The following is a 288,358-nucleotide window of genomic DNA, read 5'->3' on the forward strand; positions in this document are numbered from 1 at the left end:
GAGGAACTCCCAAGTATGAATTTGTGTTGCTTCCCTCCAAGTGTAGATACAGGTTCCTTAAATATAAAACTAACCAGTCAAAACTCTCCTTCATGTAAGATGCTACCAGCTTTCTTAATACGACATAGTACTGTACTGTTAGGTATAGGCTGACTCTCTTTTCATGAATGGTTTACAGGTCTTCTTCCTGTACATATGTTTGCTGTATATGTTGTTTTTGTGTATATTTATTTTCATGTGTACATTATGTTTTTACTATGTGCTGCAAAATCCATTGCCCCCCGGGGATAATAAAGATTCTACTCTACTGATCTGTACAAGAGAAGTGTACAGAAATCAGAAGGATAGCAGCCTATATATCATGTATTCATATTCTGTATTTTCTGCATTCAAATATTCTGTGTTTTTTGCATTCAATTGGATTCAGCAGATTTTTCATCATTCACTGTTTCAACCTTATATCAGACTGGAAGCAGTTTCTCTCCATCTCCTCCCTGCTTGGGCAGCATATTACAGTAGAAGGGCTACTGTGTGTGACGCCTCCCTACTTACCCCTGCTCTAAGGCTGTGTTAGCAGCCCAATTCATCTATTTGGTCCAATTATTGTCAAAAGAACTGATCTGATTGGTCAAAATATAAATTATTGGCAAAAGATCAGAATTGAGCTGACTGTGTCGCCTCTCCGACTGTCTCAGAGAAATAAACCAATAGGACTCTTAAGGAGAACCATCCATATTTAATGTGTTCATGTGTTTTTGGAGCAAAAAAAGCTTTGAAAATTATTCAGTTTTCAGTTTATAAATGCATACATTATTATCATTTTAAGAATATAAAGCTACAATGAATTCCTATGAAATATAAATGTGCCAGTAACACTGAATAACATCTCACTGGCAATTGCCTCCTTTAAAAACAGTGCATGTCAAGGTCTGTGAAATGTGGGGAGGAGAAGAGAAGATGGATATGAAAAGCTAAAAATAAAAGAAAATGATTGAAGAAGAGTTTCAATGGAAAGTTAGGAAAGTACTCTGGAACTGCAATGCTCCTAATCTAAGCTGGAGAATTGGAAGACAAATGAGAAAGGGGATTTTGTTGAAACCATGGCCTTCCCTTTGGATTGAGTGTGAGGCGGGATATGGATGGTTTTATTCGTGAGCTTCCTGATAGCTGAGATGTTTCACTTGTCAGCTTAGGAAATGACTTTTTCTGTGAAAAATGAGTTGGCTCTCAGGTGAAGGGGACTATGTAGATATTCACTGTCAACATTACTTCAGGAAACCATCCGTATTATTTTTTCAGTGAGTTGTAACCTATATTTATTGTGAAATGGCCAGGATTTAGTCAGGATATACAGACACAAACGGCTGGTCAGTGGTCCCCAGTTCCCAAGCCTTCAGTTTGGTATAGGTCAATGTAGGGACTATGTCTCAACTGCATTCTTCAGCATCAGCAAGGTTAATCGTTTGATTATCATATATATCTATATGCATTTCATTGCCTTTGGTCAGAATATAGCAATGTTTTTTATAGCCATGCTTTCGTAAAGGTCCAAATAAGACCATGCCTATTTAACTAGGCAAGTCAGTTAAGAACAAATTCTTATTTTCAATGACGGCCTAGGAACAGTGGGTTAACTGCCTGTTCAGGGGCAGAACGACAGATTTGAACCTTGTCAGCTCAGGGGTTTGAACTTGTAACCTTACGGTTACAAGTCCAATGCTCTAACCACTAGGCTACCCTGCCACCCCGGTATGATATAGTCAAGCATGGTTTATAACCAAGCTTGTACCCAATCCTGCTTTGAATACATGCAATCAAGTCTTCCCCCTTTTCTAAAGCTGTGGATCAATGTCAGTGACCATCTGCCTCTTTTTTTCCCCTCATTAGAGCCATTTCACTGTAAGCAGACTGCTGAGCTTGGAAAGCCTTTACTTCTACAGTATGAAATAGCAGCAGTTAACACTATTTCTAGTCTGCAGAGACAGCTGCGAAATGTAGTTATTGCCACCCCATCATTATGAAATTAAATAACCAGGAATGCTATGAACAGGGTACACTCTATAAAAAGCTGAACTGTTATAAAAGCCATCTTCAAAAACTGCAAAGTAGGAACCGGGAAAAATGGAAATAAATAAAGAATAGGACAACAGCGTCATAGTAAATCAGTTCTTGATAGCCTTCAGAAGTTGAAAACAACTGTCATTAATATGTAGATGAAGTGCTGCCATTTACTGTGGATGAATGATGATATTATCACTTTACATTGAACAACTGTTGTATGGAAAGGTTGCAGAGGGAGTGAGTATGACAACAACACAACAAGGTTATAATAAGTTGAAATGGGATGACTCACCTACTCCGCTATTGAATTCAATTGAGCTTCATCATCAGGAATAATTCAAATTAGATAGGCTCTAGGATACATTACTTTGGTTTATTCTATACTTGAAGCACAGTACTTCACACGACACATGAAGGAGCTTTGTGGGGTTAATGCTATTTTTTCTGGGAGAATCTATAAGGACACGGTGCTGGTAAGCTTGAAGCAAAGTGGTGAGATCCAACATGAGGCAAAGATCCATAAAGACAAGGTCAGTCTTTAAAGTTAGTTGGCCTCATGGTGAATCTCAACTATACTTTACGTCAAGCTTTCCGCCTTGTCAGTCAGTCCTCTACAGTCTATAGAACAATAATCCCTGACATAGAACCAGCTGCTACCATGGCGGTGGGCCTTTGTCCCTCCTGTCTCTATTTAGATGACACAGGAATCCAGGGACCAGAATGTACACTAAATGTCACGTATACTCCCTCTCTGGCCTCTAGGTCACCAGGCTGCTGATTATCCTGGCACACCTGTCACCATCGTCTTGCGCACCTGCGCCTCATGACGCTCACCTGGACTCCAATCACCTCCTTGATTATCTTCCCTATATCTATCACTCCCCTTGGTTCTTTCCTCAGGTGTTATTGACTCTGTTTTCCTGTCGGTGCGTTAATTGTGTTTCATGTTTTGTTTATTGAATTAAACACTCATTCCCTGTACTTGCTTCCCGACTCTCAGTGCACTCATTGCACTCAATAATGCTTAGTTACGGTCCATGGGACATCCTCAGCTCTACAATATACTCAGCTCCTCTTCCCGGAAGTCAAGTTCGAAGAAGAATGGCATATATCGATATAAAGGACAAGCCCATGGACAGTGTCTAATCTACTGTCAAAAAAATAATAACAAAAGATCAAATACATTATGTGTGATTATACTATAAGTTACATTTAGTACAACTGCGACCTTGCGCAGTCTAGCCATTCCTTACGTTTCGGGCATAGTTGGGATGTTCTTTTGTCGCATGAGAGTCACTGTCAGTGTCACGCCTATGTCCAGTTTGTCAATTTGGCGTAGTGTAGTAGGGTGTGTTACATTTACACAATACTTGTATATTGGGATAACAGTAAGCATGCCAGCTCTTGAATTATGATCACATGATTGGCTCTCTTTCTCGCTCTGTCGGCCTCTCACAATACACACATGATGTCTGTGTCACACACTCACACAATTATGTTACATGTCATTACACAACTTGAAGGGTCAGTCTGCAGCTCAACTATATCAATTGTAATCAGATAAAGGGCTTGGGAATTCAAACAAGGTCAGTAGTTCCTAAGGAGGACTAGGTGGTACATATATACCTCATGACTTTCCCAGTCAAGGTACCTCTTTTGTCTCAGAGGAAAGTGACAGAGCGGTGAGAAATATCTCCCTGCAAAGAAAAGAGGATAATCCTTTTTCTCAGCCTTTGCATCAATTTTCATTCTGGAGAGTGACGGCAAGGAATTGAGTCACACACGCATGACCATGCAAGGAAGTCACATAACTTTCTGTTCCCCTGAGAGAGAAAATAAATCTAGTTTGAGGAAAGTTCACAGACTTCCAAGAGTAGAGCTTATAGGACCTAGGCTGGCATAGCCCTCCTTTGGTTGAGCGGCTTCCTTCACTAACGACCCTGGAAACATACAATGGAGGCTCAAACTCATGTAGCTAGTGGAGTTGCATGAGAGAACACATTTCCATGTCCAGCCAATGAGAGCAATCAAACTTTTAGACATGTCCCTTGATGTAGTTAATCTACATATCAGGTGTGAAGGTAAGACCAGATGCAGACAACGTCGCAGTAAACCAGAAGTGGGGCAAGGGTACTGAACGGCAGGCAGACTCAGGGTCAAGGTAGGCATAGGTCACTAATCCAGAGGTGGGGCAAAGGTACAGGTTGGCAGGCAGGCTCAGGGCAGGCGGACTCAGAGTCAGGACAGGCAAGGGTTAAAACCAGGAGGGGGAAAAAAGAGAGACTAGGAAAGCAGTAGCTGAGTCACAAAAACAATGGTTGACTTGACAAACAAGACGAACTGGCAACAGACAAACAGAGAACACAGGTATAAATACGCAGGGGATATTGGGGAAGATTGCGACAGCTGGAGGGGGGTGGAGACAATCACAAAGACAGGTGAAACAGATCAGGGTGTGACACTACAAGGTTCACAACAGAGCAGTAGCCACATATGACATACCATACAAGTTAACTTACAGGTACTGCTTAAATGGGTGTGTGTGTGTGTGTGTGTGTGTGTGTGTGTGTGTGTGTGTGTGTGTGTGTGTGTGTGTGTGTGTGTGTGTGTGTGTGTGTGTGTGTGTGTGTGTGTGAGCACTACATGCATCTTATGCATCAGCATCACCCCATCCAAATCAAAATCTCCTATACCTGAGAAAGCAACCCACCCCATTAGAAGCGAACTAGAGAGAACTAAATCAAGGTAGGCCAGTGTTTGTCTGCGTATGTTGGAAGTGACCTTATTCCTTCCACACCAATTTGCAGGGTGTCATGTACCATAAAGAATGGACTAATCTAGTTGCCCACTTAAATGGTATTGCAATGTTGACCAGATGAGAGGTTGAGGAAGTGTAAAAGAGGAGAACATTATACAGGGTTGGGGAGTAACAGATTACATGAAAATGGTAACTGTAATCTGTTACGTTACCGCCCCAAATTTTGGAATCAGATTACAGATTATTTTGAAAAACTAGATGATTTGAGGATTACTTTAATATTCAGAAAGGATGTTTGCGAAAAAAAATCTTTGACACTTCTCTGTGTTCTCAATGACATTCAAATCAGCATTGAAAAAATGCACAAGTTTAAGTTTACTAGTTTAAGTTTAATAGTTACATTCAACTTGTAACTAGTACTTTCGTGTGTCAGGGAAAATGTATGGAGTAAAAAGTATATAATTTTTTTATGAATGTAGTGAAGTACAACTTAAAGTAGTCAAAAATATAAATAGTAAACTACAGATACCCCCAAAAACGACTTTTACTTAATTAAGTACTTTACACCACTGGGTGATTGTGGAGGCCAGGTCCTCTGATGCGGCCATCACTCTCCTTCTTGGTCAAATAGCCCTTACACAGTCGGGAGGTGTGTTTGGGGTCATTGCCCTGTTGAAAAACAAATAGTCCCACTAACAGCAAACCAGATGGGATGGCGTATCGCTGCAGAATGTCTTGAATTATGTGCCTTGAATTCTAAATAAATCACTGACAGTATCACCAGCAAAGCACCACCACACCTCCTTCTCCATGCTTCCCAGTGGGAACCACACATGCGGAGATCACCCGTTCACCTACTCTGCGTATCACAAAGACATGTCGGTTGGAAACAAAATCTCACATTTGGACTCATCAACTAAAGGACAGATTTCCACCCGTCTAATGTCCATTGCTTGTGTTACTCAACCCAAGCAAGTCTCTTCTTCTTATTGGTGTCCTTTAGTAGTGGTTTCTTTGCAGCAATTCAACCATGAAGACCTGAGTTATTTTATAGTTTTGATGTCTTCACTATTATTCTACAATGTAGAAATAGTAAAAATATAGAAAAACCCTTGAATGAGTAGGTGTCCAAACCTTTGACTGGTACTGTATATCCATTGTTTCTTGAAGAATATAACTTATAAATGCCTCATGAGGTTAGTTCAACTGTCACACTCCATGAGGACCCAAAATATAAGCTTGTTATGTCTAATGTTAGTCAACATTGTAAATGTAAACAAACAATGTATAGCCTTATAACATGGTTAAAAAGTAATTTTGATATCATGGATGGTCAGTCCATGCATCCATAGCTCTGTCTATTAATCTGACAGTGGTTACATTTCTTCAGGCCCATCCTACCTAAATAGAGGCAGGGTGGCGTTTTGTTAATGTTTCATAGTTGGATTTGCCTTAACCTCTTGGCGCACCGATCCCTTTAGCGGGATCATTTTTGTTAACATCCGGTGAATTGCAGAGCGACAAATTCAAATTAAATTACAAAAAATATTTAATTTTCATGAAATCACAAGTGCGATATACCAAAACACAGTTTAGCTTGTTGTTAATCCACCTGGCGTGTCAAAAAAGCTTTACGGTGAAAGCAAACCATGTGATTATGTGAGGACAGATCTCAGCAGACAAAACATTACAAACAGCTAGCAGCAAAGTATATTGGTCACGAAAGTCAGAAAAGCAATTAAATTAATTGCTTACCTTTGATGATCTTCATATGTTTGCACTCATGAGACTCCCACTTACACAATAAATGTTCATTTTGTTTGTTAAAGGTTAATTTAATATCCAACAACCTCCATTTGGTTGGCACGTTTTGTTTAGTAATCCACAGGCTCGTGCGATCACGACGGGCAGACGGAAATTCCAAATAGTATCCGTAAAGTTCGTAGAAACATGTCAACCGATTTTTATAATCAATCCTCAGGTTGTTTTTACAATAAATAATCGATAATATTTCACCAGACGGTAGCCTATTCAATAGGAGAGAGAGCGAAAAGGTCTCGCTCCAGGTGCTCGCGCATGCACAAATCTGGGGACACCTAGCTACTGACGCGATGTGATCATTCTCGCTCATTTTTCAGAATAAAAGCCTGAAACTATGTCTAAAGACTATTCACAGCTTGTGGAAGCCATAGGGAAAGGAATCTGGTTTATATCCCATTAAATGGAGGATAAGCTTGCAATGGAAAAGAGAGGTTTCAGAAAAACAGCACTTCCTGGTTGGTTTTTCCTCAGGTTTTTGTCTGCAATAACAGTTCTGTTAAGCTCACAGACAATATTTTGTCAGTTTTGGAAACCTTAGAGTGTTTCTTTGGGCACATTTTTTATCCAAACATCAAAACACTGCTCCCTAGTCTCAAGAGGTTTTTACACAGCTGCACATTTTCAAGATATCAAAGTGTCACAAAAAAAGGTAAATAATAGAACAATAGCAAAAGCAGCATATGGTATTAATTTTTCACATGTAAATAGCACTTTTCAGTGGTGCTCAAAGCATGCCATTACATGAGCGGAGCATTTATTTTTCAACTTGAATCAATGAGCCCAATCAGTCCTCGTTGACAACAAACTCATAAACATCAGAGTAGGGCTGGTTAATAAGTCCTTCGTTTTGGGGTTATTCTCAGGTAAAACAATTTGGATAATTTATACGTTCATATTTCCAAGTCCAATTATTGAAGATCAAGAGCATTTATTGGAATGACTGGAATTCTGATATACTTTGGTTTCTAATGTAAAGATATAATTTAATCGTATTATTATATGTAGTAGAAAGCGATGGGTTAGAAGAAGCTGACATAACCAGCCCATAAAGTAAAAATTAACATCCATATATGGCCAGCTATGTAAACTGTCCTCCCCTTTCCTGGCAAGGTGCCCTTGAGGGATAACAAAATACAGTTGAAGTCGGAAGTTTACATACACCTTAGTCAAACCATAGTGTACAGTAAATGCATGTATTCCATATACAGTGGAAGTTGGAGGTTTACATACACCTTAGCCAAATACATTTAAACTCAGTTTTTCACAATTCCTGACATTTATTCCTGTTCAAATTCCCTGTCATAGGTTAGTTAGGATCACCAGTTTATTTTAAGAATGTGAAATGTCAGAATAATAGTAGAGAGAAGGATTTATATCAGCATTAATTTCTGAAAACACATTCCCAGTGGATCAGAAGTTTACATACACTCAATTAGTATTTGGATTAAGGTCAGGGCTTTGTGATGGCCACTCTAATACTTTGACTTTGTTGTCCTTAAGCCATTTTGCCACAACTTTGGAAGTATGCTTGGGGTCATTGTCCATTTGGAAGACCCATTTGCGACCAAGCTTTAACTTCCTTGAGTCTCGAGATGTTGCTTCAATATATCCACATAATTTTCCACCCTCATGATGCCATCTTTTTTGTGAAGTGCACCAGTCCCTCCTTCAGCAAAGCACCCCCACAACATTTCCTCCAAACAAAGTCAAAGTATTGGACAACAAAGTCAATGTATTGGAGTGGCCATCAACTGTATTTTTTTAATCCCTCAAGGACACCTTACCAGGAAAGGGGAGGACATTTTACTATCAATCACCACCACTTTGTTGAAAGACAACCCTCCCAAACAAAGTTTCAGTGTCGCAGTCCTATCCTGAAAGGTTACCGTATGGTGTGGTACTCATAATTTGAGCAGGAGACAAACCAAATATTTCCAGTTGGTTCCCAGTCGCCCTCAGGTCAGTCTGAATTATTAATAAGAGGAAATGGAAACAATTGTAATTCTTCTCTCCATCTCCATGCACAATATAACTCCCCCTAGAGTCGATGTCCATGCCACTGCAGAAATCTAATAAGCATACTACAAAAATCCCCCGAAAAATCTGTCTGTCTCTGTAAACTAGAGATATTACTAACTAGAGATATTTTGCATGGGCTGCGTCTCAATTTACAGCATATGCCAATGGCATCCTTCCGCAACTGCGGTGGAAGGTGGCCGAGCTACAGCAGTGTTTTTCAAATCATGGTCTTCTCACAAAAACGTCTGAGGCATCCAAACAGTTTGGGCTACACACTAAAGATGAGACTATAACAAAACACGTACATGTCAGTGTTTTGCTCTAGGGCGCCTCACAAGACTCGTCTTAAGGTAAGCCGGTTCCAGTTTTAAAAAATGTATGGAAGTACTGCATGTATGGAAGTAGTTTAGTGCCATAAAAAAAATGACCATACCTTTTTTTGAGTATCTTTTTTTGCATGTAAGTGTTTTTATAGGTCAATACAGTAAGGTCAAATTCAACGTTTCATTAGATATGATTTTTTATACCTAAAGGGGTCCTAATATTCAAAATCAAATAGCTAAATGACTGTCTTAAAACAATGACATATGTTTGCTTAGTTGAACCCTCCCCCGCCCCACATCATACCTACAAGTCACAATATGATGCTGGCTTACAAAGTGACGTGTAATTCCGATTGGAATCCAGCCAGAGTTAGGATATCCAATAAGTGAACATTTTAATCACCTACAGCCTGCATTCAGAATGACTGCCAGGGTAGGAAAGATTTAATGCTGAGACAACCTTAATCATATAAACTGGAACAACCATCTCAGTAACTGGTGCAATAAGTCCAATGACTGTACTAACAGATTGGATTTGTTTAGAAAAATGTATGTTATATATCTTTTTGTAGCACAAAATTAATGAACCGATCAATGTACATGCAAAAACACAGATATTAAAACAAACAATTCTGAAAATCACCTTGCAATAGAGAATGCTGGGAAATATGATATATGGTTCAATGTAGAACCCTTGTTGCCTTACAAAGAACCCTTGTCTTCCAAAATGGGATCTTCAGCTCAAAACGGTTCTTGGGAGAAACCTATCCCTCCGCAAAGAACCGATTTGCAACTATTTTTTCTAAGTGTGGGACCATTTAAGATAGTGGGCAGAGCATAAATACAGTAGTCTACAAAGTTTCCTGCTCAAATCTACACAAGCCTATGAATTCATACAGGTGCAACTCTTTTCAGACAGGCACTAATGAAATCATATTCAACAACAGCACTCGATTTCCTTCACGCTACAGGTGAACAAGAGCTCAGAATGTCGCCAAACCAGACGGCCGTGTTTCTGGGCTCTGTCAGTCACACAGCCAGAGACTGGCCCGTAGGCACCTGACAGACAGCCTAGCCCTCAGGAAGGGGTGGAGTAGATTGAAGGGTGTGTTGCTGTTGTCACAGACATACTCATACTCAGTCACCCCTCCCTGGCTGTTGCCACAGTGTCACCATATATCACTGTCCACCTCCCACTCACTTCAGGGACACCCTGACTGCACTGTCATGCCCTACCCAAACGAGCGTGTCACCAGCACTGGCATGCCCCCCACTGGAATGCCCTACGGATAGGCACTGTCGTAAAAGAGAGCTAAAAAAGGACGCCATCGCTTTAAATATAGCCCAGAGGCATTCACACATGGCATTGAGGCTATACCAGAACATGTACCTTTTCTACAGAAAGGTGAGGTGTGCCTACTGCCCCCTTCCTCAATGTCAACTTGGCCACAAGTTTAAACTTATTATTACAAAATTATATTATTATAAATTATCAACTCAATTTAAAAGGAACCATCAAAACGGAAAATATTAATGTGTTGACTCATTCAGCAATAACCTATGATGTTCAAAACTGTAAGCAACACATGCCTTGGGTGTATGCACTACACAGTGTGTGTGTGTACAACAATACAACCTTGTGACATAAATGTCCAGAAAAAGACAAATGTGTGGGCACTGGGTTTTCTCCATGTTTCCTTCTCTCAAGCTATATTAGTGCATTTGTGACGTTGAAAGAAACCAACATTTGTGAGGAGATGAGTTGTTTGTTAAAACCACAGCGAGAGTTGCTTGGGGTCTAATTAAAAATATTTAAACATGTAATGAGGTATTAAGGCTCCTGAGATGATGTGTGGTGCCTTGGGGTAACAGTGTTGTTTCTGAAGTAAACTTTGATGACATCTTCATCTTCCTCAAGATAAAGAAATATTTGAATCAAGAATAAATTCCATTCCTCATCCTAAACATTATCCACATCGTCATGAATATCCTTCTCAAACGTACACTTTATGAATGGTCTTGTCTGAAATACTTACGCCCCTTGCTAAATCGCACCCTATGCCCCATATGTCATGTCTAATTTATTACTTTCTGTACTAGCAAATGAGGTGCGGACTGTGTGACCGTACCGACCTACACAACTGGCGCTACAAAGATGACTCAACTTACTATGTAAGGAATAGTGTGCCATTTGGGACTCAACCCTAGGATACTGCCACTTTCATGACTTCCTACCTAGAAACCATAGGAAGCATCCTGATCCCAGCCCTTCTCTGCTTTTAGTTTCTAGATTGTTATTTAAAAGCGTGCAGCTGCTTCTGCATACCACTCTCCTCTTCTCCCCTATCCGACAACACAGTGATATCTTTGGCCAATCGAAATGATTAAAACACCTCAACCAATTAAACTGTTGGAGCTTAGATAGAAGAGAGGAAAGGTAGATCACATTTTGGCTGCATGTGTGCTAAAAGCGATTGAAAATGCCGTTCAGTTGGGTTCAGTCACCTGAGTAAAGATCCACCCTTTATTCATGACATTCTCATCTAGCCTTCTCATCTTCAAAAACACTTTTTCTGAAATAGAGGTGACACATTTTGTGTCTAATTCCCATGACAGCACACACGAGCACACACACACACACAGTCTAAAATGCTTCCAATTGAATGCGTCTCAGATAAAGAAGGAGAGTTGTTTTAGGCAAGATTGTGTCCCTGACAATGACTCTCAGCCAGTGAGTCATCTTTGTAATGCCAGTTGTGTAGGTTGGTACGGCCACAGAGTCCGCCCCTCATTTGCATCATACAGAAAGTATGCACATAATTAGGCATGACATCACAGACAGCAATAGGTTAGTGGATAGTAGGAGAGCGCAGAGGACAGTTTCTCCTCACTAATGAGCGGTTCGGTGACAGAAACCAAACAGGGAGAAGGCAAGAAGAAACAATCTACACAATTAGAATGACAAGACCATAGGTCTCAACAGCCCTAACAATCTGTTCCTATGATATAGCCCTGCGTATTGTTTGTAGTAATGTAATTACTGTGTAGATCAATGAGTATTTTCCTGCCTGCCTGCCAGCCGAAGACCGAGAACCAAGAGGGTAAATATATCATACAGGACACAACTCAAAATATGTTGTTTAAATAATCAAGGATAATTATAACTATCCTTGATTATTTTAATTACTGTGCATTCACTTCATGTGTGGCTTAATTGTGTTTTTTTCCCCTCAAATAAATATAATAATAAAAAACACGCTCCCAAGCTGACTTTGACCTCCTAAGCTTCCAAGCTGACTTTGACCTCCTAAGCTTCCAAGCTGACTTTGACCTCCTAAGCTCCCAAGCTGACTTTGACCTCCTAAGCTCCCAAGCTGACTTTGACCTCCTAAGCTCCCAAGCTGACTTTGACCTCCTAAGCTTCCAAGCTGACTTTGACCTCCTAAGCTTCCAAGCTGACTTTGACCTCCTAAGCTTCCAAGTTCTATTTCAACTCTAATTTGTTATGAATCACCTAAATAACTTTCTTTATGACCTAGATTCAATCCGGACCGCAGACAATCTGCGTTATAGTGTGACTGACATTCAAAGGTCATTTCCCATTAAGCCGACATATGCAGCGTTTACAGTGAATGCAGTCTTAGCCCTAAAAGGTACATAGCTGAAAAGGGGCAATCAGATTAAATCTAAATTAGCTATTTGTGGTGGAATATCCCGAGAGGCCTCATTTTCTACAATGATATAATGACATTGAAGGGGTTAAACAGATAGACTGATATGATAAGTGCCTAGGAATTACTAGGTGTGATGTTGTCACTTCCCTCCTCCAGAATCCTCCAAATGTTAAACATGACATGAATCCTACAGGCTTTCCTCCACATCCACACCTCAAAAGATGTTGATGCGTCTCATTGAATGGCTGTGTGTTCATGTGATATTTGAGTGACTCAAACATTACAATAACATTTATAGGCTAAAAAACCTAGCTAAAAAACAATAGCTGACACGGGCTAGTTGATCTGGATACTTCTTACAAGTTATAAATAGCTCTCTAAGGTCTGCAATGACTGACATGACAAGATGAAAACTGCTGAAGCACTACCCTTTTTCAAAATGTGCTTTCTATTATTACAACGTTCAAGAGTAAGTTGAAAGCCCGATTGAGTTTATGCTGACCGGGGGCGCGCCCCACAGTTTGGGGACCACTGGATTAGATGGTGGAGCAGACCCTGCGCAGTAGGGTCCTAGACCACCTTTACTCCTCACACAGAGATGCATACAAAGCTCTCCCCTGTCCTCCATTTTGCAAATCTGACCATAATTCTATCCTCCTGATTCCTCATTACAAGCAAAAACTGAAGCAGTAAGTACCAGTGACTCGCTCAATACGGAAGTGGTCAGATGATGCGGATGCTACACTACAGGACTGTTTTGCTAGCACACACTGGAATATGTTCCGGGATTCATCCAATGGCATTGAGGAGTACACCACCTCAATCATTGGCTTCATCAATAAGTGCAGTGACTGTACGTTTTTATCTCAACCAGAAGCCATGGATTACAGGCAAGCCATGGATTCCAGACTGTTCTGGACGTGTACTCAAAGCATGCCGAACCAACTGTCAAGTGTCTTCACTGACATTGTCAACCTCTCCCTGACTGACTCTGTAATACCTACATGTTTCAAGCAGACCAGGTAACCTCCCTAAATGATTACCACCCGTGGCACTCACGTTGGTATCCATTAAATGCTTTGAAAGGCGGGTCATGGCTCACATCAACAGCATCCTCCCGGACACTCTAGACCCACTCCAATTCGCATACCGCCCCAACAGATCCACAGATGACGCAATCTCAATCGCACTCCACCCTGCCCTTTCTCACCTGGACAAAAGTAACACCTATGTGAGAATGCTGTTCATTGACTACAGCTCAGCGTTCAACACCATAGTGCCCACAAAGCTCATCACTCCCTCTAATACCTCCCTCTGCAACTGGATCCTGGACTTCTTGACTGGCCACCCACAGGTGGTAAGAGAAGGCAACAACAAATCTGCCACGCTGATCCTTAACACTTGGGCCCCTCAGGGGTGGGTACTTAGTCCCCTCCTGTATTCCCTGTTCACCCACAACTACGTGGCCAAACACAACTCCAACACCATCGTTAAGTTTGCTGACAACACAACAGTGATAGGCCTGATCACCGACAATGATGAGATGGCTTATAGGGAGGAGGTCAGAGAACTGGCATTGTGGTGCCAGGACAAGAACCTCTCCCTCAATGTGAGCAAGACAAAGGAGCTGATCATGGACTACAGGAAAAGGCGGGCCGAACAGGCCCCCATTAACATTGATGGGGCGGTAGTGGAGTGGGTCGAGAGTTTCACGTTCCTTGGTGTCCACATCACCAATGAACCATCATGGTCCAAACATATCAAGACAGTAGTGAAAAGAGTAAAAGAATAAACAACAAAACCTTTTCTCCCTCAGGAGACTGAAAAGATTTGGCATGGGTCCCCAGATCCTCAAACGGTTCTATAGCTGCACCATCGAGAGCATCCTGACCGGTTGCACCACTGCCTGGCATGGCAACTGCTCGGCATCTGACCATAAGACGCTACAGAGGGTAGTGCGAACGACCCAGTACATCACTGAGGCCAAGCTTCCTGCCATCCAGGACCTATAAAATAGGCGGTGTCTGAGGAAAGCCCATAAAATTGTCAGACTCCAGTCACCCAAGTTATGGACTGTTTTCTCTGCTACCGCACGGCATGCGGTACCGGAGCGCCAAGTCTAGAACCAAAAGGTTCAACAACAGCTTCTACCCCCAAGCCATAAGACTACTGAACAATTAATAAAATCTCCACCAGACTATTTACATTGATTCCCCCCCACCCTCTTTTGTACACTGCTGCTACTCGCTGTTTATTATCTATGCATAGTCACTTCACCCATATCAAATCAAATCAAATCAACTTTATTTATATAGCCCTTCGTACATCAGCTGATATCTCAAAGTGCTGTACAGAAACCCAGCCTAAAACCCCAAACAGCAATCAATGCAGGTGTAGAAGCACGGTGGCTAGGAAAAACTCCCTAGAAAGGCCAAAACCTAGGAAGAAACCTAGAGAGGAACCAGGCTATGTGGGGTGGCCAGTCCTCTTCTGGCTGTGCCGGGTGGAGATTATAACAGAACATGGCCAAGATGTTCAAATGTTCATAAATGACCAGCATGGTCGTATAATAATAAGGCAGAACAGTTGAAACTGGAGCAGCAGCACGGTCAGGTGGACTGGGGACACCTACATGTACAAATGACCTCAACTAACCTATATCCCCACACACTGACTCAGTACTGGTACCCACAGTATATAGCCTCATTATTCTTATTGTGTTGCTTTTTATTACTATTTTAATAATTTTTATTAAATATTTTCTTAACTCTTGAGCTGTACTGTAGGTTAAGGGCTTCTAAATAGCATTTCCCGGTAAGGTCTACACTTGTTGTATTCAGGGCATGTGACAAATGAAGTTTGATTTGATTTAATATTAAGTTTCACTTTTGCCCTCAGAACAGCCTTAATTCGTTGGGTCATGGACTCCACAAGATGTCGATAACATTCCACAGGGATGCTGGCTCATGTTGACTCCAATGCTTCACACAGAAGACCATTATTGATACACACTGGAAACTGTTGAATGTGAAAAACCCAGCAGCGTTGGGTATGTAGTAGTAGGTGCCGATGTGCCTGGCACCTACTACCATACCCCATTCAAAGGCACTTAAATATTTTGTTTTGCCCGTTCACCCTCTGAATGACACACATACACAATCCATGTCTCAATTGTCAAGGCTTAAAAATCCTTGTTTAACCTGTCTCCTCCCCTTCATCTACACTGATTGCAGTGGATTTAACAAGTGACATCCATTATAGATCATAGCTTTCACCTGGACTTACCTGGTCTGTCTGTCATGGAAAGTGTTCCTAATGTTTTGTACACTCGCTGTATATAAGAGTAGTAAGCCAATACAACAATAGGCAATATCTAACACTTACACACACTGCATTGTGTGTATAACATGCAGTGCAGCCTTTGATATTATTGACCATAACCCGTTGTTGAAAAAACGTATGTTCTATGGCTTTTCAACTTCTGCCATATCGTGGATTCAGAGCTATCTATCTAATATAACTCAAAGGGTTTTCTTTAATGGAAGCTTCTCTAATGTCAAACATGTAAAGTGTGGTGTACCGCAAGGCAGCTCTCTAGGCCCTCTACTATTTTCTATTTATACCAATGACCTGCCACTGGCATTAAACAAAGAATAGGAGTCCATGTATGCTGATGATTCAACCATATACACATCAGCAACCACAGCTAATGAAGTCACTGAAACCCTTAACAAAGAGTTGTAGTCTGTTTTGGAATGGGTGGCCAGTAATAAACTTGTCCTGAAAACTTGTCCATCTCTAAAACTAAGAGCATTGTATTTGTTACAAATCATTTCTTAAGTGCTAGACCTCCGCTGAATCTGGTAATGAATGGTGTGGTTGATGAACAAGTTGAGAAGACTAAATTACTTGGCATTACATTAGATTATAAACTGTCAAAACATATAGATTCAATGGTTGTAAAGAGATGCTCTACTTTTTTGAAACCACACTCCAAAAAGCACGTTCTGCAGGCTCTAGTTTGGTCTAATCTTGACTATTGTCCAGTTGTGTGGTCCAGAGCTGCAAGGAGCGACCTAGTTAAGCTACAGCTGGCCCAGAACAGAGCGGTACATTTTGCTCTTAATTGTAATCAGGGGGCTGATATAAATACTATGCATGCCAGTCTCTCTTGGCTAAGAGTTGAGGAGAAACTGACTGCATCACTTCTTCTTTCTATAAGAAACATGTGTTGAAAATCCCAGAATGGATTTTTCCCAGTTTGTATAGTCAATTTACACACAGCTCTGACACACACACTAATCCCACCAGACATGCCACCAGGGGTCTTTTCATAGTCACCAAATCCAGAACAAATTCAAGAAAGTGTACAGTATTATGTAGAGCCCTTATTGCATGGCGCTTCCTTCCATCTCATATTGCTCAAATAAACAGCAAACCTGTGTTTTTTAACTGATAAAGCAACACCTCGCTGCACAATGCCTCTCCCCTATTTGACCTAGATAGTTTGTGTGTATGGATTGATATGTAGGCTACGTGTGCCTTTAAAAAATATATATGTCGTTCTGTCCTTGAGCTGTTCTTATCTATTGATGTTCTGTATTATGTCATTCTGTATTATGTTTTGTGTGGACCCCAGGAAGAGTAGCTGCTGCTTTTGCAACAGGGAATGGGGATCCAAATAAAATACCAAATACCAAACCAGCACATAAAGCTGTAGATAGCTTATGTAATATTTGCCTTTCAAGAGTTTCATTTGGGGTGGCACAATCACCAATAAGCTCACAGACTCACGTCAGAATTAAACGTTCATCCATGTTTCTCAAACTTCCAATTTATAAGTGTTTAAGGTTAAGTTTAGGCATTAACTTTCTATAGCAGGAATCGAACATGCGTCCTTTGGCACCAGAAGCAGATAGCAAGCTGTCATACTTAAAACACATAGACACTATGGTTACTAAAATGGAAAGAGGTCTGTCCATAACAGGGCGTTGCTCTGCCTTCTTGACATCTCAGTCAACCACATAGGTCCAACAGGCCCTAGTATTGTAGCACCTGGACTATTGGCCAGCTGTATGGTCATGTGAGGCAAAGAAGAACACAGGTAAGTTGGTCCAGAACAAAGCAGCACGTATTGCACTTAGATCCACATAGAGGAAGTAACATGCATGTCAGTCTCTCCTGGCTCAAAGTTGAGGAGAGATTGACAGCATGGCAATTGGTCTTTGTGCGAGGCATTGATGTGTTGAAGGTACCGAAGTGTCTGTTCAAGCAGTTGGCACACAGTTCGGTCAGTCATCGGTACAACACAAAACATGCAACCAGAGGTCTCTTCAAAGTCCCCAGGTCTAGAACAGAGGCTGGGAAACACAGTATTAAATACAGCTATGACGACATGGAACTCTCTGCCACCCTAGGTAACTCAAGCTAGCAATAAAACCAGTTAAAAAAACAGATAAAAGAAGACCTTACTGCAGAAAGGGGACTGTGAGGAGAGACAGACATGTTATATATCTTGCATTGTAATTTGCAATGTATTATGTATTAGACCTAGATATTGTGTGTGTGTACTGATATGTAGGCTATGTTTGACATGTAGGCTAGTATTTCGGTCCTTGACTAATAATGTTCTGTACTAAAGATATAAGGCCCGAGGAGATGTGGTATATGGCCAATATACCACGGTTAAGGGCTGTTCTTACTCACAACGCAACGCCTGGACACAGCCCTTGGCCGTGGTATATTGGCCATATACCAAAAGCTCCGGAGGTGCCTTATTGCTATTATAAACTGGTTACCAACTTAATTAGAGCAGAAATAATTAATGTTTTGTCATACCCATGGTTTACAGTCTGATATACCATGGCTGTCAGCCAATCAGCATTCAGGGCTCGAACCACCCAGTTTATAATATGTATTATGTCACGTTTCATGTGGGCCCCAGGAAGAGCAGCTGATGCTTTTGTAGCGGCTAATGGGGAGCCTAATAAATAACAAATACAGTCCACAATGCCTTTGCAAAAAACGAAAACTACTTGAAGGTAGTTTTCTGTTGCTCCTAGTGGCCAGTTTCCACATCATCTCCCGACTTCCTGAAATAGGGATGGACGTCAAATACTGACTTGTATCCCAGATGACCTGGCTGCAATCACATCCCGTGATTTGAGGGTTCGGGGGGCACAATAGGATCCCTCAAAAAAAGAAAGAAAATACTATACATAAGAAGACAATCAAGCTTCCGTCCCATGATTATAAAATGTGCAGATTCAAAGATGTACTATATGGTAATGGTGACCTTTACAGTACACACACGTCAACATATATCATATTCTACCAACTGTGGTGCAATAAAATCATTTTAAGTATCTAAGTTCTCCACAAGGTGGTTCTGGAAGTACTCTTATGATGACTATTATGTTGGGGGAAAAAAACATTTGGTGTCTCCCACCACAATTTTGGACATCCAGTATACACTGTCATCTCCAATTATTGTCACCCTTGATTTTAAAAAATTGGATAAAAGACTAAAAAATAAAAAATACTGAGCTATACTGTATGCTCATAAAAATTAGAAAATTATATTATTTTATACTAATACAATTGCTCAGAGAAAGAGTTTTTTTTAGTTTTTAAAAAAAGTATCAATTATTGGCACCCAGTTTTCAATACTGTGCTTGGAGTTATTGTTTTGCTGGAAGAGCCACTTGCGAAGAAGTTTCAGCCTCTGGCAGAGGCAACCAGGTTTTGTGCTAAAATATCCTCATACTGGGCAAAGATGCAGTTGACCTTAACAAGGGCCTCGGGACCAGTGGAACCAAACATAAACAGTGTTTCCTGCGACCCTGCACCAGAACCTAACTAAACAGTCATTTTATGTATATAACATAAAACAATGACCTCAACTCGCTAAAAAGTCATCAACTTCCAAACTTAAATCAACAGCCACATGTCAAACTTCCCTCTTACTTGCACCTTCCACCAGGCAGACGCACCTCAAACAAAAAAGGAGAGAATTTAAAGAACAGTCGGGAATTTAAAGAAACAGTCAGCAGATATAATTACAGGATCAATCATTCAATTAGCAAGTTCTCAAAGCAAGGTAGCACGCACAAGCAATTAAGGCTCTTTTCACACCTGTGACAACAATGCTAGGACTGCATTCTTTTTCATAAGTAAATCATTCAAATGCTTCTGGTTTCCATGGCTGAATATCCTCTTCTCTTCAGTTTGCTCCTCCATTAATATTGGAGAGTGAAGTAGCAAAAGTGTTCCTCTCCCCAAGTCTCCATCTTTATATTCGGTGAGCTCTCCAATACCCTCGTAGAGCAGGCCATATCTCCAATACCCTCGTAGAACAGGCCATACGTCACATCATCACATGGGATATCATTGCATTAGCGCTGCAATATGTCAGCTGTCAGATAGACCTACTCTATTTGTAAAAAAAAGGCTTTGTCATCTCATCAATCTATCTAGCTCCTCTATTAAATGATTTAAGCCTGCCCCTTACTTTACCTGGGAGAGATAAAGGATAATGTAGGCTTGTGGCCCAAACTGCATTTTGTGCATTTTCGGTCCTTGACTAATAATGTTCTGTACTAAAGATATAAGGCCCGAGGAGATGTGGTATATGGCCAATATACCATGGTTAAGGGCTGTTCTTACTCACAACGCAACGCCTGGACACAGTCCTTGGCCGTGGTATATTGGCCATATACCAAAAGCTCCGGAGGTGCCTTATTGCCATTATAAACTGGTTACCAACTTAATTAGAGCAGAAATAATTAATGTTTTGTCATACCCATGGTTTACGGTCTGATATACCATGGCTGTCAGCCAATCAGCATTCAGGGCTCGAACCACCCAGTTTATAATATGTATTATGTCACGTTTCATGTGGGCCCCAGGAAGAGCAGCTGATGCTTTTGTAGCGGCTAATGGGGAGCCTAATAAATAACAAATACAGTCCACAATGCCTTTGCAAAAAACGAAAACTACTTGAAGGTAGTTTTCTGTTGCTCCTAGCGGCCAGTTTCCACATCATCTCCCGACTTCCTGAAATAGGGATGGACGTCAAATACTGACTTGTATCCCAGATGACCTGGCTGCAATCACATCCCATGATTTGAGGGTTCGGGGGGCACAATAGGATCCCTCAAAAAAAGAAAGAAAATACTATAGGATCCCTATATGGGCATCATGCCCATAGGGGGCACAGGGGCATGTGCCCACTGACTTGTTCTGTTTACTTTAAATATATATATATAATACTTGTTCTTCTCTGTAATGCTACTAGCCACCTATCAATGAAGTTGGCTTTAGCTAGCCCAGAAAGGTTCCCAACTTCATGACTAGCTACTGTACCAAGTAGCCATTTTAGGCTATCAAAGTTACATTTATATTTGCATTTTATTTATTTAGCAGAGCGACTTACAGGAGCAATTAGGGTTAAGTGCCTTGCTCAAGGCCATATCGACCGATTTTTCACCCTTCGGTCACTGGCCCAACGCTCATAACTGCCAGGTTACCTGCCGAGTACCTACAATAGTAGAGTAGCTAGCTTGCCTAACTATGTTAGCTGGTATGCCTGCTGGCAAGGTTGGTTGACTTTAGAAAAGCAAGCAATAGCTAAATTTACAGAATAAGACTCAGATTCCTTTCAATCCTTTACCCAGATTTTAGAGATGCAGGCTTAGCCCCCCTATGGACCAAAGTTTTCGAATGTTAAAATACAATTCCATGTGAAATTGTTCATGTGAAATTCCAAATGTTCTTTTCACATGTGAATGTTTTTCATGTAAATTCCACTTGTGAATCTGCAATTCACATGTGAGGTGAAAACATGTTATTCTCACACGAAAAGGTGGCGTTACATGTGAACTCCATATTGAATACATGTGAACAACTGACCTCACATGTCTGTTTTGTTTTCACATTTGTAGATTTCAGCTCAATTTCAGCTTCATAATGTGAAATAGTAAATTTCACATATGTTTTTGTAAGGGAGATAATTAAATGGTACGGGGGGGGGGGGATTTAAGGTAAGTGGTAAGCTGTTGAGTTCAAATGTGTACAAAACTTTAATCAATAACAATATGATTACATTTGACATGATCACTTGGTACTGAGTTTTCAACATGACCTCACCTTGGATTTGAAATCAAAGACCTCTGGATTTGGGTTACACTGGTCTATCTGCTGTGTCACAAAGTCTGTAGCATTCTTAGAAGTCCCCTACACATTCAGTACCTATAATACATATCTGCACTACTTTAGTTATCAGTTATCTGACTATTGTTTATTTCATTTTCTTATCTCATCAATTTGAGGGTTTTCTGTATAGTCTAATGTTGGTGGGACATATTATTCTGTTTCAATGTTACTCCTGAATCACTTTAATAAATCGAATAGTTTTTGTTGAATGTATTATACAAAGCTGATATCTACTATAACCCCGCAAAGTGTGGGAATACAGGTGAAATCAGTCATTGACACTGCCTTGCTGGTGTAGCAGAAAGATCGGAATGTCATGAACCAAGAGGTTGTTCAAATCCCTGGTGAGGAAATGCTGAATAATAATTACTGTATAAATACATCTGTCAAATATGTACGTGGGTTGCAGGGCATCATGGGAAAATGTAAATCCACTTGTGAATGGTTGTGATCATGTGAAATATCATCACATGTAAAGTGTTCCAAAACCACATGGTTTTACATGATTTCACATGTGAAATACAATTTTGCATGTACAAAACATGTGGAAATGTCCATAAGGGAACTATATGACAGGTAGCCTAGTGGTTAAAGTGTTGGGCCAATAACCAAAAGGTTGGTAGATTAAATCCCCTAGCTGACAAGGTAAATATCTGTCGTTCTGCCCCAGAACAAGGCACTTAGCCCACTGCTCCTATGCGTCACTGTAAATAAGAATTTGTTCTTAACTGACTTGCTTAGTTAAATAAAGGTTCAATAAAAAATAAATATGCCTGGTGGGGCATCAGGAGAGATAAGGCAGTACAATGGAGCGAGGGAGGAAGGGGTCAGGGGGTTATTTGAGTGGCCAGCCTAAATGATGTTATAGTTATGTATCCTCATGTTCCTATACAATATATGACATGGGTCTAGATCTTTGAAGGGGGCTTCAATTTGCCTATTTGGCAAATTATTGCTTTCATTGAACCATATTACAGCTTCACAGACATACATTTTCGTGCTCCCTGGAGTTGGTGTGTATCATTGGACATACATCGAGAACAGATCTAACATGTTGTTTTGATGAAGTGCAATACAAGTTAATTTGCTCTCAGGAGGGAGTGAAGAGAGGAGAGCCGTAAAGTGTGTAGTGACGTAGGACAGTCTATGCGATCGCATGCTGGAGTTTGTACTATTTGCCTATGGAGGCTGGGAGAGCAGTACCGCAAACAAAATATTTAAAATTCTAGAAGCAGCCGGTCGAACTGCAGTGAAGTGGAATCGGAGCTGAAACACCCCAAGCGCGAGAAAGACTGTGGCCCGCCACTGCGTTAAGAGGATACCGGTATAGTTTTGTCAAACACATCATATTAGGCGATTTCTTAAGCTGAGCCTGCGAAGCACTCTTCCCTTTTCACTTTTTGGAGCGCAGTGGGCAGATTTAATTAATGCTGTGGTGTATGTTGACTAGATATTATAAGTTAAATGGTATTTTGGAGACCTTAGCATTGAGGAAATAAATATTGGAGGACCTGACCAGTCGCACATCGAACAACAACAAAAAACAATACATGAGAGGACTGTTATGAAGAGGGATTGAAAAAGGACGACGCAAAAGGCTGTAAACGCTTTGAAGTTGGCGAGACCCGACATCAATCTCTGACCGAATTTCAATAGGCCCACGGAATTAATTATTGGATACTTCGGACGGAACCTCTAATGTTCGTTTTATGTACATGGAGAACAATAGATATTTACATGTAGGCTATTATTAAAATCAAGCTAAACGCAGTACCCTGGAAAGTCCATTCACAGGAATATATAGCGGTGTAATACAGAAGGAAATAGACTACTACGGATCAACATTATACAAAAAATATTTCCGAAGAGACGTTTGAATTTCCTCTGAAATGGACTGACATCGATTAACACCAAACATATCTCGATAAGATATTGACCGGCAATTTATAGGCTGTGTTATAAAATAAATGAACATTTACTTAAACACTTTATTGGGACTTCATATTTGAGAAAATGCATAACGATAAGTAACTGTTGGTTGTTCATGTGGGCAAGATTCATTCCGAAAGTGGTGTGATATCCTCTCTTGTGAGAATTGAGTGTCCCTAATCCGGTACCGGAGGCATCTCGTGGTAACTCGGTAACTGCGGGAAGGCAGGAGTGCAGTTTGGAGATATCAGCAAATAAACACACAGAAAAATGTGGCTGCGAATTCTTCCCCAGGTATGTCAGGTGCATGCGAGATGCTTTTAAATCATTGTTGTCCTTTCAGTTAACTGCTATGTTGTAAAAAAAAAAAAATGGTTTTGTTGGCAGCTGAAATTGTGTTTTTGCCTCTCACTGCTTGGGACAGATTTGTTTTTTGTTTTTTCAAATCAAATCAAATCAGATTGTATGTGTCTCATGCGCCGAATACAACTGGTGTAGACTTTACCGTGAAAGGCTTGCTTAAGAGCCCTTCCCAACGATGCAGAGTTACAAATTAATGATACAAATAAAATAGTAACACGAAGAATAAAATAAAATACTCAAGAATGGACCTATATACATAGAGTAGGCTACCAGTAGGCGTACCAGATCAATTTGCAGTGGTACGAGGTTTTTGGGGTAGATATGTACACGAGGGCAGGGTAAAGTGACTAGGCATCAGGATAGATAATAATAAGAGTAAAATAAGGAAAAGATTAGCAGCAGCAAAGGATGAATGTAAAAGTGTGTGTGTGCAGTATATGTGTGCGTGTGTGTTTTCCGTTTACAACACCTGCAAAGAACAATATCTAGTGAATAATATTACTTCAAATGCAAGTTATATTGGCACTGGGGCTCTCTAGCACTATGAACTATTATTATTAAAAGGGATATTGCTAAATATTGTTATATGCATTTTTTGTTGTTGATTCATTCACTTGGCTTGTATTCAAGAATACAATTAAACGCAGTTACGCGCTGATAATGCTGAGACATGAAATATTGCAAATAAGACTCAGCAGGTATTCAATTTCATTTAAATCCGCAGGAGACACGTGGCTGTTGGCCACAGCTTTTGGGATCAATCTAAGTCTTTCAGTCAATCTTTGGTGTTGTTGTGGCTCGCCTGATTTCGCCTAACTCAGGAGAAGATTACGCATTGTCGTTACACGGTTGAGTGAGGGTCAAATCTAAATCGGTAGGATTAAATATGTCTGTTTTCTTATACAATCATCACATCCACATAGCCTACATGACCTGCGGAGATTGAAAGCACCGACAGCAACAAAACAACTATTCAGCACTTGCATAGGCCTACTACTTGTACGGGATTCTACAATCTTGATTGCGCGAAATTGGAGAGGTTTGGCACCTCGCCGCATAGCGCACCGCATTTTGATATCATAAATCAAAATACAAACACTAAAATTAAGCTTCTTCGAACCATTGACATTGCCGACACATGCCAAGCCTCTTTATTCTCGTTGTTTTCCCTTTATGATAAAAATATTTTGCCACAACTTGTGGCCAAAATGAATGCTTTATGCTGTGCGGGGTTGACAGCTTTTACAAAAGGTTGCACAAGTGTATAGAGAAAGTAAGCTTATACAGTGGAAACACAGTGCAGAGATACAAATCCTTCTAATTCTGCATGGAACAGAAATGATCCATGTGTTCTGTTGTGTAAAGCAAGGGTTACCCATGCAATACCTCACGACAAGGAGCAGTAAAATACGGAAAGGTTGACACAATTTGTTCCATGCATACCTAATGTTTATGCTGAAAATGTTTGGTTTACAGACACTTGTGTATCTGGTGTATGCATATGATCATACCTTCTTTGTGCAGTATATTAAAAACAGTCTCAATATAGACACCCTGATGCATTGAGAATCAAACTCATGCAGGTGCAGTAGGGGATTCATTTCTACACAGCCACTGCCTGTGAATCACACAAATCCTATATTGCTTGAGGTTAGTCTGGCATTTGTCCAATGGAGAGAGATTAGGGAACTCTACCCTGGGCTATGAGGTGAAGTGATTGACAGTTTTAAATGCAGTGAGGGTTGACATTCTAATTAAAGCAGAAAAGACAACCTGGACAGTGAGGAAGTGAAAATGAAATGAAAACCAACTATGCATATCTGATTGCAGATCAATCATCTAGCTAGAAAACATGCAAATGATCCAATCACTTTCGTTTTGACTGAGCAACCATCCCATGTCTTTGATTTTCATATGATTCATTTGATATGTACATTTGATTATGTTAAAGTGAATCAACAATATGTCATTTTTATACTCTCCATTTGCCAAACTGTCTGACTCTGTAAACATTGTTTTCCTGTCCACCAAACTATACATTTTACATTTTCGAATGAATCATCAACATAATGTTATTTTTATACTCCCAATTTGCCTGGCAGACAAGACTCTGTAGGCCTACATATTTTTTCCTCTCTACCAAACTTTTAAGGATAGGATTCAGGTGTGAATGTCAGTGAGACTCCAGTCTGTTCAGCCTCTCATATAAACTATTCCTCAATAAAATCTCAATGTCCACCTCTTTAATTAGAGATCTCAATGTACCCCTAGTCACAGTCTGGGTCTGTCTGTCCTCGCTGAAGTAATTAACTCATCACAGAGCCCTCAGATGGAAAGGACCAGACCACAGAACGAATATTCCCATTCAATTCCAGTTAATTCTAGTATACTATAGTAATTATATTTCTACGGGCACAGAAGCAATCCTAAATAGAAATCCTACCGGCCAACCATATCACATAGCTGAATACCAATGGCTGCTTGTCTGACAGATGGGAAACTGGCTTTTGAGGAATAACAGTGTGTGCTAGCACGATACAACAAGGTTCCCCAATAGGCGGCCTGTGGGCCAAATTCGTCACCCAGGTGATTTTATTTGGCCCCCCAATTTTTCGTAGAAAAAAAAATATATTTATTTATTTATTTTTACATAAAATACTGTAAAATCATCAGGAAATCAGCTCAAATAGATTGCAATTCAGGAAATCTGTTCCCAAGTATTCCGACACATAAATAAAGAGGTTATCGTAACCCAATGTAATCAGGGTTTGAAATTCTTCTTTTGTCAAATCTATTTGGGCTTCTTGCTGTCAACACTCATTTACAAATGAAGCATTTACATTTGAAGCATTTGTGTTTAGTGAGTCTGCAACATAAGAGGCAATAGGGATGACCAGGGATGTTCTCTTGATGTGTGGGAATTGGACTGTTTTTCTGTCCTTCTAAACATTTGAAATGTGACGAGTACTTTTGGGTGTCAGGGAAAATGAATGGAGTAAAAAGTGTGTTCATTTTCTTTAGGAATGTAGTGGAGTAAAATTAAAAGTTGTTGAAAAAATATAAATGGAAAAGTAAAGTACAGATACCCCCAAAACTACTTTAAGTAGTACATTAAAGTATTTTTACTTAAGTACTTTACACCCCTGAGGTGTTGACTATATTTTTGTAGAATGCAGGGTGCCATTTGGATTGGTTTCCCTTCACACCAGAAGCTGCCACTGGGGAATATAATACATTTGTGTGACCATGAACAGTGCCGGCGACCTTTACCACAGCCATGTGTCTCATTGACTACCTACAGTTGATGTCGGATTTAAATCAACCACTCCACAAATTTCTTGTTAACAAACTATAGTTTGGGCAAGTTGGTTAGGACATCTACTTTGTGCATGACACAAGTAATTTTTCCAACAATTGTTTACAGACAGATTATTTCACTTATAATTCACTGTATCACAAATCCAGTGGGTCAGATGTTTACATACACTAAGTTGACTGTGCCTTTAAACAGTTTGGAACATTCCAGAAAATATGTCATGGCTTTATAAACTTCTGATAGGCTAATTGACATCATTTGAGTCAATTGGAGGTGTACCTGTAGATGTATTTCAAGTCCTACCTTCAAACTCGGTGCCTCTTTGCTTGACATCATGAGAAAATCAAAGGAAATCAGCCAAGAACTGCAATTGTAGACCTCCACAAGTCTGGTTCATCCTTGGGAGCAATTTCCAAACGCCTAAAGGTACCACGTTCATCTGTACAAAAAAAGAGTGTGCAAGTATAAACACCATGGGACCACGCAGCCATCATACCCCTCAGGAAGGAGACACGTTCTGTCTCCTAGAGATGAATGTACTTTGGTGCGAAAAGTAAAAATCAATCCCAGAACAACAGCAAAGGACCTTGTGAATATGCTGGAGGAAACAGGTACAAAGGTATCTATATCCACAGTAAAACGAGTCCTATATCGACATTACCTGAAAGGCCACTCAGCAAGGAAGAAGCCACTGTTCCAAAACCGCCATAAAAAAAGCCAGACTACGGTTTGCAACTGCACATGGGGACAAAGATCGTACTTTTTGGAGAAATGTCCTCTTGTCTGATGAAACAAAAATAGAACTGTTTGGCCATAATGACCATCATTATGTTTGAAGGATAAAGGGGGAGGCTTGCTAGCCGAAGAACACCATCCCAACCGTGAAGCACGGGAGTAGCAGCATGTTGTGGGGGTGCTTTGCTACAGGAGGGACTGGCGCACTTCACAAAATAGATGGCATCATGAGGGAGGAAATGTAGGTGGATATATTAAAGCAACCTCTCAAGACATCAGTCAGAAGTTAATGAGTCTTCCAAATGGACAATGACCCCAAGCAAAGTTGTGGCAAAATGGCTTAAGGACAACAAAGTCAAGGTATTGGAGTGGCCCTCACAAAGCCCTGACCCCAATCCTATAGAACATTTGTGGGCAGAACTGAAAAGCGTGTGCGAGCAAGGTGGCCACTCTTGACTCAGTTACCAGCTCTGTCAGGAGGAATGGGCCAAAATTCACCGAACTTATTGTGGGAAGCTTGTGGAAGGCTACCCAAAACCTTTGACCCAAGTTAAACAATTTCAAGGCAATGCTACCAAATACTAATTGAGTGTATGTAAACTTCTGACCCACTGGGAATGTGATGAAAGAAATAAAAGCTGAAATAAATAATTATCTCTACTATTTTTCTGACATTTCACATTCTTAAACTAAAGTGGTGACCCTATCTGATCTAAAATAGGGAATTTTTACTAGGATTAAATGTCAGGAGTTGTGAAAAACTGAGTTTAAATGTATTTGGCTAAGGTGTATGTAAACCTCCAACTTCCACTGTATATGGAATACATGCATTTACTGTACACTATGGTTTGACCTTTCAAGATGCATAATGTGCGTCCTTCTCTCCCGACTCCCGTCACCTATAAATCTATAGAATATCTGGCCTGCGTCTGAAATATTACACTTTTCCCTGTATAGTGCACTATACCAAGCAGGTGGCTATACATTGATGATAAAGTATGTGTTTGTCGGCGCAAGGCTGAAATCCTTGAAAGCGCTTGCATCAGCAGCTCCAACTGAACATATTAATCAATGATAGCTAGGTTGCCAGCACACACATGTTTTAAAGCCCACCTTCCCCAAGCCAAGGTGACTGGACTGATTTCGGCAGATAGGATGAGGCTTGAGAACTTCAATCAGTCAAAGTTTGAAGCCCAGTAATCAACCAATATCCCACTATACAGTATGTCATACTGGGCTAAACTATAGGTGTGGCTGCCAGGTGTATCTATCAGTACAGAAGTCTATTACAGTGGATATGGAAATGTAGTGTTTGCACTCTGCAAGAATGGACATTTATCAGAAGTACAGGTTCTCTCTATTAAGGTCAGGTGGGATGAGTTGAAGGCCAGAGGGGGGCACTCTTCTATCTGGTCAGGGTCATGTTCAGTAGAGCACAGCGTAGCAAACCGTAGCAAACCGTTTTGCTACTCAGTGTTCTTATTGGACAAGTTCATGTACAGTGGTACCTCCCTGTTTCAGTCCATTTTGAAAATTATTCCCCCTAATGAATATGACCCTGGTAATGCACAGCCCTGAACCTATCGCATTGATGAATAGCTTAATGTCACTCATCATGACAAGAGTTCTGCTGCAGATTTTAGTAGATGTTTCCTAGTCTAGCCCATGGGAAATCTATGCCACTTCTATGCAATTGGTCCCAAGGTATAGAAAGCAACTGGAGGAGAAATTCTAACCACTTGTTTTTATTGAGTCACAGGATATCAAGCTTCTTTAGACCACCACATCTGAAATCCTGATTTAAAAAAAAGATATAAAGTAAAAATTAGATTTGGATTGCAATACATACACTACCATTCAAAAGTTTGGGGTCACTTAGAAATGTCTTGTTTTTGAATGAAATCATTTTATTTGGCCATTAAAATAACATCAAATGGGTCAAAAATACAGTGTCGACACTGTTAATGTTGTAAATGACTGTTGTAGCTGGAAACTGCTGATTTTGTAAAAGAATATCTACATAGGCGTACAAAGGCACATTATCAGCAACCATCACTCCTGTGTTCCATTGGCACGTTGTGTTAGCTAATCCTCTGTCCAGTGTTCTTTTGCCCATCTTAAATCACAAAATACGTTCTTTCAAAAACAAGGACATTTCTAAGTGACCACAAACTTTAGAACGGTAGTGTACATTCAGAGTTCCTCAAAACAATACAATGTGTAAAAAGAAATTGGAAATGGTATGAAGCAAAATAATTTGTCACGACACGTCACATAGACTGATGGCTTAAGATGGACCGGTAGTTGCAGTCTTTGGTTAACTACATATTGATTGCCTCCTGTGTAAATTCATTCTATGAAAAAAGATAACTAAATCGGAGGACAGGACATTACGTACCAAAGGTAATCAGTTTTAGATCAAATGCGGATGATAACAATCATAGTTGCTCGGAAAAGCCTTTGCTTCTCCTTTCCCTAAGCCCCTTACAACATGAGCCCTGTAAAATTCTCAGAAAATGGGTCTGATCAATTTCAAGTGAAACCTCGGAGAGCTGGGTATTTAAAGGGGCAGTCTGAGATTCAAACAAAAACAACGCAGCCACCACTTTTAAAATGTCAAAATGTATTCACCGTTCCGATATTGACCCTTTAATAAAATGAAGGAAATAATTCCGGGCAAGCCAAACTGCGATCCATCTGCTGACTTGCATGGCTGTTATTTATTTTTCTACATCACGCTATGCTCACAGACACATGTATAAAAGCACTTAAAGACACTGTAGGAGAACTCACTGACTGCGTCCCAAATGGCACCCTATTCCAAGAGGGTCCATTGGGCTATTAGAAGTAGTGCACTATGTGGGGAATAGGGTGCCATTTGGGACGCATGCCTCGCTGTCTTGTTTCCATAGGGGTGCTGTAAGAAACTGATGTGTTAGTCATAAGGCCAATCAGTGCTGTGGAAAGACGTGGTTGAGGAGACGGTGGTGTAATAACCTGGTTACATAGAGACGATGCAGTCGTGGCTATATTGTAACACGGTCTTAACTGGTGTTTGTAGGTATACTGAATAGATTAGATATGGGCCACGCTATTTATTTGACCTTGGAAAAAGCATCACTGAAGCATTGGAAGATAACTGTTAGAGATTGCATAGCACAGGGCTGAAGGGATATGATTCACAGACAGTGATATCTAATGTAAAGATAATTCTAAGCTGTGCATTGACTATTAAAGTTTAATTGGTTAAACTGGACATCCAGAAACTCATGTAATAACACGGACACGTTGCCTCTCTATCTATCTATTCCTATTTTATTTTCCTATTTACTTCATGCTTTACTTTGACCGTCCATAATCTGAATCTGATTGGTTTACTCTTCATGTTGTTAAGGTTTAGTGATGGGGGTGTTGTCATAGATATAACAATACAGAGATTATTATTTTCCAACATGAGCATTGTGAAACTGAAAATCACTGAGATTTTGCTGTCTAGTCCTTACATAACTAAACATGGCTAAGTCAAATGAATACCAAAGCAATAAAGGAACTATTTCTGGACAAATGTAATCTTTTATTTATTTTTCAAATGCTAGCCATTGCTGAGTTGTAGACTGTCAAACTCATTTATTTTTTGTGTAGTCTATTTTCAGTGTAGTACTCAAAGGCTATTCACCTTAGAGTCTAAGGGATAACAGTCTCATAATGTCTGAAAAGGAATCTATCGGCCAGTTTTGCAGACCCAGATTAAGTATTCCCATGGACGCCAAACCACGTTTAATGGAAATTCTGATCGGTTTGAAAGTAGGCTTAATTCAGACCTGGGAAACTGCCCCATTTCAAAACATAATTGCTTCATGATTCTTACATAGCTCTTGAGTTGGAGAGTGCGTAAACACAATAAATTGTAAGTTTGTTCATACTCTTGTATTGTATGTCCATATCAAACCCGTTCTGCTTTTACTACAAAGCTATATGCAGTGTGCAGAGTGTATCATCCAGGTATTTTATCCTGTTAGAGACACGCAGTGCTTTACTTTTTCCACATTTTGTCTTATTACAGCCTGAATTTAAGATTGATTACATTGAGATTTTGTGTCACTGATCTAGTAACAATACCACATAATATCAAAGTGGAATTTTGTTTGTTGTGAAAAAATAATAATAATTTGAGGCTAAAATGTCTTGAGTCAATAAGTATTCAACGCCTTTGTTATGGCAAGTCTAAATACATTCAGTAAAAATGTGCTTTACAAATCTTATGATAAATGGCATGGACTCATTCCGTGTTCAGTAACAGTGGTTAAAAAGATTGTTGAATAGTGAGTTTCAAGCAGATTCAACCACAAAGGCCACGGCGGGGTTTTCAATGCCTCACAAGGATGGGCATTGATTGGTAGACGTATAAAGAAATTTTAAGCAGACACTGAATATCCCTTTGAGCATGATGAAGTTATTAGGCTTTGGGTGGTGTATCGATGCACCCAATCACTACAAAGATACAAGCGTCTTTCCTAACTCATTTGCCGTAGAGGATGGAAACTGCTCAGGGATTTCACCATGAGGCCAATTGTGATTTTTAAAAAGTTAGATAGTTTAATGGCTGTGATAGGTGAAAAATGAGGATGGATCAGCAACATTGTAGTTACTCCACAATACTAACGTAAATGACAGACTGAAAAGAAGGAAGCCTGTACAGAATACAAATATTACAAAACATGCATCTTGTGTACAACAAGGCACTTAAGAGATACTGCAAGAAAATTGGCAAAGAAAATTTACTTTTTGTCCTGAATACAAAGTGTTATGTTTGGAGCAAATCCATCACAACACATCACTGAGTATACCTTAATATTTTCATGCTTGCTGGTATCCAGCAGCATATCACCCTGCTTGCTTCTGAAGCTAAGCAGGGTTGGTCCTGGTCAGTCTCTGGATGGGAGACCAGATGCTGCTGGAAGTGGTGTTGGAGGTCCAGTAGGAGGCACTCTTTCCTCTGGTCTAAAAAATATCACATATCCCCAGAGCAGTGATTGGGGACACTGCCCTGTGTAGGGTGCTGTCTTTCAGATGGGATGTTAAATGGGTTTCCTGACCCTCTGAGGTCATTAAAGATCCCATGGCACTTATCATAAGAGTAGAGTTATTAACCCTGGTGTCCAGATTCCCAATCTGTCCCTCAAACCATCATGGTCACCTAATAATCCCCAGTTTCCAATTGGCTCATTTGCTCCCCTGTAACTATTCCCCAGGTCGTTGCTGTAAATGCAAATGTGTTCTCAGTCAACTTACCTGGAGATAAAAATTAACAAGTATTAGAGTGTTTTTGGGATAAAAAGAAATGGAATAGAGCTATAGGCACAATCTAAAAGGAAAATCTTGTTCAGTCTGCTTTCCAACAGACACTGGGAGACAAATTCATCTTTCAGCAAGACAATAACCTAAAACACAAGGCCAAAACTACACTAAAGTTGCTTATCAAGATGACATTGAATGTTCCTAAGTGGCCTAGTTACAGTTTAACTTAAAGGTGTAGATTCACATTCAGTGCGGCAGGTGTTTATTACATCTTCGCAGAAGGCAGGAATAGTGGTCACAGGCAGGCAATGGTCATACATAAGTTGGCAAACAGGCAGGCGAAAAAAAACTAGGACTGAAGGCTAAAACTGGTTCTCACAAACAAGCTAGGAAAAGGCTTAGTAGAGTCAAAACGAACAATACCTCACAAGAACACAACGAAACAGAGCACAAGGTTGACTAAGAAAATTAACAGAATGAACTGACGAGTCCAGGCGAGTAACTAAAATAGGTCAAATCAATGAAAAAATGAAAGACAGGGCTACGTTAAAGAACACAACGAAGCAGAACACAAGGCTGACCTTACAGTACTGTAAGTACAGTACTGACTGGGTAATTGGAGGTGGTACCTGACAGGGTTGAAGCGATGGGTTATCTTGAAGGGACCAATGAAGCGAGGACATAACTTTTTATCAGGGGAGGCAGAGCCAGTTGTCTCTGGCAGAGAGCCACACACGCTGTTTGGGGTGAAAGAGTGGCGTAGGTCGGCGGCGTCTGTCGGCAAAGCGTTTCTGGGTATTGGAGGCTTCCTGCAAATACCGGTGAGCGATCTCTCATACCCGTTCACTATGCCGAAACCAGTCGTCGACAGCTGGGACAGTACCAGGCTCCGCCTCCCAGGGAAACATGGGGGGTTGGTAACCAAGTACCCACTGAAACGGAGTAAGGCGGAGGGATGAATGCATGAGTGAGTTCTGAGCGTATTCGGCCCAGGCCACATACCGACTCCGGTTGTGTGGAGAGGCAGACAAACTGGGGCCCAGAGACGATGTCCTCCGGAATCCCATACAGACGGAACACCTGCTGGAACATACACTCAGCCAATTCCATGGCGTTAGGTAAGATGACACATTTTTGAAAAACGGTCTACTATGACAAGGATCGTGGTGTTACCAGAGGATTCAGGAAGGTCTGTGATGAAGTCAACAGCTATGTGGGACCAGAGTTGGTGAGGGATTGGCAAAGGATTAAGCTTACCAGAAGGGAGATCGCGAGGGCTTTTGGTTTGGGCGCAGACTGGACAGGAGAGTACGTAATCCCTTACGTCGGATTTCAGTGAGGACCACCAGAATTTACGGCTAGAAGTTCAGTGGTTCGTGTAATGCCCGGATGTCCTGACCCCAAGGATGTGTGACACCATTGTATCAGTTGGGGTCTCACAGCTGCTGGTACGTAACTCCTCCCAGCTGGTTTCCCAGGAGGAGCCGGGTCTGAGGTTAGGGCTTCTTGTATGGCAGAGTGAACCTCCTACTGTACCGGTCCCATAATGCAAGAGGAAGGAAGAATGGATGTAGGGTCTGAGTTACTGGTCGGAAGGTCAAACTGGCGGGAGAGAGCATCAGCTTTTACGTTTTTGTAAGTAGCATGAAAATGGAAGCGTGTGAAGAAGGCAGCCCAGCGGGCTTGTCTGGAGTTTAACCTCTTGGCCCCTCTGATATATTCCATATTACGATGATCTGTTAGGACGAGAATGGGATGTTGTGTGCCCTCCAACCAGTGATGCCACTCCTCAATGGCCAGCTTGATGGTGAGGAGTTCTCTGTTCCCCACATCATAATTCCTCTCAGCGGGGGATAACTTCCTGGAGAAGAAGGCACAGGGATGTGATTTTGGAGATGTTCCTACCCACTGAGATAGTATGGCTCCTACTCCTCCTTCGGAGGCATCCACCTCCAGGGTGAAAGGAAGGGTCGGATCAGGTTGGCGAATTACAGGGCTACGTTGAAGAACACAACTAAACAGAACACAAGGTTGACTAAGAACATAAATACAGAACCTTACCTTGAAGACTTGAAAATGGCTATCTAACTATGATCAACAATCAACTTGACAGAGCTTGAAGAATTTTTTCAAAGAATAATGGGCAAATATTGTACAATCCAGGTGTGCAAAGCTCTTAGAGACTTACAGCTGTAATTATCGCCAAAAGTGCTTCTACAAAGTTTTGACTCGGATGTGAATACTTACACTACCGTTCAAATTTTGGGGACACCTAGAAATGTCCTTGTTTTTGAAAGAAAAGGATGCTGGCCTTCTAGGCAGAGTTCTTCTGCTATTTTGTTATTCTGTTATCTTTTATTTTTATTTGCCAGTCTGAGATATGGATTTTTCTTTGCAACTCTGCCTAGAAGTCCAACATCCAGACGTCGCCTCTTCACTGTTGATGTTGAGACTGGTATTTATCGGGTACTAATTAATGAAGCTGCCAGTTGAGGACTTGTGAGGCATCTGTTTCTCAAACTAGACACTCTAATGTACTTGTCCTCTTGCTCGGTTCTGCACCGGGGCCTCCCACTACTCTTTTTATTCTGGTTAGAGCCAGTTTGTGCTGTTCTGTGAAGGGAGTAGTACATAGCGTTGTACGAGATCTTCAGTTTCTTGGCAAATTTTCGCATGGAATAGCCTTCCTTTCTCAGAACAAGAATTGACTTTCAGAACAAAGTACTTTTATTGCTAGTAGTTTTATTGCTTCTTTAATCAGAACAACAGTTTTCAGCTGTGCTAACATAATTGCAAAAGGGTTTTCTAATGACCAATTAGCCTTTTAAAATGAACTTGGATTACCAAACACAACGTGCCAATGGCACACAGGAGTGATGGTTGCTGATAATTGGCCTCTGTACGCCTATGTAGATATTCCATCCGTTTTCAGCTACAATAGTCATTTACAACATTAACAATGTCTACACTGTATTTATGATCAATTTGATGTTATTTTAATGGGCAAAAAATGTGATTTTCCTAAGTGACCCCAAACTTTTGAACGGTAGTGTATGTAAATTAGATATTTCTATATTTCAAAAACATGTTTTCACTTTGTTATTATGGGGTCTTCTGTGTAGATAGCTGAGAAAAAAACAAACATTTTAATACATTTTTGAATTCAGGTGGTAAAAATGTTGGAATAAGTCAAGGGGTATGAATACTTTCTGAAGGCACTGTACTAATAATTCAGCTTTGAAGCTTGTTATGGTTTTTTGGTTGAATAACTATGAGAAAAAATCTTTCCCAACTAACTCAGGGGAGGACAAAGGCAGCACATTTCCATACCTGCATCAGGGTTTCACCCAAGCCAATTGACCACTCAAATCTGCAAAATAATTAAATGATGGTTTGAGAGCAGCAGGTACTGGGGGCGGTGCCATAACAAAGCGTTGGAGAGCCAACCATGGTTTGGTTGACTTTTCCGATAAGTTACTTAAATTAAGTTACTGTGTGATTGTTTTGTTTTTGCAGAGTACATACTCAGTTTCCCACTTAAAGCTAACACAAACTCATCAAAGCAATTGTTTGCGGTTCCCAAAGGGGTATGTTGTTTTTCTTTTTCCTTTTGTTTGATCAGGAGGACTGGAGTGTAGTTGGAGAACAGAATTGGATGCTTGTGTTGTTTATTGGTTTATTTGTGGAGGTTTTGTATTCTTATTATCAGTGCAATTACATAGCCTTAAAGCAGCTCACAAATTAGCTGATTAGGAAAGGAAGCGGGAGATATTTATGATGTAGGGCGAAGAGACACTAGAGCCGTGTCTCGATAGTCTGTAAATAACAAGCCTTTTCAATCAATTGTTATTGATGTGAACTATATTGAAACAAAAATATAAAACGCAACATGCCACAAGTTCAAAGATTGTACTCAGTTAGAGTTCGTATCAGGAAATCAATCAATTTAAATAAATTAGGCCCTAATCTATTGATTTCACATGACTGGGCAGGGGTGGGAGGGCTTAGGCCCACCCACTGGGGAGCCAGGCCCAGCAAATCAGAATTCGTTTTTCCCCACAAAAGGGCTTTATTACAGACAGAATTACTCCCCCCTCAGACGATGCCACATGTGAAGAAGCCAGATGTGGAGGCTGGCATAGTTACACGTGGTCTGCGGTTTTGAGATCAGCTGGACGTACGGCCAAATTCTCTAAAACGACGTTGAAGGCAGTTCATGGTAGAGAAATGAACATTAAATGCTCTAAACAGCTCTGGTGGACATTCCTGCAATCAGCATGCCAATTGCATTCTCCCTGAAAACTTGAGACATGTGACATTGTGTTGTGAGACAAAACTGCATATTTTAAAGTGGCCTTTTCTTGCCCCCCCCAGCACAAGGAGCACCTGTGTAATGATCATGCTGTTTAATCATCTTCTTGATATGCCACACCTGTCAGGTGGATGGATTGTCTTGGCAAAACGTCTGGGGCTTTTTATTTCAGCTCATGAAACGTGGGATCAACACTTTACATGTTGGGTGAATATTTTTGTTTAGTGTAATTCTGCACAACTATAGGGAGTAGCTAACAAGAGGTACTTTTACAAGCTTAAATATGTTATTTTTGTTGTTCTTCTAAGTTACTTGCTTTTCCAATTTACTCCAACTTCTACTGTGTACAGTGCCTTTGGAAAGTATTCACCTGGACCTTTTCCACATTTTGTTACGTTACAGCCTTATTCTAAAATTGATCACAAAAACAATCCTCAGCAATCTACACACAATACCCCATAATGACAAAGTGAAAACAGATTTTTGGACATTTTGCAAATGTATTAAACATTTTAAACAGAAATACCTTATTTACATTAGTATTCAGACCCTTTGCTATGGATTCGAAATTGAGCTCAGGTGCATCCGGTTTCCATTGATCATCATTTAAATGTTTCTACAACTTGATTGGAGTCCACCTGTGGTATATTTCATTGATTGGACATGATTTGGAAAGGCACACACTTGTATATATATGTCAGACAGGGGCGAAGGTTCAACCAACCAACAGGACAATGACCCTAAGCATACAGTCAAGACAACGCAGGAGTGGGTTCGGGTCAAGTCTCTGAATGTCCTTGAGTGGCCCAGCCAGAGCCCGGACTTGAACCCGATCGAACATCTCCTGAGAGACCTGAAAATAGCTGTGTGGCAACACTCCCCATCTAACCTGACAGAGCTTGAGAGGATTTGCAGAGAAGAATGGGAGAAACTCCCCAAATACAGGTGTGCCAAGCTTGTACAGTAGCATCAAACACAAGAAGACTCAAGGCTGAAATCACTGCTGAATGTGCTTCAACAAAGTACTGAGTAAAGGGTGTGAATACTTATGTAAATGTAACATTTCAGTTTGACATTTTTTATACATTAGCAAAATAGTCAAAAAAACGTTTTTTTTGTCGCTTTTTTCATTATACGGTATTATGTGTAATTCAATTTTAGAATAAGGCAGTAAGTAACAAAATGTGGAAAAAGTCAAGGGGTCTGAATTCTTGCCGAATGCACTGTATTTAGAATGGTTTATTTCAAATTCAACATTACAAAGTATTGATGGCAGCTGATGCTGAATTATTTGACACAATTCATATAAAATAGAATAAGCACAAGAAAATCATCAACACAATTAACAACGGAAATTTGAATATACATTTATTTACAGCGTTTTTACTTCAGCCAAATGGAAATATATTTAGAAAATATCCACAAATGTTTGAATCATTGCATTAATTAAGTGTAAAACATTATGTGGAATATGGTTTAGATGAGAAGCTCCTGTATAATTTCAATTTCTTTCCTTATTTTGTTTGTCTATATACTATGGTATTTACGGTATGCTAATAGCTGCGCTCACATATGAAGCAGGAATGTAGCTTTGGCCACACAACATCCAAGGCCAGTATAAACAGAAAAGTAACTAATCTGATGTTGAAGAGAGATAATGTAAATGGCCCTTAAGTCTTCACTATACTACAAACTCTTCCCTTCCTTTTGCTCTCTTTCTTTCCCTCTCCCTCTCTCCTCCTCCATCTCTGCTGTAATGTTTATGGTGCATTGTGGATTGTCCAGAGGCCTGATAACCCATGCTTGGTCAGGCTGTAAACACTGGCCTCCTTTCCTTACGACAGAGTGACATATTTATTGTCCTGTGAGTGGGGACTTTTTTAAATTTATATCCCAGGTCTCCCGGTATCTGTCGCAGGCTCGAGGCGCCTGAGATATGCAGGAAGTCAAGTGGAAGCGCTTGACTCCATGTTTCGCTCCCCCGTGTCACAACGTCTCAGAGAGACTGCACCTATCCAGATGAACGTCATCGTTTAGTTTCTCCAGAGGAAAGACAAAATTACAAAGGACAGAATCAGTCTGTATGGGGCATGACCAAGGGATCCTATCCACGTACCATTACGACGTCTAATTTATTTGAACATGTACGAGTACAATCACCTCCATTCCCAAACATACACATGCACCCATATGCAAGCACAACACAGTCCTGCACACACACGGACAGAAACACATACACACACACACACACACACACACACACACACACACACACACACACACACACACACACACACACACACACACACACACACACACACACACACACACACACACACACACACACACACACACACACACACACACACACACACTGCCCAAGTGGCTGCACTAGAATTATAGAGTAGGGAGAGAGAGGAGTATGCAAGAGAGAGGTGCACTGTGCCTTTTTACCGCCATCCTTGATACAAGCCTTAGCATCCTCCATTAATTACCCACAGAGACATCAGCTCCGTGCCATGCCAGAGCTGGCATAAAATATATTGACTCGCTGGGCTACCGTAGGAGCTGGTGACATTCTCATTTATCACAATTAACAACCTTACAGTGGCGATACCAGCCCAGAATCAACCACAACTGCAAGGGCAAGTGAAGAGGCAAAGACTTGAGATGCAAAGTAGAGTCTTTGTCCCAAATGGCACCCTATTCCCTATGTAGTGCACTTCTTTTGACCACAGCCCATAGGGGAGGCAGAATAAATATTGATCCGACAGTCCTCCCTCAGAGGGTATCAAAATGGGAAGAAATAGGGATCTCCCATAGACATGTTTTCTCTCAGGGCTTTGATGCTCTGGTGTCCTCAGTAGCCATCCCTCTCTCTCTCTCTCACTCACTCACTCACTCACTCACTCACTCACTCACTCACTCACTCACTCACTCACTCACACACTCACTCACTCACTCACACACTCACTCACTCACACACTCACTCTCTCTCTCTCTCTCTCTCTCTCTCTCTCTCTCTCTCTCTCTCTCTCTCTCTCTCTCTCTCTCTCTCTCTCTCTCTCTCTCTCTCTCTCTCTCTCTCTCTCTCTCTCTCTCTCTATCTCTCTCTCTCTCTCTCTCTCTCACTAACACACACACACATTGTTCCCTGGCCTGGCTCCCATGGATACGGATAGAGCGACCCACAACACCCACAACAAGTAATCTGCCTCATTAATTCATAGATACATGCCATGCAGCCTCCTACAAATATACACCTACAGTACTGACGACACAGCACTCGAACATATAACTTCCATTAATGATACCGAAGTGAGTGCAAGCACACACCTGTCTCTTGACAGTATTAGCGTTCTTGCGTACTTGCCTTTGATGATATGCACCAACACACAAGTTCTATACTACATACCCCACAAGCTCTGACTGACACACAAACAAACATACACCCATGGTTTGACAGCTGGGATAGGGAGTGGAAGTGTGGCCAACAATCAATATAATGCAATCCATATTATGCCACCCATGCAAGCGACACATTCTCTCTCTCTCTCTCTCTCTCTCTCTCTCTCTCTCTCTCTCTCTCTCCTCCCCCCCTGTGATAATAAGGCAGGGTAAACAGTGGAGCGTCATAATGCCCTGCATGTGTAAACACCATTAGAGCCTTAAACGGAACAGAGGTGCTGCTGAGGCTGCAGCACCACAGTATGCTAGCTGGATCTAGCCCCAGGGATCAAAGTAGACCAGGCAGCCTGGCAGGCAACAGTGACAAAGGTCTGTCCTCCTTACTTACGCCCACGGAGCACGGTCCCCACCATAATCTGTGCCAGTTAGTTAGTTAGCCATGGCACCTGCTTAGTTAGTTTGTTAGCTTGCCATGGCACCTGTAGTGCTGGTTGTCTATCTACCATGTAATTTCAAAACAGGTTGGTGGATGAACACAAATTAGAGTATACAGCCCGGCTGCGAGGGTGAAGGTAGCTGGTTTTTCTTTAAGTGTTTACCTCCATATATCAATGTTGGTTTTTGCAAGACGGCCATCCTAGATTGATTCTAGCTTCCCTAGCTGTGCCTGTGAAATCAATCATCAGTGCAGGATGCAAAGCAGGCAAAGACTTTGCATTCTCCTGAAGCTCAAAGGCTTCTGTGTGCTATTCTTTTTCATTGCTGTGTGCTTCCTGCTCTGCGGGGCTTCTGTTTGAAATGTGGGAGGTTTGAACAAACTTGGAGATATCTGGTAGTTGAACAAACAAGGCATTCATCACTGTCTACTCGCGTTGTTTTTCTTTCGCTCCCTCTCCCCCATTAGTTGTAATGTATTGTTTGTTAAGTCTGGTAGAGGCAGACCAAGTTCTGCATCCCATCGCTCACGTCGCAGCGCCGGCGAGGCTGCAAAGCCTAATGAAATAATGGTGCTGCACACTGTCTTTTTATGGGCTCGTTCACAACTTGTCGTCTTTGCAGTAGACGTTGTTGTCTTTTATATGTGCTGCAACTTTTTCTTTGTCATCGTGCCATGCCCATTTGTTTTTCATAACTTTAAAGAGAAAGCCAAATTGCTCAGCAATGGGACAGTAACACTTTTCCGAATCTGAATCTCAAATGAGCCATTTGAAAAGACACCTCTGAGGCTGCAAAACGCAACACAGAGAGCATGATGGAAAATGTATTCACGGGCGGTTTACTCTGCTGTCTTGTTCCGCATCCATAAATGCAGTGTAAGTCTTCTCCTGACTGTTGCATGTTTGCGCGTCGAGTTCGCCTGCTTTGTAACACACCGTGGAGGAATTAACAGCTTATGTCTGTGGCTAGCACAAGCCTAACGCTAGCCTGGAGGAAGATTTGTGTAGTGACCATGGAGATTCGATTGTGCTAGGAGAGAGACAGAGAGGGATGGAGAGACAGAAAGAGACGTAGAGAGAGAGAGAGAGAGAGAGAGAGAGAGAGAGAGAGACGTAGAGAGAGAGAGAGAGAGAGAGAGAGAGAGAGAGAGAGAGAGAGAGAGAGAGACGTAGAGAGAGAGAGAGAGAGAGAGGCTGTTTAAAATGACTGGAATGTCCTGCATTGTCAGGAGACTGAGACCAGGGCAGAAAGTTTTAATCCTTGTGGTAATTTGAAAGCACCTTTTGTCTCTCCTCTTTCCCCTTTGGAGGTGTTTATAGTGGCTGTTAAAATTTGATCTGCCCTCAGGCTAAGAGCAGGAAAACTCATTTAAGTGTGTGGCCAGACCACAGTGACTGCGGAAAATGTCCAATTTACTGTATTTTACCTCACCGCCACATCCTCTGCCAGGTGATCTTCACATCCAACACTCCATCAAGCCACTCAACCATCAAAAGGCCCTCAGTCTCAGTTATAATACACCAACCTTTAGCCATTTGATTTCTCTCCCCAAGTGGGATTATCAACTTGTTTTTTCTTAGAAGATTTTGGAAACACAGCGTCTTCCGGTTTGATTCATTTCAGAAGTTCTGCCTAGAAAGCTGCTGGTTAGCTGAATGTCAAGCAGGGCCCCTTTTCCTGCTGGTCCCAGACTATCGACTCGTTCACAGTGAGCAGCCTGCTCACTTTAGATAAGTGAAGCTTAGACACTGTAGCTAACACAAACAGCCGCTCCTTATGGGCCACCAAGGTAGCCAGAGGCACCTTACTCTCGACAGCTGGAGGAGGTAGTGGCTATCAAGGTCTGCGTCCCAATGGCACCCTATTCTCTATATATAGCACTGTGGGCTCTGATCAAGTGTAGTGCACTATATAGGAAATAGGGAGCCATATGAGACACAGCCAAGTAGTCCTCCTCTCATCCTGTCCAATCATTACCACGTTGATATGAATGGAGAACAGAGTAAATGCTGAGCCAAGAGAGGAAACTAAGCTAAATGGAGGGAAAGGGACGTTTCGGGGTTGATGGGGCCGATGGGGCCCATAGCCAGGTGGTGTGTGCATGTGTGTGTGTATGTGTGTGTGTGTGTGTGTGTGTGTGTGTGTGTGTGTGTGTGGGAGTCTCTAGCACCTGTCATCATCCACTCAAAGATCCACACAGTGACAGCAACATACACTTGCATGGGCCAACGTTGGCCACACTTTCACTCCCTATCCCAGCTGTCATGCTTCAAGAAGGCCCGGTCCCTGGCTCTGGAGATAAAGAGAAGGATGGAGGGTTGGCTGGGGGAGGAGGGATAGAGGGATGGAGGGATAAGGGGGGGGCAGCAGCCCTGCAGCCACTGCCAGAGGGAAGACATATGGCGACGGAGACCTCCATGGCCGTTTAACCAATTTTCTGCAAGTCCATTACCTTCTACTCTACAGCTCTACAGCTCTACAGCTGTTTTGCACTGGATTCCACTGTTTCTTTCTCTCTCTCCCCATCCGAACATCATCATTCGGCATTGCAGAGTAGTATGGCTGGAGACGACTATTAGGATCTGTGCTCTTCTACATCAGAGGCTAAAGTGGAGAATCCTTTGAGAGTGGAAAGTGATTGGGTTCTAATGGGAAGATTAGGTATTTGGATTTCAAGTATACATATCAAAAATGAGGTATTAAGTATTTGGATGATGTGTACAAAGCAACATATGCGACCATCACTGCGGTTCGCTCTTCTACATCTTGGGCTGGAGTAGAGCTGATATATTTATTCAACAAAGAGCTTGTAGAATCCTTTGAGTGGGAAATCATTCTAATTAGAAAATTATGTATTTGGATTTGAAGTGTACAGTACATAGCAACATATGGGACTCTCTTTATTGCTGGTTTCCTAATGTCCATTCTAGGAAATGTATAAATTCCATTTAGATAAATAAGGGCAAGGGGGCATTGTTGCTACCAAAACCAATTGGACGAAGATTTGTTGATACCACATTTGATCAGTGGAGGCTCCTCAGAGGAGCAATGGGAAACATAAAAATTCCAGGCATATGCGTTGTTAGTGGCTATGACGTAGGGTTCAGCAAGGAGTTGATGGACAGTCAGAAGAGAGAAAGAAATGGTAGGAGGGACATCCCAGATTCAAGTGGTGTCAGATTTCACACCCTGCTTCACACTGGCAGAAGAGTCAGGGCTACCGCTCAATGAAAGCTATTTTGATCTACGGTGACCACAAATACATTTATAAGCGAAAATATTGGTCGGAAACGGTACCAGAACCATTTAAGAGGCTTATTAATTTATTGCCACGGGGCCCACCGGAGCAACTGCTAAATTGCTTGCTGACTCTATACTGTACTGCATCATTGTATAAACGTGTTAGTTCTAGTAGCTATGTTGACTATGACGTTAGCTAATATGGTGACAACAATGTACACTGCTCAAAAAAATAAAGGGAACACTTAAACAATACAATGTAACTCCAAGTCAATCACAAGTCAAACTGTCCACTTAGGAAGCAACACTGATTGACAATAAATTTCACATGCTGTTGTGCAAATGGAATAGACAACAGGTGGAAATTATAGGCAATTAGCAAGACAACCCCAATAAAAGAGTGGTTCTGCAGGTGATAAACACAGACCACTTCTCAGTTCCTATGCTTCCTGGCTGATGTTTTGGTCACTTTTGAATGCTGGCGGTGCTTTCACTCTAGTGGTAGCATGAGACGGAGTCTACAACCCACACAAGTGGCTCAGGTAGTGCAGCTCATCCAGGATGGCACATCAATGCGAGCTGTGGCAAGAAGGTTTGCTGTGTCTGTCAGCGTAGTGTCCAGAGCATGGAGGCGCTACCAGAAGACAGGCCAGTACATCAGGAGACGTGGAGGCCGTAGGAGGGCAACAACCCAGCAGCAGGACCGCTACCTCCGCCTTTTTGCAAGGAGGAGCAGGAGGAGCACTGCCAGAGCTATGCAAAATGACCTCCAGCAGGCCACAAATGTGCATGTGTCTGCTCAAACGGTCAGAAACAGACTCCATGAGGGTGGTATGAGGGCCCGACATCCACAGGTGGGGGTTGTGCTTACAGCCCACGTTTGGCATTTGCCAGAGAACACCAAGATTGGCAAATTCGCCACTGGCGCCCTGTGCTCTTCACAGATGAAAGCAGGTTCACACTGAGCACACGTGACAGATGTGACAGTCTGGAGACGCCGTGAAGAACGTTCTGCTGCCTGCAACATCCTCCAGCATGACCGGTTTGGCGGTGGGTCAGTCATGGTGTGGGGTGGTATTTCTTTGGGGGGCCGCACAGCCCTCCATGTGCTCGCCAGAGGTAGCCTGACTGCCATTAGGTACCGAGATGAGATCCTCAGACCCCTTGTGAGACCATATGCTGGTGCGGTTGGCCCTGGGTTCCTCCTAATGCAAGACAATGCTAGACCTCATGTGGCTGGAGTGTGTCAGCAGTTCCTGCAAGAGGAAGGCATTGATGCTATGGACTGGCCCGCCCGTTCCCCAGACCTGAATCCAATTGAGCACATCTGGGACATCATGTCTTGCTCCATCCACCAACGCCACGTTGCACCACAGATTGTGGTGCTTTTGTCCAGGTCTGGGAGGAGATTCCTCAGGAGACCATCTGCCACCTCATCAGGAGCATGCCCAGGCGTTGCAGGGATGTCATACAGGCACGTGGAAGCCACACACACACCACTTTAATTTTGAGTGTGACTCCAAATCCAGACCTCCATGGGTTGATCAATTTGATTTCCTTTGATAATTTTTGTGTGATTTTGTTGTCGGCACATTCAACTATGTAAAGAAAAAAGTATTTAATAAGAACATTTCATTCATTCAGATCTAGGATATGTTATTTTAGTGTTCCCTTTATTTTTTGAGCAGTGTACTTTCATTCATAGGCTAGGTTGTAGCAACCTCATGGTGGGTATAGGGAAAATTTGAGTATCATGTAGTAGCCTAAACCTATTAGTGTTACATTGAGCTGGGTGAATGGAATATGAATGCCAGTCATCCAATATGCTGTAATAGAAATAAGGCCATGCTCATAAAAATAATAATTATCCTTCCTCATCTTAAACGGCACCGACCGCCACTGCATCTGATTGGTGGACAGAGAAAATAGGAATCAATGTAAGATTGACAGATCAATACCAAAGCTGATAGGGACGTTTATCTCCATGAAGGTTACGTCTAAAATGATAATATGCCCTTAACCGGCATCAGAGCAGAAAAACTGTAGACCGAAAGGAAGCCCTGTTTATCAAATAGCCTGTGGGCATTTCATGTCCGAAGAGGCTACACTCATCTTTGCTTTTTATGCTGCTGCCAATATATTCCTCTTACTTTAAGGTGCATCATCAGCAACTTTCCACTAGAGTGGATTAAGTAACTGCCCTATGCATGAAACACTGACCCATGTAAGCACTGAGGTTCTTATGAGAAAGGCCTTGCACTGGTTTAGAGTATGATACAGTTGATCAAAAGTTAAAGTCCCCTTTCATCCTAAAACCCACTGAGTGTAATCAAAGTCTAAAGAAATATGTGTTTGTCACGCATCACAGACATCACAGACTCCATTTATCCCCCTTGCCTAAACTCTAAGAAAATAGATCATTTTTTGTCCCTATAGGAGAACACTTTTTGGTTCCAGGTAGAACCCTTTGGTGGTGAAACATATTGTACTTAGAACCTTTTAGTGGTAAAGGGGTTCCATGTAGAACCTTGCATTAGTGAAAGGTTCCACTTGTTTCCCAATGCTGTCCCAGTTGTTTTGAAGCACGAAGCAAGATAGAAAATCATGTAGGATGGCCCATTAATCAGATCTCTCAGGCACCGCCTATAATTCAACATGGTGTCACTTGGCCCTGATGCATTGACGTGTCTAAGGGTCTGTTTGTCAGGCTTATCTGCCATGCTAGCCTAATTGTAGCTAGCATGCGTACTGGCGGCCTGACACTTAAATCTCAATATAATGGAGTCTGCCATTGGAGCTGCTATCCAGCTCCCCCTTAATAGCATACACATCAGTAGCAATTCAACTGTGACAGGGCAGTACAATTTGTCACATATGATCAGACATGATAGAGGTTTGTATGATGTCAGACTCTCTGCTGTCAATGGCTCTCTGACAAACATCAAAGCAGTGAGTAAACTATTACGACAGAGTAGTTAAGTAAGCTGGATGTCTGACCCGCAAGACTAGTAGCCTTTGCCATTACCAAGGACCTATCAACAACTAGCATTTGGCCCCTCTATTTTCATGTCTTTTTGAATTTTGATTTGTTTTGGTTAATGATGCAAAGAAGGCAAACATCTTTGATTTGGTCTGCTTCTGAGCACTGAACTATTTCACCATTTGGTAGTATGGTTCAAACCGGGTCTGGGAGCTCCGTTCTGTGTATAACAATAGCGAATGACTTCTAATAGGGAAGGGAAGTAGTTCTGTTTGTATTTTAAAGCTGCTTTCTTGTTAGCTATCAGATGGAAATGGAGTACATTCTCAATGCATGAGGCTTGAGTTGTTGTTGGTTATACATTTTAATTACCCAAACAAATGCAGTCTCATTATTCATAGGTTACATTTATATTGGAAAGAGGCAAAAGCTCCATCTGTAGTAGAAAAACTGATTAACACATTTCCTTTGATGTGCCTGACCTCAAACCAGCAGTTTTATAATTACTTTTAGGGCATGAAGTATACTGTGTATTTGGATGAGATGAAGGACAAAGACCTACCAAATTACTACAGTACAATGCCAATACTGCTTTTGACAGATACGTTTTGAGCAATGGACACTAGGGAGGCATATATATAATAACACGGGGCATCAGATTTGGTTTTGACCATGACTAAACGATGCAGTATTTGCTCATTTAAAAAAATGTCACCTTTTAATCAGGCTTAATGTGGTGGAAGCAATTTAAAGTATTCATAGCTGTGGGTCATATAGCACATTAATTAATGTCAATATAATTAAATTGAGTCTCCGGCAATATTAACTTAATGCCACAACTGCTGTGTAGTGCCACACTAATAAGGTTTCTGTGATACTGCTGAAGAAATGGTCGCTCTTGTACTCCTTGTACTGGAGGATCAGAAATGGGCATGTCACAAGTGAATACAACCACAAACACCAACGCAGTATACTGATACTAGAAAACATTGAGAACGCCTTCCTAATATTGAATTGCCTTTTGCCCTCGGAACAGCCTCAATTCATCGGGGCATGGACTCTATAAAGTGTCGAAAGCCTTCCACAGGGATGCTGGCCCATGTTGACACCAATACTTCCCAGAGTTGTGTCAAGTTGGCTAGATGTCCTTTGGGTGGTGGACCATTCTTGATACACACGGGAAACGGTTGAGCGTAAAAAAAACTGCAGAATTGCAGTTCTTAAGACAAACCGGTGCCCATGGCACCTACTACCATACCCCGGTCAAAGGCACTTCAATCTTTTGTCTTTCCCATTCACCCTCTGAATGGCACACACACACAATCCATGTCTCAATTGTATCAAGGCTTAAAAATAATTCTTTCAACTGTCTCCTCCCCTTCATCTACACTGATTGCAGTGGATTTAACAAGTGACATCAATAAGGGATCATAGGTTTCACCTGGATTCACTTGGTCAGTCTATATCATGGAAAGAGCATGTGTTCTTAATGTTTTGTATACTCAGTGTATATCTCCCATCAAGAAATTCTTCAAATGGATTACATGAGGACAGCTATATTATAGAAGAAGTTAATTGATGTTGCATTACATTGTCTCGTGTCAATGGAGAGTGAGCTAATGGAGACATGCTTTTCGACTCATGCCATGCGCACTTTGCGTGGGTTGTATCTCTCACGCATCACTACTGCCACACACACAAATAGAGAGAGAAAGAGGGAGCACTACTACAGCAGCCAGCAATGCTCTTAAACCCATTCATTATGGCAGGGGGGAATTAAGAGCAATTCGATCACCCCATCCATTTGAAGTATAAATAAGTCATGTGCTAGCCGCTTAGCGTGAGGGAGTTCAATCATATTATATACTGTGAGAGGCGGGACGTCATTTGTGAGCGTTGATTAAAAAAAAGAAGACATATTTCACCAGAAGAGATTGGTTAAGTGTGTGTGTGTGTGTGCTTGAGCATGTGTTTGTTTGTTTATGCGTGTTTATGTGTTTGTTTGGCTCTCATTAGCTGCAGAACAAGCATTTCATATAGCAAGCACCCATCACTCTTTATAAAGCAATACACACATTGCCCTTGGTAACATCATCTTCCCATGTGTAAAGTTGATTTCAATGTTTAAAAAAAAATGTTTTTCACTTGTTACTAACTTCACCTAGCATTTCAATTTCCACCCTTAATTCAGTTGTCAAGCTAAATCCTGGCACTAGGACGGACAGAAAAGAGCAATGGAAAGATTGTGGGTTGTGTGCAGTTGAGGACATACTCCATTGTTTTTCCAGACTGGGTCATCCAATCAGAGAGAGACTGTGGCAGCTTGAAGTTATAGATAATGCTCTTTAAATTTTCTGCCTGACCAATTGGGTGAAAATAACAGAAGGTCTGGTATTTGGATGATGCTTGTGGTACTTGTAGTTTTTGTCATTATATCACACAGCATGATGGAGGACTAGTTGTTTGTGATGTATTAAGACACTTTACTACACATAATATCTATTTAGTGGTTTAGAGTGCTAATACAATGTTAACACATGAATATCTCTCCAACATCCACTCCGCTTTCTCTTGGACTTTGTAGCATTTTGGCCTTCACAGGCACACACACAGAGCTGACTCTGGCCTCTGGGGGGAGGGGTTTGTTGAAAACAACCAACCTCTTACATTCCCCAAGAAAAATAGTTATTTCTCAGAATAATTTCAGCCTTCCTCGAACCTGAGGGTTAAGGGGATCATGACAGGGGGTGATGCTGTCTCGTGTTTGGGGGCTCAGGGGTTAGTGGAAGAACAACAATCCCTGGATATCAGTCGTTCCAAAGCAGGGATCATCTCCACTCTATTTGTATCATCCAATTCTATTTGTTCTCAGAACCAACCTGCCAAACGTATCAGAACTCTGATGGTTGTACTTGTTGACTGTAGTCAGCTGCGGTGAACCCATTCCTATTGCATGCTCCAGCCCCTGGCTCCATGTCTGTGTCTGTGTGCCTGTCAAGCCTCTTGTTACGCAGCCTCTCCAAGATGGAGTTGGGCCAATGGTGGTGGATGGGGATGAGAATTGAGAGTGTAAGGACAGCATTGCCATTTGTAAGAGCCCAGCGTATATATTACATGTTGTTGGTGCCTGGTAGCTATTGTTAGACGTGGATTATCAATTTTACAGACGGCTGCTGCTGCTAAAACTGGTGTACTCAGACAACCCTCTGTGTGTGATTTAGTCAGTGACCACAGACACACGCAGAAACAGACACACACATACATGGGCACACACACAGACATGCGCACACACACAGTAACTCTCTCCAATACACACACACACATTATCTAATTGAAGAGGATTTTATGAATTGCCATTCAACTCGCATGGAAAGGCTTCTGGCAAGGCATGTAGAACCCTGTCTGAAACTTTGGATAGTATAAACATTAGATGCATCATGGTGGTGTAATGCCAATGCCATTTTATGTAGCGCAATGTCAATACCACGTGTTAATGCCTTGTTAGTATATAAGGAGGACCTATGTGAATCACACACGAAAGTAGTTGGGATAAACTCATATTATTTGTCTTGACTTAGTCCAAGAATCTCTCCCCTGAAACCAGTGTCCAAACATGGTTCAAAATGCACTTGCCTTCCAGCGTTGTCACATTGTTTTCCGGATTTACCAGCAAAAGTTTCCGGGAAGTAGGAGAGCCAGGAATCATGCTGAGAAGCCTGGGAGAGAGTCGTGGGTTTCCGTGATGCAGCAGAGTGGAGAGAGGGAGGGAGTTCAGGCACTCGACTTCTCTACCCCAGCGGTCGTTCAGGCAGCTTAGGGTTTTGATACTCTGCGAAGACTGAATCACTTAATTTTTTTCAAAACCTGTATCTCTATTCACTCACTATAGTGTGTGTGGTCAAGTATTATATTTGTAGAAACCTGCATTGTGTGGGACCTTGAAAAGTTTTGATAAAGCCACAAAGTGATGTCAGACACTTTAAGGGGATCGGTGGTGGATAAAGGAGTGAAAATTGCCTCTCCGGGTGTTCTTTCATGTCCTGATAGGCTGATTAATGGGCTGTGACCTGGGCACGAACCTAGCTTCACTCACCACACAGGTGCATTGCTGAATGGTTATGAGTGCCATGCCCTGAGCTCTAAAGGAAGCCGGAGCTCAAATCCTCCGTTATATACAAATTAAGATACAATACTGGCTGTGATCGATTCTACCCCTTTCTGCCCAAGAATGGAAAACAAGAATGGAAAGAATGAAAAACAACATTGTGGCAGTCACTCTGCTTTGATTGAAGGCCTGCTGCCAGCCAGTGTATCAGTTGTAAAGCCAGTTGGGCCAGTGTTATCTGGTGAACTCCATTAGACAGGTAGTCCGCCTGGCACCAATACAATCCACTTTCATTCACAGTCAAAAGGAACTTGATGGAAGATCAGGAGCAATTTCCCTGTTGACCCCTTTCATTTTAGCAATTGCATTTTGACACATACATTTTCATTTTTTAAGATTATTGATAATGAATGTTTTCTGAGGCATGAATGTATGTGTTATTCCGGGTTTGTAAAGGCTTCATTAAGACAAAAGTTGTAGCTTGTTTAAAGTGGAACCAGGAAGAATAGTTTATCACATGTACTGACTATGGACAGTCAGAATTAGATTTAGTTTCAACCCTTTTGGCAATTGCAGATTGGGAGCAGGGCTATGGTGGCCTGTTTGAATTACCATGTATTGTTCATTGTTTACAATTTTAGGCTAAACTGTCGGGGGATTTGCTCATAAAATGAACACTGCTCTGCTGCCAATACAATTGCGCCTAAAAATGTATTCTATTGTTCTAGTTCAATTTTTTATTGCTTTGTCTAAGTTGATTTGACCTTCTCTGTTAGATGTTCTGGCAACTAAACCACAGTATTCAGTATTCGCGCAAAGTATTTTCAAACTTGAACAGACCCTCACTTGTTTCACCCCGTCTGCAATAAGAAATCTGCAGAAAAGTCAGAGGGCAGGACAGGGCAGGACGGGACAGGACAGGGCAGGGCAGGACGGGACAGGACAGGGCAGGGCAGGACAGGATGGGACAGGACAGGGCAGGACGGGACAGGACAGGACAGGGCAGGGCAGGACGGGACAGGACAGGGCAGGACGGGACAGGACAGGGCAGGACGGGGCAGGACAGGGCAGGGCAGGGCAGGACAGGGCAGGACAGGACAGGACAGGGCAGGACGGGACAGGACGAGACAGGGCAGGACGGGACAGGACAGGGCAGGACAGGGCAGGACAGGACAGGGCAGGACAGGGCAGGACGGGACGGGACAGGACAGGGCAGGACAGGACGGGACAGGGCAGGACAGGACGGGACAGGGCAGGACAGGACAGGGCAGGACAGGACAGGGCAGGACGGGACAGGACAGGGCAGGATAGAACGGGACAGGGCAGGACAGGACGGGACAGGGCAGGACAGGGCAGGACGGGACAGGACAGGGCAGGATAGGACTGGACAGGACAGGACGGGACAGGACAGGACGGGACAGGACGGGACAGGACGGGACAGGACAGGGCAGGACAGGGCAGGACGGGACAGGACAGGGCAGGATAGGACGGGACAGGGCAGGACAGGACGGGACAGGGCAGGGCAGGACGGGACAGGGCAGGACAGGACGGGACAGGGCAGGACAGGACGGGACAGGGCAGGACAGGACGGGACAGGGCAGGACAGGACGGGACAGGGCAGGACAGGACGGGACAGGGCAGGACAGGACGGGACAGGGCAGGACAGGACGGGACAGGGCAGGACAGGACGGGACAGGGCAGGACAGGACGGGACAGGGCAGGACAGGACGGGACAGGGCACACCCTGTGATTGTGGCTAATAGAACACTCCAATAAAACTTTTCTAAATGAGGATGTGCAACTACTGTAACTTAGTCAGGGTCAGTTCAAACCCAAGTTTGCCTTACGGTTGATCAAGGAGCAAAATTGATACACTCGGTAAAACAGTCCTTCACGAGGGAGACAAATACAAGCAATGGTATCTCATGCAGACTTTCCAAAGCCTGTGAGAAAGCTATCCCTGCAAGCACATTTGGTTCCTTGGAAGTTGTGGGAACGGAGCCATACAGTATGTTTCCTGACCGGTTAAAACTTAACGTTTTTTAAATGTTCTGAGAACAGAAGTGAACAAAATCAAATAAAATGTTATTTGTCATGTGCGCTGAATACAACAGGTGTAGACCTTACAGAGAAATGCTTACTTAAGGCTCTAACCAACAGTGCAATAGGTATTAGTTTAACAAAAGATAAGTATAGAAATACAAAAATAACAGTTAAAAAAAACAGTGAAACAAAATTACATTTAGCCTGTTCTGGGAACGTTTCTTTTTAGGTTGCAGGGAGATTCTAAAAATGTTTTACTCTGGTTCCTCTGAAGTTTTTATGGGAGGTTTTAGGAAATGATAGGTTATTTGGACATTTTGGATTTGTGACTAGGCATCAGTGAGATTCAAAACTATAATATTGTATTCTCTATACCTGTACATGGAATTAGTCCACTGCGCCACCAGGATGGAGCTAGCAAGCCATGTTTTTTTACGCATAAAAAGCTCTTCGTTTTAGTCTATTGAAACAGACCCCATTTAAAAGGAAGCAAGCACTCATTAAGACCAATACATCTGAACACACTTATCAAGATAAAGGATAGAGAGAGTTTTGTTGATGCTAAGAACGGAATGTACTTTTTTTTTTTTAAACAACATTCTTTAAGCGTTCTCTTGTCCTTTTTATGTTGTTGTTTTCTTAACGTTCTCGGAGCAATTTGAAAACTTTACTTTCCATAGAACCATGAGGAAACCTGAAGGAAACATTCTAGCAACAACAACAAAAGCACAGGTTTATATCATTCCTTTCTGTTCCTTTTTTAACTTGAGAAATCCACAGTTTTTTACATTTAGCCCATTAAATGACTTTGCCAGTCAGTGCGGACAGAGCAGGCAAGCTAGTTGTTTACATGAGTGTAGCCTATGGGCAAGATGTGTCTGAAATTTTGTGGGTGAGAAGGTTGAGAAGGAGGCTTGAAGCACTGGACATCTTGTTATGACATGGATTCTCTGAATTAGAACCAGAGAATTATACCTAGGAGGAGCGGCTTCCATAGAGGAATGTTGAATGTCCTTTGAGCTAGCTAACAAGCTTGTGTGTGCAGAGTGGCACCAGAATTAAAAACAAGTCTTGTCTTTTTGTAGTTCATGAATCCAACGTGAAACGTGATAACTAGTTTAAAATATATTTCCTGAATCATGCTTATAACGTCAGTACAGTAGCCTGTACTTCGGAGGGGGAGGGGCAGGTAGCCTGAACACACACAAACACCGGCAAAGATTTTCAGCTTGGAGGAAGACACTGGAATACATATCTGGGTGACAGAGTGAGGGCTTTGCATAGGCGCTTTGTTGCGTTTTTATGTGGTACTAGAAAAATGCCTGAAAAAATGCCTGGAATGTTCCTATGCTTTTAAAATAACAGTTCTATTCCAGAACAGTATGGATCACATTCGTTCCCGTTCCCGTTTCCATTTCCGTTTCTGTTCCTTGGATCACTTTCTGTTCCTTGGATCACTTTCTGTTCCTTGGATCACTTTCTGTTCCGGCTTTCAGTTCTGTTCCCTGCACCTATTCTAACCCCTTGTTCGTGCTCGCATGCGTGCATGACATGTGCCTTGAGATCTACTTGCTAGAGGTGCAGTTTGTGAGTGACATAAGTTTCTTTGCTCCTTGTGGATTGGGATTCATTAGCTCAGACATGATTTCTAATTATGGTTTGAGAGTGATTCACAGATCTGTTTCTGATTTAGCAAAAATCCCCCATGGGACAGGTTCTTTTCTCAGGCTTTTGATATTAAGAGTGGAGACTTCCCATTTAACTCCACCCAAATTGAGATGTGCAGATTTTATTATTACTTTTTAATCAGAAGCCAGCTGATAAGTATTTCACATTTAAACTGCCAACTTCACTTTAAAAGTATACATTTTTAAACACACACACACACTCAAACAAACTCACTCCTACCCACTTTGCTTAGGAGAAGGATTAAGTTGTATAGAATACTACATGGGCATAATGAGTCAATGACCCCTGGATATGTCTCCATGCCAACCTGCCCATGACCCCTGGATATATTTCCATGCCAACCTCCCCATGACCCCTAGATATACAGTATCTCCTTGCCAACCCAGATTTACCTCTTTCTCTCTAGGGACTAGGAATACATAGGTACTACAATGACTTGGGATTTAGGGACAACAAAGACTACAAAGTCCCCACCATTCTGTCACCCTTCATTTTCTTTGTTTTTACCAACCATGTACTTATTCAAATGGATTATAAAGTTGGAATTAATTAGCACAGAAGTGTTATGCTTGGTAAGATATTCCTCATGTGTGAAAGATACCTGCTGTGCATCAGCTTCACACCACATGGCAGTGTCTGAATTAGTTGAGTGAATGAAATGAATTAATGTTGTACTCTATTGGCCAGCTGCAGTGATGATATGTGGTCATTATGCGGCATTAGAGTGCATTACTGTAGAACCACGGCTAAGATGTTGCCAAACATGGTAATTATGTGAATGTCAGTCAAGAAGTACTTTAATGAACGTGTGATTGCATTATCAAGGCTGACACCGTTTTTGTAAAGATTGATTGATCAAATATTCTGCCAGCTTATTACTATGGAAGAATGCATTCAGTGGAACTACATTTCCACATCTTGCTCATCCTGTTTTTAAGCTGAAGGTTATGCCAGAACATGCTACTGACACAGAGCACCATTTTGTTGTGATAATGAATCACCGTTAAGAGACAGAGCATATAAGTAGAGCTCCCTGAGAGGATAAGTAATGTTTCAAGTGCAGCTCCTTGTGACACACTCTGAATTCGGAATTCTCTTTTCATCAACAAGGACACAAGCAAAGCAAACAAGCAAGCAGATGAGGTTACATAAAACCCCATTAATGTTCTCAAGCAGTCAAGGCTATTTTGAGTGTACTGGCTCTACGGCAGACCAGGCCCCTGTGTGTGTTTTTTATTTTATATTCTTGCTTCCTCTCTTCATGGATTATTGCATTCCAATTTCAACATATTACGAAATCAATTTAGTGTCATTTGTAGGAAACCTCAGAGGAGGGATGGGGGTAGGAGGAGGGGAGCAGGGTCTTAGATCAGCAGGCCACCGCCTCTTCTCCTCGTTCCCTGTCTGGGTGTGTGGGCATTGAAATACCTTTTTCCTCGACGAAGGGCCTCAGCGCCTATGGCGCTGGAGGCTCTTCACGTGAGACCGACCACGGAAAGAATGGGCGTTTTGAGTTGATGAAATACGGCCTGCATGGGTGGATAACATGTATTTTCCCCAACACTTTTATTCCGCCAACAATTTGGCTCGCAGGTGATTTTATTTGCCCCCACCACCAACTTAAAAATAAATAACTACAATTTAATTGTTGGACAGCAAATCAGCTCTAAGTGATTTTAATTTTGGAAATCTGTTCCGATGAATTCCCACTCATAGTAGAGATACCGGTGTAACTTCCAAAATAAAGGAATCACCAATATAAAGTGTCTTAAAAGAACTTTGGGCCACCACAAACCAGAACAGCTTCAATGCACCTTGGCAAGTGTCTGGAACTCTAGTAAAGGGACACGTCGCCATTCTTACCATGGGACATTTCAGCATTTTTTTGTCAACTACTATATACGTTTGGGCATCTTGCATACAATTTGCAGTCTATAAATTATGTGTAATCTAGTTGATGATTCCTGGCCTATAGGGATATTTATGTATCTACTGCATATGTTTCTCTAGGTCTGTACATTTTGATTGAATCTTTATTTAACTATGCAAATTCTAATTTACAATGACAGCCTACTCCGGCCAAATCCTAACGACACTGAGCCAATTGTGCGCCGCCCTATGGGATTCCCAATCACAGCCGATTGTGATAGAACCTGGAATCGAACCAGGGTCTGTAGTGACGCCTCTAGCACTGAGATGCAGTGCCGTAGACCACTGCACCACTCGTGAGGGCCAGGGTACTCAGAAGGGAAAGGGTGCATGTGAATATATTCTTTACAGCCTACATGACAAGCTAGTGCAATATGCATGCATAATTGACATGAATGTTTGTACTTCAGGTTCAATGGAAAGTCCTGAACGTTTTAACTCTGCAGGTTGTTCGTTATACTGTACATCACGGAACCCTATAGTGAAGTAATGTATATAAATAACATGAACAATTCATGCCACAAATGTAAAATATGTGCATAAAACCAACATGTAAAATGAATGCAGTATTTTACGATGCTGAGACTAGGAGTATGTCTGATAGTCAATGAATGTGATACATTAGCATCATTTTTTTATTCAGTGAACAGCATAGAAATGCTCTATTGGGAACTTGGTGATATTTTCTGCCTTTTTGTGTGGGAGGTAGGCTGACTAATGCTGGACACTAGACATAGTGTCTGCCTATGTTTCCCTCGTCTCAAGTCGACAGTGAAGTTCACATCAGTACTAAACTTATGTCATCTGTCTTTTAGATAAATGTGTTTTACCCCAGTTCCAGAAACAGACTGACTAGACTTGTTTTCTCTTTATTTATTTCTCTTTTCCTTTTCAGGTGTTGACCATCTGGGCAGTGGTGATCTCCGGGACAACGGCTGACCTGACCTGTGATACACTGCTCCTGCTGTCCACCAATCTCACTGGTGAGGCCCTCCTTCAGTCGTCTAAGGACAGTTTTCTATGTGGGCGGGGAATATGGTGTCGGAACATTTTTAATGGTCTATCATGTTAAATCGGAAGTTGAATCATTCTGAGTTTCCCCTTCACTGACTAGGCACTGGTGGAATACTGTACATAGGCAACAACAGTCATATTGGTCAGTCCACAGCATCAGTGGCCAACAGCAAGGCAACTGAGCAAGAATGTGTTCCCAGTAGAAGTCCATGTGCACTTTGTCGTCCCAATCACCTATAATAACACAAAGCTTTCAAAACATTTTTTTTATTTTTATGTAGGGCTGAAAGCAATAATTTTGCATGTGTTTTTCTGCTGCTCATTAAGAAAAATTAGATTTGGGTCTTGGAGGTATGGTCCGGTGTGGGTGTGTTACGTTCACTATATCATACCCTGGCAGTTATTGTTGTTTGTCCCTAATTGAGTCATGGTAGCAACCATTTTCCTTCAAAATAGTCTGAATGAATTAAGATAAATCAAGAAGTCTGTCATTAACATCAACGTTTTTGCCGAGGAGGTCTTGGTCGTTCAATTTGACATCTAGCTAAGGTGTCTGGTGCAGTATTTCTCAAGTACATTTTTTTTGCATGGAAACTAGAGGTGCACTGCAGTATCGAGTCAGCTGCTACTACGCTCACTACTGATGTCCTGCAGCTCATTGAGACTACCTATTACCCGAGTACAGTATGTGTCTGTCTGGCAGTCTTTCATGGGGAATCATGTTACAAAGTAGATTGCGGTGGGACACAAGATGCTCGCAAATGTGTTCTGAATTGTTTTATATTGAATATTGTCATTTGTAGGAAACCTCAGAGGAGGGATGGGGGTAGGAGAAGGGGAGCAGGGTCTCCATTTGTAATTTTGCCCAAAACAGTGGCAGACTCGAGTGATTACTATCAAACACATCAGCAAGTTGCAACTCAATAAGGTTAGGGGCCAAGTGTTCTTTCAACATAACATTGGCGACAGGTTGTCTCATGTAAACAAGTCAGAGTGTCTAGTATGAGAAACAGACGCCTCATAAGTCCTCAACTGGACTCTTCATTAAATAGTACCCACAAAACACCAGTCTCAACGTCAACAGTGAAGAGGTGACTCCGGGATGCTGGCCTTCCGAGGCAGAGTTCCTCTGTCCAGTATTTGTTCTTTTGCACATTTGAATCTTTTATTTTTATTGGCCAGTCTGAGATATGGCTTTTTCTTTGAAACTCTCCCTAGAAGGCCAGCATCCCGGAGTCGCCTCTTCACTGTTGATGTTGAGACGGGTGTTTTGCTTGACTACATGACAATGGTGTGAGCAGGAGATTTCCGTAGGCTGTGGGATCTTATTGCATGAGCAGTTTATCAAAACTGTCTAATCGTCTGCGATGGTGATGGGACTTAGAGTTGCACCTTAGTTACCCTCAGTATCGATCTAGGAGTAGTCTGTGATGATTGCAGTCTCTTTTTCCATAAGGATTAGCCTTCCCACCCCCACACCTCGCACCCATCACCCTCCACTTTCACTTCAAAGGCCAATCAGCAGTTGCTCTGTGCTGTATGTGTGAACACAATGTGTTTGAGGACATGATTTGGTGGAGCTCAGATCCGATAAGATCTTTGAAGATGGATTGTCTCTGAGTTATCAGAGACTGCATGTGGAATAGATATGATGTTATAGAGCACACTTCATAGACCCGTCTTTATAGCTTCTTATGAGGGTTTGACTGACAAGATGCAAGGCTCATTTGGCCTGTAATGCAACGATAGTTTGACCTGTAGCACAAACCTTCAGACAGGTGTACAGTCGTGGCCAAAGTTTTGAGAATGACACAAATTTTAATTTTCACAAAGTCTGCTGCTTCAGTGTCTTTAGATATTTTTGTCAGATGTTACTATGGAATATTGAAGTATAATTACAAGCATTTCACAAGTGTCAAAGGCTTTTATTGACAATTACATGAAGTTGATGCAAAGAGTAAATATTTGCAGTGTTGACCCTTCTTTTTCAAGACCTCTGCAATCCGCCCTGGCATGCTGTCAATGAACTTCTGGGCCACATTCTGACTGATGGTTGTCCATTCTTGCATAATCAATGCTTGGACTTAGTCAGAATTTGTGGGTTATTGGTTGTCCAACCGCCTCTTGAGGATTGACCACAAGTTCTCAATGGGACTAAGGTCTGGGGAGTTTCCTGGCCATGGACCCAAAATATCTATGTTTTGTTCCCCGAGCCACTTAGTTATCACCTTTGCCTTATGGCAAGGTGCTCCAACACGCTGGAAAAGGCATTGTTTGTCACCAAACTGTTCCTGGATGGTTGGGAGAAGTTGCTCTCGGAGGATGTGTTGGTACCGTTCTTTATTCATGACTGTATTCTTAGGCATAAATGTGAGCACACTCCCTTGGCTGAGAAGCAACCCCACACATGAATGGTCTCAGGATGCTTTACTGTTGGCATGAGACAGGACTGATGGTAGCGCTCACCTTGTCTTCTCCGGACAAGCTTTTTTCCGGATGCCCCAAACAATCGGAAAGGGGATTCATCAGAGAAAATGACTTTACCCCAGTCGTCAGCAGTCCAATTCCTCTTCCTTTTGCAGAATATCAGTCTGTCCCTGATGTTTTTTTCTGGAGAGAAGTGGCTTCTTTGCTGCCCTTCTTGACACCAGGCCATCCTCCAAAAGTCTTCGCCTCACTGTATATGCAGATGCACTCACACCTGCCTGCTGCCATCCCTGAGCATGCTCTGTACTGGTGGTGCCCAGATCCTGCAGCTGAATCAACTTTAGGAGACAGTCCTTGCGCTTGCTGGACTTTCTTGGGCGCCCTGAAGCCTTCTTCACAACAACTGAACCACTCTCCTTGAAGTTCTTGATGATCCGATAAATGGTTGATTTAGGGGCAATCTTACTGGCAGCAATATCCTTGCCTGTGAATCCCTTTTTGAGCTAAGCAATGATGGCGGCACGTGTTTCCTTGCAGGTAACCATGGATGACAGAGGAAAAACAATGATTCCAAGCACCACCCTCCTTTTGAAGCTTCCAGTCTGTTATTCAAACTCAATCAGAATGACAGAGTGATCTCCAGCCTTGTCCTCGTCAACACTTACACATGTGTTAACGAGAGAATCCCTGACATGATGTCAGCTGGTCATTTTGTGGAAGGGCTGAAATGCAGTGGAAATGTTTTTGGGGGATTCAGTTCATTTGCATGGCAAAGAGGGACTTTGCAATTAATTGTAATTTATCTGATCACTCTTCATAACATTCTGGAGTATATGCAAATTGCCATCATACAAACTGAGGTAACAGACTTTGTGAAAATGAATATTTGTGTCATTCTCAAAACTTTTGACCACGACTATACAGTTGGCTACACAGAGGCCCATGAAAAGTGAAGAGCTTTAACGTCAGAGCATCGAGGATATCATGTCAAGCACATTATCTAGACATGTCAAAGATGAAATTATCCATAACTCCCACTCACCATGATAGTGTTTAAAATGGGATTTTTTGGGGTAATTTCTTTGTTTCCCTTTTACCCAGTCTGTTCAAAGATGGTTACTGAGAAAGGATGACATTACATTTTCACATGAAATTGTCAGCCACCACAGAGGATAGGTTATTTTGTGTCTCTTTCAGAGGAAAAGGTCAGAAATATGGTTGGATATAGAGTTTACACTAAATGTAACAGTTTCTTTCTTCAACTGTCATTCTCATGTCATGAGGTCACCACCTTCTCCTAGAGCATTCTTGGGAAATAAACAACGCAAAAGTTCTGAGATGACACGCAACGAACGGGAACATAGTCTTCCCTGCCCATCACACAATTTTTCAGAGCTATTTCTTCCTTGTCTTTTCAACTTCCACATGAAAGGTGAAAACACAACATAGGGATGGGCATGAATGACAAACTACAATGACAATATACTACTTCAAAAATACCCCAAAGACCAATGTATCAAAATCAAATAAAACATATTTCTGCAAAGTATTGTATTTAGTTAACATACATGTATTTTCTTTTTTAGAATGCAAAAATACATTTGCAAGTAGCCACCCGAAAAGCAACAGCATTCTCAGTAACATTACAGAAACGTCTTACTTACGATGACTGGATATGTTGTTGTTCATCTACCTAAGTTGTATGCACTGTTACTCTGGAGAAGAGTGTCTGCTAAATGACCAAAATGTAAAGGTATATATGAAAATTAACAGCTGCAAAGCACACTGGGAACAGTCATTGGCCTAGTTTAGTGGGGTTCTTGAACCATCGGGTTCTTGCTCACCTCCCCGACCAAGGCCTCTCCTCCTAATGCTTATTTTGGCCAGATGGCCAGCTCTAGGAAGAGTCTTGGGTGTTCCAAACTTCTTCCATTTGAGAATGATGGAGGCCACTGTCTTTTGGGGGGGATCTACAATTCTGCAGAAATGTTTTGTCACCTTCCCCAGATCTGTGCCTCGACACAATTCTGTCTCGGAGCTCTATGTGCAATTCCATTGACTTCATGGCTTGGTTTTTGCTCAGACATGCACTGTCTACTGTGGGACCTTGCATAGACAGATGTGTGCTTTTCCAAATCACGCAGGATGCACCTGAGCTCAATTTCAAGTCTCATAGCAAAGGTCTGAATACTTATACATTTGCAAACATTTCTAAAAATCTGTTTTCGCTTTGTCATTATGGGGTATTGTGTGTAGATTGATGATAGAAAAAGTAATTGAATCCATTTCAGAAAAAGTCTGTAATGTAACAAAATGTTGAAAAAGGAAAGGGGTCTGAATACTTTCCAAATGCACTGTTCATTTAGTAGAAACTCTCATCACACAGTAGTGCCATCAGACTTGTAGGGTGAAAGAGGACAAAAATGTGAACAGTGGTATAAAAAAATGGTATAGAGAAATATTAATAAAATAGTAATTACAGCTTTCGAAATATCTTGTTCGAAAATACATTGAGTGTAGTTCAGCCCAGTGTAATACAAATTGCAAAATACTCAGAAGAAATTAAAATACATATTTCACACAGTACATGTAACAGAAATACTGCCCATCTCTGACGAGACTAGAGCGTTGCAAATAAACTATGCAAATAGAGTGGGGTTCTGAAATTATTGACACCCTTGAAAAGATGAGCAGAAATGACTGTATAAAATAAATAATTCAAATACTAAGTTACATTGTATTTTATACTAATACAATTGCTCAGAGAAAGAGATTTGGTTTAACAAGTAATATATCTTTAAAAAAAAACTGTTTTCAAAACCTTTCAATACCTCAACTTGCGAAGATAACTGCACCGAGCTGTTGTATGAGTTGGAGAACACATTGGGAGGGAGCTTAGACCATTCCCCCCATACACAATCCTTGTCCATGCAAAAATCCTTCTAGATCCTTGGTATCCCTCGTCTGCGCTTTTCGACTTCCTTCTGAAATTCAAACTACCAGTTTTTATTGGGTTTGACATTCTGAGACTGAGATGGCCATTTCAAAATGTTGTTGCCAATTAACCACCTCTTTGTCGATTTTGATTCGTGCTTTTGGGGATATACAAAACGTGTATTACTTGTTAAGCAAAATCGTGTACAATTGTATTAGTATAAAATAATATAATTTAAAAAATGTTTTTGCATACAATACAGCTCAGTATTTGCCTAGTTAAATAAAGGTTTAAAAAAACGCTGATGAAGCTGCAGTATTGATGTTGTCTCCCTTGAATAAGCCTGCTAATTGGATGGAAGCCATTTTCAACTAATGCAATTGTCACGCCCTGACCTTAGATATCTCTGTTTTTCTATATATTTTGGTTAGGTCAGGGTGTGACTAGGGTGGCTACTCTAGTTTTTGTATGTCTAGGGTTTTGTATGTCTAGGAGTTTTTGTATGTCTGTGTTGGCCTGATATGGTTCCCAATCAGAGACAGCTGTTTATCGTTGTCTCTGATTGGGTATCATATTTAGGTTGCCATTTTCTTCATTCTGTGTTGTGGGATCTTGTCTATGTTTAGTTGCCTGTCAGCGCTAGTTGTATGGTGTCACGGTTCGTTTGGTTGTTTTGTTCAGTGGGTTTCAGTTTATTAAAATTATGTGGAACTCTACGCACGCTGCGCCTTGGTCTCATCATTAGGACAAACGTGACAGCAATAAGTTCCTTCTTCCTTTAAGGATCAAATTAGCTTGTGTGCAATTAACTATTTGTGGCAGTTGGACCAGCGAGCGATGGTTCAGTAACACCGCATGCAATCATGGGTACGCACAAGTGCTTTTGAAGGGATATCGAAGGATAAGATGCACATTAGCCACTACTTGGTTGCAATTAACCAGCTTAGTAAAAGAAAGAATAATGTATATCCTTTTTTATCCATAGCCTTTATGAGCCCCCTTTTGACCTACAAAGGGAAGATACTGTGGCAAATTATTATGAGCAGAGAAAAGAGGGGAACGTGATAATAGTGGCTTATGATTAAGGTCATTGCAGTGCTGAGAAAGAACACTGAGGATGTCTAATAGACAAGCTATTAACGCAGAGAGAAATCATCGACTTTGTTTAACACAATCATCTCAGCCCACTTCAATAAACTGTTCTAAGAACTGCTGTTTAGAAGTCAGCGCAATCAAGGGCGATGGCTGGCTGGCGTCAATAGACGTTGACATATCAAACTTGTGGGGGGGGGGTTGTGCAGCAGTTGTTCTGTTTCCATGGTGACTATTCAACAGAACTTCAATGGGGATGTACAGTGTACGAGTGGCCCCCTCGTATTATTACTTGCTGCTGTGTAAACTTAATATGTCCAGTAAGTTATGAACACCTCCCCATAATTGTATACCAGGTTGTTTATTCTATAGGCTTTGTCATTTCATTCACAAAATTCAGAGCATGTTTTCCTATGGATTTGATGTTCCTTCCCACCAGACATCCTGCTATCTGCAGTAGAGGATGTTTACTCCCTTCCACATATCAAGATAGTAATCTGTCTCTCTCTCTCTCATCTCTCCCTCTCTCTCCTTTTCTGTCTCATTCTCTCTCTCTCATCTGTCTCTCCCTCTCTCTCTCTCTCTCTGGCTCCATCCATCTCTGATATCTGTGCCTGTTAAACAGAGGGAAGCTTTGGGAAAGTATGCGGATCAAACAGTGATCAACATCTCATCTCAGATTTCATGAATCAATGTCTGTCTCCCCTTAATGGGCCTCTGAAGGCCATGATTTATCAGTGCTATTACACCAACAAGTTGTTGTTGAATTGGTTGTAGTATTGAACGTCTCCCTTAACAACTTTCTGAAATGACTACCGTAAGTAATTCCTACATTCTAACCTATTTGTATTTATCACGGATTTGCCTGGGTAGATCTCTTATCTACATAGCTTATACTGTACTCATCACACAGTCACTAATAGCTTTCAGTGTGTGGGGGAGAGAGAGAGCGGCACTGCCTATCCTGCCTATCCATCAATCTTCACAGTAAGCCAATTATTGAGAACAAAAAGCTTGATTTTACTTGAAATGGTGTGAAAAGATGATTGCAACTGTTTTAGGCTCTGTTTCTTAAATCTGCAGTTTGCATGAGTCATAGTTTATTAATTGAGCAATAAACTTGTCAAGTTGCATTACGCCAGTCAGCGGTGAAATGAATCACTGGAACGTGTGTGTGGGATGACTCACTCACATGAATGAATGCAAGGAATAATTATTGGTGCGTGAGCACAGTATTTAGGTGAGTGGTAGGGCTGGATCTGTTTTTTTATAACCTGGAGAGTTGACTGAGAACACATTCACAACAACAACCTGGGGAAGAGTTACAAGCTGGGGATAATTGGGTGGCCATGATGGTATGAGGGACAGAATATAGCCAGAACACTGGGTTTAACACCCCTACTCTTACAATAATTAATGACCACAGAGAGTCAGGACACCTGTTCAATGTCCCATCTGAAAGACAGCACCCTACACAGGGCAATGTCCCCAATTACTGTCCTGAGGTAGTGGGGATATTTACTTTTAGACCAGAGGAAAGAGTGCCTCCTACTTGCCCTCCAACACCACTTCTAGCAGCATCTGGTCCCCATCATTTGACCAACCCTGCTTAGCTTCAGAGGCAAGCCAGCAGATGGATGCAGGATAGCATGCTGTTGACAATTGTTATGGTAGCTGGTTTAGAGGAAACAGTACCACCAGTGCACTGAAGAGTGGCACCTTTCTCAAGTAGTTGTGTGATATTTGAGTTCTTGATAGAATTTGAGACCAGTGTGAACGGTATACTCTGAGAGCTACAATAGGGTGACTAGCTGGAGGACAACTCTGCCTCTGACCCCTCTTCAGTTGCGTTCAGTCAGCCGCACTGATCCCGTCTGGTAGAATAGAGGGCATTGACCTCTGCTCCTGTACAGAAGACCATCATGAGGTCTTGGGAGATGGGTGATCTATTAGAGTGCCCATTGAATACATACAGTACTGTGAAATTATTGTTTACTGAGATGGAAAAGCAAATTAAATACTGTGTATCTCTATGGGTTTTTCAAGGTATCAGAGAGATCACAGGGATCTGTTTGTACTGTATTGGCTTTGAGCCTGTATAGGTTGCAGGGCATGTTATCTCATTGGCCTGGTCCTTTGACATATCATCTACCCATGCAGGGGCTCACTGAACCTGAAAGCTCCCTGAACCAAGGGTATAGGATCACTAGAGGCCTGCAGTCTCTCTGGAATGATTGCTTGAGTCCCAAATGGCACCCTATGTAGTGCACTAGTTTTGACCAGGGCCGATAGGGTTCTGGTCAAAAGTAGTGCACTGTGTAGGGAATAGGTTGCAGCCTCTCTAATTATAACTATTTATAATGGATGGACTGTCACAAGCCATGTCCAGAGCCTGTTCCCTGTAAGGGGAGGATGTTATGGTAATGTTTGTGGAGCGTGGACACAGTCATCACGCGTGAGTACGTCCCTGGGGAATTCCTCTATTATAGAAACATTCTGAAGATGGATTGTAGGACTTGTGTTATCAATGTAGTACCACACGTTCTGTGTGTGCTGTCTGTGTGACCTACCCTCCAACTAGCAGACCGCATGTCCTCACAGTGTGTGGACATGCGGTCCATTGGTTAGAGGGTTAGTGGGTGTGTGCGCATGTGTGCATGCATGCTAAGTGCTTGGATGTGTGTCTGTGTGTGTCTTTCTCTGCACATAACACAACCGTTTATGTTGAAATCATGTTCTTGGGCCAACTTGTTTTATGTCAGTGGATGGCAGCCACAGTGGCAGATAGGGGGAACGGACTGAAGGCCGAAGAGACAGGCCTTCAGGAGCTGTGAAAATGCATTGTAAATATCAACCATCATATCAACATTACACGGCCTAGTAGCAAGGCCAAGTCTCACATACTGAGCATGAACATGGACTCCTACCAAAATGGGATATGAATCCACCAAAGATACAGGATGAATCATGGAAACAGTTAGCAGTGTTTTGAGGATGAAATGGGTTGTGTGTTTGAGCCACTACAGTGTGCTGTGTGACCTCTATATTCCGGCTCAGGACAAAAGATTAAATGAAAGGACGGCCTGTCCATTCATGTGAGACTGCCTCTGACTTCATCACCTTATTAAAAAACAGCCCAAACTGCCTGTACTTTATGAATGTTTTAATATATATTGATGTTTTATTGACATAGATAGTATCCAACTGTCCTTTGATCTAAGTTCAATGAGTGGAAAAGAGACGGTTGTCGGACATGGAACTATGTTTGGAAGGAACTATTTGACAGTCATGAGTGCTAGGTTTCCTTCATGATGAGATGCGATGCGGCCCTGGCTCAAACAAAACATGCTCCATGGGTGCCATGTACCCTGCACTTTTGGAATAATGCAACTGTACATCAAAGCATACGCCGGAGAGAAAAAGGGAATATTTCCATGTAAACACAGCAAAAAAAGAAACGTCAACTGCGTTTATTTTAAACAAACTTACTAACATGTGTAAATATTTTTATGAACATAACAAGATTCAACAACTGAGACAGAAACTGAACAAGTTCCACAGACATGTGACTAACAGAAATTGAATAATGTGTCCCTGAACAAAGGGGGGGTCAAAGTCAAAAGTAACAGTCAGTATCTGGTGTGGCCACCAGCTGCATTAAGTACTGCAGTGCATCTCCTCCTTGTGGACTGCACCAGATTTACCAGTTCTTGCTGTGAGATGTTACCCTACTCTTCCACCAAGGCACCTGCAAGTTCCCGGACATTTCTGGGGGAATGGCCCTAGCCCTCACCCTCTGATCCAACAGGTCCCAGACGTACTCAATGGGATTGAGATCCAGGCTCTTAGCTGGCCATGGCAGAACACTGACATTCCTGTCTTGCAGGAAATCACGCACAGAATGAGCAGCATGGCTGGTGGCATTGTCATGCTGGAGGGTCATGTCAGGATGAGCCTGCAGGAAGGTTACCACATGAGGGAGGAGGATGTCTTCCTTGTAACGCACAGCATTGATATTGCCTGCATGACAACAAGCTCAGTCCGATGATGCTGTGACACACCGCCCCAGACCCATGATGGACCCTCCACCTCCAAATCTATCCCGCTCCAGAGTATAGGCCTTGGTTTAATGATCATTCCTTCAACGATAAACGCAAATCCGACTATCACCCCTGATGAGATAAAACCACAACTCATCAGTGAAGAGCACTTTTGCCAGTCCTGTCTGGTCCAGCGATGGTGGGTTTGTGCCCGTAGGTGACGTTGTTGCCGGGGATGTCTGGTGATGCTGCCGGGGATGTCTACAAGCTCTCAGTCCAGCCTCTCTCAGCCTATTGCGGAAAGTCTGAGCACTGATGGAGGGATTGTGCATTCCTGGTGTAACTCGGGCAGTTGTTGTTGCCATCCTGTACCTGTCCCGCAGGTGTGATGTTCAGATGTACCGGTCCTGTGCAGGTGTTGTTACACGTGGTCTCCCACTGCGAGGACGATCAGCTGTCCATCCTGTCTCCCTGTAGCGCTGTTTTAGGCGTCTCACAGCACGGACATTGCAATTTATTGCCCTGGCCACATCTGCAGTCCTCATGCCTCCCTGCAGCGTGCTTAAGGCACGTTCATGCAGATGAGCAGGTACCCTGGGCATTTTTGTTTTGGTGTTTTGCAGAGTCAGTAGAAAGGCCTCTTTAGGGTCCTAAGTTTTCATAACTGTGAACTTAATTGCCTACCATCTGTAAGCTGTTAGTGTCTTAACGACTGTTCCACAGGTGCATGTTCATTAATTGTTTATGGTTAATTGAACAAGCATGGGAAACAGTGTTTAAACCCCTTACAATTAAGATCTGTGAAGTTATTTGGATTTTTCCGAATGTAACTTTGAAAGATAGGGTCCTGAAAAAGGGACGTTTCTTTTTTTTGCTGAGTTTATATATTATAAGGGGAGAGTGGTGGGTGAGCGATAGGGGGAATGGGGCGTAGGGAATGGTTAGTTACAGTGGCAAGCATCATGTTTACAGATATTAATCAAAGACGATTCTTCTTTTGTCTCTTGTATTCCACCTTGTCAGATTGTTGAAATAATTTCTCTGGTGTTGCGTCTTGCATGCCTAATTGTCTATGTTGACTGGTAGCACATTTTAAAAGTAATGGAGGGCAGAATACAAAGAAGATAATTACAAGACTTTTATGACATTTTGAGTCTCTTTTTTTCCTTTGTTGTCACCATTGTTCCAACACGTATCCATCTTCATGTCAAACCTGAATAGGACTATACATGGTTTTATTCACGTGTTTTATTCATGTGTTTCCTGTATATTTTAGTGGTGTATTGATATATGATTTTCCTCTTGTGTTTCAGCACGTACGTTGGCACTGTGGAATCTGACCCTCACGCCCAGCAATGTCACTGCCGGTGAGTACAGTAGAAATGTTAATGTGGTCCCAAAGTGTAAGTGTGTTTTGCCTGGTATCAGTTTATGTGTCACTTTTTGATGCTTTGCCAAATACACTGCTCAAAAAAATAAAGGGAACACTTAAACGACACAATGTAACTCCATATCAATCACACTTCTGTGAAACCAAACTGTCCACTTAGGAAGCAACACTGATTGACAATACATTTCACATGCTGTTGTGCAAATGGAATAGACAACAGGTGGAAATTATAGGCAATTAACAAGACACCCCCAATAAAGGAGTGGTTCTGCAGGTGGTGACCAGAGACCACTTATCAGTTCCTATGCTTCCTGGCTGATGTTTTGGTCACTTTTGAATGCTGGCGGTGCTTTCATTCTAGTGGTAGCATGAGACGGAGTCTACAACCCACACAAGTGGCTCAGGTAGTGCAGCTCATCCAGGATGGCACATCAATGCGAGCTGTGGCAAGAAGGTTTGCTGTGTCTGTCAGCGTAGTGTCCAGAGCATGGAGGCACTACCAGGAGACAGGCCAGTACATCAGGAGACGTGGAGGAGGCCGTAGGAGGGCAACAACCCAGCAGCAGGACCGCTACCTCCGCCTTTGTGCAAGGAGGAGCAGGAGGAGCACTGTCAGAGCCCTGCAAAATGACCTCCAGCAGGCCACACATGTGCATGTGTCTACTCAAACGGTCAGAAACAGACTCCATGAGGGTGGTATGAGGGCCCGACGTCCACAGGTGGGGGTTGTGATTACAACCCAACACCGTGCAGGATGTTTGGCATTTGCCAGAGAACACCAAGATTGGCAAATTCGCCACTGGCGCCCTGTGCTCTTCACAGATGAAAGCAGGTTCACACTGAGCACATGTGACAGACGTGACAGAGTCTGGAGACACCGTGGAGAACGTTCTGCTGCCTGCAACATCCTCCAGCATGACCGGTTTGGCGGTGGGTCAGTCATGGTGTGGGGTGGCATTTCTTTGGGGGGCCGCACAGCCCTCCATGTGCTCGCCAGAGGTAGCCTGACTGCCATTAGGTACCGAGATGAGATCCTCAGACCCCTTGTGAGACCATATGCTGGTGCGGTTGGCCCTGGGTTCCTCCTAATGCAAGACAATGCTAGACCTCATGTGGCTATAGTGTGTCAGCAGTTCCTTCAAGAGGAAGTCATTGATGCTATGGACTGGCCAGCCCGTTCCCCAGACCTGAATCCAATTGAGCACATCTGGGAGTTGGGAGCATCCGAGTTGGCGGATGCTTTAGTCCAGGTCTGGAAGGAGATCCCTCAGGAGATCAGGCACATGGAGGCCACACACACTACTGAGCCTCATTTTGACTTGTTTTAAGGACATTAATAAAGTAAAGATTAAAAAAAAAGATACATTTGACCCCCCTCCATGAAATGTCGGGGAGGATTTTCTCTAAGCCAATCACTAGGGCTTTTCTTTGGCAGCCCATGATGCATTGCTGCCTGTAGTTGTAAAAGTTGTGCAGGACAAATTAGAGTCCCCTTTGTTTGATTAATAAGTAACACATTTTTCTACCAAAGCCTAGAGTAATGTCATCACCCGTATGAAGGCTGCCTGCTTGCCTCCTCCAATCTGACGTGCTCTAATTAGTTTTAAACTGCCTGCAGCTGCACAACTTTGCGTTTTATCTCCATTTTAGTTTATCAGAATCGTGTTTGGGGTTGTGCTGGGTTTTCAAATCCCTCCAGCGTCTCTACCTCGTTCATTTACATAGTGAGGCTTGGATGTCTTCACTGAAGTTTTAAATCTTTTCTCCCCTTACGACTCATCGAATCACTCATATATGTAGTCCAACAACGCTAAATGTACCCAGACAGACAACTCCTATTTTGCTTATGTGTTCTCTTCTCTTACTCCATTTAACCATCCATAACCCTTTACAGAAAACCACATAATTTCATGTTAAATCATGGTTTTGTAACACTTTAAATGTGATGATATGTGGATTTTCCCATGTGATCATATATCCTTCCACATGTGAAACCATGTAGTTAATTTATTTTAAATTAAGTTTCACATTTGACACATTTTCACATTTGAAAATCGAATTTGTACTTTCATGTGAACAACTTTCATGTGAAAACTGAATTCTCACATGTAAAATAGAATTTTCAAATGTTAAAATCAAATTTGCAGTTCCACATGTGAAAATCTAACTCTCACATGTTCAATTGCATTTCCCCAATGAAAAACGTTCACGTGAAAATCGAATTTGGAGTTTTCCATATTAAAAGCATTTATTGTCACATTTATTTCACGAGGTCATGTTTTCACGTGTAGTTTTGTGTTATCACATGTTGTCACGTTATGACAATATCTTCACAGAAGATCACGTGATCATATGTGAAACACATGTGATTATGTGAAATGTTTTCCGTAAGGTTACTGACATCTACCTAGCCCAGATATGGCTTGCCTCAATTACTATTTCAACATGGTGTTATAGCTCAACAGAGCCTATCCACCTGAGCAATCTGCCTACCTCTTCATCACAGTCTGCTGCTCTCTACGTTTCTCTCTTTCATTCCCTCTCTCTCATTCAGTTGGTGTCGCTCTCTCAACCTCGCTCCCTCTACCATTCCCCCTCATTCACTCATTCTCTCCCTCTCTCCTCCCACTCTCCCAGCTCACCTGACTAACAGACACAGCCGCCTCGCTGGTAGTGCAGCAGCTGTCACTAAAGGTTACCTGCCCAGCTGTATCCCTAGTATGGTGGTTGCTGTTGTTGCTGTTTTGTTGTTGGTATGGTCATCATGGAAGGCCGCAGTGAGGTGTTAATCCCATTATCCCCAGGTTCAGGTTTGCCGCTACCTGTAAGCATGTTTTCCACTAGCGTGTTATTGCTAGCACGTTAACACAGATGTTGTTGCTAGTACCTTAGTGACCCACGGTGGATTACGGGTCCATAGCAGGCCACACAGATTGTGACTCATCTTTGCTTATTTTATCATGCTTTCATCTTTATGCACATATATTGCTATCATCTGTTGTGCTCAGGCATTGTAGTAATGAACAAACATGACAGGGGAAAACTGCAACCTAACCCTAACTGTAAATCACTCTGATAAGACTGTATGCTAAAATGGTTATTGCTGAGATAATCTATATACAACGAAAGCTAACCTAGTCGCCTCCCACTATTTATCCAATGTTCCCGGGTTAACACGTAATGTCTGTCATAATAGAATGTCAGTTTGTCATAGAGAAACTGCCTGCGTCACTGCCTTGTTGGCCACATACCCCATACACAAAATAGTGTCTAGCAAGATGGAGATCACAAAGGTTATTTTTAATGTGTGCATTTCACAAGTAGCTAGTTTGCATCAACCACCATCATTTAAACAACTGCAAAGGTTTTGCTTGTACATTTTGGAATGAAATTGTAATGTTCTGGCATGTTTGCCTCATGATTTGTTGGGAGATTTGTCTGTCTGAAGGGGAAACACCCCGGAAACAATCATTTTCCACCTTATCGAACTACCAAAAGAGTCCGTCATGAATTGCAGACCCTAGTCACTGCTGTTGACAAGGGTCGGGTTTACAAGACTATTAATCTAATTATCTTTGGGGTTCTAGTAAAACCGCTTCTGTACTCAGTAGTGTGGATAATCAATAGGAGACCGGTCACGGCTTGTGACGTTTGTGGTAACTTCTGTGATGTGGTGTATCTAAAAGGTCACTAATGTTGCCTGCCGTGTCAAAACGATCAAGAGCTTTGACAGCTCCTTTAATAGATCTTCTACACACACACACACACACACACACTCGTCCACTTCCTTCCCAATTACAAGGTAAAAATGCCATCCACCCAATGCAAAGCAGATTAACACAAGGCATTAACACAATCTGTTAGCATAGGTCTGCCACACAAAGATGTGAAGAAACGGAGAGCACCAAGGCTTTGGACAATTACACACTTTATAGAGTGAATGCAATGTCTACATCCCCAACTACTTCAAGCCCTGATGCAAATCAACTAGAAAGGCTCTGTTTCAGACGTGAATGAAAACGTACACTTTTCTCTGTCTACACAGGTCCAGTTTCACCTCAATGCACTATAATCTCTTTAGCAGACATTTCAATTCCATTCAGCTGGGGTTACACATAGAGTTCTGTAGGAGATGTAACTGATTGCTTTTTCAAGTCATGTTTAACATCTTTTCAATATCTATTTGATTTGATTTATTAGGATCCTCATTAGCCGACGCCAATGGTGACAGCTTGTCTTACTGGGGTCCGACACATAACAAAAAAACACTTTACAGACACAAGACTTTACAATTTACATACAGTACCAGTCAAAGGTTTGGACACACCTACTCATTCCAGGGTTTCCTTTATTTTAACTATTTTCTACATTGTAGAATAATAGTGAAGACATCAAAACGATAAAATAACAGATATGGAATCATGTAGTAACCCAAAAAGTGTTAAACAAATCAAAATATGTTTTATATTTGAGATTCTTCAAAGTAGCCACCCTTTGCCTTGATGACAGCTTTGCACACTCTTTGCATTCTCTCAACCAGCTTCACCTGGAATGCTTTTTCAACAGTCTTGAAGGAGTTCCCACATATGCTGAGCACTTGTTGGCTGCTTTTCCTTCACTCTGCAGTCCAACTCATCCCAAACAATATCAATTGGGTTGAGGTCGGGTGATTGTGGAGAACAGGTCATCTGACGGAGCACTCTATCACTCTCTTTCTTGGTCAAATAGCCCTTACACAGCTTGGAGGAGTGTTGGGTCATTGTCCCAATGAAAAACAAAAGATAGTCCCACCAAGCACAAACCAGATGGGATGGCGTATCGCTGCAGAATGCTGTGGTAGCCATGCTGGTTATGTGTTTCCTGAATTCTAAATAAATCAATGACAGTGTCAACAGCAAAGCACCCCCCCACACTATCACACATCCTCGTCCATGCTTCACGGTGGGAACCACACATGTGGAGATAATCCTTTCACCTTTTTGTGTCCCACAAAGACACAATGGTTGGAACCAAAAATCTAAAATTTGGGCTCATCTGACCAAAATCTAAAATTTGGACTCTTCAGACCAAAGGACAGATTTCCACCGGTCTAATGTCCATTGCTTGTGACTTTTGCCACGAGCATGTCTCTTCTTCTTATTGGTTTCCTTTCGTAGTGGTGACTTTTCATCAATTTGACCATAAAGGCCTGATTCACGCAGTCTCAGCTGAACGGTTGATGTTGAGATGTGTCTGTTACTTGAACTCTGTGAAGCATTTATTTGGGCTGCACTTTCTGAGGCTGGTAACTTATCCTCTTTAGCAGAGGTAACTCTGGTTCTTCCTTTCCTGTGGCAGTGCTCATGAGAACCAGTTTCACCACAACAATTGATGGTTTTTGTGACTGCAATGAAGTCCAAATGTTCAAAGTTCTTGAAATGTTCTGCATTGACTAACCTTCATGTCTTACTTATAGTAATGATGGACTCTCATTTCTCTTTGCTTATTTGAGCTCTTCTTGCCATAATATGGACTTGGTATTTTTCAAATACGGCTATCTTACGTATACCACCCTTATCTTGTCACAACACAACTGATTTGACCAAATGCATTAAGAAGGAAAGTACTTTTAACAAGGCATACCTGCTATTTTAAATATATTCCAGGTGACTACCTAATGAAGCTGGTTGAGAGAATGCCAAGAGTGTGCAAACCTGTCATCATTTATTTTAAGAATGTGAAATGTCAGAATAATAGTAGAGCGAATTATTTATTTCAGCTTTTATTTCTTTCATCACATTCCCAGTGGGTCAGAAGTTTACATACACTCAATTAGTATTTGGTAGCATTGCCTTTAAATTGTTGAATGTGCGTAAATCATTTCCGGTTGCCTTCCACAAGCTTACCACAATAAGTTGGGTGAATGTTGGCCCATTCCTCCTGACAGAGCTGGTGTAACTGAGTCAGGTTTGTAGGCCTCGTTGCTCGCACACGCTTTTTAAGTTCTGCCCACAAATTTTCTATAGGATTGAGGTCAGTTCTTTGTGATTGCCACTCCAATACCTTGACTTTGTTGTCCTTAAGCCATTTTGCCGCAACTTTGGAAGTATGCTTGGGGTCATTGTACATTTGGAAGACCCATTTGCGACCAAGAATTTAACTTCCTGAATGATGTCTTGAGATGTTACATCAATATATCCACATTATTTTCCTTTCTCATGAAGCCATCTATTTTGTGAAGTGCACCAGTCCCTCCTGCAGCAAATCACCCCCACAACATGATGCTGCAAGCCTTCCCCTTTTCCCTCCAAACTTAATGATGGTCATTATGGCCAAACAGTTCTATTTTTGTTTCATCAGACCAGAAGATATTTCTCCAAAAAGTATGATCGTTGTACCCTCTATTCTTTTATATTTTTACCAATGACCTGCCACTGGCATTAAACAAAGAATGTGAGTCCATGTATGCTGATGATTCAACCATATACTGTATGCATCAGCAACCACAGCTAATGAAGTCACTGAAATCCTTAACAAAGAGCTGCAGTCTGTTTTGGAATGGGTGGCCAGTAATAAACTGGCCCTGAACCTCTCTAAAACTAAGAGCATTATATTTGGTACAAAACTAGACCTCAGCTGGATCTGGTAATGACAGGTGTGGCACTTGGTGTTATCTTAGATTGTAAACTGTCATGGTCAAAACGATGGGGAGAGTTATGTTGATTATTCCCCAGTCATAGGGTTAAGTGCTGTAAAGAAAGACCTAGTTAAGCTGCAGCTGGCCCAGAATAGAGTGGTCCAGATCCAGAACAAGTTAAAGGAAATGTACAGTATTATACAGAGCCTTGAGTTCATGGAACTCCCTTCCATCGTATATAGCACTAGTGAACAGCAAACCTGGTTTCCAGAAACAAATAAAGCAACACCTCACGCCACAACGCCTCTCCCCCAAGTGACCTACTTGTTGTGTGTATGTGGGCGGGGCGGCAGGGTAGCCTAGTGGTTAGAGCGTTGTACTAGTAACCGGAAGGTTGTAAGTTCAAACCCCCGAGCTGACAAGGTACAAATCTGTCGTGCTACCCCTGAACAGGCAGTTAACCCACTGTTCCTAGGCCGTCATTGAAAATAAGAATTGGTTCTTAACTGACTTGCCTGGTTAAATAAAGGTGAAAAAAAAAAAATGTGCTGACATACATGTGTACAGATGAAGTCGGAAGTTTACATACACTTACGTTGGAGTCACTAAAACTCATTTTTCAACCACTCCACAAATTTCTTGTTAACAAACTATAGTTTTGGCTTAAGTCACATAATTTCTCAATTTGCAGTAAGTCAGATGTGCAGCCACGCCTCCTGAGTGGCACAGAGGTCTAAGTCACTGCATTTCAGTGCTAGAGGTGTCACTACAGACCCTGGTTCAATTCCAGGCTGTATCACAACCGACCGTGATTAGGAGTCCCATAGGGCAGCGCATAATTGGCCCAGCATCATCCGGGATAGGGTTTGACCGATGTCGGCCGTCATTGTAGATAATAATTTGTTCTTAACTTCTTGGTGACAGGGGGCAGTGTTTTCACGTCAGGATGAAATGCATGCCCAAATTCAACTGCCTGCTACTCATCCCCAGAAGATAAGATATGCATATTATTAGTAGATATGCATATTATTTGGATAGAAAACAGTCTGAAGTTTCTAAAACTGTTTGAATCATGTCTGTGAGTATAACATAACTTATTTAGCAGGCGAAACCCAGAGGACAAACCATTCAGATTTTTTTGGTGCAAACAGATTGTTGCTCAGACACAGTACAGTATATCATTAAATGTAATAGGTCATTGTAATGTTTGTAATCATAACTGAACCCATCATTTTTCCACAGGCAATAACAAGCCCTATCTTGACTGCCATCGCATTGTATTACAATGCCACGTTTACAGAGATGGGAAAAATCAACAAGGAAATTGGCTTCCCACTTTATATGAGGTGGCACTATAACCATGTATTTAAAGGGTACTTACATAGTCAGATACAGTGTAGCTGTATTGTGAGTATACATTACAGCATGGCAACTGTAATCCTAGTTTGCACTTTGCACATGTCAAGTATTTGTAAACAAACTTTCAATCAACATTATCCATGTAATTGTTGGTATTTATAGATTCAGGGGTGGTCTAAAAGCAGTGACTTCCTACTGTTTAACACCGCCTCATATAAGAGGGATGGAAATGTCAAATGTAATGGGTTAACATGGTACAACTTTCCAAAACGTTCAATTTTCAAACATTAGAAAAGTTATGGGTTATTATAATTGAATACAGCTGAACACGCCCTGAGGCTGCAGCTCAGTTGATGACTGGTGCCATGGTTACGACGTCTGTGACCATGCGTGTGTGTGTGGTCGATCCTGCTGTCGCCAGGTCCAATTACCTGTAAGCACTGCTAGGCAGGTCACAGTGGTCAGGTCCTGTTCCTTAATTTACCATCCACTTTCTGTTAGACAGCTGTGACAATGCGCTCTTTAACCTCTGTCCATCCACAATCACAGACACAAGTCCACTGGTTGTAATGCTGGCTTTTTTTCTCTTGTCCTCTCTCTTTCTTTCCTTTTGTGATCCTCTTCTATGTGTCTGTCTCTCCATCTCCCTCCATCCTTTCTCTGTCACTCAGGCCTGTTCTGTAACATGTCCATCGATCCCATCGGTACCTGCTGGCCCAAGAGCACTGCAGGGGAGTGGGTGTCACGGCCATGTCCAGAGATGTTCTATGGTGTCAAATACAACACCACCAGTGAGTAGAGCCCCATTGACAATGCTTATTTGTGCGTGTCTGTCCAATATCCACAGTTGTATATCGATTTTCAGGGTTTAGCTATTGTTTATTTATGCAGGCCTGTCTTAAGACGCATACAGTACACAAACACACACACACACACGTATGCATGCAAATGCAAACATCCGAGTAAATCTTTGTACATCTGTGCATGTTAGAGTGTGTCGTGACGTGACTATCATTCATGTAATGACATGCTATTTATCGAAAAAATTACCTATGTTTAATTATTACGTGATTAAATTAATAATGCAACAACTTACTCATTAATAACTTGGGGCACCTTAGGAAAAGTTTGTTTTAATGAGTCACCGTTTCCTGAATTAACACAAGAATATATCAGAATATCTCGATATCATAACAGTCAATAATAAATCATTTCCTCAAATCAGTCTCATTCTGAAAATGTTTGACCTCGTAAATCTGCACAAACCCTAGCCTAAATGATGAATCAGCGATACACAAATTGGCTTAATTATTTATTTACTAACTAACTAAATAATCACACAGAATTATATAAACACACACACAAAATAGATTATCGATTACTAACATCATGCAATGAAAAGTCCCTGGTGGACTAACCCGATATGATAATTTGGTTACACAATGGGAAGGGAGGGGAAAGATAAGGAGAGTGGGAGAGACAAAGGGAATGGGCTGGTACATACATGTGGAAGCTATGCTCATGAGAATGAATAATGTACACATCAACCACCGCTCATTCGAAAAGAATTGCAATGTATATATTTACGCTTGTATGTCTTTGTCGTCTCTCTGTTGAAATCACCCGGTCCGGCTATGCCTTTGGGGAGTAGTTCAACAGAAGTCTCTGGTTTGTCCACCAGAGGCCCCACTGTAGATTGTAGATGTAGTTTTCTTTGTCTCTGAGTGTTTGCTAGAATGGATCCTCCAGATGTTGCACACAGTGGTCTTCGAGTTTACTAAAACAGCTGCAGACTGCATGTTCCGGTATAGTCTTTATCTTCTTCACTTGTGAGTTTCGGAGTGTCTTACCACTTTCTGGTCTTGTAGTTTTTAAACATTTGTCAGCCATGTAGCCACTGCTCTACGCTGTCTCATCTGTAGAGATTTAAATTCCAAACATTTCAACGTGTGGATGATCCTCACATTCTCTGCTCTAATATGTTAATTCTTCAGCGAGTCATTTCAAGCTCTCGCCTTTGAGGGTGGTTCAATCAAGTTGCCACAATGTCTGTGCTCACATGGGCATGGTTGCTGACTTGGAAAAAGTTCATATGAAAAACAATTATCTCATTTAGAAGGCTAAAATCACATTGCTATCTTTTCACAAATAGCTTCATATTTAATCATATAAGATTACAACACTTAGATCTAAATCTGATATCTACATTGTGAAATCTCTTAAAGATACAGTTATCTTGTTATACGATCCGTAATGACATGAGAAAATGCTAAGTGATATGACGTGATTATTGTTTGGCTCCCCACCGACCATTCCAAACATTTGGATTCCAAAACTAATTTTCCAATGTCCAATCTTCTGATGTTGACATTTGGGGGCAGAGTCTCTCTCTTTTGTAACAAATTGATTTTTAACTTCTCCATACAGCAATGCAATACAGAGAAAGTTTAAAACCGTCCCAACTCCGTCCTCTCCTATCCTGGGGTGGGAGGTTCTGGCTTTTTCCAACCTACACTGTGAATGTTTAAATGATGTCTTCAATATAGACAAAAAGATACAATCATTTGTGTGTTACCTATTGTCATCAATAACTGCTGAATTGCATAGCACCACATTCAAATAATATTACTAAAAATATTTATATTCATGAAATCACAAGTGCAATATAGCAAAACACAGTTTAGCATTTTGTTAATCCACCTGGACGTGTCAGATTTTCAAAATATGCTTTACAGTGAAAGCAATCCAAGCGTTTGTGTAAGTTATTCGATCACTAGATGAAACATTATGAACACCTAGCATCAAAGTAGCTTGGTCACGAAAATCAGAAAAGCAATCAAATGAATCACTTACCTTTGGAGCTTTCAAAGTAGAAGCCACTTCCTGGTTTGATTTTACTCAGGTTTCGCCTGCAATATCAGTTCTGTTATACTCACAGACAATATTTTGACAGTTTTGGAAACTTTAGAGTGTTTTCTATCCTAATCTGTCAATTATATGCATATTCTAGCATTTGAGCCTGAGAAATCTTCTGTCACTGTCATCAATAGCAATTTGACTTGTTAGGTCTCTAACCTTTTGACTGATTGTGCAGGGACTGACTGTGCCGGGATTGGTACTGGTACTAAAGGGGACCAGTTATCCTACCGATTTATTATGAAATGTTATCTTAACGGAACATATGATTAGAGCATTTTACTAGTTGCATTGTTGTTGAAACTACACATGGCAAGGAATGATTATTGTTGACATTTGTTTTGGAGGTGTAAAGTCCACTGGACTTCTTTTACGACCAGTGTGGTACACCTCAGTGATATTGTAGATGTGTTCTAAGGTTATCTCCATCTAGGGGCCTGTCTGCTCCTCTCTGTTCTCATGGGGAAGTTTACTAGAGGTCGACCGATTTATGATTTGTCAACGCCGATACCGATTATTGGAGGACCAAAAAAAGCCGATACCAATTAATCAGCGTTTATTTATTTATTTATTTATATATTTGTAATAAATGACAATTACAACAATACTGAATGAACAATTCACACTTTTATTTTAACTTAATATAATACATCAAATAAATAATGAAACATTTGGTTCAAATTTGGTTTAAATAATGCAAAAACAAAGTGTTCGAGAAGAAAGTAAAAGAGCAATATGTGCCGTGTAAAAAAGCTAACGTTTAAGTTCCTTGCTCAGAACATGAGAACATATGAAAGCTGGTGGTTCCTTCTAACATGAGTCTTCAATATACGCAGTTAAGAAGTTTTAGGTTGTAGTTATTATAAGAATTATAGAACTCTTTCTCTCTATTTCATTTGTATTTCCTATACCTTTGACTATTGAATGTTCTTATAGGCACTTTAGTATTGCCAGCCTAATCTCGGGAGTTGATAGGCTTGAAGTAATAAACAGCGCTGTGCATCACAGCATTGTTAAGAGCTGCTGTTTGAATTAATGCTTACGAGCCTGCTGCTGCCGTTCCAAACGGGTGGCAACCCTAAGTCTAAATATTACTGTACATTGCACAACCTTCAATGTTATGTCATAATTATGTAAAATTTTGGCAAATTAATTACGGTCATTGTTAGGAATAAAATGGCCTTTCAACAGTTCAAACGAGGAAGGCGGCCCAAACTGCTGCGTATACCCTGCCTCTGCTTGAATTTCTTTCTCAACTTACTAAATTTCCAAAAAAATGTATTACAAGATTTAGTTGAGGTTTAGTGAGTGTTTTGTTCCAAATACAATGCTTTTAGTTTTAGAAATATTTAGGGCTAACTTATTCCTTGCCACCCGCTCTGAAACTAACTGCAGCTCTTTGTTGAGTGTTGCAGTCATTTCAGTCGCTGTAGTAGCTGACGTGTATAGTGTTGAGTCATCCGCATACATAGACACTCTGGCTTTACTCAGTCAGTGGCATGTCGTTAGTAAAAAAAATTAAAAGCAAGGGGCTGAAACAGCTACCCTAGGGAATTCCTGATTCTAACTGGATTATATTTGATAGGATCCCATTAAAGAACACCCTCTGTGTTATGTTAGACAAGTAACTCTTTATCCATGTTATAGCAGGGGGTGTAAAGCCATGACACAAGTTTTTCCGGCAGCAGACTATGATTGATAATGTCAAAAGCTGCACGGAAGTCTAACAAGACACCCCCCACAATTATTTTATCAGCAATTTCTCTTAGCCAATCATCAGTCATTTGTGTAAGTGCTCTGCTTGTTGAGTGTCCTTCCCTATAAGCAAGCTGGAATTCTGTTGTCAATTTGTTTACTGTGAAATAGCATTGTATCTGGTCAAACACAATTTTTTCCAGAAGTTTTCTAAGGGTTGGTAACAGGCTGATTGGTCAGCTATTTGAGCCAGTAAAGAGGGCTTTACTATTCATGGGTAGCGGAATGACTTTTGCTTCCCTCCAGGCCTGAGGGCACACGCTCTCTAGTAGGCTTAAATTGAAGATGTGGCAAATAGGAGTGGCAATATCGTCTGCTATTATCCTCAGTAATTTTCCATACAGATTGTCAGACCCCGGTGGCTTGTCATTGTTGACGGACAACAATAATTTTTTCACCTCTTCCACACTGACTTTGCGGAATTCAAAAGTACAATTCCTGTCTTTTCATAATTTGGTCTAATATACTTGGAAGTGTAGTGTCAGCGTTTGTTGCGGAGTTTGCTTATCTTGCCAATGAAAATGTCATTAAAATAGTTTGCAATATCAGTGGGCTTTGGGATGAATGAGCTTTTTTCCCCAAAATTTCATCTAAGGTGCCCCAAAGCTTTTTACTGTCATTTTTTAAATATGATTTATCTTTGTTTCATGGTGTAGTTTCTTTTTATTTAGTTTAGTCACATGAATTCTTAATTTGCAGTATGTTTGCCAATTAGTTGAACTGCCAGACTTATTTGCCATACCTTTTGCCTCATCCCTCTCAACCATACAATTTTTAAATTCCTCATCAATCCAAGGGGATTTAACAGTTTTTACAGTCCTTTTCTTAATGGGTGCGTGCTTGTTAGTAACTGGAATAAGTCATTTCATAAATGCTTCAAGTGCAGTGCCTGGTTGCTCCTCATTACACGCCACAGACCAGCAAATATTCTTTACATCATCAACATATGAATCACAGCAAAACTTATTGTATGACTTCTTCTACACTATATTAGGCCCAGCCTTTGGAACTTTGGTTTTCCTACATATGGCTATTATATTGTGATCACTACATCCTATGGATTTGGATACTGCTTTAAAGCAAATATCTGCAGCATTAATAAAGATGTGATCAATACATATTGGGGATTTAATTCCTGTGCTGTTTGTAACTACCCTGGTAGGTTGACTGACAACCTGATCCAGTTTGCAGGCACTGGTTAAGTTTTTTCCTGAGTGGGCAGCTTGATGAGAGCCAGTCAATATTTAAATCACCCAGAAAATATACTTCTCTGTTGACATCACATACATTATAAAGCATTTCACACACATTATCCAGATACTGACTGTTAGCACTTGGTGGTCTATAGCAGCTTCCCACAAGAATGGGCTTTAGGTGATGAACCTAAACTGAGTCTCAGAGATAGTCAGAATATGAATGTCATCTGTTACAAGCAAGTTATTGACTTCATGGACCTTGTTTCTTAGGCTACATATGTTAACATGGGCTATTGTTTAGCACTTTTCTGGGTTGTTTGATTGTTTTTAATGCTTTACTGGGAAGCTTATCAGAGGTAGACTTACTTATGTTGTTTACATTGGAGCTGATAGTGCAGGGTGAGCTGCATAAAGTGGTCTTCCTACGATTGCACACCGCCTCAGTGCTAACAGTGTAACTCTGGTTTATAGGCTGCTTACAATATCTGAAGGATAAACGGATGTATTCGGTGAAATTAGGGGTACATAAATTAAATTGACAGTGCCCATAAGATCATGTGCATTTGATGCAGAATTATGACGACTCATTGTCACAATGGTAGGGATTAACTGAGCTGGTCTTGGATAATTTACCAGTCATTGTTTCAACGCAGCCTTGAAATGTGTGGACAGAGTCCACGAGCCAAGGTGATTTGGATGGACTCTGTCATTCCTGTAGAGTATCTTCTGTTTCCAGAAGGTGTCAAAGTTATCAATAAAAGTGACTCCAGCAGAGCTACAGTAGTCTTTCAGCACATGATCGACCGCTCCATGCTGTCTGGTCTGTAGAGATTATCCTCAAACATTTGCCTAGCTGTGGGTCCTTTTGATCCTCACCAAGGAGAGGGAGGCATGACAAGTGTATATGAACACTTTTGCATTTTAGAGAGAAAAATAGAGGAAGACAGTTAAACAGTCAGAGAGAGAGAGAGTGACAGAGAGGGAGAGAGAAGGGAAAGAGAGTGAGAGCACTGTTGGGCGATTAGGTCAAGTTCTCAGTCGGTGTTCCAATACATCCAAATTGTTTTCAATGGGGTTAAGGTCAGGGCTCTGTGTTAGCCAGTCAAGTTCTTCCATACCGATCTCTACAAACCATTTCTGTATGGACCTCACTTTGTGCATGGGGGCATTGTCATGCTGAAACAGGAAAGGGCCTTCCCCAAACTGTTTCCACAAAGTTGGAAGCACAGAATGGTCTAAAATGTATGTACCCCTAATTAAAATTAAGATTTCCCTTCACTTCAACTAAGGGGCATAGCCCAAACCATTATTCCTCCTACACCAAATGTTACAGTTGGCACTATGCATTGGGGCAGGTTGCATCCTCCTGGCATCTGAAGCGTGAGTCAATACTCCAGAGAGCGAGTTTCCACTGCTCCAGAGTCCAATGGCTGCGAGCTTTAAACCACTCCAGCCAACGCTAGGCATTGCGCATGGTGATCTTAGGCGTCTGTTTCCATGGATGCTCAGCCATGGAAACCCATTTCATAAAGCTCCCGCCTGACAGTTCCTGTGCTGACATTGCATCCAGAGGCAGTTTGGAACTCGGTAGTGAGTGTTGCAACCAAGGACAGACAATTTTTACACGCTACGCGCTTCAGCACTCAGCAATCCCATTCTGAGTGCTTGTGTAGCCTACCATTTTGTGGCGTTGTTGAGTCGTTGTTGCACCTAGAATTTTCCACTTCACAATAATGGCACTTACAGTTGACCGGGGCAGCTCTAGCAGGGCAGAAATTTAACAAACAAACATGTTGGAAAGGTGGCAACCTATGACGGTGCAACGTTGACAGTCACTGAGCTCTTCAGTAAGGCCAGTCTACTGTCAATGTTTCCTATGGAGATTGCATGGCGGTGTGATTGATTTTATACACCTGTCAGCAACGTGTATGGCTGAAATAGCCGAATCCACTAATTTGAAGGGGTGTCCACATATTTTTGTATATATAGTGTATGTTTATTAAAGTAGTGCACATTTAAGTATTTGGTCCCATATTCATAGCATGCAATTACTACATCAAGCTTGTGACTCTACAAATTTGTTGGACGCATTTGCTATTTGTTTAGGTTGCGTTTCAGTTGATTTTGTGCCCAATAGAAATGAATGGTAAATAATTGATTGTTTCATGGAGTCCCTTTTATTGTAAATAAGAATATAATATGTTTCTAAAAACTTCAACATGAATGTGGATGTTTCCATGATGAGACAAACAAATATCAGCCCACCCCCCAAGAAATTGCTAACCTCCCCTGTTATTGAAATGGTGAGAGGTTATCATGTCTTGGGGGTATGATAATTGGGTAACAATTTGCTTAACACCCAGATTCATGGACATAACCGTGTCATATGTCATAACAGCTGACATAACATTGTCATAACACATCTTTTTAGACCTGTTGTGACATATATTGCGTTATTTTATGGCTGGTTATGACACCCTATATAATTTTTGTTGAGCACAAAATATTCTGAAAAACAACCAAAGCAAAAAGCAAATGCAGCCAACAAATGTATAGAGTCACAAGATTGATTTAAGATGGCGCCAAAGAACATGGCTGACGTTTTACATTCTCCCAACCAAATGTGCAATTTTGTATTTTTTGGCGTTTTGTGTAACATATTTTTTTACTTATTGTGTACATAATGTTGCTACTACCGTCTCTTATGACCGAAAATAACTTCTGGACATCAGAAACGCGACTACGACGACTGAAATAAACGTTTTCCGTTAACAAGTCCGACAAGAAGGATATCCTGCTTTCACTGGAAAAGGCCCAGATCCACGCCTATTGCGTGAAGAAAAGACGCCGGAAAATGGGACGCAGATCGGGGATCCTTTTGGGAATCCAGAGGCAACCGAGCAAACTCCCAATGCCTTCCATTCGTATTGCTAACGTGCAATCATTGGAAGAAAATGTATGACCTACTATAAAGATTACCCTACCAACGGGACATTAAAAACTGTAACATCTTATGTTTCACCGAGACGTGGCTGAACGAAGAAACGGACAATATAGAACTGGCGGGATTTTCCATGCAACGGCAGACCAGAGAAGCAACCTCTGGTAGGACGAGGGGTGGGGTTGGGGGTCTTTTTGTCAAAAACAGCTGGTTCGCGATGTCTAATATTAAATAAGTCTCGATGTTCATCAATTAGTGCATCGATGACATCGTCCCCACAGTGACTGTACATACATATCCCAACCAAAAGCCATGGATTACAGGCAACATCCGCTTCGAGATAAAGGCTAGAGCTGTTGCTTTCAGGGAGCGGGAGACTAATCCGGACACTTAAGAAATCCCGCTATGCCCTCAGACGAACCATCAAACAAGCAAAGCGTCAATACAGCATTAAGATTGAATCCTACTACACCGTCTCTGAAGCTCGTCGGATGTGGCAGGGTTTGAAAACTATTACGGACTACAAAGGGAAACCCAGACTCGATCTGCCCAGTGACGTGAGCCTACCAGACGAGCAAAAGGCCTTTAATGCTCGCTTTGTGGCAAGCAAAACTGTAGCATGCATGAAAGCACCAGCTGTTCTGGATGATTGTGTGATAACGCTCTAGGTAGCCGATTTGAACAAAACCTTTAAACAGGTCAACATTCACAAAGCTGCTGGGACAGATGGTTTTCCAGGACTTGTACTCAAAGCATGCGTGGACCAACTGTCATGTGTCTTCACTGACATTTTCAACCTCTCCCTGACCGAGTCTGTAATACCTACATGTTTCAAGCAGACCACCACAGTCCCTGTGCCCAAAGAAGCGAAGGTAACCTGCCTAAATGATTTATCATTGGATCCTGGACTTCCTGAAGGGCCACCCCCAGGTTGTAAGAGTAGGCAACAACACATCTGCCACGCTGATCCTTAACACTGGGGACCTACAGGGGTGTGTACTTAGTCCCCTCCTGTATTCCCTGTTCACCCACGACTGCGTGGCCAAACACGACTCCAACACCATCATTAAGTTTGCTGATGACACAAAAGTGGTAGGCCTGATCACCGACAACGATGAAACTGCCTATAGGGAGGAGGTCAGAGAACAGGCAGTGTGGTGCCAGGACAACAAATAAGCTGATCGTGGACTACAGGAAAAGGCGGGCTGATCAGGCCCCCATTAACATCTACAGGGCTGTAGTGGAGAGGATCAATAGTTTCAAGTTCCTTGGTGTCCACATCACCAACGAACTATCATGGTCCAAACATACCAAGACAGTCGTGAAGAGGGCACGACAAAACCTTTTCCCGCTCAGGAGACTGAAAAGATTTGGCATGGGTCCCCAGTTCCTCAAAAAGTTCTACAGCTGCACCATCGACAGCATCCTGACCGGTTGCATCACCACCTGGTATGGCAACTGCTCGGATTCTGACCTTAAGGCGCTACAGAGGGTAGTGCGAACGGCCCAGTACATCACTGGTGCTAAGCTTCCTGCCATCCAAGACCTACGTATATAATAGGCGGTGTCAGAGGAAAGCCCATAAAATTGTCAGAGACTCCAGTCAACCATGTTATAAGCGGTTTTCTCTTCTACGCATGGCAAGCGGTAGCAGAGCGCCAAGTCTAGGACCAAAAGGCTCCTCAACAGCTTCTACCCCCAAGCCATTAGACTGCTGAACAGTTCATAAAAATCACCACTGGACAAATTACATTGACCCCTCCCCCTTGTACACTGCTGCTACTCGCTGTTTGTTTGTTACCTTTGCATCGTCACTTTGCCCCCAGCTACATGTACAGATTCAACTAGCCTGTACCCCTGCACACTGACTTGGTACCGGTGCCCCCTGTACAGTATATAGACTCGTTATTGTTATTGTTATTGTGTTACTTTTTATTTTAGCCTACTTGATAAGAATTTTCTGCTTCTTTAACTGCACTGTTGGTTAAGGGCTTGTAAAGTAAGCATTTCGCAGTAAAGTCAACACTTGTTTTATTCGGCGCATGTGGCAAATACAGTTTGATTTGATAAAGTCATTGCATGCTAGGAATATGGGAACAAATACTCAACTTTTTACTTTACACATGAGTGAATTTGTCCCAATACTTATGTAAAAAGTAAATACTTATACAAAAAGTGCTGTAATTTCTAAATGGGTCACCCAACATAGATGAAGATACCCTGAAAATAAAGTGGACATTCTGCACTTTAACCCCATAGTCATTGTTTGATTTCAAATCATCCAAACCTTTGGAGTATAGAGCCAAAATAATAATAATTACGGAGGGCACCGTGTTGTAGAATTCCTAATGGGTTCTCTGTCTACGGAGAGGGAGGTAGGTTTTGTAAATTAGAACACCAGTAATGCAAACTCACACACTGCTTATTCAAATCCTTGGTAATTCAGCCCATGGCTCTTTACACCAGGGCAGTGATTTGACTGGAACTGAAATCTTGAATAATGCATAATGTCAAAATGGTGCAGTGCAGTTGTATTTTATTTCTCTTTTTTTTTGGTATATTTCTCCCCAATGTCTATTTTTTTGTTTTGAATTCACCCCGAGGGAACTGGTAGTGTTTAGAAAACTTTTGGAAACCAGTTAGTGATGTAGTCACGGGTATGACAAACAGAAAGAGGGTACATTATGTATGCCTATGCTCTACTTTTTAGCTAAACATATCAGCTCGGGATGTGTTTCTTTCAGTAGGTATGGGATGAGAAGAGGACAGACTGACTGGAAAACAATTGAGAGAGGGAGAGTTCTGAATATCAGGGCACACCTTCACAGATTGTAATCTGAATAATGTCAAGGCATGGAAGCGGTACAAAAACAAATGCAATAGAAAGGTGAGCAATGAATATTAATGTATATATTCAATGTAATATGATTCGGGCTGTTGGTCATGGGACATTTCACGGCGGATCTTGTGAAGGTTTAAGCTCTCATGTTCAATTGGTTAAGAAAAGGGACTGTTTACCAATTTCTCCCGTCATTACCCACTTAAAAAGTCAACGGAAACTGCAGTAACAGATGCCTGGTTCTCAGTATTTCTCTCTCTCTCTCTCTTGCTCGCTCTCTCAGTTTGACGTTATGTAAAAGATTCAAACCAACACCAAAATCTGTTTTTAATAATTTACAAAGTAAGATTTAGTAAACTCTTGAGACATCAGTGTGGATAGTTTAATTAGCTGATGTTAGTTAAAGAGGACTGTCATTGATTTTGTTTTCATGTAGCTCCCATTCCAACCATAATCAACTAATCACTATCAGAAACAAGCATTTCCTCCTTTTCTCAGAGGGTCAATGTGTGAATGCGTATTAATTTGTGTGCTTCTCTAGAAACGATCAGTAGAGTTAAATTATCCTAGTTTTGTGTGGATGCACCAATTTAATAAATTAAAGTCTTCTGATTCTGTAGATAAAAAATGTTGATGATTTTTTAATTGCTGGAGTAAGTGCTTATGCCTATTTATGTGATATTCCCTCTAGTAATTAGTCACTAACCATTAAAGACGAGTGATGGTAGGGAAGTGGAGGACACACAAAACTACCCGCAGTACCACCATAGGCCCCATTACTCTTTCTCTGTCCACTTAGGCCCCAGGAAAAGGACGAAAGGGCCATGTAAATTAGATAACACACCACTCTAGAAGGTTACATTACAGAATGAGAAATACACCACTCTAGAAGGTTACATTAAAATAAGAGAAATACACCACTCCAGAAGGTTACATTACAGTGTGAGAAACAGCAAAGTGTTAATCCATATGTCACAACCTGACCTAAGAGACATGATTTATCGCATGATCAATCCTTTACATCCTATTCTTTGATTTCATTTCTCTAGTCCTTCACTTTCATTGTAGAAAAGATAACTCCCACACATTAGTATTACATCTGCATGTTGGTGTGGACATTTAGGACAGAGACCTTTTTCAAGATGATAGTCCTTCCTCTCTTCTGTCATCGCACACAATCCAAAGGGATATTCATTTAATAAGTAAATGTCAGTGTTTCCATAAAATAAACATAGACGTACAGTACACCATGGAATGGCATTTCACTTCCATTTGAAAAGGGTCAGAGTGCACCTTCTGTGAGCTAGGTTGTGATGTCATCTTCCTGTATCCTGGTCCACACAGCACATCGAGATTTTAGTATGTTAGCTAATATTATTGACTTTTTCAATTATGCAAAAATGATGTGCGCACACCGATGAAGCTGAAGGGCCTGTGATGTTTTGATTCTGAACAGTCAGGTAGCTAACAACAACATGAAGCTGCCACATGGGAATCGTAGGTGGCTGATTTCCTTTAGTTTTATCTTATTCTTGATGTCATGTCTTATTTTGAGGTGTTTTGACTGATGTTATGTCTATGCTAATATGTCAATAAATTGCTAGCTAGCTAGCCAACAACTGTAACAATGTATTTGAGAGACAAGAAGTGCTCATTGTGCAAATGTATTTATGTTTTCAATAAGCATTTGGAGACAAAATACAGTTTAGGCCTACATGTTGTCAACAATCTAAGTCAACCCCGTCTGTTTTGCCCATAGTTGTGCAGCCGTCGGTTTTGTTGCTAAACAATCAACCTGTCTATAGCACTCATATTTTCCTGCCTCTGAAGGTATTGGGGAATTTTACATCAATGATGAGATTCCTGGTTTCATTACAGCTCATTGTATGCAACATTTTCTTCATAATATATAGAAATTATCATAGAAAAAAAATCTATATATACAGTATCAGTTAAAAGTTTGTTCACACCTACTCTTTCCAGGGTTTTTCTTAATTTTTGTACTATTTTCTACATTGTAGTATAATAGTAAATACATCAAAACTATGAAATAACACACATGGAATCATGTATTAACTAAAAAAGTGTTAAACAAATCAAAATATATTTAATATTTGAGATTCTTCAAAGTAGCCACCCTTTGCCCTTAGTGAATTTGAGCCAATCAGTTGTGTTGTGACAAGTTAGTGGTGGTATACAGAAGGTTTACCCTATTTGGTAAAATACCACGTTTTTTTATTTATCCGTTAGTTTACCAGGTAAGTTGACTGAGAACACGTTCTCATTTGCAGCAACGACCTGGAGAATAGTTACAGGGGAGAGGAGGGGGATGAATGAGCCAATTGTAAACTGGGGATTATTAGGTGACCGTGATGGTTTGAGGGCCAGATTGGGAATTTAGCCAGGACACCGGGGTCTTTAATGACCTCAGAGAGTCAGGACACCCGTTTAACGTCCTATCCGAAAGACGGCACCCTACACAGGGCAGTGTCCTGGGGTAATTGGGATATTTTTTTTAGACCAGAGGAAAGAGTGCCTCCTACTGGCCCTGGCAATGCCAGCTCAAAATAAGCAAAGTGAAGCAACAGTCCATTATTACTTTAAGACATGAAGGTCAGTCAATGCGGAACATTTCAAGAACTTTGAAAGTTTCTTCAAGTGCAGTCGCAAAAACCATCAAGTGCTATGATAAAACAAGCTCTCATGTGGACCGCCACAGGAAAGGAAGACCCAGAGTTACCTCTGCTGCAGTAGATAAGTTCATTAGAGTTACCAGCCTCATAAATTGCAGCCCAAATAAATGCTTCACAGCGTTCAAGTAACAGAAACATCTCAACATCAACTGTTCAGAAGAGACTACGTGAATCAGGCCTTCATGGTCTAATTGCTGCAAAGAAACAACTACTCATGGACACCAATAAGAAGAAAAGACTTGCTTGGGCCAAGAAACAAAAGAAATGGACATTAGACTGGTGAAAATCTGTCCTTTGGTCTGAGTCCAAGTTTGAAATTTGGTTCCAACCGCCGTGTCTTTGTGAGACGCAGAGCAGGGGAACGGATGATCTCTGCATGTGTGGTTCCTATTGTGAAGTATGTAGGAGGAGGTGCTTTGCCAGTGACACTGTCTGTGGTTTATTTAAGGCACACTTAACCAGCATGTTTACCACAGCATTCTACAACGAAATGTTATCCCATCTGGTTTGCGCTTAGTGGGATTATCATTTGTTTTTCAACAGAACAATGACCCAACACACATCCAGGCTGTGTAAGGTCTATTTTACCAAGAAGGGGAGTGATGGAGTGCTGCATAAGATGACTTGCCCTCCACAATCAGCCGACCTCAACCCAATTGAGATGGTTTGGGATGAGTTGGACCGCAGAGTGAAGGAATAGCAGGCAACAAGTGCTCAGCATGTGTGGGAACCCCATTAAGACTGCTGGAAATGCATTCCAGGTGAAGCTAGTTGAGAGACTGCCAAGAGCGTGCAAAGCTGTTATCAAGGAAAAGGGTGGCTACTTTGAAGAATATAAAATATATTTTTATTTGTTGAACCCTTTTCTTGTTACTATATGATTCCATATGTGTTATTTCAAAGTGTTGATGTATTCACTATTATTCTACAATGTAGAAAATAGTCAAAATAAAGGAAACCCTTGAATGAGTAGGTGTGTCCAAACTTTTGACTGGTACTGTATATATTGCAAATATTTTCTCCATACGATTTGTGATATAATTGTCCAGTGGATTTTTAGAACAATGACCTATCTCCCGAGTGAATCAACATTGGTCTGAGGCCAGCGCAAACGCCATTTAGCTCATCCAGCAGTATAGTCAGACGGTCAGAGCAGATTTTATTACAATTGATTTGAAGGAAGGGACTTTAAACTCTAAAAATGGAGCAATTATCCCAGTCTGTTCCCCGTCCGAAAGTTCTCTGTGAAAATGCCCCCCCGACACAGATTTGAATTTATGAAATATGCTGACAAGAATAAAATGATGATGAACTGCTGGGAACTGCTTCTCTGTGATTTTAAATGGTCCCACACCACACTTTAGGTGATGTATTAGATTAGCAAAGGTATATATCTGGACACATGCAATGGTCTGGTCCTTTTTTGTAATGTCAACCACACATTATCAAACATCTGCTAAATGGACATTTCACCCCAAGATCAAAGTTAGTCAGACCTCAAAAGTAGATGAATTGTCTCAGGCTGTTTTGTTACTAAAAGTTGATCATTGAGTTGTGCGATTAAAAAAGGCTTAATCGTGGTTTATCTTTAAATGAGCCATGGCAATCCTGGAAAAATCTCAATCTCAATCTTCGTTGCAGAAACGTAAGAAGATCCACCACCAGCTCCACAAAAATTGTAATCACACACTTAATATTTATTGACGGTCATGAACGCTTATTGATGTTCATGATCACTGTAATTACAAGTTCATAAATGTCTTGATTACCCATCAGTGTCATCGCAAATCAAATTACTTAAGCTAAATGATGACTCATGTTAAGTTACTTAGAATCATTCTCCTGCCAATTCACATCGCCATATTCTAACTAACTAATCGATCCATGGTTCTGCCTTCCGCCCACCACTTTGTCAGGAGTGTGTTGTGTGTGTGAGTGAGTGCGTGCGTGTGCATAATGCATGTGTGAGTGTGTGTGTACATATGTGTGCGTGTGTGTACGAGTGCATGTGCATTTGCGTGTGTGTGTGTGTGTGATCACTGAGAGCTCTTTCACGGTTTGACAGGAGCAATTAAGGAAGCCCTTGGATTTTATATGACTAATCAAAAGAACTACCAACTATAGGTAGCATTAGAGGCAGAAAAGAGTGGGACGGAGAGCGAGAGAAAGGAAATGAGGGGAAATGATGACAGTCATTGAGTTGTGTACATGTGATCAATATCAGCGCAACCTGTAAGCAGGGAGAAAAGAGATTAGGAGGAAAAGGACAGAAATAGTCCAGGAAGGATTCAAGTCAAGAAGTTAAAAATCTAACGAGACAAGGAGAACTCCATTGGAGTGATGGACATAAATTGGAAAGTAAGAGGTGGAAAGATGTTATCTCCTGGACTCTCGCTCTTCCTCCCAGTCTCGCAGGTCTCTTCTATAACTTGCCCATCAGCATGTCCATTTGGCCTACAGCGATGCCTATACTGTCTCTGTCTCTCTCACACCCACACACACTCCATATGGCCCCCTCTCTCTCTGTATTTCCCCCCTTGTTATATTGACAGTCAGTAGAGTGAGTTCTCCAGCCTTGTACACCACCACCCTCACCCCTCAACAACTCAGACCAACTCTCCTGTCACTGCTCGGTTGCATTCCACCTCTACATTCTGTCTGCCCCCAATCTGCTCAGGCTTTAATGAAACCGTCAGATTAAAAAAATAAAAAAAACTTTACGGAAAAAGCACACCATGCTATAATCTGAGTACGGTGCTCAGAGACCAAAACAACCCAAACAGATATCCGCCATGTTGTGTAGTCAACAGAAGTCAGAAATAGTATTATAAATATTCACTTACCTTTGATGATCTTCATCAGAATGCACTCCCAGGAATCCCAGTTCCACAATAAATTTTTGTTTTGGACGATAATGTCCATCATTTATGTTCAAATACCTCCTTTTTGTTCATGCGTTTAGCCCAGACTTCCAAGATGCGCGATCACTAGGAGCAGCCGAAAAGTCAAAAAGTTCTGTTACAGTCCGTAGAAACATGTCAAACGATGTATAGAATACATTTTTAGGATGTTTCTAACATAAATCTTCAATAATTTTCCAACCGGAGAATTCCTTTGTCTTCAGAAATGCAATGGAACTCAAGCTATCTCTCACGTGAACGCGTGTCACCAGCTCGTGGCTCTCTGGCAGACCTCTGACTCATTCCCCTCTCATTCACCCACACTTCACAGTAAACGCATCAAACAAGGTTCTAAAGACTGTTGACATCTAGTGGAAGCCTTAAGAAGTGCAATATGACCAATATCCCACTGTATCTTCGATAGGCAATGAGTTGAACACCTACAAACCTCAGATTTCCCACTTCCTGGTTGGATTCTTTCTCAGATTTTTGCCTGCCATGTGAGTTATGTTATACTCACACACATCATTCAAACAGTTTTAGAAACTTCAGAGTGTTTTCTATCCAAATCTACTAATACTATGCATATATTTGCAACTGGGCCTGAGTAGCAGACAGTTTACTCTGGGCACCTTATTCATCCAAGCTACTCAATACTTCCCCCAGCCCAAAGAAGTTAACAGAAGCTGTTTTGGGTCCTTCCCTAGTCCCTCTGGTCCAAGCTAGAGTGATTGACTGAAACTGTACTCGTCACATTACCGTCTGTGTTCAATGGAGCTTATACCTGCTAGGAGACAGACAGTTGGAGGAAAGAGCTGAGACAACTGATGGCCAAAGTCCTTGACTACCCGGCAATTGCTTCTCTCTTGGCTCAGTGTCATTATGGATAACCCAAGTGTGGATGATGGAAGGGTACAAGCTAGCCTGAAGCTGGACAACTTTGGCAGAAAGTTTGCTGAAAGTTTCCTTCATACACGGTGCTGTATCATGTCTTCCCAGATAGGTTACATTGGTATTATCGTTTCATACAGCTTCAGATGTTTCATCCCTGATATTAGTGTTTCACACCCCTAGATGTAGTCTGGAATTAAACCGTTTAATTGGGCCCCGACTACTGATCATTCTTCACATCCATCTCCTTTGTGGCTGGGTTTACTGACTGTAGGTGTTCAGATCAGATAACTATATAACTGGGCTTCCCACTTGCTTGTTAGAATTCTTAAAGCTCTTCAGAAGGTGAAGATTGAACCCCATTCATATTCACCAGATATATTCTCCCCTGTACAAAGATAATTCCTCAAATAATGGTAGACAGTACTCGCTGTTCTGCGTTGCCATGCTGACTACATAGCTTGGCAGCTCGTCGATTAAGCCCACTTAAGACGTGCCGGCTGTAGTGATGACTTCCGACGGCTGAGCATCAGAGCGGAACACAACATACCCATCCCGTTTGAGGGGGCGAGAGAGAATGCTAAGCTTCTGGCGGGTGCTTCCATGGGATTCAGCTAGATTTAGATGAATTGTAGCTTAGAAGGCTGACAGTGAGTATCCAATACCCATGGGGGTCTCCGTGGCGGTCGGGTGGGCAGAGAGAGGGAAAGTGAGAATGAGATCACACTGAATGAGAAGAAGACTGTGGCAAATCACAGGCACCCTGAAGTCAATAAATGGTAATGTGTCAACTGTATGTGTTTATAATTGGAGTTTAAGCATGATTGATCTTTGGAATTGCTATGTACTGAAAATTAGTGTCGGACCATCTCAGGGTGGTTTCCTGGACGTCTGGATTTTGCACTGGCCTTTGTATTGTTTAAATTATAGTCAGGAGGGGGTACATGGGAACCTCTTCTTCAGGGCAGATATTGACTCTGTCGGAAAATGCAGAATGCAGATCCAGACTTTAAATCTTTCCCTCTCTTCCTTTCCAATTTAAGTCTAGCTCTCAGCTGGAGTTCTACTTTTACTCATGGAATATCAGGGATGAAACATCCTCCTTTTTTATATTTGATATATGTTTATACTTATTCAGACAGTTCGAAGGAGAGGTGGAGACAGATGAGGGAGGATATGAAGTGTAGAAATTCCAGACCTGGAATTTACTGACCCTTCTAGACTCTATCTTGAGGAAGGAACCTGGGTTCCCGATCTCTGCAGTGTTACCGTTCCACCAACCTCCAGCATTCTATTGGGAGGTTTTATTTATGATATTAGTGGGTTTTGATCAATACAGGGACTGATGGGTGTAAATCCTTAGCCGCAGGGGTGTTGCTGTGAGTGAGTTAGCCTGAGTTCAAGGTCACATTGACTTGATTCTGGACATCATAGCTTGATGGGATCCAGACACAGGGGCCACACTTATTCCCCATGGTGCACCATTAATTCCTAGCGACCTCATCTTCAAACAAAGCTAAAAGGAAGAGAAACCCTTGGGATGGGCGGCTTAGAAAAAGTTCACTGTGATTGATTTTCAAAGTCAAAAACATGAAAACAATATTGTTTTTGTGGATATTGTCATCCATGACTAAATGTAATCTTCTCCTCTAAATTCAATGTCCTTGCCTCAATCTTTCCAAGAAAGCTTATTTCCATGGACAGTGGTATGGCATTCTTACACCTTCAGAGAAAGTGTACTATAGCTCAAAGTTCAGTGTAGAGTGAGGAAGAGGTCCTTGCTCGGTGCAGGGCCAGCCACTCTCAGCTGCAGTGGGAATGATTGAATCACACTGATAATAGCTACTCAGCCTTAAAGGTATTGATTTGAGGCTTTCCTCAATTCCCCCTATAGCAGAACCCCACAATAGGGGCAACTCAAGTGAGAGAGTATCATTCACATGGAGGGCCAGAGCAGTTGGGCAGAAATGTATTGTCAGCGGTTTGTTTCAGAAGACCATCCATCCCTTGCTTTCTGCAGTGTGTGTGTATATGTGTGTTTGTGTGTGTTTGTACTGTCTCATTCTCTATCACATACAGTATGTACTGTATGTCATATCCATAGCATGCCATATGTTCAGTACAACCCAACCCAACCTCCAGCCCAGTTCAAAGACTGAACCGTGTGTATTCTTAATTACATAATGAATACTGTCAACCATCTATCGTGGTGCGCATGGCAGACAGTCATGGTGTAATGCTAGCCGCAAAGAATTAAGCTGTAGGACAGAAGCATAGGTTGGTCCAACGGGTATTAGTATTTGGTGATACAGACTATGCAAGTTAAAATGTTGTCAATGATCAATAAATGCAGGAACTTGTGTTAATAAATGTTTGTATTACCCCCCAACTCCCACTGATCAGAACAGGTCAATCAATGCAGCCTACTGCATTGCCTAGTTAAATAAAGATGACACATAATGGTCAATAAATCAATCAACAATGCCAAGGAGAGACCATGATATGAACGGCATGTCAATGACTTACCAACAATGTTGTTTAACCGCAAACATTGATCTCGAACAGTATACTGTGTATCTGTACATGTAGACAAACAAGGTTGTGACTATCTACTGTAATACAGAACCCCTGCACCAACAACAACAATTTTGATATCTGATATTGTCAAATATTTATTCTTTTTTTTATGTATATACCACATCAAGAGTGTCATTAGTGATATTTCATGTCATCACACTTCTCTCGTTTAATTATAGTTTGGGATTTCATTTTTATTTTCCATACTTTTTGTAATGATTCACCAAGTCTATCAAAATGTGTTTTTTTTCAATCCCATTACTTCGTGTTTGTACAGATCCTCATGTTGAAAGCATAGCAGGAAGTATACAAAATCTTATGGCCTTAGGTCGTGCTTACATTTGATATGTTTTGTATTTTGTCTGTAGGATTCATATGATGTAACATAATGTAACATATTGAGAGCATGGCATGCCACCTACTCTATGTCAATCAACTTAAGAACAACCCATTAGACCTGTCTTGGGGTAACGACATGATGCTTAATTTCTTGCAGTTTGTCAGGTAATATTATGATGGTTCATTAGGTGTTAGTGGAGCGTTAGCTGACAGTCTTTATTTTAGGTTAGCTTAATGGAAGCTTCTCTAATGTCAAACATGTAAAGTGTGGTGTACCGCAGGGCATCTCTCTAGGCCTGACTGCTTTTGATCTGTCTTTTGCTGTCTCCGACACTCTGTCACTTACTCTGTCACAACCTTGGGAACACAGCGGAGAGTCTTTTAGAAGTCTGTGGCTTTGCTTCTGTGTTTGTCTCTTGCTTACTTCTTGTGTCACATACCTCCACTGTGTGCATGTAGCATGTGTACCTGAAATCAAACAAAGACACCTCTCAGCTTTGAGGGGTTTCTTTGCTCCACTTTGTTGTATTTTTATTATTATTTTAGAGCATAAAAAAAGTGGCTGCACTGTCAAGAGTTCAAATACTTATTTGGAAATGGGTTTGGCGTGCAACATTGTCAAGACTGGATCATGTTTTCTCTATCTGGGTCTATCAGCACTCTAAGCTGCATAAATTGCAGCCACCCTGCGTGGTTTTTGCAGAATCTGAGTTTAAGGTTTTGATTAATTTTAGTCGCTTGTATGAAAGGAGAAATGGTGCATGTTTGCTAACTTTCATAACATGGTTTTCCAATCCTTAATTTCCACAGACAATGTGTACAGAGAATGCCTTTCCAACGGGTCCTGGGCGGTGAAAGGCAACTACACCCAGTGTCAAGAGATTCTCAATGAGGTATGTACTGTATGTAGCATTGTTATTGGTGTATGGAAAGGTAACTGTTTAACTCTGAGAATACTGAGCCTCTGTAATGGATAGTAAAATATATATTCTTCCATTCTTCTTCTAAGGATACAAGCACTGCTGAAAATATCTTTACTATCTATTTGCAGAGAAATTCTCAGTATCCCTCAAACAGAAACACACACATGACAGTCTGGAGGCAGCACAGGGTCAGACAAAGAGCAGCATCCCTAAAGCATTGTGGGAGTTAGTTAAAGAGGAAGTTTTCATTTTTACAACCACATATCTATTTTGTATGTAAATGTAATGGTTTTGAGAAACTTAAAAAAAAATGTATATGTATTTTATTAATTGGACATACAGTTGAAGTCGGAAGTTTACATACACCTTAGCCAAATATATTTAAACTCAGTTTTTCACAATTCCTGACATTTAATCCTAGTAAAAATTCTCTGCCTTAGGTCAGTTAGGATCACTGCTTTATTTTAAGAATGTGAAATGTCAGAATAATAGTATAGCAAATTATTTCTTTCAGCTTTTATTTCTTTCATCACATTCCAAGTGAGTCAGAAGTTTACATACACTTACTGTAAGTAGTATTTGGTAGCATTGGCTTTAAATTGTTTAACTTGCGTAAAACGTTTCGGGTAGCCTTCCCACAATAAATTGGGCAAATGTTGGCCCATTCCTCCGGACAGAGCTGGTGTAACACTGAGTCAGGTTTATAGGCCTCCTTGCTCTCACATGCTTTTACAGTTCTGCCCACAAATGTTCTATGGGATTGTGGTCAGAGAATTGTGATGGCCACTCCAATACCTTGACTTTGTTGTCCTTAAGCCATTTTGCCACAACTTTGGAAGTATGCTTGGGGTCATTGTCCATTTGGAAGACCCATTTGTGACCAAACTTTAACTTCCTGACTCATGTCTTGAGATGTTTCTTCAATATATCCACATCATTTTCTTTCCCCATGATATCATCTACTTTGTGAAGTGCACCAGTCCCTCCTGCAGCAAAGCACCCCCACAACATTATGCTGCCACTCCCATGCTTCACAGGTTGGATGGTGTTCTTCAGCTTGCAAGCCTCCCCCTTTTTCCTCCACACATAACAATGGTCATTACGGCCAAACAGTTCCATTTTTGTTTCATCAAACCAGAGGACATTTCTCCAAAAAGTACGATCTTTGTGCAGTTGCAAACCGTAGTCTGTTTGTTTATGGTGGTTTTGGAGCAGTGGCTTTTTCCTTGCTGAGCGGCCTTTCAGGTTACGTCGATATAGGACTCGTTTTACTGTGGATATAGATACTTTTGTACCTGTTTCCTCCAGCACCTTCACATGGTCCTTTGCTGTTGTGCTGGGATTGATTTGCACTTTTCGCACCAAAGTATATTCATCTCCTTCCTGAGCGGTATGATGGCTGCATGGTCCCATGGTGTTTATACTTGTGTAATGTTGTTTGCACAGATGAACATGGTACCTTCAGGCATTTGGAAATTGCTCCCAAGGATGAACCAGACTTGTGGAGGTCTACCACTTTTTTCTGTTCTTGGCTGATTTCAAGGTAGGCCTTGAATTATATTGTAAGGGATCTCATCCTCCTCTTCTGAGGAGGAGTAGCAAGAAGGATCGGAGGACCAAAACGTAGCGTGGTAAGTGTCCATAAATTAATGAAGCAAAATGAACACTGAAAAAAACCAATAAGCAACAAATGAACAGTCCCGTAAGGTGAATGACAAACACTAAACAGGAAATATACAAAACCTAAATAGTACCGTGTGGCCCAAACACTCACACGGAAACAAACCAGGCTACTTAAGTATGATTCTCAGAGACAACTAACGACACCTGCCTCTGATTGAGAACCATACTAGGCCGAACACAAAAACCAACATAGAAAAACAAACATAGACTGCCCACCCCAATTCACGCCCTGACCATACTAAAACAAAGAATAAAATAACAGAACTATGGTCAGAACTTGACATATATCCACAGGTACACCTCCAATTGACTCAATTGATGTCAATTAGCCTACCAGAAGCTTCTAAATCCATGACATCCTTTTCTGGAATTTTCCAAGCTATTTCAAGGCACTGTCAACTTAGTGTATGTAAACTTCTGATCCACTGGAATTGTGATGAAGCGGAAGTTGATTTGGTGGAATGTGAAGTTTTTTCCGTTGATTTTCCAAAGAGTGTTACTGGTTTGCTCATGCTAACTTAGATGCACTTTATTACTGGGTAATTAAAATGACTTGAGGTCATGAGAAGTGCGGATTATTTGCAAAAGTTGTCGGAGACGAGACATCGTGCGACTTCTTTCTACATTGCTCAACCGGAAGCCGCGCTTTTGAGAAACTTACCTCAAATAGCAAATTATGAACAAAGGCTCCAAAAACAGCAGAACATTAGATGTTGTGAAATGGTTTCATTCCGAACTTTATCCCCAATGTTATACTCCCTTTTACTGTGACTCAAAAGATTCCTCTCCATCCATTCTAGAAGTAACTGCTAAAACAAAGGAAACACTTTAGGGGTACAACATGTATTGAAAGCAACTACAACACAGGAATTTCCAGAGTCTGCAGAATCTATGTCAAGGCGCATTGAATTTGTTCTGGCGGCTGTTGGTGTTTCTTTGATTTTGCCAGTTATGTGTAGTAGCAAGCTACACAGAGAATGGAACAGCTGGATAAGCTAAACAGCTCGAGTTGCACAAAAGGGAATATAATGTTGCGGATAATGTTCAGAATGACACAATTTCATGTGTACAACATCTAAACATCTGCATCACTATACAGAGATTTTACTTTCCTAAAAAGGACATATTTAGATTTTTTTTGGAGCGTTTGTTCATGTTTTTTAGGGCCCCCATACTACACAACGAGGATGATGAATTGATTTGCTGTTTGGGTTTCTCATAAACAAGTGGAATGACAATAAAAGGGGTCTGAACCCTTCCTATAACATAATTTTCATAAAAAATATAGATTTGATCGTAAAAAAGAAAGCTTCTACTGTAAGTACCTTGCTCAAGGGCACAACGACTGTAGCACCTCCGATACTGATGCAAGCAACCCTCACATTCACCAGATTTTTTCCGTCGGCTTTGGTATTTGAAGCGGGTGGCTACCCTCAGGTTACTGGCCCTATTCTCTCATCTTGAGGTTACCTCCTGCCAATAGAAACATTCTGCGGTACAACCAAAATCCCACCAGCACCACGATGTGCTCTTTCAGCACACATTTTCTTTAAAATTCCAGGACTGATGATTGTGTTATAGAGTGGGTGTTGCTTGCTTCATCTCTTCAGTTTGCTTTTTGTTGTCCATGAGCTTCCTGTTGATGCTGGATGACTAAGCCATCACAAGTGAATGCCTACTGAAGCAACTGTACTCCATCGAAATCGTTCGGATAGGGCCCAGCTCAGCTTTGTCATTCACAGCAGAATCTACCAGTCATACAGAGTCATACCTTTATATCTCAGTCCTCAAGACAACAGGGCTTTTACCTAACCACTTTTCTTCCGTCTCCAACAAGCACCTCATGTAGCTCTATTGAGTCAGACACAGTTAATGGAGCACTTTTTATGGGATAGGATGCTTAGTACCTTTCCCTCTACCCTCCATCACACGTTAATGGAGTCCTATTATTGTTGTGGGTCCTGGGGTGCCAGTAGGACCCGCACTGATTCTAGCCTTTACGGACAGGCAAGTAAGCGGGCCTACTATGGGCCATACATGCCAACTGCCAGTTAAAATATGTATCATGGGTTGTTTTGGGAGGATAAGAGAGTGGGAGAGAGCTTGAATTATGTATAGGCTTGTTATCTTATTTGTAGCTTGTATTTAACAATGCATAAGTGGTTGTTTACATCGACCAGATCATTATGGAGTGTAATGGAGGTGATCTGGTTGGAGGGAAGGAAAGTTAGTGTGAGGTAGTACTGTATACTTGGTCTCCCGAGCACTTGTTACACCTAATGTACAATGTGAGCTAAAAACACATTTTCTGTGTATTTTCTCACATCAAGCTATTCCAATGCCTGTACCACTTATTGTAAACAGGTCAATTAGATTCCCTTATAATAACACTGGCTGTACATTGACATTTTTCTCTGAAATACTTTTTAACCCCACATTTGACCTGTGACCTTTTTGCCTTCCTTTCCATTCCCTGAAAAAACATCAACCTTCATTTGAATGAGTCGGACAGTTATAGTATATATGCATCACTTACAGGACTATGAGTCATATAATAAACAAATTATCTCCCTTCCCGAAACCAATGACACAGATTGATTGTGATTGCCATTGGCAAGCAGACAGCTGCTAGCTAGCAGTATTGTTAACAGGCGAACACGTGAGTCATCTAAGGTTGTTGAGGACCCCCTTGCCACTGGGCAGACGGCTGCACACTGCCTGCTCTCTTCCCCCCCACCATCTGTTTCCTGAGGGACATACACATGCAAATGAATAAGTCCACTCACACAGGGGAGCACCCTGTCGACAGACGCCCACTGCTTTGTGGTTTGGCTCATCCAGATCCAAGCATGGGGAAGGTTGGTTCTGCGCGTTTACAAAATCAAACCTTGTGGTATAGGGACAATTAAAAACAGTATGGGAATCAATGGCAGGGTTTTTCAAAGACTGAGGACGGTGGCAAAGCAGTGCTACTGTATGAAAACAGTGTCACCTTGCAGACACAAAGGTCCCGATGCACTTAATTAAAAGTAGTTCTAGTGACCTTTACTGATATTCAGAAAGTGTGCAACCCTTTAGGGTGTAGCTTTTTCTTACAAATCTTTTTTAAATCAAGTAGGGAAAAGGTTAACTATATTAATCTTTTTTTGGCCTTCACTATATCTGACTACAGTGGTTCTTTTGTTGGAGCTGTTTATGCCAGCAATTCACACATTTTACGAGGTATGCAGTAACAGTTGAATTTGAACACTTTTAAGTGTTGGGTTTTAACACCGGTTGCATAAATAGTGGTAGAAACTTATATGACTAGGTTTTGTCGAAGGAATACAAGCCATCTGCTGCCAGTGTTGCTAGCATCAGCATTCAATATCACCTTTAGGGAAAGACAGAATGCAGAGAGGAGCAAAGAAAAATCTAGCCTCATCTCAGAGCAGGAGAGTACAAAAGCAAGGTATTTGACTATGGATCGTGTTGTAAATGATCATTTGCCCTTTCCACCTGTAGAACATTTTAACCCACTTACAGCACAGTGGGCTACTGACAAGATGAGTCAACCACTTCAGTGTGGTTACAAAATGTTCAATTTGATCTCACCATTTGTTCCGTATACCAGCACAGCAGGAGGGGGCTGAGTAACTGCTTTCTAGGGCTTCTTCCGGTCCGCAAAGCTTATAGCTGACAATGGGCTACAATCTTCTTGGTCCAATCACAAACCTGCATTCCTTGAAATCCCAGCAACCCTTGAGAGCATTTGGCTTATGATTCACCATAGTTTATATCGTGGTTGCTCAGTTGGTAATGGTTGTTTAAGGAGGAATTGCTGTTGTCGCTAGAGTGCTGATTTCATTAAAATCATGTCCAGCTGTTGGTTTATGTACTCATTTTCTCTGTGGTAAGTCTCCTCCTGCTCAGGCTGGATGTTTTGGGGTTATTTCCTCTTTAGAAGGCAGCCGAGTGAATGCTGCACTCCTATGACTTTACAGACTAAAATAGTGAGGAACAGATATGATGAGCTTTGACCCTGGAATGCATAGCTAGTTCACTGCTTTTAAGTTTCCTTTCCCTGGGCTAGCCCCCCCCCCCCCCCCGTAGGAGAGAGCTCATGGGTTAGGAGTCATGTTAAGGTTTCTTTTGATTTAAAAGAGCTTGGCAGAACCAGAGGTCATATAGACTTTGCTTTTCATGTGATTATCATGATCATGGACTTGAATTATGTATGTAGTGTATCTGGTCATTCACTGCATGCATTTGTAATAGAAAGGGGGAATTACTGTGAAATGTTCTTCATTCCAGTCCAGTGGCATATGTAGTAAGGAATGAAGCCATGTCCTAAAGACTTGACTACCCCGGTTTAAACGACCAATAGATGATTGCAAACAAACACCGCAAACAACCTTTTTTTTACCACACACAACTGTACTGTTTTTATTTGCTTCATACAGTACATATCTGTTCTGCTGTACTACAACAACACCAGTGCAGGCACATGTCATCATCCCATTCCACTGTGGCACATGTACTCTTAAACAAGAAAAAGCACTTTGTTAAGGTAGGAAAAGGTCTTTCTCACCAGAGCCCCAGAGGCAGGGGTTATAGAAATAGCCATAGAGTCTATCTTCCCAGGTCAATCATGGCCTCTAAAGAGGGCTGCTTGTCACTCAGGTCCATAGACTTGACATGAAATAAAATGCTTACTGGCCCAATGCTTTTCACGTGTTGTATATGTGAACTCGGGTTGAAAATTAGGCCCTCTGGGCTTCGGTAGATGGGCCAAAGACAAAAGAACGTTTTTTTTAAATTGCTCAACTGTGAAAGAAAGTGCACAAAGAAGCAAGGCAACAGTAAACATGTTGTCCATAAATGATGCAGTGCCCCCCCTTTGGGCAATTAGTGACAATTATTACAACTTATGTTGTATGAATTAATAAGAGAGTGAATTAAAACAATGAAGTATTTTTTTTCCCTCGCTGGAAATCAAAACTTGATAGCTCACAATGGACGGGATGTCAGAGAACGGACCCCACTGCTTGATGGGGAGATGCGTTACAGGAGAAAAGCAAAAACAAAAACCTTAGTGGCATGTGGGGAAATGTGTTTATTTTACAGGAAGGAATATGTCATCAGAGCTGTTGCAAAATGGTGTTAAACTTTTTTGGTCTAAATCTGAATATCAGTTATCAAATAATATAGCTGCAAGTAACAATTCTGGGGCCAAGCACGCCATAGCCACATTTAAGACACCATTGTGCAAAGTTTCGTGAAAAAATACTTTGCAGTTATGTAATGTCATCAAATCATATAGGAAGGAAGATTTGCAGCATTTTATAAAAACATATACACTACCGTTCAAAAGTTTGGGGTCACTTAGAAATGTCCTTGTTTTTGAAAGAAAAGCATTTTTTTGTCCACTAAAATAACCTCAATGATCAGAAATACACTGTAGACATTGTTAATGTTGTAAATGACTATCGTAGTTGGAAACAGATGATTTTAAAAATGAAATATCTACATAGGCGTACAGAGGCCCATTATGAGCAACCATCACTCCTGTGTTCCAATGGTCGCGTTGTGTTAGCTAATCCAAGTTTATCATTTTAAAAGGCAAATTGATCATTAGAAAACCCTTTTGCAATTATGTTAGCACAGCTGAAAACTGTTGTTCTGATTAAAGAAGCAGTAAAACTGGCCTTTAGACTTTAGTCTAGTTGTTCCTGTTTCCAAGAAAGCTAAGGTAACTGAGCTAAACGACTATCGCCCCGTAGCACTCACTTCCGTCATCATGAAGTGCTTTAAGAGACTAGTCAAGGATCATATCACATTCACCCTACCAGACACCCTAGACCAACTCCAATTTGCTTACCGCTCCAATAGACAGTGCCCTAACCCATCTGGATAAGAGGAATACCTATGTAAGAATGCTGTTCATCGATTACAGCTCAGCATTTAACACCATAGTACCCTCCAAACTCGTCATTAAGCTCGAGACCTACCCCGCCCTGTGCAACTGGGTCCTGGACTTTCTAACGGGCTGCCCCCAGGTGATGAGGGTAGGAAACAACATCTCCACCCCGCTGATCCTCAACATTGGGGCCCCACAAGGGTGCGTTCACAGCCCTCTCCTGTACTCCCTGTTCACCCATGTCTGCGTGGCCATGCACGCCTCCAACTCAATCATCAAGTTTGCAACAAGAGGAGGAGGTTGAAGAAATTTGGCTTGTCACCAAAAACACTCACAAGCTTTTACAGATGCACAATCGAGAGCGTCCTATCGGACTGTATCACCGCCTGGTACGGCAAAACACCCAGTCTCAATGTCAACAGTGAAGAGGCGACTCCGGGACGCTGACCTTCTAGGAAAGGTTCCTCTGTCCAGTCTCTGTGTTCTTTTGCCCATCTCAATCTTTTCTTTTTATTGGCCAGTCTGAGATATGGCTTTTTCTTTGCAACTCTGCCTAGAAGGCCAGCATCCCGGAGTCGCCTCTTCACTGTTGATGTTGAGACTGGTGTTTTGCGGGAAATATTTAATGAAGCTGCCAGTTGAGGACTTCTGTTTCTCAAACCAGACACTATAATTGTCACGTCCTGGCCATAGAGAGGTTTTTATTCTCTATTTTGGTTAGGCCAGAGTGTGACTAGGGTGGGCATTCTATGTTCATTTTCAGTGTTCAGTTAACGCTGCGCTTTGGTCCTCACCTTCTTCCACCAACAGCCGTTACACTAATGTACTTGTCCTCTTGCTCAGTTGTGGACTGGGGACTCCACTGCTCTTTATTTTCTGGTTAGAGCCAGTGTGTGCTGTTCTGTGAAGGGAGTAGTACACAGCAATGTACGAGATCTTCAGTTTCTTGGTAATTTCACGCATGTTATAGCCTTCATTTCTCAGAACAAGAATAGACTGACAAGTTTCAGAAGAAAATGCTTTGTTTCTGGCCATTTTGAGCCTGTAATTGAACCCACAAATGCTGATGCTCCAGATACTCAACTAGTCTAAAGACCAGTTTTCTAATGATCAATTTACCTTTTAAAATGATAATCTTGGATTAGCTAACACAACGTGCCATTGGAACACAGGAGTGATGGTTGCTGATAATGGGCTACAATAGTCATTTACGACATTAACAATGTCTACACTGTAGTTCTGATCAATTTGATGTTATTTTAATGAGCAAAAAATGTGCTTTTCTTTCAAAAACATGGACATTTCCTAGTGACCCCAAACTTTTGAACGGTAGTGTATATTCCCCCCACAGTCATGGGGGACAACAAGTCTAAATTGTGGAACATTTTATGGGCAGAGCTTATAGGTCCTTATGGGATGCTTGTTTCTCATGAGGAGATGCGTATACAGTGGGGTCCAAAATTATTAACACCCCCGATAAAGATGTTAATGTAGGTATGGGGTTATTTTCTGGTCATGCGCTATATGTTCATGTCATTTGACTAAAGCACCAGTTCCCATCCAAGTGCTAATGCTGTTTGCATTTGTTGAATGACATGAACATAGAGCTCTTTGGCCACGCACACCAGAGGTGAGTTTGGTGTCCAAATGAGAATGTATGAGCAGAAAAGAACCCCATATCTACTGTAAAATATGGTGGTGGATCTTTGATGTTATGGGGCTATTTTGCTTCCACTAGTCCTGAGGACCCTTGATAAGGTCAATGGCATCATGCGCTTCACCCAGTACCAGGATATTTTAGCCCAGAATCTTGTTGCCTCTGCCAGGAGGCTTAAAGTTGGCCGCAAATGGATCTTCCAGGAAGACAATAACCCAAAGCACACATCAAATTCCAAATAAATTGTTAATGTGCAATGCTTATAGGTCCTTATGGGAAACACGCTTTTCATCGAGGGCTGCATATATGTTCATGAATGTAGCTCAAACGGGACTGGTGACATGCTTGTTTAAAGTATTCAGTTGATTTACTATAGCGCCCCTCTTGGGCCAATCAGTGTAATTTTGTAAATGTTGGATCTCCATCTCCATTGAAAGACACCTCATTCACCAGTGGTGTTGACTGTGACGAACATACCGAGACAGATCCATAGTCCCCCCCCCCCGCCTTATTTCCTCATGGGGGACAACAACTGGCTCAGGCAAGTTATCTTGTCGAATTACATCTTGCCTACGCTGTGCGTTAGGGGGATGCTGCTGCTCTGCCAGGAAAGAGAAAGAGATGCCTCAGGACATAGTACTATCACCATGTCTCGTTATGCTGAGGCAGACAAATGAGCAATGAGGGACTCATTTCCGAGTAAAAAATGCATCCCAATGTCTGCCCTACATCCCAGAGTTGCTGTTTTATACAGAATACAAGGTACTCATTGGTTCATTTGTGAATGACAAAGCTATTTCCCCCCAGTTAGAGCACAGACAGAAAGAGAGAGACACAGGCACAGATAGCAGACAGGAGAGTGTAGATTAAGCAGTGTTGCAGCATGAGATAAAAGAGACTCCCCCACCTGCGAGAACAAGATAGCCCTGCTAGAAACAGCTGATAGGATGAATTTAACATTTTTCACAAAGTGTAGTGGGGAAGACAGTTGGGCACAGAGTGAATGAAACTGCGAGTATAACTGCTACCTCTGTATCAGAGCACTGTCTTAGAACTAAAACATTAAAAGGTGGGGAGAGGATCACGTTTTGCACATACTGCGGATTGTTAGCCTGCCCCATTAGAAATAAAGGGAAACTGCATGGATGTGTTTTAGTGGGAACCCCTTTCAACCTGCTTTTTTTCTCTCTCTCACCCACTTGTACTAATCACCACTGTATGTCCATTTACAATTTCAAGGTGCTGGAATCTCCTCTTGCAGATATCAAATGTATCAGTAAAATATCAGCTCTACAAGTGAGATGCTCCCTGTGTTCCAAAGTACAAAGCCAAAAGTCATTTGACCAAATGGCTAAATACCAACTGAATGTACCAGCTCAAATCTCTGACTCAGTCATAACACATGCCATTGTGTACCAATGGCACAAATGTTTTCTATAAATCACAGATCTTAGTCATCATCAGGAGTCATTCATATAAACATCAAACTAAAATAATTGTTTCTCTAAACCAGCACTGAAGCAGAAGGAGAGGCAGGGGAGTCAGGAGAAAGGAGACGAGGGCCCAGCCATCCCTACTGTTCATAGGCTGGCGATGCAGCCTGCTCCCTCTGTTTGGCTCTGCATGGCATGTTGCTCCTCCATTCTCCCCGTCCTATTTTATTGGCTCGGAGAGCTTTCACTGGCCTCCTTTAAGAGGGCAGGAGGAAATTGGTGACAGATTTGGCCAGCGGGAAGGCTGGCCTCTAAGAGTGGGAGGCGGCTGGGCACCGCCATCAAAAAGCCTCCCCCTATCCTCCCCCTCCGTGGACCAGCGTTACGTGACAAAACATATGAGCCTTGTTCTTATCAGGTTTCAGGGAGGTCAGGCACACAACACAAGGCTCACAGCATCCGATGTTTCAATAAACATGTTAACTCTTGAACAAATACAAAAACAGTCTGTCCTTACACACCGGCACATACACAATACACATGCATGTCCTGCTGATGTGTATAGATGGGTAGGTGGGTGGATAGATAGATAGATAGATAGATAGATAGAAAGATAGATAGATAGATGCAGGCCTGTGTACCACATCGTATGCTAGGACTATCCGGTCTGTCCCAATTGCCTCATTAAAGAGAGAGGGGCCAGGAAGGATGTCCACAGAAGCACTCTGGGTCCCTCCCTGACATCTGTTTCCCTCAGACCCAGCAAGAATATGAATATTTCTAAGAAACTGTTGCCAGTCGGAGCATTAGGATCATCGTTACCATATGTGAGACCCTATGTAAAGTGATCCTTATAAACCTGGCAGTTGTTTTCACTATGGGTTGGTATGATGGGATGAGTTGCAGCTTGCCTTCGCTGTGTTTGTTTGGGGGCTGCTCTGAATGCCTCTACTGCTCAGCCAGGAAGGAGAAAGAGATGCCTCAGGATTGAGTACTATCACCATGTTAGAGACCATTTCCAGAGACCACCTTTGCTTGCTTTCCCCCATAGACCACTTCCCTCCAATGACCATTCAAGCCGTGAACTTTCCAACCCGCTCTTGACATTGTCTCATTTATAATGATTTTCTTTTTTGTGTTGCTATAAAGCGCTTTGAGATTCTTTATGTAATGAATAGCGCTATAAAAGTTTAATAATTTTGTCTGCCTTAGATCCCAGAGTTCCTGTTTTATGCAGAATACAAGGGAGTCGTTGGTTCGTATGGGAATGACAAAGCTGGGTCCCCCCAGTTATAGCACAGCACAGAAAGAGACACAGAGACACAGGCAGAGATGGCAGACAGGATAGAGTGTAGATTAAGAATCTCTAGGATACTCTTGGCAGTGTTGTAGCCTGAGGTAAAACAGACTCCCCTACCTGCAAGATCAAGATATCCTAGCAGCTGTTTCACGCAGGGCTAAGTGTGTATTTGCATATGCATATGTGTGTGTGGGGGGTGGGGGGGGGGGGGGGGAGTAAGTGAGTGAGTGAGATGGTAGGGGAATGGGATGCTTCCAGTTTAATTTTTTTCTCATGACTCATCAAGGCATACGTTTGTAATCTGCCAGTGGCTGCCTGTTGGTAATCCATCAAAGTGACAGATTAGATTGTGGGATTACCGAGGAGATAATCCCATCAGGATGATCTGGATGGATAAAGATTCACATTTGTCTCTGGGGGGAGTTTGTTTTTATTTCTTTGTCTCTTAGTAGATCTTAGTCCCCACCGCCACCCCCCACCTCCCCGCTATCCAGTTCGCCAAAATTACAATAGTGTGGTGGATAGAATACGGAGGGAAACAACACTGTGGGGCCGAGCTAAATCACACACACACACACACACACACACACACACACACACACACACACACACACACACACACACACACACACACACACACACACACACACACACACACACACACACACACACACACACACACACACACACACACAGAGAGAGAGAGAGACAGAGAGAAACATGTTAAAGGAGAGAGAACTAGAAGGTGTGCTCTGTGATGAGGTAATGACAACAGGTACAGAACAACATGTCCAGAAAGAAGACAGGGAGGCTGTTGTTTGTAGAGAAGGAGATAGACAGTTGCCCCAGAGGTGTTAACTGTATGAGAATGTGAACGTTTAAATGGTGTAAAGTAAAGATGTGATTTAAAGTACGAATGACATATCATTTCCCTGTTTGATGTCAATGAAATTGACTAAATGACCAGTATGTGACATTTGATATCACTCATTGTTGATATTAATGACAACAGTGATCGTCTTGTCCCTTATAAAATGCCATCTGGTTGAGTTATACAGGGGACTTTTTCACAGATAATGATGGGAAGTCATATAATCCAGTGTCAACTCAAACCTCTGCACTTTGACTATATCTATTCAATACCAGACTGTTCCAACAGTACATAATACAGACAGACATATTACAGTTTTTTTTACAATCGCCAATATCCTTTTGTCCAATCTGTAGTCACATTTTCCAAACTCTAAACAAAATTAGCACAACATCCATCTGTTGTGGACTATACCATTAACACAATTCATGTTGTTTTCACAGAATATGTAGTTAATTAACACATTTCTAAAATGCTTACATTTTCTTTACATACAAGCTTACCCAATACCAAAAATATGGATCTTTCTTGCCCTATTCACAAATGCTTGCACACAGTGTGCCAGAAATAAAGACCGAATGTTTAAAGCCTCTACTTCTGGAATTACAGCAGCTCAAAAGCTATATTGAAACAGCTGATAAGATTTTTTGAATGAACAGATCATTGAAACATTGAGAAATAGCTGATTTACTTTAAATTGTGTAAAAATAGAACAACCACAGCTGATTCTAATCTCAATCAGAGACTTAGCCAGGTGTTGAAGTTCTTTCAATTACATGGACATACACAGTAAAAAGTGGACTCTTTGGATTGATTTTGACCAATGTGGAGAGAAAAAACTGTCTGGACAAGGGAGAGGATTAGCTGGACCAGGCAGAGGATAAGCTGGACCAGGCAGAGGATTAGCTGGGCCAGGCAGAGGAGTAGCTGGACCAGGCAGAGGAGTAGCTGGACCAGGCAGAGGAGTAGCTGGACCAGGCAGAGGAGTAGCTGGACCAGGCAGAGGAATAGCTGGACCAGGCAGAGGAGTAGCTGGACCAGGCAGAGGAGTAGCTGGACCAGGCAGAGGAGTAGCTGGACCAGGCAGAGGAGTAGCTGGAACAGGGAGAGGAGTAGCTGGACCAGGGAGAGGAGTAGCTGGACCAGAACAATGAAGAAGGAGAGGTAGGGGGAGAGGAGTAAGAATGTGTGGTGGTGTTCAAAAGAGAGTAAGATCTGTTGTCACTGATGAAATAAGAGCCACCATCATAGACCATGGTTTATCACTGAGAGAGGCTGGTGAAGGAGTCCAGCCTAAATTCAGACGGTCAACCGGGGCTTCCATTATCCAGAATTTTCAACAAACCAACAATGTATTTCACAAGGGCTTCTTCTATCATTACTGTTGCTATGTCACACTGTAACTGTAGGCCACCAGTCTCAATGCAAAGATATATGTTGTATTTTTGTTCCTCCAAAGGACGTCTTGCTCCCTCTGGGGAGGGAGGAACGCTCCTCAGTGAAGACAAAGAGCATGCCATTGTAGGATTGTTCATTGCTGACAATGCAATAAAATTGAGAGAAATTCATACCAGAATTGTAGAGGACAACCTGGTAATTCACAATGTGGAAAGAATCAGCCTGACTACCATTGCTCAGACTCTGACCAAACTCAGAGTTGTACACAGTTCCTTTTGGGAGGTCAATCCAATGTCTTGTTCTATAGTGAGTTTTACACTATGCTACTCTACATGCAAACATGGGTTACAGTACATACAGTAGGACACACTGAAAAGCATTTACACATACTGTGTTCTTTTTTTCAGAGAGTTACAGAGTTGGAGGCTAATCAAGCCCCACATTAAATCATTTATGTAGATGAGGCAGGGTTTATCCTGGCAAAAACACATCGGCGGGGAAGAAACACGTTGGCGGGCCGGGCGCAGTGCGCGCTAACCAAGGTTGCCAGGTGCATGGTGTTTCCTCCGGGTTGGATGCGCGCTGTGTTAAGAAGCAGTGCGGCTTGGTTGGATTGTGTATCGGAGAGGACGCATGACTTTCAACCTTCGTCTCTCCCGAGCCCGTACGGGAGTTGTAGTGATGAGACAAGATAGTAGCTACTAACAATTGGATACCATGAATTTGGGGAGAAGGGGGGTAAAATTCCCCCCAAAAAAGAACAACAAAAAAAGAAGTTGACATACACTCAATTAGTGTTTGGTAGCATTTCCTTTAAATTGTTTAATTGGGTTAAACGTTTTGGGTAGCCTTCCACAAGCTTCCCACAATAAGTTTGGTGAATTTTGACCCATTCCTCCTGACAGAGCTGGTGTAACTGGTTAGTAGGCCTCCTGGCTCGTACATGCTTTTTCAGTTCTGCCCACAAATGTTCTATAGGATTGAGGTCAGGGCTTTGTGATGGCCACTCCAATACATTGACTTTGTTGTCCTTAAGCCATTATGCCACAACTTTGGAAGTACGCTTCTGGTCATTATCCATTTGGAAGACCCATTTGTGACCAAGCTTTAACTTCCTGACTGGTGTCTGAGATGTTGCTTCAATATATCCACATAATTTTCCTTCCTCATGACGCCATCTATTTTGTGAAGTGCACCAGTCCCTCCTGCAGCAAAGCACCCCCAAAACATGATGCTGCCACCCCCGTGCTTCATGGTTGGGATGGTGTTCTTCAGCTTGCAAGCCTCCCCCTTTTTCCTCCAAACATCATGATGGTCATTATGGCCAAACAGTTATATTTTTGTTTCATCAGACCAGAGGACATTTCTCCAAAAAGTATGATCTTTGTCCCCATGTGCATGGAAACCGCAGTCTGGCTTTTTTATGGTGGTTTTGGAGCAGTGGCTACTTCCTTGCTGACCAACCTTTCAGGTAATGTCGATATTGGACTCGTTTTACTGTGGATATAGATACTTTTGTACCTGTTTCCTCCAGCATCTTCAAGGTCCTTTGCTGTTGTTCTGGGATTGATTTGCACTTTTCCCACCAAAGTACGTTCATCTCTAGGTGACAGAACGCATCTTCTTCCTGAGCGGTATGGCGGCTGCGTGGTCCCATGTTGTTTATACTTACGTACTATTTTTTGTACAGACTAACGTGGTACCTTCAGGTGTTCGGAAATTGCTCCCAAGGGTGAACCAGACTTGTGGAGGTCCACAATTCTTTTTCTGAGGTATTGGCTGATTTCTTTTGATTTTCCCATATTGTCAAGCAAAGAGGCACTGAGTTTGAAGGTAGGCCTTGAAATACATCCACAGGTACACCTCCAATTGACTCAAATGCCAATTAGCCTATCAGAAGCTTCTAAAGACATGACATATTTTTGGGGAATATTCCAAGCTGTGTAAAGGCACAGTCAACTTAGTGTATGTAAACTTCTGACCCACTGGAATTGTGATACAGTGAATTATAAGTGAAATAATCTGTCTGTAAACAATTGTTGGAAAAATGTCTTGTATCATGCACAAAGCAGATGTCCTAACCGACTTGCTAAAACTATAGATTGTTAACAAGAAATGTGTGGAGTGGTTGAAAAACTAGTTATTGACTACAACCTAAGTCTATATAAACTTCCGACTTCAACTGTATGTTCCTCTTGGATAGAAAACTTGTGCTAGTGTTTTGACAGAATTATTAGATAATGAGTCGGATTTGTCGTGTTTTGATTGAGTTAGTTTATGTAAAGAACGTTTCTTTGCATTTTGAAATGTAGAGTTGGTATTTAATGAACAAAATGTGGTTCTGAGCAGAAAATGAACTATTTGGCAAATTGTGTGATGTAGGTGTGTTGCTGTGTTAAGAGTTTAGAGAAAGTATCTTAAGTATAGGTAAACACTTGTTAGCAAATGTAAAAAACTGTAAACTGGTTTTAGAGATAATTAATTTATGTGACTTTTATAGATCCTTTGCAAAGTCTGCTGTACATGATGACCTCATGACCGCAGGCTGTAATGCATGAACTATTGACATATGTAAAGACCACATAATCAAAGATAATTGTATTTGTCACATGCGCCGAGTACAACAGGTGTAGACTTTTCTGTGAAAAGCTTACTTACGAACCCTTTCCCAATGCAGATATTTAAAATAAGAAACATTTGCTAAATAGCAAAAAGGAAATATTAACTTGAATAATTACAACGAGGCTATATACAAGGAATACAGGTACCGAGTTAGGGTTACGTGCAGGGGTATGAGCTAGTTGAGGTATTTTAGGTTATATGTAGGTAGGAGTAAAAGTGACTAGGCTATCGGGATAGATAACAGAGTAGCAGCAGCGTACTATATGTGAAGAGTGTGTGTGTGTGTGTGTGTGTGTGTGTCTGTGTGTGTGTGTGTGTGTGTGTGTGTGTGTGTGTGTGTGTGTGTGTGTGTGTGTGTGTGTGTGTGTGTGTTGGAATGTCAGTGCAGTATGTGTGAGTGTGTGGGTAGAGTCCAGTGAGGGTGCATAGAGCCTGTGCAAGAGAGTCTGTGCAAAAAGAAGGGGATCAATGCAAATAGTCCAGGTAGCCATTTGATTAATTGTTTAGCAGTCTTAATGGCTTGGGAGTAAAAGCTGTTTAGGAGCCTTTTGGTCCTAGACTTGGCGCTCCGGTACCACTTGCTGTGCGGTAGCAGAAAGAACAGTTTATCACTTGGGTGGCTGGACTCTTATAACATTTTTACGGCCTTCCTCTGACACTGCCTGGCATAGAGGTCCTGGATGGCAGGAAGCTCGGCCCCATGATGTACTCGGGACATACGCGCTACCCTCTGCAGTGCCTTATAGTCGGATGCCAAGCAATTGCCATAATACGATTCATAGATGATACATTCTGCACTGTTTCTAACAGTAGGCAATACAAAAGTGCACTCTCTCTCTCATGAAGTTATTAGCTATCTTATATTAACTTTGACAATGACGAACACTGCCAAGTATAGATTTGTGTGTCCACACTATTGTTTGCATATTACTGTATTTTTTGGCGTATTATCTGGCTTTTTTTCCCTCCTTTCTGCAGAAAAAGAGCAAGCTGCACTACCACATAGCGGTGATCATAAACTACATGGGACATTGTATCTCTCTGGCAGCCCTGCTGGTGGCCTTCATCCTCTTTATGAGGCTGAGGTGAGTAACACTGTCCTCCTCCTACTGTCATTCCTCCATCATATCCAACACATCACATAACAGAAACAGATAATAACACGACACCCGCCTGTCACGTTCCTATGTTCTGATGTCACACCCACACAACCCCATAGCCTTGGTTACGGCTAAGTGTTTCATACTCAATCCAATACAACATGAAACAGTACAGTATGAAACCGAGAAGAAAATACCATTATTCCATAGTTCATAATACTCTATAATAATCCTGCCAAGATTCATGTTATTTAATGGCTCAGTAGACAGGATCCACGTTCTTGTGCTCGATACTTGTCACTCACAGGCCCGGCCCTCAACCCTGCAGTGCATGCTCTGTCATGACCCATCAATGTCTAAATTGATTTTCTGACTCATGACAAGGTTGGATGAATGAGGTGGTGAATGTAATGCAGCGCTGGTTTGACCTAGGTGTAATGCAGCCTTGTTCGGTTTTGTCCAGCATATTAGTGAAGTGTGTCCTGCTGGAGTGGCGTTTATTATTCAAATACATTCACACACACAGGCACGCACGCACGAACACACGAACACACGCACACACACGGACAAATCCACTCTGAGACTCAAACACATGTTCACACAAGCGCAGTCTTGTTTTGTGAGTTTCATTCTGGACTCCCAGGGCCCACCCTATGGGCAAAAACTGGTTGAGTCAACGTTGTTTCCACATCATTTCAACCCAAAAAATGTGATGACGTTGAATCAACGTGGGAAAATGATTGGATTTGAAAAAAGTCATCAACGTAAGGAAATTGTTTTTACCTCAATCCAATGACAATGACATGGTGATTTATATTTTTTTTATTTCACATTAATTTCATGTTAGTTGACAACTCAACCAAATGTAAACCAAAACTAGATGCTGAAATTATGTCTGTTTGGGAAGGTGTTGACCAGTGAAGGCGCTGTGCGGTGGTGAAGGCAGTGATACGTGACAAACACCATGCCACTAACAACACAACATGTCAGTCAGCCAAAAACCACGCATGTCTGTGTTTTCTCAAAGGCCACACCAACACAGATTATCTGGACTCTGAGATTAAACATATAGTGTAAGAGAATGTTTAGAACAGATTATCCTGGATTAATCTGCTCCGATTAATGTCAGCAAGATACTGTCTCACTGCTTCAATTGCTCCAATCATCAAGAAGTCTCATTTGAGTTGAGACAACAGAAGAAGATTGTTTAGGCTCACTCAATCTGGTTAACACAGTTACATCTTCGACATCAGTGCCCTGTTTATTAACCTCTGACCATCTCAGCTGATATGGAGAGTGGTGTGTGATAAAGCTATTGGGATTGGTCGTACTGTATGTATGTAGAGAATAGAGGACAGGAAAATCTAAAGTTGTGAAGTAGCAGACAGGCCGGCCTGCGCTGGTCTACTGTTTACTTCCTAAACTGAAATGAAACAGCTAGCAGGAACAGATGGACACACACATACATACACACACACACCCTGAGACTTCATTACTCCTTCTCCGCACATGGGCTGAACTCGCTGAAATCACGGCCTGTTTTATCTTTTCATTTGATCTGGCTGTGATAAAGCTGTCCTTTTTAATATTTCATACACACACACAACAACACAAAAGGTTGGCTCTAAAGCCCCTCTGGCTACTTCACGTGTATAGACCTCTCACAGGAGAATGGTAGCTGTGTGAGTCATACATTGTACGTACTGTAACGGCAGAAGAAAAGTCCCTGAAAGGAGTACTTTCTCATTCACATGCCTCGTTTTGAGAGATTATAGGCCTTCAATGTCTTTTGGCATAAAATCGAAAGTCAAAAGGTGCGTTTTTCTCTTTTATATATCCTCCTTTTATATCCCCTCTAATCTGCTCTTTGATTACAAAATCGATAATACAATTTGAAGGATTATCAGATTACGGAGATGAATCAAAATAGCTTCACTGCCTGAATGCATTGTACAGTTGAAAAACAATGCACATCATTGTCACTCCTGAGTGTATGCGCTCTTCTTTGATCGGGTAATGCTTTGCTGTACAGTATCAGTGCATTCAATGCATGCGGATTGTTTGGGTAGCTCGGCCAAGGAAACCACTTTTAAGAGGTTTAGTGTCTGCACATAAGCTTCGGTTACACTTTGTTTGGGTAGTCCTAAACCTCCTATTCAAACTCAGTGAACACCCCAGGCCTGGTTTAGTGTGCGGACACGTTTAGATTGAATGACTTGAGGTTATTTTCAGTCTGGGAACACAACGGTAAGAAGAGGGTAAACACATTGCTATGCCTACTTGTTCAAGCCCCACTGAGTTAAGGCACCCAATGCACTGTGAACGGTATTGCCGAGTTTGAGTTGTAGACAAAGCATCCATGGAAGAATACTTCTGCTTCACCCTTCCTTTCATTCACACTTGCTGACATCTGGTAAGATACTGCCGAGCACTGAAACATACAGACGCATAAAGTGTAAAAGAGGTAAAGGTGCTTTTGTATGGGATACTTCAGCTGACATGTATCGAATTGTGTTGAATTGGACGGACCTAAATTACTTTCGTGTTATACCCATGTGGATATTTCTCGTGCACAAGTTTTGTAATTGCCACCACTTGGAAACTTTGTACACAACTTCATGATTCGTCAATTATTTTAACACTTAAGTGATTACGAAAGAGGAAAAGATTTATCAGGGAAACAACGACTTTAGATCATTGACTTTCCACTGATCCCTGAACTAGGAGGACCTGGCGGATTCTATTCCCGTCCATACTGACGTAGCAGCAGGAGGAAGAGACAGGGGATGTAGAGGATAGGAGGCTACAGACCTCAGAGACACATGGTCTCAGTGTGAAGTGATGGCCCCTGGCCAGCTTTCCTCAGCTCCCCAGTGAACTGAGAAACGCACCGACAGCGAACATACCCAGGACCCCAGCACTGCACTGGCAGGGTGTTACCAACGCAGTGATATGCCATTTGGACTGTGAAACACACCGGGGGGAATCTGCGTCAGTGGAAAAGGACAAGCAGAGCAGCACTGCTGTTATCCACTAATGGAAAACCCCCTGTTGTGAAAACGACAGAGGCATTATTCACGTAGCTAACCAGTATCTTTGCCTGATCTATCCCCCCTCATTTTGTTAACAGGTAAAGGAGCAGGCGCTTATACAACCGGGTCTCAGAGCATTTCGTATTATTTTGTATGTAAATCCGAGGACTCCATTTTTCAAATCAAATTGTATTAGTCACATGCGCCGAATACAACAGTGAAATGCTTATGATATTCTAAGTTTCGTATAGTATGTATTAATTTGTGGATGTCCATCGCATATTTCGTATGATATGTTATGAATTACAATTTGTATTATATGTTATGAATAAGCTAACTGTATGATATGTTAACAATTCTAGCTAGGTGGCTAATGTTAGCTAGCTCACTAACATTAGCTAGGCTAGGGGTTCAAATCAAATGTATTAGTCACATGTTCCGAATACAGCAGTGAAATGCTTACTTATGAGCCCCCAACCAACAATGCTGTTTCAAAAAATATGGACAAGAATAAGAGATTAAAGAGCAGCAGTAAAACAACAATAACGAGACTATATACAGGAGGGTACCAGTACAGAGTTAATGTGAGGGGGCACCGATTAGTTGAGGTAGTATGTACATGTAGGTAGAGTTATTGAAGTGGCTATGCATGGAATGACAACAACAGAAAGTAGCAGTGGTGTAAAGAGGGTGAGGTGGGGTGGGGAGGCAATGCAAATAGTCTGGGTAGCCAATTGATTAGATATTCAGGAGTCTTATGGCTTGGGGGTAGAAGCTGTTTAGAAGTCTCTTGGACCTAGACTTGGCGCTCCGGTACCGCTTGCCATACGGTAGCAGAGAGAACATTCTATGACAAGGCTGGAGTCTTCAACAATTTTTAGGGCCTCCTCTGACACCACCTGGTATAGAGGTCCTGGATGGCAGGAAGCATGGCCCCAGTGATGTGCCTCTTCATCCTGCTGCTTAGGCCGAGCAGTTGCCATACCAGGCAGTGATGCAACCAGATGCTCTCAATGGTGCAGCTGTAGAACCTTTTGAGGATCTGAGGACCCATGATAGATAGGGTTAGGGTTAAATTTAGGAGTTAAGTTAAAGAGTTAAACTAGGGTTAACGGTTATGGGAAGGGTTAGGGGAAGGGTTCGCTAACATGCTAAGTAGTTGCAAAGTAGCAAAATGCTTCTAATTAGCCAAAATGCTCAAGTTATCTGTGATCATTTCTGAACTCGCAACCTTTGAGTAGCTAGACATTCCCGTTATATGCCTACCCATCCACCCCGACCAGCCACCTTCCTTTTGTTTTTGCCTTAGGTAAACATCTGTCTTATGTAACAAAACGTAACATATCATACTAAATGGAGTGTCTCAGATTTATGTACAGAATAATACGAAATGCTCTGAGACCAGGTTGGTTTGCAGCACAATACCCATGATGCTGTCCAAGTTTGTTCACAGTGGGGAGGGGGTTTAAAGCATGAAACGGGAAATGCTGATGCTTTCAAGAATGTGCATAGTGAAGATACAGGACTCCCTGGGGACAGGGATATTAACCAAGAGATAAGCCAGTAAGATGAGAGGAACTGTGGTGATGTGGGAAGGGGTTTGCTGTCAACCCTACTGTACCACTAGGCCCTTGAGATGTAGTAAAGATCCACTCAGCACAGTGCCCTGGGCTGTACAGCAGCACAAACTCCCTCAAAACTGTGATACTATTCATGTAATAAAGTGTAAGACATAAGCCAGTGTTCTCACTTGGAACAAACGTGGCGGAACTTTGGATCCCAAAGCAGCTGCTCGCCCACTTTCAGAGCACGCATTCTAGCGTGACGGCTGGAGTGGTGCCTGTCAGTGATTGTCACAGCTCACCTGGCACTGGCTGGCATCGACGCATCAGACGAAAAGCTGTCTAGCCTAGTGCCAGCCAATGTTTCACCTTGGCCTTATTTGTTATTAACTTTGCTTGAGCCCTCTTCATTAGAGTCCGTTTTGCAGAGTTCCCGTTCAAACATGTTGTTAAAGACCTTTGTTGCCAAGGTACCGAACATGAACTTAACATCAGCATTGAATCAAGCTGCAAATCATTGATAGAAATACAGCACCCTGTTGAAAGGGACATTCTGCTACCAAAAAGGAAAAGGAAAGCAAAAAGCTGCAGAGATACTGTACCACAACACTTCTACCCAACTTAGAGATGTCCTCATTGTAAACCAAGGCACTTTTCCGGTTACTTAAAGGGAACGATTACAGGCTTGTTTTAACAGCGATGTGGCATGTTTTTTTCCTGGAGTGGGGTCCCTGATCCTGCTTTCTTTTTTACAAGAGCCCAGAGCTCAGAAATATGAAACAGAGCCTTCAGCCCACTGCTGGTTAGTGCTTCAAAGGGCTTCCTGATGTAGCCAATGGCACTATGTTCAGTCTTTATTTGGTTTAATGCATCTTAGCCACGTGTCTGTCTAATTTCACTTTGCTTCACTAACGACTTTTTAAACTAATTCTACCCTGACCAAAGTACTAATTACATAGTTTAGGACTTCAAACTGTAGCACCTTCCAAAAGTGTAATGAATGTTGCATACCAACTACGTCAAGGACAAATCTGATGGCCAGAGAAGGGGAGAGGCTGAGGAGATTGAACTCATGCCCTTAATCCTTACAACTCCATAAAGAGACTTCTTGATGATTGGGGTGATGGGAGTAATTTATGACAACCTTCAAGGCATTCTGGAACAACATGGGACCATTGATTATGCTACTTTGCTTCAATGCCCAAGTACTCTCTAACCTTGACGACGAGGTAGTTTTAGTCATCGAGTCATTATAGAGAGACCCGGTGACTCATCTAAGGCAAGGCATTATCTTGATGGGTAACCTGTACTCACACACACAGACATACACACACACACACACACACACACAACTCTCACACACAACTCACAGATGCAATTTCCATTCCCCACACACACTCCAGCGTTACATCCTCCTGAAAAGGTCAAGTCAAATAGCCTGCAGTTGAGCAAGCAGATGCACTAACCAGTCACACAGATAGCTGACTTGACTCTAGTGTAAACACGTGATGTTTGTTCATCAACGTATTTGACGTTGGGGGATGAAATAATACTTATTAATGGCTCAACAGACCCCATTTCTGCGATCTGGGTTAATGGTGTATAATGTAATATACATGAATAGAAATTGACTGAAAGAACCAGTCAATTCTCGTTTATACTGATTCAGAATCACTTTATCTGGTAATGCACAATGGCAGAAGTGTGGTATATCAAAAAGGACATAATTCTTCTTCTTATTTATTTTTTACCAAGGCTGGAACTTGCTCTAAGCCTAAATAAAAAAAACAAGGAAGGGATGACTCCCTGTGTCTCTCTACTGAGTAAACTGAACTCACATGTTCATCATCTCATTCTGCTAGAAGTTAGTGATTCAGAGAATCTCTGACCTTTAATTATTGGATTTCTGCCACACAACACACAAGGGAATAGTTAGCCCAGATATGATATTTTTATATATTAATAATACAAACCCAAGCTGGGGCCTCGGTTGACATTTTCGGCTGCCCATGAGACCTGCACATGTGTGGTGGTGTTGTTTACCCGTGTGTGCCTGCTCTGGGAGGCAGGACTCTGTGGTGAGGGGTCATGGGAGGCTTCAGCTTGACCTGGTGGTGTCTTCAAACGGCTTGTTGCAGTGGAAGCCCCTTCATAGTTCAACAGCAGGTGACTGCTACTCAAACTCAAAAATGAAAATGTCATTGAGCTTTACAAAGTACTAAGTTACGCCTCACATGCAAACTTACAGTAAACTTAAGTAAAAAGTAGTTATTTTACTATTTATATTTGTGACACATTTTACTTTTACTTCACAACATTCCTAAAGTAAATAATGTCCTTTTTAATCCATACATTTTCCCTGACACCCAAAAGTATTCGTTACATTTGAATGCTTGGAAAATGGTCCAATTCACACACTTATCAAGAGAACATCCCTGGTAAACCCTACTGCTTCTGACCAAACACAAATGCTTTGTTGTAAATTTCTGTCTAAGTGTTGGAGTGTGCTGCTGGCGATCCGTAAATGTAAAAAACCAGAAAATCATGCCGTCTGGTTTGCTTAGTATAAGGATTTTGAAATGTTTTATACTTTTACTTTTGATACTTACGTATATTTTAGCAATTACATTTACAATTGATACTTAATTATATTTCAAATGAAATACGTTTAGACTTTTACTCAAGTAGTGTTTTACTTGGTAACTTTCACTATTACTTGAGTCATTTTCTATTACGGTATGTTTACTTTTACTTAAGAATGACAATTGGGTACCTTTTCCACCACTGCAAAGTTACATATATAAACACACACACACACACACACACACACGCACGCACGCACGCACGCACGCACGCACGCACGCACGCACGCACGCACGCACGCACGCACGCACGCACGCACGCACACACACACACACACGCACACACACACACACACACACACACACACACACACACACACACACACACACACACCACACACACACACACACACACACACACACACACACACACACACACACACGAACTTGGGTTCCCTATTGATTACTATTACCACAACAAACAGGAAATTATTAGGGGATTCCAGTGCACCCAGAAATCTATTTGAACCATTTCAAAATCAGAACTTTAACCAAGAAGGTACATCGATGACAATGTATTATTCAAGGGCGCTTGTTCCTAGTATTGTATTAGAGTAGTAGACGATACAGAATAGAATGAACGAGAATGTGACATCCCATAGAACATGTCAAAAATAGAACACAGTCTAGAACAGAACATCCCTAATGAGTTCTAGGTGGGAATACATATGTAGCCACTGCATGTTGTGGATGTTGATATGCATAATATCCTGTTCAGGTAAACCGCTTCAGATATACTGTACATGGTACTTAGCTCAGCTGCAGCCTCATTGGTGTGGTTTGAACCTCATTTTCTGGTAGGACTGCTCTGGGATTGAATGGTCTTGGTTTTACCACACTTGTGGCCATGCCCCCATATTTACCCAGCCCAGTGTGGCTTTAAACACTGCACTGTGCCACAGTCTCATTTAACTTCTTGTGAAGTAATCTGTTATTCTGCAGATCTCTGCTGCTCAGCTATGCTTGGTGGTTAGAGTCTGGATGCTGGAGTTGAAAGTAAGAATGAGAAGTGTGTCCGATTTTGACAAGGTTCTGTTGCCAGAGATTTGAACTTGGACTGAGCCCAGAGAACAGAAAGCAAGTGTGTGTGTGTGTGTGTGCGTAACTTGGTCTCAGGGAAATTTGTTTTATTCTGTGACACTCCATTTAGTAATATATGTTACATTGTGTTAAATTACATTATGAATGGAATAGCAGTCGTAAAATATCATATGAATTAGAGGACATATAGCAGGGTTCCCCACTGTTGCCCCGCTGGGTTTTTTATTATGGCCCCCCCAAGTATATATAAAAAAATATATATATATATATATATTAGAATTTGCATTGTTGGACATAAAAGACTGTAAAAACACCAGCAAGTCTGCTCAATTGGATGATGTCATAGGTCTTGGAAGGGTCTTGGAAGTCATGTAGTATTATACACATTTCTCTCAAATCAGGTTGCTTGTTGCGTCTTAACAACAAAGGAGAATTCCGGGGAGAATTTACGTTGGTGGTTAGGTGAACTAACTACAAAGGTTCGGATCGTGTACATTAAAGGTTGGGGGAACTAAAGCGACAAAGGTTAGGTGAATTTACATAGAAGGATAGTTGAATTGGGTTAAGTTTAGAAAGAGGGTTCGTGGAAGGGTTAGCTAAAATACTACAGTTTTTCATGTTCTCAATAGAGATAGATAGAGTGTGTGTCCCAAATGGCCCCGTATTCCCTATATAGTGCACTACTTTTGACCAGACCCCTAGTCAAAAGTAGTGCACTATAAAGGGAATAGGGTGCCAATTAGGACGCAGGCAGAACCTTGGAACCTCAGTCCCTCCCCTGAAGACATCTCGCCAGTGTCCATCTTTGGCGGTCATGTCATGTCAACTCTATTGATGCGTGATGACATCAACCCACAGACAGAGAGGGAGACTGCCTCCTATAGTGAGGTTGGAGGGCATTGGTTTTTAGAAACTGCCTTTGGGTAAACCAACTGGAGATGTTCTGTTCTGACCATTTTTAAAACCAAATCCTGTTTTAGAGACCCGAAACAACTGAGGTGCCTGTTTTCATTCTAGTTCATGTCGACCGCTGTAAAACTCTTGTGAAAGAGGTTTGTTAGGATTTGAGAGTGTTTTATCCTCTTGGAGGCAAAAAGGGGACTTACTGAAAATATAATATATCCCATTTAGCAGACGCTTTTAACCAGTCGTGCGTGCATATATTTGGCATACATTTAACCCTCAACCCTTGGTGTTGCAAGTGCCATGCTCTACTGACTGAGTCACACAGAATTGCTGTGAACTGAATTTTTTTTAAATATATATATTTTTAACCTCTAAAGGATCGGTGTCCAGAACTCGGGACTGTTGCGCTAACGTAGGCTAATGCGATTAGCATGAGGTTGTAAGTAACAAGAACATTTTCCAGGACATAGACATATCTGATATTGGCTGAAAGCTTAAATTCTTGTTAATCTAACTGCACTGTCCAATTTACAGTAGCTGTTACAGTGAAATAATACCATGCTATTTTTTGAGGAGAGTGCACAGTTATGAACTTGAAAATGTATTAATACACCAATTAGGCACATTTGGGCAATCTTTACCAGATCTAATGTGTTATATTCTCCTACATTAATTTCACATTTACACAAACTTCAAAATGTTTCCTTTCAAATGGTATGAAGAATATGCATATCCTTGCTACAGGCAGTTAGATTTGGGTATGTCATTTTAGGCAAAAATTGAGTTTAACTAGGCAAGTCAGTTAAAAACAAATTCTTATTTACAGTGGCGGCCTACACCGGCCAAACCCGGACGACGTTGGACCAATTGTGTGCCACCCTATGGGACTCCCATTCACGGCCTGTTGTGATGTAGCATGAAGTTACTGAAGCATCATATCCTGTTCTCCCTCGTATTGTTGTAAACCCTGTAAATTGGTCATGTGCTTATAGTCAATACTCCCCAACTGTGCGCTGGGCAGTCTGGCACATTCAAGAAACACTGCAAATAGGTTTAGGGCCCGGAGAAGAGAATCGCAATTTGAGTTTGTGTTTATTGTTCTTTTCATAATGTCGCTTCACTTTGTCCTCCTCTCTATCACTTTTCTAATAACAAAAGTTGAAATTCCCTGTGAAATTACATGAATTGTCTTATTATTCATCAAATTAAAATGAAAGGAATAATGATGAAGTTCATTTTCAGGCCAGTCTTTTGCTCTTACACAGCACGGAGCTCCATCCAAGCCCTGTATTGCATTCCTCTTCAGGGCCATTCTGTTTCCCTTTTTACATACATTGATATGCAGAGGCAAATAAATCAAAGAATCGTTTGATGCCTCTAATATCCCCATTTGTTCCTCTGAAGCCTGCACTTTAAAATAAATTAATGTGCACACTCTAACAGAATCCCTGAGGCACTTGTCTGTGGAGAGCTGTGACGACCAGGGGCGCTGCGTACAGTATGCATGTGTGCATGTGTGTGTGTGCCTTTCAAGGTGCGTTTTATATAAGATAATCCTTTTGAAAGTATGTGTGTGTCTCTGTCCATTCCTAGATAATCTGTCAACAAGAGACTGTCTACATACACTCCACAAAAAGAAACATTCTGAAACCTCAACCTCCTTAGTGTTTTGATTTCAGATTAAAAGTGACATTTCCTGTATGACACACACCAGATATTTTGGGTTTATGTGAGTGTCTGTACTTCAAATATTTGTCTTCTAGACTGCTTTTAAGTCCCTTTAATTTAATAGGATTTGATCGGTCAGCCCCCGGACTGCTCAAATGTCTACTTAATTGGAAACATAACACACGTGTATAACTCGGCATACCCACTAGCTAGAGTTAACCATACTCCAAAATATGTTCTACTGAAGAAGACCATCGCAGTCCTTGGCTGTATCCCAAATGGGACCCTATTCCCTCTTTAGCCCAATACTTTTGACCAGGGCTCATGTTCAAAATTAGTGCACGACAAAGGGAATAGAGTGCAATTTGGCTTTGAGATCTCCATGAGCTGCATCTGTAAATAGAAGTGAGGTAGATTTCTAGAGCTTCATACTTTCTTTGGCTGACAAATGAAGAGTAAGACATGTAAGGTTATGTCTGGAGGGAACTGAGCCAGTAACCCTTTACTTTTTTTGTGAATTGTTGTACTCCATCCTAACAAATGGTTTTGTCCAGCAATACGATCTCCGGGACAAGTAGGAGGATAAGGAAATATGGGTCCAGTCTCCTCTGCCTCCGGTAATTTAGTCCGGCCTGATGAAGAGAAAAGAAGAGGGGGGGGAAAGAGAGAGAAATAGAATGAGGGGGGATGACAGAAAGAGAGCGAGTGAAGAAGAGATAAAGGTTGAGGACAGAGAGAAATGGGGAAAATTTTGAAAGAGGGAGAAGGAATGAGGTGAGAGAGAGAGAGAGAGAGAGAGAGAGAGAGAGAGAGAGATTAGTGAAATTGCTTGTGAGAGTAAAATAAACAGAGGGATAGGTAGAGGACAACGTCTACATTGGCTGTACTCCAAACAGTCTCTGGTGGATTAGCCATTAATCATTTAAGAATTCAAATGTTTTTGCTTTCAGAAAGTATTCACATCCCTTTCATTTTTCACATTTTGTTGTGTAACAGGATTTAAAATGGACTAAATTTAGATTTTGTCACTGGCCTACTCACAATACCCAATCATGTCAAAGTGGAACTGTGTTTTTCGACATTTCTACAAATTAATAAAAAATGAAAAGCTGAAAAGTCTTGAGTCAATAAGCATTCAATCACTTTTAGGGCAAGACTAAATACGTTCAGGAGAAAACATTTGCTTAAGAAGTCACATAATAAGTTACATGGACTCACTCTGTATTCAATAATAGTGTCAAACTACCTCATCTCTGTACCCCACACATACTGTAAGGTCTTTAAGTCAAGCACTGAAGTTCAAACACAGATTCAACCAGAAGGACCATGGAGTTCTTCCAATGCCTTGCAAAGAAGAGCACCTATTGGTAGCTGAGTAAAAATAAAAAAGCAAACATTGTTTCAATGGCGCAGAAGGAGATGGCCGCCATTTCACGATCCCAAAACCAATTCCCAAGAAAGCCAAGGTAACGGAGCTAAACGACTTCCGCCCCGTAGCACTCACTTCCGTCATCATGAAGTGCTTTGAGAGACTAGTCAAGGACCATTTCACCTTCACCCTACCTGCCACCCTAGACCCACTCCAATTTGCTTACCGCCCCAATAGATTCACAGACGACACAATCGCAACCACACTGCACACTGCCCTAACCCATCTCTACAAGAGGAATACCTATGTAAGAATGCTGTTCATCGACTACAGCTCACTATTTAACACAATAGTACCCTCCAAACTCGTCATCAAGCTCGACTGGGTACTGGACGGGCCGCCCCCAGGTGGTGAGGGTATGCAACAACATCCCCAACCCGCTGATCCTCAACACTGGGGCCCCGCAAGGGTGCGTTCTGAGCCGTCTCCTGTACTCCCTGTTCAGCCACGACTGCGTGGCCATGCACGCCTCCAACTCAATCATCAAGTTTGCGGACGACACTACAGTGGTAGGCTTGATTACCAACAACGACGAGATGGCCTACAGGGAGGAGGTGAGGGCCCTCGGAGTGTGGTGTCAGGAAAATAACCTCACACTCAACGTCAACAAAACAAAGGAGATGATCGTGGACTTGAGGAAACAGCAGAGGGAGCACCCCCCTATCCACATCGACGGGACAGTAGTTGAGAGGGTAGTAAGTTAAGTTCCTCGGTGTACACATCACGGACAAACTGAATTTGTCCACCCACACAGACATCATGGTGAAGAAGGCTGAAGAAAGCACTCACAAACCTTTACAGATGTACAATCAAGAGCATCCTGTCGGGCTGTATCACCGCCTGGTACGACAACTGCTCCGCCCACAACCGTAAGGCTCTCCAGAGGGTAGTGAGGTCTGCACAATGCATCACCAGGGGTACACTACCTGCCCTCCAGGACACCAACACCACCCGATGTCACAGGAAGGCCATAACGATCATCAAGGACAACAACCACCCGAGCCACTGCCTGTTCACCCCGTTATCATCCAGAAGGCGAGGTCAGTACAGGTGCATCAAAGCAGGGACCGAGAGACTGAAAAACAGCTTCTATCTCAAGGCAATTAGACAGTTAAACAGCCACCACTAACATTGAGTGGCTGCTGCCAACATACTGACTCAACTCCAGCCACTTTAGTAATGTAAACATTTATCAAATGTATCACTAGCCACTTTAAACAATGCCACTTCATATAATGTTTACATACCCTACATTACTCATCTCATATGTATATACTGTACTAGATACCATCTACTGCACCTTGCCATCTTGATGTAATACATGTATCACTAGCCACTTTGAACAATGCCACTTTTATATGTTTACATACCCTACATTAGTCATCTCATGTGTATAACTGTACTAGATACCATCTACTGCATCTTGCCTATTGCTGTTCTGTACCATCACTCATTCATATATTTTTATGTACATATTCTTCATTCCTTTACACTTGTGTGTGTATAAGGTAGTTGTTGTGAAATTGTTAGATTAGATTACTCGTTGGTTATTACTGCATTGTCGAAACTACAGGCACAAGCATTTCGCTACACTCACATTAACATCTGCTAACCATGTGTATGTGACAAATAAAATGTGATTTGATTTGTGCTATTGTGTATTGAAGAAAGGCTCAAGGGGGTGAGCGTTCCGCGTCACCAATAACCAAACACGCACATAAAGCACAACTAGAATACGAATGGGGAATTTATTATGGAGCACACCTTGGGAAAGGGGGGAATTCAGTAACCAGTTCACAGCCCAGTTCTCTTTGTCCGTTCCGTTCTCCAGGGGTAATCCTAAAACTCGGGTCCTCAGCCAAATTGGTTCGGTACACAGTGGGGGTAATCAGACAGTCCAGGTCACAATGAGTAATCACACAGATCATTCTCTCTTGTCTCATACTCCATAACACAGGCTTCCTTCTCAGTCCTTTCTCTGTTTGTGCAGCCCGCTTCCTCTTTCATCCCCAAGCACTCCATGGCTTAATGACCCACAGACTTGCCTCGTTGGGGCAGAAAGTCCATATAAGGCTCAGGGGTGGAGCCAGCGGGCTGAAAGATGTCTCCCTTCAATCACCACTCCCCTCTCCCTGCCGTCTGAGTCGAGTACATCATGTGCATTCCATTTCTTCAGCAAATTCACATGGTAAATCTGGGTCAGATGCCTGTGTCCCGGCTGTCTGGCCCTATAGTTAACTTCACCCACCTTCAAGGACTTCCATTGGTCGAAAAACGTACATTCTGAGGTGTGGACCAACACCAACCCTTTGTCTCCTGGCTGGAGGTCTCTTCTTAGTGTCCCTCTGTTGTACACCCGTGCTTGGGCCTCCTGGGCTTCCAGCACGTGTTCCCGTACCAGGGGCCACAAGGTTGCCATCCAGTCTATCATGTCTTCCACGTGTTCCACCATGGCTCACATCAACACCATTATCCCAGAAACCCAAGACCCCCTCCAATATGCATACCTCCCCAACAGATCCATAGATGATGTAATCTCTATTGTACTCAACACTGCCCTTTCTCACCTGGACAAAAGGAACACCTACGTGAGAATGCTATTCATTAACTACAGCTCAGTGTTCAACACCATAGTGCCCTCAAAGCTCATCACTAAGCTAAGGACCCTGGGACTTAACACCTCCATCTACAACTGAATCCTCAACACGGGGGACCCTCAGCGGTGTGTGCTCAGTCCCCTCCTGTATTCCCTGTTCACTCATGACTGCATGACCAGGCACAACTCCAACACCAAGTTTTCAGATGACACAACAGTGATCACCGACAATGATGAGACAGCCTATAGGGAGGAGGTCAGAGACCTGGCCGTGTGGTGATGATTGTGGACTACAGGAAAAGGAGGACCAAGCATGTCCCCATTCTCATTGACGGGGCTGGTGTGGAACAGGTTGAGAGCTTCGAGTTCCTTGGTATCCACATCAACAAAGTTTCATGGTCCAAACACACTAAGACAGTCTAGAAGAGGGCACGACAAATCCTATTCCCCCTCAGGAGACTTTAAAGATTTGTCATGGGTTTTCAGTTCCTCAAAAGGTTCTACAGCTGCACCATCAAGAGTATCCAGACTGGTTGCATCACAGAATGGTATGGCAACTGCTTGTTCTCCGACCGCAAGGCACTACAGAGGGTAGTGTGTACAACCCAGTACATCACGGGGACCAAGTTTCCTGCCATCCAGGACCTCTATATCAGGCGGTGTCAGAGGAAGGCCGTAAAAATTGTCAAAGACTCCTGCCACCCTTGTCATAGACTGTTCTCTCTGCTACCGCACAGCAAACGGTACCGGAGCACCAAGTCAAGGTCCAAAAGGCTCCTTAACAGCTTCTACCACCAAGCCATACTACTCTTGAACAACTAATCAAAGGGCCACCCAGACCCCTCTTCTATGCTGCTACTCTCTATTTATAATCTATGCATTGTCCCTTTTACTCTATATACGTGTACATATTACCTCAATTACCTCAACTAACTGGTGCCCCGTACATTGACTCGGTACGGGTACCACCTGTGTATAGCCTCGCTTGTTATTTTACTTCTGCTGTTTAATTATTTGTTACTTTTATGTATTTTTTTCAATATTTTACTTTACACTTGTTTAAAAAAAATCTTAAAGCATTGTTGGTTAAGGTCTTGTAAGTAAGCATTTCACTGTAAGGTCTACACCTGTTGTATTCGACACGTGATAAATCTAATTTGATTTGATTTGAATATTCCTTTGTACATGGTGTAGTTATTAAAAGGAAAACCACCAAAAACTACATTTTGGTATTTGTTTCATTATACCATTGTTTATGCAAAATGCATCATACCAGCTGTATTTCTTTATTTTAAAAGTTGTATATCTTAAAAACTTGATTGTTATTGTTATTTGCAGAACATTTTTGGACTATATCAACAATGACAAATTACACAAATAGTAAAAACTAGTTTTTGGGTGGAATTTTCATTTCATTATACTTTGGAGGGTGTGTCAATACACCTAGTCACTTCAAAAATACAGGTGTCCTTCCTAGCTCAGTTGCCGGAGAGGAAGGAAACCGCTCAATGATTTCACAACCACTCCAATTTAGATCAGCTTAAGAGCTTAATGCCTGTTATCACAGAGAAAACTGAGAATGAATCAACAACATTGCAGTTACTCCACAATACTAACCTAAATGACTGAATGAAAATAAAGAAACATGTACAGAACAGAACATATCTCAAAACGTGCATCCTGTTTGCAACAAGGCACTAAAGTAATATTGCAAAAAATGTGGCAAAGCATTTCACTTTTTGTCCTGAATACAAAGTGTTATATTTGGGGCACATCCAGTACAACACATTACATTACATTACAACACAGTACCACTCTGCGTATTTTCAAGCACGTGGTGGCTGCATCATGTTATGGGTATGCTTGTCATCTTTACAGATTGGGGAGTTTTTCAGGATAAAAAAGGAATGGAATGGAGCTAAGTACAGGCAAAATCCCAAATAAAAACCTGGTTCAGACATAGAGATGAATTCACCTTTCAGCAGGGCAATGACTTAAAACACAAGGCCAAAAATATACACTGGAGTTGTTTACCAAGAACACAGTGAATGTTCCTGAGTTATCGAGCTACAGGTTTGACTTAAATGTGCTTGAAGAATCTACTGCAATACTTGAAAATGGTTGTCTAGAAATGATCAATGACCAATTTGAAAGAGCTTGACGAATTTTGAAAAGAACATTCAGACGAGTCTTGTGAGGCATGTGGGCGTTCTAGAGCAAAAACGTGTTTGTGATGGTCTCACCTTTCCACAGAGGGATATTAGTGTGTAGCCCAAAACGTTCAGACACTACAGATAGAAGTTGGCAGATCGGTTTTACCGACTCCATACGAGTCCCAAGACGCTTGGGGGGGATCGGAGAGCAAAACGGTCTGACGAACACTCTAGCTCTGTCACCTTTCACAGATATCTGTAGGTTAAACTGATTGATCTTTATGGGGATTTCTTTATTATGCTAAATACATTTCTGTGGGGGGCTGACATTGACCCTGGGGGGTTTAAACATGTTCAACTGCTTTCATTAGCTTTTTCCTCTCACTGCCGTGAGTTTAAGACAAGGGTATAGCTATCTTGGAATGAAGTACATTTCCAAGACGAAATCCAATCCAACATTATTTTCAAGAATCTCATTTCTTCATAACTTTTTTAATGGGAAGAAACATAGGAAGAAGCTTAAGAACATTTAAAATAACATTACTGAGGACTAGCAACTTTTCGTAGTTTAAGTCTAAGCTTGAGGAAGAAAATGGCACTTACAAAGAAATGTATTCTTGAGAAGGTTGGTCCTGGATGCTTTCCTTTCCTGGTGTCTTATTACCTCCACGTTTGTACACCAATTGTGTGAATTACAACCTTGACTGATCTAATAAACCATGCATTAGCTGGTCCAATTCGATCAGTCATTCCTGTGGGTTGAAGAACCTGCTGGTCCTACTGAGGCCTGGGGAAAAGATGGATCAGCCTGCCCAACTCTACTGCTATAGGGTTTTAGGAGATTATTGTGAGGTGGTTTGCTTTGCCACTGGAGGTGGGATAAAGTGGTTAGAACAGAACAGAGAAAGTGATACACCCCCTGCTTGAGGGAACGGGCCTTGTCTAGCTCTTTAGACTTACTGTAGGGAATATGTAAATTGTGGCACACACGCACACACACACGGCCATAGTCCATGCACATGCTGTACTAATTATGAAAAACACACATCCAAACAAAACACACTCACACAAACTTCCCCACTGTCTCTTAACTTTTCCTCTTTTTATTATGGTCCCATTATCCATCATCCCATCATATGTATTACCAACATTATACTGCATAGCATGAGGAATTGGCGTGCTCGACTCAAAATGTCATAATTATACCAAAGAAGGAAAAACTGCACTCACTTTAAACACTGCAATAATTATACTACATACCACCAGCCCTTAACCTGTCTTCTGTTCTCTCCTCTACCACCAGGAGTATTACAGTGCAATGTATTGATTTAGGCATCAAGAACCTTGATACACATCTTTTTTCAAAAGATTCACAATGTGATGCATAGCATTGAAACCATGTTGCACTGTACAGTATAATGAATAGGTACTCGTGCTTACCTTTTCCTCTATTCTCCTCCCCCCCCCCCCCCCCCCCAGGAGTATCCGCTGCTTGAGGAACATCATCCACTGGAACCTGATCACAGCTTTCATCCTGAGGAACGCGACTTGGTTCGTCGTACAGCTTACCATGAACCCTGAGGTGCACGAGAGCAATGTGGTGAGTACAAGGGAGTTAATTGTACATCAATTTCAGGCCGCTTTATATGCAATATACATACAGGTAACTGCCAAAATAAAGGAAACAGCATAAAGTGTCCTAAAAGGGCGCCATCAAAAGCTGTTAGAACCGCTTCAATGTGCCTTGGCAAGTGTTCAAATCTGGTGACTGAGATGGGCAAGACATATGGTAAACATAGTTTTCATGCTCATCAAACCATTCAGTGACCACTTGTGCCCTGTGGATGGGGGCAATGTCATCAGGATATAAATTACACACCATAGACTGAAGTTGATCACTCAGAATGGCTGTGTATTTATTGCTGTTTAACTTGCCTTGCCCTCTAAGGGTTTGAGTGGACCTAAACCATTCCATGAAAATGTACCCCACACCATAACAGCTCAAACAACTCAAGTGTTTCCTTTATTTTGTCAGTTACCTGTATATAGTTTGCTGTGATACACTGTGAGGCAACACAAACACAGAAGGGCAATACATTCATGCAGATAAGGAAACACACACACACACACACACACACACATTCAAACTTTCACTTTCACTCATCCTCCTTTTTCCTCTCTCCGATCAAATTGGATTGCAATGTCACAGCTATCATTTCAAAAACATCTCCAGGGTCCGGGCGCACGCACACATACTCCGAACTACCTAACAGGCTTTGGAGTACCATCATGTCGTCCTGGTTCACTGTTAATTGCCCCTCAGCTCGCCTGCCTCTTGATGTTATTGCTTCTGCAAACATCCCTCATCTCAGAGAAAAGAGAACATGCTTCTTTTCCTTCCCAGCTCTTTCAATTAGACTTTACTAGTACTTTTCTAATTAGCTCATCACCCCCTCCGGCCCCCCAGCCCTCAGAAATGAATGAATCCAACCCTCACTGTCAATATCTGACCTAAGAAGACAGACTGGGCGTGCTCAAAGCAACCCAGAGGCCTCCAGAGTGGCGCAGTGATTTAAGGCGGCAGATGAGCCTAGTGGTTAGAGCGTTGGATTAGTAACCCAAAGGTTTCAAGATCGAAACTCAGAGCTGACAAGGTAGAAATCTGTCGTTCTACCCTTGAACAAGGCAGTTAACCTACTGTTCCTAGGCCGTCATTGAAACTAAGAATTTGTTCTTAACTGACTTGCCTAGTTAAATAAAGGTAAAATAAAACATTTAAAAGGCACTGCATCGTAGTGCTAGAGGCGTCACTACAGATCCTGGTTTGATCCTGGCCACAACCGGGAGACCCATGAGGCGACACACAATTAGCTCAGCTTCGTCTGGGTTAGGAGAGGGTTTGGCCGGCTGAGATGTCCCTTGTCCAACGAGATGGGTCCCATTATGTCTGGTTAAAACCCAAACATTACATTCCACAGTAAGAACCGAGTGGTAGTGTGATGGTTTGGGGATGCTTTGCTGCATCAGGACCTGGACTACTTTCCTTAATAAAAGGAACTATGGATTCTGCGCTGTATCAGATAATGCTGAATGTCAGGCCATCCGTGTAAGGGATTTCCTCCTCTTCTTCCGAAGAGGAGAGGCAAAACGGATCAGAGGACCAATATGCGGCGTGGTAAGTGTCCATGGTTCTTTTAATATGTAAATTTACTCATGAACAACTGATACAACAAAACAAGAAACGTGTGGAAACCCTCAACAGCCCTATCTGGTGCAAAACACAAAGACAGGAACAATCACCCACAAACACACAGTGACACCCAGGCTACCTAAGTATGATTCTCAATCAGAGACAACTAATGACACCTGCCTCTGATTGAGAACCATACTAGGCCGAAACATAGAAAACCCCAAATCATAGAAAATCAAACATAGACTGCCCACCCAACTCACGCCCTGACCATACTAAATAAATACAAAACAAAGGAAATAAAGGTCAGAACGTGACAATCCGTCTGTGAGCTGAAGCAAGACAATGATCCAAAACACACAATCAAGTCATGAAAATAGTTAAAAAGCAACAAATTGGAAGTTTTGGAATGGCCTCGTCAAAGTCCAGACCTTTTCCCAATTGAGATGTGGCAGGACTTTAAATGAGCAGTTCATGCTTGAAACCCTTAAATGCCACTGAGTTAAAGCAGTTCTGTATGCAAGAATCCTATTTCGCGGCACTGTACATGTGTTGCAATCGTACTACATACTATTTACGGCTTATTGTTTATTATAAACGAATGCAGTTAAAGACAAATATCAGCATACTAGGCTTATCCTAACTGAGAACACGTCAGCTAATGCGCAATTGCGTTGTTTCCTGCCATTCAATCATTTTGGTACAGTGCATCCCCTCACCTGTTTATCAGCTGTTGCCTCAAAAGATGATTCTCCATTTTCAAAACGGGAGTTGGCTCGGTCAAAAGCAACTCTCGAACCTCAGGAGAGTTATTTTTCACTTTTGAAAGCTGTCATTTTTGTGTTTTTTCTTGTCCTTGGTACACTGGGTTCCCCCTGCGAATATAGAGGGGACGTGTGTCAGTGGCGGGGATGTCAGGATGGTAGCGATATCACGCTATCACACTCAACCACGGCCCCACTTCACTGATCGGACTGGGAGTCTCTCACCCTCAATGGGTCGATTAGAGTAGAGGCTAGAGAAAATGGAGAGTTGTGAATGAACTGCGATCCTGATTTGACAGCTGCCCTGAAATGCCTTTAGACTACACAAGGGGTAGAGTGGAGGGAATTGGAAAGGGTAACTTGGGATCTTAGCCCAAATACACTGAGATTGCTGGCTGTAGAGTCCCATTTTCTGTGCAACTTTGATGATTTGATGGGTAGTACAGGGTCAGGGAGTCTTTTGGTATGTCCTTGAAGTAAGTGGGGTGAGACTGTGAAGCTAGACAAGGAGTCAATGACTTTCATATTGAATAGAGATATTTCCCACTCAGTACATTACTCTTTTCTTTTCACTAGGTACCATATGAATAACTACCTGAACAAATGCTAAATTAGAATATTTTTTCTTATTGTCGTGAAAAGGAGGTAAATAAGAAACACCTGATTTGGAAGAACTCCTTATTTTGATTGTGAACCAAGGCCACTCCCGACCTGCATGACAATAAGGAGTTCTCGTCTAAGACTCTAGTCTTGCATATGTTAAGGAATTTTCATGAAACTACTATGGTTAAACACTTAGACAACATATTCATCACAGGCCTTCAGAGATGGGCTTTGCTACTTTTGAACAAATGCCAAAGAGGAGCATCTCCCCCCTCTTTCCGAACTGATATCATCACCCAATGAGTCATCTTTCCTCAATCTTGAGAGAGAGATTAAAACTGACAGATCTCCTGTCTCATCTCCCAGCTGTAGACACTGTCGTGGAATTATTGTAATCAAAAGGAGAGACTTTTCAATTTCTTCAAAACAAGTAAACTTTATTATTTAATGACTGCAGTAATGGAGGTTGACAACGAACCACCCGTAAGCGATTCGTTGAGAGCCCAACGACAAAAGATACCATGGCCTTTTATAGCAACGATACACCCCCTTCAGTCTACATGACAAACAACAGATGTATGGATTGAGTAACAATCCAATAGAATTCACAGCAGACAGTATCTCCTATGGAGACTATTTTCATTGTATAGAGACCAGGGTCTGTCCCCCCAACTCCATACCGGAGCCATTTCCCCCTGGTACACCAGTACAGAAACATAACTCATGCTATGGAATGTGGTCTCTTTAGGTTTATCAACCAAAGACATCATGCATCTTCTGTCAGTGTTAAATCTCCAAGAGGCCCACTATCAGTTCACACAGACACAATAGAGTTATAAGAACCCTCTATTCTGTTGCATAAAACAACCATTTGACACAATTACAGTATTATGACATAATCGTTCAATTTTGCTCTCACAACACCTAGTCCAGACTCCCCCAAGTGCCATTCTCTGACTCTTTCAATCCAAAGTAACTCCCAAGTGGCCCTCAATGACCTGGTCTCAGTAATTGTCAAAGATAGAGGTTGAAGTGCTAAAAGTGGCATACAGATGTGTACTATCTTAAATTGACCAGTTTCTCACAGCATGAAAATAATCCTGCAGCAGCAGAGAATGTGAATTATTATGTGGATTTGAATTAATGGACATTTTTGTTGGTGTTGATAAATGTTTCTTTAGGACAAATAGTTTTACATTTCAAAGTGTAAATTGCAAACTTTTAGAACCCTTTCTAAACCTCGAATACACTACAATTAGAATTTTCTGCTGCGCAGGAAAATTCTCTGCGACAACAGAGTGATCAAATTAACGTCTTATGGGCAGGTGGGACAATTAATTGAATTGCTATTTCTGATTTTTGTGATCTCTCTCATTTGGCTGGAAAATAGCTGTATGGTTTTCTGTGACTATGTGCTGACCTAACATAATCGTTTGGTGTGCTTTCGCTGTAAAGCCTATTTGAAATCAGACACTGTGGCTGGATTTACAAGAAGTTTATCTTTAAAATGGTGTAGAATACTTGTATGTTTGAAGAATTTTAATTATGGGATTTCTGTTGTTTTGAATTTGGCACCCTGCAATTTCACTGGCTGTTGGCGAGATGGGACGCTACCGTCCCACATATCCCCGAGAAGTTAATCCAGCAGCTGTGTCAGATTTCAAAAAGTCTTTGCGGCGAAAGCACACCATGCGATTATCTGAGGACAGCGCCTCGCATACAAAACCATGAAAAACATATTTCAACCAGGCAGGTGCGACACGAAAGTCAAAAATAGTGATATAATTAATGCCTTACTTTTGATGATCTTCTTCTGTTGGCACTCCAAAAGGTACCAGTTACATCACAAATGGTCCATTTGACCGATAATGTCCATAATAATATCCATAAACATAGTTTAGCTGGCGCGCTTCAGTCAATCATCCACCCAGTTTCCCTCCATCAAAATGCATACAAAAGGAATCCCAAACCTTACTAATTAACTTTTCCAAACAAGTCAAACAACATTTATAATCAAACCTTAGGTACCCTAATACGTAAATAAACTATACAATTTAAGACGGAGAATCGTGATGGTCTTTTCCGGAGAAAAATACCAAAGAACGCGCTCTCATTCATACGCTTGGAAACACTACAGCCAAAATGGGAGCCACCTAGAAAAACCATTTCCGGCTAATTTTTCCAAAAAACAGTCTGAAACTCTTTCTAAAGACTGTTGACATCTAGTGGAAGCCCTAGGAAATGTAATCTGGCAGGACTTCGCCTTATAATAAAGGTGACAGCCATTGAAAATAGTGGTAGGCTGAATTTTTCTTGGGGGGGGATGGTTTGTTCTCGTGGTTTCACCTGCCATATCAGTTCTGTTATAGTCACAGACATTATTTTAACAGTTTTAGAAACTTTAGAGTGTTTTCTGTCCAGATCTACCAATTAGATGCATATCCTAACTTCTGGGCCTGAGTAACAGGCAGTTTACTTTGGGCACTCTTTTCATCTGGGCGTGAAAATACTGTCCCCTACCCAAGAGAGGTTAAGATAGCAGATCTATATAGACTTGTTGAGAGGTATTGTCAGTGTTGGATGACTCAGACTATCATAGGCCATGGGAAGTGAGAGCTATGATGCAGTTTAACAAGTAATGCAGGAGGTCAAATTTGCCATTCTTATACTGCCGCGGTGACCTTTGTTTGCCAGACATCTGCCTATATACCAGTCCCAAATTGGAAACATTCAGAGAGACCTTTTGACACTACTCAGAGCATGACAGAGAAGCTCAACAAGCTGCATATGTTAAATAAGGATTCCACGGTGGAGTGTCACTCGAAAATTGAGTGTTTTTTAGAGAACCAGGGCTGCATCCGAAATGGCACCCTATTCCCTATATAGAGCACTACTTTTGACAAGGGCCTACAGGGCGCCATTTCAGATGCAGCCTGGATCGGCAACAACCCCCTAAGGAGTGAGGAAAGGAACCAGTGGTGGCTTGACAGCTCTCACTTTTTTTCATTTTTACTAGCCTTAATATTTTTTGATATTCCTTCCTTCCTCTCTATAAAAGTTGTGGTGCCGGCTTGTCACGGCAGCCTATAACTATTTCCACGTGACAAACTTCTTCTGGATGTTTGGGGAGGGCTGCTACCTGCATACAGCCATCGTGCTCACCTACTCTACGGACAAGCTACGCAAGTGGATGTTCATCTGCATCGGGTGGTGTGAGTTAACACTTAGTTCATCAAAGGAAAGACGGATGTGGGTTGATTGATTCATTTCACTCATCACAAAGAATGAAAGTCAACTGTAACAGAGACGATGTGTGATGTTTTACAGGTATCCCTCTTCCAATCATCATCGCATGGGCCATTGGCAAGCTTTACTACGACAACGAAAAGTAAGCACATTTATTTTTTTTCCTCATTCTCTCTCGGGTTCTCTCTCTCTATTCATGTCCCTGCGGTATCGATTTGTCTTTGGAATCAGGCAACAATCTTGTCCGTGTCTAGCTCCTCTCAGACCCATCATAGTGATCATTGTAGTGGATGAGAGATGGATGTCACCCAGTCATCTCCTTAATTGTGCTTTCAGCCAAGTCATTAAACAACCAATTCATCCTCATTTTAAGGGAGTCTTAGTGAACCTGTAACCGACCATTTCTCTGCATACAGAATAGCAGGTTGACATTTATTGTCATGAGTCTTGCCCTGGTGGCAGAACTGAGCGAGGTCCCCTTAGATAGGTCAGCTGCAAAGTCAAAATTGGCTACATTGCAAAAAATCATGAAAACAGAGATTGCCTTTTTAGTTTTAATTTAAGGTTAGGCATTAGGGCTAGCAGTATAGTTAAGGTTAGGATTAAGGTTAGGGTTCGGTTTAAAATCAGATTTTTGGACTTGGTGGCTGTGCCAGCTAGTGCAGAGCTGTCTCCAAAACAAGATTCATTATGAAAAACACCAAAAGAAAGATGCCCAGGGTCCCTGCTCATTTGCGTGAACGTGCCTTAGGCATGCTGCAAGGAGGCATGTGGACTGCAGATGTGGCCAGGGCAATAAATTGCAATGTCCGTACTGTGAGACGCCTAAGACAGCACTACAGGGAGGACAATTGATCGTCCTCGCAGTTGCAGACCACTTGTAACAACCACTTGCCTATGGGCACTAACCCACCATCGCTGGACCAGACAGGACTGGCAAAAAGGGCTCTTCACTGATGATGGTCGGATTCGCTTTTATCATCGAAGGAATGAGTGTTACACCGAGGCCTGTACTCTGGAGCAGGATCGATTTGGAGGTGGAGGGTCCGTCATGGTCTGGGGTGGTGTGTCACAGCATCATCGGACTGAGATTGCCTGAAATGATAACAATCTCAACACTGTGCGTTACAGGGAAGACATTCTCCTCCCTCATGTGGTGCTCATCCTGACATGACCCTCCAGCATGACAATGCCACCAGGCATACTGCTTGTTCTGTGCGTGATTTCCTGCAAGACAGGAATGTCAGTGTTCTGCCATGACCAGCGAAGAGCCCAGATCTCAATTCCATTGAGCACGTCTGGGACCTGTTGGATCGGAGGGTGACGGCTAGGGCTATTCCCACTAGAAATGTCTGGGGACTTGCAGGTGCCTTGGTGGAAGAGTGGGGTAACATCTCACAGCAAGAAATGGCAAATCTGGTGCAGTCCATGAGGAGGAGATGCACTGCAGTACTTAATGCAGCTGGTGGTCACACCAGATACTGACTGTTACTTTGACCCCCCCACTGATCAGGGTCACATTATTAAATTTCTGTTAGTCACATGTCTGTGGAACTTGTTCAGTTTATATCTCAGTTGTTGAATCTTGTTATGTTCATACACATATATTCACATGTTAAATTTGCTGAAAATCAACAAAGTTGACAGTGAGAGGCTGTTTCTTTTTTGTTGAGTTTATAATAATATATATATATATTTTAAGTCATAAAATTAGTGCACTTGGCTTTTCTATCCAGACACAGTTCCCCCAATCCATCTGCTTTTTTTTAACCATGAGCCGTTTTGCTCTCTCGCTCTGATACCAACAAGGTGAAGACAGAACAAATGAACGATTCTCTCCACTGAACTGAGTCTGTAGAATGAGTGAATCTGAGGCATCTCATCCCCTCGGAGAGTGTCTTCTCTTCCTTTATTCATCATTTTTTCATCCCACTGCAAAGTGGATGTAATTCCACAAAATTCTTTGTTTTAGGTGTTTTCTGTTGCTAGAGATGAGTGCTGGACTTTACAAAGGCCTCTTGTTCTCTGCCAGTACTGTCTTTGATAGGCTAAGCCCTCTCACCTACCTATGATGTCAATTGTGATTGGCCGAGGCCGATGCTCATTTTAGTCAACTATAAAAAAAAATGTTGGCAAAGGTCCCGCAGTCTGCTTTGTCATTGAAAAGAATGTGACTGGTGGACCTTCTGCATCTGCCAGTATGATTGGCTCAACTCTCTGTGTTCTAAATTGCAGGTGCTGGTTTGGGAAGAAGGCAGGAGTGTACACAGATTACATCTACCAGGGCCCAATGATCCTGGTGTTGCTGGTAAGACAGTGTTACACAATCCTTTTCACATTTCTCCATATGTTTCCTCCAAGTATAGACATTTATAGACATAGTGTTCTAGCCTGGTCCTTGTTAGGTTTTCCTACACCAAGTTCTTCCCCTTTACACCTTCCCTCTAAGTGTGTTAGTATTTACAGCACCGCACAGTTAGGAACACTGACAAAATAACATTATTGTGCACTCAAGCAGAAATAGTTTTTCGACGTCCAGTAATTGCTTCAAGACAAACAGTAGAAAGGTCATTGACATTCAATGGTGTGTGAACTTTATACCGCAGCCTTCCAACGCACACACTCACGCACATGCAGTAATACCATCCTGTGAAGCTATTTGAACGGTGTGACACCTACGACACATATGCAGAACTGACTGGGTCAGTTGGAATGAATATGATATGAGGAATATGTATGAATCGTAAATTATTGGCAGCACGCTAAACTGTGACCGTTTTAGCTCACTTTGACTCTCTTTACACTCTCATTTCCTCCTTAAAACCTGTTGGGACTAGGGGGCACAAGGAGTTCCCTAAAGGGAACACCCCTTCCCATTCAGCTGGAAAAAAAATATTCTTTAGAAATATTTAACTTTCACACATTAACAAGTCCAATACAGCAAATGAAAGATAAACATCTTGTTAATCTACCCATCGTGTCCGATTTTCAAAATGTTTTACAGCGAAAACACAACATATATTTATGTTAGATGACCACCAAATTCAAAAGCGCACACAGCGATTTTTCACAGTCACAAAAGCATAAATATAGATCAAATGAATCACTAACCTTTGATTATCAGAAAGTTTAAATAGGTGACTGTTTATCTCATGCCTTCTCCCTAGATAACTAATCAGATACTCACACATAACGTTGGAACATGATTGAAAATACAGTACCAGTCAAAGGTTTGGACAACTACTCATTCAACGTTTTTTCTTTATGTTTACTATTTTCTACATTGTAGAATAATAGTGAAGACATCAAAACTATGAAATAACACACTGGTTGGAATCATGTAGTAAACAAAAAAAGTGTTAAACAAATCAAAACATATTTTATATTTGAGATTCTTCGAAGTAGCCACATTTTGTCAGATTTGCACACTCTTGGCATTATCTCAACCAGCTTCACCTGATATGCTTTTCCAACAGTCTTGAATGTGTTCCCACATATGCTGAGTACTTGTTGGCTGCTTTTCCTTCAGTCTGTGGTCCAACTCATCCCAAACCATCTCAATTGGGTTGAGGTCGGGTGATTGTGGAGACCAGGTCATCTGATGCAGCACTCCATCACTCTACTTCTTGGTCAAATAGACTTTACACAGCCTGGAGGTGTGTTGGGTCATTGTCCTGTTCAATAACAAATGATAGTCCCACTAAGTGTAAACCAGATGGGATGGAGTATCACTCCAGAATGCTGTGGTAGCCATGCTGGTTAAGTGTGCCTTGAATTCTAAATAAATCACTGACAGTGTTACCAGCAAAGCACCCTCACACAAACTCCTCCATGCTCCATGGTGTGAACCACACATGCGGAGATAATCCGTTCACCTACTCTGCGTCTCAGAAATACACGGCAGTTGGAACCACAAATCTCAAATTTGGACTCATCAGAACAAAGGACAGATTTCCACTGTTCTAATGTCCCTTGCCCATGTTTTTTTGCCCAACCAAGTCTTCTTATTATTGATGTCCTTTAGTAGTGGTTTCTTTGCATCAATTTGACCATGAAGGCCTGATTCACACAGTCTCCTTGATGTTGAGATGTGTCTTGCTTGAACCCTTCGAAGCAATTTTTTGGGCTGGTAACTCTAATGAACCAATCCTCTGCAACAGAGGTAACTCCCAGCACGCTACATTTTAATGTAGAAAATAGATTTTGATTGATTTTCCTCAGTAGTCAATAATCCTAAGACCTTGCTCTGAAGCATTAAATTGGCTTTTTTTTTTACTCCTTGTTTGACATACAGTCAAGATACTGTATCAGCCCAATATCAGCCTGAAAACTTGAAACCCTGTGACTATTATATTTTCGCATTGACTGCAATGTATTGAGAAAAATGTCTAACCTGTTACACTCATATTTTCCCATTGACTGCAATGTACTGAGAGAAAGGTCAAGCCTGTGACACATCTTTTCTAATTTCCTGAAATGTATTGAGAAAAATGTCAACCATGTGACAGTTATTTCCAGCACAGACAAAGATTGTTTTATTAAATGTTTCTTTCTCATAACTTACCAATGTAAATCTTCCTACATTCTTATTTTCTCTCTGTTTTCAGATCAACTTTATATTCCTCTTCAACATTGTGAGAATCCTAATGACCAAGCTGAGAGCCTCCACAACCTCAGAGACAATACAGTACAGGTGAGCCAGGACCAGGGCCCCAAATGTCCCCCTATACCTTTTACAGTGTATTACCTTTAACCAGGCCCCCATAGGTAGTGCTCTACCTCCTTGGATTTCTTCACATTTTATTGTGTTGCAAAGTGGGATTAAAATAAATGTAATTATTATCTACTTGTCAAAGTGGAAAAAAAGTATATTTAAGGAATAATGAAAAATAAAATACTAATATAACTTGATTAGATAAGTATTTATGCCCCTGAGTCAATATATGTTACAAACACCTTGGGCAGCGGTTACAGCAGTGAGTCTTCTTGGGTAAGCGCTTTGTACACATGTATTGTACAATATTTGCCCATTGTTATTTCCAACATTCTTCAAGCGCTGTCAAGGTGGTGAAGGTAGGAAACAACATCTCCACTTTGCTGACCCTCAACACTGGGGTGTCACAAGGGTGCGTGCTCAGCCCCCTCCTGTGCTCCCTGTTCACCCACGACTGTGTTGCCATGCACACCTCCAACTCAATCATCAAGTTTGCAGACGACACTACAGTAGTAGGCTTGATTACCAACATCGACGAGACAGCCTACAGGGAGGAGGTGAGGGCCCTCGGAGTGTGGTGTCAAAAAAACAACCTCTCACTCAATGTCAACAAAACAAAGGAGATGATTGTGGACTTCGGGAAACAGAAGAGGGAGCACCCCCTATCCACATCGAAGGGACAGCAGTGGAGAAGGTGGAAAGTTTTAAGTTCCTCTAAATTCCAGAAAATTATGTCATGACTTTAGAAGCTTCTGATAGGCTAATTGACATAATTTGAGTCAATTGGAGGTGTACCTGTGGATGTATTTCAAGGCCTACTTTCAAACTCAGTGCCTCTTTGCTTGACATCATGGGAAAATCAAACGAAATCAGCCAAGACCTCAGAAACAAAATTGTAGACCTCCACAAGTCTGGCTCATCCTTGGGAGCAATTTCCAAACTCCTGAAGGTATCACGTTCATCTGTATAAACAATAGTACACAAGTATAAACACCATGGGACCACGCAGCCGTCATGCCGCTCAGAAGGAGACGCGTTCTGTTTCCTAGAGATGAACGTACTTTGGTGCGAAAAGTGCAAATCAATCCCAGAACAACAGCAAAGGACCTTGTGAAGATGCTGGTAGAAACAGGTACAAAAGTATCTATATCGACATAACCTGAAAGGCCGTTCAGCAAGGAAGAAGCCAATGCTCCAAAACCGCCATAAAAAAGCCAGACTACGGTTTCTACAGATTGTAAATTAAATAACTATTTTTGCTAAAATAATAATTATATTATTGATTGATTGACTATGACTTTTCAAATCACCCATTATTGCTATCTGCAGCGTTAGTTCTAGGTAAATGTTGCAATTCTTCAGCCCTTCCTGGACCCGTGACCAAAAACGAGCTACATATGGACAGTACCAAAATTTGGTATTTTATTAGGATCTCCATTAGCTGTTGCAAAAGCAGCAGCTACTCTTCCTGGGGTCCACACAAAACATGAAACATAATACAGAATGACATAATACAGAACATCATTAGACAAGAACAGCTCAAGGACAGAACTCCAAACATTTTTAAAAAGGCACACGTAGCCTACATATCAATGAATACACACAAACTATCCAGGTCAAAATAGGGGAGAGGTGTTGTGCCACGAGGTGTTGCTTTGTCTGTTTTTTGAAACAATATGAGATGGAAGGAAGTTCCATGAAATAAGGGCTCTATATAATACGGTACTTTTTCTTGAATTTGTTCTGGATTTGGGGACTATGAAAAGACCCCTGGTTACATGTCTGGTGTGATACAGTGGGGCAAAAAAGTATTTAGTCAGCCACCAATTGTGCAAGTTCTCCCACTTAAAAAGATGAGAGAGGCCTGTTATTTTCATCATAGGTACACTTCAACTATGACAGACAAAATGAGAAATAAATCCAGAAAATCACATTGTAGGATTTTTTATGAATTTATTTGCAAATTGTGGTGGAAAATAAGTATTTTAAAGATCTCACCACGTGGGGTCAAAATGATCACAAGAACGGTGAGCAAAAATCCCAGAACCACACGGGGGGACCTAGTGAATGACCTGCAGAGAGCTGGGACCAAAGTAACAAAGCCTACTATCAGTAACACACTACGCCACCAGGGACATTCAGCAGTCCGTGAATCAATTGGTTTGTGTGTGCGCTGCGGGGTTGAGGCCACGAACCCATAGGCTTGGCTCTCTCATCCCTTGCAGTCTTCTGGGAGGGAGGGTGGACAATGAGCCTGTCGTAGCAGATGTACGCAATGTATCCATGCGCTCTGGCAGCTTTCATTGTTGGGATCAGTTATTTTCTCTTCTGGCGCACAGCTTCAGGATAGTCCTCGTTGAGGAAGATATACGTTCCTCTCAAGTTCTTGGCTCTTTCCAGAACAGCTACCTTGTCCTTGAACCTCAGGAACTTGACCACTATCGGCCTGGACCTATCACCTGGGCCGGTGGTGGGTTTTCCAGTCCTGTGGGACTGCTCCACATCGACCTTGCTGTGGTCCATCTTCAATTTCTCAGAGATTTCTCATTTCCCTCACTTTGTCCTCAGACTCCATCCAGGTCTCATGTGGAGTTCTGCAATTCCGTAAACAACCATGTTGTTTCACCTTGATTGTCCCTCGAGATCTGATTTATCTGATTTATCTGTAATTGTTATCATGGATTCACACAAATGTCCTCTCTCAATGACTTACAGATTGCTGTCATCTTGCCGTTCTCCTGTTTCAACTCGTCGAGCTGACCCTGGGAGAACTGCAAACTGTTCTTCCGGTTCTGGACCTCTCTGGTCAGGTCGTCCATTCTTTTGTTAGTAGAATCCACAAGTATTTGGACAAAACACTTGAAACAACTGCTTATAGGTTATAGGTTTAAAAGATCCTTCACATGTGATAGAGAGACACCACTGGTACTGTCCTCAACGGTACTCCCGCTGGCTTTGGTATTTGTCATGGTAGCTAGAAACATATGTTAGGCTGTTACTCCTCGCAGTTCCAGACATGGCAGGTCATGGGGAAAACAGCAGAGATCTAGCCAGCCTCAAACCCGGGACAATCCGCGGTCCCAGGCACAATGGCTAACTCCGTCGTGGGCTGCGTTTAAGAACACCTCGCTAGCTTGATATCCAGCTTGTTAGGCTAGCTGCGATGCCAAATAGCTCCTCAGACCCGTCCTTGGTCGGTAGGATCACTGGAAAGATTACAAGCAGTCCCAGCAACTGATGCCAACTGCGTCACGGGATCCATCATAAGAAGCTAGGTAGCTACCAAGAACTTTCCAACAAACAAAACCGAGCTCTTCCTCATTCCCCGTACAACAGGAATATATGATCTAATGACTGCCTCCTCGCAGCAAACTCTGCAGAGCTGGGAAGATTGTATCCCCCATATAAATATAACATTCTATTGTTTGCAAAAAAAAATTATAATCATTTCAATTGAAAAATGTGAAGTTTTGAATCCGGCGTTGTTTTGCATGTCAATTCATAAACTATGTGCCATGGAATCAGTACATTGAAAATCTCTTCCCAAATATTTTGCCATTTATAATGGCACAGCTGTCAATTTGTTGGTCCTTAAATGAAATTGGTATATGGTTTTATTCATCACAATCTTTTAAAACCATTTATGGTCTTTAATGCATTCTACTTTCCTCTTCCTTTTTTAGAGCAGACATTTCCATATGTCTGTGTTAGCTGCATGTGTGACATAACTCCACCAGTCCTATTTATGATATCATTTACAAAAATTATACCTTTAAAAAAATGTTTTATCATTTTTTTTTATTTTTTTTATTCAATTAGTTATATTTGAGTTTAACCACAATATTTGTTGTATTATTTGTTCTGTCTTTTCAGGTGGATTAAACTGAAATTGCTATCAACTTTCTAAGGTTGTTTAAAAAAAATGATATTTGGACATGATTTCATTGTCAAATAATTGTCATTATAATCTGAAAAAAAGGATAAAGGCCATTCTTGAACATGGGGTGAGGTATTCTTATTCATTTACTAGAGAACCATTTAGGTTTTAAGTATAACTTTTGTGTGACTGATGCCTTTAGTGAGAGGTCTAATGCTGTACTATTTAATTATTTCTGCCCTCTGAATTCATATATATAAATAATATAATTTTAATTTTGTCTGGCTTGCCATTCCAAATAAAATAGAAAATGTTTTTGTTCATAATCTCAGCAAAAAAACTTCACAGATCTTCATTGTAAAGGGTTTAAACACTGTTTCCCATGCTTGTTCAATGAGCCATAAACAATTAATGAACATTGCACCTCTGGAGCGGTCGTTAAGACACTAACAGCATACAGACAGCAGGCAATTAAGGTCACAGTTATGAAAACTTAGGACACTAAAGAGAACTTTCTACTGACTCTGCAAAACACCAAAAGAAAGATGCCCAGGGTCCCTTCTCATTTGCATGAACATGCCTTAGAGATGCTGCAAGGAGGCATGAGGACTGCAGATGTGGCCAGGGCAATAAATTGCAATGTCCGTACTGAAACGCCTAAAACAGCACTACAGGGAGACAAGATTGACAGCTGATTGTCCTCGCAGTGGCAGACCATGTGTAACAACACCTGCACAGGATCGGTACATCCGAAACATCACACCTGCGGGACACCTACAGGATGGCAACAACAACTGCCCGAGTTACACCAGGAACGCACAATCTCTCCATCAGTGCTCAGACTGTCCGCAATAGGCTGAGAGAGAATTGCCTGGGGGCTTGTAGGCCTGTTGTAAGGCACGTCCTCGACAGACATCACCGGCAACAATGTTGCCTATGGGCACAAACCCACCATCACTGGACCAGACAGGACTGGAAAAAGTGTGGTTTTGTCTCAGAAGGGGTGATGGTCAGGATCACTTTTATCATCGAAGGAATGTTCTTTACACCGAGGCCTGTACTCTGGAGTGGGATCGATTTGGAGGTGGATGGTCCGTCATGGTCTGGGGTGGTGTGTCACAGCATTATCGGACTGAGCTTGTTCAGTCCACTGTGGATTACAGGGAAGGCATCCTCCTCCCTCATGTGGTACCCTTCCTGCAGGCTCATCCTGACATGGCCCTCCAGCATGACATACTGCTCGTTCTGTGCGGGTTTTCCTGCAAGACAGGAATGTCAGTGTTCTGCCATGGCCAGCAACGAGCATGGATCTCAGTCCCATTGAGCACGTCTGGGACCTGTTGGATTGGAGGGTGAGGGCTAATGCCATTCCCCCAGAAATGTTCGGGAACTTGCAGGTGCCTTGGTGGAAGAGTGGGGCAACATCTCACAGCAAGAACTGTCAAATCTGGTGCAGTCCAATAGGAGGAGATGCACTGCAGTACTTAATGCTGCTGGTGGCCACACCAGATACTGCCTGTTACTTTGACCCCCCCCCCCATTTACACGTTAAGTTTGCTGAAAATAAACGCAGTTGACAGTGAGGGGACGTTTCTTTTTTTGCTGAGTTTATGATTTAAAAAGCAGTGTGATATGACTTAAGAGTTAATCGGGGTGATTTTTCCACAAATAGACAGGTTTTTTCCTTTCCATGGTAGCAAGAGCTTCTCTATTTTGGCTTAATTTCTATAAAAATGTATTGGGGTGAGATCATTTCTTTCTTTCAGGATTTGTATACCGAGTATGTTCACATCCCCGTCAGACCATATTATTGGTAAACTACATGTAAAAGTTGACTTTTTGAGTGATCCAATACCATACACATCATAATTTGGTTTTAATCCAGAGAGGTTAGAAAAAATATCTAGATCATCTATGAGACTGTGGAGGTATTCTAATTGTAGTTTTAAAAGAAATCGTGAATAATCAGTGTACAATGACATCTTTGTTTTTAAGCCACGGATTTCTAATCACTTAATTTATAGTTTGATCTAATTTTAACAGATAACATTTCGATGGCAATAATAAATAGACGTGTCAGTTGTGGACAACCTTGTTTAACCCCCTCTTGACAGTTTAAAAGTTTGAGATGTAGCCATTATTTACTATTTTACACCTAGGGATACTATACATAACTTCAACCCATTGATAAGAGTTTCTCCAAAATGTAAGTATTCTTGGCATTTATATATAAACTCCAGTCGTACTTTATCAAAATCCTTTTCAAAATCAGCTATGAAAACCAGGACTGGTTTCCCCGAAATTCCATAGTATTCTATTGTTTCCGGTACTTGTCTTATATTATCTCCAATGTATCGTCCCTGTAAAATACCTGTCTGATTAGGATGAATAATGTCTGACAATACCTTTTTAATTCTATGCGCCAAGCATTTAGCTCAAATTTTTGCATCACAACACTAAAAAGTGTTCTTTATATATACACATCACTTGGATCCTGTTTCAGTAATAATGAAATCAGACCTCCTTGTTGCATGTTCTGATAATCTAACGTTTATATAGGAGTGGCTAAAACATGCTAATAATGGTCCTCTGAGTATATAAAAAAAGTTTGATATACTCATACATATATTTACATGTACATATTCTCATTCGCCCCTTTAGATTTGTGTGTATTAGGTAGTTGTTGGGGTATTGTTAGATTACTTGGGGTATTGTTATATTACTGCACTGTCGGAACTAGAAGCACAAGCATTTCGCTACACTCGCATTAACATCTGCTAACCATGTGTATGCGACAAATACAATTTGATTTTACTTTATTTGTTGGGGATCATGGCTAGACAGCAATTTTAAGGTATTGGCATAGATTTTTAAGCAGATTTAAGTCAAAACTGTAACTTGACCACTAAGGAACATTCACTGTCTTCTTGGTAAGCAACTCGTGTAGATTTGGCTTTGTGTTGTAGGTTATTGTCCTGCTGAAAGGTGAACTCCTCTCCCAGTGTCTGGTGGAAAGCAGACTGAAGCAGGTGTTCCTCTAGGATGTTTTGCTTAGCTCCATCCCAGTCTTTGCCGATGTCAAGCATACCCATACCATGATGCAGCCATGCTTAGAAATAAGGAGGAAGTTATTCAGTGATGTGTTGTATTGGATTTTCTGCAAACATAAGGCTTTGCATTGAGGCCAAAAGTGTATTCCTTTGCCATGTTTTTTGTTGTTGTTGGTGTGACTTTGATGCTTTGTTGCATACATACTGTATGCATGTTTTGTGTATTTGAATTCTTCTTTTCACTCTGTCATTTAGGTCATTATTGTGGAGTCGCTGCAATGTTGTTGTTCCATCCTCCGTTTTCTCCCTTAACAGCCATTGAACTCTGCAGCTGTTTTAACATCACCAATGGCCTCATGGTGACATCCCTTAGCAGTTTCCTTCCTGTCCTGCAGCTCAGTGCAGAAGGATGACTGCATCTTTGATGTGTCTGTGAGGTTTAATACATCATCCACAGCATAATTATTAACTTGACCATGCTTAAGGATATTGAATATGTCATTTGTTATTGTTACCCATTTACCAATCACTGCCCTTATTTATGAGGCTTTTGAAAAGCTCCCTGGTCTTTGTAGTTGAATAGGTGCTTGAAATGTAACACTTGACTGAGGGACATTACAGATGCTGAATGTATGGGGGACAGAGGAAGGGGTGGTCATAAAATATAATATCAACCCCTATTAGTCCGTAGAACTTATTATATTATTTGTTAAGCTAAATTTTACTTCTGAACTTATTTAGGCTTGCCTAAAAAAGGGGTCTGAATGCACAACAAAATGTGAAAAAAGTCCAAGGGGGTGTAGACTTTCTATGGGCACTGTAGGGATTAGGGTGCCAATTTGGATGCATCCAGGGTCAGCTGAGCCAGCCCCAGCTGTAAAGTAGACATCAATATGCTGTTAATTAATGCACGCCCAGGAAACATCAATGGCCTCGTTGGAAGAAACCTAATGATCGATACCTGTCTGGTTGAATTGTAATAATTTATTTTTGTATGGAACCAGGTGGGGTGGGAGAGTGTGTGCGTGTGTTCCGCGTGTGTGTGTGCCCATGCCTGTGCCTGTATCTTCAGAAACCCTCGCACCCTTCACAGCTACTGTAACCAGCTAACACAACACACCATGCTGACTATTCACAAGCCGTAATCATTTTCACACCTTTTTTTGGAACAGTAAAATCAGACAGTTTGACTGATTCCTTGGATAATGAAACCAGAGTGGCAGACGCTGCATGGGGTCATCTGACTGGAAAGTAGCCAAGCAAATATCTCATTATTGTCATTTGTCAATCAAACTTCTTATTGAGCAAATTCAATTTGGCTTCACTAATGTGATTATAAAGGCTACGTTCGTTACCCTACAGTCAGCTTTTAGCCTGTGTCCCAAATGGCACCTTATTATCTATACAGTGCATCACTTTTAACCAGGGCCGGCCCTGGTCAAAAGTAGTGCACTATGTAGGGAATAGGGTGCCATTTTGTGGGTCTCGCGCCATTGAGCCTCAGCTAGTGCTCCTCTATTGGACTCTGCTGGTCAGCACTTCACTGATGATTAATAATATGCTGATGGATGAGAGGCCAGTATGACCTAGAACATGACCTTGTCCTCATACATTAACCCCTTGGTGGGCCGTATAGCTGGTATGCGCCACAGCAATGCACTTCCATGGATGGATTGAAAGAGTGTGTCCGTGTCACATTACTTTAGGCCATGTCAGAAATTGAAATTGTACATTCATTTTGTGCTCAATTTGTCAGTGTAGACGAGAGGGAAGTACGGCAACATGCTAGCTCTGACAGCGCTGGGTAACAGTTTCAGCAGCTGACATCGGGGGTCTCTGCATGGAAGTGATGGGCACAGCTGCCACTCACTCATTCACAGGTGTGAGAGCGCCATGGGGCGGCCGAGGATGACACATACGCACGAGCACAGGCATTCACATGGCATAAATGCCACGCACGCACACACACAAACACGGACACACAGAAACAGACACATACACACACACAGAAACAAACACACAGCCACTGACTCAGCAAGTTTAAGAACATAAATATATTAACAGAGCAATTCAAATTGGGAGTTATTCGTCTACCTGTTATAGTGCTGTAAGGACTATGAGGTAATTCAGTATACATGTGAACTGGAAACTGCTGCCATGGTTTGAATATGTAACCCCAGACCCAGTGTGGAATCAAAGTATTGTAAGAACTTGACAAACATTATCACTACCCTTGAAGATATGTCGACAACATAAATCCAAACTAAACACGACAGTATTGTGAGTGCTCTCATGAACCATAAAATCACAGAACAGAAGAAAAAAAAACCTGGCAGCCATTAGCAAATTAGTATTGGCCCACTAGTTGTCTGGCAGGTCTATTTTAGGTATCTATTTGTGTTTTAGTATGGCTCTGTGTCTGTGTCTAATTGACTCTCTAGTTGGCGGCCAGGTCTTTATTTAATAATATGACTCTTGTGTTACTGTGTGTCCATCAGGAAAGCAGTGAAGGCCACTCTGGTGCTGCTGCCTCTCCTGGGCATCACCTACATGCTATTTTTCGTCAACCCGGGAGGGGAGGATGAGGTCGCCCAAATAGTCTTCATCTACTTCAACTCCATCCTGGAGTCTTTTCAGGTATGCCCAGGCCAAATGAAAAGTGATACAGAGGGTTTGTGAAATTGTTTGACGCTGTAAACATTCTGAAGCATATAACTTGTCACAAAAAAAATAGATGTAGGCTACAGTACAATGTAGTGCTGCTCACACTGCTCATCCTATCTTCAATGTTTAACACTCTCTCTTCTCTCGCCATCTTTCCCTTTGTCTCTGTTCTCCAGGGCTTTTTCGTGTCAGTGTTTTATTGCTTCCTGAACAGCGAGGTAAGCAGATTCATGTTCGTCCCATGATCCCCCACCGCTCACACTGTACCCGTAATGCGTTTTCCTTTCCAATCCCTCCCTCCCACTATCCCTCCCTCCAACCCTACTCTAATTCCTCCCAGGACTATTAGAAACATGTCCACTTGGCACCATTTCATGCAGAGCTAAAAATGTCCTAAAAATTTATTGTGTCGTCTAAAATGCAAGGCAAGCAGCAGGGTTACCTTGGACATGCAGATTTCCACCACTGGACAGCAGAATTAATAGGATCACAATGAGCTTCACCCTGGCCCAACACATATACAGTGGGGCAAAAAAGTATTTAGTCAGCCACCAATTGTGCAAGTTCTCCCACTTAAAAAGATGAGAGAGGCCTGTAATTTTCATCATAGGTACACTTCAACTATGACAGACAAAATGAGGGGGAAAAAATCCAGAAAATCACATTGTAGGATTTTTAATGAATTTATTTGCAAATTGTGGTGGAAAATAAGTATTTGGTCAATAACAAAAGTTTATCTCAATACTTTGTTATATACCCTTTGTTGGCAATGACAGAGGTCGAACGTTTTCTGTAAGTCTTCACAAGGTTTTCACACACTGTTGCTGGTATTTTGGCCCATTCATCCATGCAGATCTCCTCTAGAGCAGTGATGTTTTAGGGCTGTTGCTGGGCAACACGGACTTTCAACTCCCGCCAAAGTTTTTCTATGGGGTTGAGATCTGGAGACTGGCTAGGCCACTCCAGGACCTTGAAATGCTTCTTACAAAGCCACTCCTTCGTTGTCCGGGTGGTGTGTTGGGGATCATTGTCATGCTGAAAGACCCAGCCACGTTTCATCTTCAATGCCCTTGCTGATGGAAGGAGGTTTTCACTCAAAATCTCACGATACATGGCCCCATTCATTCTTTCCTTTACACGGATCAGTCGTCCTGGTCCCTTTGCAGAAAAACAGCCCCAAAGCATGATGTTTACACCCCATGCTTCACAGTAGGTATGGTGTTCTTTGGATGCAACTCAGCATTCTTTGTCCTCCTAACACGACGAGTTGAGTTTTACCAAAAAGTTATATTTTGGTTTCATCTGACCATATGACATTCTCCCAATCTTCTTCTGGATCATCCAAATGCTCTCTAGCAAACTTCAGACGGGCCTGGACATGTACTGGCTTAAGCAGGGGGACACGTTTGGCACTGCAGGATTTGAGTCCCTGGCTGCATAGTGTGTTACTGATGGTAGGCTTTGTTACTTTGGTCCCAGCTCTCTGCAGGTCATTCACTAGGCCCCCCGTGTGGTTCTGGGATTTTTGCTCACCCTTCTTATGATCATTTTGACCCCACGGGGTGAGATCTTGCATGGAGCCCCAGATCGAGGGAGATTATCAGTGGTCTTGTTTGTCTTCCATTTCCTAATAATTGCTCCCACAGTTGATTTCTTCAAACCAAGCTGCTTACCTATTGCAGATTCAGTCTTCCCAGCCTGGTGCAGGTCTACAATTTTGTTTCTGGTGTCCTTTGACAGCTCTTTGGTCTTGGCCATAGTGGAGTTTGGAGTGTGACTGTTTGAGGTTGTGGACAGGTGTCTTTTATACTGATAACAAGTTCAAACAGAGAGAGACAGAAATATTGCTTGTTTGTAGGTGACCAAATTCTTATTTTCCACCATCATTTGCAAATAAATTCATAAAAAATCCTTCAATGTGATTTTCTGGATTTGTTTCTCATTTTGTCTGCCATAGTTGAAGTGTACCTATGATGAAAATTGCAGGCCTCTCTAATCTTTTTAAGTGGGAGAACTTGCACAATTGGTGGCTGACTAACTACTTTTTTGCCCCACTGTATACACATCCCATGTCAGAGGCTGCATGGTACCATGGTAAGAGGTAGTACACTATATAAGGAATAGGATGCCTAAATGGATTTGTCATAAAATATTAACCGGTGAGAAACCTAAATCTGTCTGGAGTTACAAAAAATTGCTTGCCCTAAAACCTGAAAAACCCTTGGGAGAGCTGTGAAAGTACTCTTGCTATACAGCTTGATGTAAACATTGCAGTTACCTCCTCAGGTATCCCATTCTCCCTGGAGCATTCTGTCTCAACAGGAGACTATCCGGGTCATGTCTCCTGGATAACTCATCCGTGTATTTTGGTTTATAAATGCATTATTTTCCTCATTACAAGGAGAGTTCTGAAGGATGAAGTGAAGCCTCTACACTAACGCTGAAAAGAGATCAATGTACAGTATGTTAGCATGACGCCACTTAGTGTGGCAGATATCTCCCACTGAGGTGCAGTTACTTCGAGCAGCAGCTAATTCGTTGCTCTTGATGGTATCATGGGACTACATCCAAAGGGCAAATGGTGGAGTTCGGCGGTTGTTCATATGTTATCATGAACCATCAGTGATCTGTGAAGCAAAGCCAGAGAGGACCGATTGGTTTTTTTCTGCTTTTTTTCACCATTTACCACATAAGGAGAACCAGAGTAGTACTAACCTCAGACACACAGGTAAATGTTATTAACTAGCCTTCTCTAAATCAAATCAAATTTATTTATATAGCCCTTCGTAAATCAGCTGATATCTCAAAGTGCTGTACAGAAACCCAGCCTAAAACCCCAAACAGCAAGCAATGCAGGTGTAGAAGCACGGTGGCTAGGAAAAACTCCCTAGAAAGGCCAAAACCTAGGAAGAAACCTAGAGAGGAACCAGGCTATGTGGGGTGGCCAGTCCTCTTCTGGCTGTGCCGGGTGGAGATTATAACAGAACATGGCCAAGATGTTCAAATGTTCATAAATGACCAGCATGGTCGTATAATAATAAGGCAGAACAGTTGAAACTGGAGCAGCAGCACAGTCAGATGGACTGGGGACAGCAAGGAGTCATCATGTCAGGTAGTCCTGGGGCATGGTCCTAGGGCTCAGGTCCTCCGAGAGAGAGAAGGAGAGAATTAGAGAACGCACACTTAGATTCACATAGGACACCGAATAGGACAGGAGAAGTACTCCAGATATAACACACTGACCCTACTCTACTCTGATATTCTGGAAGAAGTGCCGTTACTCAAGCAGTAGGATAGAGAGTAGAAAGAGGTGCCGCTTTTCCGTACCAGTCAGCCGCGGCCAACTTCAATCTAATACAGCTCTCCTTCACACTTACAGTGCAAGCTCGGTTAATGACCTAACTGATATTAACGCTAACCAACTGCACTGAAATCATGATGAACAGCAGGGTTTTAACCTTCTCTCCTCTCCAGAATCTTCTTTTAATAACTCCTATGCTGCTGGGAGACCCCTTGAAGCAATACACACAACTCTGACTCTAATGACAGACTTAAAGCATGCTGCAAGGGGAAAACCTAGCCTAGCCAAAACAAAGATTCACTCACCTTGTGCTAACCTCACTAGCAGGGAGAAAATGCTCTTTAAATTGGATCTGCTGGGTATCTACGCATGTAGTCCTGAGTAAAAACTCCTGTGTGAAAAGACTGAGCAATACCTGAATTGTGGTGATAGCTCTGGTGTATTTGTTCAATATTCCAGAGTCCGGACGGATGTCTTTTTGTAGTGTGTTTCAAAGCCACTCGACCACACAAGCTGATAAACCTATTGAATTGAATGTCATGTATTGAATCCCATGAAAACCAAGTGGCGGTCAGAGTAAAACGTTCTCAGAACCTCCCTACAACCTATAAATAAACGTCCCCAGAACAGGCAAAACGTTCTTAATAAACGTTCAGTTCTACCGGTCCGTAAGCATATGGCTTTGTTCCCACAACCAGTGTGAAACTAAAAACAAATGTTCCTACAACACATGATTCCACATGTGAAAGGTTATGTGATCACACGTGAAAATCCACGGGGAATATCATCAGGTGTTCCAAAACTAAATGTGAAATATCATCACGTGAAGTGTTCCAAAACCATATTGTTTCACATGATTTCACATGTGATCATTTGTGAAAATCCAGTGTTCCAAAACTAAATGGAAATGTCACACTTGGAATCCTGTGATTTTCCATGTGAAATGATGTGGTTTTTCAAACCTTCATTTCTCTGGCGACTCTTTAGCCTTACACAATTGCCTTCGCTATTTTGAAATGTTAATGATTTCACACTCATGGCAGGCTGTGTATAAGATTGTCAAACCTGTCAGGACAATAGGCCAGTTACATTTTCACACCCACGCACAAGAAAAAGAGCAGGCCAAACTCCCAGCCTAGCCTATACTACAGTAATCACCTCCAACCTTATGGAAATAAATGTGAAACTCACATTTGAGTAGATCTGACATTCACCTACAATAACCTGTGAATAATTATAGTGTAGTGCAAATCGCTACATCAAAGCTGCATACTGTTATTAGACTAACACAGGGTTCTTAAACCTTTTCAGCCTGGGACCCAAATGAGAAATTCTGTTTTCCTGAAACCCAAGCTTATGAAAACATGCAACTATACGTACAGTTGAAGTCAGAAGATTACATACACTTAGGTTGGAGTCATTAAAACTCGTTTTTCAACCACTCCACAAATTTCTTAACAAACTATAGTTTTGCAAGTCGGTTAGGACATCTACTTTGTACATTACACAAGTAATGTTTTCAACAACTGTTTACAGACAGATTATTTCACTGTATCACAATTCCCTTGTGTCAGAAGTTTACATACACTAAGTTGACTGTCTTTAAACAGCTTGGAAAATTCCAGAAAATTATGTCAGGTACAAAAGTATCTATATCCACATAACCTGAAAGGTTGCTCAGCAAGGAAAAAGTCACTGCTTCCATAAAAAACAGACTACAGTTTGCAACTGCACATAGGGACAAAGATTGTACTTTTTGGAGAAATGTCCTCTGGTCTGATGAAACAAAAATAGAGCTGTTTGGCCATAATGACCATTGTTATGTTTGAAGGAAAAGGGGGAGGCTTGCAAGCTGAAGAACAACATCCCAACCGTGAAGCACGGGGGTGGCAGCATCATGTTGTGGGGGTGCTTTGCTGCAGGAGGGACTGGTGCACTTCACAAAATAGATGGCATCATGAGGTGGGAAAATGATGTGGACAGTCAGGAAGTTAAATCTTGGTCGCAAATGGGTCTTCCAAATGGAAGCACATTCCAAGCATACTTCCAAAGTTGTGGCAAAATGGCTTAAGGACAACAAAGTCAAGGTATTGGAGTGGCCATCACAAAGCCCTGACCACAATCCTATAGAAAATGTGTGGGCAGAACTGAAAAAGCGTGTGCGAGCAAGGAGGCCAACAAACCTGACTCAGTTACACCAGCCTTATGCCTAGAACAATTGCAATATAAACAAATCGCTATTCATGTTTATTTTTCTCCATTAAAAACACTCTTACATATGTATCTTTCTAGGGTGGAACTGTTGTTGTTATATTACAAGAAATCATTTAAATTTTTGAAACCAGATGCTTTTTGAGGCATCACACAGATGCTGCGACCCATACTTTAAGGCTGGACTAACACATCATGAATAATTTTCATTCAGTAAAATACTGTAGGTTATCACAAACATTGAGTGTACAAAATATTATGAACACCTGCTCTTTCCATGACAGACTGACCAGGGGAAATAATCCAGGTGAAAGCTATGATCCAGTATTGAAAATCCACCTCAATCTGCGTAGATGGAGGGGAGGAGACAGGTTAAAGAAGGATTGTTAGACATTGAGACAAATGAGACATGGATTGTGTATATGTGCCATTCAGAGGGTGAATAGGCAAGACAAAAGATTTAAGTGCCTTTGAAAGGGGTATGGTAATAGGTGCCAGGCGCACAGGTTTGTGTCAAGTACTGCAACACAGCTGGGTTTTTCATGCTCAGCAGTTTCCCGTGTATATGAAGAATGGGCCATCACCCAAAGGACATCCAGCTAACTTGACAACTGTGGAAGCATTGAAGTCAACATAGGCCAGCATCCCTGTGGAACACTTTCAAAATCTTGTAGAGTCCTTGCCCTGATGATAGTGTTGAGTGATTACCGAAATGTTGGTTCTTTTTCGTTTTTTAAAACAACCAATTGACTTATTTGAATTTAATTTTGTTCCGTTTTTTTTTCTGTGCGCACATTGCACAGTTTATCTAGAGATAATTCAGATGCAGCCTGAACTGTGCCATTGAGTAGGACAGGGGTACTCAACTCTTACCATACGAGGTCCGGCACCTGCTGGTTTTCTGTTCTATCGGATAATGAGATGCACACACCTGGTGTCCCAGGTCTAAATCAGTCCCTGATTAGAGGGGAACAATACAAAAATGCAGTGGAACTGGATTCGAGGTCCAGAGTTGAGTATGAGGGTAGTAGGGAGATATAGTTTCCAACAGGCCAATAAGCTACATCAAGTGGAGGGCCGAGTGTCTTTGGGATTTTGCTCCTCCCTTATGCTTGATTGGTGAATTAAGGTCACTAATTAGAAGGGAACATCCCTCACCTGGATTTCTAGGTCTTAATTGAAAGGAAAAAGTGATTTTGTCTGACAGCATAGGCAGCAGCTCTATAGACATGAGAAAATGTCTTGGAATTAAATAATAAAGTCATCAAATAAAACATTTTATTCACAACAACTGAAATATTTGATTAAAGCGAAGTGAATAAATCATGTTTAATAAGTGATAAGCATTAATGGGCAGTCACTACCATCATGGGACTTTTATCGTTTTATTCAGTGTTATCACAGGATTCAACCCAGATAATTCATAGTGCATCAATGTGAAAAATATATAATCGAAATTAAATGAAGCCTACACACTAATGCTGAGTAGAGGTCAATGTGCAATATGTTAGCATGACGCCACTTAGTGTGGCAGATATCTCCCATTGAGGCGCAGTTACTTAGGGCAAAAGTGGCCACTCAATAGATGTGTGCTGGCAGTTTGCTTAGCTAATCAACCTCCGTTTCTCCTGTCGGCTTGCTAATGTCGAGCAGCAGCTAATTCGTTGCTCTTGATGGTATCATGGGACTACATCCAAAGGGCAAATGGTGGAGTTCGGCGGGTGTTCATATGTTATCAAGAGCCATCAGCGATCTGTGAAGTAAAGCCAGTGAGGACCGATTAGGTTTTTTTCTGCTTTTTTTCACTATTTACAACATAAGGAGAACCAGAGTAGTACAAACATCAGACACACAGATAATTGTTATTAACTAGCCTTCTCTACTCTGATATTCTAGAAGAAGTGCCGTTACTCAAGCAGTAGGAAAGAGAGTAGAAAGAGGTGCCGCTTTTTCCGTACCAGTCAGCCGCGGCCGACTTCAATCACTGGTATTTTAGCATTCCTATCTAATACAGCTCTCCTTCACCTTGTGCTAAGCAGGGAGAAAATGATATTTAAATTGGATCTGTTGGGTATCTAAGCGTGTAGTCCTGAGTAAAAACACCTGTGTGAAGAGACTGAGCAATACCTGGGTTGTGGTTGTAGTTATGGTGTATTTGTTCAATATTCCATAGTCCGGGCAGAGTCTTTTTGTAGTGTGTGTCAAAGCCACTGGACCCCACAAGCTGATAAACATAGTGTGTCATAACATGTATTGAATCCCATGAAAACCAAGTGGTGGTCAGAGTAAAACGTTCTCAGAACCTCCCTGCAACCTAGAAATAAACATTCCCAGAACAGGCAAAATTTTCACTTCTGTTCACAGAACATAAAAATAAAAAAAGTTCAGTTTTACCAGTCAGTAAATCCACTGGATCCATTAATGTAAAAAAATATATAATCGAAAACTGTGATTTTCTTTTTACAAAGGAACCGAAACCGAACCGACCTCAAAAAACACAAATCGCTCAGCACTACCTCAGCACTATGAATTGAGGCTATTCTGATCCAAAACAGGGGGCAACTCAATATTAGGAAAGCGTTCGTAATGTTTTGTACACTCAGTTTACAGTGAGCTCCAAAAGTATTTGGACAGTGACACATCTATTATTATTTTGGCCTGTACTTCATCAATTTCAATTAAAAAATTATTCAATGTCTATGAGATTAAAGTGCAGAATGTCTGCTTTAATTTAGGGTATTTTCATTCATATCTGGTTAACCATTCCCTCAATTTTAGGGAACCAAAAGTATAGGGATAAATTCACTTAAGTGTATTAAAGTAGTAAAAATGTACAAATTTGGTCCCATATTCATTGCATACACAATGACTACTTCAAGCTTGTGACGCTACAAATTAGTTTGATGCATTTTATGTTTGTTTTGGTAGTGTTTCAGATGATTTTGTGCCCAATAGAAATTAATTGTAAATAATGTGTAACTTTGAGTCACTTTTATTGTAAATAACAGAAAATATTTATAAACACTTCTACATTAATGTGGATGCTACCATGATTACGGATAATCCTAAACAAGTGAGAATGTTAGACGCACAAATATCATACCTCCAAGACATGCTAACCTCTCATCATTACAATAACAGGGGAGGTTAGCATCTTGGGGGGGGTTATGATATTTGTGTATTGTATCATTTCAAATCCAAAGTGCTGGAGTACAGAGTCTCTGTCCCAATAATTTGAGCTCACTCTGATATAAGACATGATTAGAATGAAAAGCACAGGAAATAATCAAAGGTTTTATGTCATACGCATTCACTCACCTCACACACTCACCTCACACATACGCATTCACTAATTCCACAATCTCCGCCTTGGTTGGCATTTCTTTTAAATGGATCCATATTGCATCACAAGCTAGGTTTACATCCAATTTGTGACAGATTTTAATGTGGATATTTCCCACCAGAGCTGTAGTTCCATCAAACTGACTTGTTGCAGATAAAAAGCAGTGTGTCGTGACATAGTCATAACTTTTCATTTACTGAATAAAACAGAAGTTCTGCGTTTCCATCCTAGTTTTATTTCTGACGCTGGTTTTGGCACAAACAGTATGCGATAAACAGCAAATGTGCCCATTCTCGTCTTGGCACGTAGCGCTAGACAACAGTTTGCAGATACAGTGCAAAGGGTAGATTAGGAGGTAATGGATAAGACCATGATCATTTTTATTTGTCAACTGGCAGCCAATCATGGCTAGTCATGTCACCACCATACGAAATAAGACCATCGATAGGTATTGGAAAGGAGCATCTGTAATGGCTACGCTAATAAATCGGGAAGCAAGTACAGGGATTGAATTTAATACATAAACGAACATGGAACAAAACAAGAAACACGAGTAGCGTACAGACATGAAACAATGATTCCTGGGGAAAGAACCAAAGGGAGTGGCAGATATAGAGGAGGTAATCAGGATGGTGATGGAGTCCAGGTGAGTCTCATGAGGCACAAGTGTGCGTAATAATGAGGAAACTGGCGACAACAAGAGCCGTAGAGGGGGAGCCGAGAGTAGACGTGACAGTACATCCTCCCTGACGCATGGCTCCAGCGACAAGACACCGACCAGAGGGACGGTCGCGAGGACCAGGATCGCTTCTGCTGAGGCATGGGAACCTGTCGAGCCGGCTGAGTCACGGAAGCCTGACGAGCTAGCTGTGGCTTCCCCTGTAGCTTCGGCAATTGAAGCCTGACGAGCCAACCGAGGCTTGAGAACCTATCAAGCCAGCTGAGGCATGGAAGCCTAAAGAGCCATCCTTGGTTGCGTCATCAGCCTCCTTTGGACCTGACGTCACCAGTAAAAAAGCCAAAAGTAAATCCCTGTTTCTTCCATTGGTGAGGCACTATTCTGGATCGTCTATTAAATTGGGAAGCAAGTACAGGGAGTGAATTTAATGAATAAACGATCATGGAACGTAACAAGAAACACGAGTAGCATACAGACATGAAACACAAAACAATATAGCCTGGGGAAAGAACCAAAGGGAGTGACTGATACAAGGGAGGTAATCAGGAATGTGATGGAGTCTGGGTGTGTTTCATGAGGCGCAGTGCGTATAACAATGGTGACAGGTTTGCGGAATAATGAGAAAATTGGCGACGATGAGAGGTGGAGCGGGAGTAGACGTGGCAGCATCAAGCTCATCACCATGCACATTCACCTCCTTGTGAAGTTCATAACTTATTTAAATCTGTGCATGCTTTGCCAAGTCGCAGTGGGAGGATCACACAACGTAGCATAGTGTGAATCCAAGTTTACTTCAAAATTATGGTTGTGTCAATATTTGCAGATAAAAGCTTTTCTACTGCAATTGTCGCATATTCTGTTTCACAGACCGCAAAATTTGCCCACATATTTTGTTTTGTCGACAAATTAGCTGTTTCCAACAGGCTTGTCTTTACACGTTTTATCCAATGTACTTTACTCTAATAAAAAGGTTAGATGGAAACCTCTTTTGTGTGAAAGGCTTCCAGTCTCTGAGAAAAGAGCGGGAAAGTGATTTCTTTTTCCTTTTATCCATGAAATCACTCCCACAGTGAAATCCAACTGTCAGGCAGCTATTCTATCTATGATCATTAATATACCGTATGTTATTCTAATTCTGTATTAAACACTCAAGGCTCTTTCCGCAGACATAACCAAATGTGTCTTTACTGCGTTCACACCCCTACTGTACACAGTCCTCATCCTCTGTGACATATTTCCTTCAGTTCCGCAGCCAACTGTGTGAAGTGTTCCAAAGGGGCCTGCAGGGTTTGACATAATACAAAGTGAAAAGATAGAGCTGCTTGTTGCTCTAGTTCTTTAGAAGCAGGTGAAAAAACAAAACAGGTTGGCTTTAATTAAATATACTGTGATCGGCGTCTTACATAAAGCCTGTGTTTTGGTAGAATCATGGATACAAAACACTTTCCTGCTGAAGAAAGAGTGCTATTCAAGATGTGGAAGCTCTATGGAGCACACAGTTTCATGAATATAAGTTTAGAAAGGGAACAACCAGAACTTAGATTTTGTATCTTTCAGCACACTTAAACCGGGGAGCCAAAGAACATAGTGCCGCTTCTCCTTTTGTAAACTCAGTCATTAGTGAGAAAGGGGCCTGTACACTTATCCTTTGATACATCCAGTCAAATTTTGGGCTTCTAATGAGGTTAATACAATCCAAAAGCAAATAAGGAAAGTAGTCATGTCACTGACTTGTTATTAGAGAAAACATGGTGGTCCTCATGGTGTGGCAGAAGTTCAGTGCCTTAAAAGCGTCTACCTCCCTCTTATTTTTAATCCCATGGCACTGTCCCAACACTGTCCACTTCTCCTTGGTTACCACAATTTGGAAATTGCATAAATGAGATCATATTTTAATTAGGTGAAAACAATTAAATGGAAACTCACTTAACGTGGCAGTTAACTACACTGCTCAAAAAAATTAAGGGAACACTTAAACAACACAATGTAACTCCAAGTCAATCACACTTCTGTGAAATCAAACTGTCCACTTAGGAAGCAACACTGATTGACAATAAATTTCACATGCTGTTGTGCAAATGGAATAGATAACAGGTGGAAATTATAGGCAGTTAGCAAGACCACTTCTCAGTTCCTATGCTTTCTGGCTGACGTTTTGGTGACTTTTGAATGCTGGCAGTGCTTTCACTCTAGTGGTAGCATGAGCATGAGGTAGCATGAGACGGAGTCTATAACCCACACAAGTGGCTCAGGTAGTGCAGCTCATCCAGGATGGCACATCAATGCGAGCTGTGGCAAGAAGGTTTGCTGTGTCTGTCAGCGTAGTGTCCAGAGCATGGAGGCGCTACCAGGAGACAGGCCAGTACATCAGGAGATGTGGAGGAGGCCGTAGGAGGGCAACAACCCAGCAGCAGGACCGCTACCTCCGCATTTGTGCAAGGAGGTGCAGGAGGAGCACTGCAGGAGCCCTGCAAAATGACCCCCAGCAGGCCACAAATGTGCATGTGTCTGCTCAAACGGTCAGAAACCGACTCCATGAGGGTGGTATGAGGGCCCGACGTCCACAGGTGGGGGTTGTGCTTTACAGCCCAACACCGTGCAGGACGTTTGGCATTTGCCAGAGAACACCAAGATTGGCAAATTTTCCACTGGCGCCCTGTGCTCTTCACAGATGAAAGCAGGTTCACACTGAGCACATGTGAAAGACGTGACAGTCTGGAGACGCCGTGGAGAATGTTTTGCTGCCCACAACATCCTCCAGCATGACAGGTTTGGAGGTGGGTCAGTCATGGTGTGGGGTGGCATTTCTTTGGGGGGCCGCACAGCCCTCCATGTGCTCGCCAGAGGTACCCTGACTGCCATTAGGTACCGAGATGAGATCCTCAGACCCCTTGTGAGACCATATGCTGGTGCAGTTGGCCCTGGGTTCCTCCTAATGCAAGACAATGCTAGACCTCATGTGGCTGGAGTGTGTCAGCAGTTCCTGCAAGAGGAAGGCATTGATGCTATGGACTGGCTCGCCCGTTCCCCAGATCTGAATCCAGTTGAGCACATCTGGGACGTCATGTCTCGCTCCATCCACCACAGACTGTCCAGGAGTTGGCGGATGCTTTAGTCCAGGTCTGGGAGGAGATCCCTCAGGAGACCATCCGCCACCTCATCAGGAGCATGCCCAGGCGTGGTAGGGAGGTCATACAGGCACGTGGAGGCCACACACACTACTGAGCCTCATTTTGACTGTTTTAAGGACATTACATCAAATTTGGATCAGCCTGTAGTGTGGTTTTCCACCTTAATTTTGAGTGTGACTCAAAATCCAGACCTCCATGGGTTGATAATTTTTGTGTGATTGCGTTGTCAGCACATTCAACTATGTAAAGAAAAAAGTATTTAATAAAAATATTTAATTGATTCAGATCTAGGATGTGTTATTTTAGTGTTCCCTTCATTTTTTGGAGCAGTGTGTAAGTAGTATCCAATCAAACTGACATTGCCGATTTATATAGTTTCTGTGAAGAAAGTGAATACAATTGTTATGTTACCTTTCGTCAACAATTTACACCGTCAGACCAAAAAAAAATGAATTTTACCTCTTTTTCTCCGTCTCTCTCTCTCTGCTATCCTCTCAGGTGCGTTCTGCAGTTAGGAAGAGATGGCACCGCTGGCAGGACAAGCATTCAATCAGGGCTAGGGTGGCGCGGGCCATGTCCATCCCCACGTCTCCCACGCGGGTCAGCTTCCACAGCATCAAGCAGTCCTCGGCTGTTTGAGGACCAGCAACACTCTGCTTTGGCTGAACACCCCCGTCTAACCTCTCACCGCCAACCACCCCTCCAACATGTTCCGCACAGAGCACCGCTTTCCCCTCTTCTCTCCAAACCAACCGAGGGAACAGCTACCGTGATGGTTCACACAGGGTACACTTGGTCTGTAAACACAGACCTCACATACCCCCTCCCAGGGTGCGGTGACCTCTGTAGTCTCTCGCCTGCTAATACATTGAGGTACGTTCGCTCAGTGCATTCCCTCTGGAAGCTACAGACGGTCAGGATGACAATGGCCAAGCTAAGTAATGTCAAGAGCTGACTTTTTGCCAAAAGGCAGCACAGGGAATTGGTACAATCTCTGTGGCGTTGGAAGATTCAGCTGAGAGGTGACTTTTGAAATCACTTTTAAAATCACAGTCAGTAAGTCCAGTGTTCTCTTATTGTTTTTTATTCTGCAAAATCCAGAAGTTGGAGTCCATAAGAATACTCAGAAAGCGGGAAGAAAATGGTACTGGGGCACATGTCAAATACATTATCCCTGTTGGACTAACTGACCTGTTCAAGATCATTGACACAAACAATTTGATTCTTGTTCCTTGCATGTTTTTATTTCCTGTGGAGCAATTTTTGAACTTTGAGCTGGCTATGCTTTCTGGCGCTGCATCATAAAGCGAATGACCGCCATGGACCATTCATTTCATGTCTGTCCAGACTACTGTCTCTAGTAAACATTCTCCCATTCCTTCCTTCTGTTTTTCTGATTAATTAGTATCTTCATAGAGACCATGTTCTGATGTGAAATCTTAGGCCACCATTGAAGATGGATGCCTTCCCCATTATCCTTACAACAACAACCAAGACATTGTGCAAGTGGAAAAAAAGTGATGTGACATCCAACACTGTTACTAATGGGAATGAACTGTGAAAATTGGTACACACCGTCAAATCTACCTAGAGGACAAAACAGTTGTGTTTGTGTTGCCCAGTTCTTTCAGGAAGTAAATATTTAGCATAACTCTCCTCAAACTGTGAGGACTTCTTCTTCTCCCTTTCATCTTAGCCTTTTCCTGGGAGTCAAACGTAAAGTTGGCTTAGATATAGTCAGACCTGGGGGGGTGGGGGTGGGGGGGTGAAGGATGAGCAGCAGTTTAACATCAATAAGGCATTTCACGCCTGGTAAGGTTTTTTTGAGGATCAAGCAAATACAAACACACACATATGGAGAGGACTTATCATAGGCTACAGTATGAAACATAACTGAATATATTTTTTCTGTTGCGTAAGGTTGTAAAAGGTGTTAATTTTCAACCCGAATAAGCAGTCCTTTATAAAAAGCACTTTTATTTATTTCAAATTCCAAAATTACCAGGACTTTAATAATAAGATAACGTCCACTTTAGTATATCGTTGTTGAAAGCTGGATTGGGAGAAATGCCAATTATTAATATAATTTTTTTGGGCTAGCCATGTTAAGGTCTGAGAGGAACGTGGATGTTTTTGGATGCTTCAACTCTGCAACTTGCAAAACGTATCTATACTAAATCTTTAGACTAAATAATTTTGTTCTTCAAACTCTTTCTTGCCATCAAACAGGTAATATGTTACATTGCTATTGTGTCATAGAAGGTACCCAATGGGCACACACACTGGTTGAATCAACATTGTTTCCACATCATTTCAACAAAATTACATTGAACCAACATGGAATAGACATTGAATTGACGCCTGTACCCAGTGGGGACTGACAATACTTTGCTGAAATTCTGCAAATCCTTTCAAATTGAACCACCCATTATGAAGGACCATAACACATCTGATCATCATTCCAATTCCAGAACATTTATCAGATATTGTCATGCACATAGCACAACTTTTTATTTTTGAATGACACATGAATAAGTCAAAGTAACTAGGAAAAGATTGACACTGTCTGGCAGATAATTGAGTGAATGCTGACTTCTTGTGGTTTGTTCTGACAAAGGGGAATATAGTAATGCATCTTCAGATAGACGTTGTCTAGACATGACCAGTCTCAAATGTTTTGCAGTAGGATTCCCCCCTCGCTCTCTCTCTCGCTGAAAAATATTGTAATTATGAGTACAAAAGCCAAAATAATTCACAATCATCAGCTCCCCAAAAGTTCCCTTATTTTTGTTGTTCTGTACATTGGCTAATGTGGGAGCCCTCCCAAAAAGCTTGTGAGCTTGAAGCTTGAATCTCTGGGCTCAGAGAACCAGTTGGCTTCCACACACTACTCCACACAGCATAGGATGAAACCAATTAAGACCAAAGTTTTACTTGGTGTTGTTAAGATCGCTCACCCCAGTAGGTAGAGCTGTGAGAGGACTGTGAGAGTTATAATGGCCTCACCCACAAGGACTTCTCATCTGCCTCTCTCTCTCATGCACGTGGTCTGCTAATTAGCGTGGTCTGCTAATTAGCTCTATCTGCAGGGAAGTCACAGCTAGTTTGACTGAAAGCTGAGAGCAAGGGACAATTCAGGAAAGAGAGAATAGTAGCAAAGCCTGTATCCTGACACAGTTCCCTGCTGTGCAGCATCTCTATGAATGAGCGAGTGAATGGAAGAACTAAGAATTAAATGAAAAGGGCTTTTGTGGTATAGATAGAGGCAGGGATAGGAACTGGGACTTGCTGGGATGCCTTAAAATGTTCCCCCGGGCATAGCCGCATGAAATAGGGGTATTGAGGTTGCTGCAGCACCCCTGATAAATCTACATTTAAAAAAGTATAACGGTGAAAGCACCCTCACTCCAAAACATCTTCCTGCGTCCACGCCCCCAGGCCATAGTTCACAACCAGGGACAAGAAAGAGGGATTGTTTTGATGTTTTTCTTTAGGCTTTGAAAGGCATAAGGTGCTGTATTTGTTCATACAGACTTTTGTGCTTATTTGGAACACAATTATAAACAGTATTTTAAAAAAACTGGTTGAATCGTCATTTCAACCCAAAAATTCCAAAATCAACTTGGGAAAATGATTGGATTTTTAAATTGATGGGATTTTGGTCTTTTTCTCACCCAATCAAATGACAGGGTGGCATTTTTGGTGGATTTCACGTTGAATTCACGTTAGTTGACAACTCAACCAAATGAATATTAAAACTACACATTGAAGTGACTTCTGTGCCCAGTGGGTATTCAGTTGAAATGCATCCTGAAGCGCTAACTGACATTTAAACACCAAAAGAAAACAAACTGCTGTGTTTATTTTTCAAAGTCAAACAAAGCCAATCCTCTCTTGCCAGATATGTCTATAGACAACAAAAATTGTTTGATCTGAATCTTTTTTTCCTCCTGGTCCCTTTTGATCATTAGCATAAAGCAGTCAGAATAAAATATGTGATTTCATTGGCAATGTTTACAGATCGCTTTAAGTAATAGTTATAGAACGTATTGTCAGGCAGATGTAACCTAATCGCTGACAGAAACTTCATCTGTGTCTGCTGAAGGCAGGCTGATTTATTTTTCATGGGGAAAATGTGATAAAACTACTGTCCAACCCCATCTAACAGAGCACAGTTTATTCCACAATCCCATTGTTTATGTACCTGTCATGCTGTTTAACAAATGAGAGAGAGAGAGCGAGAGAGAGAGAGAGAGAGAATGTCTGGCAGTTGATATGTCAAAACGAACTCTTCACTCACCCAGCCAGCGATGCTACTGCCCTCCAACACACACCATGTATTCCTCAACAGCCAGGATACATGACGATATTACATTCATGAGATTAGAGGTTAGCCTGGAATGGAATTGCCAATGTATGATAGTGTTATGCATTCCAATTCCAGGTACCTGCCTCTGTCATGAAAATATGTTCTCTCTTAACCAAAATGATTTACCCTGGAATTCCAAAGCCAGTTGGTTCTCTGTTATAATGTTACAAGAACCCTGTTCTATATCACTGCTACCAGATTTCCGAGACTTGTATTCCAAACACTGAATGTAATTCTATTTTGATCACATATTCCAGGTATCATAACCAATAACCAGATCCTATTGAAAACTTTTTCAATGAAATGCAGTACTTCAGTATTTTGTAGCAAATGGACAATACAGCTATTTTCCTTCCTTTTCCAGGAAACAGGAATATTTTAGTTAATCAAATATTTTCATGTATACAGGTGCATGGTCAGACTCCGATTTTGAAATTCTCATTTTGCTAACTGACGTCAATCCAGGGAAAGTCGTTTCTTGAGGCAGCCGTCATTATTGCTAGTATTATTATCATTCTATATACAGTCGATGTCTCTCAAAGTGTGTCGTAGTCCTCATACTTCTTTAATATAATACTGACATTGAAAATGGCTCCAGTATACAGTACACAGACAGCTTCATCGTGAATTCCAGTTATTTGCACATATGCTATTAGTGTAATCAGCTGTCATACCACTGACTGTCAGCGACATCAGTGTAATCAAATGTACTCTTGTTTTTCTTTGTCATTACCAAAATAGTTGTGGTCACAGATATCCTCCAAAGGCACAAGCGCATCTATCTAGTCTATAGGCTGTTCTTATTTCTTGCCCTCTCTCTTTATTTCAATAAGAAAGTCTGCTGCCGCCCATTCTCTTTTTTGATTGTTTATTGGGTTTGATTTGTTTCCTTAAATTGTGCAGAGGGGTCTTGACCGATTTCACTCGATGCAGTTATAGTTACGATAACAGCGATGTATGTAAGTGTTCTTTCTCGGGTATTTACAATGTGTTCGTCTTTTGTTGTGAAGGTGTAAGAACCAAAAATATTTGTATTTATTTAACTGTCTAAGGCACACAGATTTTTATTTTATTTATCACATTATTTAAAGGGTACAGCTTTTATTGAAGGACACAGGCCCACATTACCTATACTACAGATTGATAAATAAATCTAATTATGTCCACAATGTGTCTACTTAAGATTTTGTGATGAAAGGTGCGATACGTAGTTTGATGTCATTTTTTTCACTTTTGTTGTTATGTTTGATAATGTTGCAATTCTTCTTCTTTCCTCTTTCAAAGTCCAATAAGGAAAAATGGTATTTATTATGTTTATGACTCTACTTGTTCAATGTTGGAAAGCGTTAAGGAATCGTACATAGTTTGTCCACATTTTTTTTTTTAAAGCAATCTAATGACAAAAAGTATATGTGGAGAGAGTTCAAGATATATGGAAGAGTGCTACTACATAAATTGTGCATTAATTTTTTTTTTTTAACAAACCCCAAAAATCTGTCACTGTTGACATTGAGACTGGTGTTTGTGGGTACTATTTAATGAACTGCCAGTTGAGGACCGGTGAGGTGTCTGTTTCTCAAACTTTTACTTGTACTTTTAATCCTTAAGAATACTTTAGAAAATATATTTACTTTTGATACTTTTACTCAAGTAGTATTTTACTGGGTGACATTAATCTACACAGAATATTCTGTAATTTCAAAGTGGTAGACAAATATGAAAAATACAACACTAATATCTTGATTACGTAAATATTCCACTCCCTGAGTCAATACATGTTAGAATCACCTTTGGCTGTTGATTATTGCTTAGACAGTCAACTTCAGTGTATATTTGGCCTTGTGTTTTAGGTCATTGTCCTGCTGAAAGGTGAATTATTCTGTTGGAAAACAGACTGATAAAGGTTTTCCTATAGGATTTTTTACAGTAGCTCTATTCCGTTTACTTTTATCCCCAAAAAATCTCATTTAGTCCAAGCCAATTACAAGCACACATGGTGAACTACCTGAGCGGTGTCCTTCCTCTCGGCAAATCAGTTAGGAAGGACGTCTGTATCTTTGTAGTGACTCTGTGCTTTATGTCAAAGTGTAATTAATTACTTCACCATGCTCAATGTTTACCCAACTACCAAAAGGTGCCCTTCTTTGTGAGGCATTGGAAAACCTCCCTGAAACTGGGTTTGAAATGCACTTCTCAGCTGAGGGACCTAACATATGTGTGGGGTACTGAGATGAGGTAGTCATTCAAAAGTCATGAACACTGTTATTGTACACAGAGTGAGTCCATGCATCCTATTATGTGACCTGTTACAAACATTTTTACTCCTGATTTTATTTAGGCTTGCAAAGGGGTTGAATACTTATTGACTAAAGACATTTCAGCTTTTCATTTTAAATGAATTTGTAAAAGCATATTTCCACTTAACATTATGGGGTATTATGTGTAGGCCAGTGACACAAAATCTCAGTTTAAACAATTATATATTCAGCCTTATACACAACAAAATGTGGAAAAAGTCAAGGGGTGTAAATACTTTCTGAAGGCAATGTATCAGAATGATCGGAAATACATACACTTTGGTTGGAGTCAATGAATCTCATTCTTCAACCACTCCAAAAATGTCATGTTAACAAACTATAGTTTTGGCAAGTCGGTTAGGACATCCACTTTGTGCATGACACAAGTCATTTTTCCAACAATTGTTTACAGACAAGATTATTTATCTTATAAATTCCCTGTATCACAATTCCAGTGGGTCAGAAGTTTACATACACTAAATTGACTGTGCCTTTAAACAGCTTGGAAAATTCCTGAAAATTATGTCATGGCTTTAGAAGCTTCTGATAGGCTAATTGACATAATTTGAGTCAATTGGAGGTGTAGCTGTAGATGTATTTCAAGGCCTACCTTCAAACTCACGGCCTCTTTGCTTGACATCATGGGGAAATCAAAATAAATCAGCCAAGACCTCCATAAGTGTGGTTCATCCTTGGGAGCAATTTCCAAACATCTGAAGGTACCACGTTCATCTGTACAAACAATAGTATGCAAGTATAAACACCATGGCACCAAGCAGCCATCATACCGCTCAGGAAGGAGATGCGTTCTGTCTCCTAGAGATGAACGTACTTTGGTGCGAAAAGTGCAAATCAATCCTAGAACAACAGCAAAGGACCTTGGGAAGATGCTGGAGGAAACAGGTACAAAAGTATTTAAATCCACAGTAAAATGAGTCCTACATCGACATAACCTGAAAGGCCGCTCAGCAAGGAAGAAGCCACTGCTCCAAAACCGCCATAGAAAAGCCAGACTACGGTTTGTAACTGCACATGGGGACAAAGATCTTACTTTTTGGAGAAATGTCCTCTGGTCTGATGTAACAAAAATAGAACTCTTTGGCCACAATGACCATCGTTATGTTTGGAGGAAAAAGGGGGAGGCTTGTAAGCCTAAGAACACCATCCCAACCATGAAGCAAGGGGGTGGCAGCATCATGTTGTTGGGGTGATTTGCTACAGGAGGGACTGGTGCACTTCACAAAATAGATGGCATCAAGAGGCAGGACGATTATGTGGATATATTGAAGCAACGTCTCAAGACATCAGTTGTAGCTTGGTCGCAAATGGGTCTCCCGAATGGACCCCAAGCAAACTTCCAAAGTTGTGGCAAAATGGCTTAATGACAACAAAGTCGAGGTATTGGAGTGGCCTTCACAAAACCCTGACCTCAATCCTATAGAAAATATGTGAGCAGAACTGAAAAAGCGTGTGCGAGCAAGGAGGCCAACAAACCTGACTCAGTTACACCAGCTCTGTCAGGAGGAATGGGCCCAAAATTCACCCAATTTATTGTGGGACGCTTGTGGAAGGCTACCCAAAATGTGTGACCCAAGTTAAACAATTCAAAGGCAATGCTACCAAATACTAATTCAGTGTATGTAAACTTCTGACCCACTGGGAATGTGATGAAAGAAATAAAAACTGAAATAAATCACTTTCTACTATTATTCTGACATTTCACATCCACACAATAAAGTGGTGATCCTAACTGACCTTAGACAGGGATTTTTTGCTAGGATTAAATGTCAGGAATTGTGAAAAACTGTGTTTACATGTATTTGGCTAAGGTGTATGTACACTTCCGAGTTCAACTGTATACTGTATAAATACTGTCAACAGAATTCTGTGGCATTAAGCCTTTTATTTGTCAGTGCTCTCATGACAACTGGCAGATACATGTCACTGTATGTACAGTACATTAATTGTTATCGTCACCATATGAATAAGAAGATGATCAGAGATTCTTACAGACTAGCTTTGATCCCTTCCACATGACAAGAAAAACATATTTATTGATCTGACAAAACCCATACATACACCTTTAAAGCTGGAATCCGTAGTTGCTACAGCCATTTTTGGAATTATAAATGAATGAAATACCCTTTGGTTCTTGAAGAATATAACATAAATGCCTCGTGTGCTCAATTGAACTGTCGTACCCCATCAGAACCCAAAATATAAGCTTACTCCAATGTTTGTTAACAACATACATAAAAACAAACACTGTATAGCCTCAAAACATGGTTAAAACTATAATTTTGATATTGTGGATGGCCAGTTCTTACTTCAATACCTCTGTCTATGAATTTTAGAGTGGTTACATTTCTCCAGGCCCATCCCTCAGCATTTTACCAAAACAGAGGCTTCATAATCCTTTTGTTATTGTTTCAACTGCGGATTCTAGCTTTAAGCCTTGTCCAAGCCAGAGCAACTCATACATGCACCTTTACAAAGATACAATACTTTGGTTTTGAAAGGAAAGGCCTTTAGCTTGTGATCCCTACACGTGATTGCAATTCAAATGCTTTACACAGAAACAGCCCCGCCAGCAAAATCCAGAGGGTTTAATGTGGATGAGATGATCTCTGACTAAGGAGAAGAGTGAAAACTGAGTAAACATACCTATCTCACAGCAGCCCAGTGGAGAGAGCCACGGGTCAAGCCAATGACGAGTGAGAGCTTTACAAGTTGTGTGGGTGTGTTTTTGTTCGAACGAACACTTCACACAGTCGTTACTTCTAAGTTTGCTTAAGACATTTTATCCTCATTTGACTTATTACAAACTATTCAGCCCAGGCGAGGGCTGTGGGCTTACTTATGTCATCTGCTTCCATTGCGATCTCTCCATTGGTCACTGGGATTCTATAGAGCAAAAGATTGTCTTTCTCTGAACACAGTACAGCTTCTTAGAAGAGGTCTGGGTTCAATAACACAGAGCACTATTAACTGAAAGCAGACATGTAGAATGGGAAAATAGATTACACTAAGAGTGTGTACCCCTGAAAGTGATGTTATCTTCAACCTCTAGCGAGACGATTTCCAAGTAAAACTTAATGTTGGCTGCTGTGTTTGTGGCTATGTTGTTCTATCAGACTAAAGTGTACATGCATATATGTGTAGACGGGTGTGTCCCTTACAGGGTGGAAGAAAACACATGATTTCACATGTAAAATCATGTGTTTTTGGATCACTTCAAGTGACATTCTATGAAGTTTCACATATGGATTTTCACATGTGATCAGTCTTTCACATGGGGATAACAATTTGTGATGACCTGCAAACAAAAACAAGTCCTTATGATACACATATTTGTACATATTTGACCATATTTGACACACATGACTCCATTGTGTATGTTTATTTATACATCATTTATTATTCAGCATGTGCTTATTTGGGATTTAAACTCACAACCTCTTAATTCATTGCATTCCCATCTTCTTGCCATGCTTGTAACGGTTTTCGTCCTATTCTGAGGAGGAGTAGGAAGGATCGGAACAATACGCAGCGTGGTAAGTGTTCGTCATATTTTTTATCAAAACTGACCACTACACAAACTGAAACCAGTTCTGTGTGGAAACCACAGACACAGAAAACAATCACCCACAACCAAATTGGGGGAAAACAGGCTACCTAAGTATGATTCTCAATCAGAGACAACGATCGACAGCTGCCTCTGATTGAGAACCATACCAGGCCAAACACAGAAATTCAACATAGAAAAAAGAACATAGACTACCCACCCCGACCAAACTAACACAATGACATAATAAAGGAACTAAGGTCAGAACGTGACAATGCCTCCATGTCTGTGTCAATAACTGATTTCACCTGTATTCCTACACTTTGGACTTCAAAGGAAATCTAAGGTTTCTAAAAATACAATCAAGAAAAAATATGATATTTGTCATATGCCCCACCAACATTAGATAACTATAAGGAAAACCCTCAAATTGCTTAAATAAGTCAATTAAATCAATGACGAGACAAAAGTCGGATTAATTGATAGCGGATTAATTGATAGGATTACCTAAAATAGCAATGCAGATGGCACTCTTTTTCTAAGTGCAGAGCTGTATTATAGGTAATGAATCTGTAGAGGACTTCTGAACTCTAACTCTCACATATGGAATTGCATTTTCACATGTGAAAAACTTTCACATCGAAATCTAATTGCCACTATCATATGGGCTCCGGAGTGGCGCAGCGGTCTAAGGGATTGCATCTCAGTGCTAGAGACAAAGACAGAGAGAGAGGGAGAGGAGAGAGAAAGAAAGCACACAAACAATGAGGCTTTGTTGGATCTTTATGCCCACGAGGCATAGCAGGTTAACGCTTGATCTGATTTAATCTAAGCCATACTCTCACCAAGCTGAGCCAGCACACCCTCACCCCAATACATCTGCTGTCTGCCAGGGCTGTTAGACAGTGATGCCAGGGAACACAGTAAAATGATTGGTAATGAAAGCAAGACACACTGTGCAGAGTTCAGAGAGCTGACTTTAAAGTCATTTAAAATCAAATGACCTAAAATGAAGCACATGGGTATGACATGTACTAGCTCATGGAGACGAATGAGAACCTCAAAAATGTTCCATTGAATGTTCTATTTTTGATTTAAAACACATGAAGGGAACACATGATAGACAATAGCATGACGTGTAGGGGTTGAAGTTGAAGTAAATCCTCAAAAATATTTATTCAGATGCTGGAAAGGATCTGCATCGTAAACATGATGAGTTGGCACTTTAAATGGATTTCATATAAAGGCTATCGTTTTTAGATTAACCTGAACCACTTTGTCAGTTATGGAGAAATGCCTTCAAATCAAATCAAATCAAATCAAATTTATTTATATAGCCCTTCGTACATCAGCTGATATCTCAAAGTGCTGTACAGAAACCCAGCCTAAAACCCCAAACAGCAAGCAATGCAGGTGTAGAAGCACGGTGGCTAGGAAAAACTCCCTAGAAAGGCCAATACCTAGGAAGAAACCTAGAGAGGAACCAGGCTATGTGGGGTGGCCAGTCCTCTTCTGGCTGTGCCGGGTGGAGATTATAACAGAACATGGTCAAGATGTTCAATGTTCATAAATGACCAGCATGGTCGAATAATAATAAGGCAGAACAGTTGAAACTAGAGCAGCAGCACAGTCAGGTGGAAGTTGAAACTGGAGCAGCAGCATGGCCAGGTAGACTGGGGACAGCAAGGAGTCATCATGTCAGGTAGTCCTGGGGCATGGTCCTAGGGCTCAGGTCAGTTGAAACTGGAACAGCAGCATGGCCAGGTGGACTGGGGACAGCAAGGAGTCATCATGTCAGGTAGTCCTGGGGCATGGTCCTAGGGCTCAGGTCCTCCGAGAGAGAGAAAGAAAGAGAGAAGGAGAGAATTAGAGAACGCACACTTAGATTCACACAGGACACCGAATAGGACAGGAGAAGTACTCCAGATATAACAAACTGACCCCAGCCCCCCGACACATAAACTACTGCAGCATAAATAATTGTAGAAAAAGGAAATTGTCTTGATGTGTTGTGTTCAATCATGGTAGCTATTGATGGTAGGTGAGGTCGTAATGAAATAGAATAGAAAAAAATGTGATTGTCCATCCAGGATGGACATTTTTCTTTGGCATCACCTTCCACATAACATAACATACATAACATACATTCTCACATCATGCACTTTTAAACCAGTCAGTCCATCATGTTGCATACACTAAAAACACAGAAGACATTAATACATTCAGTCAAGAATGTGGGAATGGTCCGTGGAAACTTAAGGGACAGTCATGTCGAGTGTGTTTCATTTGGTGATCTCACACATAACTATATCTCTTAAGGTGTACATTTCCCAGCTGTCAGGTTTACTTCTCAATGTTGTGTAAGATGGATGAATAAGTATAATACTACTTTTGAAAAGATAATGTGATTTAGTCTTCTAAATGAGAGTTCGTTGTTTTATGGTAACATATGCACAATCAGTAACCACGCCCAGGTGGGCACAAACATGATGAGCAAGCCCTTTGCTACCCAAGCAAAAAAGCCCCCGTGATGCAATTCACACCAGACCACGCAAACCATGGTGTAAGCTAAGGTTGCAAATGTTTGAATTTCTAAGACCAAAACATACCGGGTGACGCCGGTGTGTGAAGTGGTTTAACTACAACTCTACCAAAAGACAAGACCAGAGAACGTGGAGATCATTCTCCAAGGTGGCATAGCAGTTCAGACGTCTTTTGTCCTCGTCTTGTCGTGTCCTGTATATATATATATTTACAACTTTTTCACATACATTTTATTTTTTATTTTCCATCAACTCATCTTCAAAACACTCTCCTGCAACCCGCCTCACCAATGTATATTTATAAAAAAGTATTATTTACCTCAGATCTGTAATCCTCCAAGAAGCTAGCCAGAAACTCCAAGAAGCTAGCCTGAAACTAGCCAGAAGCTAATCCAGAAGCTAGTTCAGAAGCTAGTTAGCTCCTTTACTGGCAAATCGTTAATATTCAGCTAACCACGGTTTGTGGTCATCAGCTATCCTTTAGCTCGAAAATCTATCGCCAGTTCTGTACGGCGCAGCGCGGCTCGGAACGGAACATACCGGACCAATTTTTCTCTCCATGTCCCTGGACATTCATACCCGGATCTCACAGCTAGCTAGCTGCTATCCGTGTGACCATCGGCCTTCGTCGATTCCGGAGCAAACATCAATTATTCCGGAGCTAGCAAGCTCCGTCAATCACTCCTGAGTTCCATCAATCACACCTGGGCTGCAGTCACCTATCCGGACCCGTTTTACTGCCTTCGCGGAGCCCCACCGGGCCTTCACAACTGGACTGCCGACGTTATCTACCCGAAGGAGTTATTCGGCCGGCTCCTCGGTCGCGACGTTACCTGAACGCCCATCTGCGGCCTGCTAACCGTTAGCTGTCTTACCGGCTGCTATCTGAATAGACAATCGGACAATTTTTTTTATTATAATTTTTTTTAAATTATTTTTTAAATTATTATTATCTTTTCTTCTTGGTCCTCTATAACTATATCTATTGTTTTTATTTTTGTTGTTGTTGTGTGATTTGGATTAATCCCCTCTACCACACGGAACCCCACTAATCTATTGACGGAACGTAAGGGGTGGCTAACAGACCTCCATCCTATGCTAGCTTGCTACCGATGCCCTGGCTAGCTGTCTAAATCACCAACCAACCTCTCCACTCACCGGACCCTTTTGATCACTCGACTAAGCATGCCTATCCTTAATGTCAATATGTCTTGTCCATTTCTGTTCTGGTTAGTGTTTATTGGCTTATTTCACTGTAGAGCCTCTAGTCCTGCTCACTATACCTTATCCAACCTATTAGTTCCACCACCCACACATGCAATGACATCTCCTGGTTTCAACGATGTTTCTAGAGACAATATCTCTCTCTTCATCACTCAATACCTAGGTTTACCTCCACTGTATTCACATCCTACCATACATTTGTCTGTACATTATACCTTGATGCTATTTTATCGCCCCCAGAAACCTCCTTTTACTCTATGTTCCAGACGTTCTAGACGACCAATTCTCATAGCTTTTAGCCGTACCCTTATTCTACTCCTCCTATGTTCCTCTGGCGATGTAGAGGTGAATCCAGGCCCTGCAGTGCCTAGCTCCACTCCTATTCCCCAGGCGCTCTCTTTTGACGACTTCTGTAACCGTAATAGCCTTGGTTTCATGCATGTTAACATTAGAAGCCTCCTCCCTAAGTTTGTTCTATTCACTGCTTTAGCACACTCTGCCAACCCGGATGTTCTAGCTGTGTCTGAATCCTGGCTTAGGAAGACCACCAAAAATTCTGAAGTTTTAATTCCAAACTACAACATTTTCAGACAAGATAGAACTGCCAAAGGGGGCGGTGTTGCAATCTACTGCAAAGATAGCCTGCAGAGTTCTGTCCTACTATCCAGGTCTGTACCCAAACAATTTGAACTTCTACTTTTAAAAATCCACCTCTCTAAAAACAAGTCTCTCACCGTTGCCGCCTGCTATAGACCACCCTCTGCCCCCAGCTGTGCTCTGGACACCATATGTGAACTGATTGCCCCCCATCTATCTTCAGAGTTCGTGCTGCTAGGCGACCTAAACTGGAACATGCTTAACACCCCAGCCATCCTACAATCTAAACTTGATGCCCTCAATCTCACACAAATAATCAATGAACCTACCAGGTACCTCCCCAAAACCTTAAACACGGGCTCCCTCATAGATATCATCCTAACCAACTTCCCCTCTAAATACACCTCTGCTGTCTTCAACCAAGATCTCAGCGATCACTGCCTCATTGCCTGCATCCGTAATGGGTCAGCGGTCAAACGACCTCCACTCATCACTGTAAAACGCTCCCTGAAACACTTCTGCGAGCAGGCCTTTCTAATCGACCTGGCCGGGGTATCCTGGAAGGATATTGATCTCATCCCGTCAGTAGAGGATGCCTGGATATTTTTTAAAAATGCCTTCCTAACCATCTTAAATAAACATGCCCCATTCAAGAAATTTAGAACCAGGAACAGATATAGCCCTTGGTTCTCCCCAGACCTGACTGCCCTTAACCAACACAAAAACATCCTATGGCGTTCTGCATTAGCATCGAACAGCCCCCGTGATATGCAGCTGTTCAGGGAAGCTAGAAATCATTATACACAGGCAGTTAGAAAAGCCAAGGCTAGCTTTTTCAAGCAGAAATTTGCTTCCTGCAACACTAACTCAAAAAAGTTCTGGGACACTGTAAAGTCCATGGAGAATAAGAACACCTCCTCCCAGCTGCCCACTGCACTGAAGATAGGAAACACTGTCACCACTGATAAATCCACCATAATTGAGAATTTCAATAAGCATTTTTCTACGGCTGGCCATGCTTTCCACCTGGCTACTCCTACCCCGGACAACAGCACTGCACCCCCAACAGCAACTCGCCCAAGCCTTCCCCATTTCTCCTTCTCCCAAATCCATTCAGCTGATGTTCTGAAAGAGCTGCAAAATCTGGACCCCTACAAATCAGCCGGGCTAGACAATCTGGACCCTTTCTTTCTAAAATTATCTGCCGAAATTGTTGCCACCCCTATTACTAGCCTGTTCAACCTCTCTTTCGTGTCGTCTGAGATTCCCAAAGATTGGAAAGCAGCTGCGGTCATCCCCCTCTTCAAAGGGGGGGACACTCTTGACCCAAACTGCTACAGACCTATATCTATCCTACCGTGCCTTTCTAAGGTCTTCGAAAGCCAAGTCAACAAACAGATTACCGACCATTTCGAATCTCACCATACCTTCTCTGCTATGCAATCTGGTTTCAGAGCTGGTCATGGGTGCACCTCAGCCACGCTCAAGGTCCTAAACGATATCTTAACCGCCATCGATAAGAAACATTACTGTGCAGCCGTATTCATTGATCTGGCCAAGGCTTTCGACTCTGTCAATCACCATATCCTCATCGGCAGACTCGACAGCCTTGGTTTCTCAAATGATTGCCTCGCCTGGTTCACCAACTACTTCTCTGATAGAGTTCAGTGTGTCAAGTCGGAGGGTCTGCTGTCCGGACCTCTGGCAGTCTCTATGGGGGTGCCACAGGGTTCAATTCTTGGACCGACTCTCTTCTCTGTATACATCAATGAGGTCGCTCTTGCTGCTGGTGAGTCCCTGATCCACCTCTACGCAGACGACACCATTCTGTATACTTCCGGCCCTTCTTTGGACACTGTGTTAACAACCCTCCAGGCAAGCTTCAATGCCATACAACTCTCCTTCCGTGGCCTCCAATTGCTCTTAAATACAAGTAAAACTAAATGCATGCTCTTCAACCGATCGCTACCTGCACCTACCCGCCTGTCCAACATCACTACTCTGGACGGCTCTGACTTAGAATACGTGGACAACTACAAATACTTAGGTGTCTGGTTAGACTGTAAACTCTCCTTCCAGACCCATATCAAACATCTCCAATCCAAAGTTAAATCTAGAATTGGCTTCCTATTTCGCAACAAAGCATCCTTCACTCATGCTGCCAAACATACCCTTGTAAAACTGACCATCCTACCAATCCTCGACTTTGGCGATGTCATTTACAAAATAGCCTCCAATACCCTACTCAACAAATTGGATGCAGTCTATCACAGTGCAATCCGTTTTATCACCAAAGCCCCATATACTACCCACCATTGCGACCTGTACGCTCTCGTTGGCTGGCCCTCGCTTCATACTCGTCGCCAAACCCACTGGCTCCATGTCATCTACAAGACCCTGCTAGGTAAAGTCCCCCCTTATCTCAGCTCGCTGGTCACCATAGCATCTCCCACCTGTAGCACACGCTCCAGCAGGTATATCTCTCTAGTCACCCCCAAGACCAATTCTTTCTTTGGCCGCCTCTCCTTCCAGTTCTCTGCTGCCAAGGACTGGAACGAACTACAAAAATCTCTGAAACTGGAAACACTTATCTCCCTCACTAGCTTTAAGCACCAACTGTCAGAGCAGCTCACAGATTACTGCACCTGTACATAGCCCACCTATAATTTAGCCCAAACAACTACCTCTTTCCCAACTGTATTTAATTTTTATTTATTTATTTATTTTGCTCCTTTGCACCCCATTATTTTTTTATTTCTACTTTGCACATTCTTCCATTGCAAAACTACCATTCCAGTATTTTACTTGCTATATTGTATTTACTTTGCCATCATGGCCTTTTTTTGCCTTTACCTCCCTTCTCACCTCATTTGCTCACATTGTATATAGACTTGTTTATACTGCATTATTGACTGTATGTTTGTTTTTACTCCATGTGTAACTCTGTGTCGTTTTATCTGTCGAACTGCTTTGCTTTATCTTGGCCAGGTCGCAATTGTAAATGAGAACTTGTTCTCAACTTGCCTACCTGGTTAAATAAAGGTAAAATAAATAAAAAAAAATTCCCATGTTGAAATGGCGAAGAAGTCTACAAACTAACAAATAAATATTCAGACTGCAGCTGTTTAAATACTTAAGTTTGGTAAACGCACCCAATTCTAATAAGATTTCCGAATGGTACTCTGAAGTATTCATTATAACAACTACGACAGAATGTGACTTCTGGGGAACCCAACCAGAGACTTTTCTGTCGAGTCTCTTCAGCAGATGGACCAGCACCGACAGAGAGAGACAGCAAGAAATACACTCATAAATATGTAAATTGCAGTAAGGGGTCGTTCATGTAAAGTATTAGCAATTTCTATGAGTGTAGTTATCAGCTATCAGTTTCCCGCTATTGAGCGGTTCCCACCCCTTTCCTTTGTTTACCAAGCCGTCATATCGGTTTCGTCTGCTAGGGACTTTTCCCTTTGTATTATGTAATACCCCATGTGTAGCTAATTGTGTATATGTTTTCATGTATTTCTGTGATTTGATTAGTCAATAAATAATTAAGACAGAGATGTTGCGCTCTGCCACTGCTTGATGGAGACTTCAAGTATTGTATGACCTGTATAGTCAAGAGGATGGGCAGATATACAGCCACCTACTAACCTCCCTAGCTACCTAGCTGGGCACAGGTTACACAGGTCAGAGGATTTGAGAGGCAGGTTTATGCTACCCCATAGACTCTCAAGCTCCGGTCATGGGGGATGGACAGTGGAGTGTGCAGCTCAGGGTTGTGAGGTGTTGATAACAGTCACCAGTAGGGAATTCGTAACACTAATCAATAATACGAGTCTTTGTAGCTAGCTAATACATTTGTTTGTCTAATCAACTCACTTTCAGTTATGTAAGCGCAATGCCTCCTTTACACCTGATTAATCTTGTTTCATGGTATTCATGGTCAATATCAGCTGAGGAGCTAGCTGGGAAATTCCAAACATTTTGTAAATACCAAAACTACATGACAACTAGCCAAAAATTCAGCCAATGGAAAATGTTGCTAGTTCCAAACTGTAGTTGTAATATTCAACATGAACAAAGTTCATCACACCAGCAAACATTAAAAAGCCAAGTGACCAATTTGTGCAATACAATCTCAAGCATGGGAAGCCCATTCCTAGATAAATGTCCAGAACTTCTGGTTGTAACGACTCTCGTGGGTTGAAGAAGAAGACCACGGTGCAGCATGGTAGACGTTCATGATTTTTTAATAAAACTGAACACCGCAACAAAATAACAAAGCAGAAAAAACGAAAGACCACAGTTCTGGCAGGCAACAAAACAACTAAACAGAAAATAACTCCCCACAAAACCCAAACGGAAAATCACAACTTATATATGATCCTGTCACGTTCATCGTAGTGAGATGACCAAGGTGCAGCGTGAATTGAATACATGTTATATTTTAATGAACACGGACACTAAACAAACTACAAAACAACAAAATGAACGTGAAGCTATACTACAAATGTGCAGACACAGGCAACTAGACATAGACATAGAATGTCCACTCATATCACACCCTGACCAAACAAAACATAGAAACAAACAACTCAAATAATGGTCAGAGTGTGACAGTACCCCCCCCTCTCTAAGGTGCGGACTCAGGCCGCAAAACCTAAACCTATAGGGGAGGGTCTGGGTGGGCATCTGGCCGCGGTGGCGGCTCTGGCGTGGGATGTGGACCCCACGTCCCCAATAGTCAATAGTCAATAGGGCCCCTTTAGAGTGGCGACCCTCGCCTCCGACCTTGGGTCTAAGACCCTATTTAAAGGCCCCACTGGACTGAGGAGCGCCTCTGGACTGAGGGGCATCTCCGAACTGGCTGACGGCTCTGGCAGGTCCGGGCTGGCTGACGGCTCTGGCAGCTCCGGGCTGGCTGACGGCTCTGGCAGCTCCTGGCTGGCTGACGGCTCTGGCAGCTCCTGGCTGACTGGCGGCTCTGGCAGCTCCTGGCAGGTCCTGGCTGGCTGGCGGCTCTGGCAGGTCCTGGCTGACTGACGGCTCAGGACAGACGGGAGACTCTGGCGGCTCAGGACAGACGGGAGACTCTGGCGGCTCAGGACAGACGGGAGACTCTGGCGGCTCAGGACAGACGGGAGACTCTGGCGGCTCAGGACAGACGGGAGACTCTGGCGGCTCAGGACAGACGGGAGACTCTGGCGGCTCAGGACAGACGGGAGACTCTGGCGGCTCAGGACAGACGGGAGACTCTGGCGGCTCAGGACAGACGGGAGACTCTGGCGGCTCAGGACAGACGGGAGACTCTGGCGGCTCAGGACAGACGGGAGACTCTGGCGGCTCAGGACAGACGGGAGACTCTGGCGGCTCAGGACAGACGGGAGACTCTGGCGGCTCAGGACAGACGGGAGACTCTGGCGGCTCAGGACAGACGGGAGACTCTGGCGGCTCAGGACAGACGGGAGACTCTGGCGGCTCAGGACAGACGGGAGACTCTGGCGGCTCAGGACAGACGGGAGACTCTGGCGGCTCAGGACAGACGGGAGACTCTGGCGGCTCAGGACAGACGGGAGACTCTGGCGGCTCAGGACAGACGGGAGACTCTGGCGGCTCAGGACAGACGGGAGACTCTGGCGGCTCAGGACAGACGGGAGACTCTGGCGGCTCAGGACAGACGGGAGACTCTGGCGGCTCAGGACAGACGGGAGACTCTGGCGGCTCAGGACAGACGGGAGACTCTGGCGGCTCAGGACAGACGGGAGACTCTGGCGGCTCAGGACAGACGGGAGACTCTGGCGGCTCAGGACAGACGGGAGACTCTGGCGGCTCAGGACAGACGGGAGACTCTGGCGGCTCAGGACAGACGGGAGACTCTGGCGGCTCAGGACAGACGGGAGACTCTGGCGGCTCAGGACAGACGGGAGACTCTGGCGGCTCAGGACAGACGGGAGACTCTGGCGGCTCAGGACAGACGGGAGACTCTGGCGGCTCAGGACAGACGGGAGACTCTGGCGGCTCAGGACAGACGGGAGACTCTGGCGGCTCAGGACAGACGGGAGACTCTGGCGGCTCAGGACAGACGGGAGACTCTGGCGGCTCAGGACAGACGGGAGACTCTGGCGGCTCAGGACAGACGGGAGACTCTGGCGGCTCAGGACAGACGGGAGACTCTGGCGGCTCAGGACAGACGGGAGACTCTGGCGGCTCAGGACAGACGGGAGACTCTGGCGGCGCTGGACAGGCGGGAGCACCTGTAGGGATGAGACGGAGAGACAGCAGAATAAAATAATGGTCAGAGTGTAACAGATCCCCAATCAGAGACAACGATAGACAGCTGCCTCTGATTGGGAGCCACACATAGGAAAAACAACAAAGAAATAGAAAACATATAAACAGAAAACCTTGAATGCCCACCCTAATCACACCCTGACCTAACCAAAAAAAATAGAAAAATAAAAGGCTCTCTAAGGTCAGGGCGTGACACTGGTTTTGGATACACGCAATTGTGCAAGCAAAGATGTTATTGCCACTCTCTGCACCATTGAGAAACTAGGCACTTCTTAAAAATCTTAAATATCTCCAGGAAGTCATTGTGTATAGAAACACATCCATCCATCAGAGCATTAAGAGGAATAATGTACCACTGCTTAAAAATGCTGAAGCAAAGCCAGTCACAAAAGAGGGAAAGCAACTAACTGCATTCAAAAGTGATTTTACACTTTTGAGCCGACTTTACAATGCGAACAAGTTCCGAGATGAAAACCTAGATTTATTTTTCTCTCGCGAGGATAACCCGTGTCCTCCAGCCCATTCAAATAACGAAATGCAAACCCAAAAATCTGATCTGCTAGGCGTGATCACTGTAGATTCCTACCCACCTGTGCTCTCTTCCTTTGATGCCAAAATCATTGATGGAGCTCTCATTGTCCAGTCCTTGCCTACCCACCAAGTTTCCACATTTGGCAAATATGGCAGTAGTGTCGAGCTTAAGTTGAAAAACTGCAATTGAATTGATAACGTGTGACACATACAAATGAAATACTCAATGAGAGAGAATCGATGAAAGTCTGAAGACAACCAAGCTTCCATGTAAGTTCTCTGGCTTTCCCAGAAATCATAACAACAAACAGGAGCTTTTCCAAATGTTGACACAGAAGGTGTGTGCCAATGGATTTGAAGATGGAAAAGAGAGCTCAAAGAACTGGCCGACATCAATTCCTGAATGTGACCACAAAGACGCAGACACAGGAGTATGCCTTCATCTTAAAAATACCCTTCAAAAGGGTGCGCAAACCATTATCATTCGATCAGTTGATACAGACATCATTGTCCTCCTTGCTGGGCTGTTCTTCCATCTTACCAAGGATTATCCTACCATAAAGCCATGGGTTATTTTTGGTTTGGTTAAAACCTACCAGCATATTTGCATCAACACCATCTACAAGAAGCTTGGAATGCACACGTTTGGCTTTGTGATGCTTCCACGCATTCACAGAACCTCAGAATTGAATGGAAAGGGCAAAAAGACAGCTTGAAGTGCATTTAAGTCATTTCCAGAGGTGACTGATGATTTTGTTTCCATAGCAGCTGAACCATTTTAACCCCTTGATCTGGATTCATCTACTTTTACATTACTTGAGAGATACAGCTGTGCCATCTATGACTAGACAATCAGCCTAGATTGTTTCAATGATCTGAGGAAGGCTCTCTTCTCAAAGAGGTCATTCTCAATGGAGAACATCCCCCCCAACACAGGCTGTTTTATTTCACCTTTATTTTACCAGGTAAGCTAGTTGAGAACAAGTTCTCATTTACAACTGCGACCTGGCCAAGATAAAGGAAAGCAGTGCGACAGAAACAACAACACAGAGTTATACATGGAATAAACAAGCGTACAGTCAATAACACAATAGAAAAAAAGAAAGTCTATATACAGTGTGTGCAAATGGCATGAGGAGATAAGGCAATAAATAGGCCATAGTAGCAAAGTAATTACAATTTAGCAGATTAACACTGGAGTGATAGATGAGCAGATTATCAGATGGTGTGTAAGTAGTGATACTGGTGTGCAAAAGAGCAGCAAAGTAAATAAAAACAATATGGGGATGAGGTATGTAGATTGGTTTGGCTATTTACATATGGACTATGTACAGCTGCAGTGATCAGTTAGCTGCTCAGATAGTTGATGTTTAAAGTTAGTGAGGGAAATGTAAGTCTCCAGCTTCAGCGATTTTTGCAATTCGTTCCAGTCACTGGCAGCAGAGAACTGGAAGGAAAGGCGGCCAAAGCAGGTGTTGGCTTTGGGGATGACCAGTGAGATATAGCTGCTGGACCAATCGGAACCGTCACCATAAGTTTTGGGATGGGCCAAAGACTGACAAAGCTTGCAGAGAACTCCTGCAAAAGTGAGCCCCTTTGTTCTCAGAAGTGTCAACCTCGAGATGATGGAAAGTCATTAAACATAACTATGGATGTATTACCATCTCCATCGGTGGCCATTTTGAAATACACTTCCTGTTTAATTCAAAACTGAGCACCACTAATAGGATATGTTTCTATAATCTGAGGAATGTTTGTACCAAATTCCATGCTTTTATCTGTTGCATAACAGTTTTTCTGGTCAAATACCAGCTATTGTGGCAGCCATTTTGAATTTTCACAATAACTTTGAAATGGCACCTCTTATGAGATGTTTTCATACTGTATCACCTGAGGATTGTTTGTTCCAAATTTCATGCTTGTATCCACTTCATAATATTTTTCTTCTGCTAAGGACTGCTATGACAGTATGAAGTCTGACAGTACTGTATTTATTGTCTCCTCAGCAGTCCTCCTTGCTGTGCCAAAATAGCAAGGACATTGCCTTAAGGCATTACACTTCCTGGGTCCTGGGCAACCAGAGAGGAAGTGCAATTGTGTCACTTCCTGTAATCCTCATTACCCCTCCCCATTGGATCAATGAACATGGCTGTGTGCCATTGGGAGGGTGCATTACTATCAGTCATTTCCAACTTTATTAGTGCCTGTTTACTTCAGTGGACTCGCCCAGTAAACTAAGTATTGCTCCAGGGGACACACTGCTTCCTCCATATTAATATACTGTCACTTCTATTATCCATCACATCAACAAGTGGGTGCCTATGGATTTGACTAATGCCCCCCTAAAATGTGTGCCTTCCGTTTGTAAGCCTTCCAAACAGTGTGCCCCACTTGAAGAATGAGGACAGTTCACTTACCGTGACATCCCCACTTTTCTTTCTACACAATATCCATCCAGGGATAGATCAAGGTCCTGTTATTAATAGTAGCCCCTCTGCTATCAGCATCTATATTCATGGTCCTCCGACACCATCTATATTTATGCTAGAGTCAGACAGGCCCATCCCAACAGGTAAGGGATAGAGGAGTCACCCCTCTAGGACACCTCAACCTGCCTTACTCAGGAGATCGGTGACAGTGATGTTGTCCATAGGCTGAGCTCATTTGTGAACCTCGACACAGGCACACAGACACACCCACACACTCACACTCACATACAGACACCCACACACACAGTCCTCTTCCCCTCAGTCACCATTAGGGCAGCTAGAGCCCCTTTGAAATCAGTGCCAACTTCCATCGCATCCTCACCGACCTAAAACATGTCCACCTGAGGAGTATAGAATCCAGCCGCACCTTCATTTAATTCAAAACACATCCTAACCTCCTGTGACTGGTTTGGCAATAATATGCCCCGTCTATCCCCATACCGCCTTCACTCAAAACACAAATATTGCCACACCTCTGGTGTTCTTTTCTATCCGCCAACTGGTTGATGGGTTTGTAACCCCTGGGGTTGGTAGTTAGGATAGGACGGAAATGCATTGGGCACCGACACTCACACATTGACACAACTATACGGCTCCCAGCAGGAGGTTGTTATTTACAGTTGTCTACTTCCTCGATGGACAATGGTGGCTGACATTGCACACAGAGATGAGAGGCTATTATGCACCATTGGATAGGGATTGTCCACGTATGGGGGCGTGTGTGTGTGTTCATTTATTTTATTTTACCTTTATTTAACCAGGCAAGTCAGTTAAGAACAAATTCTTATTTTCAATGACGGCCTAGGAACAGTGGGTTAACTGCCTGTTCAGGGGCAGAACAACAGATTTGTACCTTGTCAGCTCGGGGATTTGAACTTGCAACCTTCCGGTTACTAGCCGAACCCTCTAACCACTAGGCTACCCTGCCGCCCCACATCCTCACAGAGAGGATGTGAAAAAGGAGAGAGAGATAGAGAACTTGACCGAACGGCAGATGTTATCTTTTCACATTACAGTGAACCCCACACACACACTCGCAATGCTTCAGTTAATTTATATTAAACTGTGGCCTCTCCTGGGCCCAGAAGATTCCTCCCTCATGTCACTTCCATTATTCGACAGTGCTAAATGAAAAAGAAAATCTGTTTAATCTCGCCAGCAAGTGACACACTGATAATGTCCAGCGATCAACTCCTTCACAAGGCTGCTGGCTCTCTCTGGAATGAAATAAATGTAATGGAGTCAAACATTAAAAAAAAGGTTTTTAAATGTTTTTAAATGTATTATACCAGGTAAGTTGACTGCGAACACATGCTCATTTACACCAACGACCTGGGGAACATGAGTTTCCATATCTTGATATTTCCATTTATTCCATTCCATCCATTACACTCTAAGAAAAAATGGTTCTTAAAGGGTTCTTTGGCTGTCCCCATAGGAGAACCCTTTCTGATTCCAGGTAGTACCCTTTTTGGTTCCAGGTAGAAGAACCCTCTGTGTAAAGGGTTCTACCTGGAATCAAAAGGGTTCTACCTTTGACCAAAAAGGGTTCTTCAAAGAGTTTTCCTATGGGGACAGCCAAATAACCCTTTTAGGTTCTAGATACAGCACGTATTTTGTGTACAATGAGCTTGACAATGAGCTTGACCTCCTATAGCTCCTCCCACCAGCCTGCTTCCTGCTTCTAGCTGGGAGATCTCCAAGGACTTTTCTCTAAGAGATTGGCTACTATGAAAACAGTCCATTTCATTAACACAGTCACCTGGAGTTAATTTCTTTTTTCTATGTTTTTTTCTACATTATTTATTCAGTTCATATGCTGTTTCTCCTGTTATTCTCTACTATATGTTAATGAGTTTCATAAACTTCTTAAACTAGTCAGACAGTTATCATACCATTATCAGACCACAAACATAATTAATTTACTCCCACACAGTTCTTTCCACGTTACTATTGTCCTCCACTGTACAGTGCGCTAATGAGTCTCTTGCATGCCTCTTACCAGCAAACTATTTCCAAGTCAGTTTACAGTGTTTAATGAGGATAGACTCACTTCTACACTGCAAACTTGGGTTCTCACATGAACAGCTAGGTAAACATGCACTTGGTATTAAATTGATCATTTGTTACATAAGGAAATACACATATCCAGGACAACGTTTGTCAACAAAATATGAGACATCATTCAATGCATAACCTCTCTCACCATGGCACTGGGTGTAAGTACATACAAATATGCATTACTTATAGATGTTGTTATAGATGTGGATATTACGTTTTAGATTCAGATATGAATGATGCCTCCTCTGTCTACATATAAGGAACAGCTTCTGCAGTCAAAGCTGTATTAAAGCAGACAGCAGTATCCTGCCAAGGCGAAATGACTCATCATCAGGTCGGGTAGGAAGACAATACCATAAAAAATGTGACTGACTTCCTTATTTAGATTGGTTACTTGGCAGAGTGGAGGAGCTCGAATGACAAACAACAACGACCTCCAAAGTTTTTAAGCCAGCATCTAAAATGCTGAAATTAGATACCAAGAAGATGGCAAAGTAAAGCTTCTTAATGTAGATGTTATACTGTGAACCATGGACAAGACACAGGAGACTGGAATCAATTTAACATTTACCAGTGATATGTAATTTATCCTCCTTTTTAATAGATACTCAAACAAAATGGCAAGAAAGTGAGCACTCGTGCAAAATGGCGGGCTGCCAAAGCTAAACAAGTGGAGTGTTTCAAGCATTACCAGTATGATTACCTTGATTTATGGTCCTAAAAAACAAGGTCATAACTGAGTTTCTTATTTCAAATGGAGGTGCTGTGAAGATGGTGAGGGCCTTTAATATTTATGGCCCTCTGAACTACATGTTAGCTGTTAAAATGAAGTTGACTTGTCAGGGTAAAATCAACATCTTGATTAGTGATTATACAGTGCCATATTGTCACATGAAGACTGTAGTATCTATAACATAAGCTGTTGTTCATTTCAGTTTGGTAGACTAGCTAGCTAAGTGCTACTTCGCCCACAGATTTAACATTTTTAATGAGATAGATGAAAGTGCATGAACTTTTTAATATCACTTTAAAAACAGGTGTTAATTATACATTCAATCCCACACTTGCAATTAGCGGCAGAGCCTGATCCATACTTTGACAAACGTGTGACATTAATGACCTAACCGGTGTAACCAACCAAACAAGCAGGCTCTAATGAATGCTGAGTTTTGACAACATTACATAACTTAACAGTGCAGTAAGAAGTTAGAGGTTGGCTATTAAACATGTGGTTGTCAAAACACTTAGCGGGGAAAGCTTTCAAAGATTTGATTTTTGACATATAGTTCTGTTATGTCAAACAATGCATGGCACTCTGGGTATAAACAGCATACACATTATTCATATTTTAAAATATTCACTCACAAGATGAATCCAGAGTCTGTAAGTAAGCTTTGTTGATATTCTGTTAAGGGTGGTATGAACAATAGATTTGAAAAAGGTCCCAATGTCAGTCACAAGAGGACTGTTAAAATTCAAAACTGAACCACAGGAGTTATGACTATACTGACAATACAAACAGGGAGGAACTATAGTAGATTAATATTGTTATGGTTGTGTTCTCCCTAAGTCCTGACAATACTTTGCTAACATATTTAGAAAATATTTTATGGTGAAGCATTCATTCCAAATGTTTTTGGACTGAACTCTATAGAAAGCCTCATTCTATTGCTGTTTGTAAGTCATTGAAATACAGTGTTCACTAAATTACTATGTAGTAGAACATGGTTAATTGATTTCAGGGTTGAAATGGGATTTGTCCTGTTATTTTCTCCAGTTTTTTTCAAACACAATTAAATTGCTTTGGTGAATGAGTGGTTTGTGACGTGAGATACGGTAGTTCCTGGGAAGCTGTAAGCTATACGTCACCTCATTGACCCTCTGGAGAACCTTAAATGGCCCCACAAACCGGGGGCTAAACTTCTCGCAGGGCAGGCGGAGTGGGCGGTTCCTGATAGAAAGCCAGACATGATGACCATGATGGAACACGGGCGTCTCACTGCGGTGGCAATCTGCCTGCTTCTTCTGGTAATGGGACAGCGCGCTTGCACCTCACATGAGCTTCACTCCAAACCTCATTGGTGCACCAGAACCATTCGTCCACCGCAGGGGCTTTGGTCTGGCTCGGAGTCCACGGAGCTAGTGCCGGCTGATAACCCAGGAAGGGAGTAACCCGGTGGAGGAGTGACGTAATGAATTTTGGTTGTATTCCGCCCCGGGAAGGAATCGGGCCCACTCCCCCTGCCGGTCCTGGCAGTGACTCCTCAGGAACCTCCCCAGCTCCTGTTTCATCCTCTCTAGTTGCCCATTGGACTGAGGCCGGTACCCGGAAGTGAGGCTGACCATAACCCCCAGTTTCTCCATGAACGCCCTCCACACTTTGATGTGAATTGGGGCCCACGGTCGGAGACGATGTCCTCCGGAAGGCCATAGTGCTGGAATACCTGCTGGAACAGTGCCCCAGTGACCTGGAGAGCTGTGGGGAGACCAGAGAGAGGGAAAAACAGGCATAGTTTTGAAAATCTGTCCACAACCACCAGAATGGTGGTGAATCCGTCAGAAGAGGGGAGATCGGTAACAAAGTCAATGGACAGTAGAGACCAGGGACACTGAGGCACGGGAAGGGGAAGGAGCTTCCCTGCTGGAGCATGCTGGGGGGGACTTAGTTTGAGCACATACAGAACAGGATTTGATGTAACGAATAACATCATGCACCTAGGTGGGCAGCCAATACTTCTCAGAGAGAGATTGAATAGTATGGGTGATTCCAGAATGTCCATCGGCGACTAGTTTGTGCCCAGGTCAATAGTCACTCCCTTATCCCCGTGGGAACGTAGATGTGCTCAGAAGGACAGGTAGTGGTTGCTGGTTTCCATTCCAGAGCCGTTTCTGGTTTCCGTTTCGAATGTCCACATCTACGTCCCAGATTACAGGGGATACTACATGAGATGGAACAGGAAAGCAGGTCCTCTGGTATTCGGGTGACCAGTCCGGGATTTTTTTCCTCGACCATGAGATGGTGGGGTTATGGCGTAGGAGCCATGGGAGGCTGAGGATGATCTGGTGCACTAGTCATGACGAAGGGAATATTCTCCTGATGAATGGACTCCATGGTGAGGGTGAGTGGTGTGGTGATGTGCGTGATGGTTCCAGATCCTGGTGGTCAATTATCAAGGGCTTGGACTGGAAACAGAGAGGAGAGTGGGTATGAGGTTATATTAAGAGAGGAGACAAGGATCTGGTCAATAAAGTTCCCTGCGGCACCCGAATCCACTAGCGCTGTAGAAACAGTCCCTGAGGGACAGCCAGCTAGTGTGAATGACACGAAAAAGGGTCTGGCAGAACATTTTGAAGATGGGATACTCACACCTTCAGCAGGGGGTGGAATATCATGTGACTATCCCTCTGCTCTCATGGATCCCAAGTTGGGACGTACCAGACATTGCTGAAGCTGTTGCACTCCTTGACCACAATAGGGATAGAGCCCCAGCTGTATCCATCTACGTCGTTCAGCCACGGTGAGGTGTGTGACCCTCTCCTCCATTGGCTCAGTCTCTGATATTGGTTACTCTGAGTGGTTACTGAGGGAGGGAGAGAAGCAGGTTACTCAGCGCGATGAGTGTATCCAAGGAGAGGTTGTCATCTCGACATGCCAGTTCTGTCTGGAACTCCTCACGCAGTCCTCTTCTGAATAGTGTACAGAGCGCCAGCTCATTCCATCCGCTGGATGCTGCTACAGTCCATAAAGTGAGTGAGTACTCAGCATCGGTCTGGTCATCCTGCCGTAGATGGAATAAGCGCCCACCCCCCTTCGGTGGATGATCAAAGATACCTCAAAGATAACATGAACCCCTTATACAAATTCAGCTCCTCCTCTCTCCCAGATGGCCGTAGCCCACTCCATTGCCTGCCCAGTCAGCAGAGAAATAACTTTGGCAACCTTGGACCTCTCAGTGATGGGAACTCCCATCTGGAGCGCAAAATAGTGGGAGCACTGGAATAGAAAGCTGCGGCAATTAGATGGGGTTCCATCATATTTACCCAGGAGGGACAGGCATGCGTCACTGACCTGGTGGACTGCTGAGTTGACTGGTGGCAGAGTATCCTTCACTATCTGAAGGCAACGCCTCTCAATCATATTTGAGAGATTGAAGACTACAAAGAACCTCTTCCATAGCACCCCCAGTTGCGCCAGCTGGTCGTGGTGTTGATGAAGTAGGTATCCCTGTTCATCAACCATCTGGGATATGTTCTGATTACAGTGGTTGCTCAACTAAAAGTTGTGGTGGTTAATTTAAGTATTACCAAATGAGGAGAGAGACAAATTTCACACACGAGTCAGAGTTATACTTAAACTACATCTTTAATAATAAGAGCTTTGCAATAGCAATGACTTTCAATGATACACCATTTCTAATGAACCATTGAAAGTGACAACACAAAAGTACAAAGATCTTTTATAGCCAAGATACACCCCTCTCAACCTACATGATGAACAACAGATACATATAATGGTCACAAGGTTAAGATTTGTATGAAAGGTATCTATAATACATAGCAGACAGCACCTGCTGTGTCAACAGTTTTTATTGTATAGACCAGTGTCTGGTCCTCCTACTCCAAACTGGAACCGTCTCACCCTGGTATGGTACAGCAAAAAAATATCGTAAATCTCCTCTGTCAACTCATAGAGTCTCCTGAGGCTCCCGCCTGTCCGGAGTCTCCCGCCTGTCTGGCGCTGCCGGAATATCCCGTTCATTCGGGACCCGTGGCGAGGGTCCACACTCCGAGGTCGGCGGCGAGGGTCGCCGCTCATAAGAGGCCACGGGGGCGGTTGAAGAGGCGGACGAAAACTATGGTGAAGTGGGGTCCACGTCCCGCTCCAGAGCCGCCACCGCGGGCAGACACCCACACAGACCCTCCCCTATAGGTTCAGGTTTTGCGGCCGGAGTCCTCACCTTTGGGGGGGGGGGGGGTACTATCACGTTCTGACCTTAGTTCCTTTGTTTTGTCTTTGTTTTAGTATGGTCAGGGCTTGAGTTGGGTGGGCAGTCTATGTTTGTTTTTCTATGTTGGTTTTTGTGTTCGGCCTAGTATGGTTGTCAATCAGAGGCAGGTATCGTTAGTTGTCTCTGATTGAGAATCATACTTAGGTAGCCTTTTTCCACCTGGGTTTCGTGGGTGTTTAGTTTCTGTTCTGTGTTTTGTTGCACTGGTCAGGACTGTTCGTTTGTCGTGTATTGTTTTTGTTTAAGTATTCATTCTTTATTAAATTACAATGAATACTTACCACGCTGCACCTTGGTCCTCTCTTTCCCCCGACGGCAGTCGTTACAGGCGCAGAAGCGCCTCTTCAATGTCAGGAGGCTGAACAAATTTGGCTTGTCACCAAAAACACTCACAAACTTTTACAGATGCACAATCGAGAGCATCCTGTCGGGCTGTATCATCACCTGGTACGGCAACTGCTCCGCCCACAACCGTAAGGCTCTCCAGAGGGTAGTGAGATCTGCACAATGCATCACTGGGGGCAAACTACCATTCCTCCAGAACACCTACAGCACCCGATGTCACAGGAAGGCCTAAAAGATCATCAAGGACAACAACCACCCAAGCCACTGCCTGTTCACAGCGCTATCAACCAGAAGGCGAGGTCAGTACAGGTGCATCAAAGCGGGGACCGAGAGACTGAAAATCGCTTCTATCTCACTAACATTGAGTGGCTGCTGCCATCATACTGACTCATCTCTAGCCACTTTAAACAATGCCACTTTATATAATGTCTACATACCCTACCCATTACTCATCTCAAATGTATATACTGTACTTTATACCATCTACTGCATCTTGCCTACGCCATTCGGCCATCGCTCATCCATATATTTTTATGTAAATATTCTTATTCATTCCTTTACACTATGTGTATGAGGTAGTTGTTGTGAAATTGTTAGATTACTTGTTAGATATTACTGCATGGTCGGAACTAGAAGCACAAACATTTCTCTACATTCGCATTAACATCTGCTAACCATGTGTATGTGACAAATAAAATTTGATTTGATGTGGTCCCAAAAACACCTCTCAGTATTTTGATCCTTTGTGCAAGGCAATTGATCAGCATTAAAAAAGTTTAGATGGGGCCTCCCGAGTGGCACAGCGATCTAAGGTCTTTTGGTTTTTCTCCCTCTAAAAACAGAAATAAATCATTCTAAAATAACAAACTGGCTTTATTTACAAATTAGTAAAACTGTCTCACCCCATGTTCAAGAATGGCCTTTTTCCCAGATTACAGACACTCACTTTCGGTTATTTGAAATCAAAATCTCAAAAATATCATTATTTTTTAAACAAAGCGATTATTATTTTTATTAACCCTGCATTATAATTATATAAAAGCCTGTTCTCACAGATCAGATTTTCCCTAATGAAAAATGCCCCTTGGATATTAATTTAGAATCCTCCAATCCTCTATATTGATTTATTGGCGGAGAGCCATTGAGATTGCAAAATAGTTGGGAAGAGATTTTTTTGGTTTATGAATTGAAACACAATTTTCTGTTTCTTCTGAACAATAGTGTAAGAATTGCTATTCCTCTGTCCTACACGCATACCCCTACTTGCTCAGAACACGCTGTAACTGGACTGTAGCATATGACTTACTAAAAATGATTACAATTGTAAATAGCAAACTCTAAAAGTAATTGGAAAGGTAGATACAAATGATTTGTAACATTGTGGTTGCAATAAAGAATGTAAACAAGATGCTGTGTTATTGTTTACAGTAGTGATGGACAGCTGGAGGCATTTCGTTTTTTTCACAAGTGTCCTGTAGCAGGTGTAGGCCATCATGCAAACAATGTTTCCTATTAGCAGGACAATAGACTCTTCATGGCCCGGCTACTGTAGGTGTGAAAATCCCCCAATTGGCAATGTATTCAATGTTTAATAATAATTAATAACCGTTTTGTTTAAAAAACATTTTGAATATTTTGTTTTCAAATAACCGAAAGAGACTGACTTAATCTGAATAAAGGTCAAAATAATATTTAAAGGCCAAAATATTAATTTATGTTTTTGAGTTAGAGAAACAAAAACGCACGTGCCTATTTTTTTGGACAAGAACATTCCTGCCGGCCAAACCGCTTGTGAAAAACATAATTTTTCCCCCTTCCACTTGTTAAAGGTTGTTGTATTATTTGTTTTGTCTTTTATGGTGGATTAAACTGAAATTGCAACCACAAAATATAATTGAATTGAATATATAAAACATACAATATACAGTCTCCCGTTCAGAGCGACACACAGAAGCATCAAGGTTCAATGCCCTGCTCAAGGGCAAGTTGACAGATCTCCCACCAGGTCAAAAAACGTGAACCCAAACCCTCCAAGATGCCCCCACTGTTCCCCAATAGCTGTCCCTCAACCATTCGAGACCCCTCCCCTGCAAAATCGGCAGTGTATCAAATACTTGTTCTCCCCACTGTATATACAGTGCCTTGCGAAAGTATTCGGCCCCCTTGAACTTTGCGACCTTTTGCCACATTTCAGGCTTCAAACAAAGATATAAAACTGTATTTTTTTGTGAAGAATCAACAACAAGTGGGACACAATCATGAAGTGGAACGAAATTTATTGGATATTTCAAGCTTTTTTAACAAATCAAAAACTGAAAAATTGGGCGTGCAAAATTATTCAGCCCCTTTACTTTCAGTGCAGAAAACTCTCTCCAGAAGTTCAGTGAGGATCTCTGAATGATCCAATGTTGACCTAAATGACTACTGATGATAAATACAATCCACCTGTGTGTAATCAAGTCTCCGTATAAATGCACCTGCACTGTGATAGTCTCAGAGGTCCATTAAAAGCACAGAGAGCATGTCCTTCCACTTCATGATTGTGTCCCACTTGTTGTTGATTCTTCACAAAAAACAGTTTTATATCTTTATGTTTGAAGCCTGAAATGTGGCAAAAGGTCGCAAAGTTCAAGGGGGCCGAATACTTTCGCAAGGCACTGTATATATATATATTACTTTTTTCATTTGCTGTTTCTTCTGTCTTTTTTCTCTTTAGTTCATTCTCTTGGTTGTTGGTGAATTGCGGGGGTTCTTTGGGGGTGGGGAAGGGAATTAATTGTATTTTTATTCTTGGGGGGTGGACTGTGGGAGGGGTCTCGAATGGTTGAGGGACAGCTATTGGGGAACAGTGGGGGCATCTTGGAGGGTTTGGGTTCACGTTTTTTGAAGAAGAATAAAGAATAAGAATAAAAATACAATTAATTCCCTCAGTAAGAGCATTGAAGATGGGTCGTGGCTGGGTCTTCCAGCATGACAATGACCCGAAACACACAGGCAGGGCAACTAAGGAGTGGCTACGTACGAAGCATCCCAAGGTCCTGGAGTCGCCTAGCCAGTCTCCAGACCTGAACCCAATAGAACATCTTTGGAGGGAGCTGAAAGTCCGTATTGCTCAGTGACAGCCCCGAAACCTGAAGGATCTGGAGAAGGTCTGTAAGGAGGAGTGGGCCAAAATCCCTGCTACAGTGTGTGCAAACCTGGTCAAGAACTACAGGAAACGTATGATCTCTGTAATTGCAAACAAAGGTTTCTGTACCAAATATTAACTTCTGCTTTTCTGATGTATCAAATACTTATGTCATGCAAATTAATTACTTAAAAATCATACAATGTGATTTTCTGGATTTTTGTTTTAGATTCCGTCTCTCACAGTTGAGGTGTACCTATGATAACAATTACAGACCTCTACATGCTTTGTAAGTAGGAAAACCTGCAAAATCGGCAGAGTATCAAATACTTGTTCTCCCCACTGTATATACAAAAATAAAAACAAAGGACATCAAGGACAACCAAAATCATAACAGCAATGCCAAGTGTATATGTTTGTGTGCATGTCTGGCACTATTACATGTATGTGTGTGTTCTTGTATGCATTTATTTGAATGAGAGTGTGTATATGCATGTGTACAAACACCTGCACAACATCAGCCTCAGGCAAACTGGCCTTAGTTGTAAAAACACTGTCCCTCAGTGTCATTCAAACATACTTTATATTACGTTTTATTTAGACTTTAAAAAAAAACTTTCATCTTAGAATGATGGTCTCCCGCACAGCAACTCCACTCCCCCTTGTCTCCAATTCCACATCCCAACCCTCAGCTTCCATCAGCCCATCCCATCTATTTCTGCTGGCCTCCCTCTTTGGGGTTTTACGTAACACATATCTTTCAACTATGCTGTGATGTTTAACATACAATTTCAATATAATCGAATCTACAGATTGCGTGTTGAAGATAAATACTTTTACTAAGAGTATTAGTATATTAGTAATTGACGGACCTGGTATCTCCAAATCTCCTAACAGTGCCATTTCTAGGGTCAATTTAGATCAATGCTATACATTTTCAGCCATTCCTGAACCTGAGACCAGAAACAGGCTACCTGAGTGCAATACCAAAATATTTGGTCTTGATTCTGTATCCTCATAACAAAATCTGCAGAGCTTTGATGATTTTATGCCCCAAATATTCCACATTTTGTTCGTGGTAATAATTCTATATAATAATTTTAGCTGATAAGCACGAAGTCTTGAATCTTGCGTTGTTTTATATATCAACTCATACACCCTGTACCATGGAACCGGTACATCAAAAATCTCTTCCCAAACATTTTGCAGTATGTTTGGCACAGTTGTCAACATCCTGGTCCTCAAATGAAACTGGTATACCTTCTTATTTATGCTATTTTTATTCCTCATATTGGGCAGACAGACCAGTTCCCTACCTTCTCCTGCTGCCACCTGCCTCCTCCATTTTTGGGTTAATGCTGTAATCAATTTGTTATACTCTTGGATTGAGCAGACCTTCCCATACACATCAGATAACTCCATGAAGGACATAAATTATATTGTAAATTGGAATTGTAGAGTCAATAACAAAATACCCTTTAACATCTTTCCCATAAATACAGGTATTTTATCAACCAGCACATTTGAGTTCAGCCATAATATTTGTTCTATCTTTTCAGGGGGATGAAATTGAAATTGTAGCCAGCTCTGCAATGCTTGTTTGAAAAAGAGAGACTTTGACAATTTGTCAATGGATCATAAATGAGACATAGCAATCTGTAAAGACAAAAAGGCCCGTTTTAAACAATGGATGAGCTTATTTTAGTAATCTACTTGGGAACCATTTAGGGTTCAAGTAAAACTTTTGAATAAGTGAAGCTTTTAGAGAGAGGTTTAGTGCTATTATATTTAATAATCTCAACACACCCAATTCATATTCATAGGCATGCTTTAGTATGTCTGGTTTAGTGTCCCAGATCAAGTGAAATATTTTTTGCTCATATGATTTGAAAAATGAATCAGGAGTAGGCAGCGGCAAAAGTAAGTGAGTACACTGAGATATGACTAAGGAGTTAATCAGGGAAATGTTTCCATAAATAGACAGGTATTTACCTCTCCATGGTTGCTGGATTGTGTCTATTTTTACAAGTTTTCTATTGAAATTCATTGTGGAGAGCTTATTTATGTATTTATGTGATATGAATACCAATATGTCTACTTCACTGTCAGCCCATTTTATAGGTAAAATGCAGGGAAATGTAAAAGTTGTATTTTTAAAGATCCAATTACGTAATACTGTATGTACAATTATCATAATTCGATTTTTGTCCAGAGAGTACAGAAAATGTATCTAGATCTTCAATGAGACATTGCAAGGATCTAGCTTGCGGACTTAATATAAAACTTGAGTCATCGGCATACATGGACACCTTTGCTTTTAAGCCTTGGATTTCTAATCCCCTAATGCTGTTATTGGATTTGATTTTAATAGCTAGCATTTCGATGGCTAAAACGAATAGATATGGTGACAGCGGACACCCTGGTTTAACTCCTCTTGACATTTCAAAACTCTGAGAAGTAGCCGTTATTTACTATTTTACACCTGGGGTGGCATACATTATTTGAACCCATTTTTATAAGAGAATTACCGAAATTGATATAAATGATAGCCAGTCTTTATCAAATGTATTTTCAAAATCCGCTATAAATACCAGGCCTGGCTTCTTAGATGTTTCATGATGTTCTATTATTTCAAGTAGTTATCGTATATTATCTCCAATGTATCGTTCATGTAAAAAACCTGTCTGATTAGGATGAACAATACCTGGTAAAACCCTTTTAATTCTGAGTGCTATCCATTTCGCTAGTATTTTTGCATCACAACATTGAAGTGTATGGGGCCTCGAGTTTTTTAGATAGACTGGGTCTTTATGTTTGCCATCTGGGTCTTGTTTTAACAATAGAAAAATCAGATCTTCCTGCTGACTACCTGACAGACTACCATTTCTATAGGAGTAGTTAAAACAATCTAATAATGCAGTGTTTAGTATATAAAAAAAGGCTTGATATACCTCTACCGGTATGCCATCAAGCGCTGTGGTTTATCTAGACTGAAAGGATTTAATAGCCTCAAAAGTTATTCCTCCGTAATTCCTTTCCGTAATCCTCATTCTGTGGGAGAGGATGAGACGGAAAAGAGAACATCTGCCTAAAATAATTAGCTTCCTCTTTTAAAACATAATTCTGAGAATCAGATGAAAATGGAATTGAATGACCTCTGAAGGTACATTTAAAGGTATCCCAAACAGTAAGGGGATTTGCTGAACCTATATTATACTGGAAAAATACTGTTATAAATTATTTTGTCTTATTTTTAACTAAGTTGTCCTCCAGTAAACTTTGATTAAAATTCCAATATCCCCATCATGTGGAAAATCTATAAGAGTTGTGTGAATGCCAATTAGATGATGACCCGATCGCATTCTGTCTCCTATTAAAACTTTTTTAACCTTTGATGCAAGAGAGAATGAGAAAAGAAAGTAGTCAAGACGACTAGCTTGATTAAGTCTCCTCCATGTATGTCTCACTTGGTCGTTTCCAAATATCCATTATTTCTCATTTCCTTAATAATCCACTCAAGGATCGGACACTTTTTTTCAATTTTCGCCAAAAATGACATACCCAAATCTAATTGCCTGTAGCTCAGGACCTGAAGCAAGGACATGCACATTCTTGATACCAATTGAAAGGAAACACTTTGAAGTTTGTGGAAATGTGAAATTAATGTAGGAGAAAATAACACATTAGATCTGGTAAATGATAATACAAACAAAAACAAGCATTTTTTATCTTTGAAATGCAAGAAAAAGGTCATAATGTATTATTGCAGTTTAGGCGCAATTTAGATTTTGGCCACTAGATGCAACGTTTCAGATTGATCCAGTGAAGCATTTCAATAGTGTACAATATTTTGTATCAAGTCTGCCCAAATGTGCCGAATTGATAGATTTTCAAGTACATAACTATAGAGAACATACACAAATTATATGGTAATACAAAATGTAAGTTTACACACTCCCAAGACTATCATACATGATGGATCATCAGCTTATACACTAACTTTCACAAATCTAACCTCAGAAAAAAATGACATTTTCCTCTCACTGTCAAATGCGTTTACTTTCAGCAAACTAAACATAACAAGATTCAACAACTGAGACATAAACTGAACAAGTTCCATTGACATGTGACAAACAGGAATGGACTGAACAGGGGGGGGGGGTTCAAAAGTAACAGTCAGTATCTGGTGTGGCCACCAGCAGCATTAAGTACTGCAGTGCATCTCCTCCTCATTGACTGCATCAGATTTGCCAGTTCTTGCTGTGAGATGTTTCCCCACTCTTCCACCAAGGCACCTGCAAGTTTCCAGACATTTCTATCAGGGAATGGCCCTAGCCCTCACCCTCCGATCCAACAGGTCCCAGACATGCTCAATGGGATTGAGATCCATATTCTTTGCTGGCCATGACAGGACACTGACATTCCTGTCTTGCAGGAAGTCACGCACAGAACAAGCAATATTTTCCTGGTGGCATTGTCATGCTGGAGGGTCATGTCCGGATGAGCCTGCAGAAAGGATAGCACATGAGGGAGGGTGTCTTCCCTGTAACGCACAGTGTTGAGAGTGCCTGAAATGACAACAAGCTCAGTCCGATGATGCTGTGACACACCACTCCAGATCATGAAGGATCCTCCACCTCCAAATTGATCCCGCTCCAGAGTACAGGCCTCGGTGTAACGCTCATTCCTTTGACGACAAATGCAAATCTGACAATCACCCCTGGTGAAACAAAACCGCGACTCGTCATTGAAGAGCACTTTTTGCCAGTCCTGTCTGGTCAAGCGACGGTGTTTTTATTTTATTTATTTTTTTACCTTTATTTAACCAGGCAAGTCAGTTAAGAACACATTCTTATTTTCAATGACGGCCTGGGAACAGTGGGTTAACTGCCTGTTCAGGGGCAGAACGACAGATTTGTACCTTGTCAGCTCGGGGGTTTGAACTCGCAACCTTCCGGTTACTAGTCCAATGCTCTAACCACTAGGCTACGCTGCCGCCCCGAGCCCACAGGCGACGTTGTTGCCGGTGATGTCTGGTGAGGACCTGCCTTTACAACAGGTCTACAAGCCCTCAGTCCAGCCTCTCTCAGCCTATTGCGGACAGTCTGAGTACTGGAGGGATTGTGCGTTCCTGGTGTAACTCGGGAAGTTGTTGTTGCCGTCCTGTACCTGTTCTGCAGGTGTGATGTTCGGATGTACCAATCTTGTGAAGGTGTTGTTACACATGGTCTGCCACTGCGAGGACGATCAGCTGTCCGTCCTGTCTCCCTGTAGCGCTGTATTAGGCGTCTCAGAGTACGGGCTTTGCAATACTTTGCCCTGGCCACATCTGCAGTCCTCATGCCTCCTTCAGCATGCCTAGGGCATGTTAACGCAGATGAGCAGGGACCCTGGGCATCTTTCTTTTGGTGTTTTTCAGAGTCAGTAGAAAAACTCACCTAACTTCACAGATCTTCATAGCCAAGTCCTCTCCACCCTGGGTTTTTTGGCAACTGGAACATTGTGGATCGGTGTGGCATTTCACAACCAACCATGAGCCGAATATTGCCTCCAGTCCTTCATGGCATTATTTCATTGACCCCACAATACATACAGTTTCCGTACACTGCTGTGCAACAGGCCAGAGTGAAAAGCGATTTCCATACCATAGCTGATTTCCCAATGTCATTGGAGCAATTGGCTGCACCCACATCGCAATAAAAGCATCATTGTTGAACGAATTCAACTTCGTAAACAGAAAAGGTTTCCATTCTGCCAATGTGCAGGTCACATGTGATTCACATTTGGATTTGTTGAATGTAGTGGCCAAATGATTCATTCATTGTGCAGAACAGTTCAGTCGGTCTTAACCTCCAGGAAGGAGCTGTTGATGATGGATGGCTTGTTGGACCTCTACTGGGAAACAATATCTGCATTTTGTGTTCAGAACTGCAGGAGACCGGGGCTACCCATTAAAAACATGGCTGATGACTGCCCACAAACCAACAAGAGGCAAGGTACAACTAAGCCCACACACACACACACACACACACACAAGAACAGTGGCGTGCACCATAAGCCTACTGAAAGGGCTTTGGCTGTGCTTGTCTGGGACAGGAGGCACACTGCAATACCAGCCAAGCAAGGTTTGCCTCTGAAATGACATTCCTTCAAATGCAATACAATGTGCAAATTCCTTTTTAGGTTTGCTACATTGTCAAGGCTTGCAGCTCCACAACATTGCAATCAAAAATGGCATTCCACTAAATGATCCACCCAGACCCGATGAGCCCATGCCTGACAGGGAGTGTTTCCCACAACCCATAGCTCTGGCACTGAGGACAAGTGGCAATATCATAACTGAAACCATTGTATATGTTCTTCCAAATATTGCAATCAAATCGACAAGGAAAACACATTTGCATTGCACCAGAATTGATTGTTTCACATGTTTTTATCTTTGCAACTCTGCCTAGAAGGCCAGCATAGACACTAATGTACTTGTCCTCTTGCTCAGTTGTGCACCAGGGCCTCCCACTATTCTTTCTATTCTGGTTAGGGCCAGTTTGCACTGTTCTGTGAAGGGAGTAGTACACAGCATTGTACGAGATCTTCAGTTTCTTGCCAATTTCTCACAAGGAATAGCCTTCATTTCTCAGAACAAGAATAGACTGAGAAGTTTCAGAAGAAAGTGTTTGTTTCTGGCCATTTTGAGCCTGTAATCGAACCCAAAAATGCTGATGCTCCATATACTCAACTAGTCTAAAGAAGGCCAGTTTTATTGCTTCTTTAATCAGGACAACAGTTTTCAGCGGTGCTAACATAATTGCAAAAGGGTTTTCTAATGATCAATTAGCCTTTTAAAATTATAAACTTGGATTAGCTAACACAAGATGCAATTGAAACACAGGAGTGATGGTTGCTGATAATGGGCCTCTGTACACCTACAGTATATCACAAAAGTGAGTACACCCCTCACATTGTTGTAAATATTTGAGTATTTCTTTTCATGTGACAACACTGAAGAAATTACACTTTGCTACAATGTAAAGTAGTGAGTCTACAGCTTGTATAACAGTGTACATTTGCTGTCCCCTCAAAATAACTCAACACACAGCCATTAATGTCTAAAACGCTGGGAACAAAAGTGAGTACACCCCTAAGTGAAAATGTCTACTGTATGTAGATATTCCATAAAATAAATAAGCCGTTTCCAGCAACAATAGTCATTTACAACATTAACTGCACCATTGTTGTCAACAATGTATTTCTGATCAATTTTATGTTATTTTAAAGGACAAAAATGTGATTTTCCTTAAAAACAAGGATATTTAAGTGACCCCAAACTTTTGATCGGTAGTGTATATTTATCAAGAAAAAAAATATTTATGTGATCCATGTCTGAATATGGTTGCAAAAATAAAGCTTGACAATTGATGGTGTCCTTGAGGGTCCTCAGTATCACCACCACAAATGATGCCAGACACTGGGGTCTCTCCAATTATGGTGCTAATGCACTGGTCCATAGCTGACAGTGAAGAGTCACACTGCCCTGGATCTTTTTTTGCATATGCTTTGAAATCAAACCATTTCTTTATCATTTCTAACCTGCTCCCAAGCAATATTTTTTCTCTTATTTGTCAAGCCATTGCTGAGGGCTCCAAAAAGTATGGCTTGTTGTATTTCTACGTCTTCTTTGATTTCTCCATGTTGGCGGACAGAAATTAGTGATATTTCTTGCGGCTATAAAGAGAGAGTTTGTGACCATATATGGTCATTTAGTGCGGTTCTTTATGTAAATGAAGCTTCACGTGCACTAGCACAGGGTTTTAGAACGTGTCTGATTTATCAAGGCAAAATACCTACAGGTGTGTGTAAATAAAGCGTAAGAGCAATCGATGAATACCAACCTTTTGTATTTGCTAACATTCAAAATGTTCTTCATATGAGTTCATTTAGAAGCTTTTCTACGCAACGCTTTTCTACGCAACATTGATAAATGAGGGCCCAGGAGCCAAGTTGATTTGGATAGACTCCTTCATTCCTGTAGAGTATCTTTCCAGAAGGTGTCAAAGTTATCTATAAAAGTGATTCCAGCAGAGCTACAGTAATCTTTTAGCCAGATGTGTAATGCCGGTAGCCTTCTGAATATTTCACACCGGCGGCCCAATGAGGGTACTGGACCTGAAATGATTGGCAGTTTTTTGTTGTTGTCTTTTAACGTATAAATCTGGCATAAACTAAATAGCTATTACGGCACCAGTTGCTTTTTATGTTTTGGTTAATAACATCAACCACAGGGGTCTGGCTGTTAGAGTTGGAGGCCTGGTTCTTATTTTACTGTGATTATTGTGTGTGACGCAACACAGAGTGCCTGGACAAAGCCTTTAGCCATGGTACGTTGGCCATATACCACAACCCCCCCGAGATGCCTTCTGCATAAACTGGTTACCAATGTAATAGAGCAGCAAAAATACATGTTCTGTCATACCAATGGTATACAGAGTGAATTTCCACGGCTGTCAGCCAATCAGCATTCAAGGCTCGAACTAGCCAGTTTATAATGTGGAGTCTGTAACTATGGGCCTTCAGACACAACCCAAAGTAAGAGCAATTTCACCCAAATATAGATTTTGCCTGAACTATCCCTTTAAGCTGGTTTAGAGTGCCTACCTCCTACCTGTCAACCTTAACCTCCCCTTGCCCAGTGTACTACTAGTGTCAATTAGCTATTTTGAATAAACCAGACTGGACACTGTGCGTTGTCTGGTTTAACCAGGCTATCAAAGAGTTACCAGGCCAAGGCAGCCATGTGGAGAATATCAATGCAAGGACACACTATGCCAAGATATTTACCAGACCGGCCATCTAGCCATTAGAGGCCACCCCTGTGTCTCACAGCAGATTTGGTAAATAAAATCTGGCATAAACTAAATAGGTATTATGGCAGCAGTTGCTTTTTATGTTTTGGTTAATAAAATCAACCCTGGGAGTCTGGCTGTTAGAGTTGGAGGCCTGGTTCGTATTATACTGTGACTATTATCCCTAAACTGACTGTGAAATCGATGTTTCGTTTCTTGCCTTAGTTTTTCCTCCCAAAGTCAAACCATGCCAAACCATACTTCTCTGTAAACAAATGCAGATGTTTTCCTGTGATAAGCATCCGCTGTCTCAAAGTAAAGCAGACAGCATTAAATTGACTGATTTACTTTTTATTATTACATTTAACATGCAAGGTTGACTACTTCAAAGATGAAAATTAATTTAGTGAAATTTAATTTTGAAAGTGTCACGTCCACTCCCGCTGCTCCCCTCCGGGGTTCGACGTTACCGGTTTACTCACCACCTTCCCAGGCAACCATTTTTACAAGCACCTGGCACCCATCATTACACGCACCTGTGTCTCATCATGAGACACATCGGGACTCCATCACTTCACTGATTACCTCCCCTATATCTGTCACCTCCTTTGGTCCATTCCCCAGGTAGTATTGACTGTGTTTCATGTCTATACGCTACTCGTGGTTCTTGTATTGGGCTATGTTCCATTTATTATTAAACTCGCCACCTGCTCTTGCATTCTAACTCCCAGTGTATACGTTACAGAATACTGCCTCAACAAATGGAAGCAGCAGGTACAGTGGTTCCTCCTGTAAAAGTGGGGTCATACTGCAGCAGAATTCTATGGCATGTTATTTCATTGTTGTTTGAGAAGCATTTGACAGTCTTCAATATTGGCTGTACTAAAACCCTTTTTTTGTAAGAACCTGGTATATGGGATTGATTAAGAAATGTAGCTTAATTAATTTGATTATTATTGTGGTGTTTCTATTCCAAGAAAAAAAAAGCCTTGGTTTGTTAGGAAAATATGGCGTTGTACAATGTGACCGGTCGGGAGTAGGCTACAGTACTAAGAGCATAACATTTCCACACCCTAATTGTAGTCTAACCAATACCCAAACGGTGATTCAGTGAAAAGAAAAAATATTTATTTATCAAGACCAGTCCCCATGCTTGTCTGCTGTAGTTAGTTGACCACATGCCGGTAGGCTATTGCTTCATATCCTATTGCTTCTTACTTCAATGTACTTTAAATGCCACAAGGTCACAAATAATTGAACATACACAATTCTTAAAACTCTAATGCTTTACTATTTAATTTCTGCCCTCTGAATTCATATTCATTATATAAATATGCCCATCTGCACCTTGCTATTGGGGGTGCGCTGTGAGGCCGTGCCTTATGGGAAAAGAGGGGATGGAGCCGGTCGGGCACAACCCAGGCGACATGGAGATGAGGGGATCAGAGCTCGGGCGAGAGTCAAGCCTCCCGGCCCAGAACCCCACTCCGAGGGAAGGTAGAAGTTCAATAAAAATAAATAAGACCTACACCACTTAACAGCACATTACTCAATACTAGTGAGACTCATGTCGCCTACAGTATATCTAAAAATATATGTTTCAATGGTTTGAGAAACAGATGCCTCACAAATCCTCAACTGGCAGCTTCCAAAAAAATAGTACCTGCAAGGCACCAGTCTCAACATCAACAGTGATGTTTGCACTGTTCTGTGGAGGGAATAATAAACAGCATTGTATGAGATCTTCTGTTTCTTGGACATTTCTCAGAACAAGTATTGACTGACAAGTTTCAGAATAAAGTACTTTGTTTCTGGTCATTTTGAGCCTGTAATCGAACCCACAAATGCTGATGCTCCAGATACTCAACTAGTCTAAAGAAGGCAAGTTTTATTGCTTCTTTAATCAGAACAACAGTTTTCAGCTGTGCTAACATAATTGCAAAATGGTTTTCTAATGAACAATTAGCCTTCTAAAATTATAAACTTGGATTAGCTAACACAACATGCCATTGGAACACAGGAGTGATGGTTGCTGATAATGGGCCTCTTGTACGCCTATGTAGATATTCCATTAAATATCAGCATTTTCCAGCTACAATAGTCATTTACAAAGTTAACCATGTCTACACTGTCTTTCTGATCAATGTTATGTTATTTTAATGGACAATTCTTTTTGCTTTTCTTTCAAAAACAAGGACATTTCTATGTGACCCCAAACCTTTGAACAGTAGTGTATAAAAACATTCTACTTTGACAATATGGGGTATTGTGTATGCCAGTGACACAAATCTCAATGTTATCCATTTTAAATTCAGTCTGTAACAACAAAATGTAGAAAAGGTCAAGGGGGGTGATACCTTTTTTGAATACTTTCTGAAGGCACTGTATACAGATACTGTACATGCGACCTTTGAGCAAAATTGTATGATATGTTTGGAAATAAGCTATTGGAAGTATGTCAGGAAATGTCAGCATGTCTGTTACGTTTAACTCAAATACATTTACTTTCCAAAGAGCCTCTCCGCATCCAAATAACTACTGTTCAGCTGAGAGGAGGAAGGTAGACAGAGGTCAATTTGTGTGTGTGTGTGTGTGTGTGTGTGTGTGTGTGTGTGTGTGTGTGTGTGTGTGTGTGTGTGTGTGTGTGTGTGTGTGTGTGTGTGTGTGTGTGTGTGTGTGTGTGTGTGTGTGTTTAGATGAATAAACCAGTCAGAGGATACCGGGGTAGCCCTTCTGAGGTGTCTAAACAGATTAGGGGTTGAGATGAGGAGTTGGTGGCCCAAGGAATCATTCACCAGACACAGTGGGTGATGGCAGGGACAGAAGCTTGCCTGGAGTGTCCAGCAAGCAGGCAGTCACCACAGTTAAAGATCCCTTTCATCCCTGTTTTAACAGTTCCTCCAACAAGGGAGACTGTAGCTTTGTCAGTTTGAACTACTAAGGAAGACTGTAGCTCGGTCAGTTTTAACTACTAAGGAAGACTGTAGCTTTGTCAGTTTTAACTACCAAGGAAGACTGTAGCTCCATCAGTTTTAACTACTAAGAAAATCTGTAGCTCCATCAGTTTGAACTACTAATGAAGACTGTAGCTCGGTCAGTTTTAACTACTAAGGAAGACTGTAGCTCGGTCAGTTTTAACTACTAAGGAAGACTGTAGCTCGGTCAGTTTTAACTGCTTTGCATCCCTTTCCCCTCCAATTATTGGATTTCCTTAAGTGCTCTCTCTTTAACGGCATGTACAGCCTTACCATATTATCAAGTGCCCACTTCACGCACCACTTAAGCCAAATGGGATTATTTTCTGTTTGTCCAGACCCAAGGTACATTTTTTGAACAGTAGGGAACGCTGTAGCTGTGACACTGAGGGACAAGTAATTAAAGGGATAGTTCAGTGTTTTTAGGAAGTTTCTGCTTGCAATGCAGCATCGCTGACATCGGTCCAGCTGTTTACATTCATGAAATTGGGCAATGCTATATATGCTAGCTCCTGGCTGTGGCCAAGGCAGCAGCTAATCTTCCTGGGGTCCAAACATATTAAAGCACTTACATTACATTAAGTCAAAAGATAAAACATTACATCAAAACAATACATCAAATAACATTATTACACTACATATATAATACAAAATGTTTGATACCACTATACAACAATGTCACAATGCATGCCTTTGTGTGTGTCTCTTCACAGTACAGTACAGTACAGCTCGGTGAAGTCAATCTCTCTTCCACTTTTAGCCATGAGAGATTGACATGCATGTCATTAAATGTTAGCTCTCAGTGTACTTTTAAGGGCCAGCCATGCTGCCCTGTTCTGAGCCAACTGCAATTTTCTTAAGTCCCTCTTTGTGGCACCTGACCACACTACTGAACAGTAGTCTAGATGCGACAACTAGGGCCTGTAGGACCTGCTTAGTTTATAGTGTTGTTAAGAAGGCAGAGCACTGCTTTATTATGGACAGACTTCTCCCCATCTTAGCTACTGTTGTATCAATATGTTTTGACCATGACAGTTTACAATCCAGGGTTACTCCAAGCAGTTTACCTCAACTTGCTAAATGTCAACATTATTCATTATGAGATGTCGTTGCGGTTTAGGGTTTAGATGAACGATTTGTCCCAAATTACAATGCTTTTAGTTTTAGAAATATTTAGGACTAACTTATTCCTTGCTACCCACACTCTTTGTTAAGTTTGCAGTCAAGTGTTGCTGACGTGCATAGTGTTGAGTCATCCACATACTGTACATGGACACACTCAAATGCATGTCGTTAGTAAAGATTGAAAAAGTAAGGGGCCTAAAAAGCTACCTTGGGTAAATTCCTGATTCTACCTGGATTATATTTGAGAGGCTTCCATTAACCTCTTGAAGCTAGGGGGCATTATTTTTATGTTTGGAAAAATAACGTTCCCAAAGTAAATGGCCTATTTCTCAGGACCAGATGCTAGAATATGCATATAATTGACAGATTAGGATAGAAAACACTCTAAAGTTTCCAAAACTGTAAAAATATTGTCTGTGAGTATAACATAACTGATATTGCAGGCGAAACCCTGAGGAAAATCCAATCAGGATTTATTTTGAAACCCTTCTGTTCCTTTGCATGCCTATCCTCCATTTAAAGGAATATCAACCAGATTCCTTTTTCTCTGGCTTCCCTAAGGTGTCAACAGTCTTTAGACATAGTTTCAGGCTTTTATTTTGAAAAATGAGCGTGAAAGATCACATTGCGTAAGTGGATAGGTGGGGGCTCTCAGAGTGAGTTTTTGCGCAACAGAGTAAAGCCGCCATTGTTCCTCCCGCTGTTATTGAAAAACCTACACACTCGGTTGATATATTATCGAATATATATTTTAAAAACTACCTGAGGAATGATTATAAAAAACATTTGACATGTTTCTGTGGACATTATGAAGAGTAATTGGAATTTCCGTCTGCGTTGTCGTGACCGCTCTTTCCTGTGGATTTCTGAACATAACTTGACAAACAAAAGTCATTAAATGATGACTTTAAAACCATTACACAGCGTTAATGGAGTTTAATACCTGTGATAGGAGAAAACTCATATCAACATTGTAGTTTCTCCACAATAATAACCTAAATGACAGAGTGAGAAAAGGAAGCCTATAGAGATTAAAAATATTCCAAAGCATGCATCCTGTTTGCAATAAGGCACTAAATTAGAACTGCAAAAAAAAATTGCAGGACATAAGCAGTATAATCCGTTCATTTCATTTCAGCACATCTAATTTGTAAACATTTCAACTGTATTAAATGATAACTTTATTTTGATGATTGTTTGATTTTTTGTGCAATTGAAAATCGTAATGTATGCTGAGGAACGTGAAGCGCTTCACCTTCTCCACTACGGTCCCGTCAATGTGGATAGGGCGTGCTCCCTCTACTGTCTCCTGAAGTCCACGATCAGCTCCTTCACTTTTTTAACTTTGAGGGAGAGTTTTTTTTCCTGGCACCCTCACCTCCCTGTAGGCTATCAGGCCTACTACTGTGTGTCATCCACAAACATGATTTTTAAATGTATTTATTTAACAAGGCAAGTCAGTTAAGAACCAATTTTTATTTACAATGACGGCCTACCAAAAGGCCTCCTGCAGGGACAGGGGGCCTGGGATTAAACAAAAATGAATAAATACAGGACAAAACACACATCACAACAAGAGAGACAACACAACACTACATAAAGAGAGACCTAAGACAACAACATAGCAAGGCAGAAACACATGATAACACAGCATGGTAGCAACACAACCTAAAATCAACATGGTAGCAACATAACATGGTAGCAGCACAAAACATGGAACAAGCATTATTGGGCACAGTCAACAGCACAAAGGTCAAGAAGGTAGAGACAAAATGGTTCCTTAACAGGTGGTTTAAAATAAATCCTGTTAAGGATCGGGTGAATTGTTTCAACATTTTGTTAAAAATCGCGCAAAATTTCAACGTCCTGCTACTCATGCCAGGAATATAGTATATGCATATGATTAGTATGTGTGGATAGAAAACACTCTGAAGTTTCTAAAACCGGTTAAATCATGTCTGTGACTATAACAGAACGTGTTTTGCAGGCAAAACCCCAAGAAAAACCTGTTCACAAAAAAATAAAAAAGTATCCCTCCGCCAGTCTCTGGATTGTCTATGGCAAGGAAAAATAGATAGCGTCCAGTTTACAATGCCTACAGCTTCCACACGATGTCGCCAGTACTGGCAATTGGGTTGAAGTTAATCCTTGGTGAAATGAGAAATAAGCACTTCCTGTCATCAAGTACACAGGCGGAAGTTTTGAAAGAGAGAATATCGACCTAAAAACTGAATTTGTCTCCCAGTGTCTGTGAAACAGGTTTTCCTCTAAGAATTTGCCATTTCTTTTTATCAAAACAAACTCTCTAGTCTTTGCAGATGACAAGCATACCCATAACATGATGCAGCCACCACCATGCTTGAAAATATGAAAAGTGGTCCTCAGTGACGTATTGTATTTGCCCCAAACACACTGTAACATATTATTCAGGACAAAGTGTATTTCTTTGGTAATGTTTTTGCAGTATGTCTTAATGTGGCATGTTTTGTAATATTTTTATTCTGTACAGACTTCCTTCTTTTCAGTCTGCCATTTAGGTTAGTATTGTGGAGTAACTATAATGTTGCCTCATCCTAGGTTCTCATATCACAACCATTACACTCTGTAACAGTTATAAAATCACCATTGGCCTCATAGTGAAATCACTGAGCAGTTTACTTCCTCTCTGGCAACTGAGTTAGGAAGGACACTTGTATATTTGTAATGACTGGGTGTATTGATATGCCATTCAAAGCCTAATTAATAATGTCACCATGCTCAAATGGATATTCAGCTTCAGCTTTTTTCTTTTACACATCTACCATTCAGTGCCCTTCTTTGAGAGGCATTAAACAACTTCCCTGTTCTTTGTGGTTGAATCTATGCTTGAAATTCACTACTTTATTGAGAGACCTTACAGATAATTGTATGTGTGGGGTACAGAGATCATGTTGTCATTCAAAAAGCATGTTAACCACTATTATTGAACACAGAATGAGTCCATGCAACTTAACAAAATAACTTAAGCACATTTGACTCCTGAATGTATTGAGGCTTGCCATAACAAAATGGTTGAATAATTATTGACTCAAGACATTTCAGATTTTCTTTTATTAATTACAAAAATGTCCTACAAACAATATTCCACTTTGACATTATGGGGTTATTGAGTGTAGATCAGTGACACAAAATCAAAGTTGAATCCATTTTAAAGTCAGGCTAACAAAACAAAACGTGGAAAAAGTACAAGGGTGTGAATACTTTCTGAAGACACTGTATTTTAAGCTACTTTCTGAATCTGCATAAGAGGTGTAATGTTTGTATAATTTATCACCCAGTGTCAGAGCCCACCCTGGGACTGAACCTCTCATGGGAATACCAAACATGGAGGATAATTAACAGCCTGCCTTCCAGCCAACGGGTCAGCCATTTTATTCACCTCGCACACAGGCAGTCTGTGCTCCAAATGCTACCCTACAGTATATAGTGCACTACCTTTGACCAGAGCCCAGCCTCTCTTTCCTGAGGATAGCAGGAGAAGTATATTAGATCTCCAAAGCTGCTTATTCACAGTGATTAATTACCAGTTAAATGAAAAAAGTGGCAATTTGTCATGATATCCTTTATAGAGTTGACTCTTCCTGGAGGAAGTAAATCCATTTTAGGGATGCAGAAACTAATTTGTTGTGATACCCAATCCTCTCTTGTGGATGTCTTGTGTTATGAAGGCAGTGGTAAAGAAAACTTAATGGAGGTGTTTTAACGTTTCACGGTAATAGGTCTGATTGTGACATGTGGGTGGTCACCAGTCCGTGTTTAAAACTACCGAGACATGATCTGAATTCCAATGAGAGGAAAATTAGACTATGTTTAGAGGGTCAAAGGGGGGCATTTGAAATGAGAGAAAAAAATCAGCAGCATATAATTTCCAAGGGGTCATTATGAGTTGATTAGAGCTACAGTAATTGATCTTTCATCAGCTAAACAGTAAGTGTAAACAGCAGCTTTCCTACTTCCCTTTGACATCCATCTCCTTAAAGATGATTATATTTTCTCAATGAAGATCGAAAGACGATAAAGATAATCAAGGTACTGAAGCTCAAATATATTCACTCTCAGGCACATAATGTGCATGTTACTGCTGACATATTACTAATCTTCTACTCTGAGTGTGAGTGCCTTCTGCGCTCAACTAATTTACACACCAGCCACCTACAAGCCTTGAATCAGACCCTCACCCTGTTTCTCTAGTGGCTACATGGTGAAACATCCCCCATCCACTGCTGTTGGCACATTTCCACTGCAGTCAGTCTTCCTATCACCTCCATCACACCAGCCATGTCAGCTCAACCATCACAAAAATGAGAGATTAAAATGGTAAATAAACCCCAGCCCATTTGCCTGGAAGAATTTGACTATTTCACGAGGCCATAAACAAAGACAGTGGCTAGCTCTCTACACGATCTCAAATGCTGCTATACTCCAGTGAACCTATCAGTGATGTCAGGCTGCAATTGGTCTGTGAGCTGTGGACGACAGAGCAGAGCAGGCCAGTTCTGATGCTGGAAGCGTTCCTAGGTGGGAGAGGAGCCAAAAGTGGCGTCTCAATGACAAACACAAGGCCATCTGCTTAGCCTCGCTATGTGCAGAATGAGATGTGAAAGTCACTTCAGAATCGCCGGAAGAAGAGAGCACTCTGGGAAATAAAGTACAGGACAAAAGTCATGTCGATAGCCATAACCCCTCTAGCGTTGTGATAATGCTGCTCTCACTACACTGGAAGTTAATAGGAAGATGACTTTTAGATCGTGAAAACGTCTATCATACATGTCAGATTTCAATACTGGTCAATGTCACAATGCGGGACGTTGTCTTCTCTCGAATGAGCCATTGATCATATTTTAGCAATATCCCTACCTCAAGAAATTTGTAATTCAACAGAGGGTCCACCACATTTCTCCTATTTTTCTGACTCTTTACTCCAGGGTGCATTGCATGGTGTAGTTGCAAACGTCACACAATCTTCAGGTTGATCATGGAGAGATTGTAAACTCCTAAGTTGATAGCTGTAAAACAAACTGCACTAAGCTTCTTCAGGCTAGGGTCTATTTTTCTCCACTTCCTGTCTGACTGACGTGCCCAGAGTAAACGGCCTGTTACTCAGGCCCAGAAGCCAGGATATGCATATAATTGGTACCATTGGATAGAAACACTTTGAAGTTTGTAGAAATGTTAAAATAATGTATGAGACTATAACAATTGATATGGTAGCCAAAAATCCAAAGAAAAACCAACCGGAAAAACTTTTTTTTTTGAGAGCCCATGCTCTTTCAATGGAAAGCTATGGGTCCTATGCAATTCCAGCTCCCAGATTGCAATCCCTATGGCTTCCACTAGATGTCAACAGATTTTGTTCAAGGTTTCAGGCTTGCAAATTTGACATACTTCTTTTCCTGTGAAATATTATAGTTTAATTACATTTTAGGGTACCTGAGGATTAAATAGAAACGTATTATGACTTGTTTTAACAAAGTTTTTGGTTTCCTTTTTCTGCACGTTGAAAGAGTGGATTACTCAAATCGATAGCTAGCTACTTCACATGCTGATATTGACTTTGGTATTATAGCTAGCCAGCCAGCCCAGAGAGCATTGCATTGTGGGTTTTGTAGTCGACTTGAGCTGCAACAGATTTCCACAACGATTTTCACTTTGCTACCAACCTCATAACAAAATTAAACATTTGTTCAAATATTGTTCTCACATAGTGTTATTTAACACTGCAAGTTATAGCAATTATTGCTTTTGGGTGGATTCTTCCTTTAATATGTCAGCCATTTTCAAAGTTTCCAATGGTTATTATGTGAAAGCATTATTATTATTATCATCATCAATGAAAGGCATGACAGAGTGCACACAAAGAATGGACTAGATTCAGTGTGTATGTGCTTATGTAGGTGATGTCATATTGAAAAGGTAAAGTGTTTTGAAAGAAACACTGGCCTTGTATTCAAGTTTAAATAGAGTTAACAATTGAGAAAATGTGAACTGTTTATTAAACAGTCATTCTCTTTCCATTATTTTCTCAGTTTATTTTTTTCGCCCTCTCAATAACTTCGCTGTCGTCTGCCCAAGAGTGATGCTGTTGAATTCCTCACCCATAAGTTAATGTAGTCACAATAAAATAACATTCACTGGAGTTGATTTCAAGAATCTCCATGTGACATTGTCTGACAATTTGACAAGTGTCAACACATTCTTTCCACAAATCACGTGACAATTTATGTGAGAACACTCACTGCAGATCAGGGATGATAGCTGTACCTTTCAAACCCTGTTACTTGAGTCTTGCTTACAGTTTTCCAAGACCACAAGTATTTTTCCTCCCTTTCGACAGGCAGGGAAAACACATGGTTGTGGAAAAGGGATATTCTGATGAAAACTTTGATCCTCTTTGGCTTGACCCCACTTAAAATCTGTCAATTTTAATTTAAAAGAACATGGCTGTCCTTGCAGTGACAATATTGTGGCAAGTGTGAAGTTATAATCATTTAAAATCAGTCTCTGGGTAGGAATTCTGAATGTTGGCCGTGGGTATTCTGACACCATACTTTACTTTACTTTCGATCAAGTATCAAGTATCAAGTGCTTAGATCAAGTATATACTGTTATATATTTCTCTGTGTCAACAAACCTAAAATAGCGAAAGACTGGCAAGATGTCAAAAAATATTTTCCTTTATGATCCAATTGAATAATGCACTGTGGGAAAATAAAAAATGGCAGCTCAGTGAAGGTCTCTGAACATGCCATAAATACATTATGGTAATGTATCTCTAAGATACAAAACAGTGGGAATATTGTATTTAGGGCAAATGCCTCCACGTATGGACACGAACCGTGACTGTTTTTCCCACATCTAAAAATTTTGAATAGTAGCAGATTCGCTGCCGGGCATCTATGGACAGACAATGAATGAAGCCAATATTAAAACAACTCCCATATTGTTTTAAATCTGCAAATGAAAGACATAAGAGATCAAAACTCCCATTGCACAACATTACAGTTGTGGGCACATAAAAGTTAGAAGCGGCAGTTAGCAAGGCAGTATGAAATGGCTTGCCCACGGGTTTGGAAAAGAGAGAATGTTGTTGATTATGCTGTCAGCACATAGCTTACAAATGAGACCATGTTCAACTGGAAGTTTGAATCCCTTTGTTCAAGAATAACTTTTTTTTGTGAAAAGAGAAAGCATCTCTAGGCACACAACTGTCGACCTCCACTGAGAGATGGACAAAAAAACATGCTCAGAGTAATGGAAAAAGCATGTTTCTGAGGACATCTGTAATAGGTTGAGATTAAGAACCTTGAAGAACTCACTCATTCGTTTTGCTCGTTGACTTTATCATAGTTTGTGTGTGTGAGATTCATGCAGACGCAGTATGGCAATGAGAGAATGAACAATCACAAAGGAGAGAAGTTGATTTGAGATGAACAGTGCGAAGCAGGCTAGCTGATCGTTCTGGGCACAGGGCCTTGACTGTAATGCTGTGACTAGCACTGGGCAGCAGCCTCAGCCAAAATGCCCAAACAGCAGTAGGCTGGAAAACAGACTCAAAATCAATGTTAAAGGACAATTACAACTAAAGTGACCTCTAACATTGCCATAAAATGAACTTAAAGTTGGGCATAATTGGGTCTTTTGAACCCAGATACTAGTATGTGATGAGACAGATGATTGTTGTTGTGAGAAAGTTTAATCCATTGATAGACCTTTGATCAGAGCGACTTCAAACACTGCACATAGCTAATCAAGTTTTCACAACTCATTTGATATATTTCGTAAACAGCTTGTACACAGGGGACAGGTAGCATGACGGTGAGCAAATTAACCAGGTGTTTCCACTGTTTAAAGGGGCAATCCCCAGTGGCCACATCCATTCTTGCACTTCTAAATGAATTATACTTACCCATTGATTCTTGAATAATATAACATACATGCCTCATGAGCTTATTGGTCATGTATTCGATTAATTATTGCATATAATATGCACCGTCTATGTAATGTTCTTTATTCTGCCCACTCAACTCTACAGCCAGAGGTCGTCATCTCTCTTGATGCTGTAAAATGCTTTCGACTGGGTTGAGTGGGAATATCTATTTATGGTACGAGAAAGATTTGGGTTTAGCCCGTCATTCCTTTCCTGGATTAAGATTTTGTACTCGTCCCCAGTCGCTTCTATTCACAACAACAAGGTTACCTCCAGCTACTTCCCTCTCCACAGGGGGGCCAGGCAGGGTTGCTGTTTATCTCCTTTCCTAATTTGATATGGCTATTGAGCCTCTTGCTATCTTAAGGGGCAACATGACTCACAAGGTGTCGTTACACGCAGACGATCGTCTTTTATACATCTCTAACCCTGTGGAGTCTATGCCCTCTCTTTTAGACATGCTACAAGGATTTGGGACATCTCTGGTTATAAGTTAAACCTAATTAAAAGTGTGCTCCTCCCCATTAATCAGTTAGCAGAAGGAATTGGCTATGCCAATTTCCCATTTAAGGTGGCGCATCACGTCTTTAATTATTTGGGGATTAAGGTCTGTGACGTAGAAGTCCATCACTGGCCGCGGGCAGCATTTGGTTCTTTAACGCACACACATATTCATCACTCCTCCCTGCGCCATTATACCATAAGTTAACAATGTGGGTCGACACACAATTTAACTTTTGTCTTGGTGCATGCATTTCACACTTGTCAATGTTCATATTTGAGAGATACAATAATTATTATACTTATCAATGTTGTGGATGAGCGCATTGTTTGTTTGTTCTGTTCCTCTCTCTCCATCTCTGTAGCTTCTGGGTATGCTGGAAAAGGACCCGAGCTAAGGGAATTGGGTTGGCTTTATAGTGCCTGTCCCAAATGGCTCATTAATGCATATGGGCATATTGAAAGATATTGTCAGTAATGATGTAATGTTGTAAATGTTATGTTGTGATATTGTTTAAAACCGTGTTGCAATGTATATCCTTTAGTATGTTTAGTTCATGGAAAATGTAGGTTTGTATTGTTAATTGATTAAATAATTAGGGTTAATTGTTCTGAGGGGAGGGGCTAGCCCTACAAAAGGAGCCTCTCTCCAGTCTCTAAGGGGGATTTTTTGGATTGAGCTGTGGATGGGGCAGCATTGTTTTTAGGCTGTCCCATAAGGTAGACGTTGATGGCAGTACTGTTGTTTTCTGTTCCGGAATCACTTGTAAATAAACACCTTTGCACAGAAGAACTTTTGCAGTTCCGCCATCTTTTTTTTTTTTATATAGGTTAGGTTATCTAGTTTAGCCATCTGGCCTACTCTACGTGACAAGGTCACATGCTCATTTAAGGCTCTGTTTAAACATAACTCTCGTCTCTTCCCATTTCATTAGCAGGTAACATTGAATTTTGTTAAGATGATTGTACTACCTAGGTTTTTGTACTTATTCCAAATGATTCCAATTTTTCCCCAAGTCGATGTTTAAACGACTGGACAGCTACATTTCCAACTTCATTTGGAATAAGTCAAATCCACGAATGAGAAAGGTGTATATATTTAAAAAAAAATACACTTCTACTGGGGAGAAAATATTTCTGAATGTGTTTATTGGGTTTCTACATTTGAAAACAAGGATGGCCCAACTTGGGGCATCATGGAGTTACAGTCAAGCCTTCCAACTTCTCCTGTCTCGCTCCTGTGCTCCCCAATGCCCATGAACCTTGGTACCCATGTTTTGAACCCCATTGTTAAGAACTCCCTTAACTCCCTTCTGGTCCCAATTCAGAAATCACTTTACCCTTAAACGAGCAAGTGGCTTCTCTCCATTAACATCTAATCATCTCTTCCCAGCATCGCAGATTGACACTGCATTCCAGTTCTGGCATTGGAATGGTCTGGTGTTATTTGTGACCCCTTTGTTGATAACAAATTAGTCTCATTCGATACTCTGAGGGTTAACCATAACATTCCCAATAGCCACTTTTTTAGATATCTACAAACTCGCAGCTTTGCCAAAAAACATTTCCTTTCATTTCCACTCAAGCCTACTAAGTGTCCAGTCGAGAGGTGCTTAGATCTTAACCCTTGTCTGAAGGGCACAATCTCCAGATTATACGACATAATACAGAACATTAATCCGCCGTCCTTTGCAAATACAAAATCTTCATGGGAGCAAGACATGGGTGGTTGAGCTACCCGATGATACATGGCAACCAGGTATTGAGCGCATCAACATGTCAACATTTTGCACAAGGCATGGGCTTATTCAGTTCAAGGATTTGCACCGTCTTCATTACTCAAATGACAGATTGGCAAAAATATACCCAAATGTTGACCCCAAGTGTTTGAGATGCCACCAGAGTCCAGCGACTGTGGGACACATGTTTTGGTCATGCCAATCTTTGAGTGGCCTCTGGGACCTCGTTTTCTTGGCATTCTCACATATGTGCAACACAACTGTTAGCCCCAATGCAGTCACTGCCATTTTTGGGGTATTTCCCCAGAATGCTACCAGAATGCTACCACGCATCAACCTCGCTGCTAGCTCGCCGCCTTGTCCTCTTTCACTGGAAGTCTGCAAAGCCGCCCTCCTTTATGCAGTGGGTTAAGGAGGTGATGTGATCTCTGCCTCTGGAGAAGGTTAGGTACACTGTGTATGGGTCCCAACAAAAGTTTGACTTCAACTGGTCCCCATTAATACAATATTTGGAAAGCCTGTCTTTTACTTAGTGTAACTTGCATATCTTTGTAAGCAGTCATGTCCGTTCTAGTGGCCATTAGTGCTGATAATCTTTGTAAATCACTGTTTTTGTTTCTATTACTGTATGTTCTTTTCCTATTTAATTACTTTTATAGATGCATTGGTGGGTGGGTGGTTTGGCGGGAGGGAATGGGATGGATGGGAGAATGAGGGGTTAGGATTGTACTGTTTTTGTTATCTGAATCTATGAATAGAGTTTGTTTTTATAATAAAGATGATTTACCAAAATGAAGACAAAACACTTTGCAGAAATGTCATTATTATGATGTAGAAGAACAGTGTACATGCAGTGGTGAAAGTACTTAAGTAAAAATATTATAAAGTACTACTTAAGTAATTTTTGGTGGTATCTGTACTATTTATATTTTAGACAACTTCACTACATTCCTAAAGGAAATTATGTCCTTTTTACTCCATACATTTTCCTTGAAACCCAAAAGTACATTTTGAATGCTTAGCAGGACAGGAAAAGTCCAATTCAGGGACTTAAAGATTTGTTTTACCTAACCTTTATTTAACTTGGCAAGTCAGTTTAAGTAAAAATTCTTATTTACAATGATAGCCTACAATGGGTTATGCCTTGTTCAGCAGCAGAACAACATCATTTAACCGTGTCAGCTCAGGGATTTGATCCAGCAACCTTTCAGCGACTGGCCCAATGCACTAACCACTAGGCTACCTTTTCACCTCTAGAACATTCCTGGGCAGCCATACTGCCTCTTATCTGGCGGACTCACTGAACATATACGCTTCTTTTGTAAATTATGTCTGATTGTTGGAGTGTGCCCCTGACTTTCCATAAATTTAAAAAACTAGAAAATGGTTCCATCTGGTCTGTTTATATAAGGAAATTGAAATGATTTATACTTTTGATACTTATACTTACTTGATGCATATTCATACATTTACATTTTGATACTTAAGTATATCTTTTTTAAATATTTCTTTAACTGAAGTAGTATTTCACTGGGTGACTTTTACATTTTAAAGTGGGAATTACAAATGTAAGAAATGTATTTTACATCTCGAATACACTACAAGTTCGCATGTCTTGCTGTGCAGGAAAATCCCTGCAACAACAGCGTAATCAAATTAAGAAACTGCATCTGCAGTCCCCTCATCTGAAATAATTAACTAAAAGTAACAATTAGCTAATTGCCAATATCATGCTGGTTCTGTAGCTCAATTTGGCACATTCCATAATACAAAATAATATTTATTTGCAACAGTTAGCTGGCTTGCTTGTAAAGTGGCTAATTAAAGTAGCCTATATTTTTCCCAGCTAGCTAACAAACAGCATTTTAATACAACTTTATTTATCACGTGACTTTGACTTCATACTTTTGAATTAAATAAATCAACTTTGCCTGTGGTAACTGTGGTGGTGAATAAATTGATACATTTCTTTTCTTTCTTTTTTTTGGTCCATACTCATACAATTGGATTTCTTCATGCTCAATGATTTTCCGCTCTGACTCAGAGACAACTCTATGAGAATGTATATCACGCTCTCTCTCTCTCTCTCTCTCTTTCTAAAAACATGCCATCTACTTCCTTTCAGATAGTCAAAGATCATAGCTGGCACTCTGGATGCCGCTCAGTCAGGCCCGTAAATGGCATGGCCATGTCTCATATTATCATTGCGTTAAATTGATCTTGCTGCATTTAGCCGATGCCGGATAGGAGAAGCAGGTACGGGGAGTCAGACATTTACTCGGGAACAGACATAGAACAAGACAGAGACAGCGTCAGCACACTGGTAACACGGACATATGACAAACAATGCAGCAGCAGGGAACAGAGCTGGGGAACTGACAAATATAGGGGCGGTAAAAAACAGGTGATTGAGTGAGTCCAGGTGAGTCCAATGTCGCTGAAGCGCATGACGAGGAAGGCAGGTGTGCGTAAATGGTGACAAGAATGTGTAATGCAGGGTAGCCTGGCGCCAGGGCGGAAGAGGACGCCAGGGGGCGCCAGGGGGGAAGAGGGTGCCAAGGGAGGGAGAGGGCGCCAGGGGGCGCCAGGGGGGGAGAGGGCTCCAGGGGGCGCCAGGGGGGAAGAGGGCGCCAGGGGGCGCCAGGGGGGAAGAGGGCGCCAGGGGGCTCCAGGGGGAAGAGTGCGCCAGGGGGCTCCAGGGGGGAAGAGGGCGCCAGGGGGCTCCAGGGGGGAAGATGGCGCCAGGGGGGGGGAGACTGCGCCAGGGGGGAAGAGCGGGAGCAGGCGTGACATTTACAGCATATATTATCAGGATAATTTCTCCTTGATTTCCTTTTTCACACGGACATCTAGTTATTTGATCCCCTACAGAGAGGGAACAGAAACCTCATGACTGATCTGACATCAACTACTTGGATCAAAGCAGAGCATGTTGAAGTTGTGAAATACTACCGTGATAAATTCAACCTGACAAGTTGGCGGCTGCAGCCCTTTGCAACTCTTTAATCCACATTTAAGGATTTTGGTGCCGATAAAATAGTCAAACTTTGGGTGATGAGTAATGTTCTTTGACACTTTGGAATGGAAGGGCTCAGTAGCAGAGATTTTTACCCATGAACAGCTTGAAGTTGGAAGCCATTTAACCTCTAAGATACCAAACAAAGGAGGACAGGAGGTCTAGGTTGAAGATATAGGTACAACTGCGTATTCCAATGCAGAAGCTTTAGGAAATAAACAGACTTATGGGACCAGTGCCGTTACTAACTAGCATCGCTGGTGCCTTTGTCTAGAATTCTTCCTAATTTATGCAAATAGTTATGGGATAATAGAATCCTCTTGTTCTAACCTGGGTATATTCAACCTAGCAGAAGGTGTGGCCCAAAAATGTAATTCAAAAATCTATGCTAAAATGCATGTAATTCCTTAATGTATTCTAGAGATGCATGTACATACTGTACACTGAGTACAACAAACATTGGGAACCCCTTCCTAATGTTGAGGTGCACCCCCCACCTCTACAGTGGATGTTTAGCAGTGTTATGTGGTGTTTGTAATTAAGTGGGAATATACCACAACTTGGAAAAATCCACTTACAGGTGAAGTCGGATGTTTACATACACTTAGGTTGGAGTCATTAAAACTAGTTTTAATATCTTGCTAAACTATAGTTTTGGCAAGTCCGTCAGGACATCTACTTTGTGCATGACACAAGTAATTTTTCCAACAATTGTTTACAGACAGATTATTTCACTTATAATTCACTGTATCACAGTTGCAGTGGGTCAGAGGTTTACATACTCAGTTGATTGTGCCTTTAAACAGCTTGGAAAATTCCAGAATATGTCATGGCTTTAGAAGCTTCTGATAGGCTAATTGACGTCACGTGAGTCAATTGGAGGTGTACCTGTGGATGTATTTCTAAGCCTACCTTCAAACGCAGTGCCTCTTTGCTTGACATCATGGGAAAGTCAAAAGACATCAGCCAAGACCCCAGAAAAAAATGCAGTCATCATACCGCTCAGGAAGGAGACACATTCTGTCTCCTAGAGATGAATGTATTTTGGTGCAAAAAGTGCAAATCAATCCCAGTACAACAGCAAAGGACCTTGTGAAGATGCTGGAGGAAACGGGTACAAACGTATCTATATCCACAGTAAAACGAGCCCGATATCGACATAACCTGAAAGGCCGGTCAGCAAGGAAGAAGCCACTGCTCCAAAACCACCATAAAAACGCTAGACTACGGTTTGCAACTGTACATGGGGACAAAGATCATACTTTTTGAAGAAATGTCCTCTGGTCCTCTGATGAAACAAAAATAGAACTGTTTAGCCATAATGACCATCGTTATGTTTGGAGGAAAAAGGGAGAGGCTTGCAAGCTGAAGAACACCATCCTAACCGTGAAGCACGGGGATGGGAGCATCATGTTGTGGGGTGCTTTGCTGCAGGAGGGACTGGTGTACTTCACAAAATAGATGGCTTCATGGGGCAGGAAAATTATGCGGATATATTCAAGCAACGTCTCAAGACATCAGTCAGGAAGTTAGAGTTGGTCGCAAATGGGTCTTCCAAATGGACAATGACCCCAAGCATACTTCCAAAGGTGTGGAAAATGGCTTAAGGACAACGAAGTCAAGGTATTGGAGTGGCCATCACAAAGCCCTGACCTGTATCCAATAGAACATTTGTGGGCAGAACTGAAAAAGCTTGTGCGAGCAAGGAGGCCTACAAACCTGACTCAGTTACACCAGCTCTGTCAGGAGGAATGGGCCAAAATTCACACAACTTATTGTGGGAAGCTTGTGGAAGGCTTACCTGAAGCGTTTGACCCAAGTTAAACAATTTAAAGGCAATGCTGCCAAATATTTATTGTGTGTATGTAAACTTCTTTGCCGCTGGGAATGTGATGAAAGAAATACAAGCTTAAATAAATAATTCTCTCTACTATTATTCTAACATTTCACATTCTTAAAATAAAGTTGTGATCCTAACTGGCCTAAAACAGGGAATTTTTACAAGGATTAAATGTCAGGAATTGTGAATAACTGAGTTTAATGTATTTGGCTAAGGTGTATGTAGGTGTATGACTTCAACTGTAGATGGCCCTCCGTCTGGTAATTACTAGTTAAATCAGCCATTAATCCCCTTGTGACAGTGGGAATAGAGCCTTGTTTTGTGCAACAAGGATGGGCAATTGAATGCAAGATTCACGAGAAAAAAAAACATCAATTGTAAAACATTTCTAACTTGTCTATGAGTAACAGTGTTAACATGTTATGCTCAACACGCTCAGTTTACCACAAAACCCCAGAAAATAGCCAAAAATAGTAAAACCAGCTCACCTGGATTTACACTGTTTTAACTACTAGATGTTCAATTTTTATTTTGAAATATATATTTGAAAAAGAATAGTATCACCATATTTAAAATGAAAGTTCAGTTCAAACAGGGTTGACCTTAAAATGAGGGACAGACATTATTAATTATTTCATGAGAAATAGTGATTTATCTTCAGAAATAACTGTCAAAGCAAGAACATAACTAGGGCTTTACAATGTTGAGAACTTGGGAGTATTTTGGGGGGTTAGTGTTTTAAAATCTTCCTAGAAGTCACAACGTGCACAGAAGGACATGTCAAATTGCTGAATTCAAATGCCTTGAGTTCTCCATGTGATCTATACTTAAGGGCACTTAATTTAAAAAACAGGCAATATTGGTGCATCATTTCCACTTAACATATCAAAGGCACTCATTTCATGGAATGACCTAGTACAAGTTAAGTTCTTCCCATTGGATGTTGGTTGCAATTCTCGCGTCAAGTTCGCTTGTTTATTTGTCATATTATGCACATGAAAGACATGGATTCACTACATGACCGATAATGTATCATGTTTGTAGTATTTTTTTGTTGTTGTCATTTAAATGCATGTTACTGTTTTTGGTATCTGTCAAGCACAATTCAAAAAGTATTTTGACAAAATATATTGAAGAGGTAGTAGCCTATTAGAAGACTTGGAGGCATGGCTTTTTTTTTCTTTTTAGCCTCTGATTAGATGGATTGCCATGCCAGTTAATGGTGTTGTTTGATTTAAGTTTAAGCTTGTACATTGCTAGTTCTGCAGTCCTAAAAATACATTATGCAGAAATTGTAAAAGTAAAAGATGCAAAAACTCAACTTTACAGGACACTGTCAAGGGGTGCATAACTGGTGGCATGAAGTCAAACGCAGGAGAGCAGAACTTGGTAAATAGCCGTAGGCGTTTAATGTACATAACTACCGGTACACAAAAATAACAAAAACACATGGGCATGAAACCCGTATCGCAGCAGTACATAAAGCACACGTACTTATAATAAACAATTCCCGACAAGAACATGGGGGAAACAGAGGGAACATAAAAAACATGTAATTAGGGAATTGAAACCAGGTGAGTGCGAAAACCAGACAAAACAAATGGAAAATAGATTGATGATGGCTAGAAGACTGGCGACGTCGACCGCCATCCTGATAGGTGGGCTCCTGTCATAATACATAAGATTGACCTTTACGTTAATCCAGCATAGATCAATAGGTCAACATGAATCAATAAATAGGGCCAACAAATCATTTAGACACCTCAATCTGACTGCCCTACTCATGTGGAATTCTGCCAGCCGCTCAATACTCCGATTATACCTGGCTGTAAATTCTGTATGTGTGTCCAGAAACCACCCACATATCATCAACAGTCTCATGACAGTAAATACTAAGAGTCTGAACACACAAACATAAACCATTTACATTACTCCATCCTCCGTTATTGACATGGACAAAGATCACTAGCTAAGTTTCCATCCAATTGGCAACAGATTTATGCAAATATTCGAAAATCCGCAAACGTGCATTTTCCCATTTTCCATCAAATTGACTTGACCATCCGGTCACCAGAATAAGCCCCTCAATATTTATTGGAAAGGAGCATCAAGCTCATCATCTTTCACTTTCACCACCCTGTGAAGTTGTCTGTAGCCTAATCAACTGCATGCTTTCACGAGTCGTAGTGGGAGGACCACACAACATGTCATCGTGTGACTCCAAGAAACAGCGAGAACCCGATGCAGAGATAAACAAGTCAATAGGCATCTGTCCCCATCAATACCTGAAACGTGACATTGAGTTGCAGTGTCGATGTGTCTCTGTCACCAGATCTCAACCCAATTAAACACTTATGAGAGATTCTGGGTGGTGCCCAAAAAAAACAATTATAGAATTTCTCATGGAAGAATGGTGTCGTATCCCTCCAATAGAGTTCCAGACACTTGTAGAATCTATGTTCTGGCGGCTCCTGGTGGCCCAAGGTCCAATTAAGACACTATGTTGGTGTTTCCTTTATTTTGGCAGTTTCCTGTAGTAACCCGATATTATAGCATGATAGGCTGTTTAGAAACCTTAATACACTGAAGTAATGAGTTGGTCAGTGGACACCTATTCCAATGGGCTCGCTCTCACACAGAATAAATAGCTCTGTCATATTATTACACCATGACGGCTTTCCCTCCACACAGTTGTATCACCTGTGAAAAGACAAATTCCCCACCACTTCCAGCTACATCTGGTCTCCCATCCAAGGACCAACCCTAATTAGCTTCAGAGGCAAACCAGCAGTAGGATGCAGGGTGCTATGTTGCTGGAATGAATGTGCCAAAACGTCAGTGAAAGCAAAGACTAGGGTAACAACCAAAGATGGACAAGATTCTCACATGTGAAACTACTATTCACATGTGAAAAGGTGTTGTTAACATGTAAACTCTAAATGTAATACATGTGAAATATGGTTTCACGTGTGAAATTTAAGCTTGACATGTCAAAACAGAGATTCCACATGTGAACTGCCAACTCTCACACATTGGCCCTGAGGCACACGCATTTGACTCTCGTCTCAAGCTCTTACAGCACACCTTTTATATTTCACGCATTGGAAAGTAAAAAAACGTACATTTTTCTAACTAATCCATTGTATAGTTTTCAACTGTGCTCCAAATCGTTTAGAAATCGGAGCATCTGCGCCTGCAATTTGACATCACGAGCAGAACCTGTATCATTGTCCTGTTTTGCCACAGAACTGTGAACCGCAGCACATTGAAGCATATGATTGGTCTAGTTATGTAAGTGATCAAGGGGATTGGATGCATGTTTTCATGAAATGATCAGAGTGGCACTGAATGGAGAGAGAATGTTCTTTGCGGAGTTTATAAAATTATAAAATGTACATGTAATTTATGTACAATGTTGTCAACAAAATGAGTTTGCTGTTACTCCCATCCCTATTGCAGAATGCAGCCAATTGACAGCATGTACTAAAGTCGAGTTATTCCACACTTGCATTTGCCCCTCGTTTGGTGATTGGCATTTAGGCTGTGACAACGAAAAGGCAGCAGACAGACCTACATCATGTTTTTTAGCGTGACCTTATTTGTACCTGTGAAATTAATTTTGCCCGAAAAGTTTCATTCTAGAGGGGTGGACTATGAATGGATTTTTGTCATCTTGTCTTTACAAGATTTTATCTATTTACTTTATTTAGTCTGATTATGAATGAATTATTAATCTTTTATTTTAATTTGAACTTTTACCTGTTTTTTGTGATATCCAAATTGATAGCTACAGTTTAGTCCCATTGCTCCAACTTCCATACAGACTCGGGAGAGGTGAAGGTTGAGAACCGTGCATCCTCCAAAACACAACCCTGCCAAGCCACACTGCTTCTTGACACACTGCTCGCTTAACCAATAGCCAGCCGCACAAATGTGTCAGAGGAAACACCGTACAACTGATGACCGAAGTCAGCTTGCAAGTCCCCGACCCACCGCAAAGAGTCACTAGAGCACAAGGACAAACCCTCCCCTAACCCAGACGACGCTGGGCCAATTGTGCACCGCCTTGTGTGTCTCCCAGTCACGGATGGCTGTGATACAGCCCAGGATCAAACCCAGGCCTTACCCTAAAATATAGGGTATTTACTCTGCTTGTCAGAAAGAACTACTGTTTTTCCCCAAACGTATTTTATTATTCCACTTATTTCCAATTTTGTCAGTATAATCATATACTTCAAATCTGATATGCCTACTTTGGTCTTTGAAAATGAATGATATGAGGCTATGTATTATTGCAGCCATTCATAGACAGTTTTCAATAAGTCATACAAATAACCATTGAATATTAAATGCTCCAGGAATCAAATAGAATTTTTCCACATTTCACCATGAAATTCACATAGCAAATCTCTCTCCAAGCTTGCTTCAAAAGCTGTAAACTGTACACATGTGAACGCCCCAACAAAAATGATCCCCCTGTCGACAGCACCCCCACCCCAAAATATCTTCCTGCGGCCATGGGCCAGGTCAACTGTCTATAGAAGTTTCCTTGCCTATGTCCTCATCTGCCTCCTAGATGAGGTCAAATGATTATATTTATCCATTATTCTTTCATATCAGAAGACAAGTGAGAGTTTTGTAGGATATTCAAACAAAGCCTATTTATAAAGTAATTGAAATGTTGTCACACCCTTGCCATAGAGAGGTTTTTATTCTCTATTTTGGTTAGGCCAGGGTGTGACTAGGGTGGGCATTCTAGTTTCTTTATTTCTATGTTTTGGCCAGGTATGGTTCTCAATCAGGGACAGCTGTCTATCGTTGTCTCTGATTGGGAATCATACTTAGGCAGCCCTTTTCCCACGTGTTTTGTGGGTAGTTATTTTCTGTATAGTTTATGCACCTTACAGAACTGTTTCGGTTTTACCTCTTGTTTATTTTGTTCGAGTGTTTTGCGATCTAATAAAATCATGAACACTTACCACGCTGCGCTTTGGTCCGATCCTCATTGCAACGAGAGCTGTGACAGAACTACCCACCACCAAAGGACCACACAGCGTGGCCAGAAGGAGCAGGGATCCTGGGCCCAGGAGAAGAGGGAGTGGAGGACCTCATGGGCATGGCAGGGGACAAGACCCTGCCATGGAAACAGCAAGGGAGGAACGGCGGCGATACCAGGAGTCATGGCAACGAGGCAAGCACGAGAGGCAGCTCCAAAAAAATGTTTGGGGGAGGCACACGGGGAGTGTGGCAGTCGGGGTTCAGACCTGAGCCAACTTCTCGTGCTTACCGTAGGGAGCGTGTTACTGGTCAGGCGTGGTACTGTTTATTTTGTTTGAGTGTTTTGTGATCTAATAAAATCATTTACACTTACCACGCTGCGCTTTGGTCCGATCCTCATTACGACGAGAGCCGTGACAAATGGTCAGTTAAGAAATATAATCACATTTGACATACAGGTAGCTGCCGAAATAAAGGAAACAACATAGTGTCTTAATAGAGCATTGGGCCACCACAAGCCATCAGAAAAGCTTCAATGTCCCCTGGCATCGAGTCTACAATTGTCTGGAACTCTACTGGGGGAATACGACACCATTCTTCCTCAAGAAATTCTCAGGCGCCACTCCAGATTATTTAATTGGGTTGAGAGCTGGCAACTGAGACGGCCACGGCATATGGTTTACATAGTTTTCAAGCTCACCAAATCATTCAGTGACCACTGAATGATTTGTCACTCTGGAAGAGACCACTCCTATCTGGATAGAAATGATTCACCTTAGGTTGAAGGTGATCGCTCAGAATGGCTGTGTATTTATTGCCATTTAGCTTTCCCTCTAAGGGGATGAGAGGACCTAAACCAGGCCAGGAAAATGCACCCCACACCATGAGAGCTGCCAGAACTCTAATTTACTCAATTGTTTCCATTATTTTGGCAGATACCTGTATGTGCACACTATTTACCCCCAACCGATCATATGGTATTAAACGAGCTGGTCAAAACTAGTTTGAGTTTCCTAAAATCTTTGTTGCTAATGTGGTACTTTGTTTCTCTCAAAGACCCAGACCAGTGCAGTGCTCCATTTGAATCATTTTGTTCATTTACGATTGTCTTGCCATTTTTGTTACACTCTTGCGCCTGTGCAGCTGCATTGTTGAGAGAGATTGTGCCAAATAGCTTTTGGGAAACTCACCTCAGAACATTTCCAGCATTGTTTTCCCAAACCATTTTACAATCTGAGAAGACTTTTCCCCTACATAATGTTGGATGGGCTGAAGCATCTTATTTTCCCCTCATGAACCATTCAATTCACTGTGAAGGGAAGCAGTCATCATCCATTTTGGATATCAAACAAAATCATGCATTTCTTCAGTGTAAAAGTCACAGGGAATGATACATTTAGCCATCTTGGTTGTCAACCAGCCAAGTAACAAAACATGCTAAAGTACCAATGGCTGAGACAGCACTCATATCGTTTGGTGACAGCACTCATATACGACTGTCTCAAGCACACTGTCAGAAGATACTGTATACTATAACCTATAATACTCCGCATAACTGCGCAAGGTCAGTTGGATGGTTGCGGAAGATTGATAAATGATGTTAAAGATGTTAAACTCTATCATACACTCCTCCCTTATCCCTTGAATTATTCATTTCAATGTAATAAATCATATTTCCAAGAAATGGAAAGGAAATGGAAATATTGCGTATGCTTGTCGTCCATTATCAACCTTTCTGAACCTCTCTCAGAAACATATAATTGGATGCAAAGCAATTTTGACTCACTGATTTTCCTGAAAGGGTGAACTGATGCGAACAACATTGTACAGCACCATCCCATTATGGATCTCTCACAGAGAGCAGGTTGGCAGACATTTCTTACCTTTTAATGTATCATAATCTTGTCAAAAACATATTTTAATTGGGGAGTCAGAACAATATAGTTTTGTGCACTCAAGCAAATGAAAGAAAGCTACTTGAGTCCAGGAAGCTTTTTCAAACTTTGTAAAGCAACACAAATTACATGATTTACTTACTAATTATGCTAAATTGTCATGGGGATGCTCATAGAGGAAAACAGTTCACTTGAGTGCAGCTCTCAATTCTCCTTGTTTAAACCTTGACCATACAACTCATTACAAATGCTCAAAACAACTTAGTACAGTAGGAGTGAGAAGAAAACAACCAATCAATTGAGGAAGTCAATAATTGTGACTTAAAGAGACGGCAGAGCCTCACTGACATCCCGACTTTCTCACCACAACTTCTGAGAAACGTACAAACAGTTCTGTTAAGAGCTACACTGGAGGGTTATTTTGCTTGTGTTGCCGGTTCCCGTTGCCAAATCCATGGAACTAATTCCCTCCTTCCCAATAGGAACGGAAACAGCCTCTCAGGTTATCATCGGCATCCCACCCTGACCATCTCCTCACCTCTGATTGAACAACATCTTAGATAAAAGGAGAGAGTTCGATTCTTCCTTGAGGCTGGCATAGCTCCCCTAATAACAATTAGCAGGGAGGGTGGAGTGGAGTGGGTACAGAGAGATTAGTCAAGCCAGAGTCTGCAATTCGACTTTATTACACAGGCTCTCGGGAGCCGCTGTGTTTGAGGATACTGAGATTAAAAAGGCGAAACAGCCTTTGCTACCCCAAGTAACTTTGGTGTTGGGTGTGGGGCTGGGGAATCCAGCTAGTGTGTGTGTGTGTGCGCGCATAGCAATGTTAAAGCATCAGACAATTTAAGGTAAACCCTCCGGGTTACATTTTTGTGACCTGCTGACTACGGCCTTACCACATTTTATCAATCCCTTTTTTCCCCATGGTTGTCCACTATTTCTCATTAGCTACAGTTAGCCTCAACGACCACCAACTCCTTTATCTCAGTCATCACACCTCTTCTCCACACCACCAGCACCCAGTGTAGTGGGCTAGTGTGAATCCATCCCATATATCAGCAGCACAATGTAAAAGCTATTTGGCAGCCCTTATTATCTGATAGTGAGCAGTTGGTGTGACCTTGCCAGAGATCAATGAGTGTAATACAGGCAGCATGTATTCGACTGGCTGACACCTCATGCATGATGATTCCACAGCGCGGTAGCCATCGGGGGATGATTTATGGCGAGGAAATGAATGTCAGCATTGAGGAGATTTAAGACATGTTCAAAGTTGATAGGACTTATTCCAAAACCTTAACATGTGTAAAGTTTAAGTGTTAGCTGATGAATAGTATATAACGCCTCCGTGAGACATAGTTTCACCAATCACCACCCAAGATGCAGTTTTATCCTCAAATCATACAGAAGTAGCCTATGTGTTTCTGCCTCTGTTAGACATTTTTTAAATTAACGTCTAAAGAGGAAGCTTGAGCCATTCATTTAATTGAAATTATTAAGTTTGCTTAGCTAGCTTGTAACGTCTCCACATGTGCTATAGAATTAAATGTTATGCATGTAAACCTAAGGGGAAATTGTTTATGGAATTGCAAGATAGCTCAACTTTTCCGGCATATGAACAACAACCACATCGACTTCACCATCCTCCAATTTAAAATCGGGAGACCACATGACAATACCATGACTGTCACGAATATTACCGAAGGTGGCTCCCCTTCTTGTTCGGGTGGCGCTCGGCGGTCGTCGTCGCCGGTCTACTAGCTGCCACCGATCCTTTGTTCTGTGATCGTTTGGTTTTGTCTAATTGGTTTCACCTGTTCCTTGTTTGGTTGTTAGGGTGGGGTTATTTAAGTTCGTTTAGCCCGCTTCTGTTTGTGCGGGCTTGTTCATCTGTATTTGTGAGAGTGGTTCGCGGTTTGTTGGGTTTTCTTGCTGTCCTAGTATTTCACAATAGGGTACTATTTTGTTTTATAGTTACACCTGTGTTTGGGTATACTATTTTGGGTATACTATTAAAACCAGGTGTGTGGGAAAACAAGACAAAACAAATGGAAAATGGATCGGGCGATGGCTAGAAGACCGGTGACGTCGACCGCCGAACACCGCCCGAACAAGGAGAGGAACCAACATCGGCAGAGGTCGTGACAGGCATCCCCTTCGTGTGGCCATAATGCACCCTAAAAAATGCCTGCCTGCTCCCCTCATCTCACTCACATGGCTCTCCATCACGTGATCGAGTCTTTCTCACAGGCTACAAGTGAAAACAGACACATCTGAGACGCAACTGCGTGTCCTTATTCAATTCCCGAGGTGCGTATTGAAGATATTGGAAGAACTGTCCACATCTACTTTGCATCAGCCAACAAGATGAGTAAACCTAACGAACAGCAAAAGCACTAGCCTATGTCAATCTACTATCCCTCATAGTACAAAGTTAATAGTGCTTAATATTAGGAACATTTGAGAAATAAATATATTAGACCTAGCCTCTTTTTAAGAGGCCATCACTCTGTTTTCTCTCGTAATTGCAGAGCCTATAGAAATGTTGCGCAACATGAGGTCATGGGCTCTCATTAAGTGTTTGATTAGATTTTTGATGACATTTGCATTGATGTCAGTGTGATTAGATGGACAATTGAGTGCTGAGTATCAGGCAGTTAAGCAAGTTTGGTAAGCTATTAATGACCATCAGCAGCATCAGAGCTTGGAGAAGCCTAATTATCTTGACTAAACGGTCACGTGAAATTTGATTGCTTTCATGACTCATGACCCTGGTGTGGTGGTAATACGGTCTACCCGACAGCCCTAGTCACTCAGAAATGTATTCCAATGTCTGTCCGCCTGCCAGCTGAAAATCTTTGCCAGTCAGTGTGTGCGCGCGCATGTAGACAACCTGCCCTTCCCAACCGAAGCATAGTCTAGTAGCCTACTGACATTACAATCGTGAATCTGAAATTAGCGCCAAAAAGTGGTTACTTAAGTCTGATTTGGATTTGTGTCTGTTTTTATCGCTGCAGAACATTTAGAAGGTATCCCTTTTCAGGTTTAGAAGTGACTGCTAAATGCTAACTCCAGTTCATACAGTACAAGCTGGTTTAGCATACAGAAATCAGTGGTGGTAGCCAGTTATTTTTTAACTGTAATGCATTTGATTGGTGACAATGACATGAACATCATGTTGGGGTTGACATTCATACAAGCATTATACTCCAATTTTTACCTCAACATAGTATGAAATACACATATAAACACTAGCCTAAAATGTAGGCAAATTTTGCTACAGAGCAATGAGAGTTGGGATTTTTCCCCCATAACATTTCTATGGCAATTCCATTGTTTTGGTCGAGTTTGATTGACCTGTTGACAGCATCTATTGGTGAAGTAATTTCATGCTGAACTAAATGTAAAAAATATATATTTCAGACTTTAAAAGGAACAATATAAAACCATAACTTTTTGGGGTTTAAACGGGTTCAGAAATGGTTGCTGGTCAGAAAAGTGGAACAAAAGAAAATAATGGTTCTGTTCAGAACAAAAACATTTGGAAAATAACTTTGGTTCCAACCCTTGTTTATTATCATAACGTGAACCCAGTCCAGGTCCCATCTGTTATCAGATCTGCCAGAGGCTCAATGCACTCCATGGAACCTGTCACTGGGCTATGGGCAGTGAATGGGCAGATGGAGAAGTCAGAGTGAATTCTTCAACCATGGTTTCATCAAGTGGATTTTCAAGAAACTGCGTGCAAGAGTGTTTAAGTGCACAACAGAACTGTTTGATACTGTTTTTTGAGGCCAAATCCATGTCCATTACTCATCTAGCTAGAACGAAACTGAGATATTGAAATATTGGAGTACTTCTTGCTCTGGCCTTATAAGAGCCCATTTTAATGTGTCCAATACTGCTAACCACTACATGTGAACTGTTCACATTTCTTCCAACCTCCCTCAGGCATTCTTCCATCCGCCCAATACTACAGTACCGTCCCCAAGGGGAAAAAATAAGGTTTGTAAATAAATTTTAACGAGGCAAAACAATCCCAGAATGAAACACATATTGTAATAGTTACAGGATAATTGTATAATCAAATTTATCTTGGGATAAGTCCAACTGAACTGTTGTGTTCCCCAGCAAGAAAACCAAAAATGTCACTCAAACAGAAAAGGGAACTAACAAAGAGTCACTGACAACAACCAAAACAAGTGGGGTTTTAGGAGGGGTTCTGAAAGATACTCATGGGGGTGTCCACTGAACGTTGACTAGCAACAACTGGGTCCTAAAAGACATCCACCATGAGCACAAACTACATTTGCCCACTAAAAGGCAAACAAAATAAAAACCCATGCCAAACTTAAAGACAGGAAGCAAACCAAAAAGTAGAGCAAAATGAAATTAGGGAAGATCAGACAAAGGAATGTTTTTCTAGAAAATAGGGCGCACCAAATAGGGAGCACCAACTAAAGGTGTTAACCCGCCACATCTCTCAAGAGCACTGAGCCAGCCACTCTTAAATATAACCTGGGCCAGCACAGGTGAAACATCTTCCCACTAACGAGATGACAAACCAGCACAGGTGTAACACAGTGACTAACAAGGTGACACTAATTGATCCGCCCCACGTGCTAACGTCCAACCTCGAAATATAAATGGAAAAACCAAAGCCTGTAACAGGAACATGTCTGTAATAAGAACATATAATTTTGGAAGTTCCAAATTAACGAATACTCAGTATAGCGCGATATCAACAACTTACCAATATACTCAAAGACAGCCCCTATAAAGACTTTCCAAATATACTTATTAAACTATATGTTTTGAATAATGTACTTTTAATATGTCTGTGTGGGTTATTTTTACATCTGTCTATAACATCAGTAACACTAATAATAATTCAAACTGTGTACACTTCATCTTTGGCACATCTGCATCATTCCTTTTCATCGCGTGCCAATCGAGTAATGATTTAATTTTGAAATTATAAATATGATATCCCAAAGGACATTGTAATTAGAAAAGGGTATTAACTCTAAGAGTAATGGCAGGCAGGTAGAGAAGGATAGGGGGCTCAGTCAGATGCTGAAGCAGTCAAATTGAACATTAAGTTGTAACGAGCGAAGCTTGATTGATTGACCACATGGCATGAGATTATACATTTTCTCAAAATATTGAAAAAAAGGGTGAGGAGGTAGGATATGAATAAAGAGCAAAAGAGGTGATTAGACTAAAATCGATGATTAATTCACAATTGCTTGAGTTCACAATTGTGTGTGTGTAAGAACCCTGGCATATTGATTACTGAGGGGAAGTATTCTACAACTAATTTATCTCCACTTTTTAGAACATGAAAACATGATCCTAGGTTACCCGTCTATGTATGTCACACAGAGGTGCAACTTTCACTGGGGACATGGAGGACATGACCATGCGGACGCCTTATAGCGGTTGGGTAGGATGTTTTCTAGTTGGCTAATGTTAGCTAGCTAGCTAGCTAGCTCACTAACTTTAGCTATTATTTTTGCCTCGATCACACTTGACCTGAATCAAATGATGAAACTGGTGGCCAAATGATTGACGTTTTTTCAGCGCAATGTGAGTTGTTAGTCATTATAGCAATGTAATGTTATTGATCTGTCAGTTTCCCTAGCCAATTCCCTACTTTTCACACTGACACGGTATAAACGGCTCTACAGGCTTCACTTTAATGATGCTCAGTCAGCACACAACACTATGCTCATCATGTCTTAGCAGGATCAGAGGGGGACAGGGGTCTCATTAGGGTCAGGTAGCCAGGGAAGACCAATCTGTGACAGCGTAGAGGTGAACTTTTGCAGATGCAATACTTTATTCTGTCTGCGCAGCAAACACTGGACAAGCAAGAAACTTCAAAGATGGAAACTATTTTAAGGCAGTCTGAGAGACCTCTAAAGTTGATTTCCAAACTGTATCAAGGGTGATAGAGGCTTTTCCCGATGACACAAAACAAGCAAAACAAAAATGTGAGGAAGACCTGGGAGATGCTATTGATGATGAATGCCCAGTCATGTTCTTATAATCTCAAGACGTAAATTACTGCAGTATAAGACCATCCATAGAACGTACTAAATGCCAGTGAAACTGAATATCATGCACATAGAAATGTATTTATTCTGCTGGAGGTGTAAAACACAAAAGGGGAAATATGTGATGGCCTTGTGAAGGGTGGCAGAATTCTGGCAAGAAGTATGTTTGTTTGTCTCAGCTTGTCTACAGTCTTCCTTCTACCTGTTTCTGTTTGCTTGGAAATGTTGATATTATTAGAAGAAAATGTGTAAACTAGCATTTATAGCAGTTAAGAAATGCATTTCCATTAATTGAAAAGTTGGTAAGTTAAGTTATGTACCACTAGATGTGATTTATCACAAGATTAAATGTATACTGTGCAACTTTCAAAAGGCCTGGATGCCTTATATGGAATACTATATGACAAAGGAGTCTGTGTTGAAAACATGCCCACGTACTTATTTAGGTAATCCCTAGCTGCTGGTCTACTCAGTCCTGGCCCTGGGGTTCTGCCTTACAGTTGGTTGTCATTCTGGCATTGGCCTTACACACCTGAAACCAATAATGAATGTTTCACTAAGATCCTAAAGCTGACTAGGGTGTGTTGGGTTGGGGCACTGCAGGGTGACCAGCTATATTGTGTGCAAGTAAAAAGAGCTCTATAATATTTTTAGGCCTATGATATGAGTTATATGGAGCGTGTATTGTTTCCATGTGTTAATGTGTAGCTGTATGTGTTTTTTATAAAACTTTTGTTTTCCAAACCTTTCATTGAGACAAAAGAAAAATATGGGAAGAAAGTTATGTTATTGACGAGACTGGTGGGGTCCGGGCCTGCAGGTGGCTCATGCTGTCTGGGCGGTCTGGCTGAAAAATTGATATTAAGAAAGTCTTAATAAAGGCAATCCAAAGTCTTTGTGCCTCATTTGTAAGAGTTATTTATTTGTTTGGCTATTTTTTTATTTTTTTATTTAACCAGGTAGGCCAGTTGAGAACAAGTTCTCATTTACAACTGTGACCTGGCCAAGATAAAGCAAAGCAGTTCGACACAAACACAGAGTTACACATGGGATAAACAAACGTACAGTCAATAACACAATAGAGAATTCTATATACAGTGTGTGCAAATGTAGTAAGATTAGGGAGGTAAGGCAATAAATAGGCCATGGTGGCAAAATAATTTAATTTTAGCAATTACACACTGGAGTGATAGATGTGCAGATAAATTAATAAAACCAAAAGCTTACCTTGACTTGGAAGAGTTCCAGTGTTGTGTTGGATAGTCATAGCCAGCTAGCTAACATAGCATCCCTCTGTTTGAGCTGGGTGTTTGAGTAACTAAACTAGCCAGCTGCATTTGCTAGCTAAGTAAGTTGCTTCTCAATTTTTGAAGAAATTAACATGTTCAAAACTGTTCAACTATTGTCTTTCTCTCTCTTTGAGCCAACTACTCACCACATTTTATGCACTACTAGCTAGCTGTAGCTTATGCTTTCAGTACTAGATTCATTCTCTGATCCTTTGATTGGGTGGACAACATGTCAGTTCATGCTGCAAGAGCTCTGATAGGTTGCAGGACGTCCTCCGGAAGTTGTCATAATTATTGTGGAAGTCTATGGAAGGGGGTGAGAACCAAGATTCTCCTAGGTGTTGTATTGAAGTCAATGTACTGAGAGGAGGACGGAAGCTAGCTGTGGACCTTCAGTGCAAAACAGTGTTTTAATAAATTATTTGATGTGAATATATTTATTATAGTTTTGTCTATAAAGGATAACTTTTCAATGTTTTACTATTTTTATGAAATTCACTGAGGAGGATGGTCTTCCCCTTCCTCCTCTGAAGAGCCTCTACTGTGTGACTTGCAAACCAGGTGTTTCCTATCACCACTAAGTTAGGATAAAACTATGCCATCAAAGTAAGGCCTTGTGATATATGTTATGTATATAGTCATAGTTTCATTTTAATAATAACATTTGCCTAGGAACTCACCTGTTGAATGCCACAGGCCTTTTAAATGAAAGAATTCAACCACCTTGTCTGTGTCACTAACAAATACAGTCATGGGTGTTAATTCTATAATTCACTCAAAGAAAATTTACCTTGGGAAATATGCATAATAGGCTTTACAACACACACAATTTCATTATATTTCACTCTACTGTAGAGTACTTTTGAAAGTGTGAAATTCACTCTGTTGAGAGTGAACACATATACATACAGCAAAAGTGTTCAAATGAACACTGGAGCGAGTTAAAATTGGAAGTGTTAGGAAGTGCACAGTATTGACTCACACCCAGATCAGCCACTGTACTTTTCCTCTATTCAAATAACAATTATTGTCTACTGTGCACTTCCTGATTTATGATAATGCACCTCAGCAGTTCTAATCTCCTCTCTCTCTTTATCATGCAAAAAAATCTATACCCTATCAGCATCTCCTTGTAATTGATTAGCTTTATCACAGAAGAGCAATAGCACAGAGGAGTGTTTTGCAATGCAAATTATCGATGTGTAACACAGATGCTAGGATGACAGTGTTATGTAACCTAAGGGGCTGTAGCCTAGCGTGGCATAGCTGTACAGGCAGGCAGAGGTTATCTACAGAAATCCTCCCTGAGGGACCCCACTGCTTTTAGTCTGAATTGTCGTGCAAAGGTAGTAGGCTTTCAAAAAATTACACCTTTTCATATGGCATTACCACAAGCCCATTAGATACTTTCACTTAAACGACCAGCAAGATTTCAGGCGTTGCTCCCCGAGTCCTAAAGCGTCCTTTCATGAATTAATTCAGTGACTTTCACTCCACAATTTAAGTGTTTATAATTACCTTTTTCTTAGATGAGATGGCTTTCACACACTTTCACTCTTGTCCTGTACTACCTTAATGTTTAGGGCTCGATTACAGTGTCTCCGACTCTCTTTCACTACCAGAATACTAGAATAGAATACTATTCTAGAATAACCATTTGTACATTGTTACAACACTGTATATATACATAATATGACATTTGTAATGTCTTTGTTTTTAAACTTCTGTATGTGTATTGTTTACTGTTAATTGTTATTGTTTATTTCACTTTTGTATATTATCTATCTCACTTGCTTTGGCAATGTTAACACATGTTTCCCATGCCAATAAAGCCCCTTGAATTGAATTGAATACTACCTATTCTATTTAAACGGCCACCATTCAAGCTCAGCATTTTAATCGGCAGTCCTTTCTGAGCCAAGTCTCTTTTGGTCACTATAGATCGATTCTGGGAGAAGATTGCTATGAAACATCAATGCTTCTCCACTTTCAGAGTGTCTCTTGTGAGAGTGCTGTGCAGCTCTCCAGAGTACTGTCTTCCTAGCTCACTTGCATTGAGTTGGATGCGGGCTAGTGAGTGGATGCAGAGGGGCCGGAGGGAGGCAAGTGGAGGGTTGAAATGGATGTACACTGGGAAGAAAGGGTCAAAGGGACCCGTCGATATGCCTGGGAAAACAGTCAGACTCTCTAAACATCCTCTGCCGCTACTTAGCCTGCATGCTCAGGGCTTACTAACCACAAGTGTTTGCCAATGAGCTCCTCAAGCTGCTCCTCTGGTGTATCAGTATCATGAGCTGCTGTCTGTCTGCGACAAAGCCGTGGGATTCAGTCTGTAAGTAAGATTCACAGTATGTTCAAAACACCAGACATTCCTCCATCTCAACTTAAGCATCAACAATCCAAACTCACTCCAGTAATGATCGAACCAACACAGTGTGATTGACTCATTATATATTGTGTTACTTTTTTTTTGGGGGGGGGGGGGGTTGCCTAGTCTTTTATTACAGCTTAGAATTTATTGTAATTCTAAAATGATGCACACACACACACACAACCACACACACACACAAACGGCAATGTTTTATTGAATAAAGCCAATGTCTATTTTCGATTTCGCTGATCATGACCCTCTATCAATAGGCAAGACTTGTTCGCTATCGAAAGCCCTCTGAAAGCAATTATTGTACCTTGCCTGCATTGTCAAAATAAAACCATAGCCAATTTGTAGCTTGTTTTGGAAATCAATGTGTGTTTTTGATACCTGCATTTACTGCGCTTGTATTGTCTGTCTCTATTACATTTCCTCTCAAGTGATTATTCAATTTATGCGGACAGGGAATTACTTTGTTCTTTCTGTGTTCCTTCTCTCTGTCAGTGATTGCCTCCTGTACTACAGATAAAGAGTCAAGTGGATTACACAATACAATACAATACTCTTAAACAGATGTTTTGTAGACTGATTTAATACATTTGCATTTAACTTCATTTTATTCTAAGATATGTTTAATAAATTAGTTGGTTGGACTAAATGCATTTTCTGGAGGAAAAAAACAGACAAACATTTCCATTCTGAAAAACATGACCTAAAAGTATGTTACTTATTTCTTCACTATTCTTCAACTGATTTACCCAGTTTACAGTGCCTTTGGAAAGTATTCAGATCCCTTGATTTTTTTTCTCCAAATTTTGTTACATTACAGCCTTATTCTAAAATGTATTAAATAAAATTAAATCCTCAGCAATCTACACACAATACCCCACAGTGACAAAGTGAAAACAGGTTTTTAGAAATGTTTGGATATTTATTAAAAATAAAAAACAGATACCTTATTTACATAAGTATTCAGACCCTTTGCTATGAGTTTCAAAATTTAGCTCAGATGCATCCTGTTTCCATGGATCATACTTGAGATGTTTCTACAAATTGATTGGAGTCCACCTGTGGTCACTTCAATTGATTGGACATGATTTGGAAAGGCACACCTGTCTACAGTACCAGTCAAAGTTTGGACACACTTACTCATTCAATGATTTTTCTTTATTTTTCCTATTTTCTACATTGTAGAATAATAGTGAAGACATCAAAAATATGAAATAACACATATGTAATGGTGTAGTAACCAAAAAAAGTCTTAAACATATTTGAGAATCTTCAAAATAGACACATTTTGCCTTGACAGCTTTGCACACTCTTCTAGCCCCTTGGGTGCTGCCATAGAGTTAAATTAGAAGTGCCCATCCAAGAAGGCGCAAAGTCATTGGCCACAGATAAAATGACTTCAAATCACGTTATATGTATAATAGCTTTGATTGGACTGATGTCAACATCATACTTTCAAAATCTTAGCTAGCAGTCATCATCATGAATCAAGTCAACAATCTACTGGCAAATCCTTTTTAATCCTTGTCATATGAAGAAAAATAAAGAAGAGAAATTATAGATAAAACATATCGGTGCTCATCGGCCATTGGACATAAACATTACAAAACATGTTGGAAATTGCAAATTCAACAATGAATTTGGAAGGAATTAGTGACAGGCTAATAGCCTGCTATTCAATAGAGTGGCTGTGTGGTCTTAAATATGGGATTAAGGGGCTGTTAAAATGATAAACATTCAACACTGGTTATGCTATCAATGAAGCATGATTTGTGCTGCTCTCAAAACAACTGTTAACTCGGAACTGCAAAAACTTGACTTCAGTGAGTTCAAGACAACTGGGAAGTTGGGAATAAACAAGCTATGACTGGGAAAATACGTTTTGAATGGTCATCCAACTCGGAATTGTAAATCTGGCCTCTTTCTAGAGCTACGACCGGAAGGTCATTGATGCTATCATGATTCAATCTTGTTTTTTCACAGTTCCTAGTTGTTTTGAAAGCACCATTAATCCATAGAATGCCAGACTTTGATGACAACATTTACCCACAAAGGACTGCTGCGCCACCTTCATGTGAGCACAGCACAACAAGGTGAGTCCAAAAATGTATTTTATGCTGCTGCATAAATTCTGTAATATGCCAGGAAGGTATGTATACTGTTGCTAAGAAAGCAATACTGAGTGTATGTTGTGTAGTAAGATATTAGTAGACCATGTGCCTCACCCTAATAATTTGGTTGATTTATCCTGATTCATTTTGTCTAGTGTTCTGACTTGGTGGTGCACATCTAGCCAATAACCTGTTTTAGAGAAATGTAATCATCAAATATTGTAAGAGTTTTTATTGTCTACTTAAATCCCCCTTTATTTATCCTACGGTTCTGACTTGGTGTACAGGGAGAACACACGTTTCAAAAGTGCTAAACAAATAGTTATATTGCCTAAGTCCATTCTAGCTCGTTCATTAATGTCTTAATCGAATTTACGGATTGCCTCTTATCCACTTGTCATCCCATTATGTTTGTACATCTCAATTGTCATTAGAAACTACATTTTGATTAAGCAAGTCAGTCATATTAGCTATGTTTTTTAAGGCAGTAAATGAGGCTGAATTAACTGTTTCACTGCCAGACAAGGCTCTGCTGATAGCCATGTGTAGCACTGGTAAGATGTTGGGACAGCTGTTGGGACAGCTTTATGTATAGGTCATTTGTGGGCACCGTTGGTCACCATTATAGTGCAATTCATGTATTGTTTAGTATTGTGTTGTGTTGTGTAGTGGCTTTGCTGGCTTGCATCCCACTTCTTTTTGCCCCACCAAGATTTACATGCTAAAATCACCACTGGGGACATCCCTAACCCATTGAAGTTGAAATCTAAAATGGTTTATGGTTATGATTAAGGTTAGGGTAAGTTAAAGTTAGATTTAGGGTAGGGATGTCCCAAGTATTCTGTTTAGCACTAACCAGTTTTTTTCTCACCTTAATCTAGCGCACCTGATTCTAATAATTAGCTGGTTGATAAACTGAATCAGGTTTGTTATAACTGGGGTTGGAGTGGAAACAGACAGGACGGTAGCTCCCCAAGAACAGGGTTGTAGAGTCCTAGTCTAGTGCAGGGTTGCCCAAACTTGGTTCTGAAACCACTGTGTAGTGCTGGGGCACCCCAGGGGGCCCAAGGACCAAGCTTGGGAAACCCTGCTCTGGTGTATGTTACTATGGCTTCAAGTCATTAAAGTAGGTCTGAATCATATAAATAATTAAGAGATGAGTGAAGGGAGACTAGACGACATACAGATGTTTTAGGATCTTATTTTACTAGTTTCGTTCTATAATCCTGCAGGATTATTATTATAATAATAAAAAAAACATTTAAGTGATCATTCCTAACAGGAAATTCCTTTTGCAGAAGTAGGACATTTATTCTGTCTGGTGTTTTAGCGTTTGAGCGAGCGACAGAGAAAGAGACCTGCAGGTTTTAAGGGAATTTATCTAAATAACGAGACACATTTTGATTTCAGGCACAGGAAAATTCTCAGCTACAAATCAAATGAACATCCTAAACCTGTAGCAAAACACTGCTGATGGACACACACCTTGTGTGAGACAGCCAACTGCCTAAATGCATGGAAGTGAGACATGGTACTGGAAAGCTCATTGAGCCATTGCTTCCTTTACTATACCTTTTCAAATTATGAAATAGTCAGTGACAACTCCTTCAGTGACACACATATAACCCCTTACACAATGTATATTCTCTGTACACGTCTGCTTAAAACCAGACTCCAAAGACTGGGTCAGGCTGCGGTTGTTATAATTATGTTTGACGTGACATGCGCAGAGGGTGACAGCTGCTGCTGTATGCTGGAGAACATGCAGCATTGGCTGGCATTGGACGCACGTCAATGGCAATAAATTAGAGCCAGGGTCGTTGTCCATTCCAATTAATGGGTGGTGCTGTCGAACCGAGCGGAGGCATGTTCCCAAAATGTAACGTGAGTGACAGTCCAATGCCTCTAAAGGAAGAAATCTTTTTGCAATTGTACACATTTTGCCATGGGCAAGAGAGAAAGAAATTGCAGTTTTACAGCAGATTTCTAGTCATTTTGTCATGGGGTGGAGAGAAATCTTTGCAGTTTTAAAGCTAATTTCCTGCAAGTCTATACATTTTGCCAAGAGTTTATGATATCAGAGTGAGATTTAATAACAAAATCAGTGGGGGTCCCCTGGAGGTCAGGGCCCCTGGCCCACCTGCCTTGCATGCCCGATCAGTATTCGGCCATGATTACTTCAAGTTTAAAGTGGAACTGACAGCTTTTTAGCAACATGACATCTGTTCATTTACACCCCCAGGAAGAATATGTTGCTTTTTTTATTTTTTATTTGACAAGCGAGAAATTAGTCATTTTAACATTATCATAAAATGCTTGGGAACTTACGTATACTAAGGCATTTGTCAAAATTCAATAACAATATACTATAGTGGGAAAGAGACCATGTCTTTGGACAATTAATAGGCACTGCAGGAAATAAAACCTAATAAAAACTGTCATGTCAAGGACTGGACTCTACCTAGGCCGGTGAGCCATAACCAATCAGAGCTGCAGTAGGCCTATATGCAAATATGGCATTTGCCACACGGGCCTACCATCATTCAATTTGAACTGGACAGTGTAAAGTATTCCCTTGCAGTAGCAACAGTGCGACTTCAGATCATTAGAAAGCATTCGCCGAAAGTCACAAAATACACCTGAATGGATTTCTTCAAATATGTAAATATCACAGGTGTCTTCTTGGATTTGGGAACTTTATAGTCCTGTTGATCAAACAACCATGAATAGGTAGACTGTCTCTCTCTCCCTCTCCCTCTCTCTCTCTCTCTCTCTCTCTCTCTCTCTCTCTCTCTCTCTCTCTCTCTCTCTCTCTCTCTCTCTCTCTCTCTCTCTCTCTCTCTCTCTCTCTCTCTCTCTCTCTCTCTCCTATGCACATCATCATATTCAACAACAAAATGAACAACTAATGTTAGCAAGAGTGAAATGAGCTTAAACCTAACAAGGGAACAATAGAAAAACCTTCTCAAACATTTTCAGCTCTTAGTTGGCCGTCAGAATTGCACTGAATTGCCTGCCAATGCATACTTGTTGCAACCCAAGTTTTGACAACTGAGTGGGAACTTGACTGCCTGCCCATGTGATCGATGCCAAATACATTTGATTGACAACTAAGAGATATGCTAACCGTGGATAACACTTATTCAAGTTCAGTATAGCTACCTAGCAAAGTGATTCACAGTTCTTGCAAGCTAACCAAATAACACCTGCATCTCTAGCTGCCACTGGAAAAACATTATGCTGGGGGGAAAGTCATTCACTCGTCCAATGACATGACATCCTCCCAGCAGCTAGCTAGCTAATCAATAAATAGATATGCTAGGCTATTAGCCACCTTATGACTGGCTTGTGATCATGACCCTTGCTAGGTTAATTGTATTCACATTCCCAGTCTTCAGATTCATCCGTTTTTGTCCAAAATATTGAGTAATTGAAACTGAAACAGTTCATCCTAAATGGCTGGAGGTAGCAAATAATGTACCAGGCCAGCTGTGATTTACAACATGATAGCAATATTTGTTGGAATATCAATACATGTATTGGTGAATTATTCATCATGCATTGAACTGCATCCATCTCTTCTGTCAATAATGACCTACTCTATGTCATGGAATATTGAGTCAAAACATCTTTATAAAGCTGGTTCTGTAGCATGAACTGGAGATGTGATAGTTTTGACTGATGTTATGATGGTCTGTTTCATATCTGCAATGTAGTTCAAACGCTGTCAGTTCCACTTTAAATAGCTGACAAGACTAACTTGCTGACACTGAGTAACAGTCAGTGACTGACATAACAAGAGAAACTGCTGATGCACAACCAAATGTAGAAATTTGACCTTGTGTATCCTACTATTGTAACTCTCAACATTAAGTTGAGACCCCGACTGAGGTCCCCCCCCCCAAAAAAAAACTGCAGTGGGCCCCAAGTGACCGGTTATGTCGCTTATGCCTGGAGACGAATGTAAGCTAAACAGACTGGCAACCAGGCTATCGAGAGCTGGACTGGTGAAGAGATTGGAGAAGGACTAAGGGGATAGGCCAGGGAGAAGCAAGTTGTCAGGTGGCCATTGTAAAAGTCAATCGTATTTTAAATGTTTTTGATTGAGCAAAACAAAAACCCACTGGTTGTTGTTGTTTTCAAAGCCAAAGCCAATACCAGTCCCTCACAGCACACAAGTTCTTCTAGTCTATAAAAACACACAGTAACCGGACGACTTCAGCACACAATTTCCCTTGACTTCTCCGATGAACATGTAATTACAGATGCCCCTCTCCCTCTTGCTTCTCATCTTACATCTGTTTGTGTAATTGGACGTTAGCATTGTGATATAGGGCTACACTGAAGGAATCCCATTGAGGGTATCTTCCCACGCAGGTCATTCCCTCCTGTACGCTCTCATTGGACAGTCATTACCGCCACAGGCTCTTGTTCAGTGCAGGTTTTAGCACTGCTAACAAGCTAGAATGCCGGCGCAGTCCAAAGAAAGGCAATTTCACGGATGTGTACATTCTCAGACTGTCCAAGTACAGCTTCTGGTAATGTGAGGCAGCAGTAGCAGTTAGGAACCATGGTCTCTAATGGGGCCCATGTTAGGAAGGTGTTGTAAATTAGCAGTGCAGTAATTTGATTAATCAGGTTGTTCTCTTTTTCATATGGACACCCAAAAGGAAAATAAATCCAAGCCCCAAGTTGTCTGTTAATCAAATCAAATATTATTTGTCACATGTGCCGAATACAACAAGCCCTGAACCAATAATTCAGTTAAGAAAAATACCTAAAGAAATAAAAGTAACAAATAATTAAAGAGCAGCAGTAAAATAGAAAGGCTATATACAGGGGGTACCGGTACAGTCATTGTGTGGGGGCACAGGTTAGTCGAGGTAATTTGTACATGTAGGTAGAGTTATTGAAGTGACTATGCATAGATAATAACAGAGCAGCAGCAGCATAAAAGGGGGGAGGCAGCAACAAAGCAAATAGTCTGGCTAGCCATTTGATTAGATGTTCAGGAGTCTTATAGCTTGGGGGTAGAAGCTGTTTAGAAGCGTTTTGGACCTAGACTTGGTGCTCCGGTACTGTTTGCCATGCAATAGCATGGCAAGCATGACTAGGGTGGCTGGAGACTTCTACAGTTTTTAGGGCCTTCCTTTGACACCGCCTGGTCCAGAGGTCCTGGATGGCAGGAAGCTTGGCCCCAGTGATAGTACATCACTGGGGCCACTACCCTCTGTACGCACTACCCTCTGTAGTGCCTTGCAGTCGGAGGCCGAGCAGTTGCCATACCAGGCAGTGATGCAACCTGTCAGGATGCTCTCGATGGTGCAGCTGTAGAACCTTTTGAGGACCTGAGGACCCATGCCAAGTCTCCTGACAAATCAATCAGTCTTTTATTTTCACCGACTCTCCGTTTGGGTATTGGTTAGTCTACAATTAAGGTGTGGAAATGTTAGGATTATTTTGCTCTTACTGTAGTGGTGTAGCCTACTCCCGACCGTTCACATTGTACAGCGCCATTATGGGCTATTAGCATGACAATAGACTTGCCATGGAGGAAGGTAGCGGGAGAATTGTATCGTCAAATGTATTTCTTAGTTAGGTCGGCTGTATAAATTATGCGTGTTTTAGTATTTTGATACTTTGTGAAAGGCAATTGATCAGCATTAAAAACTTTGTGGGTGGCATCTTCTGAGTGGCGCCAGTGGTCTAAGACACATTGCAGTGCAAACTTTGTTGCTTCAGATGCTGGTTCAATACCCATGCTGGCTGCGACTGGTAGACCCCTGAGGTGACGCACAACAGGGAGAGAAAACAAGCTTAACAGGCTGTGAATTCAGCAAACAACGTTTCTAGGATGGGCTATTAGCAGGACAATTGTAAGGGATTTCCTCCTCCTCTTCCGAAGAGGAGAGGCGAAAAGGATCAGAGGACCAATATGCGACGTGGTAAGTGTCCATGGTTCTTTTAATACGTAAATGTACACATGAACAACTGAATACAAAAACCGTGAAAACCCAAAACATTCCTATCTGGTGCAAACACAGAGACCGGAACAATCACCCACAAACACACAGTGAAACCCAGGCTACCTAAGTATGATTCTCAATCAGAGACAACTAATGACACCTGCCTCTGATTGAGAACCATACTAGGCCGAAACATAGAAATACCCAAATCATAGAAAAACAAACAGACTGCCCACTCCAACTCACGCCCTGACCATACGAAATAATGACAAAACAAAGGAAATAAAGGTCAGAACATGACAACAATAGACTTTTTCCTTTTATTCCGATTACAACCGCTCACTTTCGGTTACTTGAAAACAAAATCAACTCCAAAATGTCGTTATTTTTTAAACAAGGACTTGAAAATGAGATTGTGAACTGCAAACAACGTTTCCAGGCCGAGAATGGTAAATTACTAATTAATACATTTGTTCAATACATTGGAATAAAAAAGAAGCCTTCGATCCACCCATTATGGGCTATTTGCAGGACAATAGACTCTTGCCAAGGAGGAGGGTACGGGGAGAATTGTTTTCAGTTGATGCCAAACAAGTTCGATCAAGTTTAAAACCGGCACAAATACATGTAGTGATGAAAATGTTTTTATTTTTATATACTGTAGGCCTACCGTAGGTGTTGTAGATCTTTACTTTATTTATTTTGGTGCTACCTGTTCCAGGGTTAGGACTGTAACCAACAGAGGACTTGAAAATGAGCCGCAGCTGAGAGGATCTCCAAAACTTAAAGTATTTTGGTTTCAGTGCATTTTATGGAAACATTTTTTTTATATAGCCTATCAATGTGTTGACATACTGTGTAATAAAATCGATAATTGTGTACTTAAAACAAGCATATAACTGTAATGAGTATGATGGGAGACAGAGTGCTGGTTTCAAGCGCAGGGTGCAGCAGGTGTTTATTTAGTAAAGGACCAGAGGTGGAGGCAGGTAGCAGGGTCCATGGACAGGCAGAAGGTCATACACAGGGAATCCAAAAAGGTAACAGTACAGGCAGGGGGAAAGGCTTATAACGTAGTCCGGGAGATCAGGCAAGAGATTGATGACAGGATATCAGATAGGCAAAAGTATGTTGTTAGTGAGGATGGCCAAAACTACGATACACAGGAGGACTAATATGGAAATAAACAGCCCTCCAAATTGAAGGTGTACAAAATGACATACAGCTGTGTGAACAGGTGATCAGAATTCAGGTGATTGGGATCTGGAGAGTGAGCTGCGTTCAGGGAATCTATGTGTTTGACAGTGTGAGTTGGAAGCAGATCTTACAAAAACCATGCCGACAACCATCCGTGGAGATCAGTGGACAAAGGGCTGGACAACGGGCCACACCGAAAAAATGCATGGTTCCACAGAATACCAACTGGGATGGCAAATGAGGCAAATGTGGCTTCTTCATCAACATCTTATTGCTTTCATTAATAAAAGAATGATACAAATACTCTCGCCAGCTTTGATCCATGCCTGGGCCTGCAGGACGCAAATGTATTTGTTTGTCAGATGAATCATTGGGTTGAAACTACAGAACAGTACAAAACAAGAGAACACACATGGTTAATGTTCTGAAGAAAATATATTTATTGGTCATGGCTCCCAAATGGCGCAGCGGTCTAAGGGGCTGCATCTCAGTGCAAGAGGCATCACTACAGTCCCTGCTTTGCAGGCTGTATCACATCCGGTTGTGATTGGGAGCCCCATGGAGCGGAACACAACTGGCCCATCGTCATCTGGGTTTGCCGGTGTAGAACGTCATTGTAAATACAAATGTGTTCTTAACTGACTTGCCCAGTTAAATAAAGGTTACTTTTATTTTTGCGAATTTGTCATGTGTTTTGTTTGGTAACTTACTTTGTAAATATTAATTCACATTTGTTGTGCCACTAAATAAACAATTCAATATTTAAATCAATATTGTCAATATTTGTATAATTATTATAAAAAATTTGCCTCAAAAGGTTCTTCGAGGAACCATTATAAATGGTGCTTTGAATAATATTTTTCAATGGTTCTTTGAAGAATTTATAGGGGTTCCCCCAAAGTTTCAATTTGAAGAACCCCTAAAGGATACTCAAGGAACCTTTTCCGAGTGTTGGAGTAAATGTTAGTTGGCTTTTCATTGCCGAGCATTCACAAGTCAAGACAGCAAGTTTGTGTGTGTGTGTGTGTGTGTGTGTGTGTGTGTGTGTGTGTGTGTGTGTGTGTGTGTGTGTGTGAGAGAGAGAGTGAGAGAGAGAGAATATCGAAACACACACAGTAACGCGTGTTAATGAGTTCTGAGAGCCGATCTGTTGGATTAGTTTAATAGCCCGGCTACTGTGTGAAAATCCCCCCCCCCCCCCCCCAACAAGCAATAGCCTACCTGCGTGTGGTCAACTATTTCAGTCAACTATTTTACCCTGCATTATAATTGTATAAAAGCTCCTTAGATATTAATTTAGAATCCTCCATATTTAATTAGATCGACTACTGTACAAGGACATTTTGTGGATCTGACAGTATCTTCATTTAGAGATTCGGTAAAGAAATGTGTATGTAGAGGGTTATCTATGACTCTCTGAGGACTGGGTAGGGTAGGGAGCCCACGCCTTCCGCTTCTCCATTCCCTCTGAGCTGGGTTTTGGGCCGGGAGGGTGGCGTCGGCTCTCACCCGAGCTCAGATCCCTGCATCTCCATGTCGCCTGGGTTGCGCCCGACCAGCTCCATCCCCCCTTTCCCCGTTGGGGTGCGCCATACTACCGTGCCTCTTTCTCCATTAGGCATGGCCCCGTAGTGCAACCCCAATATCAAGGTGCACATGGGCCTATGTTGTTTTCTTTGTATTATCTTTTACCAGGTCTAATGTGTTGTTCTCCTACATTAATTTCACATTTCCACAAAGTTCAAAGTGTTTCTTTTCAAATGGTATCAATAATATGCATATCCTTGCTTCAGGTCCTAAGCTACAGGCAGTTAGATTTGGGTATGTCATTTTAGGCGAAAATTTAAAAAAGGTGTGGATCCTTAAGATGTTAAATTCTCTGGTACAGCCAATATTGAAGACTGTCAAATGCTTCTCAAAGATGCCCGCTGCTGGTCAAACTAGCACTAACTAGCATTAATGGCAACAATGGCTGACAATTAAATAACGTGCCATAGAATTCTGCGGCAGCACGCAAGGTGTAGGTGTTCATTTTGTCCAGGTGTGAAAGGGCAGTGTAGAGTGCAATAGAGACTGCATCATCTGTGGATCTGTTGGGGCGGTATGCAAATTGGAGTGGGTCTAGGGTTTCTGGGATAATGGTGTTGATGTGAGCCATGACCAGCCTTTCAAAGTACTTCATGGCTACAGACGTGAGTGCTACAGGTCGGTAGTCATTTAGGCAGGTTACCTTAGTGTTCTAGGGCACTGGGACTATGGCGGCCTTCTTGATACATGTTGGTATTACAGACTCAGACAGGGAGAGGTTGAAAACGTCAGAGAAGATACTTGCCACTTGGTCAGCGCATGCTCGGAGTACACATCCTGGTAATCCATCTGGGGCACATGTGTAGTGTTCTAGGGCACAGGGACTATGGTGGCCTTCTTGATACATGTTGGTATTACAGACTCTGACAGGGAGAGGTTGAAAACCTCAGAGAAGATACTTGCCACTTGGTCAGCGCATGCTCGGAGTACACATCCTGGTAATCCATCTGGCCCTGAGGCCTTGTGAATGTTGACCTGTTTAAAGGTCTTACTCACATCGACTGCGGAGAGCGTGATCATACAGTCGTCCAGAACAGCTGAATTTCTCATGCATGTTTCAGTGTTACTTGCCTCGAAGTTAGCATAGAAGTAATTTAGCTCGTCTGGTAGGCTTGTGTCACTGGGCAGCTGTGCTTCCCTTAGTTGTCTGTTATAGTTTGCAAGCCCTGCCACATCCGACAAGTGTCAGAGCCGGTGTAGTACGATTCGATCTTAGTCCTGTATTGATGCTTTGCCTGTTTGATGGTTCGTCTGAGGGCATAGTGGGATTTCTTACAAGCTTCCGGGTTAGAACGTTTTCCAGTTTGCTTATGGGCGTACACAGCTCATTGAGTGCGGTCTTAGTTCCAGCATCGGATTGTGGCGGTAAATAGACAGCTGTGAAGAATATATATGAAAACTCTCTAGGTAGATATTGTAGTCTACAGCTTATCATGAGATACTATATCCTCAGGCGGAAAAACCTTGAGACTTCCTTAGATATCGTGCACCAGCTGTTGTTTACAAATATACATAGTCCGCCACCCCTTGTCTTACCAGAGGCTGCTCTTCTATCCTGCCGATACAGTGTATAACCCACCAGCTGTATGTTTTTCATGTCATTGTTCAGCCAAGCCTCAGTGAAACATAAGATACAGTTTTTAATGTCCCGTTGGTAGGATATACGTGCCTGTAGTTTGTCCACTTTATTATCCAGCGATTGTACTTTGGCCAATAGTACCAATGGCAAAGGCAGATTAGCCACTTGTCGCCGGATCCTCACAATGCATCCCAATCTCCTTCCATGATACCTCCGTCTCTTTCTCCTTCGAAAGACGGTGATGAGGGCCTGTTCGGGTGTTTGGAGTAAATCCCTCTCGTCCGACTCATTTAAGAAAAATGATTTTTCCAGTTCAAGATGAGTAATCGCTGTTCTGATGTCCAGAAGCTCTTTCGGTCATAAGAGAGGGTAGTAGCAACAGTATGTACAAAATAAGTTAAACAATGCAAAAGAGCTAACAAAATAATATGGTTGGTTAAGAGCCCATAAAGCCATCCCCTCCGGCACCATCTTAATGATATTGTCCTAGTGTTGAGAAATGCTCTGTCATTTTTGTTCTCTGTAATTAAATAACACTAAGTCACAGGAAGGGGTTTGGTATTTAAAAATGCAGAGTGATGAATCCTTACAGGGGTCCAACTTAACATGATACCAACATCACTGTTCTACACCTCTTGCTAATGTTAAGTAATATGAAGGAACGATATCAGCATTTCTGCATGGTTTTACAAACCTGGTTATGCTCATAGCACATGTACAGTATAACATGTATTTCCAAGGTATACAGTGAATGTGGTGTAACACAGAAGAGACACGATTCAAGAGAGCCAATGACACAGCCAACACCCTCCTGCCTCATACTCCTCATTTATCCCATATGACACTATACATGTTCTAGAAACACCACAGTGTATAAAATCTAGAATGTGAATTGGCACCTGCAATGAAATCACTAAGATCCTTACTCAAAAGGTGAAAAAGGCCCTCAGAGAGTGAGAACGTTTAAACAATGAAAGAGTCTACCCGGCAACAGCACCTGTCCATGTCCGGCTCTAAATTGTAATTGGCCGAGCATGCTGCCCAGCTAGCACATTTGGAACATTGGAAGTTTGTTTTTCCATTAGTTCTGGGAACGAAGCCGTAAGATTGGTGACAGGTAAAACGGAATGTTTTTTTAAATGCTCCGAATACGGAAGTGAAAATGTTGCCTTTTCTGGGAATGTACATTTTTAGGTTGCAGGGAGGTTCTGAGAACATTTTACGATAGTTCCCTGAGAGTATTCCTTGGAGGTTTTATTGACGTTCTGAGAACTGAAATTATACGTTACTTGAAAGTAATTAAATAACGTTCTAAGAACATGTTTCAATAATTCTTGCAACCGATACAACATTATATTGGTTGCAAGAACTTTGGTTAATAATTTTAATTGAAAAATGGTAAGTTTTGAATCCAGCGTATCAGTTCATAATCCACGTGCCATGGAATCTAGTAGCGGTGCATGGGTAAAATCACTGGGGTCCCCCCCAAAAAACATTCAAACCTACACTACTGTTCAAAAGTTTTTTTTGTCCATTAAAACAACAACAAATTGATCAGAGATACAATGTAGGCATTGTTAATGTTGTAAATGACCATTGTAGCTGGAAACGGCAGAATTGTATTTTTTATGGAATATCTACATAGGCGTACAGAGGCCCATTATCAGCATCCATCACTCCTGTGTTCCAATGGCATGTCATTAGCTAATCCAAGCTGCCAGTCTGCAGCTGTGCGTGTAAAGTGGTTTGGAACTTTGACTATGAAGAGAGGAGAACTCCCCTCTCAGACAATCACTGGCACAGCTAAGTAGCTGTCCTGAGGAATGAACACCCATGGAGACCGGACAACTAAGAAGAAGGACATTGTGACCTCTGGTGGACAATCAGAGCATGTACAAGTGGGCCGCAGAAAGGCCCAAACAAACCCTTTACAAGAAGGCTTGGTTCCGACAGAGATAAAACACACGTAAATACATTCATGATTTCTCATTCCAAACAGGCGTCAGTTTGTGTGCAAACTATATGATTAACGTTACTGTGAGAACCATTCTGATATGTCTCGACGACAAGTGTGCCTTTCCCACTCCATCTATGTTGTAACAAGCCGTCATATTTTGTCAGTTCACGAGAGACCTTTGTCTCATGTAAAGGGTGTATGTTTATTATTTAATGAATCAGTTAGCTAGTAAGTAAATAAATAATAAAACATATGTAGTACTTAATAATGAGCAAGGCTGGGATTTTAGCAAATGCATGAGGCTACAACCATTCAGAATGATATGATAAGAGGTAATGATTAATAAAAATGACTGTTTATCAACATAATAGTTAGAGATTCATTTAGGAGATGGTAACTATTTAAACAACCTCGTCCGTGGTGCCCCAAATTCCTAATGAGTTGTCGTTACATTATTATTTTAATCGGCTAAAAATTAAACATAGTTAATGGATTAAATAAATAAGTCATCAGATTAATGAAAGTAAAGTCATGACAAAGAAACACGTTTTTGCAACTGAATAACAAGAAATCACATCTGCATAACTATTCAGACCTTTTACTCAGTACTTTGTTGAAGCACCTTTGGCAGTGATTACAGCCTCGAGTTTTCTTGCATGTGATGTTACAAGCTTGGCACACCTCAAATCAAATCAAAATCAAATCAAATGTATTTATATAGCCCTTCGTACATCAGCTGATATCTCAAAGTGCTGTACAGAAACCCAGCCTAAAACCCCAAACAGCAAGCAATGCAGGTGTAGAAGCACGGTGGCTAGGAAAAACTCCCTAGAAAGGCCAATACCTAGGAAGAAACCTAGAGAGGAACCAGGCTATGTGGGGTGGCCAGTCCTCTTCTGGCTGTGCCGGGTGGAGATTATAACAGAACATGGCCAAGATGTTCAAATGTTCATAAATGACCAGCATGGTCGAATAATAATAAGACAGAACAGTTGAAACTGGAGCAGCAGCACAGTCAGGTGGAAGTTGAAACTGGAGCAGCAGCATGGCCAGGTGGACTGGGGACAGCAATGATGTGAGGAGTTTCTCCCATTCTTCTCTGCAGATCATCTCAAGCTCTGTCAGGTAGGATGGGGAGTGTTGCTGCACAGCTATTTTCAGGTCTCTCCAGAGATGTTCAACCGGGATCAAGTTCGGGCTCTTGCTGGGCCACTCAAGGACGTTCAGAGACTTGTCCCAAAGCCACTCCTGGTTTGTCTTGGCTGTGTGCTTAGGGTTGTCCTGTTGGAAGGTGAACCTTCACCCCAGTCTGAGGTCCTGAGCGCTCTGGAGCAGGTTTTCATCAAGGACCTCTCTGTACTTTGCTCCGTTCATCTTTCCCTCCACCCTTACTAGTCTCCCAATCCCTGCCACTGAAAAACATCCCCAAATCATGATGCTGCCACCACCATACTTCACCTTAAGGATGGTGCCAGGTTTCCTCCAGACTATACGTTTGGTATTCAGGCCAAAGAGTTCAATCTTGGTTTCATCAGACCGTAGAATCTTGTTTCTCATGGTCTGTGTCCTTTAGGTGCCATTTGGAAAACTCCATCGGGTCATGTGCCTTTTACTGAGGAGTTGCTTCCGTCTGGCCAATCTACCATAAAAGCCAGACTTGAGTGCTGCATAGATGGTTGTCCTTCTGGAAGGATCTCCCATCTCCACGGAGGAACTCTGGAGCTCTGTCAGAGTCACCTCCCTGACCAAGGCCCTTCTCCCCGATTGCTCATTTTGCACCAGGCGGCCAGCTCTAGGAAGAGTCTGGGTGGTTCCAAACTTATTCCATTTAAAATTGATGGAGGGCACTGTGTTCTTGGGGACCTTCAATAATGCAGAAATGTTTTGGTACCCTTTCCCAGAACTGTGCCTCGATACAATTCTGTCTTGGAGCTCTGCGGACAAATCCATTGATCTCATGGATGGGTTTTTGCTCTGACATGCACTGTCAACTGCGGGACCTTATACAGTTGAAGTCGGAAGTTTACATACACCTTAGCCAAATACATTTAAATTCAGTTTTTCACAACTCCTGACATTTAATCCTAGTAAAAATTCCTTGTCTTAGGTGTCACGCCCTGGTCTTAGTATTTTGTGTTTTCTTTATTATTTTGGTCAGGCCAGGGTGTGACATGGGTTTATTATGTGGTGTGTTTTGTCTTGTTTTTTTTGTAGGTATTGGGATTGTGATATAGTAGGGTTATCTAGAATAGTCTATGGCTGTCTGGAGTGGTTCTCAATCAGAGGCAGGTGTTTATCGTTGTCTCTGATTGGGAACCATATTTAGGCAGCCATAATTCTTTGAGTGTTTCGTGGGTGATTGTTCCTGTCTCTGTGTTTGTTTGCACCAGATAGGTGCAGTCACTTTGGATTTTCTTTTTTCCTGGTTTTGGAAGAGAATGTGAGCCGGGTGCGCCATTCTCCTTGCGGAGATGGTGCAAAATCCACCAACACGGTCGGTCCCTGGGATTGGGCTGGCCAACACAATTCGGTTTGCTTGGAAGGAAAAGGAGTTGGAGCCTTTAGGACGGGAAACCTTTGGAAGGACAATCTTGATGGGGATTCTAAAGCTGACGGTGAAGGACGTGTTTTGCTTCCAAAGCAACTCGTTGGAGGGAGCATACGACGTGGCACTAAATACAGAGGAGAAACATGATGATATCCTGAGCAGGGCAAGAGCAGTGGGAGGTGAGAGGCCGATGAGCCACTATGAAATAACAAGCCTGGCGAGGAACAACTTTAGGGTTGTAACTGTCAACATTTTTTAATTTTTTAATTTTTTTTATTTCACCTTTATTTAACCAGGTAGGCTAGTTGAGAACAAGTTCTTATTTGCAACTGCGACCTGGCCAAGATAAAGCATAGCAGTGTGAGCAGACAACAAAGAGTTACACATGGAGTAAACAATTAACAAGTCAATAACACAGTAGAAACCAAAGGGGGAGTCTATATACAATGTGTGCAAAAGGCATGAGGAGGTAGGCAAATAATTACAATTTTGCAGATTAACACTGGAGTGATGAATGATCAGATGGTCATGTACAGGTAGAGATATTGGTGTGCAAAAGAGCAGAAAAGTAAATAAATAAAAACAGTATGGGGATGAGGTAGGTGAAAAAGGGTGGGCTATTTACCAATAGACTATGTACAGCTGCAGCGATCGGTTAGCTGCTCAGATAGCTGATGTTTGAAGTTGGTGAGGGAGATAAAAGTCTCCAACTTCAGCGATTTTTGCAATTCGTTCCAGTCACAGGCAGCAGAGTACTGGAACGCATACGTTAAGGACGAAGAGGTGAGGGCCTTTCTGGGGAGATGCATGGATAACATCTCCTCAGCAAGGCACCTCAAAGACTCCCTTGGGTTTTGGAATGGGAGGAGAGGCTTCCAGGCCCTCCTCAGGGAGGACCCAAAGGGACATGGTGGCTACCTCCATCCTCCTGCTATGTTCTCCCTAGGGGCTGATAGGGGGACGTTGTTTTATGCACGTCAGCCCCCATTTTGCAGGCGCTGTATGGCCTACGGCCACATCTTCGCCTCGTGCAGCACAAGAAAATGCAGATTTTGTGGATCTGGGGAACACGAGGCGAAGGATTGTGACAAGACGAAGGCGTGCCACGGGTGTGGCTCGTCAGCACACCTGTGGCGGGGGTGCCCGGCTCGTCAGAGGTCATACGCGTCTGCGGCTGGGGGGGAGGGGAAGGAAGCACGCCTCATGACCAGAGTACAGGTCCAGAGGGGAAGGCTGCAAGGAAGGAGGAGGAGCAAGAAGCAGCGGATGGAAGAGAGAAGGAAACGGAAGGCACGGGAGTAGGAGAACCAGGAAAAGCGGCGGAAGAAGGCAACCGAGTGGAGGAGCATGAGAGAGAAGAAAGCAAGGGAGGAGTGGTGGAGAAGGAGAGGGTGGAAGAGCAAGTGGAGTGGGGGGAAAGTGCCCTGGTGGAAGAGATGAGGGGGTATGGTGGAGGAGCTGGCGGGGGGGGTATCTCTCCACTTCCACCATCACCAAAGAAGAGAGTGAAGAGGAGGGTGCGATTGGCCGACAGTGAGAGAGAGGGGATGGCCAAGAGAGCGATGGGGGTGGGAGAAACCTCTGGGTTGCTGCTGGTTTCCCCAGGCCCTCAACTTCTGTTGGGTGGGGACACACCTAACAAGACCCAGGACTGGGTACAGGAGGAGGTGGGGAGTTTTTTTGTTTGGGGACTCAGCCTCCCCTATTTTTTTCCAAACCAGCTGCAGCGCTGGGGAGGGGGAGGAGTGTGGGAGTAGACCCAGGGTGCAGGGCACCCCGGAACCAAACACCTTTCCTGCATCCTGGGTTGGTGAGATGGAGGAAGAGACGTCGGGAGTACGGATGGTGTTATCACCGGTAGATATGGAGCAGGGGAGCATCGGGTGAGTCTCCTGTTTTTTTTTTTTATTTATTTATTTTACCTTTATTTAACCAGGTAGGCAAGTTGAGAACAAGTTCTCATTTACAATTGCGACAATTGCAATTTTCTGTCTGGGTTTAGTATTTGAGTGTATTACATGTTTTTTCATGGGGTCTAATTTTACTTTTGTTAGTTTAAATGTACAGGGTTTAAGGGATTTTGCTAAGAGGAGTTATTTAGAGGGTGTGGGGTTTGATTTTTGTTTTTTACAGGAGGTTCACCTGAGGGATGGAGGGGATGTTAGTAGGTTTAAGAGGGAGTGGGACAAGGGGGAGTCGGTTTGGGGTATTGGGGGGGTGCACTCATCAGGGGTAGGGATTTTGTGTGGGCACAGGGAGGTAAAAGTGGAGGGTTCTTTTGTGGTGATGCAGGGGAGGGTTATAGGGGTGGATGTCACAATAAGGGATTGTAAATTTAGATTAGTGGTGGTGTATGGGCCACAGGTGGTGGCAGACAGGAGGGAGATGGTGGACTGTCTGGCGCCCCTGTGTGTCACAAATAGGAAATTAGTGATAGGGGGGGATTTTAATACAGATTTAGGAATAGGGGGGGATAGCAGTGCAGGCGCCATCACCGGGCTAATGGCTTGCCATGGTCTGGTTGATGGTGGCCTGCACACTACTCTGAAAATGGCCGGTCCTATATGGCGCAACTCCAGGGGGGTTGGCTCGACTATATTTTTGTACCCAGGTCTTTGGGTAAGTTGTCTGGGCGGCTGTTGCCTGTTTTCTTTTCGGATCACGACGGGGTGCTCCTGCAGGTGGGGTCGCCAGTCTGCCTCTTTGGTATGGGGTACTGGAAGTTAGATCGGGATGTGCTGGAGGAGCAGGCTTTTGTTGGCGTTTTTTTTTGTTTCTTTTGGAGGCTTGAAGGCCTCCGGTCCATGTGCGAGGGGGTGTTAGAGTGGTGGGAATTAGTTAAGGTGAGGATTAGGGCTTTTATAATAGGGTATTGTAAGAGGAAAAAAAGGGAGGAGAGGAGGGAGGTGCATCGTATCCAAAGGTTAATTGAACTCGAGTACGAGGCAGACAACCTCGGCGGGTCGTTTGACTGGGAGAGATCCGCAACCCTAAAGGCGCAGCTCAGGGAGTTGCAGGAGCGGAAGGCTCGAGCTTTCCTGGAGCGTGCGCATAGTGGCTTTCTAGAACACAATGAGACTTGTTCTGCTATGTTCTTTAAGTCGGTTAGGGCCAGACAGAGTAGGAAGGTAATGCGTGGCGTTAGGGAAGAAAATGGTAGTATAGTTAGAAAACCAGAGGAAATGGTCAGGGTGACAACTGATCACTTCCAAGGTTTATTTAAGGAAAGGGAAATAGATGTAGAGCAGGGAAATGTGTTTTTAGAACACTTGTCCAGGCGGTTGCCGGAGGACATTAGAGAAGGGATGGAGGCCCAGATCTCACTAGAAGAGGTTGAGAGCACTCTTAGGAGGATGGGAAAAGGGAAGGTGCCTGGGATGGATGGGCTGCCGCCTGAGTTTTATCTCAAGTTTTGGGGTATACTTGGACCAGTGGTCCTCGAAGTCTTGAAGGCCATCCTTGAGACGGGGGTCCCGGGGGGGATCAATGGCTGTAGGTGTGCTGTCACTTTTATATAAGAAGGGCGGAAATGGTCAGGGTGACAACTGATCACAGACCTTGGCAACTGGCGGCCGTTGACCATGCTGTGTGTAGATTACAAGCTACTTGCAAAGGTTTAAGCAGACCGGTTGCGCATGGCCCTTCCCTACGTCGTCCATGAGGATCAGACGTGCGGGGTAGAGGGCCGCTCTATTAGATGGAACCTACAGTTAATCAGGGACTCCATCGCTTGGGTTGAAGATAGAGGCCTGCCTTTAATGGTAGCAGCGCTAGATCAGGCGAAAGCCTTTGATCGCGTGAATAGATCTTTTTTATTCAGAGTGTTAGGTCGATTAGGATTTGGGGAGAAGTTCAAAGGATGGATTCGTACATTATATGTCGGAGCGGGGTGCCGAGTTAGTGTAAATAGTCACTTGGGTGACGTTTTTGACCTCTCGTCTGGGGTCAGGCAGGGGTGCCCACTCTCGGCTCTCCTCTTCGTTCTGTACATGGAGCCTCTGGGGGCTGCCATAAGGGCAGACACAGGGGTGGAAGGCTTGTTGATCCCTGGAAGTGGTGGGCTGCGTGTTAAGATGACGCAGTACACCGACGACACTTCCTTGCTGCTGTGCAAGGACTCGTGCCTGACAAGGTCCTTTGCCATCATTGGGGATTTCACCCGAGCGTCGGGAGCGGTTCTGAACCATGCATAGTCTTCCGTTAAGTTTTTCGGAAGATGGCGCTGTAGAACGTGCCCGGGGAGTTCTCTCTGTGAGGGGACCCTGAGGATTCTCGGGGTCCATTTTGAGACCTCCGGCTCAGCGACGCTAAACTGGAACATGGGTATCGCAGTGGTACAGAGGAAGCTAGCAATGTGGAAGGCTAGGTATTTGTCTTTTATGGGCAAAGTCCTGGTCCTAAAGGTGGATGTGTTGCCGTCTCTTTTGTATTTGGCGTAATCTACCCATTGCCGGCTTGTCTGAGGAGGCCTCTAGTGAGGCTTGTGTTTCAGTTAATGTGGGGTGGCAGGTACGAGTGGGTCACCAGGGCACGCATGCTCTGTCCCATCGGGGAGGGAGGTAGGGGGGTACCACATCTCCCCCTCAAGCTGGATGCAATTTTTGTTTCTTTCTTGTTAACGGAGCTTGCTCATCCAGTGATACACCCGTCCGGTTACCTCCTGCGGGTGTTCTTCTCGTATCAGGCGAGAAGCGTAATGGTGTGGTCTAACACGGGTCCTCGGGCGGAACAGCTGCCGTGGCACTTTGGTCATGTGGCCAAGTGGCTGCGTGCGCACCCTGAGGTTGAAGTTGCCCGAGTAGGTTTATATCACAGGCACCTGTACGAGGAGGTCAGACAGGCAGGGAGTCCGGCGCCTGTAGTGGGCATCTCGGCAGTGGTCTGGGAGGGAGTGCAGGCGCGGGGTCTGGACAACAGGCTCAAGGACCTGAATTGGTTGAGCCTCCATAAGTGCTTGCCGGTATGTTCCATCATGTACCGGCATAGTTTGGCGCAATCCCCCACCTGTCCAAGATCCTCTTGTGGCAGGGAGGAGACTGTGCGCCATATCTTTTGGGACTGTGCCTTTGCCGGAGTATTATGGGCTAGGGCACGGGTGTTGTTAGGTTTGGTAAGGGGGGATTTTGTATTGACGTGGGCCAGGTTAGAGAGAGGTGTAGAGAGAGCGAGAGGGACGGATAGGGACAGGTTTCTACTCTGGCTTCTCATGAGTCTCTTTAATGGGGGCTGTGGGAAGCCATGCAGAACATGGTGAAGACAGGGAGAGATTGGGGGGTGGAAGGGATAGTGAGGAGGGTGGAAGGAGATTTGAGGGGGAGGATGAAGAGGGAGGAGAGGAAGTGGGGGCAGCATGCTGCTCGGGAGAGGTGGAAGGGGGGTTTAGGGCTGGGTGTCATTTAGATATGTAAAGGGATAGATTAGGGACAGGGAGATAGGGAAAGGTAGTTTGTAGGATGACGGGGAGGGAAGATGCTCCCCTGAGGTTTTGTTTGGGGTTTTTGTTTAGTTAAATTAAAATACCATTATTGGAGTATGAATGAAAATTATGAGTTGTAAAGAATGAATGGTATTGAAGGTAATAAATAATTTTTTATAAAAAAATAGGCTGTTTCGGTTTTCGCGTTACGTTTCTTGTTTTGTATTGTTCGTGTTTATTTGTTTATTAAACATGTATCAAAATTACCACGCTGCATTTTGGTCCTCCTCTCCTTCACCGCAAGAAAACCGTAACATTAGGTCAGCTTTTATTTCTTTCATCACATTCCATGTGGGTCAGAAGTTTACATACACTCAATTAGTATTTGGTAGCATTGCCTTTAAATTGTTTAACTTGAGTCAAACATTGCGGGTAGCCTTCCACAAGCTTCCCACAATAAGTTTGGTGAATTTTGGCCCATTCCTCCTGACAGAGCTGGTGTAACTGAGTCGGGTTTGTAGGCCTCCTTGCTCGCACACACTTTTTCAGCTCTGCCCACATATTTTCTATAGGATTGAGGTCAGGGCTTTGTGATGGCCACTCCAATACCTTGACTTTGTTGTCCTTAAGCCATTTTGCTACAACTTTGGAAGTATGCTTGGTGTCATTGTCCATTTGGAAGACCCATTTGTGACCAAGCTTTAACTTCCTGACTGATGTCTTGACATGTTGCTTCAATATATCCACAATTTTCCTGCCTCGTGATGCCATCTATTTTGTGAAGTGCACCAGTCCCTCCTGCAGCAAAGCACCCCCACAACATGATGTTGCCACCCCCTTGCTTCACGGTTGGGATGTTGTTCTTCACCTTGCAAGCATCCCCTTTTTCCTCCAAATATAACAATGGTCATTATGGCCAAACAGTTCTATTTCTGTTTCATCAGACCAGAGGACATTTCTCTAAAAAGTACAATCTTTGTCCCCATGTGCAGTTGCAAACCGTAGTCCGGCTTTTTTTATCGCTGTATGAACAGCCTTTCGGGTTATGTCGATATAGGACTCGTTTTACTGTGGATATTGATACTTTTCTAGCTGTTTCCTCCACATCTTCACAAGGTCCTTTGCTGTTGTTCTGGGATTGATTTGCACATTTCGCACCAAAGTATGTTCATCTCTAGGAGACAGAACGCGTCTCCTTCTTGAGCGTTATGACGGCTGTGTGGTCTCATGGTGTTTATACTTGCGTACTATTATTTGTACAGATGAACGTGGTAGCTTCAGGCGTTTGGAAATTTCTCCCAAGGATGAACCAAACTTGTGGAGGTATACCATTTTTTTATGAGGTCTTGGCTGATGTCTTTTGACTTTCCCATGGTGTCAAGCAAAGAGGCACTGAGTTCGAAGGTAGGCCTTGAAATACATCCACAGGTACACCTCCAATGGACTCAAATTATGTCAATTAGCCTATCAGATGCGTCTAAAGCCATGACATCATTTTCTGATATTTTCCAAGCTGTTTAAAGGCACAGTCAACTTAGCGTATGTAACTTCTGACCCACTGGAATTGTGATAATTGTGTGCCTTTCCAAATCATGTCCAATCAATTGAATTTACTACAGGTGGACTCCAAGTGTTTGAACCATCTCAAGGATGATCAACTGAAACAGGATGCACCTGAGATGATTTTCGAGTCTCATAGCAAAGGGTCTTACTTATGTAAATAAGGTATTTCTGTTTTATATTTGTAATAAAATTGTAAAAGCCTGTTTTCGCTTTGTCATTATAGGGTATTGTGTGTAGATTGATGATAGAAAACTAAAATCAATTTTAAAATAAGACTTTAATGTTAAAAAAAATCAAGGGGTGTGAATACTTTCTGAATGCACTGTATGAACTGTAACTCAGTAAAATCTTTAACTGTTGATATTTTCTTCAGTAAATTTGAAGGGAAGAGGAAAATCGATGGAATAGCATCACTTTTCAACGTTCGACAACATAGCAACTCTGTGAATTAAGGCTTCAGTTCCTCTGGCTGAAAGTGCTGGCTACAAACAGAGATTTTTATATTTCTCACATATACCTCCAGGGGTGTACGTCCTGAAATCGCTATGAATTCTGGATTTTGTGGTTTTCTTTACAACCAGGAAATGTACAGTAGTGGCCCATTTCTACCGATGATATCAACTGTGCAGAAACGTGTAGAGGAAATGCAACATTTTTATTACACATATTAATGGACATACAGTATATAGTGAAATAGAACTGCGGTTGACACTTTATTCAAGAATCATCAGTCCTCCTATTGCATGTCAGGAACAATTTAATTCCGGATGATATTGTTCAAATTCTACAGATGAAAGGAAAGATGATTGTCTATCCTTGTTCTACCTAAAAAAATATATTTCCAGTTTCCCACGAAAGTTTAACCAAGTGTAAAAACCTTGACATCTGTATCTGTGGGCATCTTTGTTTGTATGTCAACCTTCAGGAGGCTTGTCCCAACCCAGTATCACAGAGTTTTGTGAAAAAGGCATCAATTGCTTATTGGAAATTGGTGACAGGCACACAAAAGTTTTAAAAAATTGTGCGCAGTACACTATTTTAAATACAGTGAATTTCAATCACAGATAAAGACAGTAGATTACTTCAGACAAGCTATAGTAGGGAGGGTATGCTTGTAACGCAAACGTGTTTGAATCTAATCATGGACACATTTAGTTAACTAACTTTGCAACTACTTACTACTTTTCTAGCTCTTTTGCAACTCTTTATCATGTTAGCTAACCCTTCACCAAACCATAACTTGAACCCTTTAACCTAACTTCTAACCCTAAACTTAACCCTTTTACTACTGAGCTAGCATGTTATCTAACCCATAATCTTAACCCCTAGCTTAGGTAAAGTTAGCCACCTACTGTGTTGATTGGCTAGATATACAGGTGGGTAGGAAATGCCAAACAGTCACTGTGACACTCAGTTCCACTTCGACAGCCTTAACGTGTGTGTGTGTGTGCACTTTTGGTTTTACTATCCTTATGGGAACCGGAGGCAAATTTGTACAAGTGGGGACATTTCACCAGTGTGTGTGTAAAGTTAATTTATGGTTAAATAGTGTTTATTTTATGAGACTCAACCAGCTGTTTTTCTGAAGGCAGTTCCCCAGTAGGTGTTGTTTCGTCCCTACAGTAGCGAGAAACATCCTTTGTTGTGTTTGTTGTGACAGGGATGTTATTTGTATGGTTTAAGTGCCTTCACAGTTGCATGTGCTGAAGGTGTCAGCTCTGCATTGTGCATAGCACAGAGGGTCCATGCTAGCTCTCCAAATTGCAACAAACCATGCTGTTAAAAAGATTTGCTGCAATTATCGAAATTGTTCATGCAGGGTTGTTGGAAGATGTTCAAATAAAGAGTGAATAATTGATTTGATGATGCGACGACAAGTATGAGTATAATGATATATCTGTGCACCTGTCTAACGCACAGCAGGCACTTCAGAGAAGCAGCAGTTGAACAAACAGTTGCAAAAGACAGGATTCTTCTGGATTCCAAAACGCTTCTCCCTTTTAAAAAAAACGTCTTCCTCTCAGAGGTGAGCCCTTCATCGCCTTTCAGCACCCCTCCCAGCTTAAACACCTTTACAGACTACACTGACTTAGCACAACTCGTATTCAGATTCCATTTGAGACAGAGGCTTTAGTCAGACAGAGGCAGCCAAAGCGTGAATGTAAGTAAGACAAACCGTGACTAGGGCTGTGGTGGTCATGGCATTTTGTCATATGGTTATTGTCATGCACATGACTGGAACCCAAGGGTTCTATTTTGAAACCAATTTTGGTAGAGTGAAAAATAACCTCTAGGGTTCTAATAAAAAAAAAATACAAAAAGGGTGCCATATATGAAGCAAGCAATATAACCCTTTTTTGTTGTATCCAGAACCTTTTTTTCTAAGAGTATGTATGATAATATAGTAAGAAGAATATAATTGAACTTAAAATATAAAGTATATTTTTTCCATTCCGGAGCGGGTGCCCATACGAAGTAGCTATGTTGAGCGTAAAAGTGATCATTTGAAACAGGTTCTATATGCTAGATGTTGAGTTATTTGGCAACTTTAGTTGTGAATGATACAAACCTTAGAATGTCTTAGAAATCAAAACATTTATGAGCTGCATGATGCGATTATAGGATATTGATCATTGGAAAAAGTCACAAAATAAAGCTTACACTGTTCCTTGCCTCAGGCTGCATGTGGGGTTCTCATCAAGTGAACATATTTTCACCTATCACGCTATTCTCAATTTAATTTAGTCTTTTCTAATATGTAAAATTTGTTTTGATTTAGAATGGCCCATTATCAAATGTGCAGGAACAGGGGCAGGGGGAAAAGACATATTCACTCAACTAGCGAATCGACTAGCGAATCGAGGTGCTTTCCAGCAGTTTGTGCTGGGAAGGCTACTCCAGTTTTATAGAAGAGCATTTGCTTAATATTAGCAGCTGAGAAATAAATATAGTAGCAGCTGGGATCCTCATCTTTTCAGTGGCAATCAACACTCTGCATTCACACGGGATTGCATATAGAAATATCTGGGCTTATATTAACACTTCACCTATTTCACTCCACGCATCAACCACTGTTTGAGGAGCTTGCAGCCTCTCGCTACTCGACAGGTGATATTCAGCCCAAACTCTGTAGGCCATGGGCTCTCCAACCCTTGTTCCTGCAGCTACCCAGTGCTTCATTTTAGAAACCAAGTGAAATCTGTTTGGGAATGTCTATAGTAACATGCTTTCACAACTAAAACATATTTCATTAAACTGTTGACAGCCCCTCTCTCTATGCACTTGAGAAAGGAATGAAGGAGATAGAGGAGGAGATGGACATGTCAGCAATTACAATTCCCCATTACTAGGCTATTAAAAATCAAATACAACTAACTCTGTAATCCACCCTGCACAATCCCTGAACCAACAGCATCGCCTAGGCCTATACGTTTTCTCCCAGACTCTATAGAACGTTTTGGAGTGTAGCATGAGTTATCAGTTCATCCAGCATGCATAATAATACAGTCCACACTCAAAGGCAATTACTAGAATTAGTTTGATTTTGGAGTGTAGACTAGACCAATTATGTACCAAAGATATCTTAAATCAGTTTTTTTCTGCCATGTGTAATATGTGGTAATGCAGCTATGCGTATGCATAAGCGGTCACACCTTGATCTGTTTTACCTGTCTTTGTGATTGTCTCCACCCCACTCCAGGTGTCGCCCATCTTCCCCATTATCACTTATGTATTTATACCTATGTTCTCTGTTTGTCTGTTGCCAGTTTGTCTTGTTTGTCAAGGCACACAGCGTTTTTGTTCTCAGCCCTTGCTTTTCCCAGTCTCTCTTTTTCTCGCCCTCCTGGTTTGACCCTTGCCTGTGCTGACTCTGAGCCCGCCTGCCTGACCACTCAGCCTGACCCTGAGCCTGCCAGAACCTTTGCCCCACCTCTGGATTATTGACCTCTGCCCACCCTGAGCTTGCCTGCCATCTGGTATCGTTGCCTCACCTCTGGTTTATTGACCCCTGCCTGCCTTGACCTGTCTATTGCCTGCTCCTGTTGGATTATTAAACCATTGTTAATTTGACGTGTCTGCATCTGGGTCTTACCTTCATACCTGATATAAGCTTTAATATGCCTATAGGTGTTTTGAATTAATCATCACCTTAGAAATCGCTGTCCATTTCGTTATGTTTGGCTTTGAAACAATATCCACAACAACCATGTTTTCCACTCAGTTTCTTCAAAATGATCGATCACAGTGAGCTGAGTTTTAAAAGCATGATACTTTTTTGATTAGTGTTAAATGTGATTTTTGACTTCATTTGCAATGATGTTGGAGTGAGAGAGTGACAACAGAGCGCTGAGTACCAGGCCATTAGTGACCTGACAGTCTTAGAGAGTTGGGTACTACCAACACATGTCCAGAGTGCATAAAAGGAGATTACCATGACACAATTTAAAGTGGAGTTTGCCTGCAGTCACAACTGCCGGTGTGGCGGTAATACGGTCACCGCAACAGACCAAAAATCCCCTGATCCTTGTGTGTGTGCAAATATTTGAGAGAGCCATGGTACAGGGAAACACTGACAATGTAATTGACTTGGTGGGGATGTTTGCCACAGCGCTCAACGACAACACGCTGACAACGCTTCTCAACAATGTACAACATCATTGATCTGTGCTGCGGCGTTAATATGAAGACACTCTACATGAGCCATCAGTGGTGCATTCAAGAGTGACTGCAGACGAGACCCACCCATAGGACTCAATAGCACAGGTCAAAGGTGGGAGCACTCTTAAATGTCTGAAAGAAAGAGGGAGAGGTGGAGAGAAGAGGTAAGAAGAAAAGGTAAGAGACAGAAGCCAGATTTGTGTTAACATTTGAATTACTTGTGCAGATCTCAAGTTAGGATTCAGGCCTAATACAATATATATTCTCTTACACATTACCCTCTATTTCGGCTGCTTTGCTCCCCCCTGCCCCTTGAACCCTGATGTTAGAGGACACCAGCTAAAAAGGGAGACACGGCCCTGATATAGTGATGACAGGTTTCCTTAGTTGTACAGAAGCACAAAGATATGTTACAGTTGACAGATTTTTATATTGTTGTGATATCTGTACTCAAAAAAAGGTTCCTTGGGGTTCTACAGTATATACTGATAACAAGTTCAAACAGGTGCCATTAATACAGGTAACAAGTGGAGGACAGAGGAGCCTCTTACAGAAGAAGTTGCAGGTCTGTGAGAGACAGAAATCTTGCTTGTTTGTAGGTGACCAAATACTTATTTTCCACCATCATTTGCAAATAAATTCATTAAAAATCCTACAATGTGATTTTCTGGATTTTTTAAACTCATTTTGTCTGTCATAGTTGAAGTGTACCTATGATGAAAATTACAGGCCTCATCTTTTTAAGTGGGAGAACTTGCACTAAAGGGTTCTATGTGGAACCCAAAAGAATTCTCCCTGGAACCAAAAGGGTTCTCCTACAGGGATAGTTGAAGAACCCTTTTGGAATCCTTTTTTCTAAGAGAATATAAGATGCTGAGGGGGAAGTTGAGGGAAAGCATCATTACATTCAATAAGGAGGTTAACTGCATAATGTTAAAACTCCTTTTGGCAGCCATCCCTTGAACACGTGGTTTCTTCTTTTCATTACATATTTTTTAACATCCAAAATGTAACAAGTGCACCCTGGGCAGATGGAGAATGGGCAAGCTCCCCCAGAGGGCAAAACTTCATTTTTATATTTTGTTAAACCAACTGACAATGAAAAATGTTAAAGGGAAGAGAGGTCCCCTGCGTTGGATCAGAATGTGTGGAGAGAAAGACATGCCGTGTGAATCTGCTTGTGCACGTGCATGTCAGTCAGTCACGGGGAGCATCTGAATGCATCATGGAAGCGGATGGTGCCATGCATGTTTTTGCTCAGCTCTCCCCCTGCCTGTGTTTTTCCCCGATCCATAAACAATCCACACTCAATCCATGTTTTCTTCCCCCTCTCTTCTTTGATGGCTCAATGGACGTCGTGTGGGAGGTGAGCTTGCTTGTTTAACTGGCACAGTCATTCCATTTGACAAAATGTGATAGTTTTATGGTTTCCTTCATGTTCTCTTTCATTTTTATCTCATTTGTTTCTTTGATACATCCTGAAGTACTACATAAGTCGTTTTTGGGGGTATCTGTACTTTACTATTTTTGACAACTTTTACTTTACTACATTCCTAAAGAAAATCATGTACTTTTTACTCCATACATGTTCCCTGACACCTAAAAGTACTACACAGTAAATTTGAAAGTGTTAAATCAACACCTGGCCGGCATTGATAAAATGTAACACAAAGAGGTAATCAACACTTTGAGTGTTATAGTGACACTCACTAGTATTGATCTAGGGTGACTCCCATTAGAGTAACAATGTGTTTATTATTCAGTGTTAATTTACTCTTCCCCCATGTAAATGGAAATTATATTTTGTAAAATCACTTGGAATTTCACAATAAACTCAAGCAAAGCTGTTTCAACATTCAAATATGTTTCTCACAACCTATCCATAAGTCTCAGCCCTGGCTTAAACTGTTATCAAGTCACAGTAGGGGACAATGTAGTCAAGAAAATTGATTGCTCCATATGACATGAGCAAATTAAAAGGTTTGTGGTACATGATGTCATTTACATGAAATATCTTGCATGGTGGACTTTGCTTCAAAACAACTGTAAATGCATGCAAATGATCAAAACATAATGCTTCAAGAGCTGACCCAACCCAAAACAACATTTTCCTCTTTCAGAACAATAGCCGTAATCTTGTAAAATACTGGCATTTCAATGGCTACTTCACCACATATGACCAAATCAAGACTATATTCTATACCATGGGGCTTTACCCATTTAACTGACAAAACATTTGTGCACACTGAGACATTCAACTTGGCAGCGATCTCATGGCCTTCTTTCAGGTCATTAAGCCTTGATCTGAAGCTAGTCTATCCTGGCTGAACGTTGCCCAATTATATGCCATGTGATTTTGGTGTTCCTTGGCTAAGTTCATAGTGACATTCTTAAAACTCTACAATTATGTTTTGCCTTGTAGCGCATACACGAGTGAAGAATTGGCCCAATATTCCTTATACAATGAGGATATTGTATCGTGAAGTGGTGTTTCGGTAAACAGATTTCTGTCAGGAAACAGATACTTGAAAAGCCTATGATGTTCAGCAATTAACTGCTTCAGACAGATAGTCAATATTTACAATGTGTAGTAGTAACAGAAGTAGCTGCCAGTATTTATCATCTTACTGTAAGACAAGTTTTACCTCAAATTGTGCAACTCCTTCTAAAATGTCATGCATTATATCAACGGAAAAAGTGTCTGTCGTATTGAAGTACTGCAGAGAGTTCAGTAAGTAAGCATGCTTCACACCGTACACATGAGGTAGTGTTGGGTTTGACTGAATAGTTTGACAATGGTCTGAGTGCATGTGTTTTGTTCGTAAAGTCACACTTGGATCATCCTCAGAGAACAGTTTGAAAATCCACTTTCTCGGTGAGGCAAAAACCTCAACAAAAACGACCACTAAAAGATTCCACAAAACCAAACAGGCAATGTATACCAAGATTATCTCCAGTTACTTGGACGATACTGCCATGTATACGACCACTGAAGAAGGGAACTTCAATCCCCTCAGTCTCAAGCACTTTCAAATCGCTTACTATATGGAAGAGTGCACATAAGTGAATATTTACCAAAATGTAATAAAATTTGGGGTAAAATTTCTCAAAGTAAAGTTTATACCCCCCAACTTGTGAATACCCATTTTTGATCCCAATGGATTAGCAGTCTCAAAGTCATCATAAAAGAGTTGAATGTGCAATGCATTTTTCTCTTTAGAAAAGAGAGGATGTCTCTTCATATATAGTCCATCTTCCAAATCAAAGTAAACTCCATCTTTAAAATTGTGCCCCTAGTTAAACATGCCACTTGTGTTTGGGTTCTTCAAAATTGACTGCAATGTCTGGAGAGTTGGAACGTGAGAAAATGTATCAGTTATGACTATTTGATCATAAGTTCCAGTAGTGTTGTTTCTTCTATTGTCAAATCTAACACCAAGGACTTTCTCAACTGGTTGAACTGTTCCCCATTTTTGTATGAAATAAGCACTTCGTTTTCATACCGTATTCAACAATGTGCAAGGATTTTCAATATCCTGAAAAGAATGTTGGATTTTTCTGACAGTTTGTGTCTTTTGAAGATATACGTGTAAGAGCAGTCACTTTAGCTTGACCCAGTATCTCTTGAACTGCTTCTTCCATGGAAGATACAAAACTATTTACAGTCATCTGACCAACACATGCAGCCTGCAATTGTGCAATAGCAGACGTACACATATCAAGTGTGTTTTTGTTAGATATTGGTACAACATGGTTACAACTAGAATTTGAAGGGAAATTAGCATTATTTGGCTCACTACAATGGCTGTACTAACATCCAAGTTAGTGTTTAACAAAATGTGAGTCTCCAGAATGTGCCCTTCTCAACTGCTTCCTGAAGCCTGAAAATGTACCAAATACACGACAACAATCTGCTTGACCACAATCTGCTTGACCACAATCTGCTTGACCACATGTTAGTCTACGAGTTCTACCAGGGCACAATCCATGCATCAACTTGAGATGCCTCACGAACAAGTTGGTACTTCCATGACTAGCATGGCAAACTAAACATATCATTAGAACTTAATCAGCATTAGTACAGGAGTTTAGTTCTGAGCTCAGCAACCCTCGGAGTCTCCTTAACCTTCCCAATGTCTGTTGTATACGCTGTCTGTATGAAGGTGTACATGTTGCGCAGCATTGTATTGTATTGTAAAGCTCATCGAAGGCACCAAGAGCGCTCGTTGACTTGCACGGCAAGGCTCGCTTGTCCAGGAGGAAGAAGTAAGCGTGGATGCTGCTCTTCCTGGTCTCGACTGCAAGACGACATGGTTGGCGGCTCTGGTCAATCACATCAAGGTGCTCCTGGATACTGGTTCTTGCCTGAAGACGACAAAAACGAACACCATAATTAGTTCATCATAACGGCTGCAGCACTGTCCAAGAATAAGAATGCCAATACAAACCTTTTGGAATATCACAAGATGCCGTTCAGTTTGGGATGCAGACATCTTGCCTGGTCTTTTTCGGCCTTGTGATGAAGGAAGAATCAAATGGAGCAGGAGAAGGATGGACGAAGGATCATCGTCCCATCCTAAACAAAGAGATCCTGATTAAAATGGTAAATTCCATCAGTGACATTAACATTTCAGAGTTATTTGCAATATAAATGATCAATTATGATCATCTAACCATCAGCATTCGTGTCAGCTCCCTCATCAACTGCAGATTCTGCCATCTGGATCAGCTCCTGAAGTTCAGCTCCCTGAGTGGCCTTGCTTAGCATGATGGTATTTTGCTTGCATGTAGTCGGCCACCTCTCCAAAAACTTGTCTGATGCTCTCCAAACAGCAGCATAAAATCCTGTTCAATCTGAAACAAATAAGACAAAAACATTCCACTTCAACCTCCAAAACAGAGTCTGAGTAAATCACCAGCCCACACATTATTTGAACGACTATTACTGGCCAACCTAAATTGACATCTAGAGCTTAAATGCGATTTATACAACTTGAAACTGTTTTAATTCAAAAAGTCTTACCAAGCCCTTCACATCCAGAAAGCGTGGAAATTCAGTTAGGATGGTGGAGCATTTACCCGGGTCGTGGGTCATCTTCTTCCTGTACTCAAAGGTAAATTTCATGGCCTCTCAGCACTGGTCTACACTCAGGGTAGCCAAAGTGGATGGACTGGACTCCCTCTCAACAGTTGGCACTCCAGAGTATAGTTGAGTGGGTCGTTTCTCTGATGAAGCCAAATTCCTCTGAATGGTTTTGATTCTATACGAGAGGTACACTTCTCCACTATTAGGGTCGTAATAATGTTCCTTAAGAAAATGAACATGGTTACAAATCTTGAAAGAAAAAACAAATAACCAAGTCCCATTTGCTCAGATACTGTACCAGACGAATTAAACGCAGTTGTAATGTATACTTACATATCCATTTGTGATGTAGGGATCCTTCAGGTATGGGAACAAGGACACAATGCCTTGTGCAAACGTTTCTCACACACTGCACGGTGGTGATGTCCTGGCAAAAATATAATGTTATGTTTAGGCAGCAATCAGAATCTCCACAAGCAGCACTGGTCCCCAGTCAGCTAAATATCAGGAGTGATTTTTTTAATCAGTATCATGCCCATCGAGTTTGATACAAGATATATCTTCTACCAATAGCAGTGGATGGTCAGCAGTAGCTTAACCAATTATGTGACTGAGATACTGATACAGAAGTCATTTTTAACATTCAGCAGATATGGGAGCAAGTAACACTCAACCATTTTTATTTGGAATCTTTCCTTTAAACTTACCCATGAGTCTCTGTCATCGCCGAAAACAAGAACGTTGATCATCTTTCAACTGGTGAGGTCAGTCAGGCTTTTAGTTTTGGAGTATTCCTTGATGACAACCTCTCCACCAGGCTTTTAGTTTTGGAGTATTCCTTGATGACAACCTCTCCACCAGGCTTTTAGTTTTGGAGTATTCCTTGATGACAACCTCTCCACCAGGCTTTTAGTTTTGGAGTATTCCTTGATGACAACCTCCACCAGGCTTTTAGTTTTGGAGTATTCCTTGATGACAACCTCCACCAGGCTTTTTTTCCCCAGTATGCTCTCTATTAGCTGTACAAAAAAAGTGAAGCAATGAAAAATCGATTTGATTTGAAGTGAATTGAAGAATGATTTTACAAACGTAAATTTTTTGCTTCACCATCAGATATTTGACGCTTTCTGATTAACTCACCTTAATCAGATTAGTCCTCAATATATAGTAAGCAGCCAAAATAAAGAGAACAAACTAGCATGAGGCGAAAAAAGCTTGGTGTTGAAATGAGACGCGCCCATGGAACCGTGGAGCAGACTAACTGCACAGGAGAGGGGTGAGCTAGTTAGCTAGCAACTCTAACATTAGCTGCACACACACACACACTCAAAACCGTTAGACTATTTATGTTACACTGCAGTCTGACAACCATGTATCAAAATGCTAAATAATATCAGTGAAATAGTTGTTTAAAACTCACCTTTGTGGGGAACACATTAGGATTTTGTTGATCCAACAATGGTGTCGATAAAAGAGGAAATTTGAACACAGAAACTGAATTTATGGGTGGGGTTGTGATGTTTACACTGACTGAGTGAAAGTCTACACCAGTAGAGTAAAATTGTACACCTTAGCAATTAACACCAGGAGAGGAGGACCAAGGTGCAGAATGGTAAGTGTTCATATTTTAAATATTTTAATGAACACTGAAACCGAACAATAAACAACCAACGAACAGTCCTGTAAGGTACAACACTAAACAGAAAAATAACCACCCACAAAACACAATGGAAAACAGGCTACCTAAATATGGTTCTCAATCAGGGACAACGATTGACAGCTGCCTCTGATTGAGAACCATACCAGGCCAAACACAGAAATAGAAAATCATAGACAAACTAACATAGACAACCCACCCAACACACGCCCTGACCATACTAAAACAACAGACAAAACAAAGGAACTAAGGTCAGAACGTGACAAGACCACCCCTGATCATCCGTACTGCCGCTGATCTGACAGAGTTACTAAACACACATGCTTTGTATGTAAATTATGTCTGAGTGTTGGAGTGTGCCCCTTGCTATCTGTAAATTAAAAACAAAAAAATTGTGCTAACTGGTTTGCTTAATAAAAGGAATTTGAAATTATTTACACTTTTACTTTCACTTTTGATACTTAAGTATATTTGGCCAATTACATTGACTTTTGATACTTAAGTGTATTTAAAACCAAATACTTTGACTTTTACTCAATTAATATTTGACTTTTTGACTTTTACTTCAGTCATTTTCTATTAAGGTGTCTTTACTTTTACTCAAGTATGACAATTGAGTACTTTTTCCACCACTGTCCATTATCATATGAATCGAATAAACTGTCAATTTGTGTTGACATGGCTAGAAACTGGGTCCATGTTTTGGAATGCATACACAACAGTTTCCCAAAGTTTGACTTCCTAGTGGGGATTCTCTTTCAATCACACTCGCATGCCCTAAAACAACACTACAGTATTGTTTTGAAAAGTTGAACAAATCCTTGTCAGAAAAAAAACGAACTACATTGCCCTTGGAACAGGCCCAGCGGCAGGATTAACTTGGCAAGAGGGGCATCAGAAATGACTTAGGGGGCAAGTTATGTACAATACCCATCAATGCAGTTACTGTAATAACACTTCCCCATGCCAATACAATGCATTTCCAATCGCGTAAAGCAAACAATAATGTTTGCACCACCGCGATTTATCGGTACAATGCAGCTTCGACGCAACTATCAAACTGTCTTCTCACAAGAGTGCGATACTTTGCTGCGTATGATAATAGAGAAATTAGTATTCCATAGCAACAAGTTGTTTATGGCAACACTATAGCTACATTGTTACTCAACCATTGGTCAAGGTCTGCCCACCCTCATCAATGAAATGCAAAGCACCTCTTCTACCATAGAAAACAACATTAAAAACAATCTGATTATATTATAAACCAAACATTTCCAATCACATCACAGAAATCAAGCAGTAGACATGGCAGCAACACTAATAAAGAAAATCACGTCTACACCTATTACCTATTTCTGATTTCCAAAAGCTAGCAAATAACAAAATAACACAAGCCCATCCAGGCTGCCTGTTCTTACCCAGATTCAAAAGAGTTGCAGCCACCTTGATTCTGTGTTGAACCTCCTCAGCAGTCTCTCGTTCCACTCCCCACGGAATTTGCTTGTAAGATCCCTCTCAAATGCCAGTTGAATCAGCTGCGCTTTCCTCCTGCCACATGCTCCATCTGTGCTCACTGAATACGTTTTTAAATGTTGAGAAAGAGTTCTCGCCAGTTGTCGTCGATGCTCCAAATGTTAATCCCTGCTTCAATGCCATCATCACAGTAGGAATTGCTGTTTGAGGCCCGGAGTATCTATCCAAAATGCTCTGCGTAGTCAATTTTTCTTCTCCAGGTTGGGCAATTTCATTCTGTAGAAACTGGCATGCTACAGCAAACTCAGCTTCCACAAAGTCTCCTGAGATTAAGTCCAGCAGTGGTTTCACCTTTTCCACATCCATAAAGGTTTCAACAAGTTGGCTGTTTCGTTCGTTAAATCGTGCTGACATTTCTCCCAGTACAGCATCCAGAGTGCATTATCCTCTTCTTGCTGGCCCATTGATGTTTCGACCACATTCTTTCAGATTACTACTCTTTGCGGTTTGCTTGGAGCGGGGGTGTCCATGTGATTGTATTTCTCCCATAACTCATCAAACTCACTGTCACGTCGCAGTTTTTCCATGGAATTGTGGGCGTCGGATGCCAGTGTATAGATCAGTTGCTTCATTTTGAAGTAACTTGTTAGGGGGAGGGGGGGGGGGGGGGGGGGGGGGGGGGCAATGAATCTGAAACTCGGCTCGGAAACAGCTTGGGTAATGTTGTCCAGAGATTTTATAACAACACTCACCGTGGCCAGATGACCAGTCCAGCGCTGCTCAAGCAGCCGTTTCAGTTTATCTTATGTATATTGCGCAGCCACAGTTGGTTTCCTGAGAAACTTGTAAAGGGAATTACACACATTCAAAAAGTAATCCAGTGCACCCTCAGAGGACATAGCCTGCACTATGACTAAATGCAGCCTGTGGTTAAAGCAATGCACACCCAGCGCTTCCCGATTCAGCTTGTCCTAGCTTGCACTACCTTTTGCATGCCCCCATGTTTACCAGACATCACACCGGCACCATCATAACATTGACTAAGAATCTTCTTGGTGCTAAGGCCAATATTTGTTAGCTCTGACAGGACCAAGTTAGTCAGCGATAAAGCATCACATTCTTTACGCGTTGCCATTCACAAACACGGTTGTTTTCGCCCACGTAACGGAGTACAATTAAATGTTCTCGCACCCGGTTGGGTCTTTAGTCCCATCCACTTTAAGTGTGTACCATGACTCCCCTACTTCCTTCACAATTTCCTCTGTGACTACCTCACTCATGAGCCCAATTATTTCGTTCTGGATGTCATGAGATGTGTATGTGGCATTGCGGGGAATTGTACTTAAGGCACTAGCAAAGTTCCTTGTCTTTCCTGAGCGCATAATCTAACATTGCCAGTATTAGTCCACCGCCCCCTCCCCTCTTGCATCCATCACATCCAAAGTTCCCCTGAGAGGAAGCTAGTCGACAGCAAGAAAGTCCACAATTGATGACAAATACATACAATTTCATGGAAGCTGTGCAGAATTCACAAGTGTTGAAATCTCCACTTCCTGTGCATTCCTTGCTTGTCTTTCTGTCCAAAATACCATGCATTTCAAATGCTCATTGCTTTATCAGTGTCTCCCCAGTCCCTTGTTGCTATCAATGGCATGTCTCCAGTTATTATATCCAATTTCGGTGAATGCCTTATCGGCGTTAGCATTGGAGACAATGTTACATTTTCTACAAGGATAGCAGAAAGCTGCATCTGCATTGCAGGAATATTCCAGCGACTCTCTGCCTTTGAACCACATGCTACAAAATGCCAGTTTTCTCCCACAGTACAGGCAGGGGGTATTTCCCCAAACAAACCTGCGCTGGTTCCTCATCACCGAGGTCGTCAGGCACTAACGGAGGCATCAGTGCTTGTAATATCCTGGCGGTGCTGCTGCTAGGTTCAGTCTTGGCGGCTGCAGGCCCCTCCTCGGGTTGGTTACCTCCTATATCACCAGGCTGCAACACAAATGTGTTTTTTCAACTGGTAAAATGTGTATGACGTATGATGCATGCAAGGAAGTTGCATGAATGAAGCATACACAACAAATCGGTTGGGCATGACGGAGATGGCAGATTGTGGGACTGTTACACCCTGATCTGTTTCACCTGTCTTTGTGATTGTCTCCACCCCCCTCCAGGTGTTGCCCATCTTCCCCATTATCCCCTGTGTATTTATACCTG

General features: G+C 41.8%; 1 protein-coding gene and 1 long non-coding RNA gene across 2 annotated transcripts; one reads left to right on the plus strand and one right to left on the minus strand.

Annotated features, from left to right (window-relative positions):
• Positions 1–23,043: 23,043 nt before the first annotated feature.
• Positions 23,044–176,105, plus strand: LOC109892213 (corticotropin-releasing factor receptor 1-like). Its single transcript, XM_020484648.2, has 14 exons — positions 23,044–24,092; positions 58,550–58,637; positions 70,476–70,529; positions 79,199–79,318; positions 100,385–100,467; positions 118,339–118,445; positions 136,969–137,089; positions 143,105–143,258; positions 143,374–143,434; positions 145,528–145,600; positions 147,900–147,985; positions 157,432–157,570; positions 157,774–157,815; positions 170,761–176,105. The coding sequence occupies exons 1-14, from the start codon at positions 24,069–24,071 to the stop codon at positions 170,899–170,901; spliced, it is 1,293 nt and encodes a 430-aa protein (XP_020340237.1). The 5' UTR covers positions 23,044–24,068; the 3' UTR covers positions 170,902–176,105.
• Positions 176,106–279,524: 103,419 nt separating this feature from the next.
• LOC116374449 (uncharacterized) lies at positions 279,525–284,027 on the minus strand. The gene is made up of 6 exons (XR_004210374.1): positions 283,716–284,027; positions 283,342–283,435; positions 282,946–283,230; positions 282,597–282,776; positions 282,371–282,498; positions 279,525–282,287 (listed from the first exon to the last, which is right to left on the minus strand). It is a non-coding gene; the product is annotated as an uncharacterized LOC116374449 (long non-coding RNA).
• Positions 284,028–288,358: the final 4,331 nt, after the last annotated feature.

Source organism: Oncorhynchus kisutch, linkage group LG6 (assembly GCF_002021735.2).
Source record: "Oncorhynchus kisutch isolate 150728-3 linkage group LG6, Okis_V2, whole genome shotgun sequence".
In the NCBI taxonomy this organism is placed as follows: domain Eukaryota; kingdom Metazoa; phylum Chordata; class Actinopteri; order Salmoniformes; family Salmonidae; genus Oncorhynchus; species Oncorhynchus kisutch.

Coding starts and splice junctions, on each gene's coding strand:
- LOC109892213 (XM_020484648.2), top strand. CDS start 24,069: ATGTGGCTGCGAATTCTTCCCCAG. Junction 70,530..79,198: donor GCCCAGCAATGTCACTGCCG/GTGAGTACAGTA, acceptor TCTGTCACTCAG/GCCTGTTCTGTAACATGTCC. Junction 118,446..136,968: donor ATCCTCTTTATGAGGCTGAG/GTGAGTAACACT, acceptor CCCCCCCCCCAG/GAGTATCCGCTGCTTGAGGA.